The sequence below is a fragment of the Lagopus muta genome, chromosome 10 (genome assembly GCF_023343835.1).
Source record: "Lagopus muta isolate bLagMut1 chromosome 10, bLagMut1 primary, whole genome shotgun sequence".
Taxonomy (NCBI): Eukaryota; Metazoa; Chordata; class Aves; order Galliformes; family Phasianidae; genus Lagopus; species Lagopus muta.
In genome coordinates, this window is record NC_064442.1 from 5908878 (window position 1) to 6155992 (window position 247115).

Consider the following 247115-nt stretch of genomic DNA (forward strand, 5'->3'; position numbering starts at 1 on the left):
GTTTGCTGGAGCCTTTGCAGAGGCCAGCTGTTAATAGATGGGCTGCATGAGCCTTCTCATTCAATTTATCACCAGGCTTGCACAAAGCATTTCTGCTGCTTTCATGGAGGCACAGTCAATCTAACTACCTCACATGTCTGGAGAAGCCCTGATTGCTTTAGCATCCATTGCTCAGTTTTATTCTTAGAATAAACCCATGGGGAAGGGATTGTTGTTTGCTCCATTTTACAGCTTCATAGACCATTGTCCAGGTTGGAACATCTCATTGCTACCACTGAAAGCAGTAGTTCTTTGTAAGTGGCCGCTGTGCCTGTGTTGTCCCCAAGATGTCACCAGGATCTGGCCCTGTTGCAAAGAGCTGGAGACTTACATGAGCTTATTGCTTATGTTAACCTCTTGGGAAACTGTTTGCAAATTAACGCATGCCTAATTTCAGCTCCAAGCTGGGTGGCTGAGGCAGAGAGGCTGAAGTCCTCAAAAGTAATGAGGTGCTTCCTTTCACCTAACATTTTTGAGGACCTATGTGCTTTGTTCAGTGATCCTAAAGAACTGGAGCTCCTGGGTCAGAGATGCAGCACTGAGCTGCTCTTTTTCAAAGAGGAGCTCCTCAAAGGATTTTGTCACAAAGCTTCTCACAATCCTGAGGGATTCCATCCACATAGGGGCCACCACAGCCTCAAGTTTTGTTTTTTCAAGCCATTGGGAATATAATTTCAAAGTCTTCCCATAGGCTACTGCAATGGGCCTTAGGATATGGTTAAAACCCAGTCCCAGGAAGATATTGATAAACAGGGGGGAGCTCACAGAAGGGGAATGAAAAATATCCCAGTCTGGAGGCTGTGATTTATGGTGATGCATGTGGTAGAGCTACCTATGTTGGTTAAATGATGACTGAACAGGTGCTAATGGCAAGTCTGTTTGAAAAAAGAAGAGTAAACCACCAGGGACTAAAAGTGGGTGCTTCAGGTGGGTGCATGCCAATGAGCTGAGGAATGGTCTGCAGATGAATCAATTGTGTGAATTAACTAGAGTTTAAAGCCAGAATTTAACAACCAGACTGCAAAAAACAGACAGGCTAAACACACACACACAGAAACGCTCCAAAACCAAATGGAAAAAATAAAAAAAAAATCAAAAGAAAATAACCTCCCCTAGCTGTATGGAAGGGCTGGTCGTGACCAGCCCAGGAGCAGTGCTGTGGAATGAGGCCAGTGGTTTCTCCCCACACATCTCAGCACACCCATGGGCTCTGGTCCCAGCAGGCTGCTTCAAGCGTTTTGTCGACAGCTTGAATTTCTGCACCACTCTTGCTTTTTCAGCTTCGTCATTTTGACAGGCCAATTCTCTGACATTTTCTCCTCTGCTGGCTTTGCGAGGCAGAGGCGACGTGCATTAGCTGAGCTCCCAGCACTGTCCTTTCCCAGGCACCAGCCGTGGCTGCGGCAACGTTTGCCAACCTTGCAGCTTTTTCCCCCAGATTCTTTTTTTCAGAGTGGTTTGGAAGGCCCTTGGGGATGTTCACTCAGCTATTTGTGTGCTGGAAAGAAATCCATTTTTCTCCAAGGTGGGTGACCGCTGTGGGTTTGTATGAAGCCATCGTGCTCCTACTCTTGTAGGAGTTTCATGGACAAGGTTATTGTGTCCCCTCCCAACTCTCACTGACAGTCAGCATGAGGGAACTAATTGCCTGCCTTTAATAGATAAACCAAGGGGTGCTTAACCTCTGATGACTGAGTGGGTCTGAGAAATGAATCGACCAATCTTTAATACAAGGAATCAGATGGTCAGAAGAGGCAGGATGGGATGGCAGGTCTGTTCAACTGCTAAAATTAAAGGGTCCAGGATGTGGCTTTTAAGAGAGTCCAAATAAAAGGCTGCCCATCAGCACAGGAGTTCAGGGATGGGTGATGACATACTTGTGTCGGGAGCTGGACACATCAACAGGGAGACCATGGCTGGGAAATGCCTCCCTCGGCACGGAACCAGATGATGCTGAGTCAAATCCATGCCCTGCAGTCGATTTCAGCCCATACTGCTGCTGTTATCAGCAGTTGGAAGAGGGAGATGCAGGGAGTGGAGGAAGCACCTCTCCCCTGGGCTCAGTGCCTGGCGTTCCCAGTGATTTGCTGGATGCCCTTGGAAAAGCCAATTAAGGTTTTGTTGCCTCGGATTTCTCAGCTGTACAATCCAGACCTGTTTGCAGGCGTAATTAACCCATAGTCTGACCACAGTTTCAGGCATGTGGTTTGTAAGGGGATGGCATGATTATTTCAAAAACCGGGTATTGAGAGTATTAATAGATTTTTAAGGCTTAAAGCAATGACTGTGCTAATTTATTTATACAGCATTTGTTAACAAGATTGCAGAACCTCTTCCAGCAATATCTACACTGCAGGCATGCCTGCAAGTCCTCTCTGTGCAGTAGCATACCCTCCAGAAGATGTTAAGTCTTGATTTAAAGATCCCAGGCGACAGAGACTTCATCACATCTGCAGGTCAGCTGCTGAAAGCTTATTTTCCTGCGTTGCTGAAGTATGCCATATTGCTAGTCTGGGTGTATCCAGGATCAGTTCCCACTGCACGAAGATTAAAGAGCCATAAATGTGAGCAATCTCTAACCCAAGTAGGGAGCTGCAGACTGTGACTGAGTGAGCTTTTTGCATGCAATGTGGATAAACTGGATAGATTAGGGCTTAATCCTCTCGGAATAAAGCAGGTTTTCAGAATCTTAGGTAATTCCTAGAACCCTCATCTGAAGACTTCCAGATTTTTCCAACCTCTTTTTTAGATGCCTAAAGCAAAGAAAATATCAAAGACAAACTCAGTGACCTTGTATTTAGGTGTAGTACCTCCATACCACCACCTACTTCCTTCCTCGCTCATTCATGGTTCAATATGTGCTCGTAACTACAGCCTTGCACTACAATCTGTCTTTGGCAGTGCCCTATTTCTATTCCAACACAGTTTCTGGGCAATCTCAAAGTACCTGTTTATAATGTGATCAGTGTTTAGACACAAGTGTAGGGCGAGTAACTGATATTTTGATTTAGAATAAACTATAGAGCGCCCAGTAGTCTGCCTGTGTCTGCGAGGTGGAGGCCAATCCACAGCCGGAGTTTCTCAGGCTGAGACATTCAAGCACGCCCTGGATGAAGCCTGCTGGATCACACCAAACCTGGCATAAACTGACAGTGCAAACCTCCAAGGAACATCCCTCTGCAGATGAGATGTCCGTAGGGAGGAAGACAGAAATTAGGATGAGAAATGCAAAGTAAATGCAGAACAAAGTAAACGAAGAATGTTTCCAGGAAAAAGGTCTGCAGGAAGGGAGTGGGACTCGACAGGCAGGAAAAGGGGATTTCCGCCCTAAACAGAAGGAAAGCTGCGCCAACAAGCAAAAAAGCCAGGATCTGCTTTACTAAAAACAGAGAAATAAGATACGAGAGAGCAGTAAGGAAGAAAAGAAACCAGGAAATAGAAAATTCTGTTTGAATTAAAATTAACATTGGCTAATTTCAATTAATTAATTCAAGTTAAGAACTCATTTTTTCTTGTAACATGGAATTATTCTGCTAAGTGGAATGGACAGGTAGATGAAGAGAAAAACACCGTAGCATGAACTGAGCAGGAGATGTCAGAGGAATAGATCAGAGGTTATACCAAAGAAATGCTAGAATGTTGAAAAGAATAAAGGGACAATTTGGGGAATGGGGAAGTAGTCAAGGATGTACGCATCTGTATGGTGAGAAAACCAACACTCCTGCTTCGTCACAGCACTGCAGCAACAGCAGCAGGGCTCTTACAAAATCCATCCTGCACAGCAAAGCTCTTGACTCAAATGGAGACAAACCTCTGTGAGACTCTTAATGGCAGCAGTTCTCCACTGGGACATGGAGGGGCCACTGAGCATCACTTCTCATTGCCATGGACAAGGGTCTGATGTTCAGTTTTACCTCTCTTGTCATCTGCTGCTGAATGGGAAGAGAAAGCCTCCCTCCTTCCCTTCTGCATCAATATAGTGATGGAGAACAAAGCTTCCCCTAAGTGAAAGTGTAAGCTTAGCTATGTGATTGGTTACAAGGCATGTTTGCAGCCTGCGGGGACGCTCGGGAGCACACTGATTGGCTGTGCTTAATAGCAGCGACAAAAATCCTTACCCTGCCCAAAGCTGCATTAAAACCTTCCCAGCACAAAGGGCCGGCAGTGAGCGGGGCTGGCGGCTTCTCCCAGGGGCACGCAGATTGTGCTGGGCTGTGTTTACAATGCAAGCAGGTTTTATGCTACTTTGGGCTCAGCAGGATCTCGCCGAGATAATAAAACCTCCTTTCTTTTTTTCCTGGAAAGGGCAAAACTCTGAAGTCAAAAGATTAACGCCGATGCGGCTCTCAAGCTGCTCGCCAGGGCAGAGCAACCTTCCTGGAGAGCCCAGCTCTGAATGGAGCTGCTATGGCTTTATTTATTTATTTATTTCTGTTTTAGAAAACATCTTTATTTTGATATTCCCATGCATCAAATACAATGCTGGGGATATCAAGCAATATAACGCTGAGGAGATAAAGCAATCCCAGAGCAGGGCTTATTGTGATACCACACCCATTGAGTGCTTCATCCCAGTTCATCACCCTGAGCCATTCTCCCCACGCAAAGGCACCCAATTAGATTTCAGGATGAAAATCTATCCATTAAATAACTTTCCTACGGGGAAAATTGCTGTCTACATGACATGACGTGTCTTTCCAGGAGGAGATGTCCATTAGAGCTAATTGTGCTGGTGGCTTTGGTAATGCAGACAGTGGTTGGTTTGGTGTCGGACAGGCAGACTAATCCTATTTCCACTCATTCTACTGAACAGATAGTGGATGTTAATTACTTTAGTTACTAATTTTCCAGACCATGTTGTAACCCATTATCCAGGGGTGAAAAGATTTGTAGCCCATTATCACGTCCCTCACATCAACTAATGACTCCAAAAATAAACACGTTTAAAGGTGTTCAAATGAACAGTGATTTCTATGTGTTTTTGTGACAACTGTATTTTTGGCACATGCTCTCTAAAGCCTCAGTATTTTACTGCAAAACACGTGTAAGGTTGGGAAAGCTACTTATTAGATAGACTTGGAATACGAAGAATGCTTTTTTGGCACTGGCCCATTTTATGTCCACTTGGATTTTAAGTAAAGACTGAGCGACTCTGATGCGAGTAGAAGAGGGCAAGTAAATGGAAGAAAATGTAATTGGAGCAGAGGAACTTTCTGAGACTCAATGTGGGCTGTAAGAAGAACTGACACATTTCCTCAGAATGACTTCTTCCAAGAAGAAGCCTGCAGTCAAGCAGCTGGGGGTGGCCAGTCTACCCAAAACTTCAATATCTCATTAGAAAGCTACAGATTTGACTATGGAAACCAATTTCTTCTCATAATTTGTGATTTGGGACTGGAAATGTTGGTTTGTTATCAAATAATGTAAAAAAATCACATTGTCATAGAATCATAGAATGGCTTAGATTGGCAGGGACCTCTAGTTCTAAGCCCCTGATGAGGGCAGGGTCACCAGTGACTAAACGAGGCACAAGATCAGTGCTCACCATTCCAGTCCAGTTTCCATTCATTTGCGCTCACCCATCTTAAAGTGTAATAGGAACTTTTTTGAGGTCTTTTCTTTCTTTAAAATTATATCTGAATCAACGTACTGAACCTTCAGAACATTTTTTGATGAGAAGCAGACAGGTGAGAGGGAGAAATCACAGGCATTTGAATAGATGTCTTATAAAAGACAAGAACTAACCTGAAAGTTCAGGAGATGCTGAAACAGATGGTTTCCTCAGAGGTAATCTATTTTCTGAAATTGGTGTTGCTGTATGTACATAAACATTTCCTATGGAGAACACTCCTTGTCTTTGGATAAAAGGCACCTGCCTTCCATGCAGCCGGTACCTGAACAAAGGAGAAAAGAGAGGGAAAAAAATAATAATAATCAGGTTGCATTTTTCAAGTCTTTGTTGCAAAAAGGATGTGGAGAGGGTGAATACTCCTAATTATTATCTGAGAAGCATTCACAGCTACTAGCTTTGGGGAAGCCTGTGGCAGGTTAAGAGAACACATCAGCAAGTGCACACGAATGAAGAGGTACCTGCTCAAAGAAAAACAATGCATAAAACATCCTGCTTATGCAAATGTATGATGATGACATTGCCAGGCGCTGATTAGGAAGTAAATCTGATTTTCTCAGGGCTCTTTTTACCAACAATGTACTGGTTTTTAAGGCATCCGGTAGCTGTAACGGTGGCTCAATGCTCCTTATTTATCTGTCCTCTGAGGTGAGGTAGAGCTCAGAAATAAGCAGGGGAGGGAAGAATCCTGCTTTGGGCTGCCCTACAGGGGCAGAGGCTTTAGGGAATGGAAGGAACTCTCCACTGCTAGCAGCGAATGTGGTTGCTGATCCTAAGAAGCATCACAGTCCTCCTTCAACAGCTTTCATTGCTGGGAAGATTTTTCTGATAAACAGCAGCCATTAGCACATGCAAGTGCCTATTGAAAGCCCATCTCATCTTGGCATTCATGACCTGCGGAGATGGGTTCCTAGCTCTACAAACTGGCAACAGATCACATTAGCAGATGGCCTTAAGTACATGCATGCCAGCCCTCATTATGTGCCTCTCTCTCTATTTTTTTCTTCCTTTAAGAGCCATGTGGCAGCATCTCCCACGCCTGGGATGGCAGCGATACACCTTGGTTACACAAGAAAAGGGCCGTTTCCATTTGCAATGCATTCTGAAGTCCTCACCCTCAGAAGGCACAGAGCATCTGTCTGCTTTGAGGGAACAGCTGTGCATCCATTTTGGATAGCTTGGGGTGGGCTACCGGCGGTCTGTACAAAACAAAGCTACCAGGATCTGTGTTTCTCAGCAGACTCTCAGCCTTGGAAGGTATTCCCTCAAACACTGCTGGGGATGCGTTGCTCCTGCTGCCTCCTGGGTCAGTCGTGGAAGCTCTTCCAGGTCTTACCCACAGGATGTTGGTATCAGAGCACCTTCCAGACCGTGGCACAATGGTTTCGAGACTTCTAACTTGGTTTGCTTAACTTCAGGTCTGTGTCATTCACCCGACGCACAGAGCCAAGGCCTTTTGCCTTCCTGAGGATCGCTGTGACTCTGCTGTCTCCCTGCTCATGCCAACCTCAGTATTTTTCCTAAGATAAATGTAAGCCATGTACCTGTCTGTCAGTCACTTCTTCAGGGATACTGAATCTACGAAAAAGAAAAACCCGACCTTAAATGACATATCATACTAAACTGTCTCATTACTTCCAAAGTGAGATGAAATGCCTTCTCTCTACGTATTATTTTTTACCCTATGTCTCGGTAATACTCTTCATTCGTGGAAATGGTTTTCAGACTGGAAGATTATAGACTGGTCAGAACCAAAGAAAAAGAGAGAAAGATTTACTCCAATCATGTCAAAGGGACCTCAGTGAATATTAACTGATAAAGTACACACCGATCGCAGCACACCCTCATCGCTCGCCTGTGCATTTATCCCACTTGATGAATGGGAGCAGTTTATAGAACAGGCAGAAATTGATACGGAAGAGGTTTCTATCTGGAATGCACTGTATAAATTACTGGATGCTTATCTGTGAGTAATTCGCCTGCATATGCTAACTGTCCAGACACTTGCAGCCTATGGCAAAGACATTAGATAACCTTCGATTCTCAATTGCTGGGGGCAATCTCCATACTAAATAAATAGTTCATCTGTTTTGGACACAAATGATGTATCTGTTTGTAAGCATCACAAATTCTGGTCTAGAAATGGATACTTACACTATACATTTTTTTTTTTAAGCTGTCTTTCCTTCCTTTGTGCCTGCAATTGGTGGCTGCACTTGATGTAATTTAGCAGCCCGCTACTCATGCCTTGCCTGTTTTATCCAGTGGGTTTCTGATGCGCCTGTCTGGGTGCCTGTCAGGTGGATGGACAGTTGAAGACATGATTTTTTTATCTTGCTCCTTCTTGCTATATGTGCCCTGCTGAGGGGACAAAATACTCTTGCTCATGTATTTGCCTGCAGTTAGGCAACTTTGCCTGTAGCTCTTTGCTGCTGCAGACCTATGTGCTGCTCTGAAAAGGAAATTTTTTTTCTACTGAGCTCTGCAGGCTCGAGACTGGAATTCACCTGAGCAAGAAGTGAGGCTAGGATGAAAATTAAGCACAAGGGTGTAAAGAAAAGTGTTTTCCATTGCTCAGACAGGTGAATGACAAATATCACTCTCTTTCCGAAATAACTCCCACTCCCCAGCTTAATGCAGACATTGCATAGTGTTTGTTTGGCACAAGCTGGGTTTATAGCTCTATTTTCTAGAAATAAAATCGCTGTCTGCCTGAAAGCCAAAGCAGCTTTTGCTTTCCAAAGGAATTACATTGGCGCTCACAACCCATCTCAGTCTGGTGCCAACTGAGTGCAAATGAACCAGGACAAAATTGGGCGCATGGAGAGAAACCTCGGGGCTGCCTAAAGGCTCCAGGCAACTTGCAGATCAAAACCAGATGGTCTGGTGGTGCTGCTTCAAGCCCCCAGCCAGAGATGCCTTGTCTTATGACCACCCAGCTCCTGAGCCAGGGAAATTTCAGGAGCAAGCTCAGCAAAAGAGTCCACACCAGTCTCCTTGCCATGGAATGCACTGGAAAGTATTATTAAAACATAGGTGTAAGACAATGGTCAGCCAGCAGTATTTTTTCTGCCTAGCAAGTGGTGCTGATAAGTGCAAATTCCCTTGGAAGTTATCAGAGAAGCCGGCTGTGTTTGTTCGCTGGATTTGTATTTCTCAGCTGAAAGAGGTGCTGATCCCATGTCTCATTCTTGGCACTGCCAACATCCCTGGCAGAAAGCTGTGCTCAAAGCTGCCTGCTGGGAAATACTCCATTAATCAAGTGCTGACAGACCTCCTCGCTACCTCTTCCCATGACGGTCACACGTGTCATTTTTGCTCTGGAAAGTCATTCCTTGCAATGCTGTGTGGCACAAGAGCATCACCACGTGAGCATCGCCAGCATGCCCACTGAACCATGGGGCACGGGACATCTCAGTGCCACATCTCCACAGTTCTTGAACATCTCCAGGGATGGTGACTTCACCACCTCCCTGGGCAGCTGTGCCACTGCATCACCACCCTTTCTGAGAAGAAATTTTTCCTAATATCCAATCTGAATTCATCTGTCAGCCGCCAGCTACTCACTCCACAGACCCAGTCAGTGCCACATCAACCCTTGCAGTATTGCATGACTGGGACCTGGGTTGGACAAGCCCTTCTTTGCATGCATCCATCGTGATTTGCACACATTTCTTTAGATGCGTGAGTCCAGGCAGCATCCAGTGCAGAAAGAAACTGAGAGCAAGTTTCCATCTCAGTCTCAGCAACACATCTGTCTCAAAGGAGAGATTGTCCAGATGCTATTTCTGCCTCCTCACAGCTTGTTGCAGCAAGGACTCCCCCACTACCTTTCCCAGAGGACAACAGAGTTGCCTTCACGGTTTTCTAAATTTGGCTTTAATGAGTGCAAAATAAATAAGGTAGCAGGGGAACATAATCTGGTTAACAGAGCAGCAGCAGAAAGCGCAAGCTGTTGGCATACGGCGATGGATTCTGATTTCCTGCAACGAATCCATAGGAGCATCACAAGGCCTCAAACAGAAACCTCAGTGGTTTGGTGGGGATATGGCTGGGCATGAACCAGGCAGGTAGTCCTTAGTGATGACAGCAGAGCCGTGTTTGCCTTGGGCAAACACACATGCCTGCTGAGTTTGCTGTTCAGATGCTGTTTATGAAGAGAGAAATAGCACAGCCTGGAATACATAAAGGTCTGTACAAAATCACCCACTCGTTGGGACTTGCAGATGCACTTCAGTGCTAACGCCCATCCTCTGGCTATTCCTGCTATTGCTGACACTCTCACTCTGCCTGTGGATCTCCTTTCTCCTCCAGCCCTGGAGCACCAAGTTCTGCTTATCCATCCGAGTTTGAACCACTATTGTGCACTGCACCACCGAAGCACCCCAACCTTGGACCAGACCTGATTCTGAGTCTCATGGAATGTGATCCCCAAATACTGGTGCTGTCAGATACTCAACAAACCTTGCAAACCCAAATTCCTTAGTCCAATGCTGTGAAGGAAATGCAGAGTGAATTTCCACAGGGGCTGTGTGCTCACAGCTTCCGCTGAAGGCAGCTGAGGATGCTACAATGCTCCAAATCCTTTCTTAATTAGACCAGAAATCTTATCATTTCCTGGGAGGGTTTGATATGTCCTTTACCTTTTAAAGGAATTCTGTATTTAAAAATATATCTGATAAACAGGAGCTTCTCTGAATACAGAAATAAATGGAAGGACAATCAATTCCTTTTCCTTGCAGTTCTGAGCAATTTTAGCTAGAGAAACAATGCTTGTAAATAACCCGTGACCGTTTTTATCCAAAATGATCTTCCTAGCAAATTAATCCATTATAAGACACAGAGGGCATGAACAACATGCTCAGCCAGTTTTCTTGCTCCGATTCCAACTTTTTCAGGTCTGTGACCACCCATTCACCAAAGAAGAAATAAATAAAATTATCTCTAATTTCTCACTAATTTCTATCAGCTTATTTTTAGGGAATGAAGCAGAAAATATACTTTTGTACATATTCCTATTTATAGAGGATGAACACAAACTGTCAGATTTTGGTGGGAACTGCTGGGGCAGGAAATCAGCTGCGTATGAGCGCATGGGGTGAAATGCAGGATGAAACATTCCCCTATACACAGTATGTTAGTAGGGTCATACTGAAGGCTGAGCTCATGTTTCGATGTCCTCATGGCTGTCTCATCAATGCTGTGTGTTTATTTGGCTTTTTGTGAGGAGGGTTATTCGTGGGGTGGGCATAAAGGTGCAGCAAGAGGTTGTAGTTGTGGCTTGTAGTGTTGGTGAGCTGGTAGGACGGGTGAATAATGGAAAGAAGGCATTACTGTGCCCATTTTATGGATGAAGAGTGGAGGCACAAGGAAACAATGGCAAGCAAAAGCCCATGAAGGACAAAGAAGTGAAACCTATTTGTCAGTTCACTGCGGTTGTGTTGCAGGGCTCACCAAGCCTTCCTAAGAATGCTCAAACCACCAAAATTCAGCAAGAAGCTGGAAAACAGCAACTTTGTTCTCTGCATCTGCAACAAAACAGGTGGGATTTGAGGTGCTCAGAGCAAACTGGCAGGACAGTTTGGCACCAAGGAGCTGACCCCATGCACACCCAGACCCTGCTGTGGACATCAAAATGAGCAAACAGCAGCAAAGTATTTGTGAAGATTAAGATGAATGATGCTTGCATGTTTTGCTCAGTGATGTTTCTGACCTTTGCCATGAATGTTCATCTATTTGTTTGCAAGAACAATTGTGCAAAGGGAAATTCTCAGAAATATGCATTAGAGTGAAGCTTCATCACAAAAGGACTTACGTAGCCACGCAGAGATCTCTCTGCTGTGTATAGGAGTTTCTGTCCCTTGGGAAGAGAACAGGAGTAATATGATCGAGGTAATACATTCTGCAGAGCAGAAAACAGCAACGAAAGGATGGCAACCAGCCAGGTGAGACTGAAGAGAACTCGAGGGCTGAGATGCAACACAGACTGCACTGAGGAGGGAATGTAATCATAACAAACAAGCCCGTTCATTCATGAATAATACAGGACCAAGAGACAGATCTGACTTTGTCAGATTTAAATTATTTATGGTTGGTACGAAGTGGACACCTGTTAGGGCTCATGGCAGTGCTTTAACCCAGGGCACTGAAGTTGAAACGCAAAAGACAGTGCTGCTTAACCTGAAGTATATCATCTTTGTTGCAAGCATCTTTAGGCTGTGCTTTTGCTTCATTCCATTGCTGAAATTAGCAGTGATTTCTCCATAGGCCACCAAAGAGAGCCAGAGTATCCCAGGCCATTGTTTTTCCTAAAAATCCCAGCAGCTCTGCAATATACCAGAGCCACTTCTGAAAGCCACCCTGCATTCATGTCTAAGTAACCCCTCTTGCTCTGCAAATGACTTGTTTTTCTCAGGGTTGTCATAGAGAGGAGGATATCGATGAGTCAGTCGGGTGCCAAGGAGCACAGCTGAGAAAGAGGCATTGCAGTGGAGTCTTCTGCTTTCTTCCTGAAAGCACACATTTTTAGCCTGTTTCTCCTGTGTTCATCTCTTTGTTCCCTCGTGCCAATTTGGATGCCGGGAAGAGGAGCATCCATCACGTTCAGAGGATGCTGTGAAAGCAGACACTCTGTAGCAGGGAAGTCAATAGGTTGTTTAGTTACACCCTGCTTCCAGAAAGACAAAACTCACTTCTACCTCTCTGAAAGAAGGAAAGGTCTCAGGTATCAGTGCATTAGATCTTGAGAATTGTCCCATCAAAACACAGAAAGCAGTACAGGTTGTTACCTTTTGAGAGAAATGCCCAGCTGAAATCTGCAAGGTCTTTGCTTTCTTCCTTGTAAGAGAACAGTGAAGAATGAAAGCTGTCAGTTGGTTCTGAGGCTGTTTTCACCAGATATAACCCACAGCCTTTTTTTTTTTTTTCCTGATGTATTTTAGCTTTGTTTGCACTTAACTAGAAAGCCAAAAAAGAAGAGATACAAGATGAATGACACCAGGCCTGTCCAGTTCTGAGTTTTAACCATCAGAAGGCTCCTCCAGCAACAGTAGCACCAAGAGAAACCCAGGTCAGTGGCTATCATGTGGATCGAGAGCTGCCTATATGCTCCATCTCTTCCAGAAGGTGCAAATGCAGCTTTAATCCCAATACCCAGAGCAACTTCATCCTTTTAGGCATCTCTAACAATTACTCCATTCACAAGGGAACAGTTTTGACTACAGCAATGTATTAACTAAATGAATTTACTCACTGATGTGCCCTTTTATCATCTCAAGTTCCCACTGTCCCATGACCTGCTGTACTCCAACCACACTTCAAATCTCTGTTTTCTTCTTCCCTGGCTGCCAAGCACCTTCATATTCCCATTTGCAGTTTTGCATAAAGGATGCCAGTACAAAAACAAATAAGCATGCGTTGTGCAGCCACCTTTTGCTGAACATAATCCCCACAAGGCTGCTGGTTGACTTGTTCCTAAAGCAATATCAGTGTGTAAATACCACTATGGCAACACGTGGCTGGTAGCTAATCCTGGTGATGTTCAAGTGCCATTTCAGGCTGGAATGTGCTCTGACTCTGGCTACATCCAGAAACCAAGGAGTCTTTCAAACAGCTCTGCTCCTTACCAGAGGTATGTAGGAGCTGTGTGGGTGTTAGCACTGGTTGAGCACTGATTTCACTGGGGAATTAGTACATGTTCTGAATGGAGAAAATATGCTTCATAGACCCACAGTTAGCAAGAAAGAGCCCTCCAGGATTCCAGGCAAATGAATTCCTCAGATTGAAATAAAGAGGAAGGGCTGCAGAGAAGCTGCCACCATCCCCATTATCTGCTCACCAGTCACTTCTCACACATGCAGAGGGCTCCAGGGGCCACCCCAACCCTGGGGGCCACCCCAACCCCGGGGGCCACCACTCACTCTGAACAGTCCCTGTTCTACCTGGGGCTGAACGTGCTGACACATTGCAATCCTTTGGTACACCTCAGGAGATAAAAGTCTGGTGTCCCCTCCTCTCCCACCTCTCAGGAAAAGTTTTCCCATCCTGCTGTATAATGAGTCCATTTTTATTCCTTCTGGCCATCTCCCAAACATGAAACCGGTACCTCATCACAAAGGCTCAAGGCTTTTAATAAAAACCCTGAATTTCCTTCTATTTGAGGCCAGAAGGTGACTAATGAAAAAAAGAGCCTGTGAGGCAGAAGGACGCTCCACAGCAGCCAGAGTGGATGTGCTGAGTTCATACTGGTGGCAGCCAACAAGTCCCCATTGCATAAAGTGGGGCCCCTACAAAACCAGGGTACAGCAATGGAGCCCTTTGCAGCCTGGTCACATTGCTCCCACCCCTGCAGCAAGGCAGCAGGACATAAGCCCAGCTTGAGCACTGCACTGCAGGCTCCTTGCCAGCCCCTGCCAGAGATGAGCATTTGCAAAAAGAGCAGATACAAAGCCAATTTCAAATGAATGTTGGCCTCAGACTAACAGGAAAACAAACCATTTGCTTTGATTTTTAAACATATTGGTTCTTCTTTCAGAGCCTGGATCAATTGAAAAGGGGAGCTGAGCAATGGATAAGTCCTCACTTGTTCAAGAATGGGATTTCTTAAAAAAAAAATCAGCAAAAGTTGCAATTTTTTGCATTTCCCTCATAGGAGCTGTGTCTGCTCCCATTCCCCAGTGAGAAGCGGGCTCAGGGTGTGCCAGAGCAGCTACCAGAGTGGTGAGAAACCACCACGCAGGACATTCCAGACATCTACAAGCAAGGGTATTTTGAAATTCAATATTTTGTTCTACTTCACAATTCCCACAGTGTAAAGCAGAAAAGACTGCTTGAAGGCAATCAAAACATTTCCTTTCAATTGAAGGCCAAAGACCTCAATTTTTTTTTCCATCGTGATAGAATCCAAGCTGCTGTTTTCCAAAGAAAACTCAAAATGATCCAACAAGAGACCCTCTGAGCTCATCAAGAGATTGTACGAATGAAGTACTCCTGAAATGGAGATGCTCCAAAGGAGGGTCCTCCTTTTGAAGGTGGGCAATATTCTGACCAGCTCTATTTAGCACGTTGCCTTTGTGTATCACCTGCACAACTGCAAGGCACTGGTGTAGAAGGACAAGTGGGCATGGTGGTGATGGGTCAATGATTGGACTGGATGATCTTAGGGGTCTTTCCCAACATTAATGATTCTAAGTGGCAGGTGGAAACACCTGCTGGGGATTTCAACCCTGTTGAAGGCTGACTCATGAAACCCATGGAGGTCTGAAGTGCAATCCCTCTGCCAAAGAGGCTGAGATCAGATGCTTCTCCCTCTCCCCTCATTAGTAGCTCCCACCTGGTTGGATTTGTGTAGATCACAGGTGCTGCTGTTGTCCATGTTTGCAAAGCCCTTGTCTCAGCTCTGACTCAAGCTGTGCATAATGGCTGCAACACAGCTCACGTAAAGGCATCATTGGGAACGTGCCCAGCACTCACCTTCTGCCCCCTGCAAATGCAGCCATGTGCCAGGTGCATTGCTGAGCTCAAAGTGCGCCTGGAAGGTGCATGGCAAAAACTGCCCTCTGCCATAGAAAGAGCAGCCAGCCCATTTGGGAGCAGTGAACAGAGAAGATTTAGCTCAGTTATGGGAGCAGTGATGGCCTATGATGCAGTAATAACAAAACAGTAGGTAACGCTGTGGCATTTCAAAGGTCTCTAGGTTTTTTGCAATGCAGACGTGCCAAGTCCTTTGTCTCAAAAAATGATTCAGTGCACAGCTGCTAAGAACTCTGCTTAAAAACGGGGATTTGAAAGAAACCTTCACCTTTCTGACTACATTGCCTCATAGCAACCATGTGAACCCAAACCCATCCCTTCAGATCTGGGGAGCACACACCAGGAGGTCAGAAGGGAAAAGCCTGGGATCAGCAGGGATCCTCTTGCAGAGAAGCCCCTTACCCCATTGAAAAGATGTCTGTGGGTGCACAGCAATGGGACAACATGGCCCAGGAGACCCATACCCCTGCCTGGCTAGTGCTTGTCATGGAAGAGAACAGATTGATTTTACACTTCTACAAACAACATGGGAAATGTCTGTCCTCCCTGACTGGCTGAGCAGGGCTCTGCAAAAAGAGCTGCTGGTACAAAAGCTCATGATTCCAATTATCTCTTGTTTTTTCCTGCCAGTAATCTCCACTCCCGACCTTTTCACAGTCCCCACTCCAATCAGCACATACCCAAGGGCATCTCCTAGTAGAAAGCACGGGAACATCACACTCAAAGCCAACCCAAGCTCTTCTCAGAACTGACATGAATGCTTCTAACAACCACCCCACATCCTGGGAACCAAGTGAATGTGACACAGAACCAGGACTGTGCCCTCCAGCCCTGCATCCCAAGACTTACCCAGGGACAGCAGGAGGAGGACCACCACAGAAGCTGAAGGAGGTGGTGGTACACCTCCCTGTGCTGTTGATGTGACCCATGTGTGAGTCCTTTCTAATTAAAGCAGAGCTCGGGGCACAGCCACACACAGGGTGCTGCTGCTAATTAGGGAGGGCTGAGTGCTGACACATCAACCTCTTGGTCTGGAAACATTAACTTTACCAGGTGTAATATCATCTTGGTGACATAAAGGTTAATAATCTGCATCCAAAACAGAACCCAGCTCAGTAAATACTGAATGAACGGGGTGCTGGTAGAGGTGGCAGCAGATTGCTGGGTGTAGGGCTGCACCATCGGGACAGCCAATGGGGCAGGAGGGGAGATGCCCTCAGAGGGGACACCACAAGCAGAAGCCAGGCAACAAAATAAGATTTTCTGCTGTAAACAAATCCTGTTTTCCAACCATCTTCCCTCACTCTGCCCCTCAGAAACCATTCTGCAAAGTTGTTTGAAAGGGAATTCAGAGCAGCAGCAGTTATGTTCAGGTTGTACGCAGTAATACTGGAGAGTTTTCTAACTCTTAATCTTTGTTGCTGCCTTTTTCCCCCCCCACCCTGCCTTCCAGAAGAGTGGTGAGGATCAGGCAAGGACAAAGACTGAAACAAATACACAGTAAGTGAATATTCAACTCGGATTGAATGCAGATGCCTCATTTAGCATCATTTGCTAGAGACTGAGGAGAAAATGATTTCCTTTTCTTATAGAGTTAAAAATAATGGCTCGCATAAATGTCTGCTTTTATTCTGACCACAGCAGCAGACCAAACAAGTGGAAATGGATATCATCACACTCCCAGGAACACGCCACTCTGCTGGCCTGACCCCGTGGCCCAGGCACTTTGATGGAGATGAAGGCAGAAACCTCTCCAGCTCTTGAAGCAAAAACAGCTGCAGGGGCACCGGATGCTTTGCAGGGCTCAGCCACCTCACTGAGCTGTTATTTTACTAAAAGAGGGTTGTTATTTTTTTTTGACACAGCTGCACTAGCACAGAAAGCATCAGACAACCAGAAGACTTCCAGCACATTTCCAGGCTGCTCAACTCAGAGCTACTCCTCACACTGCTTTCTTCCAGGTATTCAAATCCTCACCCGGTTCTCCCTCTCCTTTTCTACAACCCCTCATTAAACTTCAGCTGAGAATTCCCCTTTTCAAGAATCTGCCCCACACTCTCCATCACAACCAGTTTTCACCAGGACTTCTCCTATACTAGTCCCCATCAATCTGCATCTCAGTACCAAACCTCCAACCCCAAATTTCAGCTCTGCCTTCACTGAAACAAACCTTTCTGTGAGAAGCAGGGTGCCAGCCCAGCCAGTCAGAGCACCAAGAGATCATCCAGCGAGACAGGAGAAGAATGAAAATAGTGTTTTTAATACAATTTACAGCAAACTTACAGTATGTTATTTCACATCACATATTTCTAAACTGCTCATCTGGAAAATATAAGATGCAAAAAAATACAGAATGCAGTACTGAAAATATATCGAGTGTGCAGCTCCTCTTTAAAAAAAAAAATCAATTGTACAGGGAAATTGTTCCTTTTTTCAGGTTTTGGTTTATTTTGGAAGGGCTACTGAACACCAGCAATAAGACCAGCACACTGCAAAGGCTCCCCCTTGGGCACCATAGAGAGGACTGACTGCCACATGGATGGATGAGCTCCAGGTGTGACATAGAGACCATCAGCATGGAAGCACCCTCCCCATGCTGATGGTGGATGGCACCATGCACTGGCCACAAGCACTTGCCAGAGAAGCCCTCAGCAGCTGAGGACTGGAAGAAACAACAGCCCAGTGATGGGATGCATCAGGACTCGGAGGGAATGGAGCAGACGTGCCTCACTGAAACACAGCATCGTGTTCTCCATTATTATGCCATGGAGAAACACAAGGATGGAGGGGGAGTGGGCTAATGAAGTTCCTAATATTCTTACTGGTCAATAAAAAGGTTCCTCCAAAGCCCCAGAAGGGCCAGCTGGCTCAGTTAACAGGACAGCTTTCCCAATCTGCTTTGGATTTGAAGCTCTCTAGTTTGCTCAGCTGTAGCTGCTGCTGGGGGATCTCAAGGGTGAGTAATGGGGTTTCACAGACAAGGCATATATGCTCTGATCAAGCTCTGCATCAGGAAAACAAGCAAAGAAATCAGAAACATGGCAGAGAGGTGGCTGGGCAGTGCTGCTCCTGCTCACAAAACACTCCAAGTCAAGAGCTGCTCTCCTCACTGCATTTAACCTGCACTGCTCCCTCCACCCAGGCTTGCTTTCACACAGTGCTTGTGTCTTACCTGTGCAGGGCAAAAGGAAATTGAAAATATCCTTATTGTAAACGTTTCCCCTCTAATGCCATTTATGTACTGTTAGCTCACATGACCCCAACCATCCAACACCTCGAATGGGATGTAAGTACACATAGCAGGTAAAAAAAAACACAAATAAAAACATTTTTGCAGACTGCATTTGACTTGTATCAAAATCCTAACAGACACCACATTTATTGTACTTTATTTACACGGTCGTCACGTATAATATAATACAATACAGTGTTCCATTCGCAGTGGTAGGCACTATGGGTTTTAAAAGGTCACAGCTCTTCCCCTGCTCCCATCCCACCCCCCTCCCCACTGAAGAGCACCCAGAGCTGCCTTCTGCTTGCAATGCTGCCCCGTCCCAGTGCTGGAATTTTGCTTTGACCCCTGCTCTGAGATGGCAGCTCCCCAAAAATGGATGGTGGGAGCTGCTGTCACATGCTGACATGGAGAGTCCCACACTTTGGGGTCACAGACCATTAGCAAACCGTACTGTTTCTCAATGGCATTAAATGCGTATCTTCAGGACTACGCTTATAGCTGAAAATGTCAAGAAGGCAATAGGGGCTCTGCAGGACAAGCTACAGGCCTCCAAGCACAGCTTGCAGCCACCTGCAACCAACAGAGCACAGTTTTGGTCCTGTGCAAAAGACTTTAGGAAAATGGCTGCGATTCTTCAAGAGGGATCACCACCTCCCATCTCACCAAAAGCATCACGAGCCAAGAACAGGGCTCACTCACAGAGTCACATAAGTATTAAGGTTGGAAAAGATCACCGAGATCATCTAATTCAACCCATCTCTTCCTTTCAAGTTCATCCTGTTGTGAGGCACCAAAAACATAGCACTGAGATGCAGTTTACACTGAAGGGTATTTGTGCCATGTCAAAAGAAAAGGATTTTCAAGGGCAAAGTTTCATATAAGTGGCAGGGAAGGACTCTCTTTTCTGTCCTACCAACAGCCAATTCCATTGGGAAGAACCAGGATATGTTGGGCTATATGCACCTCATTGATTCCTGAGGTTCTGCTTCAGATCTGTGCTAACACTGCAAATAAAATTTCCACCACCTCCTTCACCTGAACAGCAATTTGTTTTTGTCTGGGTTCGTACCCTTCTCGTGTTTGCTCTCAGTAATTACTCAAATGAATGCATTAACTGGTAGGAATACCGGGAGAGGCAGAGAATTTAAAGCACCTGGGAGAGAATATTCCTGGAAAGTGAATGGTGAGCTGGAAGCCAGCACCTGCGTGTCCAGCAGCACTCTGCCCACTGGCAGAGAATGAGAACCCACCCTCTCACTCAATTCTGAAGCACATACAAAACATTTGTACTGAGGAGAAAATTCCATCCTAGGGAACCAGGGATTAGAAATGTCCCCCATGACTTCCATGTCCAGACAGAACAAATTTGTATGAATTATAAGAAAGCTTTTTCAACCCCCAACCCAACCACAGATTATACACAGAAGTGGCCTTGCAAATACACTGGAGGCATTTTCTTGTTTTTCTCAGCAACTCACAAGGAGGAAATAAAAGGAAAAATTCATTTATGAAGTTGCTATAAATTATTTGCTGGGTTGGACTTGACAAGTTCCTTATTGCTTTTTGCCACGTGCTGACACTGACTTCGTGTAAAGCAAATCCAGTGCTGGAAGTTGTCAGGGCACTGCTAATCTTTTCCTTTCTGGGGTGTGATACTCTGCTCTCCTGCAGTTAATCTCAAAAGGGAAAACACCACAAACTCATTGCGTGCCAAAGACCACATCCCTAGAGTCACTCCATTCATCCAACAGAGCCTGAAGCAAGGTTTTGACAACCAGAATGGTATGTAAGCACTACATACATCCATGCTGCTACTCTTGCAGCCATCTAAATGGATTCCTTCGTGGTTTCCCCTAAATATCCTCTCGGGACTGAGGGATACTCATAGCTCAGCTTATATCAGTGGCAATGCTGAAATTCAAGAGGTCCACACTGATACTCTGAAAAAAGAAAACCCTGGCATTGCTTCTGACTAGAGGGAGCCTCATCTGCTTCACTGGATTCAAGGAATAGACAATAGCCACAGATCATACTTGGCATCACTAGTTAATAAATAAGTACCTGAAGTCTAAGACCTACTGAAATATCATTTTCACAGCAAAGTAATTTTATTAAGACTCAGATTGGCTAGAAATTTAAATGGAACAATGGAAAACATGTTTTGCAGCCTAGAAGTAACAGAGTTAGTGCATCAAAGCAGAACAAGCTATCGTACTTTGAAAGTATCCAAGACCTGCTCATACCCTAAGCATGTTTAAATGCCAGTAGTGACTCAGTAGAAGTGAGGAACTGCCACTAGAGGAATCATAAGGGCTGGAAAAGACCTCTAAAATCATCTAGTTTTGACCCATACTCACTATGTCCCTCAGTGCCATATCTCTGTGGTTCTCAGACACCTCCAAACACAGTGACACCCCCCCCCTTCCCCCCCCCCCCCCACCTACCTCCCTGTGCCAATGCATTACCACTTCTTTTGAAAAGAAATTTCTCATGACATTCAGCCTGAAAGGAAGGAAGCACTGTGGCTGGAAGCTGAGGGCTGGTTTGGAAGAAACATCCACAAACTGTAGGTTTTGAGAAGGCAGGTCTGTCCAGCAGCACTGGAGGCTGGGTCATCACACCAGTCAGTCCTGGAAGCTCTATCTCAATTAATTGCTGTTTATGTTCACAGCAACTAATTATCTCCTGGCTGCCCGGTGGGGTGGGAGGCTAAGTGGACAGGAGGGCACTATGTTGAAAGGAGAATGCTGGGAGCCTCCCAGCGCCCCCAAAAGAAGATGAATCACAGCAGTAGCATATGATGGTGGGAATGGGGTAAGCTCAGCCTTCAGTAAGGAAGGAACAAGCTCCTAATGGAAGCGGAAACAGGTGAATATTATTGCTTACATTTAGGGGTGCTCTGCCCAACATATAAGGGGTCTGTTTACTTCAAAGGAGTTAATCAGATCCACACAGAGAGCAACAACACATCTGCTTCTTCCTACAAAGATTACACACGTGAAATTAAGGAGACAAATGTGCATGGCTGCGTCCAAAGGCAGAGTGGCCCTTGTGAACAGAGGACCAAAGCTGTTAAGACTTCAGTAAAGTACTTGCATACATCTTTACTGCTGATAATTCCCTGTGTCCCCTACCAAAAATAAAACAAACATCACTATCAGACTTGCTCAGGCCTTCAGAAAACACCGTGCCCACAGGACACACAAAGGTAAACCCCAAGTATCTCACTTCTAACACTTCTGACGAGCAAAGACCACCTAAGGATGCTACACCAAACTCTGATGAGGATTGGAAAGACTACAGATCTCATTCAGACCCTTTATTATTCTGTTTTAATTTAAGAAAAAACACCAGTGTATCTCAGTGTAATGCCATAACGTGACAGAAGCTATAGCAATAACAGCAGAGCAGCACAACCCCAGGCTGCAACAAATGAAAGCAAGCTCAAACATAGCAGCTGTAGACACAGAAACAAAGGAAGAAAAGCTACATACCTTCAAAAGACCTCAGGCAGGCAGGATCTCCAGCAAGATCTCCTCATCTCCACTGCCAGCCCTTAAATGAGGTCTGGGAAGGGATAGATCCTGGCTCCACCCCTTCATCACTTAGATGCATTGCATTGCATACACCTGAGCTCCCCTGGCTTGGCCCTGTCTTCCCACCAGGTGCTCAATCACTGCTTCAGGCCACGACTTAGCATTTCCAATCCTATCAGCCATTTGGAAACACTCCGATCGCTTTCCAAACGTCTGCAGCCCATCAGCTCAATTCTGAATCGTTACTACTGCAATTAACTGACGCTGACTCCTTTCTGCACCTTCCCCTTTTCATCTCTGCAGCAAGGTGAGACCCAGCTGGATGGATGATGGAAGCACTCAGTAGCTCAGAGCATCTCGCAGGGTATGGCAGTGCGAGGCCCTTCTTCTTGTGAAACATTTTGAGTTCCTAAAGCAGGGAGGCTTTGTTTAGATAATTCAACTGATGATCTTTTTGATCCCGTTACACATCCAGGATGTTCTGAGCAAAGACAGAAAAATGAGTGGCTTCAATATGTATTGAAAAAAAGGTTCTGAAAATGCAGCCTGGTGCTGAATGAGGATGTAAAATCGAACAAAAAACCTCAATGGTAATCTGCACAGATTTTTCACTGGGGCTCCCTTCTGATTCTATTGGGACAACGGCAGGGTGGTATCCATTCAAGAGAAAGGAAACCCCAATCTGAAGTCATGCAAGGCAACTGGACAAACCCTCAAAGACTGCTGCCTCTCAAGTGGTTTACATCTCCAGTATCCCCTTCCTTAGCAGACAGTCATAAAGGGAACACCATGCTTGGAGATGGCAAAATAACATTTCTGCTGAGACCAACGGCTCAACAAAGCCCTCAATTTTAATGCCCCTGAATATGGAGAAAAAATTCCATCAGTGAAACCCGAGTGCACTGCTTGGACCATGGCACCACTGATGCTCCCAGACACTTCTCTACCTCCACCTTTGCTCTCAAGTTGGCTGCACGGTTAAGGCAGTTGTGGGAAGTGAAGTGCTCACAGGCGAAGGCCCACGCTGCACACTGGGAAGCAGGAGGATGGTTGAGACTCTTCACCTGTCATCCTAGAAGAACGACTGGGTTGCAGGCGAACCTTGTTTGTGATTTTGAGATCAGAAAAGCAAAGAGCCTGCTGGGATGGAGGAAGGTTTGGTCTGCATGTTTTCTTTGAAATAAAACCCTTGTTTTGAACCTGTACCAAAGCAATGACAGTAAAGCCCTTAATGATGTAGACATCTGATAGATCACTAGAAAAAAAACAAAGAAAGAGTGGGATGGGAAGAGAGCTTTGCAAAATACACACTAACAAAAGACATAAAACAACAATCGTGCAGATATTTTAAGTTAAGCTCAAAAATAATAGAAGTAACTTCATTCAATCACATCTCCCACACATACCAAGAGAAGAGATTAAATTTAAAAAAGAATTCAAAAAGAATTCAAAAAGGAAAAAATAAAATTGAAAGCATTAAGTGCACTGGAATCCTGTTTCTGTAACTCCAGTCAAAGGGAACTTTGGAGTAGACTGATGAACCACAGCTCTTGAATGCTGGGAGCTTGTTTTCCATCATGCCACCATACCATTCTCCTTCACCTTGGGTCTTCAGAGGAGAAAATCTGAATTACAAAAGGAGCTACAGAATTTCAAGGAGCCAGGCTTTGAGGAAGGTTCCATTCTCCAACATTTGTGTTCAAGTCTGAATGTGTGTGTACAGTACAGCATCACGAGCTAACATTTGAAAAGACAGCAGTCTAAGTAATAAATTTTGAGAATGAAGAGAACTGTACAGAATGATTCCAAAGGCTTATACTTGACAATTATACATATTTTATGAGACAGTTATGCACCCTGTGTCTTTTTTAAATTCATTGTTTTATGGATGCAGTATCTCTTATTCTAGCAGACAGGATATACTAAACAAATCTAATGGTCTAAAAGCATCATTTACCACTGCACCTAACAATGGCACTGCAGAGATTTGTAGCTTTTTTTCCCTTAAACTCCTCCATTACCCAAGTGATCCTTAGCATGGCTGCAAACCAAGAACCAAAGATCTGCAGATGTAACATTTGTTTAGTATTTGGCACAGTGGAATTTGTTTGATATACCTATTTCACCCTTTTTTCGCCCTTGTTGATGCTGAACTTGTAATGCTGTGCATAAATTACAAACACGTTCATGAAGCAAATCGTGTGGAGGCAGCCTGGCGCCCCACACTCGAGTGTAAATGCCCAGATAAGAGCAAGGTCTGCTAAAAATGAGTAGTGGGTTATCAGCCCCTGTAACTGCCAGCAGTGGGTGAGGAGCAGGGGCAGATCAGCCCATCAGCTGCATGGAAGTGATGCCCAGCATTCGGATCAAGGCGCCGGCTCACTTCTCTGAACAACCTGCACGTTCACAACAGCTTCAAAATACAAACAAAAAAGGAGGTTCCTGATTATGATGCTGACCCATAAAACCCTTCTGATAGTGGAAACGGGTCTGGTTTCCATTTCTGGCCAGGGAAAACCCATCAAACACAGTCACTTAGTATTGCTTCCCAACAGGAATGTTTTGGAAAATAAAAATAATACATACAAAATAAGCCTGATCTGATGGCTTCCTGAAATCAGATGAAAGCTTCCCCTTGATTTCCGCAGTCTTGGATAAGACTGCATTGCAAAGGCAAAGGCAAATCTGTTCTGCATGGCCGCCTCCTGAAGATGTGAACGAACATTTCAGAGGTGCTCAGTGCTGGCCAGCCTCTGCTCCCATAACCCAGCCTTCCAGAGGAACACACTTTGCACATCTCAGGGCAAAATGTGGCTTCCAGGAGATTATTCTACTTTCCTCACATGGCTTCCATGGAAATGAGTGGAATTTCTCAAGTGAGAAAAATATCTGTTGTGAAGATTAAGGTCAGTATTCCTTTCACCTGGTACATACACACACACATGTACTTCAAAGAAAACATCCACCACACAATTTCTAGATTGCAAATTATATATATATATATATATATCTTTAAAAACAGGAGAGAACATAAACAGTTTCTTCTCCCTTCATATATATGTATTCACTGAGTCACATAGAATATGAAAAAACTATATTATGTAAATCATCATATTATCTATAATTCTCCAACTGTTTTTATAGAGACACAGTGCGTTCGTTCTCTTTTTTAAAAACATATTATGTGTCTTCATTGGCTTGGTAGCATATTAGAATGAAGGCGTATGGATAAAAAATGCAGAGGATTAAACAAACCCCTTGAGTCACATTATTCAACAGGATCCTCCCCCAAACCAGCGTAAGCCCTCCCTATGGAAAAGTGTCAGCGATTTAAGGGTTAACATAGATTTGAAAATAATCTCAAAAATTAGAGGATTACACAGACAAATATTTGGAATTCATCCCTCTTTAAAAATGACAGCACATTTGGCAAGCGTGAGCAAACATCTCCAACTTTACTGGGTTTGAAAGATCCGAGCACAGCTATTCAGAGACAACCCAAAAGCTGCGATCTGCAAACACGCCTCGGCTGCAAGGACTCAGGTGCTGGGACAGCACTGCTCGCTACCTGGAAGCTTTCCAGCAGCTTTCAAGGTGTTTATCGTGGACTCATGGCTGGTGTCAGAGCAACATCACAGAGCACGTCGGGTTTGAGCAGCACCCAGGTTCGAAGGGCGGATCCTTCAGCCCATACTATGGGAATAGATGGCCCCTCGGGATGCAAATGCCTCTTCCAGCATTGCCATCACCATCTTGCTTCCTCAACACCTCGTGCCCAAGGCTCTCTGTTGGCTGAGCTCTCCAATGAACCTCTGAGGATGCCCTCTGGCGATTCCCTTTTTGGAAGCCCATACTGTCACCAAAGGGGCTGGTAGCTCCCTGCTTTCTCCATCACCCCGCAGGATATCACAAGTGATCCCACTATAAGACGTCGTTCTCAAGAATCCCGGCTGGGTTTGACTTTGAGAAAAAGACAAAAGTTTCCTGTGTTGCCATTGTTGTCTTGTAATTTTGTTTCTTCATTCTCTCATCTCATTTTTATTAAAAAGGACCCTCGGGTTATTAATATAGTCCATCCTTCCACAGTCACTATAAAACAGACTCCATATTTTCACACCACTCATGATCTTCAAGGTTATAGATAAATTTTGTCCTATGTGGTTGGTTTTGGGGCACTGAGTCCCGCCCCAGATTGTCTAAGGTGAGAGTAGAGGCAAAAAACTCACTAGTGCTGAGACCACCTTCGTGGTTCTTGATGTACCTTTTATAGTTTTTCCTCAAGCACTGCCAGGTGGTTGTATATAGGATGAATGCAAAAGACTTGAGGGCTATAGCAATGCTAACATACAGGTATCTATAGACCACGTTGTCGTACAGCGCGCAGGCTCCTTGCTCGCCGCAGAACGTGCTCCAGAACAGACATGTGGAGTCAATTCCAGCCCCAAAGATCAACGGAGGTGGAATAAAACCTGTCAAAATAAGAGAGACAAATCATGCTTTTATGATCTTTATGATGAAGAGAGAGGACGTGATTACACTGAACGGAAAGCGAGGGCACTTAGCGAGGTTAATGGTCCCAGATGGAGCCTGGGATTTGCTGGCTTTTTTAGCTCTAAATCAACCTAAACAAAGTGTGCGGATATGAGTTTTTAGCTTGGAGTCGATGTCTATGGAAGAGATTCCTGGTTATATCCCAAATGCAGGTAGGATTTTATTCAAGTTTAAGTGTCTTTCATTAAGCTTTTTGTCTAGTGAGACTACATGGAGGGGTAAATGAAAAAGGAGGAGGATGGCTTTGTAGATTGCTCTCCGTTTAGATGCTGGTAATTCTGCACTCCAGGGCTTTCACTTGAAGGATGTCACAGACTCCAGTTCAGTCTGAAATCAGCTGCGGCACCAAGATCTGGTTTTGGACCTTTCCCTGACACAGGAGTAGGCTTTCTCCTGATCTAGGGAGAAGAAGCCATGGCCTGTAATGGATTCCATTGATTAAATATGAAAAGAAGGGAAAATTTCAGCATGCCATTAAATGAAATATCACAGCAGGATTCTCCTACAGCCACTGCAGCTAACTGTTGATGAGCACGTCTCGTTCTGCAACAGAGCTGCAATCTAAAAACAGAGCAATCACTCCAACCCCTTTTAACCAATAAATGCGACATTTTTCTCTCTACTTTCTCCCATCCTATGGGATTGCTGTAGAACTTCCCCCATTTCAAATCGTTCCAACAGTGGGGCATCATCCACACCCAACTGCGCAGTCCCCAGTCTGCACCAGGCACTGAGCATAGAATCATAGAATTATTAAGGCTGGAAAAGAACTCTAATATCATCTAGTCCAGGCACCACCCCATCCCCCATCCCCACCATGCCCAATAAGCCATGTCCCTCTTGCCACATCTCCACTGTTCTTGAACACCTCAAGGAAGGAATGGTGACTCCAGGACCTCCCTGAGATGGAGCACTCAGAAGAAAACATGCGTGTTCTACATAACACAAACCATTTTTCCCTCTTCTGCTATATTTCTAAGGGTAGGCTGGAAGTGGACAAGCCCTAGGGAAAAAGAAACAAAACCCAAAAAGCCCACTGTTGCATGCTAAGACAGCAAGCAAAGGAGAACACCATCTATGTGAACTGAACAGCAGGTGGGCACAATGAGCTCTCTGAGATTGGGCACTGACAGCATCACTCCATCTGTAGGTGCTGTGACTATAAATACGCATGTAGGCACATAGACACAAGGACTGCACTTTTTAGACAGGAAGCATTTAATCTTGGATCCAATTTCATCATTAACCTGCATTTCCAGGCTTGAATATGATGCTTTCCTTCAGCTCGACATGAACAAAATAATGACATTCATGACATATATCCTAAGACTACAAATAAATTGGTTGTAGTCACTGTTCCCTGTGGTAACTGAGATCTTTTTCTTTTATTTTGTTGATGACTAGAGCTCTGCAGGTTATGTTTGATTTTCTTTATACGCTAATAACTACAGGAGTAAAGAAAGGCTATACAGGCTTCTGGTACATATCTGAACCATGACTGTGGTAAATAAGAATAGATGATACAAAAACAAGACAATGTGTTTGTTAGAAACATGACTTCCAGTCATCACATCTAAAACTCAGTTATGTTCTGCAAACAATGTCAGTGCCAGCTCCATGTTTGTCACTGCAGTGACGGGAAAGTCTAGGCTGAGCTGGATTTGCTTCTAAGTTAAAAGATGCCTGTCTTTGAAGCCTGTGGACAACTGCAAACTCAATCCAGCACTCGAAAATTCAGCCAGACTCCTGCCACGAACAGGCAAAGAGATTGTGCTGCTGAGCACAGTTTGTGTGCCTGGTGCCTCCAGATACCACCTACCTATAGGCTAACATCCAGATGTGGTAGTCGGCAAGGAAACAGCAGCTGCATGATTTTTGGGCTAAGGGAGGGCTGCATTTGGACCATAATTTTGAGGTGTGAGTCCATACTTGTTAGTATGCTGAGAGACGCTGATGCAAAGCTTTGGAGATGTATAAGCTGGACTTCAGAAATGCCATCATTCCCATTCCAGCTTCAGCTGGTTCTCCATGTTTTCAATGCCTCAGAATCATAAAGATTGGAAAAGACCACTAAGATCACCCAGCCCAACCCCATCCCACCCCACCGTGCCCACTGACCACATCCCTCAGTTCCACATCCCCATCGTTCTTGAGCACCTCCAGGGATGATGACTCCACCACCTCCCTGGGCAGCTGTGCCACTGCACTTCCCAAGCAAGAGCCCCCTGTATAGCAGCTGCTGCTTTCAAAAACCTTTGGCTCCAACCACTTCGCTTTACACTCCAAGAAACCACTATTGCACATTTATATGAAGACACTGTTATGCTGCTCTCTCACAGCAGAATTCCTGTGGAATAAGATAATATGTCCAGGAGGATATCAGGAGAGTTCAGTTGTGTTTCATGTTATTACAGTGAATATTAAAGAGATTCAATCATGCTTTCCCTCTTATTGCAAAGTGTTGCAAAAAAAAATCTGCTATATATATTTCATTGCAGAAACTGCAGGGTTGTAGAAAAAAGCTGCTTCTGTCTTACTGAAATCTATTAGCTCCGATTGCACCTCTGGGTCTCATACCACGTATATTTAATACACTCCTTTGGTTCAAGAAGCAGCTATTACCACTCTCTTCTTAAGTCAAAGCTAAAGGTGAACTAAAATGCTTTTAAAATATATCAGTAAAGCTAGTCAGATTGTTAAGGGCAAGATTTGGATACCCCGGCTTATCTTGAAAAGCACCTTTCTCTTCATTTTCTATGGGCTCTAGCTACATTGCTGATATTCTGTGGGATGGATTCTCTTATTTCAAGGGAATTCCTCAGTGACAGAGCAACACATAAAGATTTGAGTTTGAATTCTCACTATGGCTTCTTCACTGGAAGAAAAAGAAGATCTATTTATCTTCAGTATACATGTCTGAGCTCAGTTTTAGTGGAATTGAAGATGATGCTATCTCAGAAGATTTCTCTCTTTCAAAAGGAATAGGAAAGAGAGAAAATCTTTCCCCTTAAATACCTTCTTCTTCAAAAACAACAGTCTGCAATACCCTCCTTGCAGACTTGCCTGACGACACCCCACATTCAGCCAGCAAGAGCTGCAGAGACAGGCCAAAACCTGAGAGCAGCACTGACAGCAAAGGAAAATGCTGTCTTTGCAAGGCTTGAACCAGAGCCAACCCAATCCAGACGCAACCCTTTGACTTCTCTGAGCTCTTGGTGCATTTGCTTGATGGAGCTTTCTGTATGACTGCAGCTACTTTACCAAGAGCAATGAAAATCTAATTGGCTTTAATGTAAACTGGTCTGGGACCACCATTTCCCTTCCAGCTCATGAGGAATGAGTTCTTACTAAAAAAAATAAAGTACTTACTCAAGGCAATGAGTGGTACTACGGGGATTTTTGGTCCCCTACCTCCTAGAACTTTACTACAGCCTAGAAGATGGCATTTAACTTTGTGACTGGGGATCAAGCAGAGAAGGCGCTGCCAGTGCTCTGCTGCAGGAGCCTTAAAAAAAATACAAATCCCACCTCCAAGACAGGCAGAAACCATGTGCACCCACACAGTGATGGGTCATGAAGATAATGAGCTGAAATACAGGGGTTGTAAAATAGGAGCCATCTCTTTAAAAGGGAAAAAAACCAACACCTAGAAATAAGTAGCAGGCAAACAAAAGCCCAGTGTGCTCCTTTTAATTCACACATGAGAAATACATTCTGGTCCAGAGGAAGGAACAGCCATTTGCTTTTTAATGGGATATTAACCCACAGGAGACTACAAGGACTTTGCCTGCCTCATTTTACTGTCTTCCTTTCTGAGACACCAGAAAGAAGGGACAAACACACCCTATGTAACACAGGTCCTGTCCCTCAAATGAGGATAAAAATACGTATTCCTCTACTTCAGCCATACGCAATATAAGCAGTAATTGTGCAAGCTGCTGACATGTTAATAGCTATAGGAGAGGGCTGGCTGCGTGGGAGCATGGCAGAAATGGTCATTTCTCATGCAACACCACTTTTTCTTCCATTAGCACAATCGACATGGCAGGAAAAGTGCCTCTGGGAATCTGGATGCCATATTCTTCACAGGGAGGTCTTGGACCCCACCGCATCAGATCCCACCCATGACAACTGCAATTTCTGATGTCAAGTAAGTATGCACAAAGTAGAAATCAACTCTTGCATATTAAAAATAGTGTTTTCTGTGAGAGAGGAAAGGGATGGGGGGAAAGACAAGACATCTTTATACTTACCCAGCAAACGGAGAAGCAGGAAAAGCACCCCCAGAGCATAAGACTTGAGTTCGGGGCTCACGGTTCTGTAGGGAGGAGAGGGAGACAGTGAAATCGATTCTTATTGTTCTGCTTTCATTAACACACCCCATGGCAATTCCATGCTGTCAGCCAGGATGCCACCACCACCTCTTCAAAAAGTCATTAATGTGGCTTTTCTTCTTCCTTTGCCTGAACCGCCTACAGCCTCAAAAGTAATTGCAGTGGTGGCCATGTGATAGGTGCAGGAATTTAGCAAAGTCATTAACAACAGCAGCTCGTCTTGCTGTTGAATGGGGAAAAACGGAATTCTCATCTCAGCAAACTGGCATTTACCCCATCGTGTTTTTAAGGCTCCAGATGTTGAGAATTTGTATCATCTGGAATCGCGGAATCACAAGGGTTGGAAAAGATCACTAAGCTCACCCAGTTCAACCACCAACCCATTCCTACCATGCCCATAACCACGTCCCCCTTAGTGTCACACCTAGATAGTTCTTGAACACCTTCAGGGATGGTGACTCCACCACCTCCATGGGCAGCCTGTGCCCATGCCCGACCATTCTTTCTGACAAGAAACTTTTCCTCACATCCAACCTGAGGAAAGAAAACTTCTTATCTGGAGTCTTCTCAGACTACAAGGAATAGGGGTGGAAAGGAAGATGATGGACCAAAATGTTCAGCAGAACCGTTGGATCAAGCCTCCCAGTGGGGAAATGCTCAAGAAAACGAGTTCTCATGGAATTTGTTTTATACTGGGAAGACAACTGCTGCCCCACCTTTTGCTGTGGACAGAACCCAGTTTATCACATTAGTATTAGCCTTCATAGGTGCCTTAAAAAATAATTCATGGCTTTCTAATTCGCTTAGCTTAAGGATGCTACTGGCTAAAGGTATTCTCTTGAGGTAGGCTCAGAGAAATCTTTGGCATTTCAGAAACCATTAATTTGGTTTTAAGTCTTATAATAGCATTTTATGTCCCAGAGGATACAAAGGCTTGGAAAGCAGACAGCGATCCCCATGTGACTGCATATATATTGGCATAAATATATCCCCACAATACCAATAAAGTAGCCAGAAAGAGCAATTGGTTTTAAATTAGGAAAAGACCATTCTGATCACCTGATCACCTGCCTTTATCTCATGCATTACACAGGCCATGTAACACGATATCCTGAGTCCTGCATGAAGCCCAAACCTCTGGCTGTGTTTCAGTAGAGTTACCCAGGCTCGACATAAGACTTAATGCCATGAAGAATCTACTCTTGGAAAAATATTCAAGTAGTTAATGGCTTGGCTCAAATAGGATTCTACAGTAGAGTGGGAAATAAAGGAAATGAAAAGAGTATCAAGGTTTATTTTATGAAAAAATTGACAGTCATCTGAAAAATTCACAGTGGGTTTTTAATTAATAGTGGTGTTCATCCGTCCACCTTTTTGTATTTAAGACCAAAGTTCATTCCCACACCTTAGGGTGAAGTAACATTTGCCACCTGGAGATACTACCTTTCTTTAGTGCCTACAACAGTGAACTAACGACTTTCCTAGACAAGACATCTAATTAGTAGACACTGAAGCAAACAAATCTCACACCAGATTCTTCGGGGTACGGACTTGCAGTGATTCCTGCCCTCATGGCACCTGCTTCCCTTTAGATGCTGGACAAGCAATATCAGAAGGCTTTGAGGAGTGGAAGACAAACCTATTCATATTTTTATTCCCCCCTGCAACCCATCATCCCAGACAGTCTCCAGACCCCAAAGTGGCTCTCCTATCTTGAGAGATACATTTGATGGAATTGTTTCCAGACCAAAACTTCAGTTCTCTTTAAATGACCATCTCAGGTACATGCCAAAGCTACTGGTCCCAGTGTAACTCATGCTGGCTCAGAGAGGGGAGTTCATTCTTAAGTTAACCACAGGAAGCAGATGATACCACTTGTCCCTGCCAGAGACTCCATGAATACACGCCAGCACCTCCTTCCAGCAATGCTTTACCCAAAACTACAGAGACCATGAGGTTGTATATGGTGAACAGCTCTTTCCCACACATTTTAGTAGCTAAAAACTAAAACTCTGATAGAAGTGTAGCTGCTAGTTTGTATGGGTGAACTGTTTATTTCCCAGAAGTGAGAGATGAGTGTTTTTAATGTTCCCTTCCTTTTTTTCTTTGCTTGTATTCTCCTTCCTGGCGGCTGACTGGCTTATCTCATTTGGAGTCGACACGAAGACAACTCCATTCAGGATCCTACAGGTGCTGGCAGTTCCCCTGAACAAAGAACCCTTCAAACTTCAGATTGCTTTTGCCACAATATTTACCACGAGAAATTTGATTTCCCTTTAGCTACCGTAGATGCAAAGAGAGAAAAGAAGCAGTAGGTGGAATATCTCATTTTGTATCCTGCAGGGAGACATGCCCTCACAGAGCCGTTCTGTCCAAGATCCACTGAAGAGTGTGCTTCTAATACAAACCTTATTGATTGGACTTTATTGGAATTTTCCAGGCTGCAGAATGGATCAGCTATTTATGCCTCTGGTTATTATTTGCAGTAAGTGACAGTCCTGACAGATAAGTAATTCTGGATAAACGTGGGCTTAGGTATAATGCTTATATCACAGGGGGAAGTGTTCTGTGTGTCTGGAAATAACACAAGGTCAGATATCTGAATAAGCTACTTCAGCTATTCATATTGGCTCTACTCAGAGACGTCCTTCACAATTTCAAGTTCCTTTTGTTCCTGGACTTGGTCCAGGATGAGAGAAGTCAAACTCTAGCCAAGGCGGCACTGACCAACACTCACCTTTGCAACACCCTTTCATTTTTCCATGGTTTCTAACATCTCCAGGCCATTTCTACAGGTATCTCACTAAGCCCTTACCTGCTAAGAACATAGGGCTGCACTACTGCCACTTTGCTGATGTAACGCCCACATTCTGCTGCACATCTGCACCTCCCTCCCCATGCTCCCTTTTTTCCGGCACTGTACACAATCTATCCCTTTATTCCCAGTACTGAATGCACCACTGGGGTCATAGCATGGATGCCACCATCCATGACCCCACTCTCCCTGAGAGCAGCCCCCAGGTGAGCCACGGGGTTACCTGATGAGGATGATGACCGATGGCGTCTGCGCCATGGCCCCGATCATGCTGCAGACACACATCACACAGAGGAATGTCAAGAAGGCCTCTTCACAGCCAGGACTGGGGCATTTTCCAGGAACGACGGTGGCATTTTCGGCAGGGACCGAGCTGAGGCAGGAACAGCCACTGAGGTTCTGCGGAAGAGCACGGGGATTCAGGGAAAGCAAGAGTCACAGCCCCACTGCTCACCCTCTGTAATGCCACAGCCACAACGAGCCCTCCCACAGTTAATTAAGTCACTCCTAAGTGCTTATTTGAGGGGAGCTTGGGAAGGGTTTCAGGAGCGTGTCAGCTCTGATGCATGCAACCAGCAAGGAAACACCGTCCCTTGGCTTGTTTCTTTCGTCTGCTCCTTTCAAGTCTCTCCCATAAATGTCATTGTGACAAAATTATTACCAAGTTATACTCCTTCAGAGAAGAATAAAGAAACGATTTCTGTCCCCGAGACACAAAAGAACCCCAAATTATGGTTCTAATTACTTTCCACTTTACCTCTGTCTTCTCGGCTCTTGCAATTAAACTGAAGTACATTAACACCGGGTAAGTCTGCAGCCCCGCTCCTGGCTGTAGGTTGAGTGCCTGATTCCAGCACTCTGAGTGCTGGGAAGGGGACAGCCATGGGAGGTGCAGCAGACCACCATGGGCTGACTATTTCAGCTGCGTGCCACAGACACTGCTGAACTCAGGAGCACTCCGGGGCCAACAAATGACATCAGGTTCACAGAGACTTTTTGTAGAGCTAAAAGCTGAAGTTGGGCACGGTAAATTTTATCAATATATGATCAGAAAGGGAGAAATGACTGAATTTTTCTTTGACGTCTTCAGCAAGTGCAGAGTGTGAAAAGAAGCTTTGTTTGCCAGTTGTAGATTTAGTTTTTTTCTTATTTTCCAGCTCACCCTCCTGAATTTCTGAGCAGGGGATGTCGATGCAATTAAGGAGCACAATACTACCAAGAAATCCCTTAATGAATACAGAACGAAATGATCATAAATGATTCATGGCTTGTCTTCATGGGGCTGCTGGGTTTGCGGGTCACATGTTTGTAAGAGAAATAATGGCATAAAGTAAAACATACGGAAAAACAGCTAAATCCCTCCCCTTCCCCTCCACCACATCAAAGCAGAAGTACCTTTGCTTTTCTATCAGGGTCCCCTTAGGACTTTACAGAAGCACACTTTCTGGTTCACTGCCTCTAAAGTAAAGGAGCCATGGGGACAGAGCTCTAGCCTTTCTGACACCGATCTCTTTCTTCTGTGCAGGAGTCAAATGATTTTCTTCCACACAAGTGCATAGCGGGCAAGAGAGACTGCAGTGCAGAACTCCAGGAAAGCTGGAGGAGACATGCAGGTGCCTTTCTTGCTGGCAAACACTCATTAAAATAACAAACTCCTGTGCTGTGAGTTAGAAGCTGCCACCTGAAGGCTTCGAGCTGGTGGCAATTAGCAGCACCGCAGAGGTGTTTGTGCAGTGACAGCAGTGCAGTGCTGTAACTCCTGGTTCTTACTGCAGCGCACTGCTGGTAACCAAACAGCCAGGACACGGCCTTGCAGATTAAAACCCATCTAAAAATGCACAGCTGTACTGAAATATCTTGGGATTAAACTTCCATCAGAGCAAAGATGAAGAACTGGCTGCTTATTTCCAACAAGCTCTCACTGAGGGAAAGAAAGTACCTTTTTCTGGCAACGATGGGGCCCATTCTCCTCCCACTAACCTAACTTTATCTCCCTGCTATAACAAGCCATGTCACTGGACCCTACCTTTGTACCCTGACTCTTGGCCCCTCCACCCATTTTTTCAACCACTTTGTACCCAAGTGGTGTCCCAAAGCAATGCAAGTAGTTTGTACCAACTACATCTGCTTTCTTTGTGCTGTGCCTCATCCTTACTTGGGAGATCTTTGATCTTTTATTACTGATGTGCTACACAACTCACAGAGATCAAACAAGGCAACATCAAAGATGGACTTTTACTTTCACCCTGTGGAGAAGCAACTTTTTGTTACCCATGCCAAATTATTACAGATTCCCTTCTCTGCAACTCCCCCCTCACCATTCAATCACACATTTATCAGACTTCCACTGGCCAGCAGATTTTTTTGTGGGCATGTGAAGCTGCACAAACGCAGTTTGCTTCCTACGTTTGGATTAATTATCTACACAAATTTCCCGTGTTTTCAATCATCTAATTTTTAAACCTTGGCTCTGATGATAGGAAGGGGACAAGCTGCTACTTCCCTGCAAAGCCCTGAAATGCCACCATTGCAATGCCAGGCTGGAAAACATGCACCTCCAGCCGAAGGGGATGTTAAGAAAAGCAGTACAAGAAGTACAGTAGAAGGCTTTGTATGCATGGGTCACTTGTGGGCATGGCCCAGAAGAGATTTTCCTGTGGGTGCCAGAGCTCTGGCTATCAGCACTGACACTCGTAAAGCTTTTTGGATAGGTGCACCCCTGGAACCAGCTCAGTAAGAGAACACAAATGAAAAAGAAACAACTAACTGAGCTACAAACTGCTTTTAGAAATTGTTCACAGAGGAGAAATGGAGAGAGGCAGTCAGAAACGTCCAAGGCAGTAAAGTTAAATAAAGCATTCAGAGAATTTTATGTCTCAGTAAAAAGGAACCCTTGGCTCATCACGAGCATATAACATTCACAAGACCCTCTAGACAGGCCATTACCTGGATTATGGGTTTAAAACCTGGTTTGGAAATTTGGCTTTGCCTCAGGGCCACTGCATAGCCAAACTGGTCCATAACTCTTGGTAATACCCTTTCCAGACAATGCTATTGCTTCACTAATTTGTGTTTAAAATGCTACTGCAAAGAAATACACAAAGCAAAGCAACAAAAAGAACTCTGGGATGGAGACAAAAGGGCAAAATAAGAAAGAATGAGTGAATAAAAGTGGAGGAAGGGAGAGCGAGGTTCTTGCTCGGAGGTTTGCTCTTATGAAGCACGAGGTCAGGCAGCTGCATGCTGAACAGGCAGAGCTGAATTTTCATTACTGTGCTCCTTCCAGAGGAGTCAGAGTTCTGCCCTGAGTCACACAGCAAGGTGGTTCTTCCTGCACTCCAGACACAAACGACACTGGTTGTACTCTTGCTAAGGGCTCAGGGAACTGGTGAGACACTATTCTCTATTGTGTGCCCTGGACAAGCTGCCTTCTTGTTAAAATCATCACGTTGCTGCTCCAAGTGTTGTGTCTCTTGTTGAGAGGAGAGCAGAAGGTAACGTCTTTACATGTACCATGGCCTGGGTCACACTCTCACAGATTCCCTTCTGGGGTTGCTGAAAGCGCCCTGAATCTATAGCGCTTCTCTCTTGTCAAAGGAATGCCTGCATCTTCAAGACTGGAGTGGGAATTCAGTGGAGGTGTGAGCTCCTGGGTCATCCGTACCAAGAGTTAGCAATGAGCTTGTGCCTTTGCTGCCTATTCAGAAAGGAAAGACGCAGCCATGGAGAGATAATTGCATGTGACAAGCACTGCAGCTGCAAGTGGTCACTGTGACCAGGCTCACCTCCCACTCACTCACGGTGTAACTCAGGAGATGCTAGAATTTCAGCAGCACTAAATGGAAAACCAGACCTCTGAGATATTGCTAAGAATTCCACGTCTTTACACAGAGATGGTTTGGTCTTCAGGAGTTTTCTAAAGGAATAAATTCCTAAGAACTGAGAAATGCTGAATGCCTTTGGATGGAATCTCAGCTCTCTTGACAATTGCTCTTGCCATTGCCTCAGAGCAAAGGAGTGAAAGAGAGAAGCCAGAGAAGCGGAGGGAAATCTTCAATAAAACTGAATGAAATCAGGGTCTAGTCATATCTATCTAGGAATCAAACTTGGGAAAAGAGCAAAAGGAAAAAAGAGTAAAAAGACTGAGCAGGGTGAACATAGTCAGATGGAGAACCGAGGAGATAGGGAGCAGCAGGAGAAGAGGGAAGCTTTTCCCACAGCTCAGGCCAGCAAGCTCATGCAAAAGATTTGGGTTCTGCCAAAGGACATACATGCACATTTCCCCTTGTGTTCCTGTGCTTCAATACTGAAGGGAAAAACTGAAGGAGGAGCAGAAGGACGAAAAGAAAAGCCATCCTGCCTTGAGAGCGACCCTGGCATGCTGCTGCCAGAGCAGGAGGGCATTTTTGCAACAGAGCAAAAAACAGCTAAGGATAATCTGAGTTTTGGGGGTTTAACCACTACTGACTGCAAATGAGCCTCTCTACCAGATACGTGCTAACTTCTCACAGATTCATTCCTACAGACAAGAGGTACTGAGGAAAGGCTGCTTACTGTGCTGCTGCAGCCAGCAAAGCAGGCAGACAGGTAGGTGACCCCATCTGCCCCACAGACCGGAGTGAAGGAATCAGTTTGGCATTCACAGTTGTTATTGCAGGGGGAATATGGGTCCAGAGATGAGGTTGGAGTTGAGCTGTAAGAGAAACAGAAAAACAAATCAACAGGCTGATACCAGCTTTTCTGACCAGTGCCACATAAACATGGCTTTGAAGGGGGTCAGATAAGGCAAACAAAATTAGAAAAAGCAGACTGCAGGCTATCTGGGTCCCAGTTTGAACAAAACCAGGCTACAGTCTCTCCTGGGGACAGAAATGCCTTGGCCACCATCTTTCCACAACAGGACATCTGATGTTAGACTTGGGCTGCCTCTCTAATGAGCAGCCCCAAAGCCTTGCCCAGGGAAGGGCTCTGTTTTTCTAGAACAGGGAGCAGTCAAGAGCCTGAAGGTTTCGTCTTCGAAACAGTCCCCACTATGTGCTGAGAAGCACCAGAAAATAAAATACAGATTAACTCTCTCCAAGTCCTGTGAATGCTACAGTGAACTGGGTACCTCATTCCTCCCATGAAAAAGGGTTTGGAGCCATTAATATTCTCTCCACCACCTCTGAGTTTCCCTGTCTCCAAAACATGGTTCTGCAAACTCCCCTCAGGTGCTTCAAAAACCAAATGAAGCAGCGTGTGTCCCTTGATGCCAGGAGAAACCAGATGGTGCAATGGACCCAACACTACAGAGGCGGTCACGGGTTCACAATCGGGTCTGGCACCTTTAGATTCAGTCTGTATGCTTTCAATAAAGCTCATTTGCCAGCTGTAGGCACTCAGCTCTCACAGAGATGTGCGGTACAAAAGCCCTCAGAGTGAGAGCACTGTTTGACATGGCCCTAATTAAGCTGCTTCCTTCATATGGTTGCTTGCGGGCCAGCACTGCCTGAAGGCTGCTCATGGAGGACAATAACATGGCATTTCTGTTGGCAAGGCTGAGTGAGATTTGCCTTTTGCTGGCCGGCTGGAGGGGAGACCCTGAAGCTCCGGGGACTTACTTGTTTCCATAGGGAACAGTAACCCCTGCCACAGGTCCTGTGTCACATCCCAGGAACAGGAATGACACGTAGCAAGCTGTGGACACCAGGTTCACCAGCATGGCCATCCTGATAGCTCCCAGAGCAGAAAGGCTGAGCTTCTTCACCAAAAGACCGCCCAGGAATATGCCCAGACATGCACATGGGATTGCTGTCATCCCTGCAAGAGGAAAAAATCAGCTTGAACAAGTGCAGGTAATGCTCAGTGAACAGCACTATTACATGGTGAAACATTCTTACCATCATCTACTGGAGTAGCACCAAGCTGGTATTTATTTGTTCTTGGAATATTCTTCTTGTTCAATCAATAAATCCCAAACCACAGAGGCTGTGGTACCTGGCAGTGTTAGACCCTGTCTGGACTGGCAGAGCAACTCACCCACCACTTTATTCCCATCCGTGCCTCAGGCCCTGCACAATTAAATCTGTGCTGCTCTCTCCAGACTCATTTTAGGGTAAACTGGGGCTGCCCAGCAGAGAGGAACGCATGCAAACGGATATTCTGCCTTGCATAGAGGAACCAGGATCTTCTTTCAGTTTTCATCCATACTGTAGGGGGTGGCAAAATTGCTGAGATAGGCCCATCCTAATCCAACCAGCAGCATCTCTATTGCCCCCTGTGACAACTGGCAGCCAGAAAAGTCAAGAATATTCTGAAGTGCCTAGAAACTTTGGATGAACACTGCTTGGTATACTTCAAAGTACTCTGATATTCAGAGATTAGGCAATAGTTGCATTAGGAAATATTAAACCTCCCTTATAGAATCTTCCTAAACCGTAAGATGCAAAATCACTGCCAGAAGTGACTCACTTTTCAGGCACAGAAAAGCATTATCACACTAAACTTGTCTGGGTTCAATTTAATCCCTTTGCTGCCAGTTATGCTCCAAACCTTACCTACCCAAGCTGAACACAGAAGCGCATCCAAATCCTGGCATTTATGGACTCCTACAAACACCACCTGGGAAATCTGGCAGCAATGCTGCTTAAATTAAACAAGTTGTTTTGAGGACAGTGGAAGTATCAAAGTCTCCCTTCCCCCTGCTGGGTCAGAGGCAGGACGTTCTCTGGCTCACGGCAATTCCCACTCTACAGACCAGCCAGCTGCACACATGCTGGCTGGCCAGGCATCCTCCATCAAACAGTGGTTTTCCTTCTACCACTGGGTCAACAGCGAAGCTGCTTTCCTTTGCTAAGCCCTTAATTTTTAGGAAGGACAGAAGAATCCAACATATTTGAGACCTCTGTGTCACTGGTGAAGGCAACATTGATGGCAAGGGATTGTTTATTTTGGAAAACTGGGCCGAAACCAAAAGATATCAACAGTCAATGGGAAAATAAGTAACTGTCAGGAGAGCAGCTTGCAAGTTTTTTATTTTGATAGTAAGACCCATCCATTTCATGACGTCCCAGTTTTCGAGAGGTCGCTGCCAGATGCCCATCTGGTGATCTGTATTTACAGATAACCCAAAACCAACTTGCAGATATTTTAAATGAGTACTGCTGAGAGAACGGATGTCATAAACAAATCATTAGACTGCTTGGAAATGAGTAGCAGGAAAAAATAAATGAAGATCCTACATACACATCAGTATCCTGACAGAGGACAAATGAATGTAGAGGAAAACAGAGTACATGGAAAACAGCAGCAGCATAGTGTGCTCAGAGAGAAGGGGAATTTAAAAGACAACCAAAGTGCATGAGCTTGGCTATTTGAGCTGCTAACTATAGTCCTGTCATTTCCAGTACAAGGGGAAAGGAGGGACTAGCAGGAGAAACTTGGCTTCCTAAACCAAATGGACACGGGCTGGAGAAATCTGGGATACCTGAACCAGGAAAGAAGTAGTTAGATGGGTGACCCTGTAGCTTGACAAGCAGTTGTGTTCTTAGGGAACCAAATGGCCCAAGTGGGTTGGGATTTCTGCTGTACATCAAAGCTAATACATTTCTGGATACTTCAAAGACATCACGTGTCTGGGTGTTGGGCAAGTCACCTTTTGGGCAGCCTTATCAGAGAGCTTGGCTGCAGCCAGCAGCCATGCTGAACGCTTTTCAATGCCTCTGGATGCTGGAGCCTCAGCAGTGCCATGGTTACTCACCCAGCAGCTGGTTGGCAGATGAGGTGGTGAGGTTGAACTGCTGCTCCAGGTACTTCCCCAGGAAGGCAGCAAAGCCTGCCACCACAGCTATCTCCATGCAGGCCGCCAGGATGATGCAAGTGAAGACGGGATTGGAGAGCAAGTGCTTTGTTACTTTGGGGATCACTGGAAGAGAGGGAAGAGGGAGACGTGTTACTGTGTGGGCTCTGCTCAAGGCGCTCTCCATAGAACAAACACATGGTACTAAAACTATATTTGCATTACGCTCAGACAAGCTGATTGAAAAGTGGCAACACCAGAATGAAGTACCAACGAAAGAGCCAGATAACAGGAGGTGCCAAGGAAGTCACCTGTCACTCTTCTTAAATGCTATACAGCTTATGTTGAAATTCTGAAGGACCAATGCTTTCCAGTTTGTTTCCTCCACAGAGACGTCCAGCAAAACCCAGCATTCTTTTCTCTTCTCCTCTCCCCATCTGCTACCAATGAACAACACTGAGCCAGTTGATGAGCACCACACATTATTTCAAGCTTTCAGACACAAGCAGTCCAAGCTCACATTTGGCCCTTCCGTTTCCTTCCATCCAAATTCACTTTATTTTTTAATTCTCCCATAACACTGCCTTGCTTGCCGAGGGACGTCTTGCAGCACTTTTGGGTGCAAGCTGAAATTCTCCTTTTTAGCCTGGTGACATGGCCACGCATGAGCATAAGGGACATTGGGCACATTAGCCTGCGTGCTCCCATATGCCTGACCTTGAGCAGATCAACACCACCTTCTGCATGGACCCCACCAGCTTCAGTGGCTGCAGCCCTTTGCGGTGTAACACACAGCTGCTTTAGTTTCATGATCCCTTGCTCCTCCCTTCCGAATCATTAGTGTCCAGAGTCCTCTTCTCCAAGCCCGTCTCTATTTCCGATAAGCAAACACAAGTTACCTTACAAAGGGAAATCTGGCTAATGAATCAGATAGCACATTTTCTACTTCAGCGAACATTTTAATTATTGCAGAGATAACACAGCTTGAAGAGGAAAACATCCCAGTACAGGAGAAAGCCTTGCTTTGTCTCAATACCTGATGACTAATTTCTTCCTGAATTAAATGTGAAAATCATTAAGTTTGAAAATTACCCTGCTGAAGTGGAGTGAAGCCTCAATGGGCCCCTATTTGCATTTTGAAAATCCATTTCCCACCCCCCTCTGGCGTACCAGGGTCTAGCAGATGACAGATTTCTCTGGTGTGGCTTCTGTTTTCCCCTAGGGCTTTTTTTTTTGGTGCAAAATCTAATTGCCTTGGCCTCAGCAAGCAAATGCATGGCTCTTTGTCAAGGCTCTGCTTGGGTCCCCACGGTTCTTTCTTTGGGGGAAAAAAAAGGTTATAATTAGGTTTGATCTAACCTTTTTGGAAGGCCACTCCACAGTTTCTACTCCCTTTATAGCATAAATGTTTTTTTCGTGCTGTATAAAATTCTTGCTTCCTGAGGATTTGCTGAACATAATGAAGGTGCAGGAGGCATAGGATTTTTTAGTAGAATGGGACTATAAAAATAAAAATAAAAAGAGACAGAGAGGGAGAAGCCACGGTGATTCAGACATGGAGAGATCTCAGGAACCACCTGCTGCCTCCTTCAGTTCTTTGGTGGCCACCTACAGACCTTCCCATCTTGCCAGGAAAAGAAGGGGGAAAAAAAAGGCGAAGGTGGACTTGGCAGAGCTGAGATTGGAAAGCCATATTTAAGGCATTACTGCCTTTTGTGCCTCTGGAGTTCCATTTGTACAAGATTAATGGATTCCTTGAGATGCAGCTCTGTGCCAATTCAAATGTTAAGACGCAGAGGTGTATTTGTAACTTTATCCACCAAATCAGAACAATGACAGACTGACTTTTGCAGGAGGGAGTTCAAGACAGTGGACGTTTATTGCTGAAGGTGGCAAGGCTGGTACCAAATCATCGTGCATTACAAAGTCCAAATCCAGCCTTACTACACGGTCTGGCCATCCTATACTGCAACAGGGCTCCGTTCCCACTGGAGGGTGTGATACAAATCCCAGCACAAAGAGTGCAAAGGCAAAGTAGGCAATGCCTGACAGCTTCCACCATCTCTCAGCATGGGCCAGCTCATTCCCTTTTATTTTCTAAGGAAAATGACAAGAGGCTCCCCAAAGAAATGAATATCCTTTCATCTTGCTACTGCCACCCGTTACGATGATTCATTTGACACCTGCTGCTGCCTTATCTGTCTCAGTTCTTGGGGTGAAATACCTCTGGGAACAAGATTAAAAGTCAGCAGTGAAGTTTAAAATTCTCTCAATAGACTGAAGCGACGTGCTTTCAGCTGCCTGGCATATGGTGCCTGGTGAGAAGAGGGAATGGAAAATGTCTGAAGGGGGTCAGGAAAGCCCCAGCACAACAGCTTCTCCCCTGGAGCCAAAGTCATGATAAATGTTACCCTGAGCCTTGCTGACTCAATCAGAACTTAGACGTGTGCTCTAGCCCAAAAGGTTAGCTGCCTGCTTTGCAGCTCCAAAATGTTGTTAATAAATCTGATGCTGAAGTCCACTCACCCAATGGGAAAAGCGAAAGGACTTTAGGATTTAAAATAGTCTCAAGAGGCCTCTTTGAGAATGCACAAGCTGCATCAAGACAAGGCACAGGAAGGCTCACCCTCCATACTTGGATATTAGGAAAAATTTCTTCTCATAAAGAGTGGTTGGGCACTGGCACAGCTGCCCAGGGAGGTGGTGGAGTCACCGTCCCTGGAGGTGTTCCAGAACTGTGGGCATGTGGCACTGAAAGCCGTGGTCACTGGGCACAGTGGGGTGAGATGACAGTTGGATTAAATGACCCTAGATTGTAGGTTAGTCAGAAGGACCAGCTCATATAACATAACGCCCTCATCCCAATGTATCCAACATGCTATACAAAAGCGATTCCCATTGGAGAATACACCAAGAAGTAGAATCTCATCCTCTTTTCTCCACCGAAGCATTTATGCCCAACACTTCAAACTTTCCGCTTACGGGGTTTGATCATAGGATCAACCATTCCAACCATTCGGGTTGGAAGGGATCAAGGAAGATGTCTCACAGCTCTCTGCCACCCCTGCTAATCTCTCCAGTTCCCACCCTCTAACACCCTAAGCAGCATCCGGGCCAAACGCTGGCTGTGGAGGCCTCAAGCATCCTCTCCTGCTGAGGATGCAAGACCATGGGCTCAACAAGCAAATGCACTTCTGTACACCAAGTAGCTTTGATTTGTCACTAAACATCGGGGAGTACAGGGAATAATTGGCAACCTCATTACATGAGGTTTAACTACTCTCCAGAAACGACAAACTATAATCATCATGTTGGTGCTTGAAATGAATTGTTTGGAGCATTACAATCACCAAGGCCCCTTTTTCCAGTTGGAGCACCCTACAGAGACATGTTTTCAATTTGCAGTAAAGATGAGGAACACAGAAAGCGAAGTAATAAATTAGTGGGAGGTTTAGAGCCCAGTCCACCTAGGACAGTGTGATGAGGGGAAGGCAAAATTTAGCACTGATCCAAAATACTCCTTTCTAACAGCAATGCAGGCAGCATGCGTCAGATTTGAATAGGAAACAAAAGGCAAGATCTGCACCTTGCTTGAGGAATATGGGATAAAGAAAATAGTGCAGGCAGCAAGAAGGAAATACCTGCTGGAAAGAGGCAGCTCCTATAATAGAGAAGATGGAAGAGGACACGAGGCACTAGAGATAACTCAGGTGAGTTTAATATACCAAAGTCCATAAGGTCTGGGCAAGATTAATATCACAGATGGTATGAAGGAAAAGGATGACACTTGTGTCAAACATGCTTCTTGAGAGACAGGACTTGAAGCACCTGTGACATTCTCAGATTCATTAAAGCTGTGAATTTAGAGCTAATTTTGTTAGCTGCTGATCTCTTGCAATCCTATGAGCTCTCCCTGAGGAATACAGGCATTCCATGGCTTGGGACCCCAACACAGCTGGGAGCTCCTGCCCCAACACTATCAGGGGGCACTTGTGGGGAGAGAAACCCAGCATGCAGAGCAGCTCTCCCCCCAGGTAGTCAGCAGATTGGTGCACAGAGCAGGAAGGATCTGAACAGAAGACAAGACAGCTGTCAGCTGTACATCTCAGCCCTCCTACACTCTTGGAGATGAAGCTGGGTGGAAACCAAATGTTTCCAAATCAAGGGAATTTGTAGTTTCAAAATTCATTTAATTCCACTGTAGGTTTTCCTTTAATTCCTTGTGAATGAATTTCTCGCTCCAAAGCTGAAGGATTCCATGTCAATTTCAACCTTTTTACATTTTTTCATCTCTCTAGACAGATGCAGTAAGTTTCTAGCTTAAATAATTCGAAAACAAAACGCATTTAGAGCTGAATGTTTCACAAGGGTTAAAGAAAAAGCCAAGGAAGCAGTTTGAAAGCGAATTTCAGCAGAATTGACCATTCAGATTCAAAGGGATGGATATTTTCCTGCAAAAAACTGATTCCGACAGTGTATTTCCAAGCACGTCCTGGAGCAGGTGGTGCATTAGAAGCGGCGTGTTAGCACAAGGCAGAGGGCAGATGCTGGGCAGACACGAGCAGAGGGCACAGGTGCCCTGCCAGATCTGAGCATCATCTCCAGCCCCAACAGCACAGAGGTCCCTGGGGCAGCGCAGAGGTATGAATGGAAAGCTGTGCCCTCAGGGCAGCAGGGACTGCTTTCACAGACTTAGAGTGCTGGGCTGGAACAACCCTGCCAGTCTGCCATATGAGTAAAGATCAATGGCAGCATTTATCCACCCTCTCCCTGCTATTAATCCTTCACTTCCCTGTGCTCCCAAATGGACTTGTGTTGCTTAACTGGAATAGAAGTCACCTAAAATGGTGCAGCACTCATTCTCTCATCTGGAGATGGTAAGCACCTCCCAGTGCCATCTCCAGGCTTTCTGGAGGACAGCCTGCTCCTTCCTTGTGAAAAAGGGGAAGATGGTTGCTGCTATATTAGTCACAGCTTTTCCCTGTGCTAAAGCCAAGGAATCTCACCCAGCCCTCCATCTCAATGTCTCTCAGCAAACCTTGCAGTGTCTCGAGCATCCTCCCATGCTCCAGATGTGCCCTGACACCAGCTGACAGTCACATCCCTGTTGGGAGCACATCTTCAGGTGACACTGCCCTACTTCCCTCCTGCCATGGCCACTCACTTGCAGCAGTCACTGCAAGGCTTGAAAAAAAATAAAAAAATAAAAAATCAGAACCATTTAATAGCCAAAAAGGATTCTCAGCTCAGCCTCCAAGGGTGCACTGCTGCTACAGCCCATTCACACAAAGCCCAGAGTATAAACTCTCCTTTCCACACAATGCACAAGAGATGGACAACCACACACCTCCATGCAGCCATGGACTGATGCCCAGCACACACCTGTTCAGGATGGAGCTGCAGAGACAACACTTACAGAACAGCTGCTGGAGTTACTGACCACACAAACCCTGATGAACGCTTCCACCCACAACCCCATGTACATCTTCTGTTCTTCAGCTTCTCAAACACATACAAATTCCAAGCCCACGACAGGCCAGGAGACAACTATATGCATACATATATATTTTTAGCCTCCGTATGCAATTATCACTCCTTTTCATCCCAGGAAAAACAATAAACAGGTCTGACCTTCCCCAGAGGAAACTTTACACAATCAGCAAACGGATCAAGGATATGAGGCTCTGTCACAGAGGAATGCATATATATTTTTCAGCTGCTGGCAAAACAATATATGTTTATACACAACAAGATTGAAGCCTCCACCTTCAGCACTCCGCATCAGAGATGGTGAGGTTAGTCCTCCCTTGCCATCCATGTCTGCTCACCTTCAAGAGGGCACTTGGGCAAATGTGACTCCTGGCCACGTTCTGACTCAGACAAAAGTGCCAATGGACTTGAAAGAAGATGCCAGCTACCAACACCATGTCGGCTGTGACAGCCTCAAAGGCATAACAAAAAAGGTCGTTCCCTGTCTTATTTGATGTGATGTAAATTGTACTTCAAAGTCCATCTACAAAGAGACTTCTGGAACTCACTGATCCAAATGGACTTTACCCGCAGTGACAAGAGTAACGTGGAAGAGTGTGGTGCCTCCTGATGTAACCAATACTTTAAAGCATATGGATGTGGAATTTTAATTTCCGTACTTCAATGAGCAGTAGCTGCTGTGGCACCCATCTCTGCGGCCTCTCTGTGTGCAAGTCAGCTTGCTCTGCATCATCCACAGGCAGAACTGCCACCCCTCCATGCAGCAAGGACATGCCACATTCTTTTATTCCTCTGTATGAAAACCTGCAAAAATTTCTAGCCCGTGCCAAAATGCAGCAGCCAGAAACAGATGCTCCAATGAGTTCACAACAAAAGCCACAGAATCACCCAGCTGGATGTACCACGGAAAACACCCATTTCCCAAACCTGAGAAAATCCTCGCAGCGAGGACAGGAAGATAAAAGCAATCATTCCACTGACACATTTTCAAACAATCTATCTTTTTACCTTTCCTTCTGTTTGAATTTTCTCATCAAGTCAATATTTCACATCTTTGACCTTCCCTTAATGAACAACCACATCAACTATTCAAGGCATTTTTTTTTATATCTGAGCAAATATTTTTTTCCCAAAGCCTTTTTTTCTTTCCCACACGCACCTCATTCAACTCCCAATTATGGCAGCTGCACAGGGAATAAGTGATTTTGCCCTCGGTTATCAAAACGTGATAGACAATAACAAGACCTGCTCTGCCACAGTGACAGAGAGTGGGAAGAAGCCACCAGTGCTACAGAACTGGTAGTTCTTCATCCTCTCAGATGAAGGATTTTCTGTTGCGGTGTATTGAACAGGGATATGTGCCCATACTCCTGCACAATGCAGGATCTTTAGCTGACCTTAATTAGAACCAGCTTCATCGACATCACTAAAAGACGTGATATGGGATTTTCTATTCTCATCTGCTACAAGCCATTTTCTGCCTTGCTGCTTTGTTGCTATTCTAGGCTGGTATCTCTCTCTTCCCCATTCTTAAGGGCTATGCTGTGTCCTGCTATGCTGTGGGGCTGCAATGGCCCTGCTGTCTCCCCAGTTCTGGGAGTTCCCCATCTCTTCTGTCTGCCTTTGCTGGCTCTCTGTTTTGGGAGGCAGAGGGAAGCAGGACTGCAGACTGGAGAGAAGCTCACAAACTGCTGCAGTGACTGTGTTCCCCTTCGTTATTATCAACTCCACAGGACTATCACGGATTTCTGAAGCTTTGTATTTTAAGAAAAATCTTTCAAGTGGAACAAAGTCTGTCTTTAAAATGAGGACAATACCAGAGATAATTAGAAGCTAGGGACTGACATCTCAGTATAAGAGGCTCGTATTTTTTTCCTCGGTAAAGGTAGATAGCCCAAATCAGAGCCCAATTATAAATCCAACCAGCTGGTAGCCTGCTGCTGCCTCTCACAGAAAACGTGAGCAGAGCCAGTGCATCACCTCGTAGCTGCTGGAAGCAGGTTGTGCTGCTCTCTGCGTCCAACGCGTGCCGCAGGACCCCGTTGCTCGGCTTGGGCCTCTCGTAGTCCCTGTCAGGAAGCATGGCCTGCTCGCTCTCCCCAGCGTGCTCAGGCCTCGGGGGCAAGGACTGCGGGAAGCCAAACATGGGCAGGGACGAGAAGAAGAGTAAGGCACCACAGAGGAGGAAGCCTCCCCACCATGCACCGATCCAGCGAGGGTCATCTGGGGTGATGTCCAGCTTACCTGCAAGGGAAAACAGAAGTCAGTTGTTTGGTGGGATGAAGGAAACACAATGGAGTTAGGGATCCTATAGCCTGGGGGTCTGTTGGCCCCATGGAGCATCCTGCACCCATCCCATGCGAGCTGCCAGCACATGCAGATCTCCCCCTGCAAGAGGTCTTTAGTACAAGCAGCCTTGTCTATCTTGGTGGCACCTCCAGTTTCTGCAAAATAGTCAGAGCTTCTCTGCAGCTCTTTGGCTCTGCCAACACTAGGATGCTGCTGTGTATCAAGTGTCCCCTTTGATGGCACTGAGGTTTTGGGTCTCACTGGCCCAGAGTGTTAAACAGATAAAAAACCCTCAGTGCCCTCCCTGAAAGCTGCTGGCTGGCTATGGAGATGGCTGATGGAGGAGCGTACAAGAGATGCACCCTGCAACACAATGCATACTGACATGGGCTCCATGGTGTGAAACTTGTGCTCACTTATAACCTGCAACTGCATGAAGACTGGGAAATGCCAAAACGAAAAGTAAACACATATAGCTGACATGCAAAGACCTGCATGGAATAGAACCAGCACAGACAAGGATGCTGCATCTCCATCCTGGCTCATTCAGGTCAGCACTTGGCTTTGAATTCACTGGCCTGTGTCCTTTTGGACACTTGGGCAGTACGAGCAGCTGTAATAATGTGGAGCATCCTAAATATTGGGAAACATTTACAAGATGTAAAAAATGTTGGAAAAGAGACCCATTCACTGTAGCAGCTGGGCCTGGAAATGTAGAGATAGCATCAACAAAGGAAGAAAAGCAGAGTAAAAGGCAAGGGTATCATGTTGGCTGCCATTCAGCAAAGATAAGGAAAAGAGAGAGCACCAGTGTCAATTTATGGGAATTAAAATAAGCAACAGGAGAGCAAATGCTGTATTCTCAACAGCAACCCCACTACCACGGCCACTAAGCACTGGTGGAGGGTGACCTGTGCTGGGAGCTGGCTCCCCAGGAGACCGGGCTCCATGGGGCTGCAATAACAAGCTGCTCTGTTCACCGTGTCTGTCTGGGCACGGCTACTGACATATCTGTCTCAAGTGAGGCAATCAAGTTGTCTCTCGAGCAGAGACAGAAGGAAACTCTTTTTTTCCTTAGGGAAAATAACGTGCAGCACTCAAATACATATAAAGTTTGAAAAATAGTCTTTTGGAGGGATTGAATTTTTCTGCTGTTATTTCCTCCTGCCTGAAAGCACATCTTTCTAGGCTCCTGGGAACACAGCCACAAGAAGAGCCAACATAAACAAAGGTCTTCCTCACATCCCCTTCCTGTACAGGTGCTGTATGAAGGGTTGTGCCACAGGGTGTCCTGGCACCCCACACCTTCGGTCCAAAATGGGAAGCAGGACAGGTTGGCATTCTGGAGTTTGGTCTCCAGCTGTAATGTAGAGTCTCCTTGCCATTCAAAAACAAGCTGAGGCCACGTGTGTCCCAACCTTTGCATGATGATGATGGCCATGGCCAAAGCCAGCTGGACCTGCAGCTGGAAAGTGCTATCCCCTATCTACAACCTGCTGAGCCACAGCTCCTCCAGCATTAATGCTACCACCACCCTCCTCCACAGCTCCTGAATTATCTGGGGCTCTCTGAGCTCTGAACATGGAGCAATGATCCTATGTAAAAACAATCAGATTTAATTCATTTTTCACCTGTGCCAGCACCCTGCCTGGATAGAACCAACTACAGATACCCAAAAAGTGCACAAGAATAAAGCCAACACGTTCCTGATGCTATTCTTTGTTATTCTTGCAATTTGTGGTTTGGGGACGTTATAAACCATGTATAGCGTCTTTTTCATTTCTCTTTCTATAACCTCATCCAGTTGTTTCTGAACTCATTTGTAAACTTTTCATGCCCTGTGGTGAGGAGTTCCACAGCTTAATCTAATGGAAGAAGGAGCACCTTCCTCTGCACGTCCATATTTTGAACTGAATTATGCTCTAATGGCCAAATGTGGAACAACATTCAAGCAAGCACCTCTGCCTAGAGGACCATCTGAGTGTTTCGTATATCTTTACAAGGAATGGAAACAGGCCATCTGGTGCTTGACCAAAGCACAGCTAAAAGTCTTGGCTACCAAAAAAAGACTTCTTTCCTGCATGTGTGATATTACTTAGACTTCTCTAGCTGCCATACACAGACAAGACTAAGAAAGGGGTTCTGACCCTTGCAAGGATGAACTCCATCCAACTGCATCCTGTGAAGATGTTTTAGCAACCTTATAAAAGTGGAGCACACCCTCAAAGGTGACAACGTGAAGCATTAGGTTTGCAGTCCGCAGGGCTCGGGAAGCAGTGGAGAAAAGCCTGTAACACATTGCCCTCTAATGGCAAAGAGGCGCAGTGCAGCTAGCTATAAAAATTTGCTGGCTCTTTCAAAATTTGCAAACGACTTGATTTAAGCCAACATGGAGTCAAGGTGAACAATAATTAGCACTAATTTTGGCAGACATCTACAATGCTGTGGGACTGACCTGCCCACAGGGTCATTTGCAGGTGGCACTGGGCATGGTACGGGTGTGCTTCCATCTGAGAGCCCGGCTGATACTCCCAGGTCCTGGGGATGGCAGCTCTACAGATTTCATGCCATGCTTTGGACACAGCTGCCCTAACATTACTACATCCGTGCTACCCAGTGCTTGAACACAGTGATGTTTTCAGGCATGCTCTTAGAGCTGAAAACTCATCTCACAGTAGAAAGGAATAAATTTCAGCCGCTACAAACCTGTTGTTTATGGGGTCAGAGTTGAAAAGTTTGGGATCTTGGTCAAAAAAAAAGCAAGAAGCCTCTAAAAGTGATATCCATGCATGCAAGGGACTCTCAAGAAGGAATGAGAAGCAGCTCATACTTGCAAGCATCAGTGTTTATGACATGCTGACACATTAAAACATTTGATTTTAAACAAAATTCAGTTTTCCTTACTTGTGTCGATGAACACAGCATCCACATAGATTTTGGTACAGAAGGAGCCCAAGATAAATCCACAGGCTGGTCCAAATACCAGCATTGTAAACAGGATCCCTACAAGGAAAGAGAAAAAAGAAAATCAGTACTTGGCTCATGTTGTTCTGGTCTTCTGCAAGGTGGGATGGTCTTACTGGGGTACCAAATAGACAGGTATGTCTGTGTATCAAATGCTTCAGAGAAAAGGCACCCAAACTGCTTTTCATTTCTCCATAGACTTTCAGGAAAAAAACAGAGGATCAGCTGTGACAATGCTGAAGGATTTCTATTAGCTGGAAAGACTGCATGGATTTATACTGTGTTGGTTGGATCTTATTGGCCAGCACGAGGTACCCACAGGGAAATCTTTACCTTTGCCACCTCCAGCTAAATTCCTTGTAGATATGGATATTCACAGAATTTAGGATCAGCATGCCTATGAAATACTGAACTGTCACAGACTGCTAGGTGAAGTCCCTTTGGGCAGGTAGGAGCATTCACTCAAATCTGAGAAACCCTTCTCCCCATCATATATCGATATTTGCCACGTAACAAACACTCCCCAAGACATACAGCTATTCAGAGCTCTTGTGAAGGCTTACTGCTCCTGCAGAGCTTTTGTGAGCCAATTACTTGCTTCAATACAATATTTAGAGCATTTATTCTCATTCCCATTTTGGCCCTGGAACAGGAAGGCTACAGGCACATTGCCAACTCCCAATTATCCAGGGCAGAAAGGCAGGGGACACAAGGATAATCCAGAGAAAGAAGCAGTAGAGATAACACACAGCATCTGTAAATTAGACAACAGAAACATATTTAGCACCTTCGCATGGGATGCAGAAACAACACAAAGTCCCTAAGGGACCTCGTAAGTGGATTTCTGAAGAAATCACAGGGAATTCTGAACAGTGTGGAGTGAAACCTGCTTGTTTGCTTTGGGTTGAGCAGTGAGGAGAGCGGCTCTGGGAGTGCAGGGATGTTCCATGAAGAAGCCTGATCACATCAGACTGCTTTACCTCTCCAGCAAGGATACAATCCACGCCTCCCTCCAACCTCCCTGTGGGTGCTGCCCAGCATCTTGGTGTGTGCATAAGGCACATAACACCGATAACTCAGCCCTCAAGTTCCTTAACAGGAAACCTTTAATTTAACTCTGTGCAGTTCTCAGAAGCTGGAGAAATGAGCAGAGCTACAAAACATTCCCAGGAGATCACCAATCCACTGCAATGCAAACCACACCTGCTGCTGACAGCTCAGCCAAGCAGAATAAGATGGTGTGGTCAAAAAATAACTCCATTTTTACTATGCAGAGCGATGCTCCATCCCTGGAGACCTTCAAGGCCATATCGGATGGGGCTCTGGGCAACCAGATTTACTGGCTGGCAACCTTGCCCATATTTTTTTTTGGTCACTAGGTGGCATTAGTGTCTATCATTGAATCAAGGGCTGGGTGATGGTACAGATCACCCCAGCTCCCCAGGCCACCCACTCTGTTACTGGGAGTCGAAGAATTTTGTTTTAACAGATATAATCTGGCAGAGAAATGGCCATGTCTATTAGTCTGGCAAGCAAAGATTAGGTGTTTCTTCAATAACTGTGCATTAATTATGAATTTATGTGTAATTACTGTCAAGCACGTGTGGGCATGTTGGATGCAGTGTACACCATAGAGATGGGATCAGGCAGGCATGACTGGTTCTCCAAAGGCAGCAGATATACGTTTTCTCTTTTTTAAAACTTATTAATTGTGGCTGGATGGCTTTCTGTAAGTGTTCAACAGCTTCAGAGACCTGGGGGCACAGTGACATTGCTGTTTGGTGCAGGCAGAACAAGAGGGACCAATTCTAATACTTGTCAGAACCACCACTGCAGGTGGTGGTGGTGAAGCAGTGTCACATACAAGCAAGAACACAGAACCAAGTGCGTGGAACCAAGGGCAAGATAAGGAACAGAGAAAAAAATCCTGCACACCAGCGCTTTATACACTCTGAAATGTCCTCACTAGAGGGCAATGTGGGATAGAGCACGCACCGAACAGGGAAATTGCTAAGATCCTACAGTAAGATTATCAATTCTACATTTTGGTCTTAAAATCAAGAAGAAGAGACTTTCCTCGTGCTCCTTTTGCCGCCCTCTTTCAAGACTCCACCAAAATCCTTTGGTTGCAGTAAAAGTGTTTTACAACTTATGCCACAAATTGAACAGTTCTTGAAAGAAACCAAGGCCTGGACTGTCACAATAGATAGAGCCTAGAGAGAGCTGGACCGTGCTCCAGGCTCAGCAGAGCACAGCACTGGCACAAGAGTTGGGCTGTTGGGCAATCTGTATAAGATATCAGTACTTAAACACGTGCGTGGAGTTCAGTGCTCAGAAGGAAATGACACAAATTAGAATTTGCTGAAGACATCCTTCCACTTCTGAGAAATGCTGCATGACTGCTCATCACCACCACTATTAGGACAATACTTCCCACACCATCCACCTGGCCATGCAACCACAAAGACAACACTTAGTACAGAAGATTTAGTAAAGTCCTTTCTCCCAGTCCAGGATAAAGATGTGATAAAATCGTGGATGGCTTAACACCCCTTGCTAGGTTGTTTCCCATTTTTCCCTCTAACTTTTAGATCAGCCTGACTTGATACAGGTGTATGCCACAGAGCAAAAGGGCACCAATGCCAGGAGCAAGCAGACCCAGGGTCTAAACCCGGCTCCATCACAGGCTCTTGCAAAACTCCTCATTAAAAGCAACAAAAGTGGCAATCAATACAGGTACTCCAGCCTCTCCCCTTTCACTCTTAGCTTAAATTTAGCTTCTACCATTCACAGCCTTGCATTTGGTAACTCCCATCCTCCCCAAGAGAAGGAAAGGAAAACCAAGCTGGAACTGTCAGCTCTAATTCCGTTCTGCAAACAAACACCTCCTGCTCTGCAGGGCAGGCTGACCCTCTTCAGAAGGGCCTTTGCTTCGTCCTACACCCAGTGTTTCAAAGAGAAGTGGGGCACGTTCTCAAAACAGCAAGGCCTATGCAGACCAACAGGAAGTAGGATGAGAAAGGTTTCTCCTTCGTGCATTTTGATGTTTTTGTTTTTAATTATATATATATATATATATATATATATATATAACATTCTCTCTCTACACATATATAACATATATATATAACATTCTTTCCAAATTATGGGAGTAATCATTTTCAGCTTTCCTGCTCTATCCCTCTTTCCCTGCTCTGTTCGGGCTGGACTGAGAAATCCGAATTATTTTCCTTCCATCTTTTCAAATGGAACAATCTGCCAAACCCTACTTGGTTCTGTCAACTAACAGACATTTTCCAGGGGCTGGGGAAAGGATAGGAACAGAGGGGAGTATTTGATCTGACATTCTGTGACGGCATTTTATCACTAATAAGGCCCAGGACTACTAATGCAGTTTTCCATTAGAGCAAAGAGAGAGAACAGCAGCAGGTACCATGTATCAGTGGAGTGACTGTGCTCAGTCAGTCATGCAAAGCACACAGGAAAAGTTACCAAGAGAGGGATAAAGGATGTCAATATTACAGTATTAAAGAGCTGTCCCTTGGTTGATCATAGAATGGCTTAGGTTGGAGGAGAACACCTAGTTCCAGCCCCCTGCTACAGACAGGGATGCCAACCACTAGGTCAGGCTGCCCAAGGCCCCATCCAGCCTGGTCTTGAATGTAGTTTCTTATTGAGTCCAGGTTATTTTATTTTCTTATATGAAATCCTGAAGCAAAAGTCAGGATTCTGGGTATGGTTTTGCTTTATAAAGGAGCTCAGGTGCTAAATGCACGGGATTTAGTGCACCGTGACAGAGATGTGGGAAGTGGAGCAATAAGAAAGTGAGAACACCTTGTTGGCTGTCCTCTTGTCCTCTCTCTCATTCCTTTTTAGCATGAATATGAAATACTACCATTATCTGCCACCTACCTTGCTTAGTAAAAGATGATGTACTCATGTCCAGGAGCAGTACACATATTTCTGACTTAGTCCACACAACACTTAGATACCAGCTAAGGTTTGATTCAAGAACATATCTGAATCAAATTTGTTGGTTTCAAACAAACTGATGCAGACACAGAGGCGAGATGCTGAACGAAGATTTCATTTCCTGTCCTTCTCTGTTTTGCCATCAGATTGGTCCAAACATTAAAGTGGCCAGCCAGGAGACACTGCCAATTCCAGGATACACACCAGCATGGTCTCCTCTGGTTGATCCATAATTCCAGCAGAGCCTGGATGCCTGAAGCATCTTCACTGCTCTGGACCATCAGCAGTCAACTACACAGTATCTCAAGCCCTCCCGCTGGTACAGATGATCCCATTCCATTTAATCATGGAGGTGTGGCTCATCCCTGCTGGGCTTACATCACATTAAGCCAGGCAGAAGCCTTGGCATCTCCGTGATACAAGGTTGCAGGAGGTTGTGCACTGTGCTATGGAGCAGCTCACTCTCAGGAAAGCTTATGGGCTCTGCCTGCTACCCCAGGAATGAGGTTTTGAGGGAAGCCCATAAATAAAAACTTCAAAGTGGGATATTTGACTCAAAAATCACATTGGTGCGAGGGTGTGCGAAACAAGATCCATGTGGAAGATGTGGGAACCTCCCTCCAAAGGTGGCATCACCATCGCATCACGTAACCGCATCCCTGTGGGGGAATAGGCAGCGAAATGCGATCTCTGTTGAGGGTGACAGTGACCAGATGGTTTGGTGACAGCCACAGAGTGCACATATGTGGTGCACAGAGGGCAGAACACACACGTGAGCTGTCATGACCCCACGGGGTGTCACTGGGGACAAGGGACATGTCATGCTGCGGGTGGTGGCCCCAGCCAGATGCTGCTGCCTCCTGCCTGCTGTGGGAGCGAGTTCTTTCTAAAGCACCAAGGGAGTAGTTTTGCAGAGCAAGAGATAATCTCAAAACCCTGCTTGTCCCACATTTCCCGTTGCAGGGCAGGCCCCTGAGAAGGGATTACTGGAACACAGCTCGTGTGCCAGTCTTAAAGGGACACGGCAGCCCCGAGGACGGCAGGCAGCTGGACAAGCTGCAAATGTTGTATACTCCTGAACAATCAGGGCTCCACAGGAAGACTTTTGCACTGTGGGCCGAGCTTAACAATTTCAGAAGGCTTCCTTTGATTTTTATTAGCTGATGTAACCTCCAGATGCACGGCGTGGGGATGGGGATGGCCACGTCCTACTCAGATGGCACTTTCCTATGGCAAAACCCTCTTGTAGTCAGCGTGGTGTGTGGATGCCTGCAGTCCTGCAGAGCCCAGCAACACCATCAGCCCCCAACCCACCCCTCCCAGGAGACACTTTTCCTCATTCACCCTGAAAATACATCATTTTCTCATCCACTGCCATCTCTCTCTTCCTTATCTCGCTTTTCCACTGGCACTGCTGGAGCTCTGATAGGAAACATGGCCAGGTGGTGCTGCACCAACGGTGTGTTCTGATTTGTTCTGCTGCCTCAGTGCAGCCACTGAAGCGAAGGGAACGTCAAAACAATCCTGGCAGATGTTTCAGAGTGCCTGCAGCTGTCGATTAATGAGGAACAACTTTGGATAATTCACTTTAATGTTTAGTCTCTGCTCTGATGGGGATCAAAGTGGCTCCAGCCTTGTACTGGTATTAGATAAGAACGAGAAGGGGAGGTTGAGTAACTGCAATCTGTACAGAGGCACACAAACTGTTTATTAGTTTTGCCCCCATCTCAACACTGGTAGCCCCCTGCCAGATGTGGGCTCTACTTCGAGGCTGCCCAGTGATGCCTGCAATGGGGATGGATGTAAGCAGCAAGTTGTGGGTGCCCAATCCCTGGAGGTGCCCAAGGGAGGGTTGGATGGGGTTTGGGCAGCTTGAGTTGGTGGGGACAACCAGCCCATGGCAGGGCGTTGGTGTTGGGTGGACTTTAAAGTCCCTTCCAACCTGAGGCCCTCCATGATTCTACGAAGCAATTTGTTCTGGCCTGTGTATAGCACTCAGGTGTTAATCACTAAAGAGGTTGCTAGGATGGAAAGGACACTGGACTGAAGGTACATTACACGGCAGTTTCTCCCCAGCCTACCAGCATCCCCTTCAATATTTATTTCCATCATAAGTCAGGATTTCTCCAAGGAGAAGCCTCCTGACTTTGAGATGAAATCTCATTCCTTAAACAGACCTTTTGCTCCACGAACTCCCTTGCATTTTCAATTATTGCCAAGCATTACGTTTGTTTTATCAGCAAATCCCTGTCCCCAGCACTATCAAGGCTATGTTTGAGAGGATCAATGCTTTACCAACCGCTGACAGCCCCGGGGGATCCCGAGGCACACACACAACATTTGCAGAACAGTACAAAGAGTGCCTGGACTTTTGCAATAAGAGCACAAGCTCAGCACCCAGCCCTGAATGCTCCATAACGACTTGGAGCACTTCTGGCAGCTCCAAACACACCCATTTGCTGGCTTCTGCCCTTCATTCTGATAAGCACAGAAATAATGAAAAGCCAAGCTAACCAGCAAAAATCCAGCCCAGATCCCTATTTGTCCTGGCCTCTGGGTCACTGGTTTGCCCAGCTGTCGAAATAGGATCACGAACGAGACTGCAAAGGAGCAAATTGCCCTATGACAAAACCTCCCCAAACCTCAAATTTGCATTTGCTAACGCAATAGAAAGCAAAATAGTCACTCTGTGAGCTCTGAAAAGAAAACTATAGGGACACTCCCACTACAAAGCCCTAGCATTGCTATGGTCCCTACCAGCTGGCACTGGGAGCTCACTATTCCCCACTTCTGAGCATCCCAACACACTCCCAGGCAGTTGAGGGACTGCTTGCTGCATTTCCTTCCTCACTGATGGGAAGCCAAAGAAGAAATTTGCTTATGCTAATCAATCCCTGGCACGATGCATAGCAGACACTAATCCACTAGCCATCTCCATCAGTCTCTGCATATTTAACTAAAGCAGTGAACACTCATGGAGGATTATGTACGCAGTGATATTGTTGTAGCAGTGTTTTCCTACCTAAGCTGCAATCATTCAGACACCCTGTCTCCTAATATTGACATACAGAGTGCACACAAGGAACCTGCAGAATTGCCTGGGTCCATGCAAACATTCTGGACAGAACTGCCTCCAAAACTACATCTGCTGCATGGGATTTAATAGACCTGCCTGCTCCATACAATGCTGTCTTAATTACCCTCTGTCAAAACGCTCACGGTCACGGCAGTTATTTATAAATCACCATTTTTGAAGGAATAAACACTGCCTGATACTCATAGGTATGTACAACCAATTCACGGGTAGCTTGGACATGCAATTACAGGAGGTTTGGGTCCATTTTCCATCACTTTCTGCCAGAAACAAATCCCTGTCCACTCAGGTGTATCCCTGGGTTAGTATTCCTGCTCTCACAGAGCAAAAAAAACCAACAGTGCTAAACTCTCTTTAGCATCTCTGAAATGCAAGGACAAGCCACTCGCTCCACCTACCCTGCTGGCTCACCTTCTTGTCCCTGAAATGTTCTTGTCACCACGTCTTCAGCAGGAGCCAGCTCAGTTTGAGAAGCAGGTGCATGACTGTGTCTAACTATAGCACACAAACCCAACGCAGCACCCATCCCACCAGCTCTGGATCCCACAAATCACACGTACTGTGCAAACACACCAGCGACAGCTCTGCGCTTGAACAAGAGTTTTCCGCACTTCAAGTAAATTCCTCTGTGCTAATTACCTTGGGAAGCAGCCACCAAATAAGATTCCGAAAGAGAAGTCTGCTTAGATGCCAAGTACACTTCGCAGGGTTTCAGTCACATGCCTTCAAGCTCTGTTCGTCTCCTTCCAGCCGTTAAACACCAACACCTGTTTCACCAAATCTGCAGTGCTGCTTCAGCTAAAGAAGGGCAGACTTCCTTGTGTTAATTCACAGGAACTGTGCCAACAGTAGGTCAGAATGGAAACACACTTCCAGGGCACATTTCCCTCCCTACAAGGCCGTAATCCTCTGAATCTGATGATTGATTTCTCATTTAACACCAAATGGGTTTGATCCAATGGAGAAGCATAAGAATACATCACACAATGGAATAATGGGAGGTGGTGGAGTCACCATCCCTGGAGGCGTCCAAGAACCGTGGGGATGTGGCTCTGAGGGATGTGGTTAATGGGCATGGTGGGGTGGGTTTGGCTACATGATCTTAGTGGCCTTTTCCAACCATAATGATTTGGTGATTCCCATTTCAATCTGTCTAATCCACCTCTCCGCACAACACATTAAATGGGGACAAGGGCTCCTGTGGCTCTTGGAGGTTTTATCTCCATCACTTGAATTCCATGAAAGCCTCTTTATTTCCTTATGCACTATAATATATTAGGAAAAAAACAACATCATATGACTGAGAATACAATGAGCTATTCACACACAGAGGGCAAATTTCTGAGGCTAGAAATTGTGGCATCTGTCATTTAGGAGGTTGGCACAACACCTCCTTACTTTTTTATTTATTTTTTGAAAGCTGCACACAGAGTTCCTCACAGATAGAACATGCTGGTTTGAGGAGGAGGCTGCCAACACTGCCTCCCTCCCATTTTAACCTTAGTCTTTGGGGTATCCCTTCCCATCCCACATATCTTATATGAGGAAACAACATGTCACATCACTAACTGACGCTCTGTGTCAATAGAGACAGCTTACTGCTTTCACAAACAACCATGCAGTAAGGAAGAGAAGTTCAGCTCTGTTCCTCGCTGTTGGAAAGGCTTTTCCTTGCAACATCCCCCACTCCTCCTGCTCAGATAAGCTGCATGACCCATAGGCAAGTGGGTATGCATAGGCAAGCCCTAAATTATTGCAGCGAGAAACAGCCTGGGAATCACCTAAATGCAAAGCAAGTTGCTGGGAATGCAGGGCTGATAACACTTATCAGTACTGACCATTTAAGAAAGGGCCGTGCTTTTCACTGCAGAATAGATTTAATCTATTCTAGCAATGGTTGAGCCATCAAGAAGGGAAGGAAATTAAAAACAAAACTTCTGTTGTTCTGCTTCCTTGTATTGCAAACAACAGCAGAAAAAGTATTTGCTCTTGACAATAGTCATTCTTTGCACTGACCTAAACCTTGCCGAAGCTTGTGGGAACACTTCCACTGACCTCAGCAGGCTTTGGGTCACCCATCTCCTTCCCTTGAGGTGACCCATCTGCAGTGTGCAATGTACAGTCCTAGCTCCAGAGGCACTTGTTGCACATCAATCTTACTGCTCAACAGGCTTTGTGCACCCTTCTCAACAAGAAGAGTTTGGGAAGACTGAAACATGTACTATTTGTTATCATTAGGTGCATCATTTGGAAGTTTAATGGGCTGTGTCTGAAGCACAGGAAATGCAGCCCGAAGCCCAAAGCCAGGCATGGGCTCATGAGGGCATCTTACAGAGATGCTCAGAAATAAACAGGAGGAGGATGCTGGGACAGCAGCGCTCCCACAGAGCATGGAAGAGCAGAAAATGGGATGCCCTGGTCAGACAGGCTCCTTCAGATACCCCCATTACCCCACATGGCGAAGAACAAGGGATGCCAGATGCCAGTCTGTAATGGGGGATGGGGAGCTGGCTGCATGCAGGATAATCCCCCAGTCTAAGATTACTTTCAGTATAATTTCTGGCACTCTCTAGCAGCTCAGTTGCACCACGAGCACAAACCCGAGTGGCTGGAGCCAGAGAACTGTGTTGCTGATGGAGTGCACCACTCAGCACCTCATCCCCAGCACTCCATCAGCACAGCAAATCCGTCTCTCCAGTTCCCAAAACTACAGGTCACACAGACATTTTGTTGAGGCTTCTTACAAAGACAGAACTTCAAAGCTCTCCTGTGCCTCTTTCATACAAATATTTTCCTTTGTGACACATAGGACCCTGTCCCTGATGACTGCCTTTCTCCCTAGGGCACAGAACAGCTGCTGCTATCATTGTGGGCTTGTCTCCCTTAATTAAGCATCCACAACAACAGCACAAAGATGAAAACAAAGCCCTTTGAATGAAGCCTAGGATGAAGATCCCGCACAATGGCAGTAAGAGGAACAATTCCCTCCTACAGACAACCTTTTAAACTGGGAGATAAATCAAAAGCACCTGAAATATCCCATTTAATGCACCAGAATGACTCTGTTCCAGGTGTTCAATGGGACGGAGCCTTGGCCTGGGGAAGTTATTCTAGTGAAGGCTTCATGCTTTCAAGAAGGTGGAGTTTTTCTTTCTTTTGAAATTAATTGTAGAATCACAAAGGTTGGAAGAGACCACCAAGATCATCTGAAGCCCTCTAATTGCCTTTAAGCTGTCTTCTTTGCAAGCAATTCTTCTTCTTGGTAGACAACCAAGTCATTGCAAATATCTCTGAGCAGAAGTCATGCTTCCTGCCCAGCTCCAAGATGGCTTTGTGAATTCTTGGCGTCTCTTCTTTTGCTGACTGCTTCCAGCACGTAGTTCCTGTAAGAAATTCATCCCTAGAGACTACTGCACAGGTAAGCACTCAGATGACGAAATTTTCAGACAACCAAACTGTTCTGACTGGACCTGAGCTGGTTAAGAGGATTACAACTCGTTACCACCCACCTGATGCAAGCCTTGCCAGCAAACTGCCACTGTTGGCACTTCCAAGCCCAGTCCCACAAAGCACTCCAAGAAACCCATACCGTTAATGAAATCCAGCTGAAAGAATTGCCACAGGGAAGGATCCTGCCGCTCTGTGCCGCTGCCACGCATCCCAGCTGCTGTGGCTTTGGATGGTAATCCACTTCTACTATTTTTGGCAGAGTTGGTGGTATTCTTAAGGGCAGTAATTACATTTTCCAGGGCAGGCTTTCTGCCAGGGCTCAAAATGATGACCAACAGGGCCCTTTTAACCACCTGCTATGATTCCAGCCTTAGTTATTAGAGTCCTGCTGAAAACCACTGTAATGCAACCAGAAAGGGTGGTTCTTGCAAGACTGACTCCAGGGAGAGGTAGGTTTGAAAGGAGAATAGAAAGTGCTTTCAACAACAAAGCAATCAAAAATAAGAGGCTTTCTATAGTGGTATTGCCTTCATGAATACCCAAGAAGCACCAATTTCTTCCCCATTGTTCCCACATCAACTGGCAATGTGCACCTTTCATATTACATGAGCAAACCCAAAGCCACCATATAGACAACAATAAAACTTGTAAAAAGCTGTACTCTTGTAACCTGCCAAATATCAGCCCTCCCTTTCCTTTCTTAGCATGCACTAACTGGCTTTGGGCAATGAGGCAGTCTTGAATGCACTGAGTTTTTGCACACTGGCTAATACATTACTGATAGAGAGTAAGGATCTTAAAACATGAAGTCCTAGAGCCCTTGCTTATGACTCTGTGACCATGGAAAGCAGTGGTAGCTCTGTGGCCAAAGTCTCTGCAGCAGCAGGCTGGCCACAAGCCCTGCCTGTATTTATAGCTATTACAGATGCTCATTATGTAGCATCATGGAAAGATCTCAAAGCGCTGTCAGGAGTTCATCTGTGGGTTGATAGGATGCAGCAAGCTTGCCTTGGCAGGAGAACAGGTCTTTTAGTCCAGTGGAGACCTCTCATTTCCTCTGCCTTTGAACTTCTACCCTCTAATTTCTACCATCTCCAGCTCCCAAAAAAGAAATGGCAGTTTGTGACACTGCTAACACCAGGCAGGGGCAAAGCCTTATACAAGGACAAATCAGGCTCTTTCTTGGTTCAGTAAGAGGCTCCCTGTTACTGCATATCACACACATCAAGTATTTTCTTCATTAAACAAGCTAGAAAAAAGAGAAAACATAGGATTGAAGCACCCAGGAATGTGACCAAGGGTATTCTCAAGGTTTTAGGGATGCTTGATCTCAATTCTACACCATTTTACAGCACTGTTATTAGGAAATGCCCAGTCAATACACACACTGACTCTACATTAGGTCCTTTACAATCTTGGATAGATCCCTCCTCATAGTTCTCACAGTCACCCACTGAACTATGTCCTTCTCCTTTTAATACTCATCACATCTTAATTTTATCTTCAGTCATCAAGCACAGGCAAGAGTCTTGGGCTTGGCACACGTCACAAGCAGAGAGGACACAACACCTGGCACCTTCACAGAGCTGCAAGGCCCTACGTGAGTAATCACAATTACACTCAACATGAATGTCCGTTCTCTACAGCCAACAAATTTTAAAGGAAATACGACCGACAACATTGCTGAGCTGCAGAGCAGCTAATCCCAGCACACATCCTGCTGAAGGACCATCCAAATGGCAGATTTCTCTGTGGATGTGGTCACCAGGAAGATTTGTCCACCTCCCTGCCCTCTCTTGCATTCCTTCACGATCGCATGATGGCTCACAGCTTCCTTTGGAATAGATCTCTGTAAAGCTACCCGCAGGATCCCGATCCAAATCAATGTGATATTCTGCCATATGTCACTGAATCCAGATACAACATATGAAATTCACAAGCTTAGTTTTGTGGTAAACCATTGCCAACGAAATGGCCATCTCAGGGGAACACTCTGCCTTTGCTTTCACTCTGTTCTTTTATCACATGCCAGAAGGTTTTTGTTATTAAACCTACCAGTATGTTTAGAAGGATCCAGAGCAGACAGTGCTCAGTATTTATGGCATATTTCTGCCTTGCAAAGCAGGCATGCGTCTGCCAGAAACTTCCATTCTGCCTTTCCCACCGTAACCTGAACCATGGGGAGGGGATGGGACATGGTTTTCACATTATCCTGTTTACATTCCTTTCCACAATGGAGCTGCAAGTCTAAAAGCATTTCCCTCCATATTAATTCCCCTCACTGCCATTTTTCCTTTACACAGTTAAATGTACAATTTAACCCGGTTTGGAGATTAACACTTATGAACAGATTCATAGAATAACTGAGGCTGGAAAGAGCACTGAGATCATTAAGTCTAAACATCAACTCATGCCCATGGCCACTGGTGTCCGGCCACGGGCTGTCAGGAAAAGAACCCTTGGCTTCAAAGAGCTGAGTTCCTCTATGGGAAATTTGGAAGAACAGCTCGATAAAAATAAGAGTTTTCCATTCCTGTGGAAATACTTCCCTTAGTCCTACGTCGAGACAAGTCACCGAGCCTTGCGAATTCTTTGCCAAAAGTAACATTCCCCAAATGCTTCACTGATATTACTGGATCGTTATGCGCCGAGAGAAAAATAGCTACCGAGAGATTGTTTCATCTCTTCTGAGATTAAGAAGCTTCTTCCCCCATTCAAATGATATAATGTTGAAAATATTCTGTTGAAAAACGTGGACCCGTTTGATGCAAACCTGCAGAACACCCACTTGAATGAATTGGCCTCACAGAAAACTGCCACAGTGAACAAGGCGCAGAAAAGCCCAAGATTTTCTGATCCAGGAGCGACCTTTATGATCATCCTCAAAGCTGCAGGCTGTAGGAAAAAGCTCTAATCCTTTCATCATTGCGTTTTGACAAGATTGTGCATGAGACTGTAGCCAGGCATGCGGCTGAAGGAAATTACCTGGGACTGAAATCATAGACTGTGTGCATCTGCAGCGCGCTAATTGAAGGCTTCAGGCAAATTATTATACCTTCCCACTCAGGAAAGGGAAAAGTTTTCTCTCCCCGTAAATGACCGTTAACTGCATAGTAATAATAGGAGATGGTAACCATTCGGGATGATAACTGAAGTGTGTGCCATGAAGGATAGTTCAGCAATCTATAATTTTCAGAGACCAAACGTATTAGCGTCCATACAGTTTGTCATTACAGGAAAGCATATAACTGCTCAGCAGCATTATGGCAGAGCTGTGTTAGGTCACAGCACTTCATCACCATGCTCAGAGCAGGACTGCTTTTCCCAGCTTTACTTTGGGACATGTATAATTTCACTATGCAAAACTGAGCATTTATAGGAGCAGTGAACCCGTAAACAAGTTGAGAAAAAAAGATAGGATGATATGATGTTGTATCTGAAAACTGCTACTGCTTTAAACAGCAGATGCATGCAGAAATGTGATGCTGACAAGAAATGTGCTGTGACTGTCCCACTGCAATGGCCAGCAGCAAACAAAGCCCCCGTCCCCAATCCATTGCTTTGTGCCACCTCCCCGGCATACTGTGCAGAGCAGCAAAGTGCTTGTGGTCCTGTCACAGCGAGACAAGATGATGTGCAGAAAAATAGGTCATCTCTTAGTGCACAGAGGCAGACCTTTCCCCAAACCTTCCCAGCTCTTTCATTAATATGTGCATGTGAAATAATTCTGAGCTTGCACAGAAGTGCCAGTGAGAGAGAGGAAGGTCTGAAGGTGCTTGAAAAGGAGTGTGATGAGAGACACCCAGCACACAAAGGATGTTACACCTCCAGATCTCCTTCCCCCTCCCCTGACCCCGAAGTCGGGCAGCACACGGTGACAGCATGTCCCCTTGTAGGGACAGGCATGCTTTCATCCTGCTGCTCTCATGACTTTCCTCCTGGGCAGTGACAAGATCTAAAAAGCCCTTCAGACCAATCAACTCCACCTCCTCATCTCCTTAATGTTTTCATCCCAGAGCTTTCAGAAAAAAAATTCCCAATAAGGGCTGTCACCAAGCTCTCAGAGGAAGGTGTTCTGCCAAGAAACTAATGGCTCTGGGCAGTTTGTAAGTGGAAAAACAGAAAAGATATATTTTGGGGCTGTAGGCCCTGATTCATCCCCACAGTGAAGCTGCCACACAAGGTACAAGCCTTACGCTCCGATGTTCTCTCTCCTTACATTTTTAGTCAGAAGGGACCTTTAAAGGTCACCCAGTCCAACCTCCCCAAATCTCCTTCCACATAGGAATGTGCTGTGGCAGCCTGGGCTGGCCAGCCAGCTCCCCAGAGGTGCATCACCATCATATATATATATAAAATATATAAAGGAGCCAAATGAAAAGCTGCAGCAGCAGCAGTCAGAAAAGTGGCATTTGTTGCACACTAAAGACGAACCACTTTCACTAGCAAACGCTTCCTTCCCAACCCAGAGTTCTCAGGCACATCTACATAAGAGGCTTGAGGGAGCTTAGCTTTCCAGGATGTGTGTCATGCCAGAGCCAAATCACAGCACCGTGATGTCACAGCCACAGCAGCTCAACTCCAAGACTTGGGTTTTTTTGCACCAAAATAGCAGTTAAGCCTGAACAGAAAGTTCTGAAATATTCATAATGATAGCATAAGAGGTAACACTTAATCCTCATTACTCACTGCTGGTATTTAGGCAGCACGCTGTCTGGCTACTGAATAATCCCAAGGGAAAAGCGGGAGAATTAATACACGTGAACAAGGGGCTGTCATCTCAGGGAAGTTACTCCGTGCTCCAACTGCCCTGCACAATCTCTGTGGGCTGAGAGAATACAAATTGCTCCTTCTGATTGTCATTATCAGAAGAAGTAGAGGTGACACGAATAGAGCAGGGAAAAGGCAGTATTGTATACAGTTTCCAGCCTCCTGGAGCTGTATTTAGTGGCTGTGCCTCAAGGAACACAACAAGCAGAGACCTATTTCTGCTGCTCACAGCCACCTGGCCCTTTTGGTTTAGGGGTGGTCAGATGAGCAGCTCTGCCTGTTGGGATCAGAGGTCAGCATCTCCTCAAGGCCAGTGGGAGGAATGAACCACAGCTGGCACACAGGGGGCTGGAAAAGGTCACTCAGTTTAGCAGTAACACTCAGTTTGGGGACTGCACCTTTCACGGTCCCTGATCTCAAAGGATTTAGCAAAAACTGCCTAACACTGCCTTCCTTCCTTTGAGAAGGAGCTTAGGTCAGTTGACCTGACCTGCTTTCTCACTGCTGGGGAACAGCAGAGGAGAGCATCCGCCTGTTGAGCAGCGGTGGGAATTGAGGGACAGCCTCAAGGTCCCACAAGGTTCTGCAAGTCACTTCCATTAGTGACAGGGGTACAAGCTGGGGGCATTGGCACCACAGGCAGGGCTGTGCCAATGCTTGGACAACAGCACATTCTGCATGCAGCCTGTAAAGAGCCACAACACCCAGCTGAAAAGCCAAATACACTCTAGAAGCAAAACCTTACTTTTAGCTTGTGAGACTCCTGCATGCATCGGGCAAGCTGAAAAGCAGCTCCACTATCTGACACATCACAGAGTAATCTGTCTTAAAATGAGAGGTGTTGCAGGTCAGCACTCAGATATCCCCAGATGACTCTGCAATGCTTACAGATGTGGCAGAGCAGTGACAGCCCTCCACAAGGTAGCGGAGGCAAAAGAAAGGAGATTTGCTGATCAACATGCAGTGTCCCTGCTGCATCCTGCCCTGTGCGGGTGGAAGAGGGCAGGATTCCCACCTCTGACATCCAAAGGTGAGCACAGAGCCTGCTGCATGCTAACAGCTCCTCTGTGCCTTGCCCAGCAAGTGGGCAGCAAAGCTCATTGCAGACAGCCAACAGCAGTCACCGCTGCCACCTTCAAAATTGCCATTTGCATCTGATTAATTAATGCTGCCTGGGTACAGGCTCTACTGGTAATTAGGCTAAGGGGGAATTTCAGAAAGCAACACTGACAAGTGCTACAAAGCACTGCAGAAGGGGCTGAACGTGGCTGTCTCTCCCCTCCAGAAACAGTGAAAACAAACAAACAAGTTAAGTATAGACCTGAACAAAACTGGGACTGGTACATTTTTAAACAGATCTCATTTGGTTAATTTCAAATAAATGCTATGCAGTTTAATTTCCAGGGCTATAGGCAAGAATAATACAGCCCTGCTGTGTTGTCTTCATCTGTCTTCTAATAAACTGATTAGAGCCCAACATATTAAAGCCCTGTGCACCATTATCTATTATTCAGATCCCTAAAAGATGTTAATTAACCCGCGTGTTCTGAGAAGCTCCATTGTAGCACACACAATAAGGAACCACATGGCACAGTCGGAGCACGTGTTGCTTACTCGTTTTGACTTAATTACATGGGCACGACGCCAAGGTGGTTCTGGAGGAAAACTGTATTATTGCAGAGACAATGTCCAGATACTCACATCCAGGCTCATATTTCACGAGGGAAAAAAAGTCACCTTTCTCTGTTCTGACAAGATATAAATTGCTGGCACACTCCCAACTAGGTAAGGTCAGGGAAACAAACTATGTTTGGGTTCATAAAGCAGCACTCAGAGAGCTCATTCTGCCATCTTGCCACGCAGGATGCTCTGAAAAACAAATGTTGTTTAGGCTGAACTGGAAAATATGAGCTGAAGTAATTCTAGAAGCAGGTGAGTAAGCTTTTAGCACAGCTTGTAGTCCCTCAGCCATTGAGAAAGAAAAAACCTCCCTGGCATCTCCTGCAGCCATGGCTCATGCATGCCCAGGGCAGGTGAAGGCTTTACAGAGTGTATGTTGCACAGCTCTCCCCTAAGAGCCATGAAATAAAACCCACTGGTGGCTCACAGCTTGGACCAGGACAGCACACTTCTGGAGGCAACCTGCCACCCTGCTCCATCTCCAGAGCCCAGGTTTAAAACGTGAAGTCAAGCAGAGCAGCCAACATCTCCTAAAGCCTGAGCACTCAAATGGTCTCTTAAGCACGCAGCAAGCACAGAGGTGCATCAGTGCAGACTGAGGGGTTTCTGAATGGTCAATGGGCGGCCTCTCAGCACAGGGGCTCTGGTTCACACGATGGGCACCTGCACTGTAGAACTGTGCTGAGCATCCTTGTACTGCATGGGTTAAACTAAGCGGGATCAGTTACCTGCCAAGCTGAAATGATGAATATTAACTGGCATTAATTGCTTACAGGTGTGAACTCTGATTTAGGGCCAGACCAACTCTTACAGAGGATAAGCAAATATCACCCCTACAACAGATCTAACAGGATGAAAGCCAGCACTTGGCACGTTATCCTATCTCTCCTATTTTGCAGACCTCTCCATTTTTCTTTTTTTTTTTCAAGCAGATTTTCAAAAGTAAAGGAAAAAACAACAACAGCAACAACAAAGCATGCTTTTTCTCTAAGACCTTCAAGTTGATGCTGCAAGAGGAGCACAGCAGTCCCTGAAAGGATCTGCCACTCCAGCAGGGCTGCACATGAAGCCATGTGGCAGGGCTTTGCTGCGAGCGCACCGTGCTCTTTTTTAAAGGGGTCACAAAATGCTGCTGACAGCAAAAGAGCTCACACCACGCTGCTGAGCCCAGCACCTGCTTGGTGCTTGTTGCTAAGGGCAAGCATTTGCTCTGGGACAGGGCCTGCCTCAGTCCCACAGTGCTCCCCACACGTTCTGCTCCTCTGCCATAAATCTGAGCCAGCTCCATAAACCTGTTAACAAACTTCTGGTGGTGGGAGTTACACAGAGACAACGTGTGCAACATGTGCTCTGGAGATGGATGACCTTCTTGTTCATCTCCTAGCACTTAAAGCAGTATGAGTACTCCTAGATCTGCCAAGCACGCAGTTTGGTCAGCATAACCAACAGCTTTTGGGGCACAGTGCTTTGTGGGTTATGCTTTATGGCCGTACAAGACCTCTGTGACGGCTTTCAGATGTCGACAATGTCAGGTTTTGGTACTTAAACACAGCAGGACAATTTGTTCTGTTCTCAGAAAGAAGAAATTTGAAGACATGACAATATTTTTCTTAGAATTTAACGTTAAATAAGTAATTTGAAAGGGATACTTGACTCAAGCTCTTAAGCCTGCATCTACCGGGGGCACCCAGTACAGGGACAAATTACCCTATGTGCATGCATTGAAGTTCTCTCATCTCTTCCATCACAAAGATACTTTGAGGTTCCTTCCCATTTACAACTTCCTGAATCACAGTTGTCATTACTCTCCCAGCTCCTTCTTCCCCTAAAAGAGAGGGACTGTGGGTTTTGACCGCTGATCAGGTTAGATATTAGGAAAACTTTCTTCTCTGGAAGAGTGGTGCTGCAGTGGCACAGGCTGCACAGGGAGGTGGTGGAGTCACCATCCCTGGAGCTAAAGAACCGTGGGGACGTGGCACTGAGGGATGTGGTCAGTGGGCATGGTGGGGGTGGGCTGGGGTTGGACTGCTACTACTTGGTGATCTTAGCGCTCTTCTCCAACCTTAATCATTCTGTGACTTTATGACCACCTCTGTCTGGTTTATTTGTTTCTTGCTGTTTGTTTCTAAAACAGAAAATAAAGGAAAAAAGACAGAGCAGCTTGGTAGTCACTGAAACGTCCACTCAGCAACAAAGAACTCACCCTGGGAAGCTTCTGTAGAATTGCAAGTCTCCTGATGGGAAGGGAACCTCCAGCTGGGCACCAAGCAGCCCTGGGATTTCATTACACCTTAAGGTCAACCCTTCTGCACTTCCACCTGGCAAATCCTACTGCTGACAGCAGCAGTATTCTTTTTTTATGATCCACCACTATCAATGCAGACGCCATTAATATGTCTGGGCGTATCAGCAGAAGTAATAGCGTGGTGTTAATTGAATGGCTCAGCATTCATCTCATCACACATTAACACTGCTGAAAGTTACATAACGCCGTTCCCAGGGAATATTTTACTGGATACCATAAAGCATCTCCAGAAAAAAAAAAGAAAAAAGCAAAGACAAAGCAAATCAGAAGATCGGGAGGCTGAAAGCTCCGAGCAGCTTCTCCTCTTTCAGGGGGCTGTTATTTAATCAGTTTTTATTTCCTTTATTTATCATGTGGAAGCAACTGTGTCGTTTCAGTTGCTGTAGCTTAAAATGTAATAAAATATGGCTGTGACACAACAATACCTGGATCCCCCAGCCAAAGCCTGCATTTCGGTGTCAGGATGAACAAATATTCATCATCTGATGCAGCCACTGCTGCCTTTGTGAACTGAGCATATATTTCAGTGCTCACTGCCACATCTCTCCTGAAGGCGTGTATTAAGAAGAGCCTGTGAGTTACTGAACTGTAAGGCTTGCAAGCCAGAAATTCAACCCCAGATGCAGGTTCATAATGCTTTTGGAGAGCATTTAAATCAATGAGCAGAGCCTTAAATCATAGGACAAGAACACCCAACACACACCATTATACAACAAATCTTTTTAAGAGGAGAAGGCTGATAGAGCTTCGCTCCTGGCATCATTATTTGCAGTGTTTTGTAACCAAGGAGGTTAGGTTCCTACTCACAGATTAGGTTAGCAGACATCAACAGAAAGCAGCTGGGACAGAAAAAGCCTTCCTTAAGTTTCATCTTTGGGTGTGAGCATCACAATGCTGTCATTAAGGAGAACAACAGCTGTGTGCAGTGACACAGAGGACCTCATCCTGTGCTGCTGTGGCTGAGCACCCACACTATCAGGCCAGAACCTGCCTCTTGCCTGGCACAGAGGTGGGAACTGAGCACAGGGCAGCTCCAGCTCCTTTGGTTCTCCAGTTTTCTGACCAAGATCTTCCATTCACCCCAAACTATAAGAAAAGGGAAAGAGCCGCAAAGGATAAGAACACTTCATCTGGCTGCAGTGTCAATCCTGATCGGAACTGGGTCATTAAAGAACAGCTATTTCAGCCATTATACCTAATTACAAAGCGGAGTCAGTCTCTAAAAATAAAGCTCCAAGTGCCTGAACTATATTAAAGGCAGATAATTAAAAATCAAATAGACGATGCCATCTTCCCCGTCACATTAAGCCTGGTCTCTTGCTGAGGCTCATCCTTTGAGCCCAGTGCTAACACAGCAGCCTCAGGTAAAGGACAGCAGCCAGGGCTCCTGACTGATGACACCCATGTGCAGCAATCTCTTCCTCAGCACTCTGAGAAAGGAAAACCAACGCAGCACTTCTGTGGGTTTTGCTGCCAAAGGAAACTTGTCTGCATTGAGTTCACAGATACAATCAACTGAGCATGTTATCTCTCCCCAGCTCAGACGCATCCCATCTATTTAGACACAAGAGAGGCACCTAGTTATAGGCACTTCATCCTCTCCAAGGACAGGAGCACAAGCCCAGAGACAATTCATCCCACCAGACACAAACCATCCCCTGGCTATGCCTGCTGCTTTCCAGAGGCTGCAATCAGCATTGCACACCTGAAAAAAGCACCAGATGTTGGGAATGCCCTTTGAGTAAGATGTCTCAGGCCACTTTCATCTCAGTTTTATGGGGACCACCTTGGTGGGACCAGGAGCAAAACACTTTTGGGACAAGAAGTTGGGAATCACAGAATCACAGAATCACAGAATTGTAGGGGTTGGAAGGGACCTCCAGAGATCATCGAGTCCAACCCCCCTGCCAAAGCAGGTTCCCTACACCAGGTCGCACAGGTAGGCATCCAGGCAGGTCTTGAACGTCTCCAGAGAAGGAGACTCCACCACCTCCCTGGGCAGCCTGTTCCAGTGACAAGGCGGAAACAAGGGAAACAAGGCGGGATTGCATAGGCAGCAACAAGTAGAGCCTCGAGGCTTTGTTCTGCATCCCTAAACATGCCAAAGATCAGACATCTTTGAAGCTCTCAGAACTGCAAAGCTGGAGCAGAGACTCACAAAAATAATCCTGTTCGTGGTACATCGTGTTCTTCCTATTTCTGAATGCGATGGGAACACTGCGAGAACAGCGTCTGCCATCGCAGAGCAGCATATTGTATTCCCAGGCCGTGCAGCAACAGAAAAACAGAAGTGAATGGACCAAAAAAAGCCTATCGCTTCAGCATTATCAACCTTAAAAAGAATGCATTCAAAAAAAAGAAAGAAAAAAAGTCCAAGTAGCCTAATGCACTGTTTGAAAGCTTTTTGTGCCCATTTTATCATCAGAGCGGTTCTCTGGGAGTTAGTTTCACAGAGGACCTAAGAGATAGATCAGACTGGAGAAATTCAGCTGCTTTGGGTGTGTACCCTCCCCTCTGGTTCTTTAGAACAGTGTGAAGCCAATTGATCTGTACAAAGCCACAAGAATAGGCATGGAAAGAGGGAGGGAGAGAGGCAGCAGTGCTGGGGGACAGCAGACCTAGGTGCCATGGAACAACATCCAGCCACCGCCGGGCAGGACGATGCGGCAGCACAGATGTGTGTACCTTCAGAACCAAGGAGCCAGGTGTGGAGGCAGCATTCCAAGCCCTCCCTGTCCTGTGCCATGTCGCTAGGCAGGCAGTGTAGTCATCAGCTTCAATATGAGCTGTGCTCTGGCTGGACACAAGTTCCTTTATGGGGCTTAAGAACACTGCATAAAGTCAGTAAAGTAACTGTGGGAGCCTTTGTGCTGCTGCTTTAGAGCTGTCTCAGTGGAGGGACTCGGTCATGACACACACAGCAACAGACACCACTCGCCCTCCTGCACACCTCAGCCCTCCCTGCCCCCTGTTCATCACATCTGTTCACTCAGCTCTCCAAACGTGCTCCTTGCGTCCCACCTGCAAAGACTTTGCTCACTGTATCTTCAAGTGCTTACAAGTGGGATTAAATAGCATCTAGTAGACCCGGAGCTGCAGGAGTCAGCAAGTCTTTCACCCAGGGCCATTCAGGGTAATTACTGATCACTTACTCATTGCAAACCTTTTCTGACCCCATTCTCAAAAAGCAACATCTGCTGTGTGGCATCGTGCTACAACTCCCATGTGCATTAAAGGAAGCTACTATATACCAAAAGGCCCCTGACCCATTCTCTCAGAAGAAGGCATGGTGGTGATGGTTCATTCGATGGTTGATCTATGAAATCTTGGCAGTTTTTTCCAAGCTTAATGATTCTAGTATTCTAAATCCACAAACTGGGTGAGCAGTCAGTTTCTTGCACTACCTTCCTCCCCTTTGCCAACATTTGAGACATTCACGTCTCTTGCCACTGCGCTCACAGGCACAGGAGTTAATCCTGTTCCATGCCCTGCTGTCTCTGTACAATTCTTTCTTAGAGTATGTGGAATGTCTTGTCTGGAACCTAAGAAACTGGAAGGCATTGTGGTTGGGGAAGAAGCAGGGGAAGGTGACGGAGCATGCTGTCCTTTCCACCAAACATCGCACAGAGCTGGCCAGGATTTGTCAGACCACCTGCTAATCCATGCCTGCTCACTGCATGCAGCTTAACTGTCTTCTTGAGAGTGCTACTAATGGGTATGGAAAGAAAAACGAAACTAAAATATAACCACTTTGTCGCTGGTTAACCCAGTGCAATTATCACAGCGTTCATGTTCCATAATGGGCAACAAGCTCTCAGCACGGTGACATGGCACGGAAGCTCCTGGAGATCACAGCTGGGAGCGAGGAAGCGCTCCTGACTAAAAATAGGACAGAACATGGAAGAGGTAGGATTTGTAACTCCTAAATATAGGCTTCCCCAAAAGGATGCTTTTTACCCTGCTCACATGTCACACATGAGGCCTCTCGGCTCAAACCAGTAGCTGGCTGAAGATAGATTTTTTTGCATGGTCCTAACTTTTAGAAACATCCGATCTTAAATCACAAATTAAAAGAACAATTAGTATTTAGTGCAATGACTACAATCACAAATGCTCCCTTCCTCCCAGCAGGAGACACATTCCAGGACCACGTGAGCATGAAAACACAGCGGCAGGTTCCAAATTACACGGACTCAGCTTATTTAACAATTTTGGCAAGCTTCTGCTTCCTGATTCAGTGTTTCAGATTTGCAACAACACAAGTGAGAGATTGCAGAGCAGGTTCGCGTGGAGGCTGAAGTAAATGTAGGTTGACAAAACTGAATTTCTTACAAAGTGTAGGAGAGCTGTGTTGTCACACCATAATGCTCTCCAGCTGTTACACCACCGAAACACGCAGCCACGTTTACGCTGTGTGTGGGGAGTGCTTAAAAGCACATACAGAGCTGGTGCATCTGATCTCCAAAATCAGACTTCTCTGCTAAGATCTAAGACTTATGCACGTTATGGAGTCAGACAGAGGAGGGTCTCTGTGTTTTCTTTACTGTTAGCTACAAGCCAGTGTTTGTGCAAGCAGCTTCCAAGTGCCATAGAAAGTGGTGGCCTGCCTATATGTGCAACAGCACTGGAAGATGGATTTAAAGAATACAGTAACACAGAGCCTCGGTGCACCAAAAACTATAGTGGCTCTCTGAATCAAACCATGAAAGAAAAGAAGCTCTTCTGAAGTTTGTTTCTTCTTTAATTTACATCTTGTTTGCTTGTCCCTCTTTTACAGTTTGTGCTTTGGAAGCATGTTTCCCTGCTAACAGCAAAGCAGAGCCCAGAAAGTGAGAAATCTCACTCTCAGCACTGCAAGGATTCCTCGATTGCTACCTACGTGTCTTTGGTGCTGGGATGGTGCTGCCCACCTGTGGGGAGAGGGGAGCTCCTGCTAACAGAGACCTCCAATCTCTATGTTGCACCCCAAAATCTCCACAAGAACACATGCTCCTGAGCATTCCTCCACACAGGCAGAGTAAGCTACAAACACCAGTGAACTCCACTGACTGACCATAAAGGAGCTGTTTACAAGGGTGGATACTGATAAGACAAGGGGAATTGTTTCAAACTGAGAGCTTTAGGTTAGATATTAGGAAGAAGTTGTACGCTTAGAGGATGGTGGTAGCACATTAGAACAGGCTGCCCAAGGAGGTCGGATGCCCCATCCCTGGATGTGGCTCTGGGCAGCCTGGTCTGGTGGTTGGCGACCCTGCACACAGCAGAGGATTGAAACTCAATGATCACTGTGGTCCTTTTCAACTCAGGCCATTCTATGGTCATAACCTTGAGGCGATAGTAATTATAAGGAGTAATAGGTGTGCACTTAATACTCAGGACACTTAGTGAATAACAGCTGCTCATGGAAGAGGTTGTGCATTCGTCTAACAACTTTCACACAGCGTATTTCAAATTCTAGCACATCTCTAAGCTTGAATTTGTTTTCACTTTTGCTCTTTCCAAGAGATCAATGTTGCAGCTCCGAGTACATTATAAAGGTCCCACTCCACACCGTTCCCTGGCAGAGTTCTGTGACAGTGGCCACCTCAGAAGTGGTTTGGAAACATCTATTGTTTTATGAAGGGGTTTTAAACACAACAGCATCTCATGCAGCCAAATCTCAAGTAAGTAATAAAAAAGAAGCCATGGATATGCATCAAATGTTCACATCTTCCCTGCTGCCAGCCTCTTTTCAACCCGGAATTCATTTTTAAAGGAAACCTATTTAAACAACGAGAAGGCTGTGACAAAGACCCTTCAGCTGCTCATTCAGACCACTGCCTTCAGTATCAGTTCTGCCCTCCAGTTTAGCTGACCTTCACACTTATCCTTTAGAGGCCAAACACAGGTTGGACAGAGCTGTGCCAACACCTCCAACTGTTGCGGGGTAGCACCCAGATCTCACCAAAATGGATAGCTCAGAAATTATGCCTAGTTTGCACACAGGAAACACATTTATCAATTTCCTGGCATCCTAGCAACAGCTCTGTGGCTACAGCCTGTATAGCTAACCCTAAAGGCAGGAAAAAAAAATAATAAGTATTTCAAGGTCAAAACCTGGTGTTTAATTTTGCCATGAATAATGCAGTAGCAGCAATGTGAAATCTTGCCTTCTGCCCCAATCAGTTTCTCAGCCATCAGAATTCCAGTGGTGTCTTTCCATCTCTTGCCAATTCACATAGGTAGATACTTGACGATTCAGTAAGCTGAACTGAAATGAAGGCTCAACAGAGCACAAAATTCGAGGCTAGTTGTGGCCTTTGAACCAGACCATTATGATATTTTGGGTCAGTGAGTAGGAAAACAAGTTGTGATAGAAAAATGTCAAAGTGTAAAACTGCCAGAAAAAGAAAAAAAAAGAAAAGATGTCAGAAACAATAAACTTTTATTCCTCCCTGAAGATGATTCAGTTTGTAATACAGTCCCAAAATCATTTTACACACCAGGGATCCATAAAGTCCTTTCAGATGGAAGGGCCACAAATGGTATCTTGCTCTGGAGTATGCACAGTGAGCTGCATCTCTCCATCTTGTGTCTCAAGAGTTGACTTTGACCGTGAAATTTTATCAGCATAGCTCTGGGGATGGTTTTATGGTGCTGAGAACAGAAGGCACATTCATTTTGATCTTTTTATCTCCACAGAGCTTGAACTAAGAAATGTGAGAAAGGTATAAACCTCAAATCGGAGATCTTCATAGAATCATAGGATGGCCTGGGACGAAAAGGACCACAGTGATCATCTAGTTTCAACCCCCCTGCTGTGTGCAGGGTCACCAATCTTGTAGGTAAAAAGTTGAAAGTTACAGTGTTGCCTTGGCTAGTGATATGACAAGAGGCAGAAGACCTGAAGCCCTGCATGAGCAAATAAATCTTTGTTGGGTTGCACCCTGAAATAATTTGACTTCAGTTGGTCTAATTAGACCTTCTCAACTCACAGGGGAAAGCCAACAGGAACACACTTCATTGATCACAACTACCAAACTGCAGGCCAAGCTTCCCAAATGTCACTTTAGCACATAAGCCATTTAAAACTGGACTGGATTGGCCATCAGCATATGTACATATTGGTGGAAATCAGCTTACGGTCAACACTGAGAGGGCAGGGCTATAAAGAAGTATTTCCAAACTCTCATTTCTCTGGTCACACGAGATGAACTTTTGTTGAAGAGATAAAAGACGAAAGGCAGAGTTAAAACAGCCACAAGCTCAACTACATACCTCCAGGTCAGGGATCCTGGAATGTAAAAACAATGCAGGAGAAAGCTATAAAGTATCACACTGGATTGTTCTCAAATGTGCCATTCTCTCTTTAGAAGGACACCTTGAAGCCATGGTGCCTCCTCACATTCAGTGCCCCCCAGTTAGCAGAAGCAGTCTTTGAGTGAATCTGCTGAATTTAACCTAGGATCTAGAAACCTGTTCTTTTCTCTTGCTTATTCCTTAATCAGTCATTCAGAAGGGGAGAACAGCAAACACTGTCAAGTGTTTTCATCACCTGAAACGCATCTCAAATGCCATGCAGATGACTGCTCACACAGTCTCTTACCTCTCATTGAGATCACTGTGCCAACCCAAGCAACTTCTGACCACAAAAGATAAAGCTAGATGTTATCTGGAAATGCTCTTTGGGCACCTAAACAACTAAGGGGAAGACCAAACAAGACAAACCAGAGACAGTCAGTTACTACCAGCAGATAACTGAAGGGGGAACACTTTGGCTCATCCTGATACTGTACTAGCACACCCCATGGAGCATCAACAAATGGATGAAAATATTATTTTTTTCCCCCCAAATTATTTTTCAGTTCTGGAACTCTCTAACATTCAGTGAGAGCCAAAAGCCTGGATGGATTATTCAGGAAGCATCTGGACAACATAAGAAGCTTCTCTCTCCCAAGTAGCACAGACAGCAGAAAGCAAAGCTTCACTTAACCTGCAATGGGATGTGACACTGGGCAATGCAATGAGGAGTTGATATCACCCAAAATCCAAGCCATGAGTCATGGTACAAATCTGAACAGACAGACACTCAATTTCTTTGACTCAAATGTATTTTGGGTTTGCGTGTTTTTTTAATGTTTGCTCAACATTTACTCCACGTGTTTTCCATCATGGAGAGGTCTTTGCACAGCCCCAGGATCATGACAGCGCAAACAAGAGCTCCAATTCTCTTGGTGTCTGAGCAGTGATGGTGTTAACTCTTGGTTTTGTTGATATTGATTGTGCCTGGCACTACAGAGCATCAGGGACCCTTCCAACATCTTTTGGGAATAAAGACACATTACTAATTCTGCATAAATGTATACAGGATGAGACACAGACTTACAAAGACTCTGAACTACATGGTCACAAACCAGAGGCAGCAGAACAGCAGTCCAAGCGCCTGCCAACGCCACCTGCTAACACAGCATATCAGCACAAAGACTTGGAGCGGATTCTGGCTGCAGCTACTGTGATTAGAAGCTCTTTTCTTTGCCTTTCCCTTCAAATCAAATACTTTACTTTGAAGAGGGAAGTTACATGCCTTGCTTTTATTTACTCAGGGACTGCTGTGACCCAGCAATCAGCACCAACACTCTTCCCATCACGTCTAAAATGCTGATGGCTGAATAACATGAGAGAAAATTCTTTTCTGCACTTTAACTGGACCTTATAAATTTATCAGACTTGAATCTACCACACTACTTGCACTTGCCTGACTGCTTTTCACACACCAAGGAAAGGCTGGCTTATGGGTTTGTGATTCAGACAAAGCAGAATTCCTGTAGATGCCCCACACTGGCATACATAGGCTTTGAGTTTTCATTGCACAAGGGAAGGTATGAAAGTCACTCAACAACAGGCAGCATCTCTATAAAATAGGAGAGGGCTTCTTCCAGGTGCAGCTGGACCCAAACATCTCTCATGCAAACACTTGCTTGGTATTGGAACAACCTTTTTGCTCCCAGTCATTCAATTGGGGCCTGACACCACCAGCCACGTACAGCACAGGGGGCTGAAAACACTTCCCACAGGCTAGCCAAAATTTTCTCAAAGCTTGTTTTATGTAAGAGTCATTTCTGTCAAAAGGCTGAAAAAAAATAACTTCAAGATTTTTACCAATAACGATTTAAAAGACTGAGACACAAAGATATAGATAGATGCCTCTGTTCCACCTGCTCAATGTTCAAAGAAACCAGGGCAATTAATCAGTACATACTCAAAGCTAGGAAATATTTAACATTTCTTTGGAGACACAGACTACAGAGGAGCTTAAATCTCCATCCCATCATCAAACAACTGCAATGGTTAAGGAACTATTTCCAAAGGATGCAAGTCAGATCAGCAATGGCTCAGCATATCTTTTATAAAACTTCTGCAAGAGGAAAAAGCAGAGATAGTCCAGCACTAATTCCTTTTTCTAATAGAAGTCAGTGCAGACCATATGTGCTCCAACTCTCTAGACTCGAGACAGCCACCTGGCACCAAAGCACTGCACCCAATTAGCGTGATGGATTGATTTCTCTAAGAGGCCAAATTAATGCAAAGCATTAGTGTTATCCAGCTTCTATCAGCATCCTGCAGTACACAGGACCAGGTGACACTGGCCCGGCACTCTGAAGCTGCAGGGAAAAGGGGTGTCCCCAGAACTGGCCCAGCACACGGCCAGGGTTTAGGGAAGCCTGCTGCTGGGAAACCTGTGCTCAGGTAGGAAACCACTTTGCCATGGATGTCTGGAACTTGCTATTCATTCACTAGTTTCCCAGCCCAGCAAATCCCATGCCATGCATAGAGCATCTCAGCAGCTCACCTTCTTGCACATCTCTTAGCTTCTCCTGTTTACAAGCAAACATCACTTTCCCTCCCAGCAGCATTACACACAGCCTTGAAGGTCCCATGTTTTTTTCCACATCAGGACTGCTTTTAGCAAGCAAAGAACCAGCTCAGCTCATCAGCCAAGCTTCAACAGCAATAACCTGGATCACAAACCAAGGTCAAAAAGCTTTCTAGAGCACAAGCAGACGAGCCATGTTTTGGGAACCCTCATTATATGGCAAAATAGCACCAGACACCTCCATAACAGACCCAGATTCAACAACTACAGCTTCAAAGATGAGTCAATTTCAATTTACCCTCAGTGCAAGAGCAGATTTCTCCTTTAAAAGCCAAAAGCAGGAGCAAAGCACACAAAAAGGAGGTAATGCAGTAAAATGAGGCACTCTTCTCTGCTCGAGTTTATAGGCATTGCTGCAATATGCTTCACTGTAGCAGAAAAATAGACTCTTCTCACAGCATTTTGGCTGCTGCAACCCCCAGCTGGACTACAGACATGCATCAAAAGCCAGAGAAACAAAGAATAATGAAAACAGGTTATTATTTTTAAAAGGTTGAAAAAAATCAACAATTTGAATACAGCAAATGTGTTCATTTTAATTTAATACTGCTACAGGCGTACCAATGAGCTTATTACAGTCTCAGTTCAGGGCAACCCCAAATGCTTCTGCAGGCAGGTAAACGCACTCAGAGTGAGTTTAAGAATAAAGCCTTGGGAGCACACTTGTATCTATAATAGGAGAAATATGCTCAATTTCCAAAAACATTAACAAAAATACATGTGCTTGGTGTTGATGGGCACACCTTCAGCCAGAGCAGTGTGCGCTCTAATCTTGACCATCTTACCATAACAGATGCCACCAGCCTGGTGGCACCAAAACACCTCTGTGTAAAACACTCAGGACAGTTGCCAGAGCATCAGAACAAGCAGAATGTAGGAACCAGCTTAGTCATTGCACTTCAGAGGAAATAATGGTTTATTATCTCATTCCAAAAGTCAATACAAGGGAAAGGAAGGAAAGAATAAGGGTATCCAAAGCTTGGTTTACTGATGAAGTGACCATGCCCATTTTGCCCAGAGGAGCTATGGGTGCCCCATTCCTGGAGACATTCAAGGCCAGGATGGATGGGGACCCGGGCAGCCTAAGCTAGAGCCTGATTTACTGGTTGGCAGCCCTGCCTGTGACAGGGGCCTAGGTAGTTACAGGAAAGAAACACCTGGAAACTCGTGCTTGGAGAAAAGCAGCCAGGGCTTATAACCTCTGTTCTCTCTCCTGAGCTGCTTGCTAAAAGGCATTCACAGTCCCCCTGTGTGGCTTGGCTGTAAGATGATTCCTTCGCTTCCTCCTCTGTAAGCTCTTTCTGACAGGTGTGCCCAGGGGCACGCAGAGCAGCACCTCAGACATCTGTTGCTCCCTCTCCCTTTTCATGCCTGCCAAGAGACATCAATGAGATTGCTTTGCAAATACAGACGGGAGGATGCGACCTACGGGTATAGGCTGCGCGGCATCCCTTCTGGAGGTAAAAATAACAACAACAAAAATAACCACAGCCTACGTGCAAACTCCAGTCCCTGCCCTTCTATATTGCGTTATGGTATCACCTAGCCACTTCTGCTAACGTCTTTCTTTTGGGGAAATGGAAAGCAGGAACTTATCTACAGGGATCATAAAGCAGAAAGCTCTATCTCCTGGAAACGGCACACACCAAGAATAGCCTTGGATGGGAAAGTCACCCAAGAACTGTTTGGAGAGCAGTGATGGGAAAACACAAGTTCAACCTTCCCCACAGCATCATACGCAGAAGCATCCCTCAGCTGCCAGCCCTTCAGCTCACAGCTCTGCTTCCCGCTAACCAGACATCTGCTCTTGGGGAAATTCTCCCCAGAAGAGGCAGTTCCATCCTCAGGGGACAGAGGGGACCCACTGTCAACTGCAATAGTGTTCGTCCTGACTGCTGCAGTGGCCAAAGGCAAGGCAGTGGAGAAGGCGGCCTCTTGGCCATTTACAAATAATCACAGAATCACCAAGGTTGGAAAAGACCCTAAAGATCATCCAGTCCAACCATCCACCTATCATCACCAATGGTTCTCACTAAACCACGTCCCTCAACACAAAATCCAAACGTTACTTGAACACTTCCAGAGTCGGTGACTCCACCACCTCCCTGGGCAGCCCATTCCAGTGCCTGACCACTCTTTCAGAAAATTAGTATTTAAAACTTCTCTCTTGAAGTTTATATCCACATATATATACCATTTGGGAACTTTTCACAGTGATTTTGGTAGTCTATAGTCTCTGTGAAATGCTGGGTGCCTGGTTCCTATAGATAGGAAGAGCTTGCCTGCATATATCAGCGAGCACACGTGTATGGGCTGAGCCAGGCTGCCTAAAATAACTGGCTAAGCTCAGAAGGCAAGCAGTCAGAGGCAGATGTCTCTGATAACCTTGATATCGAATGCTTGGAGGTCATGGGAAAACCCTTGTTTGAGTCTCTAGCAACTGTGACCCTCAGAAATGCTTGGGGAAATATTCTGCTCTCCAGCCAAACTTAAGCAGCTGTCCATACAGGTTAATCCATCACAGAACAGATGAAAGGCTAGTCACATTCCAGGATTTGGGGCACTGCAGTTATTGTGGCTATGTCCTGCCCTTGGAATGGGTGCTAATCCACCTCTGGGCTGGGCTCTATGCCCTCACCTTGCTGCAGGCATGTGTTGGCTGCCACTTAAGCAAAACCATAGACTCAGCACTCAACAGGCTACAAGAATGCCCCACACAATGTGGGCTGGCCACCCACGGGGAATATACACAACAGCTTCTTACATGTGATTCCCATCCTGCAATCCTCCAGCAGAAAAAGTGAGCCAAAGCCTCCCTTCCTCTCCCAGGAGAGCAGCACATTGAAATGGGCTCTGATGGACAGAAATCCCAGGCAAAAACTGCAGCTTCTACCTCCACATGCATGCACTAATGACACCACAGCCACCTGCCGTCCTGGTTGCCATAAAATTACAGCACCAGTAATGATATAAATAGCTGGTGATGGGACAGATGATGACAAGGATGAAGTGCTGGGGAGTTACTGTCCCTCAGGGGGTTGTATTAGCAGGAGGTGCTCAAAAGAAGCAAAGCAGCCAGTAGCACCCTGGGTGGCTTTGCACTATTCCAACTGCAAGCTACCTTTACCAGTTTGTGGTGGTTAAAGTGCACCCTGCTCAGCCTCATCGTGGGTGCACCAGTAAGGCATTTGTACAGCTTTTTGACTTTTGCAAGCAGAATTGTACTAACAAGACAGTCTTCCATTTACTTCTGTACTAACAAAACCACAAGTACAAAAATCAAATCACATCTCTAACAACACATTTATTGCTTTGCATTTTCCAGAACAGGCAAGTATTTGAACACTTAAGGTGACAGGAGGGGAGCTAACAATTGAGAGAGATGAAATACTTCAATTTTCAATTTGTGTGGATTTACCAGTGCCTCAGCAGTGATGTTTCACAGCATGTCCTTCCTCCAGAAAAGAAAGGAACAGGCTAACGTCCCAGTACCTTTTCCATCCTATTTGGTATCACCTCCAAATTGGCTCTACATGGAGATCCACTCTGCCCTACAGCAAATAGAACTTCTCATAGAATATTGTTTTCCTCCTAATTCAAGTCTCTATCAATTTAAGCCCAAACTTGTTTGCCTTACACCAGTGTCTTAATGTCAATTCATAACACCGCTCTCATCCTAGGTCAGGTTGTGGCATTAGCAAAGCCCCTGCTACCAGCTTACTGCAACTATTTCACATCAGAAAATGTGATTTCTCGTGGGGTGTGGGGCACAGCCTGAGCAAACTGCTCTCTGTTCTCATTTCTGCCTTCTCCCATGGAGACCCAGCCGGCAGACAGCACAAACAGGACTTACGGCGCATCATCTCTCTTCTCTTTTCTCTTTTGTTGTTTAAACTTCTGTCAACTACTGGGATCCAGAACTCCCTCTCTATTAAATAACGTAATTACCCGCTTGGATCTGGAGCACTATCATTAGCCTGCAGCTTAATAACATAGGTTAGAAAACATGCAGCCTATATACAGAACTGCATGTGGGCTCAGAGCATGGCTTAGCTTCAGTTGTGCTCGTACCAAAAAGCACATGAGCTTCCTGAGTCCTTCTTGTTGCACAGAGGTGGACTTAGAATTCAAGAATCATTAAGGCTGGAAAAGACCACTAGGATCAAAGTCCAACCATCAACCCATCACCACCATGCTCACTACACCATGACCCACAGACAGATCCTTGGCCTACAGAGCAGAGAAAGGGCTGAATTATGATGAAAAATGAATCTCCTCATTTAAAGTTGATTCCACTTGAGTTTGGCTGAAATTAGTTGAAGCTTCCTCTGCGGTTTCTCCTCCTTTCACTTTATCTGCTTTTGGAGAAGTGAGACTCTTCTTATCTAGGTATCCATTCCTACATGTGGTTTCATTAAGCTGTGGGATGAGGTTTTCTTATCCTCTGCAATCCACCAGAGTTGTGAACAGAACAGGCTCATGAATAACGGATGTTCAGAGGGGGGAGAAAGAGAAAACAGACTCACTTATCCTTGCTATTTGGTGTTATTGAAATAGGTTTTCATTAGCTGATAAACAGTGTCAGTGCAATTACTCCAGAAGAAATCATCCTGCAGAACAAATCAGCACATCCACAAAGGATGTCTCCACTCCCCAGCCTCCCAAGGCTTCCCCATCAATCAATGCAAAGGGGAAGGAGAGCCTATTCTTCCTAGAGGTGCTTTGCCTTTCATCAGAAATTTTCAAAGCACAACGCTGAGTATTTGTTTTGTTAATGCTTAGAAAGTCCAAGAGAAAGGAGAGCCTCAAATGCATTGGGAAATTCTGATCCAACAATTTCAGCATCATCCCTGATGATGAGGACTGTGGTCTGACCAGACAGGACAGGTAAGGGGTGTCAGAGGAAACCAAAGCAAAGAACTTTGCATATAACTAACCATCAAGATAATCAGGAAGATAACCGTGTTACCCTATGTCTCACCACTCTTACACACTGGATCAGATCATGAACACTGCAGCCAACCTCCCTGCACCAGAAGCACAATATCCCCATGCTACAGGCAGGAGGAAGAGCTCAAGAGGCCCAAGAAACTTTGATTCATATGAAGTAGAGGGCAGGAAAGCTTCTGGCCCATAAAACAAGACTCACGGATGTCTCCTTGATAAGCTAAGGCTTAGGTACCTGCATAAAGAGATCTACCACCCATCCCAGGAAGAGATTGGGGTAAAATGGATATATATCAACAACAGCCACTCCTCTTTTCAATTCCAGTACTTTCTTCCAAAGCAGAAAGTATTCTATATTACACAGATCTATAAATAATCTATAATTTAGACATTTAAAAGAAAGAAGACAAAGTCTTACATTGGTACCTTATGTCTACATACATGTATTCATGTACAGAAATGTGTGCACAATACACCACTGCTCCAGTGCTTTCTTTCTTCCCCCTCTCCTCTCCTCCTTTGCAGGATCACAGTAATGAAGTTAGGTCTGGTAACATTAGCAAAGTATTTATTTAATCCACCCTTTCAAATTCAACTGATATCTGCCCAGATAATATGAAGAGAGCAGCTGAGGCCCCTTTGTCAGCAGCCCTGAAGGAGTCATAAGCAAGGAGATAAGAAATCTTATTACCAGCTTGGAGCCGAGAGAAAGAAAATAGGGATTTGGAGAGACATATAAGTCAAAACCAACCTTAGGCAAATATGTGTGAATAGGGCTTTCAAATGCAGTACATTGGGAGAGGCCTATAATAGGGTTTTAGATGTGTACAACACAACTAGCCAATTAAAAAGGAATTCTATCAGGCATTGGGCAGCTCTATCTCTATTAGGACACAAAAGTAAATACTTACCCTCAGCAAAAAAGAAGATAACTTGCCTTACTTTTTCAAGTGTAGGACACAGCTTTTTTTCTGCTCTCTCCTCTTTCCTTGTAAAGTATCAATGAACAAAATCAGCATTCTTGGTTTACATAGAGAAAGTTTTATATAACTGTCAGACACACAGAAACGCTCCACATATCTGGAGATGCCACCTAAATCTTAACACACATTCCAGAAGATAATTTCAGATGCTTTTGGAAGTCACTATCTTGAAGAGTAATGGCACTACACACTTGCCTGAAAAGTAAATGAAGTCACCTATTGCTTGGAATTCCCCATAAGCTAGAGACATGGCATGTTTTATGCATTAGTTACCTCCTATTTCTCACAGTTGGCTTTCTTGGTGGTGGTGATGGGTTTTCTGCCTTTTTTTCCCCCCCAATTTCAACCAATTGGCATTTTCATACTTGAAGCTGGATAACAATTAAGAAGATACTAAAGTTTGAGCCCAATGAAGAAGAAATAACCACACAGTGAAATTATAACGATAATATCACCAGAATGACCTACAAACACTGCTATGCAAACTACTGTGGTAGAATGGAGATTCCTTCACCTCTTTCTTCTTTCCTCAGAATAGGGCTGGCAGTCAGTTACTCATCTCCAGGAAGAGCTCCAGTGCACCACTGTTTACATTTGCACAAGACTGAAGAGGAGATTTTGCTGGCAAGGACCCACCACTACTACACTTTTAAAGCCAGATATGTTTTAAGAAAATATTTTCTCCACTGTCTCAAAAGAGGGCATCTTTCAATAGTGAAACTTCACCAGGGGAAGCCTGTATCGCTTTCCACTTTTGGGGCTTGGAAACCCGAGACACAACAGAGGTGGTTTGCCAAGGGGCACTTGCAGTGACTCTGCTCCTTCTGATTTATTAATAAACTCTACACACTGACTCAGCTGGAAAATATGATGGCCCTCACGCTACAGGATAGCTGGTTTGTGGCCCAGAAAGGTAAAGCTAGTTGACTAAAAACAAAGCTAGCAAGTGCTCATAAATTACATCTGCACTCACCCTACTGAAGTCTATACACTATAAACACTACTTATGCACACGGCAGGAAGGCAGTGTGTCCCACTGGGGACACAAATAGTTCTCTGTAACAACTGCACGTACTGATGGTGTTTTCTAACTCAAAAACTGTAATAGCAACATTCAAAGTTGACTCAAATACTTGGCTTCCCATGGCCCATTCTCGGGGAGCAAAGCAGCCATGCAGCACAGAGCCCATCCATAACACCTTGCTGCCATGCTCAGCCACTGAGAATATGAAGCCCCTTCATCATCACTGATTCTGGTGAAGAACAACCACTTATATTAATTCCATACCAAACATACAGTCAGGATATAGGGCCTGAAATCCCCCGACCTGCTGGCACAAGCAGCCTGGATTTGGGGATTCTTCATAAGAATGAGAAGCACTCACCTGAAGAATTTCAGCCTAGCTTACACCAGCTCTCCTTTTGGTCAAATCAAACATTGAATCTAACAGTGATAAAAGATAAAGGTGGGTAGCAGCCTCCTTTGCTGCCTTGCCAAAGGCAAATTTCAGCACTCGCAGGGAGCACAACTCACCCCTGCACACTGCCCTGCTTCTGACCAAGGAGAAGACGACAGTGGATCTGCTCTGCATCAGGTTTGGGATTTATGCAACAAACGAATCAAGCTTGCAACAGAACTAGGAACTTAGGGCTTATTAGGCAGCACAGATACATTCTGTGCTATTATAGGGACTGCTATGCAGCCCCACATTGCTCCAGTCCCATGCCAGCCCTACCCATGTGGCTGTGTCGCTGCCTGAGTTCAGCTCTGCATCTAAACAAAATTAAAAGCCTCTTATAAAGACTACAGTCTGCCAAGACTTCAAAAGAAAGGTTAAACACCACGACTACCTGCAGACACGGAGGAAACTTTTTCTTTCTGTCATAACCAATAGTCTACTGCTGCATACAGCTGCACACCACAGCAGGGAGCCGTGCAGAGCTCCTTTCTCTCTCTGTGTTTCACCCATCCCTGAAGTTATTCCTCCTGTGAAGTTATCCTTTCCCACAGCTGCTATGTCAATGAGGCATCTCCTCCAGGATCTGCTTCTCCTCTTTAGACTCTGCAGTTAGGCAGCACAAATGATGCTTAGAGTGATGGTGGGTGCCTACTGCCTTCACAGGTGGCTGCAGCCCTTGCTTTGCCAGGTCCTGCTGGCTTTCACGGACATTATTTCACTCAATGGGAAGATCCCACAGGGCAGACAACTTTGAGCACTGTACTAGATCTTGCAGGTCCACATTATTTCACTGCAGGCTTTGACAGCTGCTTAACTGGCATCTCCTGCCTTTGGCTCCCATAGAACTGAATCAAGATGCTCCTTTCTGTCCTAGCTGGAATCTTTCTGATCAATTTCAGTCTAACCATCACCTTACTGCCTAAACTTGAATAGTGTCTATGAGTGGCAGGAAACAGGAAATGTTCTCAAAATTGAGATCAACTTGATAAAAGCTAAAGAATGAAGTGACAGCTGGTACAAGAAAAAATGTGTACATATATATATACATATATATATATATATATATATATATATATATATATATATATATATATATATATATATATATATATATATATATTATTTGGATGATAAAGCAAATCCCAGAAAATAAAGACAAGACAAAAAGACAATGCACAGATAAAGCAGAAGAGCTGCTAATGCATTGAAAGAGAGGTCCAACTGTGCCCTAGAGATAAAGGATACTCCCTGGCACACACACCATTTTGAAGGGCCACAACTGGGATTACAAACCCATGCCAACACCACTGCAGCATCCAGGGAAGCCCCGTGAATCCTCAGGTAGCTGCATGCTCAGCCCTTCACAACAGGGACAACATCTGGCCATTGCTGTGGCAGAAGGGGCAGCCACTGTGCCCCCATTGACAGGAGACACCCAGCCCATGCCATACATTCACACAGCCAACAGAGTTTGGAAAAAAGCAAGAAAAAAAGATTATTAGCTTTGCTGTTCTGGAACATGATTGTGTGCATATTTTAGGGCGTACATACAAAATTTAATTCAGAGCTTCTTCAGGCTGAACTTCGGTAATTTGAGAATGCTTACATTGTGGTTGATCCCGTATTTTGAGGGTTACGTTTGGGGTATGAAATACTTATTATCAGCTGCTGCTTCCAAGAGCGTGGATAAATATCTTGCTTCACCAGTCCAATTTACTACTAGAGCCCAAGGAAAAGCAAGCTTGCTTTGTTCAAGGTTTGTTCCATCAGGAGCGAGGCACATGCAGTGCTGAAGCCTTGCCATGACAGCAAGCAAGGCTGCTGCCAGAGCCATGCTGTCAATCTCCGCTGAAGCCAGAGTAAAGCAAGCAAGGACCACGTTTTCTGTGCAACAGCTGGGAAAGAAGGCTACAAGCTTCTTTTCAAGCCCAGCCCTCATTTAACTGACAAGATTAGACCAGAATCAAGCAGTAAGCTTTCTCAAAGCGACAGAGCAGGAATGTGACACGTGCATGCACAGATCAGACCATCGAGCAAGCAGCTGCTTTGGGTTCCTCCTGGAAGACAGATGGGAAGTTCAACACAGCTTGGCTCTACAAAACTTTGGAGAATATCAACCCACATTTGATGAACACTCCTTCCCACACCCTCTCCATAGCAGACTTAATCAAGAACAGCTTTTAGAGCATCACTGTGATCTTACGGGGAAGCAGCACAACAGGAAGACTGGAATATTCAGATTATCTCAAACCATAGCAGTAAAACAAAGAAATCAGAAAGGTGGAAATGGTAGCTGCTTTCAGATATCAACATTAGCGTCTCCTCTTTTTCATTGCCTTCTTATGATTTCAATTGGGAGGATTCTGGAACAGTGTCTGCTCTTTGATTTTTACTGTCTCGTAGGCTTGTAACCAGCACTACAGGGGCAGCAAGGCAAAAATAAACTGCTGTAGAGTTCAAAGAGGCCAGCAAAAACAGCATTTTTGTTCTGGTTCCTGTATGAGAAAAGTGAAAGGTATAGCAAGCATCTGTGTGAGAACCTGAGTGCTCCTGAGAACACTTTTACAGCCCTCTCAAACCACACCAAGCAACGCAGCGCTGATTTCACTAAGTGCCACGTGTCACAGCACTTTAGTAGTTTTTCCTTGAATAGAAGTAGTAACACGTGGGTAAACTGAACACTACTGATTACCATCACCATTATAGCATTTGACAATATCCCAAATGAGAGCATTTCACCACCACAAGAAAACCCTTCATTACAAACAGGAAACATCCAGCCACAGCCCACAAGGAACAAACAACAGCCCTATGTGGTCTGACAGACGTTTCTGTCTGTATCCTAGTAGCAGCAACTGCTTTTCCACCTCTGAAAACATTACTCAGTAAAGCCTACAATACCCTGTAAGGTTTGGTGAAGGGGGAAAGCACCACTGAAATAATTCATCCAAATTCTTGGAGGTAACGGTGTCTCAACAGGACTATAACTCAGGCAACTCCTCTCCAACCCCACTCCCCAAACGTGAGCTCATATTTGCTTGCTGAGGATTCAGTAGCTAATTTTTGCACCAAAAAAAAAACTTAGCTGTCTTTGCTGACAGAGCTCCCCCCAAACTATATATTGTTGTTATAGGAACACAGAGTAAAATATCTGACAAAGAAAAATTAAACAGATTCCACTGAGTGCCTCAGCTCTGTACAAAGAACAGATGTTAAAACCTTCAAGCGGTGTCAAAATATCTCCCTCCGAGGTGGCAGGTTTTGAATGGTTTGGTAATTAAAAACTCTAAAGATTGCTGGCTTTAGTTCAGCACACTTCACATGCACAGAAAGGCTCTGCTCTTCCCTGCACAGTGCCAGCTATTGACGCAGGGCTGAGGTATTTAAAAAGCTAGAAACCAGGGGCAAAACTGTTCACTCATCAACCTGCTGGGTGCTGGAGACAAAAGCCTGCAAAGACACACTGAATCACAACTAGTGCTTGCATCCAGCAAATGAGGGAAATGTTTATGTGATTACAAGGCCTTCTACCTGAGGCTATCAGGTAGTTCAGGTTGATTACAGGCAAAGTAATGACTTCGGCTTGGAAGTTCTTACCTTGCCTTAAGCAGACAGCCCCACATGGAGTGGAAGGCTAAGGCCACAAAGTTAGCAGCATACAAAACCACCCACAAGGAAGAGAAGCCACAGTGGTCCAACTCTCAGAGCAGCTCAAAAGGATGCCCATCCATCCCAGTGCTTAAAGCATGGGCACCTCCTCTCTAAACACGAGTCCCAGAGAAGAACACAGAAGAAGCAGAAGCCCAAGCAGGATGTGGAAGAATTAAAACCCAAGCACCTTAGGAGCTCAGTATTTCCCAGAAGGAGCTCTGATTCGAATGTGCTAATAGGAAGTGCCAAAGCTGTTGTGTGTTGGCCAACCTCCATCACTATTTCAGGAGCAGGTCTGGGGACATTCCTTCCAGAATATACAGAGCACACTGCAAACTCCTCCATAAATATGTTATAGAGCATAAATATGCTATAACGCAAGTAGGAAACCAAGCCCTCTTCTTACACAGAGAATACTTTCCACACAAAATCCATGTTAGCAACTAGATTTTTTTTCTGAAGTGGTGCACACCAAGGGTTAGTCATATACCTCCTATTAACTCTAATGAGAGCCTTATGGCTAGAACAGCAAACAGCTTTTTCCAGAACATGGTGGGTGGAAGTAATTTCTATTTTGAAAGGCCAGGAGTAGCAAAAAGACAGAAAAACTGAGAAAAAAATCCAGTTTGTGAAAGAGATACGGTGTATGTGTTCTCTGCCTAATGCCAGGGACTTGAGATGTGTCTTCAGATTAGTTCTTAAAACTTCAGAATGATAAGAGAAACTAATTTTCAGCATAAATGTCATTTGCTTTACTTGCTCCTTCCTAGAGGGTGAAGAACTTCCACGCGGAATGGACAGGGCACTGAGATACAGGCATGGAAGCTGACAAAAACAACATGAGTTCGAGAAAGTTGCCCTGAAGAAAACGATAGAAGCTGACATAATTCAGGGCTGGCATATTTAGGTTACAGGAGCAGAAAAAGGGGGGGGGAAAAGGTCTTATCCAAAGAGCCATGACACATCAAGAAAATAAGCATTCCAAAATGGAAACTCACCCCCAATGCACCTAGAGTTTGAAAAACAATCCCAACAAAATACAGTTCAAGAGTTCAGTTTGGAATACCGAAAACAAATCACGCACTGAGGATTGTTACAAAACACTTCTGAAGCTACTTGAAATGCCTAAAGCTCCGTTACTTGCAAACTGATGAGCCAGGCAGCAGACGTGAGAACTGGGTTGTGAAGGGCACTACAGGAAGGAGGAGTCTTGCATGGTGCCCAGATCCGAGCAAAGGGGTGGGCAGCCCAACAGTTCCCACCTCTGAGCACCTGATTTGGTACAAGCCTGGAAGCTCAGGGTGCTGTAAAGCATGGAGATAGTTCAGCCTTTGCTTATTTTATCTGATAATTCTGTTACTCCAACAGGCTTATTAACGATAACCTTAATATTTGTGCAAGGTTTCAAAACTCTATGCAAACATCAATTAATCCTCTCAATAAATTTGTGCAGTAAGCAAATGAGTACTTAATGGATGAGAAAGCTAAAATACATAGAAGTTAGAGCCAGTGTTTTCAAATGAACAGATGAATGTAACGAACCTGCATTTCTGCTTGAGTGAAAGCCAGGCTGGAAACGTATACAGACATAAACATGTTTTTGTGGGCATGTGAGTGCATCCAGATCAGAGGCACAGCTCCTGGGCCCTTCCTTGGGCTCAGCTCCCTTGTGCTCAACAACACACAGCAAGAAGGACGCATGGGCAGAAGAATCCTGCCTCAAGGTCTGTCCAGTGTTCAAGCCTACACAGACTTCAGGCCAAATATAATAGAGGTGAGAGACCAAACACATAGAAGTTCATAGAACTGTTATGGTTGGAAAGATGAGAACATCCAATCCAGCCATCAACCCATGCCTGTGTCCACCCTAGATTATGCTACTTAGTACATCTACCCTTTCCTTAAGATACCTTCCAGAGATGGTGACTCCAACACCTCGCAGGGCAGCCAGTTTCCATGCCTCACCAACCTTTATGAGAATAAATTTTTCCTGACATCCAACTTAATCCTCCCATGGTGCAACTTGAGGCCACCACCCCTTGTCCTATGGCTGTTATTTGGGAGCAGAGGCCGACCTTCATCTCACTACAACCTCCTTTCAGGGGACTGTAGAGGGCAATGAGGTCTCTCAAGAGCCCTTCTTTCTCCAGACTGAATCATCCCAGCTCCCCCAGCCACTTTCCTTCAGGCTTGTGCTCACAACTTTGATGCCCTTCTTTGGACACACAAGTTCCTACATTTTTCACAGAAAGACTCAAACTCTCTTCACAATATAGACAATTTTCAGTGGGAACCCATAAACTACCAAACACTAAGAAATCCACATTGGAAAGAACCTTACAAATGCATCCCACAGGGAAAGGATTCAATAAGCTGTGTCAACCCTGCAGACAAAGTCAACAAATCCCTGTCCCAAATCCAGAGGAATGCCAGCTTCATTAGTTTTTGCACTCACAAAAACTCTTAGAAGATTTTTGAGTGCTTCATCAGTGACTACTGAGAGAAGGAAGCATCATGGTTATCAGGCCCATCCCAACGTGATACCAAATATTGTTCCAACAAGGATGGGAGCTTTGATGCTCTGCAGGAGGGATCCCAGGGCTGCTCTTCCCCATGCTGGGCAGCTCGCTCAGCTCCTGCTGCACACAGCAGAAGTTGCTGCTTTGTTCTGAATGTATTTGTCAAGGACACCTCAGTATTTGGGTTGGGCATTTTATCATCTTTCTTTTATAAATCCAAATGAAACAGCACATCTGTTAGAGAAATGGATTAGTTACAAAAAACCACAAATATGAGCAAGCAAAAGCAATTTTTATTTATTTTTTAAGGCCTCAAGGAAAGGACGCGGCCAAAAGACATTAATGCCTGGAAGGATAAGAACCTAAAATGAATGGTGCAGCAGGAGCAGCACAGGCTAATTTATATGAGCCAAAAACCTTTTGTACAAAGTATTCTGAACTGTGAAACAGGTTTGAGCATGGGCCAAGTTGTGTTTCCTAGGCTGATGCATGATTATCCAACATGACTTTGCACTATAACACAAGGGCACCGCCGCAATCTACAGGAGGGAGCTGCAGGAAAGTCTCAGGTGGGGACTCGGAGGTTTGGCATTTTCAGAACTGAAAGAAACCCATATTTTTAATTTCAAGTACAAGAAGCTCCAGGTTAAGCCTGAGTTTTTCACTGTGGGGGTGGGGAGAAGAGTAGATGAATTCTTGTCTGATTTATACTATGCAGGAATACAGTCCCTCATATGCTTATACTGCTGGAACACAAACAGATGAGCTATACTCAACTGACACCAGTGACACTTATCTTTACAGCCAAGATGAAAAAATAATAATAAAAAAAACAAGCAAAACTCAAAACCAAGAGAAAAAAAACCACTACGGATTTTGCTGTCAGAGCACATGGAGTAAGACCCAGATTTCCATAAAGCTCAGCTGTTGCTCTGGCAACAGTCCCTTTCAAAGAGCTAACATGCAGTGAGCACGTTCCCAAAGCTGCCCATGCCATCCCTGTGACTCAGTTTACTTGCTGCAAGCAGAGCTGAGAACCTCAGGTTAGAGCAGCACATGCTCCATGGTCTTTGCCTGAAGTAACCCTTCTGGGGTCACTATGAAAGTCCAAGAAGAAAGCTTTGCAAGAAAGACTTGGATCTGTCCTGTTACCATCCCTGAGTAGATGCACGCTGTGCAAGGCTGCAAGGAGGTGTAGCTATAGATGCCCAAGACCTAGAAAGCAACTAGAAGGCATGGGGGGAGCACATTTTTCCCTTTACTGCAGGGTGGCATTTCTGTCCTCTAAACAGATTACCATTTAATTTCTCCTACCTCTATTGCTGGCTGCCCATAGAAAAGCAACTCATTCCCTACCAGCCTGTTCCTATTCACCTGATCCTATTATTCCAGCTCATTCTGACTGCCTGCGTGGGAAGAAGAACTTAATAAATCAGTATTCAATGCATCGTTACCAGATTTTTCTTTACATTTGCTAGCAAGGCGGCAGACGTTTGTCAGCACACTCCAACTTGGGCTGAGCACTTTGGGTATAGCTCAGACCTGCATGGGAAGGAAATCTCATTGCAAAAGCAAATCTTCGTTACAGTTTTTGTGCACTCAGAGCAAAGAGCTGAATTACTTTGGGTTGAAGCATTCCATGATCACAGTAAAAGGCACCTTATAGCTCAATGAAATATAGACAGTCTGCTTCATTCTGCATCCTCTAACAGCAAAAGCCTGTCACTTTCTTATTTTTTCCCCCAGCCAAATAACATCAGAGGCTTTTGGATTTGGACACAATTAAACACGTTAATAGCTCAACAGCAGCAATAGGCCACTTGTGATTTGTAGGTGCTATTTCTCGTTGGTCTGCACTAAACAGAGAGGACGAGACTGGATACGGTGGAACCTCATCATCTCAGATCTGCCAGTTACCTGGGGTGACCCCACACAGCCCAGCAGCAAGCAGGGGAGGAGCGACGGCCGCACAGCCACAGAGATGCAGGGCGTTTTGTCAGGTTAAACAAAGAACAAGACAGCTCCCCCGCTGCACGGAGCCTCCCTGCTGACTTCACAGAGGTAAAAAGGCAGAAAGATGTGTGGGTTTAGCTGAAATTAAGCAGACAGAGGATTAGTGCAGGATTTTTATCTCTGGCCTGGCTCACTCTTGGGTGGACAGCTTACACTTACACACCTCTGCAGAAGAGAAAACAACAGATGAATGATGTAATTTTGCTTTGGCACAATCGAAGGAAGGAGAAGAGGAAATTATCCGTGCCGTTCTGTACACAAGGTAAGATTTGTTTCCTGCATTCATAGGAAAGTTTCCCACTCCTTCTATCTCAAAATAACCAGCAGCACTCAGCTATAACACATCCTTAAAGTTAAGAGAGCGGTGGGTGCTCATCCCTGCAGACAGACACTTCAGGTCAGGCTGGATGGGGCTCTGAGCACCTGATCAGCTGTAGGTGTCCCCGTTCAGTACAGGGGAGTTGGACCAGATGGCCTTTAAGGATCCCTTCCAACTCAAATGATTCCATGACCTCAAGGCTATATGGCAGTTGTGCAGAGCACTGAGCAGTCCTGCCTGCACCTCCAGCCATGAGAACTCCTCCTCCTACCAGTTCTACTAAGGCATTGAGAAAGAACACAGTTCAACCAACGTGTGACCTCAGTCTCAGGACCTTATGTTTTCTGAACAGGAAACACTTGCCTTCACTGGGAATGTGAAAATACAGAGGACTTCGCTACACAGTCACAAATCCTTATTCAGTATTTCAGTTTAGTGAGCTTAAATTGCTCAGGTATAGAATGCAACGAAGAAAAAAGCCCCCCTGAGCAGCTCCATTTGCTTGTTTTAAAACAGAATAATCCTGTGTAGGTGCTCAGGACAGATGAGTGGAAAAAGTGCAATTCTGTGATGGTAACATCCTGACCCAAGGTGACACGTAATCCTCTGGCTTTAAAACAAAAGCAAACGGAAGCACGCAAGGGACAGACACTTCAGCACTGCCATCATCTCTATGGTGAGGTGAAGCAGCAGATTACCATCCCACAGAAGCATCCCAGAATGACACTGAGGACAGAACATCACACACGGCTTCCACGGGGAAGGCAGGAGAGAAACAGAACTGCACAAGCACTCATCTGCAGGGCTGCCCCCGAAGCAACAGCATGGGATGAGCTCATACTGAGCGCTGGAGCAGCTGAGCTTTCTGGGGTCAGAGAAGGGAATTTCAGTCCTTTGGCAGTCTTATACGGCTCAGATGCTCTTGCAGTCTGTGTAGACACGTGTTTCTACATGCATCCCTTACCTACATACTGAATAGCAGCAGCATGTGCTACCCTTTCTTCCATGCTTTAACACTGACACTACAGCTGCATTTAAGCTCAGTGGAAAGGAGGAACCTCTAAAAAAACAGGGGAAATCAATACATGACAACTATAATTCTCTGCTCAGTAATTACACAGAATTCACACTGCTGAGTAAGCACCCTCCACAGATTTTTACAAAAACATTTACTGCAGCAGAAATGTAGGTTTAGGGCTAACTTTTGAGGCTCTGCCTTTTTAGTACATTGATTTTAATATAATAGCTGATTTTACATAGCACAATGCTTTAATGCCTTCATTCAGGGACACCTCCACATAGGCAACAAAGGCACCTGTGCCTACAGTGTTCTTTTCCCTCATTTTCTATTCCCTTGTTCAAAAACCTAAAGGGTCCCCAGTCCAATTGCTCAAAATTCCTGCTCTCAGCTACTTGCTGCAGACTTTCCAAACAAACTGCATTCCAGTTTAGCAATTCTTATGTACTTAGCACAGTCTAGGTAAGAAGTGAGTCACGTTAAAGAGAGCCCTCAATTCAATAAGAGACAAAAAAGATCTAAAAAATCAGGTTAACCACCTCCACTCCATGGCAAAATTGCAGAGCTGTCAAAATGACTGGACAATCATAGTGCTTCAATATCTCAGCACCAGGCTGCTGCAAAGCTAGACAATGCTCAGGCTGTACATTACAGTCACGGAAACAAGCCATGCTACCCTCACACCAAAAGAAACCATCCTGCAAACCTGGGAGAGGGATTGGAAACAGAAGGAAACACCCCGATATTACTGTCCAACTCCAAAATAAGCCTTTATCTTATATCAAACGTGAATGTCTGATCATCCAACCTTCAAAACGATGGGGAAAAAAAAAACAGCAATAGGAAGGCAAAGATCTGGAAATATGGAAAGGGAGTATGGAACCTCGCTACAATGGTAACTTAAGATGGAAACAAGAGATGACCACATTTCACGGAGAGGCGAACAAAAAACATTTACTCTCTTTCAATGTCAGAGCTTATAGGTACCCAAGTGCAACATGTAAAAGCAATCTGAAAGGGAGAATTTAATTCACTGAATTTGCAGCTGCAAAATGTAAATCAGTTTAAAAATCAAGTTAGACAAATGTGGAAAATAAAGGGTAATTCAACACAGCGATGCTCCAGATGCAGCCTCCAAACTGCACGACTGAATGCTCAGAAGTTGGCTGCAGATGGCCAGAAGTTCACACCTCAGAAGGCTTCTGCCCCACTTGGAGGCTCACTCATGGGAGATGGGGCAGATAAAGGGACCCAGGCTACAACTGCTCTTGTGTTCAGTGCAGCACAGAAACCCCTAAGCTGTTGCTCACCAGTGAAAGCAACCTGAATGCACATATGAAAGGGAGGGTAACCACAGGAGGATGGACGCGAGTTTCTCTCCCTTTCAAAGGAAGACAAGAAAAAAAACCATCATTATTTAATTGCTTCCTTGCTGCTGTCCACTGGCAAAAAAAAAGGTGCACCATGAACCCAAGACTGCTTTTCCACAAAAAACCGGTGCACAGCAGCTCCTATGGACTCTTGACAAACGAAACAGTATTTTCTTTTGCAAAACAAGACAGAGAAGAGTAAGCCCTTGACTCCAGAGCAGAGACATCAATCCAAACTAAGAAATCACACCGGTAGGTACAGATAAGGGTAGCTATATATTTTCCACATTTTCCCCGATTGCCAGTTTCTAAATTCAGTTTCTTACGTTCTTCATGATGGAAATTAATTTAGTTCAACTGCAGGAAAAACAAAGGCAGAAGGTCAACGCAGCATAAAAAGCCTGACTTCCCTTGGTTTTCCCCCCATGAGAACGTCGATGCCACTTGTGTGCCAGGAATTTCATAAATGCCTCATTATCTAAGTCATAAAGTGCGATGCTTTTTCCCCTCCCTCCCCTCCAACCTCCTCCAAGAGCAGGGATTTTTGGGAGCACGATCAGGGCACCTTGCAGGGGGAGCAGGGGCTGCATCGCAGCACACAGCACCGCACAGCGCCGGCATTGTGGACATCTCTGCCAGGCACTTAACGCAGCTGTGCAATGCTGAGAGGCACATTAGGGACTGATGTGCTCGAGGAGAGCCTGCTATAATCACAAGCAAAGTGGAAAGGCAAAGGGAAGGCTGCCAGGAGACAAGCTTTAGAAAGGTTTGCTGAACACTATTTGGGGTGGCAGAGGGCCCCTTCACAACCTTCTCTGAGCCCTTCTGTATGTTCACCCTTTGCTGGGGACACAGTGAGGACACAAAAGCTTCCACAGATGCAGTGAACAAATATTAATAGGAATAAAATCTCCACCCAGGGCACAGAATAATAAATATTCATTGGCTTTCCTCTTTGCACGTTGTAGAAACGGATGCACAAAGAAGTTCGGTGACCTGTGGGAAGTGAGCCAAAGGCTCTTCTGCAAAGAGCAGCTCCTATTTACCTCCTCAGTGGTGCTACACATGTCTCTGCTCATCCAGGACAGATCCAGGATACTGTCCTCTTCTAACCCTTCTTAAGGCACTGCCTGTCCTACTCCACGTGAACCAGTCCCACCCACGTGCCAAACCCCCCTCCGGGCTGGGAACAGCAGATCCCTCACTGCCGGGCAAAACAATACTCCAAGAAGAGGTCCTCTGAAACACTGAGATGTGTACTGCCTAATCCCCAAGTACTGCCAACACGTAGTAGCTGTTGCTGCTTTGCCAAGTAGTGGCTGTTCATTCTGTGCCCAAACACCAGCTCCTTCTTTTCTTGTGTAAGGAGAACCTGTTTTCATATCTCCACTCAGCCCCTGTCAAGCAAGCCTGCTGTATTCTCTCAGACCTCTTTGGACATAACCACGCACTGATGAAACTGTTTGTTCTCTTGTCACGCTGCCAGAAGCATGCAAATGCTACAAAAAGCCACATAGAAGCAATGTAAGTGTAGTTAGTTTGTTGGCTTTTCCGTTCCTTCCCAGATTAAAGACAATCCCTACCCCTCAAAACAGTTTCAATGAGAAGAAAAAAAGCAGCTGTAAAACATAGGAAGGAGGCTTTAGAACCACAAACTCGAATACAGGACCCCAGATCAAACTTGGCAAACTTCAGTGGGAAACATGTGTAGGCTTTCATTTCCATCCCTTCTCAGTGACTCTTCACTGCCTTATGCAGACCCTTCAGAATAACCTGTTCCACCTCATATCTCCAATGACATGTTCCCCCAGCTCACATCCCAGCACGATACATATGCTCTGGGCTTTCTCATCATTTAGCTGATGATGCTTCAGGCACAACACCATCCTGAGGAACTCTGCTCACATCATAAGAACTCATTCTTCAACAAGGCAGCCCAGTTCACACCCAGAAGATTGGTAAGGGATGGAAAGGATAACGGATGAGGCAACAGCTTTGCTCTGAGGACCTGAGAAGTGATGCTTTCTCAAAGCAAGAAGTTAAAGGTGGGTAGATGGAGAGCAGGCTATAACAAAGTTGTTCAAGATGCAGTTCTTTCCACAGAACGAATGGCTGAAGCACATCACACATTGCCAGGGGCTATCAGAGAAACATGTAATGTGAATCAGCCCAAGGAAAACAGAGAAACCTGGAATGGGGGCTGGTGACACAGAACCCAGGCAGAGAGGAGACAGCTGAACGTACTGCCAAAGGACCAAGCCCACAAAGGTCCCCAGGTACCACTGTGGACAAGTGGGGCAAGTGGGTGCAGCTCACAGAAACCTCTGCAAACAGCAGCAACCTGCCAGACTGGGGTGCTCTGTTTCCATACAAACTCTGCCCATCATTTCCTAATGCAATTTGCTTTCCTCCTCAATGTCTTTAACATCTCCAGTAGATTTAAAAAGCCACTTTCTTTTTGAGGAAACACGAAAGTTCTCCATTATTCAGCACTTATTCCACATGGATGAAGGTCATCGTCCTCCTTAAAGAGCTCTCCTGCAGCATGTAACACTAATAGCTGCACCAAGATGAAATTTCATTTTTTAAGACCTCACTTTTGACACCAACCAGAGCAGCTGGGAAGGGAGGGGATGGCAGCAGCAGCAACAATTCCTCTTGCAGTGTTGGGGAACCACACATGGAGCAGCAGGACCAAATCCCACCAAGCATCGCTGCCCCCCTCCTCTGGCACTCAAAGGGCTCTGGGATGAAGGGCGATAGAGGTTGGCACCAAATCCCAAACTCCTTCTCCAGTACATGGTGTTTAATTCTAAACAATCCAGAGTCACCGCTCTTCCCCCACTCAGGGGCTACATAAAGTGAACTGCTGTGCAAAAGGCACCTGAGTCATCAGAAGGAACCCAGAGGCTCAAATTACGTCCTTAATGGCGAAACGAACGAGAGAACAAATAACAGTGAATGGTATAAGCCCCCTTTCATCTCATGGTAAAGTTACACTTTCCATCTTACTTCCAGTGTCCAAGAGCTATATCTCTGCATGAAAAAAAGCGTCAACCATCATACATCCCACACATAACCCTCACAACAGTTAGAGTGTTCAGAGGCCTCTGTGATCAGAGCAAGGAAAGAACACCAGTGCCCTGCTTTGCTGACCTACCCTTGTTCAGTTTACAGTATCAGATGGTATGAACAGCCCAAAGGAGATTTGCCATCATCACGCAGAAATCACATGCCATTTAGAGGCCCCAGAATGGAATTAGGTTGACTTTGCAATTCAACAAGCACGGGAGGAAGATAAATAAAAAGTTGGTGGGTTAAAAGTCAGCCTGAGTGCTGGGAACACAGCTTGCATTTAGCTGTGCTGCACAGCTCAAAGACTAAAGCTGGAGATGTGATATTAAGTTCACACGGCTGAGAAGACATTGGCATTTGGGCAGACGTCAGCAATTCTTTCAAGCGAATTACAGATACCAAGGGCTGGAAAGTCAGAAGCATTTCTCTTGTGTAAAATGTGATATGCCAAGATATTTATTCTGTTGCAAATGATGCTCTACATGAATCTTAAACACCAGGCTTCTTGCAGCTGAAAACACAGACATCCCATCCTATATATACACACAAACATTCTCCAGCTATTCTTGTTGTATTCGATGTTTCTTCTACTTATCCCAACCTGCGGTCCCTCACAGGGCACCCAGCACTTGTACAGCATCCAAACCCTTAACTCTAAGCTGCTCCAAGGCAAAAAACAATAGGAAAAATGCCTCCACACTCGCTGTTACGAGGAGTACGAGAACGGACCGGGTGATGAGTGCACATTACAAGCACCAACTACAAATCAGAGACAACATATGACCACCTACTGCCTGCAAAGTGATTGAGTTCACATTCCCAGCAAAAGCTTTCATCATCCTGTATTCCCTGCAAGGGGTTTCTTGCTTCCTCCAAGGGCAGAGGGAGAAGTGGGACGAGGCCGAGCTGTCAGTGGGAGCACTGCCAGTTCCCACGCCAGCAATGCTGCATGGACCAGGCAGGCAAAGCTGCCCAGCTGAGGTTGCTTTTAAGCTCGCTGCAAATAACAGGCTTTATTCTTTTATTTTTTTTTTGCTGTCGGCCAAATATTAAATGTCACTTTCATGCTAATTTTCAAGCTTGGACACAAGCATTTGTTTTTCAGAGAACACTGGGGAAAACCTCTGCCTTCTGCACAGACGGATGCAGTCAAGATTGAGGAAGAATTCCACTGCAATTGATGAGGAGTGGTTTTACCCCATATGAAATTATTATATTTATGATTTTATTGAACAGAAAAAGGTTATAATTAAAGCTTGGAAATAATGACTGCTTTCGTGAAAACACACAGCCAGCACCTAGAACCACAGAATGGCTTAGGCTGGAAGAGACCTTAAAGATCACCCAGTTCCAATGTAAAAGACATTGGACTATTTAGCAGAAGGAAGAGGGAGGCAGTGTGCCCTGTTCGGTGTTAGACCACATCCAGCTGCTCAAGAAACACAAGGAAACAGGAGGGAAGAACTCAGCTAGTGACTACAGGCCTGCAGGATGCCACAGGGCTGGGAATCACTTTCTCCCTCCTCACCACAATTCCAGATGTCACAAAGGGCAGAAGATACAGGCACAGCTCAGACTGGATGTGAAAGGGCACCATAATTAATTTATCCATTGCACACTGATCTCTACATCACCTCCGAAATGGGCCAGGACCATAAGGTACTGACAAACCTCTAGTTTATTAATCATGTTCTTTGCTCCCTGCAGACATTACGTTAAAATAAAAATCCCATTTTAATTTCCCTTGAAGTCATCTGTGAAACATTCATTTTGGCTTAACCTCAGGCCTTCTTCTCTCTTCTTTTCCCTTCCAGGGAGCAGCAAATTACTTGTCTGTAAATGGAGATTTACCCAGTCTCCAGTTGTATGCAGGTGGGATTTAGATCATCATCAGTGTTTGGAGCATCATGGCTGTATGCAGAGCCCTGCACAATCCAAGAGCAGCAACAGATAAATCACAGGTCGCCCATCCAAAAGGGCTTATATTAATTATGTGAATCCAGCAGAGATAGGAGTGTGATTAAACTGTCACTACTGCCTGGGATTTGGCTGTCATTCAGCAGTAATCCCATGCAATCTGCATCTGAAGTGCATGTAGGGGGGATACCCCAACCACTTACCTTCCACAGAACCCAAGACTCTGGTAGAGTGCAGCATCCTTTCATGCAGAAGCAGTTCCTGGAGAGCAGCGTCTCCAGAGGTGAGCTCTGAGCCCTCAGCTTTGCTCCTCCATCTCCCCGGACTATTGCAAACCAAAGAATACTGGGGACTTCCAGTTGGGTTGCAACTTCAATGAAATCCCAAAAGCCTCTTTAACAAATAGCACAACTAGACACAAGAACCATAGACTCATTGCTTAGCAAGTCTCCTCGCCAGAAAACTGAAGCAGAACTCAAACCTATACGTTCAAGCAGAACACAGGAAGATTACTACAAGCTATTCCTAGATTCTCACTCTCATTTGCCAACTGACAAGCTAGGTGGGGCAGCAAGTCATTTCTCTGCCTCATGATGGAAAATGGGATAGAAATCTGGTAGACAATGTAAAGAAACACCTGGGAAGTGTCTAGACAAGTCAAAGGGCAGATTGCTGCTGCAGAGTTTGATTTACAGTGCGTTATATAACAATAAGGTGGCAAATCCAATCCAAAAACAAAGCACTTCCTTCCTTTGCCACCTCCAGCCTCAAAAAAATATCCCTCAAAACAAACAAACAAAAAAAACCAGCCAAAAAGTACAACAGCAGACAGCAGTGCTCCTGAAATTCAGAAGTGTCTTTTTTTTCTTATAAGCTTTTTACACATTGCAAATGTTATCAGTGCTTCTCATCAGTGTGCCATGGGAAGAGGACTAAGGATGGGCTGGAGGCAGTGATTAGCATCTCAGTAAACACCAGGATCTCATTGGGAACAGGCCTGCTGCTTCTCCTCCTGCCTCCACCCACACCCAGCATCAGAACATACTGCTCAGTCACATAACAAGCTTGCTTTGCAGGAAAACAGAGACCACATGCAACCCGTGGCCCAGGAGGAAGCATGCGGCAACGCTCTTGGGAATCACCTAAGCATTATGCTCCAGAAAGGCAACATTTAGCCCAGATTCCATTTAGTCACCTAATTCCCATGGTTACTGATTAAAATTAAGAGACTGAATTTCTATAGAAATTAAAGAATCTTTTGATGTGAAGATCCAGACATCTGTAGATGTCATGGAAGTGGCATATACCACAGGTTTTCCTATATCAGCTTAGCTCCTGTGTTAATTAACTCTGCTCCAATACCCTCTTCTCCTATCTAACCACATTGCTGATCACCACTATGCTTCTCCTCCCTCATCCTTTCTCTCTGTCTTTTCCTTGCCTTTGCTTATGCAGATTTCCCAAATCTTTGCCCCATCCAACAACGGCTCCCCTGTGCCCCATAGATTCAATTCCAAATTGCCTTTCTAGATCCTAGCAAGCAGCATGGGTTTCCTTGAGAGTATCCTTACCTTGCACTACCTTTCTTCTGCTGCCTCCTCCTGCTCCCAAGGATTTATGGCCCCTCGAAGACTAATAAAGCCCAAACTTGCTGATTTGAAAGCACAGAGCAAGTCTCCTATGTTTACTCAGACCTGGAATACCAGAGGACAGCAGAACTAATTTATTCACTGCATCAACAAAACCCATTTAGGATGACACTTTTCACCTAGTCGGATGGTCTGCCCCAGTCTTTGCCAGCTGCACCAGCCTGTGCCTTACCCAGCATCCCCCAGGGCACTTCTGCAGCAGCCCAAGGGATTACCAGAGCACCAAGGGATTACCAGAGCACTCCTGCCTGAAGGCTTCTGGAAGCAGGGATGGAGCAGTGCACAGCCCAGCTGTACTAAGCCCACCTCCTTCTCCTCACTCTCCACTATGCAAAGACACCTTAGCTTTTGGTCACACAACTCTTGGAAACAAAGAGGAGCTTGCAGAGGAGGAGCAGGACGGTGTTAAAAGACAAAAAGCCAGACCTCTTAACCCCTCTGACACCAAGAAGGAAGGGCTGTCTGCACCCTACAGAGGCTGCAATCATAGAATCACCAAGATTGGAAAAGACCTAAAAGATCACCCAGTCCAACCATTCACCTATTACCAATAGCTCCAACTAAACCACGTCCCTCAACACAACATCCAGTCTTTCTAGAATCTAGAATCGCTTCGGCTGGAAGGGACCTCCATTCTCACCCTTCCAATCACTTATTTTATAACACTGGACACATTGCTGAAAGAAGAGTATTGGTTTAACCTATCCTTAGTTTGGGCTTTACGACTGCTTGTAAATCAAGCACCCTTAGGACACTAAGCACCCAACAAGGTGGTGCATCCAGCTACAGAAGAGCTTCCATTTGATACGTACTTCTCACCAAGGCAGGAAAGGAAGCAAAGTTTGGAGAGATGAGAAGTGTATATTACCAGATCCAGTGACAGCTGGGAAACAAAAAGCAAATCCTCAAGTACGAGCCATCATCCTAGTCAGAGCAAGATCCACCAAGTGGGAACGTGCATCCTCCATCTGCCTCAGTGTTATTCTTCCACATAAAACCTCTTGTCCCAGAACCTGTGGGAACCTCTTTTCTGCATACACAAGGCTCAAAGAGCACACAAAGCAACTTGTGTACAATTACCAGAACACTATGCCGTTACAGAGCACATTGACAAAGACATAGAATCGTGGAATGGATTGGGTTGGAAGGGACCTCAAAGATCTTCTAGTTCCAACACCCCTGCCATGCACTGCCACAGAACAACAGCAAAACATCTTTATGCTGCAAGGATGTATCAAAATCAAGGGGGGGAAATACTGCCTAAATGTCACTTTATGACATCATCTTGTCATAAAGAAAAAACTGCACCTACGGCACAAAGCCATCATGAATACAAAGCTGAGGCAACCCCCAGCTGAGGACAGCAGGGCATTAATTGATGTTTGAGCAGTCACTGATGCCCAAACCTCCTCCGCAGCAGCCGGGCTTGTTTGCAGCTCCTTTCCCACGTCTCCACCCCTTCAGTCTCCCTCTGCAGATCCCAGCTACAGAGGGAACGCTCCCTCTAACAAGTATTACTCTTTTGATGATTGAATTAAGACATCCATATGGTGTTAGCTGATGGCTAACAAGATACAGGTGGTCTTTCATCACAAGGGTAATTGGTCTCTGCAGCGATGACTAACGCACAAAAGTTGTCCCAGTTGTCATTTTTCCCCCTTAATATTATTTCTTTTCAACTCTAATAAGAAACATCAGTGTCTTGCACAAACAGTTACAGCAGGAACGTTTTGTCCAACATCAAGGCTAGCAAAGTGAAGAGAGCTGCAGGGAAAGAGAGAGGTAAGCAGAAACAGACAGGGAGGGGAGAACTGGTGCTCAGTCCATATTGCCTCCTGTTCAAACTCATGAATTTCCCCAGTTGCTTTGATCTGCTGCCTTTGGTGAGGTCCTGCCCCTTGCAATGGTCAGTACTGGCTCTTGCAATGGTCAGTGTTATCGAGGTTCATGCAGCCAAGTGCTTAGAAGTATTAAAGCACAGCATGACCTGCTGCTAACAGCCATCTGAGAAAATATTTAAATCCTCACATTTTAATTGGTTAATAAAGGGCCAGATTTGGAAGGACTACTCCAGACAAAAGAACCCTACTTTTGAAATCAAAAGGAGGCTTCATGAGAGCAGGCTTCCTCTAAGGAACAGCCAAATATCTCATTAGCAGCACAATTAATGAAATGGCTGTACCTTGGCAAAAATTAATCTGCAAAGAGTTTCCAAGTGTTTCAAAATAGCAAAATTCAAAGGAGAAACGTAGAGATCAAACCCCAGTCTTTTAAAGCAAAACCAGTGTGACGTCTCTGAAGCCAAACTTCTACCTGAACAACCTGGATCAGCCAAGCAGTCCTTCTGCAGCCCCAAGACCCCCTGCAGCACCTGCACTGTGCCATGCTCTGCGTGCATTCCACTCCCATGGTGCTGACAGTGGACTGGAAAATATCTTCCCACAGTGCAAAGCACTCATCCTTTCCCTGAGCCCATAGTTCTGCAGATTTCCCTCGACATAAAAAAAAAAAGTCAGAAGAGTCTCAAGCTTACTCCCAAGGTGAACCAAACCCTATAGGTGAATGAAGAACATCATTTTTACATCTGTACTGTACCACTGCCAGACAGAGCTAGTGATCTGTCCCACATTCCTCAGGCCCAGGGCTGGTTTGGAAGATGTAGCTGTCAAGTGACAGGTTGGTCAGGAGGGAAACACCTTGGCAGCAACAGCAATGCAGCAACAGCCTCTGCCAGCAGAGCTAACAGCTCCCAAAAGGAGGAGGCAGATGTCTGGCAGGTTCAATCCCAGCAGCTGGGTGACAGTTCCACTGGATGGGAGGCTGGGGTTTGTCACTGCACACATTGCCTTCTTCCTTCTCTACACTGCACCAGGGATGGACTCTCCCTCAACAAGCTCTTTTCACTGGTTTCTAAGAAGCATTCTAAGGATTATTTTACTTCATTGTATTGCATAGCGCCCACCATTTGATTTCATGATCCGAGTCAGTCTATCCAAGGAAATCAGATACTGTAGTTAATTGGACTGCACTGATATCTCCACAGAACTAGGTCTCACAAAACACGATCTGTTGGGCCATCTCATGATTTTGATTCACGTCACAGCTATTCCTCTGGTTAACTCTAGTTCATTTAGTTCTAGTCACCCAGGATCACAGCCCCAGCCTACCTGCAGCAACCTCTCCCCTTCAGAGTGCAAATCAAAGTAGTTCATCACATCACCCAATGACAGAGGCAGGTTTCATCCCAGAGGGCACCATCTACAACTACCACCAAAATGACATGCTGGCTTGTTAATTCTTGACATGGTCAGCTCAGCACCTTCCAATCTATTTAATTAATTTTATGAACTCAAGAGCTAATATAGACTATCCTCTGCATGCCTGCTGTTTAAATGACAAGCAGCTCTCTCCCACAGCACTATTTCCAAGAGGCTGCTGCAGAAATGCTGAACCCCACAAGGCTCTCAGCTGATGACCATTTTCAATACATGACAGAGAAACCAATATGCTCAAAAATGACATTTTACAAAGACATCAAAATCAGCAAATCCTTATCAACTAAAAAAAAAAAAAACAACAAAAAAAACAGCTGTGAGGAACACAGGGCAGAGTAACATGGAAACAGCTCCCACCCTCAGTATGCTCTCACAGATTCATTTGTGTTGGACCCAAGCTTTATTTGCTCAGCTCATAACAAAAAAAAGCTATTAGCAGAAGGTTAAGGGAACTGGAACAATTGCTGGAAAATAACGGAGCTCATAGTACTTATGGGTGTGTGCATATATACATTTAATTGAACAAATACATCCATTCTGCTACCGCCTTTCACAACAGCCTGCCTGCAGTGGGAAGGCTATTCCTGTTAGCTGATTATTTTTACTGCTCTAATACTCTCTACACGCTTGTTTATGTTTCCATTTAATTTCCTAGGATGTTATGACAGGTGTGTTACAAGGGGACATGTCCACATGGAGGTGGACAGCATCACTGAGTGAAGATCCAATGTGAGCACAGCAGAAAAGCTGCAAGGAAAGCATTTGACTGCTGAGTTGTAGGTGGGTGAGTTCAGGGAAGCATCATCCAGCAAAAAGAGCTGGAAAGAATTGGCAAGTGCAAGCCTAAGCAAGACACACTTATTCCTTGCACAAGAAAGTTGTCAGCAGTCAGACAAAATTAGCAGTTCCACTACACTGTCAACCATCATCCAGCTACTGAAAACCCAGGTGAATTTCCCAGCAGGAAAAAACAGTTCTACAGAGATGGGAATAATGCCCATCTCAGTGCATTTCTGTGGGTTCTCAGGGTGCTCGCTGCCATCCCATAGTACGTATTATGTAGAAATCAAGATCTGTAAAGAACAAAACAGGTTCCAGCATGCAAGCCCGATCATCTGCAAAGTCTGCTTTTAGTTCCAACATATTCAATGCTTCTCAGAACCACGTACCACATCCTCCAGATAACAGGCTTCAGAATAAATGCGAAACGTTGCCATCAAAGGTGCTGTCACTGACTGCCCATCCTACAGCCCTTCAAATACAGTGAGTTTCATACTGACTATTAGTTAGACCATGATGGGAACTGCCCTACAGAGGGTTGAGTTTTTCTGCTCTCAGCTTTTTCTATAATGCCACAGATCAACATTTTCACTTTTGTTTTTAAAATCAGAAGTCCCAATTCCTTCTTTGCTTTGGAAATATTTACTGATGTACCCTAATGTATGTTACACCAGATACATAGATGATGAATGGTTTTGAGGTTCACAGCAACTGCTTAGCTTGCCAATGTGAGTTTCCCAATAGATATTGAGTACTACTTCTTTGTGTTACCACACACATAATGTGGAATCAAACTCCGATGATTTCAGCATCTTATGCTGATAACATGCTATTAACACATGGCTATAGATACTAACACTCAGATCTCATTCTTGTCAGTAGACAAAAAGTTCTTGCATCACCAAAACACAATGCTTGCTGTCACTCTGACTGAAGTAAGCTACCATAAGTGAATTTTCAATTGGACAAATTCATCCCTGGAGACAGCAAAATTCCAACTAGGGCACATTTGCCTTCCTCTTCAGCAACTCAGCTCTCAGCTTGGTGCTTCAAGCAAGCAAGAAAGGCACGAAATGTGAGAGCGAGCATTTCTCTGCAATTGTCACGGCAAAAACAGAGATGTCTGCACTCGTTCAACCCAAAATAACCCCACAGCACTGCAAAGCTCAGAGCCAGCAGGGATCACTCACAGCCCCATCCCCTTTGTGGGACTGGTTAGTCCCATTCGAGCAGTTGTGGGCAGAGAACACAGAGTTTGCCTCTTACACCAATAACTCAGGAGCATTCACTCTCACCATTCAGTCCCCTTCCTGGGACTTCTTTGAGATCCACGCTCCTGTTAGTTCTGTCTCTGAGTCACCAGGTCTCCCACACCAGCAAATCATGGAATCACAGAAAGGTCTGGGTTGGAAGGGACAACAAGTAACATCAGGTTCCAACTCCTCTGCCTCAGACAGGGTTGGCAACCAGTAAATCAGGCCCCAACTCAGACTGCCCAGGGCCCCATCCATCCTGGCCTTGAACACCTCCAGGGATGGGGCACCCACAGCTTCTCTGGGCAGGCTGTGAAAGGTAACACATGGGATGTGAGTCCATGAAGTGAAACACTGAGATCACTTTGGCAAACTTGAAGGAAATCTCTGGCACATTAAAACCAACACAGCATTCTTCCAATGTGCCAAGCAACCCAGCAGTGCTCTCTTGCAACATCAATATCAATTTCCTCCATCAACAGGAGACAGAATAATAGCAACTTCCTCTATATAATGCAGCCTTTAATTGTCTCAGATCTAATGCTGGCTTCCAGAAGCCATTCATTCTGCTCTGTAGGTAACCATGCTCTAGACAAGATGCAACAACTTCAGCAGCACATGTTAAATGCTGCAGGAAGCCCAGAAGGTGCATAAGGAGACTGCTAATAACATTAATCTACCACAGCATTACCTTGGCTCTTGCCAAGCACGCAAGCCAGTGCTGAAAGCAACATGGGTGCTCCAGTGACCAGAAAACACATGTAAGCTCTTACTCATCCAAGAGGCAGCAAATCCATACAACCAGTCAGATCAGATTTTTTTCTCCCCCGTATCAGCTCTGTAACATTTCTGATCCCCCTCTTAATGACAAAGTCTTCATTGATTTCAACAGAACTCAGCAAGATCCAGCAGAAAAGGAACTAAGAAAAGTGGGAAATGTCAAGTGAGTCATTAGTGGGTAGAAAAAGGAACTGTGTAGTGAGTAGTTCTCAACATACTTCTCCCCCTCTTCCCCCCCTTTAAAACAAACGATGCTACAAATTGATGGAATCCTTTGACATTAGTGAAGTTGCAGTAATGATGAGCCCTGCACAGCCTGCAGGAGCAAGGTGCTCCTCCCATCAGAGTGGTTACTTATGCCAAATGCCAATTAATACACAGGGATAATCACCCTGTTTTGATCTTTAAAAACGAGTTCAGACCTTAAATACAACAGACAGGAGAAAGGGAAGCAAACCAGCACCAAAGCAGACTTTCCCTTCTTCATAAAGCCACAAAAACTCCTATATTTTCTTATCTCTTGGCTGCTATTGCCAGCTTTACGAACTTTTGTGTCAAACATGTGTCACTCGGTGACATGGAAGGGAATATATCTCCCAGGGGTAGCAGGAACAGACACCACTATAGCATTAATGTTGTTTCCTCTGAACATCCTTTGGTGTGTGCCCTCAGCTACCACAACACAGCCCTTCTTGGGTTGGTTACTACAGCAACAGGATCTGTTTGAGTTTGGTATCAACACATTGCAGGCCTCAAAAAAAAAAATATGTAACATACCCACAGTTAACTCAAGAAACATGAAGCTACATGTCAGCAGCCCATGCCACAGAGATATCTCTCCGTAATCTTTCATCCTGTCTCTCCAATTACAAAACTCCACGAATCCCCACCTCCTTGGCTGAGCACAAGCCTGAGCAACCTCTGCCTCCCAAGGAAGCACAGCAGAGGTGCACTGCCCATCTCCTGCAGGGAAAACACAGCATGCAGAACTTGAGACTTCAGGGCCATAAACGTATTCTGTTCTATGGCTTTCATTACGAGTAAAGTAAAGCTCCAATTTAAAACCCATTCAGTATCGCAACTGCATACATGCGTTTATACTAATACAAAAGAAAAAGATGTTGGTTGGTGAACAGAGCAGTCTTCCTGCACTGTCACACACCTTTACATGAGGTTACTTGAAGTTATTCCACTGAACTCCAGTACAACTCAGAGGGAAGGAAAAAACTCTCAGTGCAAGGGGTTATTTGTGTCTAATTCACTGCCTGGGGACAAAAGAGGGATTTTATTGTAGGTGTGCAATAACTAGTACTTAGCTGTCAGGTAAGAGACTGCTTCCTCCCCCTGGCTACAGTACAGCCCATATGTACTTGACAACACACTGAAGACAACATGGACTGGTCAATCAGATCATTTCTTACCAGCAGCCAACCAGGATGGAAAGCTTGGCCAGACTATTACTACTGTCATTAATTAGTTTCTATCCTAAGGGAACAACCTATGCCAGATTTGCTCTTAATTTAAACTGAGGGAACTTACCCAAAAAACATTTTATCCGGTCACACACAGAGCAGCCCCCACTGAGTGACCATGCTATTATGAGAAATCAAACTGATATAAATATAACAGTGACAGTATACACTCTGCAGTTATTTCCTCTGTGAAACAAAGGAGAATGAAGTGGGTAAGCTGCTCAGCCAGCTTTCTGCTAAGGCCACTGAAAATTGCATTGACGACACCAACAAAAAATAATCAGTGTAACACAAGCCCGAGCAAATAATTCTCTAATAACACCTTAAATAAGAACTCTGACCACTTCTCAAGTATTCTCAAATCTAAAATGACACACGTTTCCAACAGCTTCCTCTCCATTCATATTCACTCACAGAGCAATATTTCTCCTGTTCATTTTTTCCTGTTAGCTTGTATTTCTAATAACCCAACTGAATGCAGTTTGATGTCAGAATTAATCATCCCCTATTCCAAAACCTACTTGTGATGGATAGGTTGGGATAGGACAGACATTGAACTTCACTTCCGGCATGGCTGATCGGTTGGGTGTACACATGCTCTCTTCTGCACCCCACAGTTCACATGTACACACTCAAATGGGATTCCCATAAGCCAGTAATTTCAATTTTTATTTTTATTTTTTTTGCAGTCTACCTGTAGAAAGGAACCCTACACAGTTAAATGCATATTTCTGAAGGAAGCACATAGTAAGCAGAAATCATTTTCTTCTGGCAGCGTTTTCCCAGCCACAGCTGATCTGCCAACTTTATTTAAATAAAGTTATTTCAGCATGCAAGAAGAATGTATCTAAGGACCAAGAAGAATCACTCTTCCTAATCTTCCTCTTATGCACCCTCCTTAATCCTGTTCTCAGACATGAAGCATTGCTTAAAAACGCCCATGGAACAGACTGAATGTTGCTGCTTCTTCATATCTTTTTTTTTTAAACAGATAATCTTAGAATCACTGCAAATTCCAGCTCATCATTTACAATGCTGGCAAAGCTGACCCAGTGACTTTAGTCTCATCATTCACCTTTGGGCTGTACAGTATCATGTATTTTGCATATCACCCTGCTCTGCCCAGTGGATCCCTCACAAGCCCTTATAGAACAAAGGCAAGGTTAATAGCAACAAAGGGACAGAAATATCAGGATTTTATGGCCAGTGACAGGAAAATATGGACACGCTTCGAATATGTAGAAGAACCTCTAAGTCACGTAGGAACACATCCAGGAATGCCATGCTGTGTAGCTGTGCTATCCCAGGACACCTAAAGCCCTTCAGGTCAGTGGGACTGCCCAGCTTTGGCCACAGCTGTGTTCAGTTATGGCTGGGAGCTTGGTAAATGTCATAGCAAGGAGAGCACTAATGGCAATGTGCATTCAGTTGATGGCTGAAAGCCCGGAGAAGGATGAAAGCACAAATGCATGGAGCTTTAGATCCTAGAAATAATACTAACAACTACAGAAGAAATGCATTTACAGCAGCACATACTTCAACTTTATTGTGATTTATTGCATTGGAGCCATTTACCTAGTGACAAGCACTGCAGACTGAAGGGTGAGCCAAGCTAGTGAAGCTTTTGGTTTTGTTTTTTCCCCTCCACGTAAACAACTTCACCCACAGCACCCACTTTAAATCTGCTGCAGTGGGTTCTACTGCTGAAACCAGTGAGCACTTTATGACAACCAGAGATGCTTCACCGGGTAACTCAACACAAATTTCATATCTCAGGCATCTGGAATACGTTTGCAATGTGATCATCACAATAATGAGCTCAACTCTTGGTTCAGCGTATCTCAAAGCAGACAACACCAGCTTCTTCATCCTGTTTTGTTAATTACATGGGTCACATTATTTGGCACCCCGCTGGAGTATATCGGGTCACAGCACCTACTCTGTAACGGACCCTGCTAAAATGTGATGGTGGAAATGACCAAGACATGCACCTCCTTTTCAGTCAACCTTAAACAACCAGTATCAGAATTTAAAGCAATCTGGGCAAACAGCAGCTTCCTAACTACTCACTCTCCATTACCATGGCTGTCCATCTTTACCATAGCCACAACAAAAGAAAATATCAAGGTACTTCCCTGCTGCTTACTATCACTCAAAACAGACCAATGCCACCTTACCTTCACCAGCACAGCACCATAGAGAGAAGACACCTGAAGGCAGCCCTTCCACAGGAAACAAATCAGACAAAACCAACATGGAAAAACTTCCAGTGAGAAGTTAACAGAGCCTTACCTATGTACAGAGAGGAATCTTTCCGCCTCACGTGGTCGTCAATGTAGGAAACTCCCAGGGGCTGGACAGGGGTAGCACCAATGCCCAGGAGGACCTGTGCTCCAATGAGCAGCAAGTACATCATGTTGGTGGCAGTCCGATTCCTGCAGATAAGGTCCGGGTCTGGTCCCTCATCACTGGTGGACCCATTGGCAGCACACACATCCCTCCCTTCAGCTCCCCAGCGTATTTCCCCTGATTCGTATTCGTACTGGTGGGTCAGAAATTCAGGCAACGCAGAAAGGAGGGCACCCAAGGCCATGACAATCCCTCCACATCCTATCAAGCGCGGTCTGTGTCCTCGGGCTCCGAAGTAGCTCACAAAAAGGATGAGGGCCAGGTTGCCGATTTCAAAGCTGCTGGCAATGACACCCACGTCTGCACTCTGGAGGTTGAATCGCCGCTCCAAGGTGGTTAAAACACTCACCTGCAACAGAGAAATCCAGAGACAGTTACTGAAAGGGAATGCAAACTGCTTTCTGTCCTCCCTGTATGCCTTGCGAATCCTTGCACATACTTGGCTCGCATGCTAGCACAAGTTTAGGAAGTCAGTCAGAGACAGCGATGCACAAATAGGCAATTTGGCTGGCATAGAAGGCTTCCATTAAAGCATTTAAATAAAACGGTGATCAAATGGCTTAAACTGTTCGTGGATTAGTTAATGACTGAGATCTTCAATTACAGAATGGCTTTGAGAAGACAAGCAAATTAAGATTTACATAGAAGATTTAAACCTACTATAAAGAAGGGAAAATGTAACGTGGTGGCTATTTAACTTGAAAAAGAGGCACAGGAACAGTCGTCAATCTCAAGACTGATGCAAAAAGGAATGACCTGTTCTTTGTATTCAAAAGGGGCAGGATAAGAAGCGACAAGCTGAAACAACAGCAAAGCTGACTCAGATTAAACACAAGGTTGGAAGGGGGGGAAGGGGGAAGTGGCCTTCTGATGGCAAGGGATGTCAGGTATGCAAATATACTGCCTGGAGAGGCCGCAGGGCTACTGGAAAAGAACACAGAGCAGCATCCCTCAGGAACACTACAGGTATGACTGATCTTGCCACAGGGCAGGAAGATGGAACTGGTGATCTCAAGGCATCTACCAGTCTTGATTACATGGGGCAATGAAACGCACCGTGAGTTTTACACAGTGGTCAAAGCCCTGAGCAATGGGGAAGGGAAGAGGAAACACTGGGCACCTCACTTACTGCCACCCCTGTTCAACAGAGAAAACTCAGTGCATTCTTATGTCTGAAGCAGTGTCTGATCTACATAAGAAAATAAAGAAATATAATCTTGAACGTGTCACAGAAACACCAAAAGCTTTACCCTTAGATAAAAGACTACCTTGTTTTTCAGAATGCAAAAGATAACAACACTTAAGGTTGTCCTAAAACAGGCAAGTTTTGCTGTTAAAAAGAGCCACACCATGCTGTAAAGACCTCACAGCAGAAGGTGGCCTCTGGATAGAGTAAAAATAGCCTCCCGCTGGAGGCACTGAAAATCTTTGCTGATAAACCTCACGAAGAAGGAGCCAGTCTGACCGACTTTAAAGTATTCTGACAGCAGCTCTTCTCCAGGGGCAGCTGGCCTCTGCTAGGGTAGAGCAGGGCACAGCCTGGACAAAGAGCCCCAGCAGCAGCGTGAGGGAAAGACAGCAGGAGCAGCTCCTCCGCTCTGCATAAGCCCTGAGACTTCAGCCCAGAGAGGTCAGGCCTACAAGAATCATTTATTTGGGATTTTTGAGTATTCAGCCTTTGTCCTGTACAAGCAGTTGTTATTTTATGTCAGTGCTCAGATTGAGGAGCCAAGAACTGAGCAAGGGGAAAAAAAAAAAAAAAAAAAGAAAAAGCAAAGAGAACTATAACCTAAAATCTCAGCCCTCTGACTGAAGGCAACGCCACAGCAAAAGTCCTACCCCACAGCAAAGCCAAGTGAAGGTATGTGTGTGCCTGAGAGAGAGGAGACTGCTGTTCCATCTGGAACACAGGGTGCAGCTCCTGCTGGGTGAAACAGTGCTGGGATTCACTGGGAGAAAATGCTGACCTTGTACATGATGGCACAGCACAGCCTGTCCCTGCTGCAGCGAGCTCAGCCGCTCTGCTTGGCAAACAGTGCCTGAGTGCACATCTAAGGGAGATGTGACTTTTCCCAACCCTCCGTGGGACCCGGCTGAGCATCCAGGGACAGACACAGTCACAGCAAAGCAGAGCTATGTGCACAGCATCCTGCTGCCCAAGGCTGGCCCTCCAGGCACTCCATTTATCACCCACAGCATGGATTGGTTTTACCACAAGACGTGAGCTAATAGGGTCAGTGCATCATACCAGCAGGGCTCCAGCACTCAGCCTCATACCACAAACATCAGCAAAGCCTGCAGGCAGCATAAAGCCAGGCTTTGGGGACCCCTTCATGCTTCTAGATTCCAAGCACAACTTCCAGCCGCTTAAAAGGAAGTTGATGGAGTTCAGCCGCTGACCTCAGAGGCAAAAAAATCACATCCACATTGCCCATTTCTGAGCCATACCTACATAGGAAACTCCTAAGTACACATTTCAGCTGTGTAAACTGAGGCACAGAGAGCCAAATGTTAGCGAGGCAAGTACAGATGGAATTAATTCGTGGTGGCATAACTTAGGATGGTTGATCTGAAGCTAAGAGAAGTGATTTCCCAAGGTGAGTAGGCATTAACTAGTTTTGGAAGTCTCTCCTGCATTTGAGCCTGCCTGCCAAACTGTCAGCTTTTACCATGCATACATAAGTAACTTAAAAGCAGGCTGGCATTTAGAAACACTTTGGTGCCATGGCAGAGTGCTCAAGTTTCAGAAAGCTGGATTCCAGACTGCACCTTTCCTACACGAAACTCACAGTGACAGGGACAGTACACCACTGACAAACCTGGGAATTAGAACCAGCAGCCCCAGCTGTCATTCTGCTCTTACTTCAGTTGGACTTGGGCTGTCCTTCCCCTTTTGTAATAAAACACAGTAGGGAGGGAGACTCAGTCTGCATCACTCCACGGAGCTGCTCTACTCTTTGCTAACAGCTTTTTGCTTTGCTTCGGTGAAGAAACAAAAAGCAGACGAGAAAGACCAAACTCAAACCGTCCTGATAAAGCAGGCAGGAGTTTATTCCTTTATTAAGCGATGTATCATGCGTCAGCCTCAAGCACCCAGAAGAAAGCAGCATCTGAGAGCGAAGCGCTGACACCAGCATTAGCAGAGTGGGCTCCAAAACACAGAGACTGGGGGGGGGAAAACAAAAAACAAAACCCAAAATAGGACTGGAAAATAAACACAAAAAAATGTCAACATGCAGATTTTGCATCAGAGAGCACCAGCAACAACGGCATTACATCCAGAGTGGCAGCAGCTGAGAAAGCGCAGTCCAAATCCTTGCTTTAACATTGGCCGTGACCTTAAATACACACTCTGCCTACAATGCTGGCATTAGCATAGCAGAGATGTTACTAACATTAATTCAAAGCCAACCTCTTAGCCCGTGGCTAAAATCATTCTTTCGCTTTCTCCTACACCCCACATTAACACGGCTCTCTGTGTGCAAGCATCTCCCAGCTGTAACCTGACTGATAGCTGCAGTCTGCATGCAGGAAGCTGCTGCTGCCCTTGTAACTGCTGGAACAGAAGACAGCACTGCGCTGCCCATATTTCCCCAGCAGATCAGCCATGGCAGCTCCCAGACACAAGCTCTATTTACCGAGAGTTATGTAAATGTTACAAAAGGCACTACAGGTCCCTGTGAAATACTGACATCATGTGAAAGGGCTGTGAGGATTAGAAAGAGTTGCCGTGTGCTGTGAGCAGGGTGAGCGCTCAAGAGCGCAGCCCAGGCTGATGCTGGTTCAGCAGAAGGGATGCAAGAGGCTGGAGCAGCACTGGGGCTTCAGGTGGACAACCTCCTGTTAAAATGCAGTGGGATGAAGCCTGCAGCAGGAGCTGTGAGTTTGCTGTTTCCTATCTAAAAGCAGCTCTGCTTTGCCTAGATCCCCGCTGCTTGTGCATCCTTATATCCATGTGCCCTACAGCCCAGGTCTGAACAGGTCACCGGTGTGCTGCATCTGCCTTGTGCTGCAGCACTGCACACATACCAGCCTGCCGGCCCCATTCCTACCACCTCCTGCAGCAGGAATTGCCTTTCCACCCCGCAATTACATCCTCTGCCTCCACAGTTTCCACTCAAGACATCTCCCACACAGCACTAAGGTTTAGCTATGGCACTAGATACCAACAGCTGCTGCTGCTTTGCAAGTTCACACTCCTCCATGGTAAGCCTGCACAAGATACACTAACTAAACCACTGTAACCCGCATCACTTTGGGCACCTGCACATTGTCCTCAGAAGAAAGCCAGGCTGGGGATCTAGAGAAATCATGTAACCCAGCCTTCTGTCTTTGTGAGCACACAGCCTAACACACAATGACCACAAGTAATTAAAGCTCATTGCACGCTATCTGCGAGCTCACAGACCTCATCTCCCTCCTCTTCTTACAGAGCCAGGGAAGGCTATGCTCCTGTCTGCCTCAGTCACATCCCAACACTCACAGGGATCTGGGCTGAAGGGTCCTCCCAAGTCTACTCTGAAACACTTCTCTATGATTGAAAAAGGAAAATGATCTCACATTCTGTACACAGTGACAAATTTCCTACAGTAAAGGAGAAAAAAAGAAAAAAGAAATCAATCCTCAGCTTAATTTTTTTTTTTTTTTTCAGCCACAGCAACTTATATTGCCATCCCTGTAACCAAACCCAGGGAAGCTTTTGTGCCTTTCTGGCCTTACTTCAATAGTATTTGCTCACATTCATCATTCTTGTCTGCCCCAAATCTATAGATCTTGGCGTTTCTGAATGATAGCACATTTGTTCTCTCCATAGGCTGTTTATTTTGCATTAATGCTCAGAAAAATGCAATCTGCAGACCTGCCTCACACTATTGCCCCACTTTATCACTAAGAAATGAATCGAAAGCTGGGGGCACGGTTACAGAGTCACATATATAGTGCACTGAAAATGGATATCATATTGTTCCTATCTCCAATGATCAAGTCATATTCACCCACAGAGTCTACAGATAAGTTCATTGTATTAATAATACAGGGTTATATATAGAAAACACATTGACTTTATGCCTGAAGGGCCTTTTTTAAAGGCTTCTTTTTAATGTAAAATGCATTTTCTCAGTTATGTGGTAAGAGATCGGACTTGAAGAGACATGTCTGCAGCGCTAAAGGGTGTAAAATAATTGCCTGGCAACTCAGTTCCCAAAGGAAAACAAACGCCAACCGTCTCCCACAGTCTCCACTACAGAGCTGGGAAAGTCAGGTTTCCTCCAAGAGCCAAAGGAGCCATCCTGGAACGAGCACAGCCAGACCCACGTGCCTTCAACCTCCTTTCCTTGGTTGTCCCCTGGGCCACCCTTCCAGCACCCAAGCAGGATAGGGCTAAGGGAATGGTGAGGCTATGGGCACGGCCCACCTCAGGCTGCCAATCACTCCTTTCAACACCTCTTCAATTTCCACTGATGGGAACGATGTTCTCACTGCAGATGCTGACACCTGTGCTGGCTTTGGGCATGTGAATGCACGAGAAAGCAAAAAAGGGTGGTGAGACCAACACACCCAGGCTGGCTCCGCTCAGGGGCTGGAAATAGTCTCTGCATAGAAATTTGCATTCACGTGACAGGGATAATAGACGCTGCAGCTGAACCTCTGCTGGGAAGTAGGGAGTTATTAGCTTGACTGTTGCTGCTGGCCTAGAAACAGCATAGGCACATGCACCAGTAAATCTGCAAGTTCCTGTGCCGGTGCCAGTAGGAATTTGCAGCTTGGATCCATGCTCTGCTCCACTGCCTGGTGCGGACAATTTATTCCATATTCTAGGGACCAGCTCTGAGCTTATTGATAAGGTCTAAGGGAAGCACATGCTCAAGGTCAGGATTTTCAGTGGCCTGAGCAGAAAGGACACTACTCCATGCAGCAAGAGAAGCACAGCTTTTCTGCTTGAGAAGGATGCATGGCTCCTTCCTTCCTTGCTGCAACCACATAGAAATCTTTCTGCTACTTCTCAAACCACACTGTGCCTCAGTAGCCCATATTTTGGTAGCTGTAGCACTTTCCACTATTTCAGCAAGCATGAGATCCATACAGATCAAATGTGCAACATAAAAATTAACCTCTGTGGAACAATCATTGCAGCAAACACTACTGAGGTGCTGCTACCTTCAGCATCTGCTTCCTAAGGATCCCTATGGGACAGCAGGGAATGGCCCCTTTTCCTGCCACCCCTCAGGAAAAGCAAAGAGTGCTGCCCCACTTGAAGAGATACGAGCACAGAGGCTGCCAGGGGGTGTTAATTGCACTCTTCCCCCTCACGTCCATCATGAAACAACACTGAGTCACCAGCAGCTCAAAATAGACACAGGTACATAGCACCAGGACGCACCAAACTACGTAAAGAAGCCTGAACAGCTTTTTCTGTTGCTCTGAAACAGACACATCACATTTTTTCCTCTCTAAAAAACCCTTCTGAAGTCCCAACCTAAGGGAATATTATCACAGCCACTGACTCAGTGTCCACATAGCCCTTCTGCTCCCAAGCTTGCCAAAGATTCACCTCACTGTATGAACACAAGTGATATTTCAGTCTTTGACAAATTACCTGCACAAATATACCCAGTGCTGGAACCCATTTGTAGCCCACACTTCCCTTTAGCAGCACACATACAACAAAGCTAGCAGGTAAACAAACCCTTGTTTTTAAACGTTGTGTCACTTTCATTGGCAGCAAAAGAACAGATTGTGAACATGCACAGAGCTCAGACCTCAATCCCAGCACAGAACAGCACTGCTGGCACATTTCACATTTCGGGAGGAGCATGAATTCCACGTGCAATAAGCACACAGCAGCAGGGGTTCACAGAAAGGGGCCAGTGCTCAGCTCTGCAAAAGCAAACAGCCACAGGAACGCATCAGAGCAGCTCTGATACATTCAGAAACATTTTTTTTCTTGTGTCCAATGAGCAGCTGAATGGAGCCAGACAAAAAGTAACCTAAACTGTACATACCAACTTAAATGCAGGCTCCTACAGAGTGACAGCTACCCCTGGCACAAACAGGGCTGCAGTAAGATCCACCCATGGGCCCTGAACTGTGCAAACAGGGCACCTTCATCCTGGGTTCAGCTCCAGACCAGGGGCTCTGATCTGCACTGTGCTGATGGGTCAGCGGAAACACAGAGAAGAGATGGAGCTCACGTCTCCAGGGGCTCTTACTGCAAAGAAAACCCTCTTCTACGGGCCACCAAAGCACCAGAGAGGCAGGATTCTGACCTGCAACACTACAGGGCCATCATTTCACTCTGCCTCTTCCTCTCCCCTAAATCAACACAGATCTGCAGTGAAGACTTCATGCTATAAAAGCAGGGTTACTTACCACAACAGAAACCACAATGCAAGCCTGACAAGAAAACCTGTCATAAAAGGACTTCATGTTATCTTAATTTATGATGAAGAGCTGAATTCAGGACTAAGGATTGCACCTGAGTCATGTCACAGCGCAGGTGTGGAGCCCGCAGAGCTGACTGCAGCATCTCTCCCAGCACCAGGAGAGAAGCAGGGCAGAAGTGACACATGCAGGGCACTCTGAAGCAGCGTTAATATGAGCTTTGATAGAAGCTGAATTCATTTTCAAAGGTAAAAGGACAGCGGTGATTACATAAAGGCTGTGTGCTGAGAGAGGAGGGCTTCTGACAGGTCCTGCTCCTTCTCCCCTACATCTGCTTTGGCTCTGATATGTTTTATGTTCCACTCCCCAGCGCGGATGCGTGGCTACAGCAAACGGGAACTCAGCTTAAAGAGAACTTAGAGCCGTTTCTCATCAACCAGTACAAAAATACTTCTGTTTAGTAAGTGATGGGAGGAAGGAAGCCACTTAGAAGGGAACTAACAAAACAGCCACGTTGCGTACAGAGCCACAGCATTTTGTGGTAACTCACAGAATAAAGGCATAGAACTTCAAGTCTCTGCAGGTGGTGTTAGGGGGTCCCCAGCACCCAAATCCAACACCCCACACCGGTCCCACAACCACATGAGCTGCTTCTCCCCACCTCACACTGCAGCCCACGCAAGAGCTGTCCGTGTCATCCTGCTCATTTGCTAACTAACACCCTCCTACAGAGCTGTTTGCAAAGCACTGTGCTCTCCTTCCACGCTGTCCAAGAGTACAAAGGGAAGCTGTGTGCCTGCTGCTGCCGAGCTCCCCAATGTAGAGCAGGGCAGGCGTGGAGGCGAGCGCAGAGTTTGTGGTGTAAACAGGCAAGGAAGCAGGGTGAGAAGGTGCTCTGACCTCTATTCCTGCCTGAGAACCTTGCTGTTATCTGAGTGCTTCAGGCGCAAAGAAGAGGGGTTCAAGTTGTGAAGGGCAGACCTGTGACGTGCACTTCAAAGCTGGGCAGCTCAGAGCACAGCACAAACCATGCAACTTTGTATCCCCTACCATGTTATCATCCGCACATTGCCACTTCACTCCTGAACAGAAGGTGATTTACACTTGCCTTTTAAAATAACACGCAAAAAAAACCCATACAGGCAATAAAAACCATCTTGTAGTTAAAGAATAATTAACTTTGAGATCTAGCTATTGCTTGCAGACTTCTTGTAGTCTCACTTGGACTCAACATGTTCCCTGTAAAACAGATAGAAGCAATGAGATGCCTCACCACATGACAGGAGCCCTGTTCCTTGGGGTTCACTACGAAGCAAGCTATCAAAAAGCTAATGAACAAATGTGTCTGCTGAGGCTGTACACGCAGATGGCCAAATTTCACCCCACGCCTGCAGTACTAACAACCACTCTTGTTAGAGACAGGCACTGAAGAGCAGCTTACGGGGTTCCCTCCCTCACTCTACAATCACCAGAGCCTGCAAAATTCAATGAGCACACCCAAGAAAAACAGAAGTCACCACCTCCTCCATTTAGCCACCAAAACCTGAGATGAGCAAAGCACAACACTACAGGGTTGGAATGGCTTTGCATTCCTTGTTCAACACCATACCAAACCCCAGACCAAAAAATGAACACAAGCACGTAACCCAGCATAATTAAGCCCCTGCTATGCCAGCAAAGCAGTCCAGGTAGTTCCTAACACAGGTTTCCTATGCCAGAGAATGATGCTGGAGATATTTGCTGATGCATCCAGTCCACCCTCCATGGAGGAAGCTGGAAAACAGGGGCTGTAGGTTGCATTAATTCCAACTGTCTGATCGGTGTAGATGATTCTATATGCAATTTTATTAGCTGCTAGGCTCAGTGTTCTGTCTGCTTTAATGTAAGCCTATTAAAGCTTTCCTTGTAGCTTCATGCCTGTTTTCTTCCTATCAGTATACTCCCAGCACCCATTTCACATGCCACACTTCCATCTCTTTCCATATTTCTTCATTCATTCTTCAGACAGCTTTTACAGGAATGTCATTCCCTTTATATCAGCTCCCCCTGGTTCCTGCCTCCCAAATGCACTAATTACAAGGCAGTTTATTAGCCAGGCATATAATGTTTAGTTTTTAATTCCAGCCTGCTTCAAATGAAGCCAGGCACCACTGAAGCAATCCACTGCAATCAATAATAGGCAAAGAGATTTTTCAGAAGCACTTAAGTGGCTTTGGAACGAAAGTGCCATTTTCAAAGAGACACTCAGAGTAAGTCACTTCTGTCAATTTGACTGTGGCTCAGAAAGCATCTCTGAAAAATAATACCCTCAGGCTCTTCAATCCATCACTACCACAGAGCAAGTAAAGCAGCCCCAAGTAAGTCTTTTCCTGCAAAGGCTCAAAAAGCAAGGACTGAGTGTCCACAATCCCAGCCCACAAGACGTCCATGAAACCTGGCTACACCATAACTACCAAAGTAGTTGATGGAGAGAAAAAACCCAAAGAATGCCCGAGGAAGTCCATGACAAAGCCAGGAAATTAACTCCAGTGTCACAAGGCCCCAGCCTGCATCTTCACCAAGAACTGCATAAAGTAGCTGTTGCATAGCCAACAAGCATTATTCCATGGCAAAGCTGTCTTCTTCCAGGTCTGCCATGTGTCACATTGCTCAAATGCAAATACAGATTTCCTTGGGCACAGACATCAGTCTTGATTGATGAAGGCAGTCAGTTTGGACACAACAGCTCCAGACAGCCAACTGCAAAGCAAAACCCTGCCTTTAAAACATAACCCACATGTGGCTGGAGTTTTCTTCTACCCCTGCCAAAATGCCACCAGGCTGCTTAGAGAGAAGTTGCTCTGAAGAAACAAATTGCTGCTTCCCTATCTATCTCCTGGTTTTGGGAGCAGCTGGGGCAAGGGAGGGAGCAGGGGTGCTGAGAATCAAATCGAAAGTGTCCAAATTGTTGCATTATGTGGGAACAAATAAAGGAGAAAGCAAAAATCATTTTGGTTCCCAGTTGCATTTTCACTGCTGCATGCAGATCTACCGGGGTCATTACCTGGCCAACAGATTGATCTCTGGACATCCACCCATCCATAGAATACCCAAGATGTAAAGTATCAATATATAAGCACCTTGGGAAAAAAAAAAAATAAATGAACTACATGGGGCCCTGGAAGACACGTACATCAGAAGAATGCAACCTGCACCCAAAAACAGCAAAGATCTCATTCTAGAGGCTGCATCTACAGCTTATCGTAGAAGCTGCACCCAAAGTTTCCCAGGAGTCATTACACACAACTACAGGGATTGATTTGGGATCTATTTAAATAACAAAGTAAAATAAAAATTCTGGCTAAAGACTTACCCAGCGTTAAGCTGAATGATTCAAATCAGTAAGTTTGTCCTCAGCTTCAAGAGGCCAAACCTTAGGCCCCAAGCATGCTGACAAGAGAAAGCAAGAAGAAATCTAAACCTTCTGCCTTGTCTGCTAGCACTGAGATTTAGAGCAGTATGGCAGCACTGATGGATCCTAATTCACAACAAACACTGGATGCCTGTAGAAGGCCTGCATTTGGGAAAGCTTGTACCATTATGCCAAACAACACATCAAACTGCAAGCAGCAAACCCACAAAGCTGCGTCCGTGGCACATGATTTGTTAGGGTGGCTTCACTTCAGTGCCCATCAAACAACCCCCAAACTGTTTTTCAAATCCATTCATTCACAGAAACATCTGTTAATAACAGAAGTGGCATCAAATGAGCAAACAACCACTTAGCGAGAAGTTTATTTAGCTATATGGGACGTTTGAAATACCCTTTGCTCTTCAGTTCTTTCAAGTTGGTAGGTTTGAATCTCAAGGACTACAGGAAACCATTTTGGTAACCTCACGCCAGCTTCTTTCACATACATAATCTTTTTAACATTATTATCATGGCTTGCAGAAAGAAGAGCACAAACCCCAGTGCAGACCAGCACCGCCACCCAAGAGCTCAAACAAACCATGAGGTTTTTGTTATCATCTTCTCACAACAGAAACACAAACCTGGTGGCAAACCACCCCTCTGCACCAGAGCAGGGAAGACAACACGGCATGCACACCCCTGCAGAAGCACAGTCAAGGTCAGGAGGTGATCACAATGCTGAGCACCTCCAATGGGACCAACCACGGGACCACACAAACCAGGGGATAATTCCCAAGGAATACAGTTGCCCTTCACAAACAGGCACCCCCAGACAAGGCAGCCCTTCAGCAGCAGCTCCTGCCTCTCAGCCAGCAGCTGCGCTGACTTCAGACATAAGGACCTGCATTATAACTAGCAAAAGGCAGCAGGAAACAAAGTGTGCATCTCATGCAGAGGCTGAAAGGCCCATTGTAATTAACTGCTCTCGGCCCTGTACTTTGTGCAAGACAAAAACAAAAACACAGTTTTCTGTTACTGGTAAGCCCAAACAACTCCTGCCCTATTTCTCCTAAAGGACCTACATGCTCAAGGTTCTCTCTTTGGTTAACACCTCACCAAGCCACATGGACACCCTTACACAGGAAAGGTAAAGCTTTCCAAACACTTCAGAGAGAAGAGCTTTACCAAACCGTGGCAATTACAGCTCTTTCTGCAGCTCAGAGAAACTACAAGAAGCAAACCTTTGGGCTGGAAAATGACAATTCCAAATGTCAGGTTGTTCTTTTTTGAAGTCAAGACCTTGTTACACATTGTGATTTTCCTGCTGATTCTCAATTAGAGGGAAATAAAACGAACTACACCTAGTTTGGCATCTCAGTATATTGTGCAACACTGCCAGCAGATGGAAGTCATCAGCATGGGCCAACAAGCAGCAGGATACCACCAGGGCGTCTCTCCTTCACATTGGCACAGGATGCCCAAGAGGTGGTGGAGTCACCATCCCTGTTTAATAAATATGGAGATGTGGTACTGAGGAATGTGGTCGGTGGGCATGGTAAAGGTGAACTGAGTTTGGACCGAGTGATCTTAGAGGTCTTTTCCAACCTTCATGACTCCATGATTCTTTCAAATCATTTTCTTTCACTCAGTATTTGCCCCTTCTCTTTGGGAAGCTTCTGATGCTGCTCCTCTTTTCCCTCAGCATTCCTCAGTACAGATTAGTATGGCTACATCCAGGTCTGGTGTTACTCAGAAGTGTGGGGGACTTGTGTGCTTTGTTCAGGAGCAGGACAACAGGCTTCCCTGCAGCCTCTCAGAGATTGCTTTCCAGCCACAGCATTGTGGAAGGACTGCTCCCAGGCAATTCTCAGTTCTGTTGCTAAGTATGCACCTACCCCCATTCGCACAAAGCCAAGGAGTGGGAAGAAGTAGCAGCTATTTCATATCCTCCTTCTCAGAAATAAGAAGCAAAACCCCCAAAAAAACCTTTTTTCAGCTCTTCCTGCTGCAACTCTACCAAAGAAAGCAAGTAACATTTGTAAGTAACACAGACCTCAACTGCCAGGTATCACCTTAAAGAACACACGCACGATTCATACTTCAATGCTGATCCTTATATATTGGCCCAAGAACAATGACCATTTCAATCCAGCCAGAAAATCTAACGTTCAGTGGGAGAATATACCACTAGAAGTGACATCCACTGAAGTGTTTCTATATTCTTCCACACCCACATCACAGATCCCTTCCCAAATAGCCATGCTTTCAGTTTCTTTGTGGGGGGGGGGGGAAAAATAGAGAGAAAACATTGGATTCAGACACAAACATCAAAGCACCACAAAACTTGAAAGGAAATCTGACATAGTTGCTTCAGAAACCATAATGCTGATGAGTCACGAAGACCTCAATACAACTGAATTATCCAAGTTCTTTCAAACACTTCTCTGTCATTTTATGGATCACCGTAACACTGAATTTTAAGTCCCTCTCCAGCTTCAGCAAACTAAGGAGTAACGAATTACACAGACAAACAGCACAGTAAGTGTTTAAAAGGACATTTAAATATTAAAAATAAGAGAACTCTAGCAATCTCCACCAAGAAAGCAGATCATTATGAACCATGAAAAAAAAAACTTTGCTCCACACCTGCCCTTGCAGCCACACATTTACGATTCATTGGGTCTGCAAGCATGCAGAAATCATCCATGGGATCATTGCAGACACTGAAAAGATGTCTAGAATATGGGGAGATGAACCATCTGCTTGACAGGGAAAAAGGACAGATATTATGAGGAAGGGACAACAGAAAAACAAAAATCAAACCACAGCAAATTGCTTTTCTCCTTCCTGAACCACGGAAAAATAGACTAATAAATATTCCAACAAACCTGAAAGACTTTGCTTTTATGCTTGCTGCAAGCAGTTGTATAAAATTATGGATTGCTTTCAGGCATTGCCACAGTGCAAGCTCCTGTCACTGATCTGAAACTTCAGTACGATGGGCACAGCGCAGTGGAAAGAGGGGGCTTGTCTCCCTCCATTCAGTAAGGAATGTTTAGGTATCAAAACACAGAAATGCATCACATCCAGAATAAGGCTGGAAGAGAAAGATGCTAACTGGAGAGCTTAAGGAGCCTAATTTCAGCTCTGGTATCTTCCCTATCTTTGCTCAGTGGGAAGGGGCAGTTCTAGTCATGTTTGCTTGATCGGTTTTCATCTCTACGTGCATTCTCACTTGAAACCTGGGAAAAAGGGATCAAGGAATCATAGAATATCCTCAGCTGGAAGGGACCCACAAGGGCCATCAATCCAACTCCTGGCTCCACGCAGGTCTACCCAAAACTCAATCCATATTTCCGAGAGCATTTCTCCATGCTTGTGCCTGTCTACTCAAACTGAAGTATCTCAGATGTAGGGACCATCTCTCTGAGCCTTTACAGAATGCTTCCCTGACTGGGCAGAGCCCTCCCTGCACCAACAGAAAGAAGTGCCAGATGCTGCAGGAACTCCATCAACAGTTTGCTATCACTATTCATTACACTGATACTGTACAAAGTGTGAAATCTTTCTTGTAGAGCAGGCAATGCCATTTGCAAAGAAATGGCATTGAAAGAATCAGATAGTCTAAGAGTTGCAACATGGCGACCCAGAGATGGGACTCTCGGGGTTCTAGTTGTGATTTCGCTGCAGATAAAATGAAACCTGGTAAATCAAGATCTGTGGCCCATTTTTGTACACAACAGGAAAAAATGATTTCTTCTGCACTTCACGGGAACACTTCTACACAAAGTATTATCGCCTGGTTATTTAAACTTCCTCAGACGATGCTTCAAATGCTTTTTTCACCACTTTGCCGAATCATCTGGAGTTAATCAGAAGACAAAGCGAGCCTAATTCATCCAAGCTGCAACCTCACCTTGTAAGTAGTGTTATCCATCGCTACTGCGAAAGAACAGCCAGAGACCAAGGAGTGTACAAATAAAGAAACATTTTAGCTCATTATACACAGAGGACAAATTCTTCTTGATGAATTGCAGAAAAACTCTTTGGAAGCAATAAACTTATACTGCTGTAGTGGTATAAACAGAAGCTGGGTCTTGAACTTTTACAGTAGCCTGAAAGTAAGGGAAAAGAAAGTTCATGCAACTTGAGAAATGCTCCTTTCTGAGGAACAAGGAATATCTGCTTACCTGGCAGAGAAGGATCACAGCTCAGCTGACCCTGAGATGGGTGCTATGCTACAATTTCAAGAGTCGCACTGCATAATGTTACTATGCACAAACAACCCAGACCTCCACATCACTGAGTTCTCTCACCTAATTCATGATCCCTTCAAACCTCAGCTGCATTAACACCGAAGGGCATAAAAACCTCACAGGCCTGTTCATCATACAGGCACACAGCCATTGCAAAACAGTTCTAGGGGGCCAAGGATAGCTAAAAGAAATGAGACATGGTTGTGTTTTTTGATTTTTACAATGGATCATAACATTTCTAACAGACTGCTCTTTATTTCAGGGCTCACAAGTGTTGCACAAGCGTTGCTCAGAAAAAAAAAAAGAAAAAAAAAATATATATGGAAGAGCTGCCAAACTTTTCTGCTAAAAACCATTAAAAAAATTAAACATTAAAAGCAATTGGTCTGCACTCTCACTTGTCACGTGTTTTCCTTTTAAACACATTTAATCAAGAAGCCATTGGATTTTATGTTCGTATTTACACTGCAAATGGCACAGAGCGTATATCATGAGATAAACATGTAGCTATCCCCATTTCATCTATTAGCAGAAGGTAAATTAAAGCTTTAAACCAAAGTGTAAGTGTCAGCTACTCACAAACCTTCCTTGGTACTCAAAATCCAACCTGGAGAATGGAACACAATTTGTTTCTACTTATTTGCATGAAGTTTTCATGTTAATGAGCCAACAACAACCTAAAGTACAGAGGAGCCTGCAGGCACCAGCACCCAGAGCCCAGCACCTTTCTCCTCCACCCTGCAGTCACAGACCCTACAAACACCAGCAGGCTTCCGAGACGACTATGAATGCACTCAGCACAGCCGGTTCAGAATAACTTTCTGTGCAACTCAGCTGCAAAACAGACAATATTCCCTAATGGGAAACGCACACTAGAAACAACTTTCCAGAAATAACATAGCCAGCAAAGATGTATTAAGGAAAAATGAACTGTAAGCAATAACCAGCCAATGCTTGGCAATCTTCATCCCCGTTAAAACATTCATTTTCTCTCCGTGTTTTCCCCCCCCTCTTAAATGCCCCAGTGACAAATAAATTATGAGCATTACAGCTAATTTATTACTCAGCACTGCTGAGAACAGAAAGGAAAAAAAAAAATACAGTGATATTTTAAAGCAGATTCTTATTCTAGGAAAATAAATACTTGAATAAAAAACAATAAATCAGTACGTTCAGTGGGGAAAAAATGCTCTTGCAGCTAAGCCCCTGGGGTGAAGGACCCAAAACTAGAAATCCTTGCTGTGTCAGGGCTGAAGCCACTTGGACTCTGCTGCTCTCAACCGAGCAAAAGTTTGCTTGATACCTTCAGGAACAGAATACGGAATCACACTTAATCCCAGCTTCATCCCCCACACCTGCAGAACACCCTCACCCAGGCCATCCAGCCTGCAGGCACTCAGGGACAAAGGCATTCCCTGGGTACCATTGCACAGCAGCATGCACAAGAGGGAGCCTTCCAGCACCGCAGTGCTGCTGTGATAAGCAAGCCTCAATGGCATCCTCCACGTGGACACTGCCATTGACCTCAAGGCCAGCTGGACAGGGTCACTACAGCACTTGGACCTCAGAGGAGAACAGTGCTGTATGTGCCACATTTAACACGGGGAGGAGGGGCTGCACACCAAAATGACTTTAAAACCCCAGCTCCAAATAGCGCTCTTAGCTCCATCTCACAGGACATTATTTGTGTCTGTTCCAGCATGAGCCCTTCGATAACTGATGTCTGTTTTTATCTTTCATCCTACTTCTTCCTCAATTTAGTATTTCAAAGTCTTTATTAATAATAGTAATAAAGACCCAAAAGAAGGAGCACGTCCCTTAATGGTCTGATTTTTGCGCGGTCCTGTGCAGAGCCAGCAGTTGGGCTCCATGATCCATAGGGTCCCTTCCAACTCCAAATATTCCATGTTTCTATAGTGTCACATACCACATCAGTACCCACAATCTCACCTGGACTTACACAGTACTGCTTTTACTGCAGATACATTGGGATGGCTTTTGCAAGCTGTAGCCGAGCGCTGCAGCACAGGCAAAGCTCTTGCCACAAAGTTAAGCACAGCTCCAAAGTTTTCATTCAGGAAAACAAGAAACAATTTGGCATTCATTCTCACGCAAACACCAATGCACCCTCCTGAGGAAAGACTAATTATTTTCCTTTCCATCTCCTGCTCAGGCCAGTCATCCCCTACCACTCGATATAACACGTGAATAGCTACATTCAGAGCTGCAGCAAACAGAGACATCTCAGTAGAGCTCTGTAAGAACAGCCATACCCAGAGCACACCAAGGGACTGCTTCCCAATGCACTTCCCATATGCACGCCCTCCATCTAAAGAAGCCTGTGACTTTGGCAGATGTTGGGTGCTCGCATCTAGGTCAGTTCAAACCAGAGCGATCTGAGGCTAAAGGACAGAGGGAGAGAAAATTAAATTGCTCTCCTGCTCCACAAACTGTGGCCGGCAAACCGAGAGCCCTTCACCTTCACCAGTGTGATTTCACCACTGGCCGGGGCAGAAGCCTTTGACAGGCAGGGTGACAAAACACCCCAACGACAAACCATCAGGAGCACGGGAAGCATCGGTACCAATTAAAATACTCCAAAATATAACACTTGCAGGAATTCAAGGAGTGGAGGGGGAGCTGCTGCCGAGGTATGCGAATCAGCATGATGAAAAGCCCCACGGCTGCACAGCTGGCACGCTGCTGCACTGCCTGAAAAGCACAGGGCTGTAGAATGCACGTTCCCATCTCTCTCTCCTCGTGCCATCTGCACCAGCTAATGCACAGTTCTTACATCCGCAGACCTCAGCTCCCAGAGAGCAACCCAGGGGCTGGAAATCATCCAGGCTTTCAGAAGTTGCTGCTAAACCCTGAGTAACTTCTGCAGCAGGAATGCCTGCAGCCTACAAGCAGCGCTTTGCCCAGCACCGCTGCAGTTGCTGGGAAATGCAAGTTTCCAAAAGCAAGCAGGAGTAATGAAATAAAGCCAAGCAAATGCACACTCAAAACCTTACAGGAATATGGAAATAACAGGGTATATTCAGCAACCCCAGAAATTAAGGCAGAAGCACAGGCGTGCATTTACATAAGCAGGGTACGGCACCGAGTCAGTTTGGAACACGTGCATTTTGCAGGCAGCAAGAGCAATACATTCTGGAACGTGATCTTGATCAAATATTCCCTAAAACTTCACAGGAAGAACCTCAGAGACACCACACTAATTAAACATAGGCCACCACTATTGGCATCCTGCGGTATTTTCACTGCAGAGTTCTGTGGGAAAAAGAATTGGACTGTATAGATTTTTATCAGCATTTATTATTTATAAAGCCCTGTTGGCAAGCACGATGTTTTATGAACAAATAAAAGTGAACGATCTCTGCTTCAAAACCACATAATGAATGTATACTTTGCACATACACTTGAGCAGGCACCACTAGTTCACTGTGCAGGGAAAACAAGGGGAAAAAAAAAAGTTTCTGTATCTCCAAGAAGATTAAGAAGTGACAGCGCTCCTTTTTACATCTACCAACACAAAAAGGCAAAGTCAAAACTGAGCTTTCCGACCACTCCTAACCAGCCAAGCCCATCTCATTTCCTTACCACGCAGAGGTGTTGTCCCCATGGTCTCCTCATGCAAAGCCAGGCAGATAGAAGTGAGGAAATCCACTTGTCACCATACAAGGCAAAAAGAGAAAGGTTTCTCTTCCTGAGTTGAATAACCAGGGAACACAATAACCAGGCAAAGCTACTCATGGGGCCAAGCACAGTATGAACATGGAGCTCAGTCACCACTGACAGGTGAAAATTAGTAGCTTATCCAACTGCCCAGAACTACACACTGTGAGTGCCTCCCCAGCGTCTCCCTATTTGTCTTTCTGGTTGCTCTCCCGTTGGTCTCACCTGTTAATTCGTCCCTCGGGGAGCAGCCACGCCAAGCCCAGCAGTGAATTAATTTGCTCCTGAGCAACTTCACAGTGCTCAGCTGTGCTTGGTCCTGAGACAGCACCTGCGAGCAGCACCTGGCCTCACAGGTCTGCAGAAGTGATTAGGTCCTGCAAGCCTTCACTATGCATTGCTCCCATCCTGCTTCTGCTCCCCCACGACACCTCTAAGTGCAGCACTCACCCCAATTCACCCTCCAAAGATAATTCCACATTTGCATCTGTTCACTGTACTGAGAACTGCGTGGTATTTGCAATGACGGATGATGAATTATACAGGGAACTGAGGAACACTTGCACAGTGCAGCTGGGCCACTGCTTACGGATGCTAGGGACTGTTTGGAGCTCCTTTTTTATTTCTGCCACTGACCAGCTGCCTGGCTGGAATCAGGGCACAATGTCAGCTTGGTGAGGATGCACTTCACTGCCTGAGGACAGCAGCACCTGGGCAGTTAACCATCAGAGGAAGGAGCCGAGGCTCTGGCAGCACGTTTTCCAAAATGTTCCAACATGCAGCAAGTGCACAACTTCAGTGCAAAGCACAGCCTGAGAGACAGGAGAAACAGAACAAGAACTGCAGGGCTGCAAACAGAGTGCAATGCAAAGAAGTTTGGGGAAAACGCCACGTTCAAGACTGATCTGCTGTTCCTGCACAGCAGGTATTCACACAACAGCACGGCGTGTCCATACACACACATACATATTTCCAGCATCCTGGTGCCCGCTGGGTGACATCACCTCCATGGGTCACTCCCTGGCCATCAGTTGGACGAAGGATTATCCCTGGTTCATTCAGGCTGACAGCTCACTTGGCAATGAGCTCGGTGGTAACAACATACTGGCACACTAAGGTGCTGCTCACATGAGAGAGAATTACTGAATTTATCTTAACACAATTCCTTTGGAATTACAGGTACATCCCAAACTAAACTGATGTGCTTTGTAATATAGAGATGACTGCAAATTTCCATGCCATGCTTATAAATAGCGAATATTAACCACATTCATTTTAGCCACATACCTTGAAAAATTACAGATCACACTGGGTACAAATTTACATAATTAGATGAGCCTGAGAGAAGCAGCGCTAAGTACCAAATACAAGCACAGAATGCAGAGCTCTTACACTTTATAATATATTACGTGTATAGCCTCAAAAAGCCTTAAAGATTATGACTACATTTCTTTTCCATGGAAACTATAATTCTCAAATCCAGGACGCTATTTTGAGAAATTTGATTCAACTCTCCACTTGCATCTGCTGGAAGCACAGTCCTTTGCATGCTCGGAGGCATGGGCTCAGCCTCACGGACACCTTCTCAACTCTTTCCTACAGTCCTGCTCTGACAGCAGACCGCAATAAGACTCAGCGCAAAGTCTTGCGTTTGCTTACCGAGCAGATGCGTGGGGCTGCTGCGCTTTAGCACCTGAAGAGGACGGGGGAAATTAGTAACATAGGGATTAAAGGAAGAGGGGGAGGGAGGGCGGAGGGAGAAGCTGAATGTTGAATGTCTCCTCCTCGCAGGTTTTCTCGGCGTCCACCCAGCACAAGGAGCCGGGCCGCCGCACAGCGCATCCATCCCCGCGCCCCGGCTGCGGGCGCCCGGAGGAGCCCGAGGTGCGGCCGCACACGCGAGAGGGGCGGCGGGCGGGGAACCCCTCACAGTGCTGAGTCATTTAAGCCGGGAAAAGCCGGGCTGGAGTCAGACGCACACACACACACTCATACACATACAAATAAGCAGTCGGGCTTCCCCACGGCTCTGGCCGGCGAGCTGCCCCGCGCTCACGGCAACTTCCCCCGGTGCGCGGCTCGGCGGGTAGCGGAGCACTCACCAGGTAGGCTCCCACGGTACCCTGGGCCAGCATCAGCGCGCATTCGGACACCAGGAAGAGCTGGATGCTGGAGAAGCAGGACACCTTCCTCCGCCGCCTCCGCTGCCTCGCCGCGCCGGCCCCCGGCAGCTCTCCGCCGCCCGCCGAGCCCCGCTTCCCCGGCATCCTCCTCCGGGCACCGCCGCGGGATGGCGGCCCCGCGGCTGCTCCGCGCCTTCCTCCTCTTCCTCCTCTCTCCGGGTGCCGCTCACAGCGGCAGCCCGCGGCTGCTGCCTCTCCGCCCGCGGGCTGCTGCCATGGCCAGCTCGCCGCCTCCTCCTCCTCCTCCTCCTCCTCCCGCCGTCTCTCCTCCCCTCGCCGTGCCGCGCTCCCTCGCTCCGCCAGCCCCGCGCAGGCCGGATCCGCGAGCCCCGCCGCCGAGAGGGGCGGGGGAAAGCACGGGGCTGGCGGACGCTCCGCAGGAGGCGGGGCGGCCCCGTCCCGGGATACGCGCGGTCCGTTCCTCTGCGGCCAGAGCCTTCGCTGAGCCGCGGTCCCGCAGCCCCCCAGAGCCGCCCCCAGCCCCAGGGTTCTGCTTTACTCTCAGCTCCCTCCTGGCTGCGTCCGTTGAGAAGCTCCTGCACGCGGACTAAAGGGCAAAGGGAGGACCTATAAATACTGCACGTTCGAAATAAATAAATAAACGAACGGTAACAGAATCACAGAACATCGCGAACTGGAAGGGATTCACAAGGATCATCGAGGTCAATTCTCGGCTCCACACAGCAACACCCAAAACCCACAGGCTCCATATGAGAGCAATGTCCATGCACTCTTTGAACTCCCGGAGTTTTGAGCTGTGCTTGCTGCTCTGGGTTGCCTGTTCCACTCCTGCACAACCTCTCCCTAATCCCCACCTGACCCTGCCCCGACAGCCCCATGCCTTTCCCTAGATGTGTCTGTCACCAGAGAGGAGATCAGTGCTGCTGCTCTGCCCCTCTGTGAGGTGGCTGTATGAGGGGACCAAACGACCTCGGCTGCTCCTCACACACCTCCCCCTGCAGATCCTTCACCATCTACATCCATTCTGTAGATTCTCCTTAATAACTTTTATGTCCTTTTTGTGGCGCACAGTGCTCAAGGTGAGGCCATATCAGCACAAAACAGGAGATGTCATCTTGAAGCACCATGAGCACACGAACAAGCTTTTGCCCTCAGGCCAGTGCTTCATGTCCCCAGCCATGTGCCTTTCTGATGATGGCCTTCATTGTCACCCTCACCTCGAGTTCTAATTTCAAGAAGATATCTTCTTTTAAAAACCGCTAATCATCACTTCTACTATTACAGATTGCATTCCTTCTTGGCCTACCTGCAAAACCTGATCTGCTTTGCTCTTCAGGTGCACTTTTCCAGTTCATTTCTGGGTGTAGACTGGGGGCTGCGGCCACACATTTTCGTGCTGTTTCACTCTCAGCTAAGCAGCATTGAACCATATAGTACTGGGATGTTAGTGGTCTTTAGAACAGTTTTCTGTGGAAACAGAGGCTAACTTTTTCAAAACACGATTTGGATCCTAAATTTCCTTTTCACAGATGTTCTAGACTTCTGAACTCCTAAATACTGAGGAAGATGCCTGTGAAAATAGAAGTCAGGAGCATCCTAATTCCTCCCAGCAGAAGTTAATCATCACCTGTCACACTGGGAAATCAAAAGCACTGACATTATAACAGAATTTTTGAGTGCCTCCTTCCAAAATGTTATCACTGTCTAGAGATTTCCATTTTGCTCTTCCTTTATTGGGGCACTTACAATAACCATGATGGTGAAAATTAATGTTGAACCACCTCCACCTGAGCTGGTGAACCTTTACCCAAGCCCAGAACTGCAAACCAGTGCTTGATAGACACATGAGAGACCTAGCACAATCAGCTGCTGCCCTTTGCTCATCAGCTGCCAACATCTTCCTCCCATGCTGAACTTTGCCTTGCTGCAACTTCTCAGGCACACCTGAGTCACATCAAAGACTGGAAAGGTCCCTAGGTAGAGAGATTTGGATATTAATTCTATTAACATAGTTAGATTCTATGATTCTATAAGATGTGCTTTGCTCCAAATGGCCTCTATAGTGTTATAAGCAGGATGGATAACCCAACAGACTTTTTAATAGGTGAAAATAGAACAGTGTCTTTTAAAACACTTGAGGATTTAGAATTACGTCAGTGGAATTTGTACAGTTCCCTGCAAAAACAAAGGTTTGGAGTTTGCTGGTCTTGCCATTTAGCTTTTGGAGACAGAGCCAGCCTATGCCAGGTTGAGTTCTAAAGGCAGCAAAGCTGTGGGAACACACACATAACCCACCAAGTGCATACCTGGCAACCCAAGTGAGCTGCTGCACATGCTACTATGCTTACCGTGATTCAAGCTGGATGGTTTAGCAAGTGCCATCACACATCACAGTCACGTCTTACACATCCTGTCGTAAGACTTTGCCCAGGAAGCAGATACATTGCTTGTCTGGCAGAAAGAAAACAGCTGCTATAAAAATCTAACTTTAATACTAATTATCTGAAACATCTGGTTGGTTAGTTTATCGCAGCAGAATACGATTATCACTTAAATCGCTGTCCAGAGGAGACAGAATACTTGGATTCTTTTTTCTCTCTTCTTTATTTTGTACACTTGCACTAATTTTCTTTAGAAAATTTCCTCCTGTGTTGCTCTGCTGGAAGAAAGAATGAAGGTCTCATGTCTCCAGCCAGGTGAGCTCAGCAGACCTGAGCTTGTCTCCTGCAGGCTTACATTCCTGAGAGATTTCAGTAGAGCGCTTCAGGAATGGATGAGTGAACTATTTGGATTTAATAGTTAATTATTGTCATACCCAAACAGTTTTTCTGGCCTAAATTGACCCAGCTAATGTGCGGAATGCTAATGTTCATGGATTATCATTAGCATAGAAAGGACTTTGTAACTAAAATAGTCCCTTTTTCTTGGGGCTTAATAGTTTTGCCAACACAATTCTCAGCTATTTCCACGACCATCTTTTCCCCCCATGATGAGCTGTATTACATTTCTTGCAGTTACCCTGTCAGATTTTTATAAACACTTGAACATTTGTAGCTGGGAGGCAGCGTGTTGTCAGAGATAAGGTTGGACACCACAATCTTAATCATGTCGGCTCCCTTGAGACAGTCTTATTACATCTTGTTTGTTGGATGTCTCTATGCTGAGTCCTTGTGGGCTTCTGTCAACTTTCACCTTTGGGTAACCTTAGCAGCTGGAGCTTTCTTGATCTGTCTAAAGCATTCTTTTGCTTTAGTTCATTGGACTGATGATGAAACCATCAGCAGTGTTGGTATCAGGAGGAGGAACAGCACCTCAGTCCTGCTAATGAGGACCTCATCCAGCTCAGCCATCCTGGAGCAGAGATGGACACCCCTTGTGTCTGTCCTCACTGAGGATGCCATAGGGAAAAGGACAGGCAGGAGGAGAAGATGATGGTCTCATAGTAGACGTATCAGCTCTGTGGTTTGCATTAAAAAACTCCAACATGAAGCACTGCTGCAATCTTAAACAGGGCTTAAGGTTCGTGTACTACCAAAGTGGATTACATGTAGCATCAATCGTGTCTCCTCAGCATCAGATTGGCAATGCTGGTCAGTTCTACTTCATGCATTTGTCTGAAGGAAGTCTTGCACGCAGAAGAAGTGAGGAATAATGTCAGATACAGTTAAAGAGAATGGAAGAACACGTAAATAAACACAGAACACCAAGATGCCAGCCAAAATGTCTTGAAGTTCTGTTCTGTAATTTTCCAGTGTGAAATCTTGTGGGTCAGGTGGTGCAGGAGGGAGAGGGCAAGAAAGGATTTCAATGGTCTGTGGGGTTAGAATGGGGGTATGAATATGTGCATCAGCCAAGTGTGTATAGCAGGAGGGAGGGATGAGGTTGGTACAGCATCTCGATGGGTCAGCAGTCTTCATTTCCAAGATCCCGCGATGCCAGCAGTTTTAATGCAGTTTCTATAAACACTTCTGACTTTACTGCCTTGCTATTTTGAGTCCTGCTGGAGATTTGGATTCATTAAAGAGGCATTTCCTTCAGAGAAGCTGATTAGATAGCTGCTTCTTCTCCTAGATGCTGAAGAGCTGGAGAACACCTCAGTGAGGCAAAAAAAGGGCAGGAAATTAAGACACATTACTTTAACAAGAGGTGCTGGTTCACCCTCAAATCTCCCACTATTAAAACAGTTAACAGAGATTTGTAAATGAGAACTGGATGGCTTGTTTGCAACCTACATTGCATAAACCTGGCTCCTAACCTCTAATTATGGTTTTCCTAAAGAAATGAGACTCAGCTCTGAAGGGAGCTGAGCAATCTCTTATGGCATTGACTCCATGAGACCCGAGGGCATGCGGCTCTTTTACAGGGAAGCTGAGCACCCTGAGATCGTGGTCTAAATGGGAATCAGAATGCCTTTTGGATTAAAGCAATGTGATTTAGCAAACACACTATAATTGTGGAGTACAAATATTGACATCAGCCTGATGCTGAAAGTTAATTTGCCGAATCAGAAACTGAAAAGCAAACTGGAGAATAGACTGCCACTTCGGTGACTGTTAATGAGCATCTCTCAAGGAAGTGATTGTCCAAGCTAGGTGTCATTTAATTAAAAAAAAAAACCTGTCCAATGTCTTTTTTGTAAGGGTGAGATTTTGGATCTCTAATTCTAGAAGATTTTTCTATTTAGTCAATTAACTATAATTTAAAAACAGAGGAGTTCACAGCTACCAATGATACATGGCACTTCTGCTCAGCTCTGAGCATTAGAGTGTCAGCCCAAGGTTCATCCCCAGCATTTCATTTTGGCTGCTTATTTTTCTTTCTGTGTGTATTTGCTTTGTTAACAGGGCACAATGTGGTTCTTTCCCTGTGCTGGATGTTGTCAAACAACAACCACTTTCCACCTCGTAAGTGACTTCCTTTAATGGCAAAATGCAGCAGAGCTTTCTGTGCAAATAAAGTGCTTTGAGCCATGCAGGCTGCAAGTATTTTAAAGCAACTGGAGTTCCAAGCAGACGCTAACCAGTTGTGCCTTTTACACTTTTTGCTAGATAATAATTCGAAGGATCCAATACTTGTAAATCACATTGGCTCTCTAATAAAGAAATTATTTATAGAGATACTCAATGCATCTTGAAATCTAGCCATGTGTGCACAGACTGGCTTCCTGTCGAGCCTCTTATTTACTGTCCTTGCTGATATCCTCTGTGGATCTTGCACTTTTGTGTGGATGCTTTCAATTTGCCATTCATGCTTCCTTCACTCAACACAGTCGTATTTTTTTTCTCCTGGACATTATGTGCAGCTGTGTCAAAATACCAGTCTCTGAGTTGTTGTTTTTTTAAATTACAGCCAAACATCCTTGCAGAATAGATTTTCTTAATATTTCTGACCTGCTAGCGCCCTGTCCCAGGGCTTTGCTGGATTAGCCTGAACATTGCCAGTGGAAGTGACATGCTCGTGTGATTTTTGCAGTGAGCTGGAGGACCAGAGTCTGTAACACACATTGCAGTCACAGATGTAAGGCCTGCTGTACACCACTGTGCAGGACGTTCTGTAAGCTCAGGTAAGGATTTGCACGGGACAGTTTTAAGCTAGATAATGAACAGAAGACAGTGTTTAATATATCCTCTTCTATCCGTGAGATAAAACAATTAACAAAGATAAAATAGGAACAGTACAGATAGAAAAAAGAGGTACTGCTTTGACAGTGCCTGTCATGACACTGCATGACAGCTTGTCTAAATGCTGGCAGCTCGCACAGACCAACCTTTGCATTGCGTCCTTTTTTGGCCAGAATTGAGTTCTCTCACCCCACCAACTTCTCTGTGATGCCAGGTCAGTTCAACAGCAGCAGCTAGCAGTCTTCTTGGGTGTTACCTTATAAACGTACGTAATTTCAGTTGAGCTCCCTTGATGTAAAAGAACACCCTTTTGTCACCTTAGCTATGCCCATGCGTTCAGGTACCATAAGGTCAGTCACCATCTTTTTGACTGGAGCTGAATGGTCATTTTCCAGGTTCACATTAATCAGCAATTATGTGGCTTTGAAAACTGCCATCAACTCGAGAATATAATGAGTACTTTTGTCAAAATTACATATTTTTCTTCTATCTCACTTTCTACTGTAAGAGCTTGTAGTAATTGGCTTGCAGCATCCTTGACAGCCTTTTGTCCTCAGAAGGTTCACACGCAACCTAAGGGAAGCAAGTGGAAACCCCAGGAAAGGAGTTGGGTGATTTTTGTCATTTTACTTATTTTATTCTGGAGAACAGTGATTAGCCCTCACTGTGCTTTATTGGCTCAGCTTCTCGAGACAGAAGAATCCCTTTATTTCCCTGGGTCTGTGAAACCACGTGAAACTGAAATGTCTGCAACACCCTGTTGTAATAAATAATGTCTGAGTGTACTAAGTGGCATTTAAGGCAGCGTCCATCTGATATAAACATGTAAGTGCAAGAAGACCTTTACTGAAGGCACGACAGACTGGCTGCAGACTTCTTGTAGAACTGTAGGTATCCAAGAACCATCTTAATGGTGCTGCATCTCTTTTGTCTTTAGTGCCTGAGAGGAACTTCCTCTTCTGAAGGATCCTGACAGCATTTGCTATGGAGGAGTGTCATCACTCTGAAGCAATGATAAAAATGCAGGATAGAGGAATGTAGAGGAGACTGGGGTTGCTGACCTCACTGGAACTTGTATAAGTCAGTGGAATATAAAGAGATCTCACTTGCTCTTGCCATCACCTCCAGTATAAAACATTGCAACCAAGGAAAGGTCAAAGAATTAAAGCAAGCCAATTGGTAGTGCTTCAGTATAGCAGCTAGAAGTTTCTCTACTTGACCTTGAAATAAGCAAAGCAGTCTGGGAAAAAATGTCCAATTCCTTTACTTACAGTAAAGTTAATGGAGCCCCTGTTTTGGTTGCTGTAACAGAACAGATGTTCCTTGAATCCCCCCACAGAAAGGCAGAATGTGGGCGAGAAGGGTATTGTTAAAGGAGATTTGTGAGCTTGTTAGATTGATGCTTCTCAAACACAGCCTCATCTGAATCTAGTTCTATACTCTAGAGCATTTAACGAGCGTGGAGAAAATGGAGTAAAATGAAGAGTGGCAAAAGAGAGAGGAAAAGTCTGACAGGTTATTATCGGTTATATTCCTGCTCCACTTTTAATTGCTATTTTAAAAAGAAAATAATTGGGTTACAGAAAACAACCTAAATGCTGCAGTATGCGTGTATTTGTTGCATTGAGGGAGAGCCACAGTTCCCATCTCCAATATTTGCAGAGTGCAAAGAACGGCATTTTGGTAATGCTGAGGATGCAGCAGGGAAAGTGTGGATGCTAACTGTAGTCTCAGAGAATGACAGAGAGTCTCAGAGAGTGACAGAGAATGGCATGGCTAGTTCAAATGAATTAACAGGTAATATTTAAAATATTATTTCAAATTTCCCACGTCCCATTGCCAGCCCTAACTCCCACGTTGTCCTGCAACCTGAACCACTAATTTCTTCTGGTCTGCACAGAAGATTTGTGAATAATGGCATCCACTTGTAAATATCATCCACTATCAACCATCACAGCTCCATCTCAGCTTCCTTCCTGGCTTTCAAAGTCTGTTTTCTGAAAACTGCCAGTTACTGAGGATGTGTTTGGTTATGGATGGAGGACAATTGTTCAGAAGGCAACTTATATATCCATGGTAATACAAAAATCTTATTGTAAATCAATCATAAATGTGTCTTCAGTGATTTATGGCCAATATGCAGAAACTGAGATGCAGATATGTAGAAATGAGAGATGGTTTTCATGTAGATTTTGTTATAAATTATTTCCTTCTATTTTTGTCTTAAATGCAATCATTTGCTGTTATTAACAGTCTGTGTGCATCACATTGAAGCAAAATGCAGTATAACATCTTTAGACAATAAAAAACATCATCAACCAGTATATTTATACAAAACTTTCTGGTGTAACTTCCTCCATATGGATGTATATCATCAATCTTCTGACAAGCAGAAGGTCTTGATTCTTTTCTCCCTTAGCACCAAAGGAAAATCACAGTTCTGAAACAGAGCAGTGAAGCTGTACTCGTGCTCCTTAAAAAAATACATCTTTGATAATATTCAACCTTATATAAATTGTGGCAGTGCTGGACCGACCTGCGGGAGATTGAAGTTCTAGAGGTATCACCCTCCCAAATACGAAGTCTGAGTCTCCACTCTCCTCTTTGTGGATATTCATTTACCACCTGGACAACATGATGCGATAACGATCATTGCAGAGTGTGATTCTCACTGCACTCCTGCAGTGAGATCCTCAGCACGCTTTTTCTTGATCAAGCTGAATAGGCCGTCAATGAACTAATGCTGCACTTTGCCAGAATAGCTCATTACCAGATCTGATCAAAGTATTTATATCACATTTTCCTCACTGTCTGTTTTAGTGACAAATGCTTTCTTTGCAGTAAATATGCATATTTCTGTGAAATTCAGCTTTGTATGCATTTATTTTTATTTTTCACCAAAAGCAGTATATTTTGTTTACTTGATTTTATGTCAGAATTCTTTCAGTAAGGAAAAACCGTGATGATGGTTTTCATACCTTTTATCTATCTTCCCTTCTGTTTTTATCTGAGAAATTCAATGAATAATATAAAAATATGTCCATTTTAAGCTTCAAAATGAAAACTGAGACATCAACATTTGTGTCAAATTGCTTTCCCCATCTCGCCTAATTAGCCAGCTGTAGGGGCAGAAGGATCTTACAGCTCCTTGTGTATTATGAATTAGTCTAATACTGCTGACATCACCCAGGGAAACCATCATAGTTTTCACATCCTACCGAGCTTTTTGTGGTTCCTTTTTTCCTCATAGAAGCATTAGAGGAGCACATTTACATGCTTGCACTGATTTATGAGTACATTTTATTTGTGGGGAGATTAAATTCTGGTAGGTTGGATCTGTTTGGGATTCCTCGACAGCCTCTGATTAGTTTTAGTAGAGGTAGTCCCCACAGTAAATCAAATGCCTGGGCTGATCTATCACAAAGTGAAGCTGTGACTCCTACCTATCCTTTCCTTGTATGATAACTCATTAAACTGAAGAGATTATTTACAATATTTGCAGCCATCCCAGCTGATGGTTGCATCGAGGGCACTCCATACAGAATGTGAAACATTTGGTAATCCATGGATGACTCATTAAGATCTAAACAACTTCAAAATGTGCTCTCCCGAAGACAGCTCATCTAGATGATGAATGTGACCATCGTGGAGACCCAGGAGTCATCTGGAAGCACAAAGAATATTCCCTGCCTTTGCCAAGGTTAATAGATGTAAGTTTTTCTTGGAAAATTTGTATCTCTGCAGTTCTTTAACCTGTACATCGAATGCTAAAAAGTGCAACAAAAAAAAAGTGCATCCCTTTGATGGTCAATTATCTCTGTTATTAAGCATCTGCAATATATTTCATTAAATCTCTGTCTTCCAACTGTGTCTCAGTCTTGATGCTAGTAAAGTCTTGGCGCTCAGACACCCTCCCTGAACACACACAGTGTCATGCCATTCTTAAAGACTCACAGCCACACCATTGCATCTCCATTTCAGCAGCCAAACCAAATCAAGAACCCTACTGTGCCCACCAGGGCACTGACCTGTCTCTCTTGGGCAGCCATGCCAAGAGTTCTTCAGCCCTTCTCTTTGTGGTGTTTGTTTTATTGTCACTTGGGTGCCTGGTCTGTCACTGGGATGCCAAGCAATCTGAGACAGCGCCTGCACTCATGTTTTCCATTAAGTGATGAGCACACAGCAGAGGCAGAGAGGGGTATTAAATAATAATGACAATAATCATACATCTGATAGAGTTCAGTTCCGCTTTGGCACTAAATGGAAAGCTGAAAGCCTCCCTATGGATCTTTTCCATATAGAGCATCGGTGATTGTAACAGATGCATCAGTTTTAAATTAATACCTTGCATGACAAATAATACCAATACATGCGTTTAGGAAATCTGGGTCTAATCTGGCACATTTTGATTAGTTGCAACTGATGACATTGCCATGTCCATAATGTCATATGCCTATAAAATCTACAGATGTGAACCACTCTCCTAACTGGAGCAAAACACAGAGCTGTTGAAATGGCACATCCTTTACCTCCAAATTATGGGAGCCTTATGAAATAAAAACAGCGAATGACCTTCTTTTATGATTTCAGAAACACGAACAGGAAAGGATTAGCAAAAAAAACCAAAGAGGAATGAGGAAACAACTGACGATGAAAAGCACAGATCCATTTAAATACAGATGAAATGATTTGGCAATGTACTGGAAAGGAATATTAAACAGATGCAAGCTATTAATTTTCACTGAGGGTCAGCCTGGGAGCCTGAGTAGCAGGTTAACCCTTCGCAGAAGGAAAGACCTCCCCATAAATCACAGTTTCTACTGAGCAGACAGGTGTTGCTATTTGGGGTCGTTGTGAGGAGCGGTACCCATCTGCTAACAGCATTGCACTGCTGCATGCCAAGCTCTGCTGGGGGCTGTTGATGCAGCTCGTGTGATATCTGGGAAATGTTTTGAACGGTTTGTAGAGAGGAGACAGTTTGGAAGACGGAAAGATGTCAAAAATTATCAGGAAAGACAGAAAATGGCAAAATCAGAATGAAGAAATATCGATCCTTTCACTTATTTCTTACAAGGCAGGGAATGAAGGCTGTGTGGTGGGACCAGCAACCATGAAAAATGCAGTTTGTGCAACTAGTGCTCCTCGTGGGAGCAGAGATCTTCCAGCTCATAGGTCAGCATTGTGTGCTGGAAACCCCCTGCAAGCTGGGCTCTCCTGCTGGGTTTTAATGGCTCAATGCTGCTATTTGAGCATCTTCCATCTTGAGCTTAACAAATATGAAACCTGTGCAAGGCTTTGTGATGTCAGTGGCTCAACCCTAATTTGAGATGCTTTTTCTCTTCTGTAGGGAAAGGAGAATCTGGGAAAACCCTTAGTGTGAGGAATTTCATCCTTGATGCATCTATTCTAAGCACTCCACCTTAAGCAGAGCACTTACCACCTCTCAGCTACATACTCAGCCAACTTTTTTGTCCTTGCCTTTAAAAAAAAAAAATAAACTGTACAACAAATCACTGCATTTGTCCACAGGGGACAATAAATGCCACTCTGCTCATACCTCAGTTCTCCTTCAACTATTCCATTGCCTAGCGCTAAAAATAATGATGTGAATGCCTCCACATCAGTCTTTTCTATCATGATGAAGACTGTGCCAGTCATAAAGGTCACCATAAGACAGACTACAGACTGCGAGTCCCCACAAGGCAGTGTGACTAACACCTTAAACGCTGCTGGAGTGCAGCCTGGGCAAGTGACTAGTCTAGTGTGAGAAACGAAAGCAATACTCACTCTGGTGAGAAACGTTAGAAATGAGCATCCACCATCAGCTGCGTTCAGATGGCTGAGAGTCTGGAGTGCTCCATTTTCATGTTCTGAAGTGAAAGTTGCCTTAAAGAATCCCCCCCCCTTGAAGCTCAGCAGCAGTGGCAGCTCTGCACGCTGCTTCCTCCTGCAGACCTGGCCTTGAGTTTGTCAGCATGTTTCTGCCAGGAATCCTGCTCTGCCCAGCTGGACTGGGGAAGATTCAGTTTGCTTCTGCTTGGGAAAATTCCCCCAACAAAACCACTATAGCAGGTTGAAGGGGGTTGTATTTCTATCCCCCAGAAGAGCAATATTCCACCTATTGCTGGATGCATTTTTAATGACTTGCATGCACACAGTGTGGAACAAAGGTCCTTATGCCCCCCACTCTTTTCTCAGCCTTTACCTCTCTCTGTTGTGTCTTATTCTCCAACACAAAAGGTTTAGAAGTGAAACAAATTCAGCACAAAACCTAACAGTAGATGCACTGAATAATGAGATCCCTTAAGTACATTTGCAATGTGTGCTCAGCACAAAGATGATCTATCAGTGGCGATTTCAATAACCTTTGCCACCATTACACCATGTTAAAGATTGTTGGGTCTGATTTAAACACAGATGTTTACAGAGGACAGCTTGATCGTTGTCTCCATATCTCGTTTTCAGTTGTATCATTCCCTGTTTGGTCTTCAAATACTGCTCACTTTTTCCCTTCTAGGTGTCATATTGGTTACAGAGTTCCCCAGTCAAGCAGACAATAGGATTTCAGATTGATCTGATTATCTGTTTACAGCAGATTGATCCCAAGTTCAGAAGCATCACTGTTTAGAAAAGCATTGAAGTTTTAGCTGTGAATACTGAAGTGTGTTTTATGTACAACCTTCTGGTCTTGAAAACAAAGAGAAGTGCTGAAGCATTTAGCAAATATGCCTCTTGAATATGCATTTTCCAGGTCAGCCTTAAGGCAGGCTTTTCTTTGCAAAAGCAAATTCAATACTGAAGCTGAAAGTCCAGACACTTAAAACTGTAGAAAATAATGAGTAAGAAGAAATAAAATTATGTTTGGGTAACCTTACTACAGAGGAATCCTCTAATTGGTGCAGATATCAGTGCAAAGAGGAACACTCAGACAGAGCCTTGATTGCAATTCACATCGGGGCACCACTCATGAAAGGACAATCACTTCTTTCATTAATTGCTTAAAAAATATGACCTAGAGAAAGCTGCTTATGAAAGAAATGTGGGATTCTTAATGATTCCTGTTGTAATCTGTGGCAATGTTTCCACTGACTCCAGTGGGAGAAAGTTGTGCCTTCTCTTTCAGCAGCAACAAACCAAGCCCCAGCTCAGATCAGCCCTTTCTCTTCACCTGGATTTGGGTCTTGGCTGCACTTGGCTGCTGCAGAGGTGAGCGTGGTAAGAAGTGCCAAAACCACAGCTCTGGTTACTGGCTGCTGAACTGAAAACACATTCCTTGCAACACCTCGAAACGTGCAAGAAAAAAAAAAGTAAGTCTGGATATGTTTCATCCCTCCAGGCAATTTTTCTTCCTAGGCTACAAGAATCTATCTTTTCAGCTGTTTAATAAAAATAAGTCACAGAGTGTAATTGTTAAAATGAGTGGTGGGAAATGCAACAGCCTGACAAGAAATTACATGTCTTATTTATCTCCACCTAAGTTGCTCCTCCAGGAGCGTGCTGGTGGAATGCATTGCATTTGAACCTGCTTTTGCTGTGTTGGCCAGGAGTACTTCTCTATGGCTCTGCAGCAGCTTCCTCCCCTGCACAGGTCCTGAAGGGAAATGCCAACCCTGGGCTGCCTATTGGTCTTCATACATTCTTGTTCCACCCGTGCTTGCTATTCACGCTGAAGCAGGAATGAAGCAAGTGAGGCAGAGCTGGAGGTCTGTGGGTGGCCTCCTGACTGCAGGCAAAATTAAATCAAAGCTCAGGGAGCAGTTATCCCTGGGGAAGAGGGCTGGTGCTTACAAACATTCTCTGCAAATGCTTGAAAAACTGCTCAAGCACGATGCATAGTACGCAGTCCATGATCAACGAGCTTTGCCTGGCATATAGATCAGAATAGATATGACAAGGTGAAAATCATCTTTTGGGCACATTTGTTTTGTGGAAGGGGCAGTATAAAATCAGATCGTGATCAACCAGACTGGAATTCTTCTGTGCAACGACTTAACAGCATGCTTATGTGCTGATACCATTTGCACCCTGCTTAGTTAATGCTGGTACAGTGAGCCCCAGTCCTACAAAAATATTTTGGTTTTCACAGATACTTTTCTGAGGGCACCAAGGATCTTTGTGGGATGCATGGCTTCTTCTCAAGAACCCAGCAACTATTTTGATCAGTGCAGTGTAAAAAACCTGGAGGGAATTTAAATTAGATTTAAGTTATTTCATCAGTTCTACTGTCCTTATGCATTTTGGGGGGAATGGGAGCAAGCAAATAATGAACAGTATTACAATTATGCCTTCAGAGCGTTTGGCTTATGTAGGGCAACTGGGCCAGCAGATGGTGAATGCAATTTGATGTACCAAAGTATGAAATAACTGATCTGGACAGAAGGATTAAAGTGGGGTGCGTGTATAAATTGAACAAGGATGGTGAGAAGTATATTGGGCTATTATGGGGAATCACTGAAGCCTGAGCACAGATGCTGCAAAAGACAGCAAATCAAACTGCAGTGGCACAGTAATAGAAACAAAGACAAAAGGTGAGAGCACGATTGTTTTAGTCTTTTGTGCACAGCACAAGCTTTGATCTGCTGCAAGGAGAAAGCTGCCTGGGGGCAAAGCACCACAGGATTTAGTGGTGAGCAGGAAGTTCACAGCACTGGGCTTATTTACACTGTAATCTACAGGAAGATGTGGTGATTTCAGAAAAACACTTTAAAGGAAAGGCTCCATCGGTACACTGCATCTCTTTTGCTAGCACTCTACAAGACAGAGCATCTTATCAGTGTTGGCAAAGTAGGCCTGGGTGAGAAAAAAGGCCAGACTGCCTCTTCCAAAGCGTAATGCAACTGCAGAATAAGTAAAACAAGGACATGCACTTGAGAGTACTTAATGGGAAGCACCAAGTTTATAGTTGGTAATAGCCACTTAATCTAACAGGCCTTATATAAAGTCTTTCTAATCCTAGCTCATCAGCTGCAGCTATGCATCGCCAGGGTATTCCCAGGACAGTACAGTTTAGCTGGCAACGAAGTCTAAATGATATCAGGAAATTTGGGCCATGCATCTAGTTGCATTGCTCACTCCCTAAGGGCATGCATGCACCAGGCAGCGTGTATGGGGGGGGTCATGGGGACATTCTGGCCAAGGGATTCCCAGAGGGGGCAGGGGCACAGAAAACACCCATGTGGACTTCGGTGGTTTTGGTGGTTGCACCTGCGTGCCCCTAAGCTTCCCACCTCAACCCAGTGTGTTCAACAGACTATGCATTGAGTGTGCTACACCAGAAAGCCATGACCAACCCTTCAGTGCAAGCCCAGAAGATCTCCTACATTCACTGGTAATGCATTGGCACAGGCTGCCCAGGGAGATGGCGGTGCTTGCTGTCCCTGTAGGTGTTCAAGAGCCATGGAGATGTGGCACTGGATCAGTGGGCATGGTGGGGTGGGTTGATGGTTGGACTAGATGATCTTAGAGGTCTTTGCCAACCTTACTGATCCTGTGATGCTCATCTGAACTTCCGTCTTACTGCCTTCCTGTTCAAGGTAGGTAATAACGTATGGCTGGCACAGACCAGCAGGACACTGCTGTTTTCCTTATTTCCTAGCAGGCTAAGTTGCTTTTGGCTGGACATTCGGTGGGTGGAGAAACACTTCAGTTCATTTCACACACATAGCTGAGCGAATCAGCTCATTTACGCAGAGCTCCGCATAGCAGAACTGATGAAGAGACACGAGGAAGTTCTTACTTGCTTTTCCTGCCCACTCACGGTCACACAGCCCACAGCCAAATTAAACCTTCACCCTGGAAATGTGTCCTTTTGTGCCATGCTCTTAAATCCTGCAAAGGCCCTAGGAGTGCTGAGGAGTCAGAACGGCGCAGCCTGAAGGGATGAAGTGCACTCACAATTTAACTTTGGGATTTAATGGCTGAAATAGAAAATAAGAGCATTGGAGAAAATCTGTTTAGGGCGAGTAAAAATGGATATTTCAGGAAAAAAATAGTTTTCTTCAGCTTTGGATTATTTACCTTTATAAACTTTTTCTCCTTATAATAAGCCAGTTCTAGGTCAATTTTTTCAGTAAAAATTCCTTTCTCAGCATGAAGAAGCAAATCTTTTCAGCTTGAAAATGTACCCCAGCAATTGGCAAGCCAGAAGTGAGATATTTTGTTTTAAAAATATGAACATGGAAGTTTTCCATGCTTTTTTCCCCCCCAGACTTTATTGTTATCCTCAGTCAACTCAGTTGCACAGTCTCAGTTCATCTGAAATGCTGTTTGGGGGAAAATTCTCTTGCTGAAAAAGACTTCAGCTGGATCCTTTCCTACGGCCACCAAAGCCTTAGATTCCAGTTCTGTTTTGCCTTCATTTTTGCTCCTCTCTACAGAAACTTGGGGGGCTGAGAACCTGAATGGAGAAATTTGCTCTTTTATTTCACTGTTTCTCCCTCGTTCTCTGCTGCCCAACAACTGTAGGTGATCTCCACTGCCCCAGATCCCAGGACCTTCCTACATCCACAAAGAAGGTGTCAAGATGGAAGGCAGGACAGTAATACGTAAACCCAAGTATGGGTAAATTTATGGTAATTAATGTGGAGTCCTGAAGCGAAAACAGCCCTTTAGGGATAGGTTAGTGTTAGTTAGCTTTAAAATAAATTGCAAGAGTGTGCTCAGACCTTATTAGTGGATATTCCCTGGGTAGAGAATACATAAGACATCGTAAGAGTTAAGCTGTGAAACAAAAGCTTCAGCAAGGGCTGTTCAGCTCTTACAAAGAACCAAGAAGGATTTCATTTAGATTTAATCTAGCAGGGGTTTTCTGGTTAAGAGATTTTACCTTCTCTCTTTGAACCTTTGCCCTTGGAGCAGGATTCTAAGATACCAGCTACCCAACTGCCGGCAGGTACTACATACAGACCAGAACAAGCCAAGCAATGGTGTGCAGGGCAGAAATCCCACTGTTAGCACAAGGCTGCCTACACCAGCAAAGAAAACCCACAGCAAGGGTGCTAAAAAGGTACAGGAAAGAATTTGAATAGCATATATATGGCACGTGAAACAAGGCAGCAGGGACAGGTCAAGGTCTTCACCTCAACTCATGCTCTTCCAGCACTGCTTTCCTCTAACACACAACCCAACAGACACCCACCCTCCTCCTCTCCCCCTCCCATCAGTATGGGCATGTTGTCGGCACCTGTTCCAAAAATCATTCATAACAAACTGCACTTCTGAAGTGTTTCACGTTTTTTTTGCAGTATTTCTCAGATATTAACGAATGGTAACTCTTCAACCAAGCTGATGCTGTTTGACATAAATTTGTTTGGTTTTGTTTTAGTGTAAAAGTTAGGAAGGAAAAGATGCTGGCACAGTGTTCTTACTGGCAAAAAGCCAAATCAAGTGTGGAAGATCCAAATTGGTTATAATTAGAGACATAGATCATCGTCTCTCGTGCTGGCAGTGCAAGAACTATGCTTAGTATTTAAGTGCATGAGCCACCATTCCTTATGGCATTTTTCTTACTCTCCGTAGATAGCATCTTGCAAAATGTCATGGTTAAACAGATGTAATCAAACAAATTTCTTTGGATTATTGGTCATTCTTTGTAACCTGTGCTATGTAAAACACTATTTTTTTAAGTATTTGTGTTCATTGTTGTTGCATGAAAAAAAAAATCACTTTTTGCCTGTATGCAGCATCAATAAAACAAAGTCTATGTAGTCTCACACCTAACCACGCTCCCTGACGTCAACTCGGATGAAGCATCACTTCATCCAGAAGAAGCAAATTGCTGTCAGGTTTGTCACCTTTGGGATACATTGCAGCCTTTTTTCTTTCTACTGCCTCATCTCTGAAATACCTCACATCTGAATGACTCTGGTTCTGATGATTAACCAACCTGTTTTCAGACACCTATAAAATGCCTTTCCCAAACAGGGAACGATCTGGATATTAACTCCGGCAGTGCTGTGCTTGTATGCAGACCATTACTGCTGCTCATGAATCATCTTGGGAGACACTTCTGCAAGCCTAACTATGCCCGATTTTCCTCTGGGTTCACAGAAATGTTTACAGCTCCTTCTGTACCTTTAGTGAAATGCAAAATCAGTGCTCACTGATTCAGTATATCATCAGGTTTCATCTGCAAGTTTTCGGCTGAAGCATAGATAGATCCATGCTTCACCATCATGCTCTCCTGCTGCACAGCCACAGACTCATCTTCCCTGCCAGGCAGGATGGACAGGGGCACAGACATTTGTGTATTCCACAGAGCCAGGCACTGGTGAAGCTTGGCTTCCTGCAGAATTAGATTTTTTTGGGGAAGTTTTAACTCTGGTTGGATCCATCCATTCATGGTGTCTCCTTTTGAGCACATTGCCTACTGGTCTAATAACGACAAAGAATGTGATCCAGCCTTTCCTTCAGCTGAAAATTGGCTTCAGCTGAATGCTGGCAGAATTTGGCCGTAGGTTTTGTTAGTTTTGGGTAAGGTTGGTAGCAGACAGGGAGATATAGGAAAAAAAGCAAAAAAATGCTAAATTCCGTGAGATCAGTACAAATGTTTCCATAGGTTTAATCCCAGGGAAATCCTACCCAACTGGATGGGTGTTCCTGTCCTTCTCCTTTCACCCTGGATGATTTTGCAGCCACCAGCAGCAACGATCCTCCCCCTGCCTTGGGCTGAATTCAATCTCCCACTATGTCAGCAGCTGACACCTCGCAGACATGGAGACATTTTGGGCACTGCCAAGACTGCTCTCAGTGCCAGAGGAAGGATTATTATCTGCTGAATCAATGAGACCTGGGACAAACTCCGATCCCCTTCCAATACTTTATTGCTGCGTGTCTGAGGAAAAGGAAGTATTCCTTGATAAATACTGGGGCATGATCTATATCCCATTGCTGCTGTTGCATGCTCCAGGTTGGAGCCATGTACATGGAAAGTCAAAATAGATGCAATAGGTATTTATACTACCTTGGGCATAAATTTTCAGCTATGAAAGTTCAGAAAAAAAGCCTCCCCCTATAGAAATGAGGTAGCAAAGGTTAAAAATTCTGGAGTGGCCAAGTTTGGCTGTAGTTATAAAACAACTGCAGTGCTAGAGCTGCGAGTGGAAATTTTTCAGGTGACCTCAGCAAAGAGGAGTTTGCATGAGCTCCCTTTCCAGTAATGCTTTACCCAAACACATAACTCACACATACACACAACTGCTGGCAGCCGTCCTCCCAAGCAGAGAGGGCTGGAAACATGGCAGGCACCAAATGTGTGCAGTATGCTTTGCCCCAGGCTGCTTGAAATCCCTAAGATTTCCAGAGAAGTGCAAATGCTATGCTGAAGGTTGGCCATTTCCACCCTACACAGTAATCTGAGTTCTTCCTCAAAATTCTGCCAGTATTTTTAAACAGGGCTGGGGCAGCCCCTGTCTATAAATACTCCTCTTCCACACCAATATTTGAGATTCCAGCCTATCAAGTTCTGTCTGCTGCACTACTCATTTATTAAGCACTAATGCTTTACAACACTCACTTCACTTCTCTCCCCTCTTGTCACCGTTGGGTGACTGCTGCTGGGATGCGCTCAGATTTTGGAGATTTAAAGAAGAAATGTGAGTTTTTCCCAAACTGAGAGTCCTGTAGCTCTCAGCCCGCGGTGTTTCCAGGATGTGAAATAACACAGTCAGCAGGACAACATGTCAGTCACCAGCAAAGCCAAAAATAGCACATGTACGGCCAAACTCAAAGGGCTAAAAGGGTGCACTTAGAGCAGATGTTTTAAAGCTTGTGCACAAGCTATAGGCTTATTAGCCAGCCTAAATCAACTGAAAAAGGCCTTTGGGAAGTATTAAAACTCTTGGCTAGGACTCTCCTTTCTCTGTTGGAGGCACTGGAGATTACTCATTTTATTTAATAGTAAAAATAAAAGCACTAACCTGTGCTGAAGTCTTGTTCAGAGGTTTCTGGACCTGGCGTCATTCTTGCTTTGTGACACAGCTCATTTAACGCACCAAGAGTTTGGTCTCAGGAAGAACCAACCATGGGGAGTTGTGGTTCAGGAGAACACTATCCTATGGGGGATGGGGTAGAAGCAACTACTTCAGAAATGGAGAAATTAGGTAATGACAGAAAGACAAGGAATGGGAAATTCTACAACAGAAAAGCACAATACGCTAAAAGCTGAGGAATGCTGGCACTCCCAGCCTCATTTTGCTTCTAGCCCAACACTTACTTGAAGCACCAGATCATTGGCAACAGGCAATATTCAAGATTCTGCCATTTTTCCCACCTAGGATCTCAGTAATGCTTGCTGATGAGCAAATCATTTTCTCTCCACCTTTATTGTGTCTGCTGTAATTTTACATTTCTCCTAGCTATAACTCTACCTCCTTGCCATGGCAAGAAGGTGCCCTTATGTGTCATACATCGTAAGGAACCACAACCCTAATCCTCTGCTTAGCAATTTTACAGCTTAGTGTGTGAAAACATCAACTAACCAGGATGGAAAAAGCCAGTTTTCGCCTTGAGGTATGGATATTTGAAGCCAATTTCTTCAGTCACTAAGCTTTTGGCCAACTAACACCAGTTCTTTTTTATTTTTTTCTACATCACAAGGAAAAATACTACTGAAGCTTTTCCTAACTGCCAGATTCTACAAGTAAAAGGCTGGAAGCAATTACTTCATTAGTCTCTATGCCCTCCTTCCCACAACTATCAAGATCAGCATGTTATGAAAGAGGTTGGTTGGACTCAATAGTGAATAGCAAACAGCTATGTAAAGAAGAGTAGAGAGAAGAAATAGAAGGGAAGCGAAGTTGTGAATACTTTAATTTCCCTCTTTCTTTTAGAAGAAGTGAGGCACTTTTTATATTTTCTGTGGCCTTGGTGAAAGCTACCTTGAGGGAGATACCTTAGCAGTGATGCTTGCTCATGGTCCTGTGAAGAGCAAAGGGGTTTTTTTCTGATAAAATTAACCACTGTGGTGTTAGGGATCTCACCCAAATACGTTTGCTTTTTTAATCTGACCTGTTTGGTGCAGCTGTACGAAGGGCAGAGGCAGAAGTCACTGAAGGCAGCATAATGTAAAGCTATTTTCTTGCAGAATAAGAAAAGAACTGAGAAATGAGCAGTGGTTCAGCTGAAACACTCAGGTTAAGTGCTAGAACAAAAGCCCATTGAGGAATTAATTTGTAGGCTTTGCAAAGAGTGAGGGAATGAAATCTTGCTAAATGATTTATTCATATTTTTCCTTAAGAGTAGTAAGCATGAACTACTGAATAGTAGCACAACGGTGCACTGATCTACCTGCAGTGGATTAACTGGCTCATTTATTCTGCAGCAAGGTTGTGGGTAACAAGGAGCCTCATTAAAGGCCGACCTCAAAAGCAAATGGCTTTAGTCTGCATTTACGTTTTTCAGGCACTCTTGGGGATACTGAAGGTTGCTTAAGCTGGGAGGGATGTCCTGGTGCTGCTCTGTCTCTTGGTGGTGCAGACTCCTGAAGCTGCCTGTGCATTTTACTGCTCCCAGCATGTTGGCTCCGGTTCCCTGTCATCAGCCGAGCTACCTACATTGTTCTGATTGGATTTGGCACCTGGAAAAAGCTTTCTTTCAAGAGTGAGGGAGCAGCAGTACTGCGTAGTGCAGCTGGCATCAACCTAGGAGTGAGAAAGAGGGCTGGCATAAAACAAAAGTTTGACCTATATAGAAAGATCCATCTGTCTGGGGGAATGTTCGTGTATTTCCTTGAGTTAGCTTCTTCACCCACTTAACCTGTTGGTATTGTTCTGATAGCTTAACAGAAATTGTCTGGCTTTGCCAGAAATGGTCATTCTGTGATTCTGTGATTCTGTGATTTTTCCCTTTTTTATTTATTTATTTTTTTTTGCAGCACGGTGCTGGGGAGGGCTGAGCCCTCAGCCCTATTGTCCTCGTCAGGTTTTGCAGCATCCCAAAAGTTCCCTTAAGGCTATTCTGCTCAGTCACTGCATTGCCTTCCTGGATGCTTTTATTTTTTGCTGTCAGCTGCCTGCAATTCACAGGAGCTGTTGTATTAATAAATAGACCTTTCCCTACACCAATCAGCCAAACATATGGAATATGGAGCAATAACTGACAAAGCAGCCCCGCATCTTTCATACCGTCATTGGCCTTCGTGTCTTGCAGGAGAGAATTTCCTCCAGCTGGTTTCATCATGGCTGAATGATCCTCAGTATTAGATGCAGGGCAAAAGTGAAAGATCATGACACCAGAATCTTCTGCACGTAACATTACAAATGACTTGCCCACAAATGGAACGAAATGTCAGGAGATGATATCAAATAAATGAAGATATCACCACAACTACTCATGTGGAGCATAATGTCGCAGACCTTCTCTCTGTTATTTCAAAGGTACTCACATTTCAAAAGAGTGGGTTTTTTCTCCTCATTGTAGAGAAAACTGATGCTGTGGAATTGAAAACACAATTGTGGTGCATGCTGTACAAGAAGCAGCCACTTGCTGCCTTGGAAACCTTGAAAAGACTTTGTCTCTGATTCCAGTCTCTCTTTCTCTCACCCTCTAATTATGTAAGCTCCACTCATTTAGATTTGGATTCAGCTTGCTTTCCTTCCTAGTATCCATTACACCATTTGTCTGTTGCAGTGTCAGAATGACCTGGTGGGAGGATGAAAAACATCATGGGTTGAGTGAGGAAGCAGGATGTTATTCCTGGATGACTCTTGCTGCACATGGGACACAACGGAAGAGATTCCCTGTGTCATTTGTGGTGGCAGTGGGATGGCAGCAGCCATGCTGCCTGTTCAACCATCAGAGTAGCTGAACTGCTAATTTAGATATAATTGGGCACCATTGATTCTATTTAATGGGGCCCTGGATAAATTGCTCTCCTGCCTAATTGGTGCAGTTACCAGGGAGGGGACTGGCCCAGAGAGCAGAGCAGTGCAGGCACCTAACTCCCACTGAAATCAATTATGCTGAAATCAATGAGAGTTAAACAGCTGAACAGCTTTAAAAATCTGGCCCTGGGTGCACCCCAGAGCTATAATTTATCAAAACACCAAATAAATGGCATGCCTAGTTGATTTCAATGGGTGTGATAGGTTTATGGGAGTTATTACTGGAAAGCCCCCAGCTTTTAATAGATGTCTCCTGTTATTTTTCCAGGATTGGAGTTTGTTGATGTACAATGAAAATGTTTTTGCATCTTCTGATTTTGGCCATGGTGAAGGTGGGGATACTGGATTAAACAGACCTCCACACTCATCTCATCTGTAGCCCTTGGCAGGGCAATTGACTTGAAGCAAAATTCTGAAGTCTTTGCCCTACCAAAGCTCTCCAGAACATTTCTGGGCACAAAATCAGCAATGACATTGAAGATGTGGCCTTTCTCATGTACTGCAGTAAAACCATCTGCACACCAAAGCATGTCATCAAAGATTGCCATCGATGCTTTAATTTTCCGAAGAAAATATTATCTGGTTAAAGTGAACTGGTGCTCACTGGCACGATCTTACTGCTCTGTCACGGCTGCTAAGCAGTGACTTATATTTCACAACTGTTGTAAAGTGCTTCAATGCTTGGCATATTATTCTCTATCTCAGTGGCATCAGATACCAAACCATACCTCAGTCCCCAAGAAACTGAGTCACATCGGGACTGATGCTCTTCTGTTTTCTCATGCCCACTGGTCCTTTGACTTCAGAGTTGAGAAGAAATTAGAAATGTTGTTTCCTACCATGAAGGTTGAGGTGGCAGCATGTTCAGTGTCTTTGGAGGATGAATGGCCAAACTCAGCTTTCCTGCAGGTGTTCCTGGGGATCCCTGCACCTCCAGGATCACAGCGGGGTCTTTTGTAGGCTCTGGTGGATGTACCAAATTCCTTTGTTTGTGAAAGCATTTTTGTGATGCCTCTTAACCTGTCAAACCACATGTCAGGTATCAGCCTTTTAGAGAGTGTCAAATTGTTCCAATCCTGAAATGACTTTAAGTTGCTAATTAGGTTGCTGATGTGCCACCAAAGACATCAGGCCCTGGCACCCAGACTTGATGACAATATGTAAACTCTTCAGTGATCTACATATTGGCTCAGTGACTGACTTTATTCTTTCCTGCTCAGAATAGCAGTATTTCCTCACCCCTCCAGCGAATGACATGTTTCTCACATTTCTGTGGCACAGCTTGGTCAAAAGGCTGGAAGGTGTGAAAGCAAAGCAGCAACAAAACCTTGCATCATTCCTTCCCAACATAACTCGTGCTGGCACTCTTTATCTTGTCCTTGTTAAACATGCCAGCGTGCACTTGGATTTGTCATGCCACATGGCAGAGTCATAAAGAATCTAGCTGTTACCACAGTGTGGTTGTGTCTTAAAGTCCCCAAAATCCTGTATTGGACTAAAGGCAGCTTAAAATGCAAGTAGGTTCCAGATGGATTTTTGGAAGTATCAGAACACAGTTCCACAATGGCAGAGATAGAAGGCCTGGGGCAATGCCTTGAGATCCTCTTTGTCCTTCAGTATCGTTGGAAACAGGGCCTCAAGTTCCTGAAACAGGCACATTTGAAATGACAGTTATGTATGTTCGGTCTTGCATGCTTTTCTGTCCCTTTCTCCACTATTACTTTCTTAATGCTTACTTGAGGCAGCAGGGTGCTCTTCAACATGATCTGATCTCCAATTCCATGAGCTAATCCAGGTCATGTTGTTCCAGTAACAGCAATGGAGATGTATCCATCAATATCTTGTCTATTAATGATACAATGCATTCACAAAATCCCTTAAAGTCCTCCCCACTGGTACTCACAACAGGCCCATGTATTGCTTTCTCTCACCTTTGTTTCTTTGCTTTTAAACCAATGTGTTTATGTCACTGGGAAACATATTTGTGAATTTCTGTATTGTTTAGAATGACCTTGGTGGCATTTTGACCACGGTATGTGAGAGACCTGAAGTGCTTTCAACCTAGTAAATACGAATGCAATAAATATGTAAATTAATCTATGTATATTTATAGCCTGGCAGAACTCAAAGGACCAGATTGTAGCCAAAAAATACTGCACTATCTATTGTTTCTCCATTCCCCTCGGTGGCAGTTCTCTGGAGCTCCATTCAGGTGCCCACAGTGACTGCCAGGGCACCTTTATTAATAGTGCTGCCATAAAGGCCACTTTGTATTTAGTCATTATGAAGGGTTCTTGGAGTAGAGGACTGTGCTGAGAAGTAAAACTAAATCAGCTTTCATAAAGAGGAAAATAAGAAGTCACAAAATGAATGTAACACTGAGCTTTCAAACCCCTTTCTATTTACTTTTTGTTTGTGGGTGAAGTTTCCTTCATTGCTCATCAGTCATGCCAGCTATTGATATTTCTTCTGTCAGGCACAAATAGTATCTGACTGACTGACATTGTCTGTCCATTGACTGCCATGATTTTGAACCTTTTTGGATTTGTGGCCCCCCTAAGCGTTTCCCAGCTGAGGAATTTAAACCAACTGACAAGAAACATTAGATGTAGTTACTCTTCATGGATCTCTCAGAAGTAAACTAGAAACCTCAGAAACACTATCTTGAAAACTTTGATTCTATAGGATAAATATTTACTTAATACCATTAACGTCTCAGGTGTCATCGATCTCTCACATGGACGCAATACAGCCAGTGAGAAACTTGGCAGAAAACATAGAAAAACAATATTCTGGGCATTAGGAGGCCAGATCTGTAGCTGAATCTTTTCCTGTCTCTCTAAGCTGAGATGGAGTTTCCATTGGTGGGAAATTTCCATTGGTGTCCCTCATCCATGAGGACGGATGTGATCCAAACTCCATTTATACCCGAGGTGGGTGGCTGTGGAGAAGCGACGACAGCCTCTGCAACCTCTCACAGTCAGGTGAAATAACACGTTCAAACATTCATTCATGCTCAGATGTCGAAGTGAAGGGTTTTTTTTTCCCCAGTCAAAACCCCAAAGTTAAACATCTGAAGGTCTGTCCAACAATTACATATGGTTTTGCACAGTCAAGAAGTTTAAGGGCATATCAGTGTATGTGTTTTTGTGTGAATTGTGTTGTTGCCATTTATGGCATATCATATTTTTATCTAATTATGGACTCTACAGTGGTTACCATTTCCCATACTTCATTTAAGATTAAATTACTAGGGAACAGACTGAGGCTGGAACATGGCAAAACAATTTTGAAGTAGGGAAAGTGGCTTCACATGATAGGGAAGAGCACTTCATCTTACAGCTTGTGTAGTCACACAAGAATAATTTGACTGTAGACTAATCCTAGGAAGTTCAAAAGCCACTACTTCATGGATAGCATTTACCAGTGATGAAGGAAGAAAGTTGCCCTCCACTCATGTTCTGAATGCTCTTATAATGTGTGAATGAAGCATTTCCCCTTCAATGTGACCACTGGGATTATAGTCGCCTGTATTTTATTTTAATTGTTGTTCATTTTCAAGGGATCAATACCTAATTCTTAGAAAAGATGCAAAAAATTCCAGTAACGTTAGGCAGAGAATTACTATGCACCTTAAAATTAATATGTAGGTAATGAAATCCACACTGCAGCATGAGCCAATTTAAGATTCTCCACAACTGATCTTCCTTTTCAAGATGCAGAGGGGAAAAAATCATGTTGTGTAACATAAACTGTCAAGATAGAACAGGGGCCAGGTAGCTTATCACATCAGCATGATGGACTCCATCAGTCATTTGACAACACAGCCTCAGCGGTGCTTTGGGAAGAGAGATAAAAAAGCCAGCACACGGGGCAGAGAGGCCACTGGTAATCTCAGAAACTGATGGCAGGGTTTCTTGCTGCCAACTCTGCTTGACTCTCTGTAGAAGAGACCCCATGTTTGACACGCACTGCAAGAGCTCTGAGCAGAAGAGCTTGGGCAAGACTGGGCACTGGAGACTTTTCCCTATACCAGGTGTGACAATGGCTCTGCATTAGAGCAGAAAATAAAAAGCGCCAGGGGGGAAAGCCATTGTTTTTCCTGTGCCCAGATCAGGTCCATTGCTATCATTTGTGAACTGCAGAGATCTGCATAGAAAATGTTCTTTTCCTTTCTTACCTCAAATCATGTGGAGGAGAAGGTGCTCACAGCTGCTGTGTAGAGTAGTACAAGGCTGGAAATTTTCAGATGGGTTTTTTTTTTCCCATTAGAAATTCCTAAATTCGGTGAAAAAGAAGTATCGCAATCTGCTGGAATTCCTGTGCAAAATCCACCAGACATCTAAAGCAACCATCCTTACCAGCCACACTTAAACCCTGCCTGGTTCTCTTCTGGGCAGGCACCCCAGAAGACTTCTTGGCAGCCCTGGTAATGCTTTGCTTGGCAGCAACTCCATTTCATAATTGTTTTTATTAAAAATTATGGCACATTCCCCAGAACGAGCATTTCATCTTGTAAATCATGGAACTGCACTGATGCGATGGCTGTGTCTCCATAACTTCCACAGAGTGAGTCTTCTACATGTGGTTGGTAAAAGTCTTTGTAAAGATTCTCCCCAGTTAACCAGGAGATCTTAAAATCACACACATGATTTTCTTGCATCAGCTTTTTTAACAGACGTAGTTTGATGACAGCTGAGTGCATGCTGGGTACTGCTCTGCATACAGAGGAGAGAAGCAGCTGTAATGCATGAAACGAAAGCCCAGAAACACAGAATCATAAAATCATAAAGACTAGAAATGACCACTAAGATCAGGTGCAACCATCAATCCATCACCACCAGGTCAATCAAACTATGCTCAATGTTCATATCCAGCCTGCTGAAGCTTACCTGCCAGTTAGAAAGCTGTGCTAGCCATGCATATATATTTGTCTCCAACCAACTCACTTTTACCTTCCTCAAAAATAGAAACCAGCACCAAACAGAAAGAGCCACCCACCACTGAGATGAAGGGCAAAGTTGTATTGAGAGGGCATGGAAATACAACAAAGAGGCTCCTAGAATTAGAAATAAGCAGGGTTTGGAGATCTGCAAAGAAATTGAACCCCAGTATTTCTGGATGACTGATAAAACAGAGGTGTATTTTGGAAAATATGCCTGGTTGGGAAAGATTCAAAGCTTTGTTCCTGACAGACTGAGTTTATGACAACCTATGATTCAGCAGGGAGGTCAGAGAGAGCCTGTCTTCTCCTGGGCCAAAGCAGGTGTTGAACAAAGTGAGTGGTAATCATAAAGGTGCACAGATTTAGTGGAGGCCTTGGGTGTGAAAACTAGAAGGGAGGAGAGTCAGTAAAATCCCAACCCCATCTTCTCCCAAAAAGCCAGGAGCCTCTCTGCCAGCCAGTGCCGAGCATCACTCCTCCTTTCCACTGCTTCAACCAAATGAGCTCTGTTTCTGCTTCTCCACAGCTCTCTATGTGATACAGCATCTCTTGCAGGCCAGGAATGGTTTCTCATCATTGCCTGTGCAAATCAGATGATTTGTGCTCCATTGTAATGAAAATCGATCCAATGGCCATCCAAGCCCAGGAGGAGAGCTGGCAGCTTCCCCTGATATTTCAAAAAAATTCACTGTATTTTCTCTGCTAAATGATGCTACGGACAGAAGCACTAAGACCGTTCTCCGTGTCAGTTCCAGAGACAGGTATCTCAGGGGGAAGCAATTAACCACTACTGATTACTTTTTTCACCCAACAACTAATTGCAAGGCAATTAAGCTGGGGAGAGGAGGTGGCTGTGACAGAGGGGACTGTCAGCCCCAGTGCCTGGCAGAATCAAAGTGTTGCTGCATCACCTGTGAGGTACAGTTACCAAAGCACTCCATTTTGATACACAATAATTATGCTCCCATCTCTCTTTTTGTCCCTTCTGTTTGCTGCTGCTACTGAATTTCAGGCACTGTGTGTCGTGGTAGAGAAAGACTTGAGAAATCCCTTAAAAACCTCCACCAGGAGAGCAATTTTTCAGACCAACATTCGAAGAAGGAACTGGGCCCCACTGATGATTAATCCCAGTAATTATTCATCAAGCCAGGTGGTAGGACAGCAGCATTAAGGGCTGTGATGAGTAAGGTTTTCTGGGCCTGAACTTAGAAACTGAGAACATCAGCAAATGCGCAGGCAGCAGCTAGCAGAAGTACAACATTAGTTTTACTCCCTGTGCTATTAAAATCTGTATTTCCACTGGCAGGCTGCAGTTACCAAACCATCATAAATCTCTCGTGCAGCCAGTTCCCCAAGCACCACTGGTTTAGCTTTAATCCTTTGGGCTGTTGTAATCCTTTGCACTCCCAGAGGCTCGCGTCACCAGCTCTGTGTGTGGCAGTCATTCGGAGGTGTTTTGGCCTTAAATCAACCAGAAGGGTAACCAGGCTGTGGTGACATCCAGCTATAGTACTGGTGGACAATGTTTAATCCTCAGGGTGATACGCAGTACAGAGGTCAGTTCGCTGTGGTCGCAGCACAGTTGGTCAGGCTGTGGGTTCCATGAGTTCCCAGCTTTGTATTTCACAGCAGCACGCTGACCTCCAGGACTCAAACACAAATCCCCTTCCTTGAAATGTCACTTCTTGTCTCCTTTTACTGAATGTAATTTTGCATGGAGCAGAATGATGCCCCAGATTTCCAGGGCAGAGAGCTCCTTCTGTTAAGTCAGAGCTCTGCATATTTTATCATAGGAGCTGGATAATAGACTTCTTGGTTGGATGAATGATCTGTTCTAGGAAATGTTTCCAGTACACGGGGTTTTCCTACAGCCTCCTTCCCCTAATCAGGGAACCAGGCAGCACTGGTCCCCAGCCATCCTCTGCTACCCAGCCACCATCCTAAACCCACCCTGAAGTTACACTTGGTAATTCCATTGAAATCAACACGAATTTTTACAGTGTGATCATGAAGAAAACTTTGTTTTTAGTTTTTGGCTTTTCTTTTTTTTTAAAGGTACACTCCTTTTTTTTTTTTCCTGGAAATAGATACACTGAGAGCATTCTCCTTCCTTCTTGCTCCCTTGTGGGTGTACACCTTGTGAAAGTTTCCATTGTTGAAAATGAATGTAGAAAAAAGGCAAAACAGAGACAAGCTAGTGACTTTTTTTTTTTCCTCCTCCAAACTCTCCTCTGCAAAGGCGCTTGCAAGAAGTGAAGAGAGAATATGAGAATTTGATGCTGCCTTTAGACATGTGCAAATCTGAAGTGAAGGTATGAGTGCCCTTAAAACGTCAGCCAAAAAGTGAATAGCACTTCTATCAGAATACCAAAGGGAATGTTAATTGCTCCCTAGTGATAGAGACCTAAGCTACAGAGAAATGAAAGGACATGCCCCTTGTCACACACACAGGATCACAGCATTTTGACCACTAATCTCATTGACCACTGGAAACTCCTTTTGGTTAATCTGCTGCTCTCTCCTGAGTGCCAAAATATGGATTTCCAACCAGAAGCCTCTGGGGAAGTAGTGTTAATCTTGTGTTAAACTGCTGCATCTGATCTGTCACTGCAAAGAAGCATTTTACCATCATGTTGATGCCAATATCTCACCAGCATCTGTCCTCATGAATGAGAGAATCCACCAAAGGAAGCTGCATCTTACCCCAGAGAGACAGACAACAATGCAGCTTCCAAATGCTCAGCAAAAGATGACTTGTGCAGAGAGATTGCCTGCATTACAGCCCAGCATAAACCAACACCCTCCTGTAGCTTCTGTTTAGTTGATTTAGACATCAGTAATATTGTAACGACAGCAGCAGGAAATTCAGCTAGCTCTCATCTAAATTATCATACAAGACTCTGCATGGGTTCGTTGAAGCCTGCAATGTGGCAATCAGTTTTATCAGATCCTTTCATAACTAAGCAAGGTAGAAAGAAAAGTAGTTACCAATAAAACAAAGCAGCAACAGCAGGAGAGTCCTACATCCTGCTACATTCTAATATTTGTTAGATAAGTTCTTTTTTTATTGTTAATTTTGTTTCAGACTTTTACAGCTCTCTAAGTGCACAATATTGAACACGTAATGGTTCGTTTAATTTAGAACAAAATCTATAATCCACTGACATGTAACCAAGTCTCAGAACTATTATCCTACAGCAAAGTCAATCTTTCTTACTGTCTCTCCCTAAGAAAGCTTGAAGCTCCTTTCTTTTCTACATGGCTCTGGCTCCCTGTTCTCCTGCGAAAACAAATCTTTGTAATCCTCATTCTTGACTCATCAAATTGCCTCAAGAAAGCAGTAATAAGAGGACAGTAATAAGAAGATGCTGAGGAAGGTTCAACAGTTGAAAGCTCAATGTCTAAAACATCCCCTGAACTCAGTTTGTCTAATCAATCTTAATTTGTATACATGTTAATTTTTAATAAGCAAAAAAACATTTTCCCCATAAAGGATCTGATCTGAAGGGGGTCTTATGAGGAAAAGCATTCAGGAGTTTCATTACAAACAACATCTCTAATGCTGCCTGCAATGAGGGTATCATTCTCCACATAAATGCTGTGGTATCTTTGTTAAGCATTAGATATTAGCTATCTGGACTGTATAGACATACAGTGCCTTTAGTGTATCAGAGCACATTTCTTGTTCTGTCTTCTGTAACCTCCTATCCAATGTTTTACTGGCTTTCCAGTCCCTTTTCAGGCTGAGATTCAGACTCCACACCAGTAGAGCAGAGCTAATTGGGAGATGACAAATGTTTGCTGCTGGACCTCTGAAGACTGCTGTGATCCTGGTTCCCAGCTGTCTTCTAGGATGACCAATTCATTTTGGCTGAATCACATAATTAAATGCATGAGTAAAATTCTCCTCAGTCAGCCTCTAATCTTTCCTCATGTGACTGCAGATCTCTGAACTTGTCTTGCACTGCGGTGCTGAAGTTATTAGTTATTTTCTTCCATTAGGAAGTGTTAAGTCAATTGAAGGTTTTGATCTCTTCCAGAGATCATGGAGTTGTTTGAGTTGAACCCTGAAAAGTCATTTAGTCCAACTCCCCTACAGTGAACAGACAGGAACATGCTTCCCACCAGCCAGCTATGCACCAAGGATCTTCCTTGGGTAGTGTTGGGTGAACTTCAGGTACAAAAAGATGTGTGAGATGACTCTGTAAACAGCTTACAGGAGAACAAGTGAAAAAAGAGAGAACTTCGCAATTCAAATAAAATAGCCACACAAGGGAATAAAGTTATTCATTAATTTATTTCAGTTAAAACCTGTATACAAGTTTATGCACTTATTTTGCCTCACAGAATCTTTTCGAGCATCATCAGTTCTCATCTAACAGGAGATATTACTTCTACTGGTGCTTGGAATCCTCTCCTTCTGCACCAAAGCCTTCCCAAGCCACCAGTACCTAACCTAGCACTCCTTACCTGTGCCCAAACACTTCTGCTGATCATCAGCTCTGAACTCTTGTCCATTTTTCATAGAATCACAAGTTGGAAGAGACCTGGTCATCTAGTCTCAACTAAGCATTTTTGCTACCACCGTATTCACATTTCTTCTCTGCAGCACACCCATAGTGCTGCTCCAAGCTGGGACTCAGCAGATGCTGAAGGTTGTTGACAGTGGGAGGCACTGAGCATCTCAGTATGCCACCTGCAATTGTCCTGTGGCCACGCACCAAGGAGCTGCCTTCCTGGTGACAGCAGCAACTGACAGGAGCAGTGCTCAGGTCCTCCAGCTGCAACCTCCCTTCCGCCTGTGAAAGTCATTGCCTAGTTCTTACCATCAGATGGACTTCCAGCATCCTGACGCATCCCTTCTAGCAAAGAAAAATGCTTAACAAACAAAACCCTCACCCCAGCGTTTTGAGAACATTTTCCAATAAAATGAATCAAATAAAAATAAAGGGAAATTTCCAACAGATGAAACTGGCACAGCCTGTCAGCGCTGCTGCACTGAAACAATCAGTCATACCTGGAAGCTAAGCTCCCTTGAAAGGCAATTGCATCTTCGTGTTGGTAATGCTTTTTGTCATCACAGTGTGTCTTTAAGGTACCTCCAGCCCAAGCACGCCTAGTTTAACATAATCCCTTCTGATAGCAAATAGAATTTTAGCTGTATTCAAAAGGGCTTGACAGACTTGCTTTCATTTTTGTACCATCCATACTGAGGACATAAGCAGGAAAAAACAACAAGAACCACACATCAGCTTGCTTATATTTTTAAAAATATGAATTTAAGAAACCACGAGTGCTTTTTGATGACTCCATAATTAATGTGCATGATTAGTGCACAGACAACAAAGCAAACCAGCAGTAGCTACTCCTTGAGTGACTCCAAGTCACCCCGATTATCTGTAGCACCATCAAGGAAGGAAATAAGCAAGGCAAGGCCAAGTGATTTATGCTCCAGATGTAACATATTCCCCCACGTTAAGACTAGCACAGCTACGCTGTCCTCAGAACTGACTACAGTGGCTCCACATGAAGGAAGAGTTTGGATTAGCACGCATTGAAGAATGAGCATTTGCCAAAAGGAAACAAAGCAAGCAGTGAGAAAGGCATTAGTTGGATTCGTTTTGCAATGTGACTTTTTTAGGTTCCCTTGGAAACAGTTTGGAGTTTGACATCTGATGCTTTCTAAATACATTGAGGTGTTTGTAGCGTTTTGAGAGAGAACCTGTAATCATCACAGCCTCTTTAATGCACCACAATGAAATCTGACTGTAGCAATAAATCATAACTCATCCTATTCTATTCACATCGATTTTGGTGGAATAAGGACTTAGCCCAAAGGAATAAAACCATGTGAATGGTTTGTTAGCTTCCTACCACCTCTTTCTCTTCTCATTACTGCTTTTCTTTCTGCTCTGATGACTGATCATGAAAGGTAATTTAGTAAATAATTCTGGTGAAGGATTGGTGCTCTCATTATACATGAGAAAACAAATTGTTTTTCACCTACAAGGAGATTAGGAGGGGTTAAACCCTACCAAACACATAAGCAATGTGATGCTGGGTTTGTCTCCTGAGTGGCTGAGAAAAATACAAAAATTCTGACCTTCAGGAACAAGTATTTCCACCTGTGTCAAAACTCACTAGTTAGGAGGCTCTGTATATGCAGCATTCATGGGACAGAGACCAAGAAGTGACACAGCTCCTCCTTACACTGACTTTTCAGAGTGCAAGAACAGAATTTTCTTCCGAAATCACTTTCTACAGCAGTGAAGGGTGATGCAGCTGGCTGAGCTAGAAGTGATGGCTGCTACAATGAACTAACTTAAATTTCCCAAATCATTTCTTTTTTCAGTTTACCACACTTAACATCTTGTGCTCAAAAAGACAGATTATTGCAGATCAGGCTCTGGTTACCAGTGAGGACACAGAATGCATTTGATTAGCTTAGGGTGGGATATCCTAGGAGAAATTGAGCCCAACTCCTAGTTAGAAACTGTGATGCAAGCTTAACAGCTGGGAGGGTTAGATAACATTTCCATTAATCAGCTGCCAGTGATACAATGACCCCTGCATTTCAGGGAACAAATGCCACTGCAGGGCTGCACCTCTTCTGCTCAGTCTGTGGCTCTTGAACCTCTTGGCCAAAGAGTCTGGAAGATTCAGACACAAGGGAAGAAAAATCCTCTGGATCATTTCTTTGTCTCTGTTGGCACTCTGCTCCGCCATCCTTCAGCTGCCAACAGTGCTCCATTAGGGCAAAACCCCTCTCAAGGAGCCTATGGTTTACTAAGGCACGACATAACACAAGCAATACTCTAAAAGCCTCTCATTTAGCTCAGGTGTTAAGCAGTAGGAGAGAGAGAGGTTAAAAGGAACATTTTCAAAGCAGAGCAGAAGATTTAGTGGTAGAACTTCCACTGACATTAAATCCCAGACATCGGTGTGAAAATTTACCACGTAAGTGCTACCTTAAATCTATAATGCAGTAATGGTATTAAAGAAGGCAGAGGCATTAAGCACAGAACTTAAATCTTGGATTGCCATAATGCTATTAAATGGACGATCGCACTTACTTTAGATTAATTATGTGAGAGGGATGTGCTGGACTGACCAGCGCTGTCATAGGCAAACTGCTTATTAAAAAGGTTATTCTCTTTTCTTTTCCTTCCTAAATACCTCTTAAACGCTCCATCAGCTCCATCTGAATGGGTAGAGGGGACATCACAAAGGTCACCTGCAGGTGAGTGTTCCCTGAGGTGCACTCACAGCCTGGGCAGCAGGACCAATTGCCCTTATGCCCATGAAGATTACAAAGCAGAAGGCAACCCCCTTTCCACCAAGGAATGTCTTATATTCTTACACTGCACTGTTTTGTACAGTGAAGTGGATTTTGCAGGGGAGGATGAAGGGCCAGAGAAGCTTTGCTGAACACTCCCAAGCCTCGAGCCACAGAATCATTAAAACTGGAAAAGATCACGAAGACCATGCAGTCCAACCATTGACCCATCCTCACCATGCCCACTAAGCCATAAAAAATTGTCCTCCACAAACTTTCCAGACGCTCTGCTTGAAGGCTGTAGCAGTGCCTGGGGTTGTTGAAACCAATGTGCAGGACCCAGCACTTCATCTTGTTGAACTTCAACCCAATGGCCTTGACCTATCAACCCAACCTATCCAAGTCCCTCTGTAGGACCCTCATACCCCCAGCAGATCAACACTAACTGCCAACTTGGTGTCATATGCAAACTTATGAGGATGCACTGCATCTCCTCACATACACCATCAGCAAAGATATTAAACAGGGCCAGCCCTAGTATTCACCCCTGGGGAACTGCACTGGTCACCAGCTGGATACAAGTCCACTCATCACCACTTTCTGAACCAGTGCAGCCTGCCTGCAGAGAAGATGCCAATCTTCCTAAGCACTGTTTGCACAAAACAGCGCAGAGCTGCTAAAATGTTTCTCTCTAAAAAACAGCAACAACAAAAAACCCACTACTTTTTTTTTCCCTGAGAAATGCAGTTAAGATCTGTTTGAAGCTTCTGAGAAGCTTAATGAACCATGGCTATCCCTGTAGCTTTTTCACAATTGAAAACTTTTGTTTCTAATTAACTTCATTAATAGTAGTTAGAGGCACATTGGCCAATATTTACTGAGAGCTGATGTTACTGAAAGCACCAGTGGACTCAGTGCACAGCTAATGGATTCCCTAGAGAAAGCTCTACCAGAGTTGGACTCTCCTTGGCCAATTTGTTTCTTCTTCTACTTGCAAAAGTATGTAAAAATTAAAAAAAAAAAAAAAAAAAAAAAAAAAAAAAAGCTTCATTGATGCTGTTATTTAAAAAGCCACATGGCTGTTAAATGAATAGAAGGACTTTCCCAACCCTGCTGAGGCTGTTACTGATAGCTCTATAGCTGTGTTCCCACAAGGAACTCACTGCAGGAACATACCTTCAGGCTGCTTCAGAACAGCCCTGACTGCACAGACATGTTGGTGCTGGAAGAAAGGCTCTGCAGAAACATCTGTTCCCAAGGAGCCCACAGAATGCAATCTGCTTGATAGCACCAAGGGACATCGCAGAGTCCTGCTGCCTGGAATGCTTTGGATGACTTCAGTCAATTTAGCATGATCTGGGACATATCAGCAGCCAACAGGCAGCCAAGGAGCACACAGCAAGTGGTGGTTTATAATGAGACCTCCCTACCAAAAACTGCTTTCCTCATCAGCGTGGCATCAGACTCCTCCATCAGCTCTGGGTTTGCAGAGCAGCTCCATGGATGCGGTCCTCCTGCTGCCTGGACAGCACTGCCCCAACATACTGACCTCCTGTGAAACTGCACAACTCTGTCATCACTACAGGAAAACTCCGCACCATGACTTTCACAGATTCCTCTTTTCCCTTCATCTTCTACCTCTTCCTGAATCCCTCTTATTTGCAGTATATCCTTCAGGGGACACTGTTGAGCTATCCACCATATATCTAAAATACATACATCTGAGTTGGCTTGCATATGAAAACAGATGAGTCTCTTTGACTTACATTTGTGGTCAGCCTCTTCAGATTATAGTGTTCTACCAAGAGACTTCTAGCAAACAGAAAAATGTTTAAACTACATTCCCCTTTTAATGTCACAAGAGCAGTTCTATTGGTCTGAAGATTCTGCACGCTTCTCTGCAGTCCTTCTAGTTGTCACTCCTGTAGACAGGGTTTCAAGGTGCTCTGTCAAATGCTGGAAGAAAAAAATATTTCAAGTTCCTTGTGATCAGAATCTTCTCCTGGCTTTGCTGCAGTTTTTCCTCTCTTTTTTGACATGAGAATCCAAATCATGAGATGGCAAAGGGAATCTAGAAATGGGGAAAGAGCTCAGTGGCCAGTGGCCACAGAAGCAGGAAGGCTTGTTGTCATAGGAAGGCTTGAATTGGAAGAGACCTCAAAGATCATCTAGTTCTAATCTGCTGTCTATATGAACTGGAGAGAGCTGAGGGTGGGGGCAGATATGGATCAGACTCCAAATTCAATTTTTGACCACAATCTGTTCCTGTAAGTTTTATAACCACCTCACTGAAATCTGTTTCTCCAAGACAAAAAGAAAAAAAAAAAAAAAACCACAAATAGCAGCACTAATTAAAAGAAAATTAGAAAGACAGAAGAAAGGCATCCCTACAAGGCTCAGTCTAACAGGAAACAGGGGAATAAGCGGCCAAGGGAGGATGAATGCCCTCCCACACTGGAGATAGGGAAGAATGTTGTGCTGAAACAGTTTTGGCAAAGCTGAAGTCCCATAGCACACTGCTGCTGTCATTGCAGCTGGGAACATGTTTGTGCCTGTGCTGCTTTCCATGCAGACCTCAAATGGAAGGATAAATCTCTGGAGAGCAACAGTACCCTCACATTTATACTGGGAATAAACATCCCTTTTCATTTTTAATTCTGAGAAAATGGAAGGGATTCTGATCCCCCCCCCCCCTCCCAGCCTGTGGGGACCTCACAAGAGGATGGCAGTACCTTAATTAATAACTTAAAAGCCAAGATTCATGCTGATAATTCCTTAGATAAGAAGGGAAAGATCAGTATTAAATATGGCTTTTAAATAATCAAAGAGGTATATGGAAGACAGACAGGAACTTAGGAAATGACAGTGCTTTTATGTAATGTATCAGAATGAGCGAAGAAGCATTTCCATGCAAAGACTAGAAGGAGGAACCCTTGAATTGTCATCTCAGGGCCCAGTTCTGCTCCTGCCTTGTTATCAACAGCCAAACTCCTAAGAAATGATTCTGCAAGTATTTTGTGCTTAATTTCTCTTTGCATCCCTGACTTCAGAGTCCAGTGCTGCTGCTGAGTCTGCCATGAGCTGTCAGTTGGAAGCAAAGAAGAGATGAGTTGCTGCAATTACAGAGGCTAGAAGAGTTACACGATGTACACAGCAGCACAGTGCTTCTCAAGCTCTTAAGGTGCTTCCTTCACTGGCCAACCTCTGTGAGCTGTAAACAGGAGCAAGGCTTTGGGATGGTTTAGCCATCCTAAGCTCACTAAGCTTCCAGTACCAAATCCCGCTCTCTTGTAAGGCTCCATCGAAACCACCAGTTTCATTGGGTGCAGGAGCAGGTCCCTGGAGCACTTTAAGTAATTTAAACCAGCCATAATCCCTGAAGCAGCTTAAGTGATAAGCTCCTTGTTCCAGAGTCCGCAGCCCACAGACCTTGCCTGTAACATGCTCAAGATGTATCCCTGGCTGCAAGCATCCCTGTGCATCTGCTTCAAAACTTACCAACTCTAAGTGTTTTTGTTTCAGACGTAGTGGGACTTCTTGCTGTTTTTCAAATGCAGAATATTCCCAGCAATACAGTCATGTTCCCTTAACTCACATGGAGAAATGGGGCCAGAGACTCCAGGTCCAGCCCTACTTCTGCTCACTGCCCTGTTCCCAGCCAGCCCCAGTGCCACCAGCAGCTCTTTAGAGGCTGTTCAGCATCCATCTACTTTAGAATGATAATAAGAACATAAAATAGCTAGGAAGTACTCCAGGAAACTCTGGAAAATGGGAAAACAGAAAACAACTGTTTGAATTTATTCTCAACAGAAACCAGGACCGTCCACAGCCATGAGCCACTCTATTTTGAGGGAATCATTGCTCTTGAGATATCTCCTCCATCATGTAGGATGAGAGGGCTATCTGAGCCCTGCAGGGACTCCTTATGGTTCCTGGGGACAGATGAGGTCTGATTCATGTTCATTTGGATGAAAACTTAGTGCATGGTGGAAAGGGTATCTTGGTGGCTTGTGGGAGCCAAGAAGTAGTCCATGGGCTGTGGTGGCACACATGGGTCAGTGTTCCTCACTTTGGGGGAAGAAGCGCTGCTTCCCCCAAACCCTGACCCTACATGGTGTGACCCCTCTTCTGATGGCACCTAGACATTCAGAGAAGGATGGAGAGGGCAGCCCATGCTTGTTAGAGACACCACTGCAAACCCTTCTGAAAGATGATTAACTTCATCACTGTCCTTCCCTCCAAACCCTGAGAGAAAGAGTCACACACTGCTGGGACAGAAACAAATGTCAATCTGCAGCTCAGCAGCTTTCAGATCCCAGCAGATCGCAAGCAGTGCCAGAGCAAGACTACTGCAAATAGATAAGTGTCCTTAAAGGGAAAAGAAGGGAGAGAAGGCAGACAACATCACCACTGCTTTCCCATCCTTTCATTTTTTTCGAGTACCTGTCTCACCCTTGCCTTTTCATCTCTTTTTCACACATCTACACATCAATGCAATTATGGCCGGGTCCAGTCAAGGGGATTTTAGGAAACTTAAATCTTGCTGAAATCAGAATGGTTTGCTACTCAGAATGTAATGGCAGAGACAGAGATGATGCTGGAGGCCTTCATCAAGCTGTCTCCCTGGAGATGCCTGTCTCACTCTGCTGCAGGAGGTTCAACATTCTGCAGTAGTGTGGGAGGCTCTGTTGGAGCCCAGCTCATATCTTAGCAAACTCTGTGATCAGAGATGGGATACTAACACCACAGCTCCCTGCTGCCCTGCCTAATATGAAACCTTTGCTGTGTCTGCTTGGTCATGCCATCACTAAGAATCATCTCAGTATCTGTGCTCTGTCTTCTGTTAGCCTCTAACCTCCCTGTCAGCCCAAGCTCAACTCTTTCTTTGAGGACCCCAGAAATTTCCCTTCATATTATGCATAGTCTTTTGCTACCTTTCCCCACTTCCCCTCCCATTGTGCTCATCAACCTGTGTTGCCTTACTTGCCATCTTGCTCTATCCTCTTCATCACTTCCTTCTTAACCTCCTGGTTGTCTCTAGATGCTCAATTACCTGCAGACCAGGACTCAGACCAGGCTGAATTCTGACCACGTTCAGAGTCTTTCATAACCTTTCACCTCCCCGTGGTTCTCCTTCCTCATCTACAAGCTGTAAAAATGGGCATTACTAGCCAGGCACCCATAGGGAGCCTGAAAAATGCCACTCCACAAGAACGCAAATTGGAAACATTTGATTTACCAAAATTCTTTCAGGGACCCATACTGGAGCTACCACTGCCAGCAACACGGGAGGAATAAGGCCTTAGCTTTAGTATATGTTTTCTACCCTAAAACAAGAACAAAACTGCTGCCATTCTGAGAAAAAAATGGATGCTACAGGAGCAGGCTGCACAGACACTGATGGATGTTGGTAATATTTGCTGCCCTTTTCTCTAGAGTCTTCTGTACTGAACAGGCAGAGCCCTTCCTGCTCTCCTACCTTCTTTTCAGCTTCTAGCATGACTGGCCTCCCTGCTCATCCTCCATTTCCCCTTCTTCCCTGCTTTCTCACCACCTTCCTGCACTCAAGTTAAGCCATCCACATTGGCATCACGTCTGCATCTATCCACTCACTGTCCTCCAATTCTCATTAGTCCTTCACAACAAGGAACATCTACTTGACCTTCTTTGACCAATGTACCACCTGTGTACCTACAGTGGTGGATTCTGTGCTGAAGAAGATACAGAGCATCGCACCTCCACTAGCTTTACACCAGCTGATACCCTCCACCAAAATCTGCTCATCAAGAGGGGCCCCTTTAACCACCACTGCAGTTTCCATAGCTGTTGTCAACTTTTCTCTAAAAAACAAAAACTCCACATGACTTTGCATTCAGATGTTTGCTGCTCAGGAAAAAAAAAATCATGGCTTTTTTTGTGTGCAGAGTGATAAGGAAACACTGCAGAAAAAATGCCTGAGGTATATATTGGAATTCAATCCCCAGCTCTTATTAAAAGTCAGCAAAATAATTGCCGATGAGTGGTTTGTGTCTTGGAAAAAGCTCTTCTGATTGTGATTCTGAATGGTTCCTCCTGCACAGCATGTCTCAGGGCAGCCAGAAGACACACAGCTTCAACTTCGTGACTTAGGAACATTTGCCTGGCAAACTGAGAAACCAAATTCCATTTTAACATTCAGTCACACACCTATGGGTTTAGCCTGGACAAGTGCTCACAGACCTCTCATCCTGAATGGCTTCTTGGAATCAATCACTGGAAAGCAGTGATGCTCAGTGCTAGATGTAGTCACTGGATGCTCTCCTTTGTTCTGATTAATAATGGAAAAAATAAGCTTCTTTACAGAATTAACTATCTGGAAAACAGGTCCAAAATGCAGAGCAGTTCGTGTGTAGAGAAGAATGGGAGCAGGGGGGACAGAGATCCCTGCCACCATACCAGAGCTCACAGAGGAGGCCCAGGAGACCCACCAGTGCCAGAGATCTATTTAGTTTGCAGAGTAATGTACAAAGCAGCCTTTTATGAAGCTGCGTTAATTTAATTAATCTGGAAACAATTAAAAAAAAACTCACAGTAGTGTTGCTTTTAAATAATATCAAGTATTTCCATAGATTCAACAGGCCAAAGTCAAGCTCTCTTTGTAGCCCCATCTGCCTAAAGGCATCTATCTTATCTGATCATTTCCATGGCAACAGCTCTGGGATTAGAAAGGGATGAATGTTTAGGAATAGTTGTTGGAATTTCATGGAAGACATGAATTGAGGATTACTTCACTACCTCCATGTTACCATGGAAATGCACATTTACAAATTGCATAGGATTTAGAACACTGCTGTTACTAGGGTATATAATTGTGCTGCTTCTCTAAAGAGATCCAGGAAGAGAGGGCTCCTCTTCCAGTGCACACATCTCTGCCCCACTGAGCAGACACATGATGCAGAACCAGAGCAGTGCCTGCTGTGGAAATGGCAACGGATGGCAGCTTCTGGACCCTCACCACACTGAACCTCTTGAGCAAAGTCTGGGTAATGAGAAGGGCACAAAAAAAATGAGTGCACCTCACTCAAAAAATACACTAATCAAGCACACACTCTGAAAAATATATATTTTACTCAGCAAATGAAGGAGTTTATGAAATAACACATCAGATAATGACTGGAAGGATTCGGATCAGATATTAGGAAAGATTTCTACTCTGAAAGAGTGGCGAGGCACTGGAACAGGCTGCCCAAGACAGTGGAGTCATCATCTCTGGTAGATGTGTCACTTAGGGACATGGCTTAATGGGCAGTACTGGTGGGGACGGGTCAACGATAGGAGCAGATGATCTTAGAGATCTTTTCCAACCTTTATGACTCTGTGATCATTTCCCATCTTGCAGACTTAAGGACACTAATGACATTTTTATTTTGTTATTGTAATTCTTAGTTCGAGTGTGAAACAGGTCTACAAAAGTCGCTAAAGTCTTCATCAATTATTCCATGCTGCATTAACATCTTTTACCCTACACCCAGGGCTGAAGTTGATCTTAAAACTGAATCTTAGCAAAGCCTTAAAAATAGACACTCATCTTTGAAACAGTGCAAAGGAAGGTAGAGAAATAATCCCCAGCCATACATACAAACATGAAAATTCAGAGGGAGAGATAAACCACCACTGGAATTTATTTATTTATTTTTTTAAAATCACAGATGCACCTACTCTTCAACGAGGCCCAAGTAAGCATTTTACTTTACAAGGAACTGCAAATATTACAAAATAAAATGACCTAACTCAAGGACATTGCATCTGAGCTGTGAATTTCATCTAAAAGTCCCAGAGCACCTCTGAAATAAGAATGCAGATCTGCCAACAGCTTGAGATTGAAATATTAACATTACGTATTGGGAAACCAAGAAGAGGGAGAATACCGTGAGGATCAGCAGCCCAGCTAAGGACATGAGCCAGTCTGGCATCAGGCAAAACAGATCAGCGTTTGGTGGTTATAAGCCTCAGAGAGGTGATGGGTTCAGGTGTAGGGGTAGCTGTGATTGTGACAGAGATGTAAGGAGCTCCTCAAGGTGGGGAAGCAAAAGTGGTTTAAGGAACCACATGGATGAGACGTCTCCAAAATGAACTCATCAGCACCAGCAACCCCATGAATGCCATGTTTGTATTTCGCTTACTTCCTCACTCCCTAAAACTGAGTAATCTAAGCCCCAGGAGTACTTAGGAGAGGTTAGCTTTTGATATAATCCAGCTGTTACTTTACACTTTCATATTCTTTTAACCCTTTACAGATTCTGAGCTTGCTGAATGCGTTATGCTGCTAAGCCAATAGGCCATTGGCCTTTTCAGCAACCCGGAGGTGGGGTGGAAGGCAGAAGAGGCACACTGGCTCACACCCATACTGCAGTTCAGCTATTCAAAACCAGTCCAGCATTTTCCCCAAGTCAAAACCAAAGGCATGAGTGGCTCTCAGGACACACTGCTCACTTGTCCACCCCACAGTGAGCTGAAGCACCCAGGAGCAGCCTGGAATACTCATTGACCATATACATTGCTGCACGTGTAGCATCAGGAACCAGCCTCTACCCTCACCCACGTGATAAGGCTACTAAATTAACACAGCTCATTAATTAGTCAAATTGCATTACACTTGATGACATGATTTACAATGGCTTTTTTTTTTTTTTTTTTTAAATCCTCTCCCTGCTTGCCTGCAGGCTTTTTCTTTAAGCCACCTTGATCTTCCCCCCCCCCCCCCCCCCTTTTTTTTTTTTAATAGCATAGAACTTCTGGGTCACATCTCCCCAGGAAAAATGGAGAGCAGATCCCCATGCCCACCTGGACATCCTGCTGCCCCACTGCACACTTTCTCAAAAGCCATTAGGGAACATTAGGCAAGAAAGAGGATGCAAGGGTGGAGGGTGGGAAGGCATTTCCCCATCAGTGAGAAAAATCAGAAGTGATTCAGCTGTCTGAAAAACCTCCACCCCTTCCTCTGAGATAAGCCCCACAGCTGGACATAGCCAGGGACAATGAAGGAAAGCAGCCTGCATGGGGTGTGAGGCTTCCGTCCGCCACCCTGACCTTTGGGAACGGCATTTCCAATGCAGCAACACCCCCAGCACACACACAACACGTTCTCCTTTAGCCCATCTGTCATTGCTTAAAGATCTTGCACAGACACCAAGGTGGTTCCTCCCCTGGACAAGGGGCACTGCCCAGAAAACTCACATCTGGAGGGAAATGGGAGTATTAGGAAGAGACATTCACATAGTTCTGTATTATCAGTTCTATTTTGGGCTGCTACCAGCAGGATTGCATGCCTTAAGAGAGGCTCATTGAAGACCAAGCAATGAGATTCTTCTGATTTTTTTTTTTTTCCTCCTAGCCATTTGTTGCCAGTTTTTAACTGCTGGGTTTAAAATGTCTCAGGGCAATAGAAAAGCCATTTTAGAGGATGGGGTGGGCAGCCAACTGCCTGAGCAGTCTTTTCCTCCAGCTCTGTGCAGAGATGATGCCTGTAACTTTCCATACAGGGAAGGAAAAAAAAAAAAAAAAAGAAAAAAGCATTTCAATTACTGAAATCATTAATATTGAAATCAGGGAAGCTGGAACTGAAGGTGGTCAGCTTTATAGAGGTTGCCTGGGTCAACAACAGGGCTTTGGGACCAACCTGAATCTGAAGTCTGCTAAAACTCTCGTCTCCCTTTTGTGCAAAGCCCTTCATCTCCATGTGCTGCACTGTGCAACTTGTGGGGCAGGGATGGTGCCATGCACACCATGGGACTGTCAGCTCTCCCTTAATATCATGAAGAAAAATGTAAGTCTTAAAACTACACGTTTCTCTATGCATAAAGGAGCAGAGATTTTTCCAGAAGGGGAGAAACTATTTTCACGCAAAGAGAAAGTGATCAAAATACCTTTAAGATGTTTTATCTTGGGAAAGATAAAACATCTTACAGACACCTCTCATTGTTGCCTACGTCATTATCAGAGCAATTGTGTGATTTTAGGATGTTGCTCCATTGCACCACAATTTTATGCTGTCTGATGTGACAAATGGGATTGCAGTTCTTGCCCCAATACACCTTCCCTGAATCTGCTGTAGAGGACAGTGACAAGTGTCTCAGCAAGGTGAAAAATGCTCTAGGTAATATATGAGAACGAACTGCTCCTCGCAGGTTTCTCTGTATGTCCTTAGCAGTCAGCAAATTAGAGAGGAGAGAAGCTACTCAGCTAAACAGGGAGAACTGGCTCCACTACCCCTGAACAGATGGATTAGAGCACAGCTCTATTTGTTCCCTCATAGCCCTTAGGACACAGCTGCAATGAGGTTCAGAATATCCTTTCCTTTTTTGAGGTTAGGGAAGCAAGAGTCATTCTGCATCAGGCAGCTCCAGGAATGGATCCCACCAAATATTCCAAAGCTCCAGGCTAAAGATCAATAGGATGGCTTGGGTTGGAAGGGACCTCAAAGATTACCTGGTACTAAGATGGTGCAGACATCCTCTTCTGGTAATCTCAGTCATACAGAAGGCATTCAGAGCCATCAGGGTTAGTTTTCAGAGGAAGATAGGGAAGCATTTGACATGAAAGAGCGACAGCCTTAACATTTACAACTGCAAGCTTGCCTCTTCATAGACCTCATACATCCCGCTGCAGGTTTTCTATACTAGTAACACTCCCACAGATCTGGAATTACTACTGCAAAACAGTACACATATGACACTGTAGTATTTTGGGCTCCTTTACATCCCTTGGTCTTTTATATTAGCTAGGATGTGGATACTTTTTCCCTGCACATATGTAGGTGACCACATGAAATGGGGGGTACAGCTTGTGGGCTGCACAGGACTGTCCTATTCACTGATAAAGTAAAGGAGAGCTTATAGCCATTACCTAAGTGGAAAGCCCCTGTTCATTTCCCAGGAAGACCAGAAAGAGAATGCAGAGTTCAGCACACCTTCCAGTAAAGCTGAAAATTGCAATTTTCTTCTCAGTGCTACAGGCAGACAGAATAAATGAAATAACGATAAGGGCCTCCACTGAACTGAATGGCAAAGCTCCTGGTGACATTAGTTATTTTTTAAATCAGCATAGCTAAGTCTTGCTCCCCAGCCCCCACCATCCCTTTGGACATCCAAAATAGCTGTAGGAAATAGGAGAAACTTGACTCAAAGAAAGACTTTTCCTCTTAAGGCCCAGCTTCCTTCCTTGTACAGTTGGGAGAAGTTTCAGCTAAACATATATATGAGTTAGGGGCTTTCTTTGAAGTTCTGCTATTGTTAGGAAAAACTCCCCATATCCCCACGGCCTCAGCAGCAGACATCCTGGGTCAAGCAGGGCAGTCCTGGAGTACAGGATCTTCCTGCTTCAAAATGCTATTTTCTCCAAGAAAGCAGGATGTGAGGTTACTCCATCATCTTACATTACAAGAGAAACAGACACAAGGACTTCAAGATGTCCTGGCACAAGAGTGAATTTTAGCCCTGTAACCCAGCACAGACAGCATATCTTCCACTCATCTGACCTGGGTCAGCTACACAATCTGTATTGTCTGGCCTGCCACCCAGGATAAATTCCCATCCTCAAATACATCTTGAAACTGGTCATTGCTGCTAAGTGGTTGTGCGTGGTCACCCAACAGAGAAACAAGGCCAGGAGAGCTGCACTGCTGAACCTCAGTGTCCTCTGAGGGGGCACAGCAGATTCAGACAGAGCCACAGAAGGAAAAGCCAGGAGTGAAGTTCTGCAACTGAATTTGAGTTTTCAAAGCTTCACCAGTTCAAACATTCATAATGCATCTATTTATTGATAGAGCTTTTTTGGGGAAAAGCCTGTTTTAATTATTTCTGAATCCTCACTGAATGTCTCCTGTTGCCAAAGATGGCATTTTTCTACTGGAAGCTTAGATTTGGATGAGCAAAGAATTTTGGGAGAGAAACTGAAAGCCTTAAAACTGTGGCTCCATAGATCTCAGAAGACAAATCACAACTCAGCATACATATAGCAATCACATGGGTCTCCATTCTTGCTTCCAGACAAGTCCTTTTGCTGTTTACACTGCTGCCAATCCACTCCCAACCAGGCCAGAAAGCACAGTGCATGGAGCCTGAGATGCTTGGGAGGAGCAGGCTGCAAGGGCTGACTGCGTTTCTGTTTTGGGAATAGTCAGAAATCAGGAAAGCCTCATATTGAGAAAATCATAACTCAACAGACTGGAGCCATGGCTATGTGCTTCTCAAAATCACAGCCAAACAGAGATGCTGTAAGCAAAATATCAAATTACTTGAGCTTAAAGAGCCTCTTGAGGCCATTGCGAGCCACAAATTGCCACGGTAAACCCAAGGAAAGCTGGGTCATAAGATGTGCCCAATCAGGAATTCCAAGTCTTCTGCTCTAAAGCTGACGAGTCTCTGGGGGGCAAGAACCCTAAATCCCTTGCTTAATTCTTTGGTGTCCAGAGAAGAGCATCAAAGCTGCAAAGAGCCTGGAGCACACTCTTATGAAGGACAGCTGAGAGAACTGGGATTATCAATCTGAAGAGGAGGCTCAGGGAAGACCTTACCATGCCCTAACAAAGCCTGAAAGGAAGCTGTATTGAGGTGGGAGTCAGCTTCTTCCCCCAGCTAACAGTGGTAGGATGAGAGGTGATGGCCTTAAGTTGCACCAGGAGGGGTTCAGGTTGGATATTCAGTTCCATTCTCTCTAAACCAAGCTACCAGCCCTCAACCATGTTACTGAGAACTGATTTGGCTTCAGTTTTTATAAAATGTAATAAACTCTGCCTGGAGCTTTGGAAGATAACTATTTGAAAAATCATTTATACTCTTAATTTTTCAATTCACAGCAGTATTTTGCCACCCGGAAAAACCCCTCCTGACTTTTGCTGCTGTGCTGAGGTATGGACAGTGATGGCAAAGAATTGCTGTCTGTACTTCCCCTACCTGGGCAAAGCTAACATTAATATAAAGTATTTTGTAATCAAAGAACAGTTCACTTGCATGAGATTGAGGTGTAATATCTTCTTGTAACACTGGAAAGAAGGCTAATAAAACTCCTCCTCCAGGTGGATAGAGAAACTGAGTCATGTGAAATAATCACCATTTAATTCTGCATTCAGCAGACACTTAATGAGATGCTTAGGCTGTTTGCTGTCTCATAAAGCATTTAAGCACATCCTGTATGGGATGAACCATCAATTTGACAGTTGAAGAATGTATTTTTCCCAAGCACAAAGCACTCAGTAGCTCCAGCTGAAATACAACATGGCTTTTACTTCTATCCTAGTGAATGGTTAAGTGCGTGATAAGCTTAGTGGATTTTCCTATCCCAAAGATGAGGGGCACAGAAGAACACCACCACAACATCAAGCCAAGGAAATCTAAAAATTGAAATAATTAAGGCTGGAAAACACCACTGAGCCCACCCAGCACAACCATCAACCCACCTGCACCTGCCTGCTGACCACATCCCCACGTTCCTTGGACACCTCCAAGGACAGTGGCACACCACCTCCCTGGGCAGCCTGTGCCAGTGTCTCACCACTCGTTCTGAGAAGATTTCTAATTTCTAATTTCTAGTTATAGTTATATTTATCTAGTTATCTAGTTATCTAGTTATATTTCTAGTTTCTAATATCCAGCCTGAATCTCTCCTAGCACACCTTGAGGCCATGAAGCTGTACAAAGTGTGCTGCCTTTGTGAGCATGAAAGGCTTCCTGATCTGAAGGGCATTGGGAATGGGCAGATAAACAGGGAAGAAAAAGTCCCTTTTACAGGGCTTTAGAAATTCACTCCAGCCTTACCTCTTTATTGTGCAAGTAAGTCTGGTATGGACAATTTCCAGAAAGCACATCTTTCTGCAACTTACTGTTCCCTTAATGAACACACCACTGGGTGATGAACCTTTATGGAGTAATAATACTTCCCAAAAGATGATGCCTCTCCATCTATGTCCCATTCCCTCTTAAACACCACCAAGTGGGTAAAATACTCCCCACCTTACATTTGTCACTACCAAACAAGGAAGTATTTACACACTTAGGAAGAAAATAAAGACAATTAGCTTCGCATGTCGTTGAAGAGGATGTTCTACATCAGATTGTTTTATCTTTATTGTTTTCAGTTGCAGAATTATGTAAACACCAATTTAGAGAACCCAAAGGATGCTGAAGATTCAGTTTAATGATTTGTAATAGTTTAATTGGACTGTAAACCAGCCCCTGCAGGGAGCTGAACACAGGTACAGACACATACTTTATGTCCCTACCAAAAATTGCTAATTGTTTTTTGCACAAGCAACAGTTTCTAACCATCCCCAGCAGCACAGCACTTCCACATAGTTGAGTATTCAAATAGCATCACGTTCTGCATAGGGAGCACCTATAGCTTGAAGTGGACACAGGTGCTCAGAAGCATCAGAACCCAACCACAGCACCTTCACGAGGAGCAGGCTAGAGGACAGCATGTGGGGGAAGAGCCACTGGCCATGAAGGAAAAGTTGCAGCTCACTCCCTCCACAACATCCCTCATATAAAAGCTGAACATGGCAATTTAGGAAAGTATGAGGTGCGCAAGCACATTACGTCTGCTCATTTCTGTTGATGTACCCAGCACTTTGGGGATGGCAAATCCACCTCAAGATACAGACATACATCTCTCCAGCCACCACCTCTGTGCACCTGTAAGCCTCCAGGCAGCAGGAATCTCAGACACCGCTCAGGCAGGACAGAGCTTGTCCTGAATAGAGGCTCCAGCCCCACACACACAGCTTCTGCTCTCCCTCCCTCCCAGGGAGAAAAGCAGGGCAAGGAGACAAATCCCTGCACAAAAGGCAGCAGGTGTCTGGAAGAAAAAGGCCAGAAAACCTGAGATTACTTCTGCAGCAAAACTAACTAGCTTGACAAATGAAACATAATAGGAAGTGCAGACTTCGCTCCACTCTCCATCCACCTCTTCTCTGGTCATTTCGTTCGCCCTTCTTCCTCTCAAGAAACTAAAATGAAATGCATATTTTACTGTAAGCTTCTTTACAGTACAGCCTGCAAGAGGCTGGAGGGCTCCCCTCGGGGAAATGAGCTAACCAGCACTTGCTTCATCCTTTAATTCCAAAAACCAGGGACTTTCATTTTCAATTTCCTCTTATCCAGGGTTTTTCATTACACTCAGGTCGCTTCTCCATACCCTTTTACTGATGACAAGTGCAAGCCAGGAGGAGACAGACATCATGTGTGGTACATGAAACATCTCCAGAACTGCTCTGCACACATTTAGGAAAAGGCCTTAGCAAACAAAGCTCACCATGAGCTGTGGATTGCCTGGTACTGAGCCACATGGCTGGCCATCTCACTGCCAGCTGGCATTAGAAATACCAGCCTAAAGCACTGAGGCTACCAAGAGATCACATTCCTGAGCACTGTAACCAAGTTTTACTGAGCAGAAAACACAACTGGAAGTTTCCTGTCTGCTGGCTTTTATGGGACAGTATTATGACCAGCTTTCACCACTTCGTTAGATACAACAGGATAAAACATCTGGAACACAGGGTTGGGTCCTTAAATATCTGTCCATCTGCAAAGTATTTTTTTTTTCCTCCACTTCATCTCTGCTAAGTATACATTGTCACAGTGTGTATCTGCTCCCTGTCATTAAAGACAGACCTGAATGCCTTCAGGACCCTCACAAGGAGCAATTACACCACACCCTTCCCAAGAAAGGCTTCCTTCCTTAAGTAGTAACCTTATAGCTTACAGTTTTTCAAAAAGGAAGAAGCACCGTAATGGTTCAGTACCAGCCAGGGTATCCATCCTTGATTCATTCATAACCAGGCACACCTGGTCTGGTAATTGCATGGTCCATTCAAAAATAAGTGAGAAAGTCTCAGCAATCTGTCACAGCAGTCTGAATGACTCTGAGCCCGAAGTGCTGACAGAAGACTATAATCCATAGCAATGCCAGGAGATGTCACACCTTCCTCTGTCACTCCTGGCTGCCAACAGGAGTGCCAGTATCAAGTGATATTTGACTTTCGATATCAAGTGGGTTAACTATCAGTTAACCACATACTTACTGACTTTGCTTAGTACCAGACCTTCATCATTTATTTCACTTAAGAGAAGGATTTGCAGGCATGTTTTCAAGTGGCATAACAGTATGAGAAACTCTCATCTGTCAGACAATGCTCCACTGAGCCACTTATCCAACAAGTGTGACCCCTAGAGAAGGATCCACTTCAACAGCACTGGAGGCAGTATTGGGATGGACCAGTCTGATCCTACGCTGCAATTATATGTTGTATAAATAAACCTATATACAAACACTTGTATTTGTACGTACAAGCTAATACAGACACACAATTTTAGGTGTTATTACTGCATTTCTCCATAGGTTCAAGTTAACCAGAGGTCAGCATCAAGTGCTATTTCTAAGAACTCCCAAACAGAGCATAACGATGCAGAGGGCAATTCTTCATCCTCTACAGTCCTCAAAATGCTACATTGTATGATGGCCATGCAATTACTTGAGGGAAAAAAAAGATACGATCACTTCACATTTCCATAAACAGAAGATATATTACGTTCATTATTTTACATTTAAACAATTGAATATGCACAGAGCTAATCACTGTGATATATTGGAAGCATCTATAACCCCAGACTTGCAATTTTGTTGTTGTTGTTAATTAAGAGAAAGACTTTCACCACAAGTGTTTAATCCCTTGTTTCCCACTTGAACCATAGAATGGCTTAGGTGGGAAGGGACCTTAGAGATGATTGAGCTCCAATACCACCCCTTAGCTTGTCCAAATAATACTGCAGATTCACACAGCACAGTCTCTGCTCTACACTGCAGTGAGCCCAGGTCACCTTCAAAGCCCCCATCTCCTGAAAGGCCTCAGCATGCAGAGACCATATGTAGAGACATTTTAAGTTAAATCATACTGTCTTTATTGGGGGGGGGGGGGGAAGGACCAAACCTTTGCACAGTCCAACATCACCTTGATGAACCTCTAATTTCCTATCACAATCTGTTACTGAGTTTTGGCCCAGCAAAAAGCAAGCTGCAAAGGGTAGGCACTGCCCTGGGAGCATTGGTGTTAAGTACAACAGGTACTGCAGTCACCGAGATCCTCACTTAACACAGAGCACTGAAGTGTGGCTGCTAATTCCTTAAGGTTTGGTGGTTGCACACTTGCCCTGATTTCTTCTAATAGAGGTCAACGTGCCCGCATTTCAGAGAGCAATTGACTGAGATTGGATGAGGGATAGCTCATTTTTCCATATCAAATCAAATCCTTGATCATTCTCACTTAAGAGCTGCTCACTGATGCAGACCCTTGATTTTTTGTCACTCCCACAATGCACCATTTTACAGCACTTACACTGAGGCAGGCCAGCATGGCAAAGCAGCTCCCTGAAGCATAAGATTTGATTAACCTTGTTAGCTTGCCTTGCAGAGTTGCAAATGTTGTTAGACATCATGAAATTATCCAGCCCTATTTAAAATCCAACTGAAGTATTTGGCCTGCTGACCTCCCCTAGCAACACATGCCACGAGCAGAACTAGAGCAGCTCCCAGCCAGCAGCAACTCTTCACACTTCTCCTTTAAGAGTTCAGAGCTTTTCCTCTTTACCCTTTTCCCCATTCAATCCAAAGCGATCTCCACCTCAGGCCACAAAAGCCCTGAAACATCCTAGATCAGCGTTAATAATAGAGAAGCTACCTACAAATTCTTAGCACTTAAAAGGAGGAAACTGAAGAACCGAGAGCACAGAATGCCTTAGGTTGGAAAGGACCTTAAAGATCACCCAGCTCCAACCTTCTGCTGTGCTCTAGTTGCTCCTACCAGCTCAGGCTGCCCAGGGTCCCAACCAACCTGGTCTCAAATGCCTCCAGGGATGGGGCACCCACAGCTTCTCTGAGCAAAGACATTTCCCAGACTTGCACAGCACCGTTACTGATGATGCTCAGCAAGCATAAGAATATATTTGCATGGACATTCAGGAAAATGCTTTATTAAACATCACTTAAATCAAAGTATAATGACATCCTTATTACCCAGTATCCTGTCCACTACTTGTATTCAGTACTGACAGTCTCCTGGTCTCCCCATCCAGATCAAGACCCAAGCAGGTGCTTCAGGAAGCAAGGCAGCAGACCTCATCCAATAGCTGAAATGTTTATAGCCTAAAGACTACAAGTAGAGAAAGCAGCATTATGGCTGCAGGGGCTGACAACACGCACAGTGGGATGGCTCCAAATGATGTGGAGGCGTTCCCTTCCCATCCTGCTGATTTTCACTCCATAAACCTTCCTGCTGGTTTGCAATGGATGCTCCTTTGGGCCCCTTTGGAGCCTGCCTGTTGCTTTCCCTGACTCACAACAACAATAAGCATTCAAAGTCCTTCTGTTGGAAGCACATACCAAATCAATTACAGCAACATCATCCTTCTTAATCAAGGTTAATTTCTGTGGGTAATGTTTTTCTCTGTTGGAATACTGTCGGATGTTTTTAGATCTCCAATTTTATATAAATTTAGCTTCTGAATTCTCAAGGAAAGAGTTGCTAAGGTAACCAGAGCCAGCCATATTGCTGTATGTTCTCCCCATGGAGCTTCATTAGGGCTAATCAGTCATTTCCAGGGTAATAGAATATGTCACTTCCAGAGATAAAGATACATCTTTCAATGGTGACAGAACATTTATCGAGTCTGTTAGCTCCTCACCTTTTTATAAAAAAAAAAATAAAAAAATAAAAAAATCACTGACCCTCTCCTTAGAGCATTAATACCTGAAAAATGAGGTTTAAGACCACCCACAACAGGACAAAGAGCAGACCAGAGAAGCCCACAGACCTGGAATGTGTTGGCTTGCAACAGTAAAATAGGGCGGTTATGGGTGAGGATCCCTTCTGTTGATAAGGGAACCATATCAATGCTTGGATGCAAAGCCTGTGTTCAAAACAAGTCTGACCTGCATGAACTGGAGGTTTACAGTATTATTGGCTACTTCAGAAGTCTGTACAGAACAACCTACTGATACCAGTTAAATACATAAAGAATTTCTCTTCCCTAGAGCGTAGAAACCTCCCTCATTTCAGATTGCTGGAACAGTCTCCTGAAAAATGTGCTGTCTTTGGTCAAAAAGACTCTGCTCCCCTGTCACTACACAGTTCATGAGCTGTGCTTTGAAGTTGTCTTTAACAAGTTTCACACTTGTGCTGTTTTCCCAACTCCAGTTTCTTTCAAGCTTCCCAGTTCTAAGAGACCCTCACCAATCTTCTGCCAGCGTCTGAAGAACTGACAAACAGCATTAAACAAACATATTTGCTGCAGATGCTGAGAAGCTTTTGCACAGATCCTTATGTACCTGTATGCATGTCCAGCAGGGCTCTGAGGCCCAGGCTACCACCCAAAAGTTGTGGTCATCAAACACCAGGAACCCAGAGGAAAAGCTTTCCCCCTTCCTCCTCCATTCATCTTTGGAGGTTGCTGTGATGCAGAACAATGCAGTTACACCTCATTGCTCCAGCTCTCCTGAACATCATGTCTATCTTATTAAATAATGGATATAAAACTGCAGCCAGGAAGGACGGCATCTGTCAGCCGATCCCATATTTATTGTTTTCCCTTGAAAGAGCTTTATTGTAATCCTGCAGCAGGTTCACTTACAGATGAACAGAAGTTTTAAATAAAGAGGCAGCATCTTTTGTGCTGAAGAAGCAAAGGCAGTTGGGGACTTATGTATGTTTTGTCAAGACATCTTGTTCTTAGCTTGTCTTACCCCACTAGTAGATTTATAGCGACGTGAATTTGAATAAGATTCATGACATTATAATGGCAATATGGTTTTAAAAGTGCACAAAAAAAAAGCAACATTTGCTTCACAGAGGTATTTAATGGCCATCCTGAGTAATAATTCAGCTTCTTTCAGCATAAATTCACATTACATGCAAGCACATGCATAAATTCAGTGCCATCACCACACATTTACATTGAGCTTGAAGTCTGTTCTGTAGACTAGGTAAGGCATGAATGTGAATTTGAATGAGAACAGCAGCTGTTTGACATCTGAACAAAAAGCAGGTGGGCAAGGGGTTTAATTTTCATAGTTCTGAGGATATAATACTAAAGTTTTCTTCCCTCTCACAATACTGCCTCTTTTGCCTGTTAAAAATGGCATCTCCTGGAGTTGCTTTAAGATCTAGATATGTTACCTCATGGAAAAAGAAAACCCTGAGAAACAACATTGCATTGCTCAGGATCCAGAATCCACTTGACTGTCTGGACTTCTTCCCCTCTTGGGGCAACAGCCACACTGCCCACAGCTGTGGTTGTTTCTGGGCAGTGCACTCACTTGAGATGATTGGTTTGAGCATGCATCCTTCCTCACTAGGTAGAGACAAGGCACTGGCAGCTTCCCCCTTGCTGTGGTGTAGGAGGGATGGACTATTCCCTTAAATTTCACCACTGCCAGCCTTCTATTTGCTGCCACCTGCCCCAAATTGTGAGGTTGGGCTGGCAAGCTGTGGGCTCAAGCTCAGTAACATTGCTTCCTTCCAGTTCCCTGGAGGACAAAACCATCAAAGAAAGCTGGAAGCATCTTCATCATCATTACCCATACTAATAAGAGTGCTTAGCATTCAGAGCTCAGCTGGTGTTGCAGCTGAAGTAGCACAGCTCAGCTCAAACAGAAAGGGCCCAGCAAGCTCACAGAGAGAAGCTCAGAGCCCAGGCTCCAGGGGAATACCTCTCTGTTAGCAATCATTAAGCACTGAAGGAGGAAATTGGAAACAGAACTTGTTCTGCTTTAGTCATCTTCATCAAATTCCCTGGTGCAGGACATTGGCTGCCCAGGTTTTCTTCAGCTTCTTTTCATCAGTCCTGCACTAATCTCCAGACAAGCATGCAGCCCTGCAGACGTGAAAATCCTGGCACGCTCCTCGAAAAGCCATGGGGAACAGCTTCAAGACCTCCACTCTCCAGCAACGTCCCCCTTCAAGAGCACGCAATGGTTTCTCTGCTTCACAAGTCAAAACACCTCTCCAACAAAGGAAACAAAAGCAATAGGGAAAATCAAGTCCCTGCAGAAAGTATCTTCCTGGGTCTGAACATCTGCCTTAGTGCTTTTTGAAGCAGGTAGTGTTACTGTGAGCATCATTAGACTCAAAAGCATTGCAGGGGGAAGCTGCTTGATTTGGAAGCTCCAGGGAGAGCCTGGGATCAGAGCTAACACTTGAACTGCCACCCTTTGGCACAGAAAGAGCTGTCTGCTTTTCCCTCTTGCTTAAGGCTCATTCCCAGAAGCCACTCAACATCCATGTTCTCTCCAGGATCTCCCTCCTCAGCCTCCCTCAGACACCACACACCTTGGCTGCCTGCTGGGAGCCTATGAAGCAAGGATTTCCACGCACCCAGCTTCCCTCTGCTGCTAACACATCTTCATTTAACTACAGGCTGCCTGCTGCTAAGCAGCTTTTTCATCAGCCACAATGATTGCTGTTCTTCATAAGAACAGAACACAGAAAGACATGTACTAAAAGGACTAGTTCAATACTAAATACAACCCCTCCTCATTTCTACTCCCAGACCAACACTCACAAAGGCACTTGCAACAATAGAACATTTGTAATAGATCAGTGCTACAGAACAAGCAAAGCCCGTGATAATGATGAAGTTCACATCTATTATCTTCACACTTATCAAAAGTTTTCAGCAGTTGATTCAGTGAAAAGAAATTCTTCAATTGTTATGCTTATAGCAACTATGAGATATGGGGGAAAAAAACAGATGATCATGCAGCCTAAAAGCCACAGTTACAGCCAAATAATCAGTAAAAGCAAAGGAAAGTGTTTGGGGGAATTTGCTTTCCCTTCACTGGAGAGGAAGGAACCAGCTTATTGGCTTCTCAGATATGGAAGCAGAAAAGCACTGCACTTTCTGCAGCTCTACAGATCACAAATAAAACATCTTAGGCACTGTCGCTCAGCTGGAGACTGTGAGCAATTCACTGCTACGGCTTTTGAGCGTCCTTCATTCCTGCTGGAGTTAACAACATGCTGATAAGCACCCAGAAGTTTGAAAGCTTATGCAAAACTTGTCCAAATTAAACCACCCAAAATCCTTGATCTGCAAACCACTGCAAGAAAACAACATCCAAAACAGCCTCTTAGATTTTCCAGCACTGCGCTTCCAGCTGGGATTAGGAAATACAGTCACAGAAACCACTAGATAGATCTTTTTATGAAAGGTTGAGTATTCTGAGACTGGAGAAAGTACCACCTAAGGCCACCCTCTTGTGGCCTGGGATCATTTTGCAGTTACTCTGTCCTGCTGTCCTATCTCCGTCACATTCCAGAAGCCTGAGAGCTTCCACTCCCTTACACTGGGAATTATTGAAAACATGATTTTGAACCCCTATTGATCTTTTTGGATCCTTATATGTTATTTCTTTGCTGCTAGGGATTTGTGCTGCAAGGTGAATCTCTTGAGAAAACGCATCAGTGCAGGAAAATAAAGTTATACAGCAATCAACACAGTGTTGACTGAAGAATCCTAGGGTGAAAGTCAAGCAGTAAAGAGCAAAGAATACCAGCTTCCCTCCAAGCACATACAGTGCCCTGCACCCAGCCCTGCTGCACCAGCCCCATTCAGTTCAGAGAAGCCGACCTGCTCCCTGCCCAGGCTGGTGCCTGCTTTTGAGCAGCCTTCTCAGCAACCTGTCACCTCACAGAGCAGCAGCAGCCTGAGGAAAGGCTGAGCTATCTGCATTGTCAGAGCTCTTCAGCATTGCAGGGCACTGCTGAGCCTGGATGAGTCAGTTCAGTGACCTGATCTGACAGGATGGGGGAGGAAGAAATAAAAAGAAAAGCAATTTTCCAGTAGATCAGAGTCTCAACCTAATTTGCCCTGAGAGGGTGAAAGGGAAACAGGGGGACAGTGCAGCTGGGAGATGGTATGGGAAGGTGATGGGCAGAGCACAGCCCTTGCTGGATGGAGCACAAACTCAGACCCTAAACCTCTCTCCACATTTGTTTGTTTGGATGACAGAGCTCACACATGCCCACACCCACCCATTACAGCTGTGCCTTAAGTCAAAGGCCATTGTAAATTGGGATTCAGGGTCAGCTGCTTCTTTTTCCTTTTATTTGTACTTGTTCATACACTTTTGCAGAGTACTAGCAACACCCCTCTGCACGATAGTGCAATGAAAGGGAGCAAACAAGGCACTAGGAGAAAGAGTATTCTACAAGACTAACTCTCCTTTTGCATCATCCATATTTATATAGAACAGAATCTGATTTACTTTGCCAAGTGCAGCTGATCTATACACTGCAAACATTCAACAGACCCTTGCTCAGCTGGGTTTCTCAGTCTCACTGGAGTGCTTTTGTTTCATCTTTCTGCACCTTTGGAGAGAGAAAATATCACAGTGGGCAATTTTTAAAGGAAGAAAAAACTGAAATATGCAATGAGGGCAATCTAGGAAAGATGTGGACAGAAGGAATAAAAACAACAGTCAGATTTGGATGCCAAGGACCAGGTAGTATACAGATGGCTGCAACTATTGTAATAAAGGGGAATGGATACCTGCTGTCTTGGAAAAAACCTTAAACTTTCACCCAAAATAAGTGAAAGGAGAAAACAAAGTGCTCTGTGCTGAATCGCATATTTCCCCCAGAGAACAGCCATAGTTACTCCTCATCCTGCACATCCCTTCATACTCAGCATGCACGTTACTTTCAAAATCTCCTTAGTCTTAGTCTAAACCTGAGCAACAAAGAAAGCAAAGCCTGTTGCCTGTTGACATGGGAAGTACATGAACCCAGAACTGTCCCTGCCTCTCTCCTTTTGCTGCCTGTTTGATTTAAGTTCCCTCAGACAACACAAAAACTTTGCTGCCTGGTTCTTCATAGACAGACATAGATCTGCTTGTACAAGTCGCAGAGATACTCAGATTAAAAACTTTGTCAGTGCTTTGTCAGACTCACATTGAGCATATAAATAAATGCTCTCTTGCTGCCCTTTCACAATACTTAGTGTTAAGCACACATCGCTCTGTGCTTAAAGCTTATGAAACATGAGCTTGCACTGCTCAAACCTCCATGAGAGGAAAGGGCTAAGTCAGGAGAAGGGCCTGTGCCCTACACTTCCTTTAATGTGCCCCTGGTACAGCTGAGAGCCAGCACAGGTGGAGCAGAACTCAGTTCACATGGTCAGGATCCCAGCAACCCCAAGTGACAACTGCTGAGGGCAACATCTCTGAAGAGCAGCAGATAGAGCCAAGATTTCCCTGCTCTAGGGGAAGCAGGGCCAGTGCACAGCAGCCTCACAGGGTGTTCTGCAGAGCAGGAGCAGGTGTTATTTATTGCTCCGGATTCACTGGAAATTATTTGCTGAGCAGAGCTGTGCAGGTTATAATTAAATGCCCAGCTGACTGATTGCAGCCAGCACATTTATAACAGCTGGTGGGATGCTGCAGAAAGTGTCCAGAGAGGAGCTGTCAGGATAACACTGTCTAACCTAAGCACCTTTCCAACCAGCTCCATGTGCAGTAGCAACAGAGGGGCTTCCTGGCACTGGTTGCAGGTATCTAAAGTGAGGGCTGGGATTAAGCCAGGTTGCCAGACCAAGCCCTCAAACACCCCTTAAAGTCTCCCACCAACAATCAGGAGCCACACCATACATGAGCTGATCAAGCCCAGATTTTACATCAGGTGTGCTTTCTGCCTCCTCCACTGCATGAGGAATGTCCAGAGCTTCCGGGAAAGCAGACAACACATTATTGACTGCCCAGTCCTAGGAGGATCACTTTTTCCTGCCTCTGTCCTCAGGGAAGTGCAGCCTCTGGACAGGAAAGAAATATCAATGCTCAAAAGCTACAGCATATAAATAACTTTAGCAAAAGGCCTTTGTTTTCCCCTCAAATTAGGTGTCTTCCATTGCACTGATTTATTTCTTTGGTGAGGCTAGTTCTCATTTTTCATAGTTATTCCTGACACACTGTAAGAGCTATCAAGGTTCTCATCTAATAAGCTATTTCCCCCTGAAGAAAACAGTGGAACCTCAGCAGGCTTTGGTTCTACAGAAGGCAGAGGAAAACAAAAAGGATTGAAAGAGAGGCATCTCTGTGCCCTCATAGCCCTGGTACCCAATACAAACACAAGGACTGACCCTCAGTTTTCTAAAGCAGAATAACACAGAGTGAGCTTAGGAGAAGCACAGCCTTGATGCCATGCCATGGCTCACCATAACCAGCAGAGAAGGCAAACACGGTGGCACTCAGAACAGCTTAAGAAGACACGTGCCCTGATGTCATGACAGGCAGGAGAACACAGAATTGCTTCACCCATCCCAGGCTCTAGTTCTTTCAGACCAAAAATATCCTCTCATGGTTGCTACTTTGGTCTGATATCGAGTCAGGTACACTACAGGCAACAAAGCAAGCACACCACCACGTCTGCCAGGCACTTGTTAATGTTCACAAACAGTGCTCCCAGATCAATAGCCCCTTCCAAGGGTGTATGCTTAACAGTAGGTCATCTATGAAACTTCTATGGTTTCTTACTAGTGGCAACAGAGAGAAACACAAACTTCACCCCAGTTGTGACCAATGGGCTACCAAGAAAGAATAGCTAGAATAAGTGAATGAGTAATTTCATTAGAGCACACATTGAACACTGATTTTGCTCTCTGCAGGAGAAAGGGTGCTTTCCAAAGAAAACATCAAAACATGGTAAAGTGAGCTTAAGAAATAAAGTATCCTGAAAACATGGATAAACTGCCCCTAGGCTGACAGCTTTAAAACACTTCTTAGCATTCATCCTACCTACAGTCCACTGCTCCAACACCTTTGGAGAAATAAACTGCTCAAATTCTTACCTTAATGCTTTGGTAGGTACTCCTAGGCACACCAATTGCCATGCTGATGCTGCAAAACCTGCACCTTTGTTAAATTGCAACCAGAGTCACACATTTTTTTATTTTTAACAGTACTCAGAGCCTTTCTTCAGGTTTAATTCATCCCCTGAACAACACAAGCACACCTAATACACTAGGCTCAAAACTGCAAAGAAGCTCAGTATCAAGTATGAAGTAGTAAACCCATTTAAACCCAGAATAAGTAGGAACGACTCACCAGAGCTTCTGCCATAACCCTCTCCTCTCCTGCTAATACTCCTTGGATCAAAGCTCTCAAGAAGCTACAGGTTTCCTTACTGCTCCTTAAAAGTACTGCCATGGGAACTGGTTTCCTCCTGCCTTAATTGAAGAAAGATAGGGGCAGCACCTGAGATGCATTTGTAGCTACTGATCTGAGCATGTGGTTACATCGACCCTAATCAGTGCAATCAGGAGCACATAGCCTCCAGAGGGGAGGTGGTATTTATCATGAGGGAGATCTCAACAGGAGGTGAGGGAAAAGGATTACTTATTATGATTCAGATCCCTCAAAAACCTGTAGAAATTCAGTTTCTGGTTGGAACTGTTAGGTTGGAGACAAAGAGTTGAAATCTCTGTCTAGTGTTTGCCCAAAGTATGTGACAATCTTTGATATATCTTTGTGTCTCGGTAAATCATGAGGAGTTGCTGAAGTGCCTCACTTCATCCTGTGTGCATTTGGGAAATCTTGGATGTTGCATAGTTAAGGGCAGAGCTGGAGAAGCTTTGGTCCAGTGATACCCAAATCAAATGATTTCTGTCTTAGGCTTGCCTTACAATAGATGAATAAAACATAAGTAATAGTAAGAAATGGCATTTTTTCAGTGTTTGCTCTAACTTCTATGACATTCTTTTCATTTGTTAAGGTTTCTTGCCTGCATTTGTTAAGTTCTCGCTCATGAGCTATGGCTCTCATGCAGCCCATCAGTCAGTACACCAGAACCACTCACTGCAGCAGCACATGTACTCTCATGCAGATGCATGGGGCTGTTGGGACAATGCAAACCACAGATGGGAATGCAGGTGTCCCACTGCCCATCCCAACAGGTGGGGAGCATTTGCACAAGATGCTGAAGACCTGGAAAAACAACAGCATCTGATTGATGAATTCATTTTAATAACTGTAGAGGAGGTTTTCAACCAGAGGAGATTTAAAATGCTGTGCACAGCTGTATGCTAGAGATGATGAAAGCAAACAAATCTTTGTACATCTTACTGTCTCTAAGTGTTCACTTTTTACCTAGATCTTTAGGCAACTACATTTATAGTGGAAAAAATTTCACAACCATGTTTGGATAAGAAATATTTTGGCCAGACAGTATTTGGGCAAATAGTTCACCTTGGGAGGAGAGCTGCTGGCTGATTTTCCGTGAATTCGCTCTGCTGATAAGAAATAAGATTTCACTGGCTTGTTCACCATCTTAAAACCATATCCAGTCCTGCAGTGCTGGTATGGAGCTGTGGAACGAGGTGCAGCACAGGGTTGATGAGAAACCAGGCTATAAAAGCAGTTCCAGCCCCTGCTTATCCCATCTGCTGCGCTGCAAGTCTGCTCCCAAGCTTTCCCAGCACAGCTTGTGGCTGTATGTACCCTTATATTAAAGCAGAGCTCTATTATCTTTCAAATGAATTTTTGTAGAACTGTTGGAAATAGTGATGCTTCGAGCACTGTTGAGATAAAGGCCTGGGGCTGGGCTTCTTGGAAATGTAGTCAGAGTGCTTCACCACATCTCATGTGCACAGAACGCCCCTCACCTGTGTGCCAAGGGAGGACATCAAGCAAAGAGCCTCCAGGTGGAATGGCCTTGATCTTCTGAAGAAAGTTTGATCCACGTGGTGGATGCCCTGACCTTGGAGACACTCCTGGTCAGGCTGGATGGGCTCTAAGCACCTGATCAGCTGTAGGTGTCCCTGTTCAGTGCAGGGGGGTTGGACCAGGTGTGCTTTAAAGGTCCCTTCCAGCTCAAAAGATTCTATGGTTCTATGAAGAGGCTTATCTTCACTGTGATACACACTTTTTCATACAAGGCTCAAAACAATTTTTCCCCACCTTACTCCCATACTTTCTGATTTGTTCCTAGTCATGGCTAGAAATGGTGGCTTTTCTTCTCCCAACTATGTATTCCACTTAATCTAAAAAGACATGGGTTGCATTTAATTGTTTATCTGAAGCTGTAAACAGTTGGAATGACTCATCCATTAATATTCAAGGTGAGTGCCACTTTCACATGTTTCCCTGTGTCGAAAAACAAGGGATGTTAATTACCACTCATAAAACGCTTTGAAGGTATAAAGTGGCACACCACTATTTAGCAAGCCATTATTTTCAGCTGTTTCATTCAACCCAGTGACGAGCACCAGGATTTACACATGGAAGAAAAGTGCTGCTCTGCTGTTTGGTTTTGCTGCCCTACACAGGCAGCGATGTGCTGGAGCTCTGTTAGAAGAGGCAGGAGGGCAGCACTCAGCAGTGACACACAGACCTGCTCCCATGGAGCATTTTGCCAACCCAACTGGCAAATAATGTCATTGAGGCCCAACAGTTTCTACAAAAAGCCCACCTATGGTTCAGCAGGGCAAGGGGTATCTGGGCAGCTGAGCATCGCCCTCCCTTGCTGGGCTTATTTGATGCTGGGGCCCCTGTGTGTCTTGAACAATTCCTTGTGTAAAAAAGGCCAGAGTAATTGCTGGGAACATGTGGATTGAATGACTAAAGCCCCATTGAACTGACAGGAATTCCGACTTTCATTTCAGAGTGGCCAGGGTTTAACTGCAAGAAAAGAGGGGAAAGTTTCTAAGATTTCATTCACTTTGGATAAGTACCAACAGTTTGTTTGGTTATCCCAGAGCCTTTTATCTGCAGTAAATACCCAAAGAGCAGACAGATGAGAGGGCGTTAAATAAGTTGTTATCCTTTTGCTTATTCCAAGTGCAAGTAGCCAGTGTTCATTGATGGAGGCTTTACAGGGCTGCCTGCATTAGATCGAGAAGACTAAATTGTATCCCAGACTTTAATGATGGAAATTTAACATGCTGCTTATGGCTTATCCTGGACAAGGCAGCAGATTGATGCACAAGGGTCATGCATTATTTCAGTTGAAGAACTGTTGACAAGTGTTGCTTTTGGGGCTGGATCCAAGAAACTCACCTACCTACATAGCTACAGGCAAGGAACATTTTTCCTTTATCAGAACTTGCAAAAAAATCTGATGCTGAGAATCCTCTGCTGCAGCAAAACGTCACCTCCTGACTCCTCACCTTCAAAAGTCTCTGGTTTTCACCCAGTCTTGTGCAATGCTAACAGCAGTCTGGTTTCAGTGTAATTCTTCTCAGTGCTCCTGCCAGAGAGGTTTAGTAGCAACCATGAGACTGAATCAATATTTGCAACAATTACATGGAACTTTACCTTCAGGCTTTCTGAGTTCAGCTTTTAAATTTGGCAGAAATAATTCTCCATCATTTCCTTGCTATTTTCAGCAGCAAACCTGAACAAACAGCCCAGGCATGTGGGCAGGTGATCCTGCCCCAGCAAATCTGACTCAGGGTTTGCATGGAGACACATTGAGAAAAATAGTAAAAGTATTCTGAGCAGCTGAAACACAAGCATTGTTTGTGTCCTGTACTCTGAACAGCAATAATGCAGCTCCCATGCAGCTAATTTATTGTCTTTAAAAAAACCTTATTGTTCATGAGTGTTTAAAGAGCCTCCTGTATGGCAATTCCTCCTTCATCTGACAGGTTATTGATCCAGCTGCTCTGCCAGTTCCTGTACCAGTATAGTTACTACCACAATTACTGTTAGAGCAATAAAACTCCCTGAGTGCACCTTTGAGCCATGCAAGGTGGAAACAAAGAGCTGTGACTGCTCACTCCAGCAAGCATATCATCATTCTTTTAGGAAGCAAAGGGCTTTGAATGTTTATGGAGCTACAACCTGGATTTTCAAAACAGGATGTAAGAACAACAACAGAAAAGGAAAGATAAAGCAGGAAAGGAAAAGAACTCATTTTTTCAGGCTCACATCTGAAGCTCTCCAAGCTACAGAAGTTGCATTCTGCTCCTGCCTCCTGCAGAACTAGCTGTGAGCTCTGCACTGCTTTCTCTCATCCAGCCCCTAGTGAGTACCCTCCAAGGCAGCTGGAGAAGCCCATTTGTATGCAGAGACTTTGGGTGAAAGGCCCACTTTACATCCCAGCACACAGTGCTGCCATCACCTACCTTGTCACGAAGTGCTGCTGTCACAGACAACAGAGAGGGGAAAGGAGCAAGAGGGGCTGCAGCTGTTGTGCCATTAGTTTTCCATTAACTGCCACATAGAACATGTGATGCATTCCTATACCCCTCTTCCTGTCAAAGGTATTAAAATGCCCTGTACCACCTGACTGGAAATGTGAAAGGCAGTGGTGGAAAGGCAAGTCACACTGAGCAACCAAGAAACAAAGAGGCCAGCTGGCATCTCATGGCGGTGTCATTTGTAAGGCACCATTGAGGGTAAATGAGCACAAGGGAGGCCATGACCCTGAGCACTGAAGTACTTTTTTTTAAGCAGTCGAGTAATTCTGCTAAATGTTTTGGTGAGTAGGTTTTTGACCAACTCTTTTCTGTGTCTAATATTCCCAGGGTAAAATATAGAAGAGATAACATCAGTTTGCCACTTGTTGCTTGCCAGCTTACAGGCTAAATGTTTGCAGAGTGTTTCGAGATAGGAACCGAGGAAGCAGGTCCAAAGGGGACTCCAAGGTTACCAAATCTCATAGGCACATCCACTGCCTAATATCTTTGATAAATTTAGCCAGCTCCATCCCGAAACCTGTTAAATTTCTCACTTGTATTCTTTTGGCTGGCAAACTATTCCCAAATGTTACCTTTCTGAGGATTAGGAACAGAGCTGTTAGTATGGGCAGCTGATGAAAGAAGAAGAAAACCTAATTAAAAAATGATTATCGGTTACATTATGAGACAAAAGGAGCAAAAGTGCTCTGAACAGTCCATTTGCTTCCTGCCTGACTCTGACACAGTCCCCCCATCCTCTGTCACCCTTAAGTCACTGTTTTCCCTCCCTTTCTATTTCCAGGCATCATTCCACCATTGCCTCTTTCTGTTCTCTCTAAGCACTGCTGACCCCCATCTCCTCCCTAACAATTTCGAGAGACTCTCCTTCTCACCCCTCCCTATTCCCACCTGATTTGAGCATCAGAAATCCAGTCTCCTCCTGCATCAAAGAGGATGGGAGCTGAGCCAGCACTGGGAGTCAAAGGCAGAAAGGAGCTAACACTGCAGTAACAAACCACAATTTCTTCTTCTCTTTTCAATCATTATTCCCTAGGATGAGAAATTGCTTCTGTTAAACATTTTAAAATTGAAGCCACTTCCTGTGCAGTGGTCCCAATCTGCTGTCATCCTCCACCGATGGAGGGAGAAGAGCTGGGTTTTGGACATCATCCATCAATGACAGATTCACACTGCCACATGACGAAGGGCAAGGCGGGGGGGAAGGAGGGGGGCTGAGAGGTGCAGAGGGCTGTAAGCAGTGTACAGAAATTTCATTTTCAGTTGCCTGCTCAAAAACAAACCCAGCTTGCCATGGCCCAAAGCCATTTCCTGTTGAGCACGATGGCTTTGGTTGCTCTGCACTTATTAAACAAGCGATCAAAAAAGCAACAGCAAAAAGCAGCCTTTGAAAATGAGGCACATGTTTGCTAACAGCAGCTATCCATCTTAGTCTGCATTTCCCCATGAAAACGGCTCCCAGTAATTAACGGGACTCACTCATCTCTCATGGAAGTAAATAAAAAAGTTAAATAAACTCCACACTTCCTTCCATCTCTGGGAACAACATCAAAAGGAGTGGAACCTGCATGACACAGTGGTAGCCAAAGCAGCAACCGGCACCGCAAAAAGCCAATTTGCTCCTCAGAAAAAAGTCATGAGCACCCAGTGGGAAGCAGAGCAGGGTGAGCCCGGAGCTGCCACCGCACAGCCATCCCCTTCCATCCCATCCCTGCACATCTGCTGTCCTGCACACAATGCCTTTACTCCTGTCCACACCTGATGAGCTCCAAGCTGGAGCCAAGAGTGACACTGACAGTGGAGTGAATCATTTCCTAGTCAAACAGCTGTGCTTGCAGTGCAGATTAATGTTTCAGGATAACTAACTGCCTCTTCAGCTGTGATTCCTCTGCACCTCTTAGCTTGCTCATGTGGAAATGGCTTAGCGCAGGATTTCAGCGGCCTTCTTCGCAGGGTATTTGTTCCTATTGTGGCATGTGTCCACGTGAAAGTAAAAGCATGTTTAGAGTAATGGAGCAGAAGGACAGAGGGTCATCATTACTTTTTAAGCTGCTTTGGGAATTCCAAAGACACTTGCAAGTGTCAGCTCTGCAGGGATGTTGTGTGGGCTACCTCTCAGAGGGAAGCCTGCTGAGAGGGTGGCCCAACTGCATCTTCCAATCCTTTTGATCACCTCCAACCCAAATTGCAGTGCTCCAAGAGAGCTTCTAGCCTGGGAAAGACCCTACAAAACCCATGAAACTCATGGCATTTTTGATGTGGACACGATGATGTCATGGGTGGCCACTCTCCAGCAGCTCCCCCACAATGAGTGCAGATGCTGTTGCTGTTACCAACAAGCCCACACCAGCCCTTAAAGTCCTCCTAGCTAAACAGGTGGTGAACAATACCAGGTCTCCAGCAGATTTTGTCCCCACCAAGGAGCAGCCAGTTGGCTATCTGGAAAGCACAGCCGACTATGTGGTGAGAATGTAGCTTCAGCTTTGACCTCTGTCATCCCAATAGAGTACTGGTTTAGTTTAACATCCAAAGGAAGGACAAAATCACATGGCTTGCTGTTGTCCAACTCACATCGGTGGGATGCTTTTTACTACCTTGAATTCTGTAAATTCTAGCTCTCAGACAACTCACAAGTAACCTATGTGAATCCCAATAAATTCCTTTGCTTTCCTTTTATAAACTGAAATGCTTTGGAATAGTAAAGCAGAACTCATATTGTGAAGGAAATCGGTGGAAATATTTTTTTCCTTCACTTCCAAACAGACTGAAAATCTCCAATTCTCACTGTATTTCATGTTTTTCTTAGCACTGAGGCTTCTGCAGATGTATGATTAGATAGAAATCTCAGCTGCTGGTAGAAAGAGGGAGTATGTTTTCAGCCTTCAGGATTCCACAGAAAAGCTTGAATTCAATGTTAGGGCTTATGAAGCAGACAGCATTAAAAATAAGGTGAAATATCATGCTTTTTTGGATTCTGACTCATGCTTTAGGGACTGCAAATTCTGGAAATGGTTAATTAGTAGAAACACAGGAGACATTCTCAGCTAGAGCATCTTCTGTGCCAGGATCACAAAGGGTTTGGATTTAATCTATGTGTACAACAGCAGTGGGAATTACGCACCCTGCTGTATTTTAATATCCAGCAAGAATTACTTTGGCATGTTTAGATACTTCCACAGCTCTGCATATAAACACCACAATGGAGTTTACTTTTCTTTAAACCAAGCTTGTTAGTACCTCCAGAAAGCACAAGAGATTTCAGAACAATTTGTTATTATATTATATATATTGGACTAGATGATCTTCAAAGGTCCCTTCCAATCCAAGTCATTGTATGCTTCTATGGTATACTGTATTAACAAATCTCTCCTGCACCAGAATGATCTGTTCAGCAGAGAATTGTCCACCTCAAATTAAAATGTGATGGTTAAAGATGCAAAGATGTTAACAAGAACTTATATATATATTATATATATATATATATATATATATATATATATATTTTTAGGAGGTCACACGTTCTCTATCAATAAATAAGGATCTGCAAATCCAAGGGTCTGAGACAAGAGGCTGAGTAAATACCAAAGATCAATCCCAGATTTAACTATAAACCGATAGGAAGGGATAAAAGATATCTACTCCCCGGTGTCAGTTTCAACTTAACTGTATCAAAAGAAATGGGAAACACCATTCTGGACAGTTCATTCCAGAGCTACCCTTACAGAACATGTATCCTGTCATCTGTTTGCTTTGTCCTTGATAAGCGCACACATAAAACGGGGAGATTTTACAGCAGAATATATCAATAATATCTTGAAGGAGTCGGGCAAAATTGGTTTGTCTATTTACAAATCAATACATAAAATCCTCCATAAAGCTGGTACTTATTTGACTTTGATGCCTGAGCATGACTGTGGGGTGAGGAGTTGCTCTGCGTAACATGTAATTGTGCAGAGCAATGAAGCTTGCATTCTGCATCAGCTTTCTGCTTTTCTCTCCATATGCCAGTGTCAGTGCTCTCCCACACTAGTTTGCTTCAGCAGTGACTCAGAGACCTCCTGAGACCTCCCTCCCTGTCCAAGTGCTGCTGGCACTTAGTGCCTCTGTTCTCGCAGACATATTGATTGGTTTTCTATCAGTAACTCTCAGAGGAGAGGAATTTGCCTCTGTATATTGTCATTGACATGTATGAAGGAGTAATTAGACATTACAGCCCCATGTCAGAGCCCAAGGATGAAGTCCCCTCATGGGCCCTCCACAGGTAAAATCTTTCCGGCCCTCTGATCTCTGCTTTGAATGAAACAGAAAGCTTTGACTCTTCCAGCAATGGCTTTTCCTGAAGTATCAGCATGTTTTTGGTCTGATGTTGCTCTCCCAACTTCTGGATGTATCCCCTTAGGTCTGCAAGATGGGGGATTGGGAATAAGAGGAAAAGGCTCTGCAAATTCACCTGAGACACAAGAGGAGATTGTATGGCTCTTCCACTGAAACCTAGGCAAGATATTTTCTGTAAATTTCCTCCAGGGATGGCAGAGATCTGTCTGTGGCAAAAGGGAGGGTTCGTATCTCAGCAAGACCAGATGATCTCAGCGGTCTTTCCAACCTTAATGATTCCATGATTCTGTGACTAAAAAACTTTAACTGGGGCAAAGTAGAACCTAGAAAGCTCAAGGACATTCATCGTGTAATTACTAGGAACCTAAAATGTGGCCCAGAAAAGGAGAGAGGCAGGATGCAGGAGGACAAATGATATCTTTCATCAAATAAGCCAAGCAGACCGCTTGCAGTACAAGAGGGACAGAGAAAAGACAACCAGCTCCCAGCACGTGAGCCTTCTGCAGCTCTGAGATGAGGATGACAAACCCCCAAACCATGGTAACAGCCTTCACCCAAAGCAAAACTTGCAGTCATCGGATGGATGCTACAGTTATAAAAAATTTTGCCCTCAGCATTTTGCAAACAGCAGTGGTAGGAAGAGAGATCAAGTGTAAGAATTCAGAAAGAGAAAAAACTGATTAGGTAGAAATTGCATAAAATGACGGTCATCACCTCTTCTATTTTCTCTATCAGGATTTAAAAAGAAATGAAGTCTGGAATATAAAGGCCAACAGCAAGAAAGAAGGTTTTATTTTGTCAGCCAGCAGTAAACAACAGACATCTTTCAGAAAATGAGACGTGTCCCAAGGAATTTGAGATGGATCATTGCCTTTTATGAAACATTAGATGTGTCTGGAAGTCAACACTGAAAATTAGAATGCAGAGAATAGACAGACCACAGAAAAACATCATTATGTGCAACGTATTGAGTTTCCTTTCACAGGGGTGAAAACAGCATTATTGTTTAGGCAATTAAATGGGAATTCAAATGGGAGACCAAATCCACCTTGCATGTTGTTTTTTGAACAAGATGAAATTTGCTGCAGTGTCCTGTATTATTGCATTATGCATTACTGCCTGGAGAAAAGTTTCTCCCCAAACAAGCAGATGAAAATATTTTGAGAGAGATCACAAAGGAGCTTAGAGCAATGAGCAAACACCAAATGGGCAGCGAGAACATGATTCATTTGTCTCTGCCTGCTCCCCCATTTAGTGAGGGATGAGCTGGGAGAATCACTGGTTATTGGCAGAAGAAATAGGTTCCTACCATGACAAGAACAGGGAGAAAACTGCTTTGAGCCTTTTGTGCATCTAATTCTCCAACACAAAGGCTTAAAGCTGCGTGCTAAGTGCTACCACATCACTATTTCCAGCAACAGCACTCTGTGTTTAGATGCCATTGTTCTTCATACCTCCCTTCCCTGCTTCATGTGATATTTACAGTCCTCTCCCTCTTGTTAACACATGACTACATTACATGAAAAAGAAGACTGGCTCTCTGGGAAAGGACTTGTGCTGAGCAGAGCTGATTCAGGTGCTTTGTGCTAGGAGATACCTCCTAACCCATTTGCACTACCACATTTGCAACCCTAGCACAGCCCATGTGAACTTTGGCATTGCTGCCTTGCCCGGGGTGGTGGCTGGTGGCAAAAGATCAATGTCACCACCCCCGTGGTACAGGTAAATGGCAATGAGATCAAGAGCTGATGGCCACAGCACCACTTTCAACTACTTCTTCAGCTGAACTGCAGACACACATCACCGTGCCCCAAATTCAGGAGCGAGAGCATGGAAATTTCTGGTCATCCAATTTCCAAGGCTGCCCACCTCTGTTCTTGTGACCCTGCAGAAAAGAAACTCTTATGTCAAAGCTGGACTCCACCATACAGCCCAATCATGCCGGAGCTGGCCTGAACCTGGTCCTTAGTGTCCTATCCTGACATCCCTACAGCACTCACCTCTCTCTGCCCTTTTCAAGAGACCTGACCACAGCACATGTCCTTCCCACAGCCACCTCCCAGTCTCTCCCTGTATCCTTAGTGTTGTCCACCCGGGGTATTTATCAGATGGTTTGTGGCAACTTGGCATTGGTACTGACAGTGTGCCCTGCATGTGTGCTAGATACTGACTCAGGTTTCATAAGGATTCAGTGTCATTTTGGCCTCTTTCAGGGCTTTATTATTCTTTCTTTGTCCGTGAGAATAGGTCCTGTTCATGTCAGTGCTAAGTCCAGCAAGGGCAATTCCCAGATAAGTTGAAAAATATGCAAACAAGAAAGATTTGGAGGAAGGCAAGTAATTCCTTTCAAGGTTTGTGGGTTCTATTTCTGAAGGACTAAAGTCTACTAAAAACTTTAATTTAAGCTAAAGTTGATGTGTGTAACATGAGATGAAAAGAGATTGAAGGCACCAGCCAAAAGACTTCAGGGTTGTCGGGGCTTTTCCTTTGAAATCACAATTTTAACACCGAATCTTCAGTGTAAACACGTTTGTGTCTGACTGTGGTCCACAAAGGGGAATGCCAATTTCAAACTCCTGCTGAAAACACCCTACAAATATAACCAGCCTTAAAGGAGGCGGAAAATCTGAAAGAAAAAAAACAAAACCAAACACCTTTCTGGGGACAAAGCGCACTGTGTACTGCTCAGCTGTGGTTTGGAGGTTTGCTCCCATCTATTTGCTATGTTCTGGCTTCCCTCTCGGTAGTTAGCAATAAACTAACACCTCTGAGATGAAGTGAGTGATTGAAAAACCACCGAGGCCTTTGGTGGAAAGCTGTGACTCGCCGCCAGCAAAATGCTTTCCGCTGCAATCGAATATCAACCTGCATTTAGATGTTTGATGGAATCTGGTTGGATTCGAATGAAAATGGAGCTGGGAGAGGCATAACGCTCAGGCAATCTGTAGTAATGATCCCAAGTAGTGCCATTTGCAGAACAACACTGTTACTCACTGCGTATTGCTGCCGCATTGTTAATGAGACCTCTGAACACTCTGAGCCTATTAATGCTAGGCAAAAGCCTGCAAGGCACTGAGCAGAGGCCCTTGATGCACAGCAGTGTGCCAGCTGCAGGCATCTCCACACTGTCCCCAGCCCCAGGGGCTGCCATCCCCTCACATCTCCCCTATGTCTCGTGTGAGATCCTCCCTGTAGTGCTGCACTGGACAGGGACCAGGACTGCAAACAGCCTGATGCTCCAGCTATTGGGGCTGCTCTGATTTCACTAGGATGGGTCAGTGAGTGTTCACAAACCCTGTCCCACACCAGGGCTCTGCTGCAGCACGGCTGCAGCTTCAGAAAGATTCTTCCTCCTGTTTCCTCATTGTCATGCATCTGCCAAACCCCCAAAAGCAAAGAAAAGCTCTCCTGGCTCAGTGGAAAATGCAAAGACTAAACCTGGAGCTAAAGCTGACCCAAAGAACATCCCTTTAAAGACAAGCACAGTGCATTTATAAGCTGGGTGAGATGCTACAGAGGTTGCTGAGCCAGAAAGCACAAGAGGTGTGATGGGACGTGCTGCCAGAAAGCTCCTTGAAGCGAAGAGAAGCAGAAGGGTGATCATATTTCTCAAGCAGCTGGCTTCACGCCCAGTGGAAAAGCAATGCTGGGCTGTCACCACGTCCTCCAGCACTGCTGGAGGAGTATTGGCAGGGAGAAGAAAGCAGCCACCTCCCCAGAAGCTCACCTTGATCTCCTAATTGTGTCCCCATTGCGGCGCTTCCTGCCGTTCCCCATCACTCAGGTGTTTGGTATCTGAGCATCAATCCCACCTCGATGGATTCCATTTTAGGTAATTAAATAAAACAGATGAAGGAAATCGTGCAGATTCTCCTCCAGTGCATATCCAATGGGTGTAAAGCTGCTTGCTGCAGGACACAGAGAAGCCCTTTGCTCTGGAGGGACAGAAGGAAGCACATCTGTGGAGCAGGTCACTGCTGGATCTACCGTACACTACTGGGCTTCCGACTCTTCTGCAGGGCTATCTGCCCTTGCCTGGGACAGTGTCCAAAGAATGACATTTCTGCCAGCAGTGACCATCTAAACCTAAAATGTGTGCTCACAGTCTTTATTAAGTTAAAGAAGAAATTGTTCTTGGACCAGATTCTGAGGAGTAACACTCACTCCAGACTTGTACCACAGCATACACTGTTGTACTGCCCTATGGGGCATTTATTCAAGCTTGGCCCTCAAAATGGGTCACCAAGCCCCTCTTCTGAGGTATTTCTATTTGCTTTCAATTGCAAATGAACATTGTAAAAAGACTTAATCTCCAGTTTGCCTTGAAGGAATTGATTTATCACTTAATAAAACCCTTGCTGTTGATGGGGCGAGAGGAGGCAGAGCCCTAGCAGTAGTTCCATTGTGCTGTCAGTATAAATTAGAGTTCAAAACACTACTATTTAACCACAACCTTTGGGGTTTGCAGGGCTGGTTTTTTGGTTTTGGGTTTTTTCTGCTGGTTTTTGTTTTTTTTTTTTTTTTCAAGTACAATTTTCAGCTGACAAAAGGCATTTTGCACAACAGATTCTTTCCTGTTTAAGGTTTCATCCCACACAGTTTTCTCAGCCTTGCTGCCCTCTGAATCTCCTGCAGGCAACAGCATACAGGAGGAAAGGGGATCAAACTACAGGAAAGAGAGAGTCTGCTTTCTGCTCTGCAAATTGCCACATACAGCTATCAGCGATAATTATAGGGAAAAGGCTGATCGATTTACACTCCGCTTTCTGAAAAAAATGAGGTTTCAATAGAGCCAGGGAAAAAAAACCTGCTCTACTTTATCTGTTATTGCAGAGAAGAGAGGTGACTTCAGGCGTTTGTGAGAGTCAGATGAAGCTCCAAGACACAATCAAGTCTGAAGAAGGAATTTTACTTCTAAAGTACGCTCTGTCTTATTTTTATTAGGATCTCACCCAAATCTGGGCAGATGAAACCTGAACTAGGAGTGAATCAGATCTGGAGAGAAGAAAAGTCTCCTGGTTGAGAGGCTTCTGACTTCTTCAGGGATGCTTCATGCAGAAGAAACTGACTGCAGGTTTTGGTACAATTTGGTCTTCCAAGGGAGCAAGGAGTGCCACGTTGGCAGTCTGCTGCTCTCATGCAGAGGAGCTGAATGAATAGGAGTAGTAGACTGTAGGTAAAGGAGGTCATGCCCAGTTCAGGGATCTTCCACAGCTGGAGACTCCTGTCCCTTTTTATCTTGCAGCCTGTCCTCAGCTTCTGTTGTCTCCTTTACATTCAGCTTCTGAGAAGCTCGGTGAATTAAAGAGCTGGTAATCCCTGAGCTCACCCAGCCCAAGACTCAAAGGTAGCATGAAGCAGCCTGCAATTTCTTTGGGCTGAACAGGAAAAAAAGAACCCAAACTCTACCAAGTAACACAACCCAGTGCTTATGGTGTTAATTTGCTACGGCATAAAGAATCATAAAAGGGATAAAGATTTATTTATAAGTTAACATTTTTATACACACACGCAAAAACTCATTAAATTGCTGGAATGTATATTGGGAACATTTAATGCATTCTTGAACAGTAGAGAAATTTTTGTTTAGCTCATGAATTCATCACCAATGAGAGATAATGAGCCATTCGCCGTAGGCTGCAGCTCCTGGTGAAGACAAAACAAGAAATCTACACTCTTCTTGATATTAAGGCTAGACTGAGAATGAGAAAATGGAGTTAACCCTTGTTATTTTTGCTAGGTATGCCTATAACACCCAGCACTAAAATGACTGTATAAAGGTAAAGGCATTTTAACTAGGAACCAAAGCACAGAGCTGATGTACTTTGTTACCGCTAAAGGATTAGTACAAAGAAAAACTTTTCCAACACTGTGTTCAAGCTTTTTTTTCACAGTCTCTTTGAACTGAAAGAAGAGAGTGAGAAAATCTTGGGGAGTCTTTCAAAACATGGTTGGGTGGGCCTGGTGGTGATGGGTTGATGGCTGGGCTAGATGATCTCAGTGATCTTTTCCAGCATTAACGATTCCCTAACTCTACACAGCTATGATAATGTTTAATTTACCTACCCCCTTACCACTAACGCACAGAATGTGGGGGCTTATTCTAATAATTAATAGAAATCAATTGATTTCTATTAACATATATTTTTTAATTCAACTTACTAAAGTTGAATTAAACTGCACAACTGCAGTTGCAGAACTGCACAAACACATGCCCAGGCTTTTTTCTTTTTCCGACTGCTGAAGGACATCTTGCCTTTTCACAGCACCCTTCAACACAGCAGAACAATCTTAGCCCAGGAACTTAGAAACCACTTTATCAGCTCACGTCCAAGACGTGCTTCTTACCCTCCATATTTTGCAAAAGTATGCAAAAAACCCTCCAAACCTGCAACATTTCCCCTCCCCCCATTTTTCAGCACAGGAGGCCTCCCTTTTTCTCCAAATTAACACATCTTTGAGGACAGAGCCTTGAGCGCTAGTTGAAGACACTTGACTGGGCAGGACTTGCAAACAGAAGCCTTGGAAGGTGTGTGTGGGCAGCAAGGCGAGCGTCACTGCATCCGCACGTCGTGTTGGTAGGCAGCCCACACGCCAGTGGCATCTGTTCATCTCTTCATCTGAGCTTGTCTCTCCCTGCAGTCCCTGGGAGAATGATGCTTTAATGCAGGCAGACCCAGGAAATCAATATCAAGCGTGCCCCTTTCTATTTTATTTATTCCTTTGCTTTTATCTTTTTTAAGGGAAGAGAAAATAATCTCTCTTGCTTGTTCATCCCTTGTGAGGGATTTTAAGGTAATCTTTCATCAGCTTTCCTTACAGCCACAAGAAAAAAAAATCTCTCCCTCTCTCATTCTTGCTTCAGACAACCGAAGCATGAAATGGGAAATCTCATCCACAATGGAGATCAAATGTGCCACCTTATTTATTAATTTCATGATCAGTGAAAACTTTGATTCATTGGGTAACCTCAGCCAGAGTGGTTTGGATAAAACCTAAGAATGAGGACTAGTTCTGGACAGGTCGCTGAGGCTCTCCTTTGGATTATTTACAGAGATGCAATGAGAAAAGTTGTTTAAATTCAAGACAGAAAAGAAAAAGAATAAAACCAGAAGTCCTTAAGTTCTTTTCCCTCCTGTAGGAAGCTCAAAGCTTTTTCCCTTCCACTCTGCCAAGTCTCTCATCACAGCTTTGGTCACATCGCATACAATCCTGTGTCTTAACTTGCAGAGTTTGAAGAGGCATAACTTGGCTTTACCTGACCCTCAGTTCAATGTAGCTAAGCTGGTGTCATGGAATGGTGGCTTGAGACCCCAAATTCTTGTTTTCAAGGTACCACTGAAATAAACTGAGCAAAATATTAGCAAAGTGCTCACAAAGTTCTTTGAGCTCTCAGGCACTGTGGAAACCTCTGGTATTTTCTTTGTAAAAGGGGTCTACATGTGTTTGAACACTAAAATCTTGCAAGAAAAGGAAAAATCACAGAAGCAGAACAGAACTTTGTCAAACCTTAATGTCTCTAAAGGGAGCTATAGTAACATTCATAAGAAAGTCTTTAGTCTCACTGGGATCTGTAAACCTGTTTTTACACAATATCTACACATTGTGGCTAAAGAATAGTGGTCTGCTAATATTAGTAAATAAACCTCAGTAAACTCCCCAGTTTCCTGAGCATGGCTGGAGTAAGAATTTTTGGCATCTAGCTCTAGTATCTGTAGTTTGATACCACTCATACAACACCAAATTGTACCTGATGGCTCCAAAACAGATCTCAGTGCTGTAACTGACAGTGGCAGTGTGGCGATGTCCTGGTGAAGCCATGGATACAAAATGAGGAGAATATTAAAAGTAGAGATGATGTATTGGGAACGGACATTGGCTCAAGTGGATAGCGTGTCCCAGTATGATGCTACAACTTCAAGGATGCTGAAAGCTTAAAGAGAGTTCAGAATCCACACGGAGATTGAGCAAAATGGTACCAGGTGAAAAAAAAAAAGAAAATGGCATCTAATCATGTAGTGTATTGCTGATGAGCCTAGGGGCCAACACATAATAGCTGCCAAAGGAAGAAAAACTCCAAAGTGAAAGTGAGAGCTCTTAGTGTTGCAGGCAAGAGTGGAAGAAAATCTAACAGCTAAGAGCTGAATGTGAATCAATCTGCCTAAAAGATGGCTGTTAAAAAGCATGGCCACTGGCAACATTTCCCCAGGATCAGTAGAGGATTATCCAGAGATAGATACGTTTTAATTAAGAGTGGACATGTTTTCCAAACCTCTGATCTTCATCCAGATGTTAATTCATAGAAGCTTTCTGGCCTATTTGTACAGAGAAACAGGTGAAGATGCTCCCAGCAGTCCCCCTGGTACAGTAATCCATGGGCCTCATCAATAATTTACACCATGGCTCCAGAGTTCTCCATGGAGTTACATAGACAAAGGTTGTGATGAAAAGGAACAAATCTAGCCCCATCTTTGTTGAAAGCTGCCCTTTTAAGTGGAATTGCATGTAATAGTTGGTTCACTGAGCCCCCCTCCTCAAGCTATCGTTTTATCACCTAGAGGGAAAACACAGGCTGACATTAGAGATGTGCACACATACACAAACCAACCTGTTTTATGACCAGGAGGCAATTAGGCTCAAAGGTACAAAACAATTATGCTTTTAAGTTTGTTTCTTTCCTCAAAGAGAAGCCTGCGGCATTGAAAAATGCAAGTTTATAATTGGAATGCCTTTGGTTTTTTGTGACGCTTAATGGATGTGAGGCCAGCGGGTTAACTGAGCCGCTAGATGGATTTTCAGTAGGCATCAAAAAGAGCATGAATGAGTCCCAGTTTGACAGCTTGTAGAAAAACTGTAGATGGGAGACATAATTTATATGTATTTTAAAAATTCAACAACAACAGCAAATAATTCAGGGGACTCTAGCCAGCTGGTCTTCCTTCTAAAACTGGATATGGAAAGGAGCGAGTGTTCGCACAGTGATGATGACAGGCAGAAGCCTCCTATATGAATTTACACATTTATCAAGGCTTTGTGGAATAATAAGCTACAATCTAGCCAGCCTGGGGCAGCCTGCTGTAATTGTTATGATTTGTTTTCCAGATACAGTACAAATTCCTTGGTAATCTTTCCTGAATTTTAATGAGGGGAAGGGAAGACTTAATTAAAGAGTCCTTTGTGCTGTTCTATAGCGACTGCCATCTGCAAGTGCTTCAGTTCTGTGTCTTATCTCCATCGTGCAGCCTACAGTTTTGCCTTTGTAGACAGCGGCAGTAACTGAAGCTCAAGGAGCGAAATAACTGAGCAGACTGCTTTCGGGAGCGAGCACCACTCTGCCATCTTCAGTGGCTGCCTGGAGAGGTGAGGACAGAGCCCTTTGATCTTCTCTGCTGCATCACAGCCTGCTTAACAGCGTAATTCCAAGATAAATTAGGGAATAGCCTGTTTACATATGAAAGAGGCATGAACCTTTCTTTTTTTCAAGGGGTATGTACAACATAATTGACTTCTATTAAGCTTAGGCTCTCACGTCAACAGGGCCTTTTGTACAATGAGCTAAACGTTTTACAACAATGAAATAAGCAAATGTATCTTTCCAGGAACTCATGGGTGCATCCCAGAAGCCAGGAATCAAGACGTGAGCCCCTCAGCTACAGCTCTTTACAGGAAAAGTTTAGGATTCATTTGTAAAGAGATCAGTTTCTCCCGTATTTCTGTGAATAAGCAACTTTTACAAATGAAGTGTGTAATTAGGAGCGGCTTCTGCAGTTTACAAGGCCTTGAAAATCCAGCTCAGATGACAGATTTGCTCACAAATGTGACCTGGAAGCTGGCTTGGGTTTCAGAGCAGATTACATCTGACAGCTGGTAACAGGAACTCCAGAAGCTCTCTCCCTAGCTTGGTACAGTAACAGCAAGCTCCAGGGACAGCCCTTGCTCCCTCCCTTCTCTTATTAGAAGTTTTCTGAGCTCATGCAGGTAGGAGGCATTGAGCTACAATTGTGAAAATATCTATGTCCCATATACATCACAGACACTCAGCTTCTGTTGCAGCAGGGCAGTAGGTTAAGCAGCTTTGGCAGTGTGGTTTGGCAATTTATAAGGAGCCCTATAGCCAAGCATCGTAGAGCTCTGTCTCAGAACAGAGGGAAGCTGGGGTCCCAACTTGATTCAGGCCAGGACTGCAAGAGCAGCCTGTCCTCTGCTGCTCACGAGGTCTGTTCTTGAAAACAACCCCTGCCAAAGGGCATCCTTCAGTTTCTGATGTATTTCCCCATAAGAGATAAGTTTTGGTTAAAGACAAAATCATCCTTTTTCCACCTACACTTACATCCAGGATACTTCAAATTTCAATGAATTCAAATCAGTTTTTTGAAGTACAGATGAGGTTGAATGAATAGCTGCAAATAACTCCTGGGCAGAACCCGCTGGTGAAGATTGCACCTTCGTTTCAATGAGATGCAGGACAGATTTTAAATTTTCTGAGAGAAAGAACTGCTCAAAGCTCAGTTAAAGGATTTGCTGATTTCAGCAGCCTAGCAAGAAAGGACATGCATCAGCCTATGGCCAAAACACAAACCAGGCAGGATTTTACAGTTAAAAATAAACAGCTGAAACTCCACCTACTGACACAGAGAAAACTGAAATGGCTCACTTTGATCAGCAACCTTGATGTGCATTACAGGACATATTAATATGCTTCCTCAAAATAATTGTACTGGGAAGAAGGCAAAGTTGTATAACGCACATATTTTGCTATAAGGAATTAAAACTTTGGCCATATCTCCTCTTCTCTGTTCTGTTTGGAAAGCTTTGCTGTTCTGCCCCAATTTCTGTCCTACACCTCTCCCCCATTTGTACCCTACACGCCAAGTGGGCTGAGGAGCTTCTATTGTCCCAGCCTTGGAGTGCCTGTAAGAATCCCCAGGAGCAGCCAGGACACCAATTATTAATCAGTTAATATGATGACTAGAGATCAAAAAATATAAGCTGTAGATAACATCCACCCCATTTAAGCCTGTTCTTAATATACATGTGCTGAAGGAGTGTCTTGTGACATTCCGCCTTCTGCGGCACCTTGATATCAAAGCCCAGGCTTCCCCTGGGGGTAGAGAACAGCAGCACCAGACTGGCAGCGGAGGTTTCCACCTTTCCTTTCTGTATGTGATACCTCTACTTTAGCTGATGGGTGGCTGAAAGCCTCAACTGTGGACAGAGGGACTCATTTGTTTAAAAAAAGAAAGAAGGAAAGAAGGGAAGAAGGGAAGAAGGGAAGAAGGGAAGAAGGGAAGAAGGGAAGAAGGAAAGAAGGAAAGAAGGAAAGAAGGAAAGAAGGAAAGAAGGAAAGAAGGAAAGAAGGAAAGAAGGAAAGAAGGAAAGAAGGAAAGAAGGAAAGAAGGAAAGAAGGAAAGAAGGAAAGAAGGAAAGGAAGAAGGGAGGGAGGGAAGAAGGGAAGAAGGGAGGGAGGGAAGAAGGGAAGAAGGGAGGGAGGGAAGAAGGGAGGGAGGGAGGGAGGGAGGGAGGAGGAAAAAAAAAAAGGATCTCCTTTCCTTCTCTCTCTCTTTTTTTTTTTTTTTTAATTTTCATTTGCATCAAAACCCCTTCAAGCAAATAACATTTTTCTACATCTAAACTCCTTCAGTTTGTATTGTGTTATTGCACTTTTGTGTCCTTCCAGCATTGTTAAGACAGATCAGAACAATATGGGAGCTTATGTTCCTGTCAGAATTAATGTGCCGACCTTCTTAAATCCCCCCAGAGCCTTTTCAGATGTAGAACGATGTTTAAGTACGCAACAACCATCGCATACTTCTTCCAATGCAAACACAATTTGTTTGCAATTTAAATACAATTCCAGCTCTTTTAAAGTTCTCTTTCCAAACCAAGGGTTGTGCATGTCTGATATCAGGCAGTACCTGTCAAAACACCAGAAGGCACTGGGGAGTCTCCGAGTGTCAGGAAGAATCTCCTGCTCTTTGTGCAGGTCAAGGACCAGGCAAATTCAGCCGCATGTATCTATCTGTACATGGCAACCACTGAACTAAAAACTCCCTCCGAAAAATCCTTTAAATGCAGTATCTCAGCTAAAAAAACGCAAAGAGGAGGAGGGCATTTAATTAAACCCAGGACACTCTGAAATGGCAGACAAGAAGGTGTGCTTGGGGAGCAAAAGGACGTGGGAACAAAGCTGAAGCTCAAGAGCTTTTGTAAAGAGATGGAGCATCCAATTCAGCTGTCGCACTGCAGACACCACTGTTCCTACAGACCAGAGCCCTGCCAGAGCGGGGGAAAAGCTCACCACAAGAGCTGGGGGTGAACCATGTCTTTCTGCTGGAGAATTGCACTACAGTGGCATCTGATGCTGTAAATCATCTTCACTGTGCAATGGATCACCTGCTCCCAACTCAACACAAGGCACCGGCGCCTGCGTACAGCAAGCTCCATAATTACACAGAGAAAAAAATCAGAGGATTAGCACAGCGTTTGTTGTGTTGGTTTTTTGAAGGAGGACATATAATTCATCGCTTATGGGCAATCACAAGAGGGATATTTAAATTACTCTGAGAGCACAGAGCATATAAATAATAATGAACAGAATAAAATGCAAATGGCCTGGAAGGAATCAATAGACATGAATGAAATCAGCCCTCAGATCCTAATTGAAATGAAAATGAGATGCATATTCAATATGTACTTAATAGAATGTGCATCCCAAACTAATGAACAGGACCTTTCCATCACAGATACATACAAGCAGACGTCCTTCCTACGGAGACAATACCAATAGCTACACCCATAACTGTGCATATAGCTATGTACACGTCCATGCAGTGTAATGGAAACAACGAACTTCTAATGGTGCTAGATGGCAACTGCAAGCCTTCATGAAAAGACCAGCTGTTGTTTTTGACTATCTGTGAAGCTGTGGCAGGTATTTTGCACATGGCTGCAATATTAATTGGAAGCGATTGTTTGTGTCGGAAATGGCGAGGTCCAGCTTTATTCTGCTGTGCGTTTTTGGCCATTTTGCAGTAATTGATTGGGTACTCATGTGCTAATTGGTCTGGCCGGTTCTTCGGTTGCCCTTTATCGGAGCTCACTGACCTATGAGGAGGAATGGGAGCTGTTGCCCTTTGAATCTAATTACGGGTATCGAATTATTTCCTGACACAGGCTGGAGCTGGGGATGTGCAGATGTGCACTGTTGTAAGAATATCTTGTCCCAATACATTAAACACTGCCATGCTCCCTTAGAATAAGAAACACCATGCTGGTTGCAAACTTGCTCTATCATTACCCAACAAAGCAGGATTAGACATCAGAGAATGCTAACTGCAATCCTGCCACTGCTCATCTTCAAGGCATCTCTCCTAGCCTCCGTGCCTCAGCTTCCTCATCTCTACCCCACACATCTGCTAAGTGCTGTTCACCATTGTGATGGTGTTTTGAAAATGTTCTGTGCTCAAAACTGTCTTAAAGTACCAAACAGTTAAAATGATTAAGCCCAGTTTATTGCTTTGCAAAGCAAATATCATGTGTATTGAATTTCTTTTCTCATGTGCTAACAAAACGCTCCCATTTCTGTGGAAGCAGTGACGCCAAACACAATAAGTTCAGGGGTAAATTTCTTCTTTTTTTTTGCTTTGGTATCCAACAGTAACACTACTGCCTTGTCAATGCTGAGCCAGGGTTCTACCTGGATATCAGACTGAGACCCACTACTAGAAGACACATTCTTTGGCACCCACTTTATGCCTGAATGGAGGTTCTCACTGAAGGGGAAAAACAAGTTTAATTGTCTCTTATGTTCTGTGCATAATGTGTGTAAGAGAAAGCTGAAGGAAAAGCATCCTCACCTCAACACAGCACAACAGTCCTGATGCAGCTGAAGGCTCTGCTAAGGGTCACTCAGAATTTAGCCCTCCAGAAGTCTCAGTGGACTGCCTTCCTGGGAAGAAATGCACCAACATCACCATTGGTGTAAACTACCTCAGTATTAGCTGCTGGCTTAAGGATCAGAGTAGCCAGGAATGTTCCAAATCAGTATGTCAGCCCTTTGCTGGCTGTTGAGCCAGGAACAACCACAACAGTCCTGGCTGTGCTGCCTGGGGGACACAATTCATTTGATATTATTTATTATAATTTATTCCTCATTTACTGCTTCCAAGCATTGAGAAACCAAGAAAACAGGAACAGCCAACAAAGAAGAATGAATTCAATTTAGGATTCATTTAGAATTCAGCTTCATTTTAGGCTTTTATAAATGAAAATTTATGTAGCCTCACTGAATCAACATGCCCTTGGAATTTGCTTATTTGTATTTCTTTTTCTGAATTATACAATCCTTCCGTTGAAAAGGTCAGGAAAATTTGAACTAGGAGCTGAGAAAAAAAAAGTCTTTTCACTGCTCTCCCTGGGGAGCAGAACTGCAGGGCAATGACTGAGCAGCTGAGATGACTCTTGGCACAGACATTAGTACTGGTATGAGGCAGTGGAGAATTACAAGAATCAGTCTGGAGCACATGTTTTTGCTGCTGGCTCTGGTAGGAGCACGTGTAGGCACCTGCTGAACTCAGTGCTGGGAATTCAGAACATCACCAACAACTCTAAATGATCGGGAGAAGTAAAATACTCTAGCTCCATCTCACTCTCTTCTCCATCAAGATATCCTCACCTTCTACTGCTAGACTTCAACAATTATCATCTTCTTCCCTACACCACTCAGGACCAATCCTACCCCTTCTCCCCTTGATGTCCTCACTCTGGACTACTAGACTTTTTGCTTTTTGAGGAGGTTCATCCTCATCTTTTGGAAGACTTTGTTGCACTGGCTGCATCAATATCAGTTTAGTACTTGCAATGTTGGTTTCAGGCTTTTTTTTCCTAAGCAGAATAGATTTTATTTTTAAAAGAGAAATTACCAGATGGGAAGCAAATGTAATTCGCTGATAATATCTCTTCATTTTAATTAGAAGATGGCATATCAAATTGTCTGCTCAAAATACAAACCCAACACAACTGAAATATTACAGAATTGCAAGATCTGATGATTTTCCAAAGAGGAACTTGGGAGCACTTTAATTTCTTAAAAAATGCATTGGAGAAGATAATATTTGATCTACAAGGGCACACTATAAAAAAGACTGACTCAGGCACTCAGAGACATGGAAAATGACACAGATAAAAAGAACTGAGCTGGCATACAATGAGAACCACCAAATGAAAGAAGCATAAAATCTGCAAGGAAACAGTCCAGTTTTGCCACCTAAACCTTTGCTACCTTTAATAAGCCATGGGCAGAATGCTTCTGTGATTCACAACACCGAGCTTATTTTAATATTTTGCTCCCTCTCCACATATATTCCATGGATGGGAGGACTCGGTTTTACATTGTCAAAGTGTTTCCATCATAAAAACAGCATACAGAAAACAAACTGCCTGGAAGTAAATATGGAGTTCATGGAGTGAAGAAATGAATAAATGAAGATGTGTGACAAAGATCAAAATGTATCTGCAAGAGAGAAGGCTACGTAGACCCCCAAACATCAGAGGATGTTCTGCTTTTACATGCACCTACTTCCTAATTCTGTTTCCACCAGAGGAAATAATAACTTATTTTTAAAATTCCATTTTCATCTCTGGAGCAGCTTCAGCAACATTAATGGACAGGAAATGTTGGCTGATAGTAATGTGGTTAAGAAGCACGTTACTTTATAATCATTCTACTTAGATTCTGATTAAGACCTGAAGTCCCAGAAGAAATGATTTGTCATTCTTTTTTTTGTTGTTGTTTGTTTGTCTGTGTTGTCAGAATCAAACCTTAGGGTTTATTCATTCTCTTTTATGTGACTGGTTAAATTGCTGCATGTGGTAATGTCACCTATATCTGTCAACACTTCAGCACTATCACTTTGGCTGAGAAAAAATCTTGCAGAAGAAAATGATCCTGGGAATAACTGCAGACCTAGGACCAAAAAGTCTGGTTGTCCTCCTTTTAAACAACACAGAAATATATTGGCAGACCTTTACAATTATGCTGTAAGATAAATGTCCATCCACTCGTGGTTAAATTTCAAATGAACATGATCTAACTAATCAATTGTTGTTTATTTAGCATGCTCTAACTACTCGAGTAAATCTAAATTAATGGCATGAGTAATTGGATTCATTTAAGACCTTGTATTTCCTCTCCTTGTGCTCTGCTGTTTATTGCTGCTTAAATGGAATCAGCCAAACCATTTTTTTTCTGTGGGCCACGCAGATATCACCAGAATCTGGCTCCCCACTGCCTTTTCAGCATTATTTTTCCACAAGCTTAATGTCTCCTGTATGACATACCTCGTGACAAAACCTGCCAGGTGACTGAGCTCCAGGACAATTCAGTGCTGAGATTTCTCTCTGGCAAGTCTGCTCCCTGCTCCCAACACACAGTCTTTCATCTTTGCCCTGTCCCATGAACCCACATGATGGGTCTAGATGTGCACAGCACCTACTCAGCTGATTGACCAGAACACAAATTCTCCACTTTTTTCTGGGGACGATCTCCAACATCCTTGGCAAGATCCCACGCTCGTAGCTCCTTTCTCTGCTGCGCAGCAAGGAACACGCACTGCTCCTCGTCTCAGGGACTCGGAGCTTCATGCAGGTTTGCACTGCAGGAATTTAAAACGTTCTTTCAGTCTCCTCATCTGAAAAGCCAAGACCGGGGGAAAGCTTTCCACTGATGTTTACTAATGGCTGGTTTCAAGAAAGCGTCACTCCATTTTACCTTCTCTTGTTAAAGCTGTACTAGCTTCTTCCACCAGTGGACTACACGCTTCATTTCGTGGTCCTCCACCTTCCTGCCAACTGGCAGCTTCTCAGAAAAGTAACAATCTCCACAGTCTGCCTCATGCAGCTGTTTTGTTCCCTCTCTAAGCCAAAAGCACCCAGGCTGCAGGCATTCATCTCATCTCCAGTCCACAAAAATGGGGAACACACACCTTTGCTATTCTGCCAGCTGCTGCCCTAACCCAGTTTAACACATCTGGGCCAGCCACAGTGGCAGTTCTGGTCTTGTATAAGATAGGAGAAGATGATGTTAGCAACAGGAAAGTTTTAAGTGTTATTTTCAATATTATAAAGCATTATTTAAAGCTTCAAGTGTTCATAGAAAACCACAATCACCCAGAGGAAAACTGGCTATTGCACTGATCAGGCCAACATCCAGCTTACAGCCTGAGTGCAACCACCACTGGGCTAAGCACATGCTTTCCAGATACACAGCACTGCCTCCTCCAGAGCCTCAACTGCAAAAATTAATTCCTCTTTCCCCCAGCTCCTCCTCGTGCTGATGGACATCAGCTGCTTGAAATTAGGCTCCTTTCTATTCTCCTGAAAGTGAGGGCAGCAAGGAAGAGACCTTCACAGCGAACACCTTGGCATCATTTAACCCTCAGATGAGTCTGTAACATGGCTATTCATTTAGCAGTCCAGAATCACTGAGCTATTCATCCACCCTATTGCAAGGAAGAATGGTATCTGCTGTATCTGCAGCTCCCCTGCTCCTATATATAAGGAGGAATAGAAAAAAGCTGGTGCAGGGGGCTGCTGCATGGAAAAGTGTAGGTATTTAGGTAAGGCCTGTGGGGGTTTTGACCCCACCACATTCACAGCGCTCCTGAGAGTATCTAGGGAGGCTGTTTTCTCTCAACAAAGCTTTTTGAAAGAATGGGTCTTTTGATGGAAACAGAATAGCTTTCACCTAAAATCCTGAAGTTTTTGTAAGGCAAAGCTGGATCCAAAATGGAGGGAAAAAAATGTTATTGCTACTAAAATATTTCTGGGAGAGAACAACTGCCTTTTGGATGCTCTTTCAACAGGGCTGTAGTCTCCATATTTTAGCTAAAACTGCTCCTGTGATAATACAGAATTCCTGAGGTCCTGGACCCTTGGCCCAGCTGGATAGGTGAGAGAGTGATGTGTGTGGAACAGGCAAACAGAACAAGGCATTCTGGGCCAAGAGCAAGCCATACTGTTAAAGAAGCTAGATTTTCTAACTCTGGCCATACAACAGCTGTCTCTGTTTCAGATTATTTTCTCTTATTTCTATAGGCTATAAATAAACACACAAAAACTTACTGCCAAGCAAGGCTAATGCATTTACTGGTGCTTAGGACTTTCTTCTGATGCCAGATAAAATCACTTGGTTGTCGGCTTGTAACTTGTAGTGTATCTTAAATATGAGCTTTGCTTGAACCAACTCCTGCTGCTCCTTTATTAGTTTCATCAATGATCCCAGGGTGGGTTTGCAACAGGCTGAAGGAATTAGATGCCCACCATGACTTGTTTTGGCCACTTGGCTGCCTATATTCACTTTGAAAATGCAAGTCTTGGGAAAAGGGCACCCAGTTTTCAACACAAAACCTATTGAACAGCATTCTAAACTAGTGGAATAGTTTTTCCTTGGGTTCTTGCATGAAATCTTCCTTCGGCTCTTCTTGCCTGCTGAATGGACCGGAAGGCAGTGTTGAGAACACCTGAAAACCAATTTTAAAGGCAGCAGCTGTTGAGAGTCTGTTTCTTTATTGCCCTTTCCTGAAAAGGTTCACAAAACACTATTTGCTTTCCCTGAGCTGCTTGGAAAAAAAAAAGCTAGACAAATTAGGGTTCTGTGCAGAGGTGTACGCCTGCCCTAACCTCCCACATCCTTGTGGTATCTGGAAATCTATTGACAAATTATTTCCTATCTGCCTTTCACAGTTGCTAGATTCGTGGGATGAGAGTCTTTATTTCATTTCTAATCGACTAGATTAGAAAACGTTACTTTCTGATAGATTCCTCCCTTTCGATGTCCAACAAAATGCTATATCAAGGTGCACTGAGAAAAAATAAATACATTTCAAACCAGAGATATGATTTTTCTATTAACCTTCTAACCTCAAACTTCTTCAGAGACATTTTTTTTCCTTTCTACAGAATTCTTCCATAAGAGCCAAAGGTTTTGAAGAAGTTTGGAGAAATAAGCTCTTCTTGCTGGTATTTCCTAATGCTCATAGAACTGTTCATTGCATTTAAAAACATTTTAAAATATTCAGACAAGTTGGCAGTTAGGTCTTTAGAGGCTCAGTGGATTGCATTGCAGAGTCATTCATTAGGAGGCTCTGGTTAAACTCTAGCCCTGTGCATCACTGGTATGAACTTCCAGCAAAAAAAGCTTTCCAGCAGCTGGTGTCACACACAGCCCTCAGAGGAAAGCTGTTGTTTAACAAGAACCGGGATGGCAAATGAAACTGTGCACTATGGACTGGACTTTCACTGACCCACGTGAAATAAATCTGTTGTACTTCACAGCTATATTGTCCAGCAGAAAAACTGCTTTGTAAAACAGTCACTGGCGAGGGCAGGGGTATGGAGGCAGGCACTGGTAATCAAGCTTTCTAAAACATGAAAAATCCATTTCATATGCGGCAGGTGTTGAAGAAAGCCCTGAGGAGGAATATGCCTCCCTACTCCAAAGGGAGAATTCCCACATCTTGATTGCCTGAGTGCTAGAAAAAACAATACACAAAGCATCACCACCAGAATTGCATTTGCCATTTAAAGTCAAACATAGCCTAATGCAACCCGGCTCCTTGTTCTGTTTTTCCCTTTTTCTTTCTTTTCTTTTCTTCTTTTTTTTTTTTAATACATGACATTCTCTCTCTCTCTCTCTCTCTTCCTCAGTTTACTCTGTCCTCTCAGGCTTTAATTTCATCACTGCCAAATATGATTTCCTACTGACTGAGACAGAATGGCAGTCAGGCCAGGATTTACACTTCCAGTTTAATAAAACTAGTGAGAATGGTTTGTTAAATCAATGCAAGAAAATGCAGGCAGGGAATTTCAAGGATCCCTGGGTTCATGGGCATGATTACATGGGATGGAAGTAATAGCTTTCCCTTGCTTTAATACAAGTAGTCTTCTGATCATTTTCACACAACAGTGTCATATAGTGTTGCATTATAATGTCCTTTCTAACATCAGTACCTTTCACTACAAGCAGAGCATATCTTACCAGGCCTGTCCTTCCTTCGCTACCCAGAAAATTTCACTACATTTCCCTTTGCAGAAGTTTTTCTTCTAAAATTTGGGGCTCATTGCGAAAAGGCTATTACAAATATCGACAGGCAATTTTACACAGTGCAGTATAAAATGATCCCATACAAATACAAATGCATCAGGACTGAAACAAACAAACAGTTAATTTTAATCCTATCTCCTCCCTGGTTTTGTCTCAGAAAACTTTAAGGACTACAGGTAGCTTCTTGTAGGATGCCACTAAAATTTGCTCCAGTTTTCAAGCAACCGATGTTTGCTGCCTAGGATTTGAAATTTTATCCTGAAATCTGGGAACTGTTTAACTTCAGTACTGCTCGTACTGATGTCTACATCTAGTGATTCAAGACAGCTTTCTGAAAAGGGTCAAGGTAGCATGAATGTGAGGAACCTGCCATTACTATTCAGAGGGCATCCAACAAAGTAATTAATGTAGCTGGGATAGTTTAGGTATTGATGATTTTATCTGTTTGGTATTATTAATTATTGTATTAAAAAGCCAGAGGAACTGAACTGTCTGCAGTTGTTGATGGCTGCTGCAGGGTAACATGACTTTCTCACCACTTGGTCTAAAGCACAATTTTACCAAAGCAGATATATTTGGCTTCACCCTGCTTTCCTCCTCCCTAGTGCACTGTTATTACTGGCATTCTGTTGCACTCATTCTTCAGGGCAGGAGGATTCACAAAAGAAAACAGTTTTCATTCCTGCCCACATACCATTGTGTTATAACACTGTTATTTTTCTCTGCAATTTATCAGTTGTTTGCCTAGTGCATGTGGGGCTGTGGAGATGGGCACAGAAAAAAAAGGATGCTCCAAAGATTTTTCAGTCTTCCTTAGCTATCAGAAAGAGCTGCTCTGCATCCTGGGGAGATGTGCAAAAGGAATACTGATTTGGCAGATAGATGTCCTATTGGGTTTTCTTATATCTGTGCTGTATTTAACATAGTCTATTTAAATGTGTGCCCCACCCAATTCCATGGCAACTGAGTGCACACATACATACACAGACAGGTTGTTACCAAGGCATCAGCAACACAAACACACACACACAGTCACTATAGTGACAGCAAACGTTAGATGCCTTTTATATGCGGGTATAGATGCATACGTACATACTTGTTAACACACATCACATCTGGCTTTATGCCTCAATTCAACAAATCAGTTTAAGCTCCATTGTCTTAACAAAGTGTGGTGAAAGTTAAGCACAAGCTTAAACTTGCTTTTTGGTGGGGGCCTCTTATTACCCTGGTAAATTCAGGAGATCGAGGACAGTCAGGAAGCCTATAGCAGTCAGATAATCTAGGGCAAACTAGTGCTAATTGTCACCCTCCATCATAGCTTTTCACACATTCCCAAAGCCAAATGCATACAGGGCCAAATCCTGCAATCTTAGGTTGAGTAATTTTATTGTGTCCTTCTTTAAGAGTCTCGTAAGCCATGGGGTTTCCCTTGGCCATCACTAAGTCACACACAGCACAAAGGGTAAATGCTTCAGAACTTCACCCACAATCCAAAAACCTTGTTGAATTATGTTTGGATGCAAAAAGATATAAATATTGCCCCTCATCATCTATAACCTCAGCTCTTTTTCTTCCCAAATAATTGAGACTGTTTGCTGTTGGCAGCCATCACAGTTGCCTGCACAAGGCTAAGATTTTCCAAGGTTATTAGACAAACATAAGAAATACCTTTCATTGCCAAAAGGGGGTTAGCAGCCTTGCATCTATTTCCCACTTCATCTCCAGTTTGCTGCCCTTACCATATTCCCGTGCAAGGTTACTCTCATGCTGACCCTATAGCAAGAACCTCGGGCAAATGCCTGTTCCCTCTGACCCTACAGAGATATAATGATGACTATAATACAGAGTGCAGCAATTACCCGTGCAAGTACCAAAAGTACTGTCCAAAGATTTATTTACTCTCTCTGCTTTTAATTTTGTCCTTGTTCTGCATCCTGTAAAGGTCTCTGTCATGCCGCCAAGCCTTTGGTGACTGTTATTTATTTTATTTACTGTTGAGAGATGCAAAGATGTGTAAATCCATAAACTGCTAATGTAAGAAATATTGCTTCTGAGACTTTCCATCTCTCGTGTCAAACGAGAAGTCAGACGGGCCAGGCAGCTCCATCCAAGTCCCCCAAGACTCAATGACATTTAAATAAAATTTAGCTTTCAGGGTTAAGGGAGAAGAAGGGAGCAGAAACTGAATGAGTTATGAAAATATAAATTAATCTACACTACAATTGACTTACAACATCCTGGGTCACATTAGACAGCTGATGTGTCTGTTCTGAGGCCCCATCTTGTTACTTTTACATTTATGTAAACTTATTTCTGTTAAAAAGAGAGCAAGAGAAGAAAAATCAATTGAAACAGAGGACAGAGATTTAATTTAGCTTGGGGGAAATCTGATCAAGGAAGGAAAATGATGGAGATAAAAGTAACCCCTGTCCCAGTGCAGAGAGAGAGGAGCTGACCGTCTGATGTTCATTGGAATTAATTAACAGTGCTCTCCTCCTCTGCAGCCCAGGGGTGAGGAGGATGGGATTTACTGCTGTTTTAAGCATGAATTGGAAACACAGAACAAAGGAAAGTGGAAACAGAGACTCATTCTCTTTCCTTTTTAAAAAATGCAATGGGTTGAATGCAGAGCAGCAGAAGCGCAGTGGTTCAGTCACAGCACTTTCCTGCTGTTGTGGAAGTAGGCAGAGACTGATGAGGTTGGTTAGGTAGTGGAAGATGTCCCCAAATGCAATGAGTATGACACAGTCTTGACTGAAAGGGCTCTCTCACTCCAATGTGAATCAGCAGCCAAACAGAGGACAGAGACTGTTGGCTTGTTTACCTGAGAAAATGGCATTCCTGTGACCAACTGTATGCATACAACTGCCTGTCTCCATGCTTATGGTCCCTAAAAAGTCCACTGACTGATTTGAACCAGATATGTCAATACTGTAAATGATATTAAATCCCCAGGAGGAAATAGTTCACCAAGTAGAAAAAAAATCTGTGTTTTTGTTTGGCTGATACTGGGGCTAAACTCGTGTTCCTCATTAGATACCAGAGAACCAATGCAAGTCAGAACTATTATTAGCGTCCCAGCCATGGGAAAAGTTGCAATCCACACCATTAGACCTCAGATAATCCAAACACCAGACACAAAATGGCAGGAAAGAGATTTCATAAATTCAGCTACTCATAGATCACCATGTGTTTCTAGCGTTTTTTCCATCTATCACAAAGAAGCCCACTCAGGAAGACTCTTCTTGCCAGCCCTAATAAACAAATACTGTGCTGGAGGAGGCAAGGAAGCCAATCCGAGTGAGCAAGTTAACCAATAAACCTTCTTCCAAAAACACAGTAGGCAATTGGGTGCAGAAGCTATATTTGTTTGCTTTGGATTGAAAAGGGAGACTTATTTTAAACTTCATCAAAATTTTTTGGGATGAAAGAAATTAACTTCTACTAAAGTGGGCAAAAAGTGCATTTCCAAGACCTGGAAAGGATCAGATCTTGAATAAACAAACAAACAAAAAAAAATCACTGAAATTAAACCATGCAAATGTATTTGACAGATTCCCTGTTCAGAAAGCAGGCCCATGAACAAATAGTTCTTTGGCTGTTGAAATATTACAGGATATTAGCAGCCCAAAGAAATGAAAACAACTCCTTGTATAAAGGCATTCTGTGTAGATGCTGCTCTGCAGCCCCGTGCTCAGGATGTGAGCGCGCTATCAAGATGGTGATGGCTGACTGATTCACAAAGTCTCTTTTTCAAAGGACACTTTGATAGGTGAAGTTGTTCCTAGCCAGCTGTGGCATAAGTCACTGAAAACTCATCTTTATATAAAAGCAGAGTGTGAGCCGTGTACTGCTTCCCCACCAGCTTAGAAGGGTCAAATGCAAATAAGACAGGCACCTTTCAACTTGGCATTCAAGAAAAATGAAAAGCAGGTGAGGCAAGGGAAAGGGAACAAAGTGGAATAACACTTTATTGCTTCTGTCCCTGCCTAGGGCCTTTTCCTCCAAACCTGCAGCTGCCTCAAACCTTCCTTGTTTGGGAAGATACGTTATTGGGGAAAAAAAAGGCTCGTTAGTAGGAGCAGTCGTCCAATGAAACAGCGTACACAATAAACAGCCCAGCTTGACTCATGCCCAGGAGGGAGAAGTAGCAAGAAGCCTCTTGAACTTCTCTCTGACAGTCTGAAAATTGGCCAGGCATTTCAACTACCAAGCTAACTCATAACACATAGACAGAATGAAGCAACGTAGAACGAGATCTGAGTTAGATAGGTCAATCTCTCTTCAGCGATTCTATCACACTGAATTCAATCTTCAGTTCAGAGAGGAGGCACAGAGCTGAAAATTGAAGCTCAGCTATAGAAATTGAGTCTCAGAAAGGCAAGAAAGCAGCCAGGCACAGAGGAAAAAGAAAATTATTTCTTAAATATCTTCCCCTTTGATTTCTCTAGCTGAAGTCAGTATTTGCCAAGAGATAATCCATGCAAGGCTTTTTCTCCTGTGCTTAGGTAAGTAATCCACTGGGTGCCAGAATTTGAAACCCCAGCACCCAGCAGCCAAGACTGAACTATGTTGACAGGCAATTTCTTTCATGACTAATCCTGCTGACTGTTAGACAGGAAGGAGCCCATTCCTCTCTGGGAGAAAGGAAACACAGTCTGGGCCGTGGTTTGCACACACAAATGATCTTGCAGGCAACTGCTAGCACCTGGTCATTTGGTGGCACTGAGATATTCTGTTACTGGGATTAGATGCTCATTGTAGGAATGAAGAGGGAACGGACAGAAGCTAAGTGGCAGACTGTAACCCACAGAAAGCCTAGCAAAGCTGTAGAGCTCCACAGAGGGCCCTGTGATTTCTGAGCTTGCAGCCCACCTTGGAGCTGCTGTGGCTCTCCAGGAGCTGAGGCCATAGCTCTGTGTGGTCCTTTCGAGCCAGTTCAGGTCTTGGTGTGAGGAGCTGTGCTTTGTCTCATCCCAATATAAAAGTTCAGACACAGACTAAGAGGAATTCCTTCTAAGAGGAATTCTGACCTCCTGCAGGAGAATTCCTATTACCTCACTTTGCACCTAGGGAAAGCTCCTGCAGGCATGGCAGAGATTATCAACTGTAGTTATAAGAGTAACTGTGCATTATGGCTTAACACATCTTGCTTTAAGCGTTCTGCAGAGAACCAATACAGCAACAACAAACAACAATTTAGAAGTGATCAACAAAGTGGAAAACCAACAGAGAAAAACTAAAAAGCCAAAGGGCATCATTAAAATGAAGGGAAGTCTTCCCTTTAGAAGGCACCTATGATGCAGAAAATGCCTATTCATAGACTTTCACCTGCTCCCTTTTCCCTTAGAGAAAAATGTGCGTTAGAATTGAACGTTATAATTCATGTGTTAGAAATCAGAAAAGAAACACAGCCACGAGTTTCCAGTTGTTTTGAGAAATTGTTTGCCTCCTCTTAGATAACAAATGTTTGACAGGTAGCAAAGGAAAACAAATCTTGACTGCACTGGGGTTCAAAAACAGTTTCTGCTCTTCTCAAGTGAAAAAAAATTAAGATTCCCATGGATTTAGACCAATAGTTACATTAACCCAGCCACAGTTTTTCTGGGTATGACTGCATAGCCCAATAACAGCGACACATGGAAAAGAAGCAGAATAACTTTAAAGTATTATAGACACAATTAACCACACTTCTGAGGTTACTGTGACTGTACAGGTTCTTGCAGCAACCGAGGGTTTTCATTAAAACTTTTTTTTTAAGAGAACTTTCATTTTCTAGGAGAAATATCTACGGTTTCCTCTAAAGTCTGGGAATGGTCCTAGAAAATAGCTGAAAAACAGTTTTTATTCAGGTAAAAATTAAGCTAACTATTGGCTATCTGATTTTGATAGCTTATAACAGAATAGGAAAAAGCAATCAAGACTTCTTTGCAAGAAAATCAGCATCCCACAATCAAAGAAATGTAATGCACAAAAAAATGCTAAAGTCTTTTGTCTTCCTTGATGGAGTCTTTTCCTGCTTCTCCAGGTTATATTTACCAGGTCACTGCTACAAGCTGTTCCTTTTCTCCTCTTTTACACAAATGTTTAATATTTTCTTCCTTGCGGCCACCCCAGGGCATCCCTTCCCAATGCTTCTAGTTCCATCACCCCTCCAAATTTATATCCCATGGTCAGGAACCAGAACCCTCCATGCAGCAGTCCTTGCAAAACCCTGGAGGCCAATGCTCTGTCATTCTCACAGCAGACCAACCCTCCTATCACTGCTGAAGGCTTTCTATGGCACTTACTGCATCAGTTTCAACGTGAAAAGCATCCCACACAACGTTATTCACGCTGGTCAAGGACAAAAGAAATCATAAGATGCTTTCATAGAACTTCTGATGTCAGACAACTCCAAACTTCATCCAGTTGAGCTGAAATGAGCTAATGCATAACATCTGAAATGGCATCCAGTCTTATTTTAAAGACCATGGAAGACAGGACATCTGTAACACTAAATTAGTCTGCTGGTTAATTACTCTCTCCATTGAAAAGTTTGCCTTGAGTTCTAATCTATTATTATTATTATTATTATTTTAACATTCTGACATATTTTTTAAAATATTTTCTCCAGAACTACACACAAGCAATTCTAATATCCACCTGCATTGCTAAATTTCCTTTTGAACCCAATATTCATAAAAATCCCCAAGTTCTGTCAGCTGAGGTTTTTTCCTGCTCTCGTTTCACTCTCACATCTTGATGTGATGATTGTCCAGACACTTTATTTCCCACGTGTAACATACTGTGTGCAAATATACTTGATATACATGCACATAGCATATATACACACACACACACACACAAATATACAGATGTGTGTGTATTTTTTTTAAGTTGCTAGCAGCTGGAGCTGAAGCAGGATGCTGGTTGAACCAAGATGTCTCTAGCCCAAGCTGTTGAACTGTGGCTCTGCCCTAATTTATTAAAGTCAGATGGAACTAAATATAACCTTCAATTTTAGGAGCTGCAAACCCTATTTGCATCTACTGCACTGTATTTGGTACTTCTGGGAATCACACTGCAGAAAATCTCAAGGCCATTGGAAAAATCTCTTCTGAAGGTAACCAGGATTAGTTCTTCATGACCCAGCAAAGGCGCTTCTAAGCACAGTGAGGACATTCTCTGCTCCCATCATCCCAGTGGCTGAGCACATTTCTGCTTTTAATGGCTCATTCTGGGAAGCAGACAAGCCAGCAGGCAGAGCCAAACCCATCACATCATCACATGGCTATGGAAAAGGCTGACCAACAAGCCACAGGTCCCCAGTGCTACATTGTCAAAAGCAATGTTCTCATTTAGTCACTTGCACTCAGTGTCTTTCAAGCCTCATTAAACTCCATCAGGAGTAAAATAGTCTTTGCAAAGAATGCTATCTTCATCTCCAGGACAAAGTTTTTAAAGGATGTCATTGCCATCACTCTGGCTTGGGATAACGCTGAAACGACTGCTGTCAGTCCCCTAATGAAAGCAGGACAGAGGAATGCTGCTCACAACAGGCAGCCATCAACACTTCCAAAGCTCTCCTCTGAAATAAGACCACTGGGTTGTCCCTAAATCTGGTGCCAGGTGTGTCTTGCTGTGCTCTGCAGTGCTCAGGGCTGTCCGGAGCAGCGAGCAGCACGGCAGCCAGCAGGACCCCAGCCGTGGGTGACAGCTGTGGAGGCATCATTACTTCCCACCTCCCACTGCTCCAAGAGAGCTGCTGCTCCTAGCTGCAACCAGCTTTATTTCAGTTTAGTTTATATGTGACATGATTTCCCCATAAAGGAGGGCTGATTGTAAATCCAGATGGAAATGGAACGGTTTGCGTGAAATGCACTTTAATTAATTAGCTAAATGTTTGCAAAGTGCTTTGAAGATGTAGAACACCATACAAGTGTTAAATGGTAATAATAATAAAATAACAATAATTAATTTCCCCAGGAAGCACACGTACAGCACGTGCCCAGAATATTCCTATCCAAGAGGAAAAAAAAAATCCCACTTTACCTCTGACATTTTACTGAGGGATGAGTACAGCAGTAAAATAAATTCATTCATTTATTCATCCATGGAGACAAGAGCTTGGATCTAGTTTAAAATGAAAATAATGGCCACAGCGCCCATTAGTCAGTGTGACAGAGCAGAAGTATAATTTAGGGCAGTTAAGCAAGGCAGAGCTGTTTAATGATGAGGCATCTGATAAGGGGACGTAATGACTGCCTAATCACCATTTGCTCTTCCCATAAAACCGGCACAGCCCAGCAACATGAAGGCCTGCAACAGCTCAGGGTTTGGGTGGTGTTCTGTCTCCTCCTATGGAGGACAAAGGTGAAAGCAAAGGCTGAGATTTATTCTTTCACAGTGCTCCTAGCTGCAGTCAGGGAGGAGGGTCCCCTCCTTTGGAAGAACTGTTCGTCCTGACAGCTGCATTCGCTTGGGTTTGTTTGCTGCAAACATTTAAGCAGGTTTCTACACAAGAAGTTAGTGAAATGAAAAAGCCATCGCAAAGGCTAATGCAAATGTATGTTTGCCAGAGGATTTGCTCAGCAAGTATTTGAAGGTTGCCCTGAAGGTTCCGTGTATCTTCAGGGTAAACGTTCAGCTCAAGAGCCTGACTTATGCTGTATCACCAGGACTGTATTTGCTAAAGGAAACCAGGCTGGATCATCCTCACTTTGAAGGAGGGAGCTGACAGCACAGTGTTCCCTCAGCTTCGTGACAGACTTTCACTTGAGATCTCCCAGAGTTGTGAACTCACCCATGACATCCCACAAAGCACATCTGCTTGTGCAGGTCACTGCAGAGACACAGGGATGGGGCAGGGAAGCTCTGAAGGTGCTTTGATTTTGTCTCGTGTTATTCATGCTTTATACAAGTGCATAGAAGAACAGTAAAGTTTGTGTCATTAATCAGTAGTCTATACCCAGAGCATACCAAGGATTTTAAAGCCTAGGATATAATGTGATATAATGTGAAAACTGATCTTTCTCCTTTATTTTCTTCTCTTCTGTGGCAAGGGTGCACTTCCAGAGGGCAATCAAATTCATTAAGAGATTCTGGTGGATATGGAGAGAGAGGAAAACACCATTTATCACTCAGAACAGCTTCACATGGCACAAAAATGGCCCCTTCACAGTAGCATAACTGCAGGGGATTTCATCTGCCATGGAGCCCACGTGATGGCTCTCCGTCCTCAAACTGGGAGGATGTACAGATTACAAGCAAAACATTAAGCTTCTCTCCAGAGCCAGGGACCAGGAGTTTATTTTTAATCTATTTTAGAAGTAAAAGTGGAGAAGGAAAGCAGGACTTTCTGCAGGACATGGGCACCCAATTCAACCACAAAGAGCATAAGTGGGAGTCACAAATTTAGCAGAATTTTTTGATTAAAATATTTTTCTTTTGCCCCAAATATAGCATGGCTCTAAAAGGAGAGACTTTAATCCTGCCAAAGCTGCACTTTATGGCTATATGGTTTATAGCTATCTGGCTATAAGTGGTTTACAACAAATGATGGAAAAGACTGAAAAAGATAACTCAGAATCTAGTCCAACCATCAACACATCCCTACCAGATCCACTAAATGTATTTGCACCCTTGTAACCAACACAGAGAGATGTGCATTCCCCACCATAGTAATTAAAAAGAAGCAGTTAAAAGGATTTTCTATTTTCTGAGACCAGACAGCACGTCCCTAAAAGAAACCTCAGCTTTGCCCCCAGCTGGAATAATATCAGCAATCATCAACAAGAATTTTCTCAAACAGGATGTATGGAATATGAATAAAAACATGCAAAAACATAACTTTACCCTAATTCTGAATTCATCTCAATTTTACAGAGAGGCAACAGGGAATTTGAAGTCCCCACACAACATCAACAGCACTGAATGAATGAAAAGATTGAGATGGACCTGCTGAATTTGACCATTATTTTAATGAAAGATTCCCACCCAAAGACTAAAGGATTTGGCCCTTGGAAATACAACTTGTACTTGCAGAGCTGTTTACTGACCTTTTCTGTAAGCCAATGTAGTCACGAGCAGAGAGATCAAAGGCCTGATGAACGTTGGATGTGAAGTGAAAAGAAAACGCTTTGGGCTCTTTCCCTTAGAGACTGATGAACACTCATTTCCAGTTAATTTAATAAGATATATGCTGAAAAAAGGACTCTGTGCTGAATGCAATTTCTTCTATTTTCTCTGCCTAAGTGGCCAGTCCATTCTAGTGAGTCTCTGTTTGAACAGATACCAAATGTTGTCAGATGAACGTACCTCTTCAGGGGCTCAGCTTGCAAGGCACTGAATGTGCTGCACACACAACGTACTGCAGATTTTGGGATGGGTATAGAAACTCAAAGGCATGGTTGGTTTGTAACAAATGGATGGGACAACCCAAGCCTCCAGTGGGACGGACCAGCAACACTTCCCTGATTTGGGTGGAACAGCAATGATTACAGCTCCTTGTGGTCTGAGAGCTGGTTTGGATCAGTTGTCTGCAGAACAGTTAAACAGTGGCATTGAAAGAGGATCATACTCAAAAGTATCAGCATCAGACCTAAAGTTGACAAGTGATATTGAACAGTGCATTTCCTGACCAGTGAGCATTTTTACTTCTGAGCCATTGCTAAGGGCTATATATATATATATATATATATATATATATATATTTAAACACAGAATCCCAGCCATTCACCTCATAGTAGCAAAGGTGAACCCAGAGGGAAGCAGCCCAGCTGCCCACAGTACCACTCAGTGGGAGCAGCTCTCCTCATGCACATTTCATTGGAAGAAGGGAACACACAAAACTCCCAGATCCACTGAACAGTGTCAGGACTACGAAGGAGTGACGTGAAGACCAGCAAAGTTTTGCTTATCTTCAGCAATCTAGCTAGGGTAATTAAGGCTGTAAAATGGTTCAGTGCTTCTCAGCACTTTTAAAGCCTTCTACAGGTGACAGAGTAATGCTGGAAACACTGTGCATTTACCTCTGCAGAGGATCTAAAAGGAGACATGCTCCTAAAAAAACATTTTACGTGGGGAAACTGCTTGAAAAATTAGCATAGGACTCAAGATCTCCTTTCCTTAAGATTCAGCATCCTCACTTGCATATATCAAAGCAAGATGCCACCAAGCTGCTCCATGAATAGTGGAACTGCTCCAAGGGAATTGCGAACTACTTCTGTTTTAACACATCCTAGTTGCAAAAGGATGAACTGAAGAGTCTCTCATGATAAAAGACTGCAAATCAGGACTGCAGAGACCTCTGCACATGTCCCTGCCTGTCATCATGTTCACTCTTTGTTTTCTTATCCCCCGTTCTGCTTTCCCTTCATTTAATCATCAGCCCTAAACACTCTGGCTTTTTGGTTGTCACTTACCCCAGTGAGATGTGGGTCTTTACACAGACTTTGGGAAAGCAACTGGTACAGAATCACCCTGAATGACAAAACCCCACTCAGCAAGGAACGGCTGTGATTTCAGCACCTCCCAAACAGATGTAAACTAGAAACGAGAGGAAGGGAGGAAGGGTCAAGTTGCTACGTGCAACAACTAACATAGACATGAATTTTCACAAAGGCTCCAGTTTTCAAGTCTGTCAGCCTATCTGCTGTGCCTTACAGACACAGTTCACTTAAACCAACTGATAAAAACCTTGGCTTATCCAGGAAAAATGGAGACAACAGCAAGAAAATGAATCAATTCAGGAGCTTCAGCTCTTCCTGTGCCTAAATCCAACTGATAGTCCCAGTGGAAATAAATTAGCGTTTAAAACACTTTAACTTTTCATCATCCATTACAGTAAACATCCGCTGCTCATTTATTTTCCTTTTGCGGGATCATTGTCTTCACAAGTCTGAATGAATTGATTTCTTCAAATCGGGTTGGGTAGGATGAGAGCTAAATATTCCCAATAGATGGGAGCATGATCTGAGTGGTGTATGTGTGTGAAATAAACTCCCATCCAGACAAGGAGGAAGTGACAGATCAATGCAGAGCTAACGTTACAAGTACTGGAATGGCAGAAGAAATACAAAAGCACACATTTGTGCAACATGGGGTGTATTGGATAAGAAGAAAAATTTTCCCATTTTAATATGTAAAATGGAATTCTGGGAAGGAAGTCAAATTATTTGAGAGAGACCCAAGAAAAATGACAAAATCCTTAAGAAAACCCAATAATTCTGGATGATACTCCTGCTCTTCCCATTCACAACCATGCTGACATCTGCATTTGTAACAAAATCTGGAATAAAACAACCCTGTAACAAAAATCACTGGCTGCTTCAGTTCCACATTTCTGAAATGAATAAAAAGGCAAAAATAAGGCAAGTTTCCTTCCAACCTTCCTTCCAACAAAACTCCATCACTGAGTCCAACAGCGACAGGTTTTGCAGATACAGGTGTGTGCACATGCACTCAACACTGCTCCATAATACCAGGTTTTCTGGCTAGATTTCAAAGCTGACATCAGAGAAAAATCCAGAAGCTTCTCCTCTACCGGTTTACGGACTGTTAACGAGATGGCAGTCATCCTGATTATCCTGTTTAGGCCATCATTTAGAACCATAACACAGAGGAAGAGGCAATTCCATACAAGGGAATCCATCAAAAGGAATTGATGCATCACTTTGAACATACCCATGGCCCAAACAACATCAATTTCTCTCTTTATTCTTTAATTTAATCTACTTTTTTTTTTTTTCCAGATTCCTTCTCCTTTTCACCTGCTCACCATAGAGAAATCACACAGATAGGAAGGCAGAGATACCAGCTGCTCTCTGACTCCCTCCGTTTATCTCTCTTAGGCACTTATGTAGGTGCTTAACAATGAGCACATGCTCGAATCAGTCCTTATTCAGTGGGACATTAGAACTCATTGTAAGCCTGAGTGATACCAAGCAGAGTTAAACAAAGTTAATGTCACTCTTTAAAGTCATCCCAGACAAGTAGTAGCTTTATTAAATCTTTATGCAGCATTAGATACCTTAACAATACAGGCCTAAATGACCTCCAAGAAGCAGCACTTCACAGCAGTTAAGGACAAATGCATTTGGAGACACTTAAGGAAATATACCTAACTTCACATCCTTGCTGCTCACAAAAAAAACTCAAGCAAGCTAAGAGAAAAAGCTGAACTAGACTCAAAAAGAAAAACAAACAAACAAAAAAAAAACACCATGAAAGTGGTGTAACACTATAATGCAATGGAAAACACAGTAATAATAGCAGGATGACAAAGTCCAAAGCTCCAGCAAAAAAGAACAAGTCCAAATGCATCAGCCGTAGATACAGAAATAAACAAAGAAAATTTACTTACCTTTAGAAGGCCTCAAGTAGACAGGTATCAAAAACCCCCTCACCTCCACTGCCAACCCTTAAATGAGGGCTGAGAAGGGGTGGATCCTGGTTCCATCCCTTCTGGTCACTCAGCTGTGCTGCACTGCACCTGAGCTCCCCTGGGTTGGCCCTGCCTTCCCACCAGGTGCTCAATCACTGCTTCAGGCCAAGGCAATAAAAAACATTTAATATCTCTATTACTTTCCTAATTCATCATGATCAAAAGAAGTAGCTCATCACTAATGCAGACTGTTCACTTGTCTATCAGCAATAACAGAAACAGTCTCCTGGAATGTATGGCATAGGCTGACTATGAAAGATTTACACCAAAGCACATGAAGTGAAGACTTCAAAAATCATTCCTGTGGTCCAGATGGGTTTTGGTGGAAGAGACCTTAAAGATCACATAGTTCTAACCCCCTGCCATGGGCAGGGTTGCCAGCTCATGGGATTGGGCTACCCAGGATCCCATCCAACCTCAAGAACATAAATAAAACTATTTCTGGACTGAAGAAATTTTTTCTGTGGTATTTGTAAAAGCCATCTGTTCTCCAGAAGTTGACCATTGCACAAATGGTGTGCCAGTGCCTAATGGCAGGTGAAGGGAGCAAGCTGAGCAACTCAGTCTCTCTCTAAGCATTAAAAACTGGTTATAGTTGAAGCTGCCTGGCTGAACTGTCGATGGCTCTCCTGTTAGAGGTCTCAGGATGTTTATTTACAGATAGAGTTAAGGCTCTTTATCAATTTTCAGCACTTTGCAGTTCTTTCTAACCCTCTGTGAACTCCGTCTAATCTTGCATCTGACTTTAGCTTTGTGTGAACTGAAGTTAATGCACCCAGAGTGGAAGGTGTGCAAGAGCTAATGGAAAAGCAATAGATTTCATGAGGGTAAGAATTTAAATCTATACTTCGTATTGTCTCCCACAAGCCACAAAACCTACACCACTGAAAACACCAGAAAACCCTTTCAAAGTGCCAAGAGCCTTTCAGGTACCCACCCAAAGCCTGTTAATTTCTACCCACCACTCCTTTACTTGCACCAACCATAATTGCTCACATGTGCAAAGCTGATGAATGATTGCATGAAATAGAAACACATGGGCTAAAACTGAATCAAGTTCTGCTCCTTCTGCCAGCTGGAGAAGAAGGGTTGGAGTGTTCATTGCTTTCCTATTTTTCACCCACACCTGGGTGAAAGGACTTCAACACTGGAATACCCAGTAAGAACATGTATACAAAGACAGGATGGTATAAGAAAGAAAAGAAAAAAAAATACCTGAAACAAACTCAGCCCTTTTGCCAGGGAAGAGCTGCTATTTCACTCTAATACCTGCTGAAACTGTGGATTCCTCCCTTGGTCTCAGCAGTGATTTTCTTTCCTTAATTAATCAATTACACGTGTAACTGTGGTCCATTAGCAAGGCAGATGACTGTCTTCAGCCTCTTATTACTGGTTTTGGAAGGGCCCAAAATATTTCAGCCAGGATGAATAGATTTCCTCTATGAGGTTTTAAGGAGACCATTTAGCATGAAAAAAAACCAACAAGAACTAATATGGGCATAATAAGCCAACTCCACCTGCATCGTGCGCTTGGGAAAAACAACAGGCCCCAGTTTTAGACCTTGTCTCTGCTTAATTGTACTTGGAAGAGTACATAATGGAAGGCTAATGGTACCTATGAGTTTAGTTCACTTAGCAGCACAGAGGGGATGATTTCCTTGCAGTATAGCACTTTGGTTGGCTGCTTTATAAGATAATGATCAGGACAAATACATTAGTAATATACTGCCAGGACCAGAGTGTCCTGGGTTATAAAGTCCAGCTGGTCATGATCATAGTTATTAATAATAACAGTAATCTGCATTTCTAAATCACAACTGACCACAAAAGCTACCAGTCTGTTTATATAATATACGTATTACAGTAAGTCCAATTTTGGCTGTGTGTAAATATATTGCAGCTCGAAAGGCAAATGGTATCCTGGGTTTCATCAAAAGAGGGGTGGCCAGCAGGGACAGGGAGATGATTGTCATCCTCTACTCTGCTCTTGTGAGGCCCCATCTGGAGTACTGTGTCCAGGTCTGGAGCCCCCAGTGCAAGAAAGACGGGGAGCTGTTGGAGAGGGTCCAGGGGAGGGCCATGAAGATGATCTGGAGACTGGAGCATCTCCCCTACGCAGACAGGCTGAGGGAGCTGGGCTTGTTCAGCCTGGAGAAAAGAAGTCTGGGGGGTGACCTCATTGCAGCCTTTCAGTACCTAAAGGGAGCCTACAAACTCTTTGAAAGGGTAGATAACAGCAGGACAAGGGAAGATGGTTTGAAGTTGTGGCAGGGAAGATTTAGGTTGGATGTTAGGGGGAAATTCTTTACAGAGAGAGTGGTGAGGTGCTGGAACGGCTGCCCAGAGAGGCTGTGGATGCCCCGTCTTCTGGAGGTGTTCAAGGCCAGGTTGGATGGGATTCATGATCCTTGAGATCCCTGCCAACCCTGGCCGTTCTGTGATTCTGTGATACAGGCATTTTCCAGTTTGCAGGCATGTTTTCAAAGAAGCAAAAGCTCGATTCCTAGCACAGCCCCATACACCATACTGCACACAAATCTCCAGCCAGGATTTCAGAACTCAATTTTCTGACATCTTCCCTTAACATACACAGTGTGTATATACTTCTCATTAATCTGTTACTGGCAAGAATTCACCATTTTGATTCTAAATCTAATCTGGAAGCCTGAGAGCCTCAGTTCTCTAGCTAGTGCTTGCCCCTGGGTCACTGCCACTATTAATAGCTGATTTGTATTTCCATACTTTGTTTTGCACTGTATTTGCTGCCTTCTGTCTGTTTTGCTTCCTGACTCTGAGGGTGAAAAAAACAATCAACGTGGGACTTCAGCAACTGCTCAAAGCTGTCCCCACTCCTGTTGCCTTCTCTCAGTCTTTCTGAATGTTTTACTGATTATTTTTTCAAACAGAGAGGCTGAAAGCCAAGAAATTCCTGAAAAATTAGTTCTGAACCCAAGTGCTACAAATACCCATTTCGTAAAATGCTGAAATACAAAGTGTTCCCCTGTCTACATTTGCCAAAGCATCTCTGAAGTGCAAATAAACTTATTCAATCAGCGCTGCCAAGCGGATGGGTATAACTAACCATCTTGCTCTTCAGCAGAAAAGTGCATTAACCATATCATAGAATGTATTTTGGTCACTGTTCTACCAGTAGTAGAAGGACCAGGAGCTTCAAATTCTTGCTGGAGCAGTGTCCTACATTCCTGCTAACATCTCCAGAGCTTCTGGTGTTTCCCCAAGATAATGAAGCCAACTGGGCTCTCACTCCTCTGTTTTCTAAGAATATTCAGACACTGTGGAGGAGTGAGATGTCAGGAATAAAAGGATAAAATGGCCCAAAAGCCAGGGTGAAGGCAGCTTACTAAGAAGCAATTTGCATTGTAAAGAAGTCTCATAAATATGCAGTCTATTAATAACTGCCTTCATTTGTGACAAGTGTCACCGAGCTGATTTGAGTTGCTTTGGAGGCAGAATGGATAACAATTATGTGTCACCTCAGAAGACTTTCTCAACAGGTGGTTCACATTTGAGGGATCTTGTTTTCTTTTGTTGTGTTTTCCTTAGTGGCATTTTCAACACCAAACTCCTGCTTTTCAAAGGTTTAAGATTTAGGATCGCCTCTGCAGGCCATTTGCATCTCCCTGACCCATCTATCCTATTGCACTTTGTGCTGCACAGACTTGCAAGCCAAACCTGAGAAGGATCAGAAAGTAATGGAGACTTTTAAGTCTTTGGAGATTTCATGTACCCTCAGTGCTGTGATAGCTGAGGGAAAAGTCCTCATAGAAGATCTGCTGACCCTCCCTGCAGTTTGACAGTGTCAAGCCATTTGCCATAGAAGTGCTCTTGCAGAACCGAAGACATTCGGAGGAGGAAACAAACTCAGAGGTAAAAAAACATTCACCCAGTGGACTCTCAGCAAGAAGCCTTTGGAACACATTCCTTTGATCAGTGGGAGCTGTCAGTCCTTCAGACCCGGTGAATCCCCACCCAAACAGACCTTGACTGCAGGCTTAGGCTAGCTGAGTTGCTTTATTTCCCATTTAAAATGTTCCAGCTCTCCACTGCCATCCAGCCATCACCATGTCTCACAGGCAGTTTAAGAGACAGTAATGGTAAAGTTATCAACACCTTCACGTTTTCAGTTTTGTTACCTCCAGTACAAATATCAATTACACAGTCTGACAAGGAGAAAATGAAATTGCAAAGTGTTAGGCTGTAGGTATTTAGTTTAATGATTAGGGCTGTCTTTAAAACACTATAATGACACCATCCCGGCCTGATAACAGAGAGATGGGATGTTATGAGCATTCCTACTCTGAATTTAAATTAAAATTTGCTGTGATTTAAGATGTTATCTCCTTTGAAGGTCTGTACTTTCCTTGGAGAAAATAATTATTCTCAGCTCATAATGTGAGTCGCTAGGCTGGCGATTAGTGTTCTTGCAACAGTGTAAATTTGCTTCCTATTGTCAAAGACTCATGTGCATTATTTACTGCATGATAATCTCAACCTGGAATGAGTCTTTGACTTGAAAGGACATCTATTCTTTAAAGTCCATCATCACCTTTCTCTGCTTTTGTTTTTGCCTCAGTCTAGAAGATATGTTGTTCTTTGTGATTTGCAGAAGTCATTGCCAAATGCTGGAAAGTCCAACAGCTGGATTACCTTGATTATCTCTTTTATGAATAGTAATAACAGCAATGACAAGAAATGAAGCCAAATTACGTCCAGGGAGAAGCAAAGTAATCACTTGTGAGGTAGGACTGCAATGAGAGTAAGAAATATGCCAGCTAGTATGTGAGTACAGGCAGCACCATCCCTCATGTCTCATTTTGAGACTGAATAAATCAGGCCTCCATCCAAGGACTTTGCTCTAAGGTTTAATGTCAGGCAGTAGGTGCTTGTTACAGGTGGAAAGGGGAACACAAGAACGAATGTCCCCAGATTACGACCACAGAGCTGCTCAGGACAAAAAAAATCATGTTTTATTGTGCCTAAGGGCAGACACAAAACTAGGTTAGGATCCCTGTATGGCAAACATGTAGGTAGAGATTTTTCTTTGTGTTGTCTTTAATGCTTTGTGCAATTATACTCATGGGTGTATGTTAAAGTGATTGGAGGAGGTGCCTACTAAACCACAGCAGGGCCATTTCCCAGTATAACACAGCTGCAACACGATGCAAGTACCTTTAGATGAGCTTCTCAAAGCAAAGCAGGCTTATAGTTACCAGCTGTCTGGTTCTTCCCCAGCAGACAGCACTGTTATTTGGAGAATCCCAGAGAATGGATGCATGGAAACAAACACTGTTGTTAGAAAGTAGCCCAAGTCAAAGCAATGAGTACTTGTTCTTACCTTACGTGTGTGCAGCCTGATAAAGAGCAGAAAAAAATCTGCTTCAGAACATCTTTCTTCTTGAAGTGACAAAGAGCTGTAAGTTGCAGCAGCCACAGCTCTGTCCTGATCCAGAACCTGCTGCCCAGCGCTGCCTGCAGGCTGGGGCCTGTGTGCATGGCAGACACTCAGGACATGGGCTTCTCCTGTTGGAAAGGTCCCTCATAACTCTTCATCCCAAACAGACCATGGTCAGAAAAGGATTTGAGTGCAAACTCCTTTTTTTTTTTTTTTTTTTTAAATTTCATTAAGGCAATTTTGGGTTCTGAGTGGACACTGGAAAGTTGCGGTAATGTTGGAGGGATACACGTAACTTCAGCTTTGCTTTCCTCTGGAGCAGGTTCACCAAAATTACTTCTCTTTTCTCTTTAACCACAATTACTTCCTCTCAAGTTTTCTACTGCACCCCAGCCTAAGAGAACAAGATCAACACGAAGGTGACACATCTTCCAGATGAGATGTGGAGGGGACCAGGCCAAGCCAGGGTTATGGGATCCCTGTGACCCACCTGGTTAAGTTCAAACAAGGGCTGCAAAAGAGTTTGCTGTTCAGCAGCTTAAGAGGGCTGCTGGAAGTTCTCAGGGCTCTTCTATCAGCGTGAATGAAGACGGATGAAAGCGCTGCATTGATCACTCAAAGATACATTTCAGAAGGCCACCTACAATATTCTCTTCCGAGTCTGAAGCAGATCTCAGGGCTCAGAAGGGACTCCCTCTGGAAAAACATTAGCTCCTTCTGAAGCCCCACAGCCCGCACAGAGCCTGCTGGAGTCACCGTCCTGCCGGAGGCATTTCTGCACTCACTTAACTAGATCACAAGTCTCAGAATGTGTTTTCTACAGGCTGTAAGACAGGCAGCTGCAGCAGCTGTTGATGTTATCGGGTTTATTTTCAGCAGGCTCACTCCTCTGATCAGAATCATGCCCCACCCATAAAGGAAAGGCAGTGGGGTTTTGTGGCTGCAGGTCGTTTGAGACGATAAACAAAGAACTAACAAATACATGTGATGCCTTTCGTGGTAGAGGGAGGCAGAAGCAGGTCACAGAAGTGTTCTGAGAGGAAACTTCATTGCACAGAGCTCAGATCTTACCTTAAGGCTGTTGTGCTTGTACTGGAGGTTGGAGGAGGAGGCAGTGGATTTGCCTCTCTGCTGGCAAACTCTTAGGAGCTGCACACCAAGAAAGTAAAAGTGGTGAGGTGCTGAACAGGCTGCTTGGACAGGTCTTGGAATCCCTGTCGCTGGAGGTATTTAAGGCCAGGTTGGATGGAGCCCTGGGCAACCTGATCTGGTACTTGGTCTAGTGGTTGACAACCCTGTCTGTGGCAGGCGGGTTGGAATTTCATGTTCCTTGGGGTCCCTTCCAAAGCGAGCCGTTCTATGAAAGCTTGAAAACCAATGCATTGAAGCATGACTACTGAAGCAGGAACTCTTATTTTCTCCCCCAAATTACATTTGCTTTGCTTCAGGTTTGCACAACTCCCACTTTAAAAGTTTTGGCACTGGGCAGAGTTCTGTCTTTTCAAGGCTTTCTAAGGTCCCTTTAGCCCCGTTTCCCCGGCGGGTCAGATCCCTGTGCTCAGCTCCTGACGGCGGCAGCAGCAGCGCTGCCAACAGCAGGGTATGCGCTGTGCAGCTGCTGCCATCTTCTGGTCTTACTTCTGCTCATTTCTGGCCAGGAAAAGAGCCGACCGGGTCACTCACAGTCACCGAGTTTTACGTATAGTATAAATGCATATACAGTGTCAACAATGCAGCAAGATCCTCAGTTCTCAATGAAAACAGTAAAAAAATAAATCTGCTGCACC

The 247115-nt window shown here is 44.4% G+C and overlaps 1 protein-coding gene and 1 long non-coding RNA gene across 3 annotated transcripts; both read right to left on the minus strand.

Annotated features, from left to right (window-relative positions):
- Positions 1 to 631: 631 nt before the first annotated feature.
- Positions 632 to 22646, minus strand: LOC125697996 (uncharacterized). The gene is made up of 3 exons (XR_007379037.1): positions 21929 to 22646; positions 5785 to 5933; positions 632 to 2576 (listed from the first exon to the last, which is right to left on the minus strand). It is a non-coding gene; the product is annotated as an uncharacterized LOC125697996 (long non-coding RNA).
- Positions 22647 to 24961: 2315 nt separating this feature from the next.
- Positions 24962 to 138060, minus strand: SLCO3A1 (solute carrier organic anion transporter family member 3A1). 2 transcript variants are annotated; one of them, XM_048955746.1, is made up of 10 exons: positions 137072 to 138060; positions 116148 to 116613; positions 52131 to 52229; positions 48918 to 49181; positions 41409 to 41573; positions 39271 to 39469; positions 38225 to 38363; positions 33894 to 34069; positions 30775 to 30839; positions 24962 to 26439 (listed from the first exon to the last, which is right to left on the minus strand). In XM_048955746.1, exons 1-10 carry the CDS (start codon positions 137234 to 137236, stop codon positions 26060 to 26062), a joined length of 2118 nt encoding a protein of 705 aa, XP_048811703.1. In that variant the 5' UTR covers positions 137237 to 138060; the 3' UTR covers positions 24962 to 26059. The 2 variants fall into 2 exon arrangements, with proteins under 2 accessions (XP_048811703.1, XP_048811705.1); XM_048955748.1 differs by lacking the exon at positions 137072 to 138060 and adding an exon at positions 134895 to 136661.
- Positions 138061 to 247115: the final 109055 nt, after the last annotated feature.

Excerpts from the sequence above, each read along its gene's own strand:
- SLCO3A1 (XM_048955746.1), bottom strand. The coding sequence starts at position 137,236 with ATGCCGGGGAAGCGGGGCTCGGCGGGCGGCGGAGAGCTGCCGGGGGCC. Across the intron at positions 116,614-137,071 it reads GTACCGTGGGAGCCTACCTG|GTGAGTGTTTTAACCACCTT; the intron begins GTGAGTGCTCCG and ends TCTCTGTTGCAG. Across the intron at positions 49,182-52,130 it reads TGCTGTGTTCATCGACACAA|GTAAGCTGGACATCACCCCA; the intron begins GTAAGGAAAACT and ends TTTCCCTTGCAG.